Here is a 288,358-nt window from a genome sequence, read left to right as displayed (position 1 = left end):
ATAGGTTACATGAGGATCTAGGCATAGTAGGGGAAAGTTGAGGGTAGAAAGGTGGATGGCATATTATATTTGACAGGGAGAAGCAGAAGTTTCACAATTTACAAACTGGATTTTGCAACTCCTTATGAATAGTTATAAACCCAGTATGAATAATTGGTTATGTCCAGTTGGGGCACTACAGTGATCCTAACACCAACAGATGGGGATCTATCTACCTCAACCACATTTAGTCACTAAAAATGGCAAGTCAACAAAACACATTAATTAGTATTAAGAATTCATCTTGTCATACAATACATTCAAATTTGGCCAGTCGGCCTACCTTCATATATCTTACGGATTTAAAATAATAAAAAGCTGCAATTGCAGCAGTACAGAAATTTTAGTATCCATATGCTGAATGGTTATATCTATCTATCTATCATTGATAGTACTGGTTACCTGCAATGAAGCAATGCTAAACAAAAAAAAAATAACTGCAGGATAGTACCACTGTATTGATGTACAGAGGACTGCACCATTGTAATAATAACTCCCACTGAGTTAGACACCATAGTTACATTCTGAAGGTATCTCAAACAATTCCCTACTAACCACATCGAAATAACAGGCTTAAATAGAGCCTTAACATTGGAAAATGTTAGAAATACACTGGTATTGGTGAGCAGACGTGAAGCTTCCACATTTCTGCTGCTGCCTAGGGACACCGGGTAACAGCGCACAAGGGCCCGGTCATTCCCTGCTTTTGCTCGTTGCCTAGGAGCCGGGGAACAAGTGCTGCAGAACATAAAAACTACGGTGGCACCTTTAAACCACAGAACATAGATTCTATGTTCTGCTATCTATGTGCTGCTGCAGAACCTTAGGATTAATGTTATTATGATGTACATATCATCATTATTGTAAGAATCTACAAGTAGTCTATTATTGTAGTTTGGGATTCTTTAGCATACAAGTCTAAGATGCATACGACAATATGTTTATTGTTCTTAATAAACATAAAAAGAAATAAAAATTTAAAAACCAAATGTGCCATATCTCATTATTGTTTACTCGCCATTCATCATTATTCCCCATACTTCATCAGCTCCCATGTATATTTGCACCTATAAGAATTGCGTGGCCTGTGTGCAGACACACTGAGTGGACTTTGCCATGAGAATGCATACTTTATATGTGAAAAAAAAGAATACATTAATTAGAACAAGCCCAAATCATATACATGTAACTGAAATCTGGGATTTCCTCACGATGTATAGGACAGTTTGCAGCTGTTAATTTCTTTATTTGCATAAGCATTAGCATAATGTAGGATTGATGTAGGATAAGAATTTCCGAGAAGGGCATTGAATGAGACATTAGTGGGGGCTAATGACCCTGACTATTCATCATTTATATTTCATACCGGTGCTTTCCAAATCCCTTTGCAATCACAGTGTTTATGAAAAGTATATTGCATTAGGTTTTAATAGAATATGTTTGTTATGAGTAGTGACTATGGGCTAGGCTGCCGACTACAGTCATCTTGGACCTTTTTCTTATGTACACTATGTTGAAGTTGAGTAAGTCTAAACCAAGCCATCGGTGGGGCTGGCATACAAACCTCCATCTTAAAAAAAAAACCTATTGAATGGAACATAGTACACAGACTTGTAGCTCTGAATTTTGAAACTGCTGTAAATTATAATTTACCCACAGTGGTAGGGGCATTACTAAAAGTGATTTCTAGGTACCGTATATACTCGAGTATAAGCCGATCCGAGTATAAGCCGAGGTACCTAATTTTACCTACGAAAACTGGGAAAACTTATTGACTCTAGTATAAGCCTAGACACAACTACAGCCCTATCTCCCAGCAGTGCACATTCTGCCAAAGAGACCCCCCCCAGCGATCAACCGGACTTTTTTGCAAAGTTGATGGTGACAGAGAATTGCCAAACGGATTACTGTGTGCATGGTCCCACTGTCCCACTACCATGTGCAGAGGGTATTGTGTGATATTGCCATCACTGTTAATCCTTCATACAACCAACAGAGGGTACTGTGTGATATTGCAGTCACTGTTATTCTTTCATATAACCAACAGAGGGCACTGTGTGATATTGCAGTCACTGTTAATCTTTCATATAACCAACAGAGGGCGCTGTGTGATATTGCAGTCACTGTTATTCTTTGATATAACCAACAGAGGGTGCACTGTTATTCTTTCATATAACCAACAGATGGCGCTGTGTGATATTGCAGTTACTGTTATTCTTTCATATAACCAACAGAGGGCGCACTGTTATTCTTTGATTTAACCAACAGAGGGTGCTGTGTGATATTGCAGTTACTGTTATTCTTTCATATAACCAACAGAGGGCGCACTGTTATTCTTTGATTTAACCAACAGAGGGCGCTGTGTGATATTGCAGTCTCTCCCCAAGTGAACTGTTGGTGTAGGAATGATTAAAAGTGACTGCAATCTCAGCTACTGCCCGTTGACCCGAGTATAAGCCGAGGTAGACTTTTTCAGCTTATTTTGGATGCGGAAAAACTCGGCTTATACTCGAGTATATACGGTAATTCAGTTTTGTAACACACTAAATCGGTTGTTCTATATAAGATTATATTCTCTGACATCTTACTCTGATGGAAAACCATTATACTCACAATATTCCAATTAATTAGTAATTAGCTGAAAGTGACAACATTGTGTAGAATCCTGGTAAAGATCAAACTCAACAGACTTGCCATATTTCAACCTTACTATGAATGTGTCACGGCTAAATTTTCATTGGGCCAATAAGCTCTATGGGTGATTACAATACTGTATTTCATTTCCTACAAAAATGACTGCACTTGATACTGTGTTATGCTTACAGTATGAGGAATATATCCTGACAAATTAGCGTAGGACTAAGACCCCCATTGAGGTACCTGGCCTCTGCTAAAACAGCTCACCCCAAAAATGAAAGTAAATTATTTCCAAACAATCCATTAGAAAATATTATTTGTGAATTTTAGATATCAGTTTCCTCTCATTATGGGGTATGGATATATACAGGCCCTGTATGTCTATTATATAGAGTCAATTCTTTTCCTGTTATCCCAATACCTTTCAGCTGGCATAGTAAATCTTTGCTTTCTAATAGACATCCTGGCAGTGCAACAGTTTATTTTTTAGAGCAAATTTATTTTTAAATCTACAATAGACACAAACAAGATCTGTATCTGCAAGGTGTAATGCACAATAGCAATGCAAGATACACAATACCAACAAAGTATGCAAAATTGATACATTTTAATGGCACAACTGACTGGATTCCTCAGAATTCAGCATTGCAAGATTGTGTGCAAAATTGACGTTTATATCAAACAGAGTAAAAGTAATTTAGTAAGAACGAATTGCCGGTGGGACAGACGCGCAGTCTTCATTTAAAGTTGTATCGATTACAGGTCTGTATTCCAAGCTAACCTGTAAGGAGGTGAATAATATAGATCAGTAATAGCGGTGTTTCAACTGAAATTGGTGACAATTAAAGCTTACTTTATTTACTCATTTAAATTGTGGTACATGGCTGCTTAGCAGTTTCTTACATCCAGTATTTCTATGTTTTACAAGATAAAGCAGATTTGCTAAGACACCCTTTATACAAAATTGGTGACAACATACCTTTCCTTTCTTATCAACATATGATAGCGTGTGCTTCCTCCAGTGCTCATTAAAACTTTTCTTCTGTTGACCTTGGAGCGGTTTTGAAAAATCATACTCATCAATCCTTACCTAATAAACATAGAAAAGAAAATAAGATACATTTGTAACCACAATTATATTTGAGCATTAACTGAAATAAGAAAGCCAAAGTACATATCCCAAAAATGCAAAAGCAGGAATCATGGGAACGAATCTAGCTGCTTTCAAAGTAAAACTCCCAAACTTGGCTGCCCTTTTATTAAACACCAGTGGGATCACCTGACTATAGCTGGGAGGGGTGGGAGCTACAACATGGAGCTGGTCACTGCTCCTGTATAACTATAACAAACAAGGGAAAATTGTGCTCACCACTATTTTTTAAAACCATTAGGCGGGGGAGCAATGAGGGTGTGACCACAAAATACTATATGTATTATATATATATATATATATATAAACAAGGGAAAGTTGTGCTCACCACTATTTTTTAAAACCATTAGGCAGGGGTGCAATGAGGGTGTGACCACAAAATACTATATGTATTATATATATATATATATATATATATATATAAACATAAACAAGGGAAAGTTGTGCTCACCACTATTTTTTAAAACCATTAGGCAGGGGTGCAATGAGGGTGTGACCACAAAATACTATATGTATTATATATATATATATATATATATATATATATATATATATATATATATATATATATATATATATATATATATATATATATATATATATATATATATAAACATAAACAAGGGAAAGTTGTGCTCACCACTATTTTTTAAAACCATTAGGCAGGGGTGCAATGAGGCTGTGACCACAAAATACATATAGACAAATACAAGAGTCCTCTGCACTCAACCCATTATCAATATATTTAAGAAAGAGACATTTTGTGCATACTGCTACTGAAAAATGCCTTACCCTTTAAACAAAGCAGGGATTGTTTGTCCATATATTGCAATATATTTAACCCTTTAAGTGCCAGCAGAATTGACCATTTTGGTTACGCGAAATGCCAGACGTTTTTGAAACATTCTGTGCTCTCTCACTTTAGGGGCATTTTCTGAGGGGAAACCTATAGTTCACCTAGGAAAACTATACATTGTTTTTTGCGGGAGAAACTGAGCTTTCTACATCTGCCTGAGTTTTTGTGTATTTCCACCTCTGCAAAAAGATTTATAGTGCTAAATACAAAAAAAAATGAAAAATTCCTATTTTTCACAATATATGAACTTATACCTGAAAAATATTTCATTTTACGCATGAAAATCCAACTGATTTGGAAAGCCTCATGTCTCTCGAACATGCCAATACCAAATATGTATAGTTTTAGGCAGATTTAGGACATCTGTACAGCAAAAACTCCCGGCAGTATATTACCGAATTTTGAAAGCAGAAGGCAGAAAACGGCATGCTTTTGATTTCAAGGCCACAAAATCCTGAAACAGTATGTTTACCCCAGAAAATCATATATTTTTGGAAAGTACACATTCTGCAGATTCCAAAATGGGTAACTGTGTCTCTCTACTCCTAACTACCAAACATCAAAGCTTGTCTGAACGTAGCGTTTATCAAAATTTTGAAAAATCACTTCAAAGGATTTATTTTGCTGCTCCGCATATCACACACTATATTAGATACCAAGAAAAAAGCACCCTGAATATGATTGCCAGGGGTCCACTGAACAGTTTGGTCCCCATTGTGCATAGGATTACCAAAGTACCTGGCATTTAGAGACCCCAATATGAAGTTAGCACATCCAAATTGTCCAGGACTTTACTTCAGTTTTTACTGTAGGGTAAAAACACCAAAATATATGTTTACCCCCCAAAACCATATATGTTTGGAAAGTACACATTCAACCAAATCTAAAACGGGTACCCATGCCTTTCTGCTCCAAACGTCGCAAGGCTTTCCCAAAATTGTTGGTTTTGGTGAAATATCTGAAAATTTCCTAAAAGCTTCAACTTCCCTGCAGGTAACTTCAGCTAATGAAAAATCCAACACATTGACTGCATTTTTTGTGGGGTAAAAAGACAGAAATATACGATTACCCCCCAAAACCATATATTTTTTAGGAAAGGACTCATTCTACCGAATCTAAAATGGGTACCCATGCCTTTCTGCTCCAAACTACTGAGTCGCAAGGCCTTCCCAAAATTGTCGGTTTTGGAGAAATATCTGAAAATTGCCTCAAAGCTTCAATTTCCCAGCACCATATCACCCATGTATCATTACGTACCAAGAAAAAGCACCCTAAATATGATTGCCAGGGTACCTCCAAACTGTTTGGTGGCCATTGTTCATAGGTTTACCAAAGTATCTGGCATTTAGAGGCCCCAAAATGAAGTTGGCGCATACAAATAGTCCTGCAGGTAACTTCAGCTAATGAAAAATCAACACATTAACTGCAATTTTTGTGGGGTAAAAACAAAGAAATATACGTTTACCCCCCAAAACCATATATTTTTTGGAAAGTACACATTCTACTGAATCTAAAATGGGTACCCATACCTTTCTGTTCCAAACTACTGAGTCGCAAGGCTTTCCCAAAATTGTCGGTTTTGGTGAAATATCTGAAAATTGCCTCAAAGCTTCAAATCTACGTTCTGTGGCATTTCAAGTGCCATTCCCACAGAACGTAGATTCTACGTGGGGTGGCACTTAAAGGGTTAAGCTGGCCAACTATGTCAAAGTCATCCCATATCTGGCCAGTCCTATGCTCAATTTTCATCTGATTCATTAAGAATTTAATTGCCTAATTATACATTTTACAAAGGGACTAAGTTTTACCTGTAAGTTGCAGGTAAAACTTAGTCCCTTTGTAAAATGTATAATTAAGCAATAGAATTCTTAATGAATCAGATGAAAATTGAGCGTAGGACTGGGCAGATATTGGATGACTTTGACGTAGTTGGCCAGCTTAAGTATATTGCAATATATGGACAAACAATCCCTGTTTTGTTTAAAGGGTAAGGCATTTTTCAGTAGCAGTATGCACAAAATGTCTCTTTCTTAAATATATTGATAATGGGTTGAGTGCAGAGGACTCTTGTATTTATGTATTTATATAGATATAGATATATAATTTATTTATTTATTTTTTATAGTTTTTTAATTATTTGCCTTTTTTCTGGCTCTTTACAGATTTCAAATGGGGGTCAGGCAAACAATGTATTGTTATTGCTACTTTTCATTACTGTTACTCCTCTTTCTATTGAGGTCATCTCCTATTCATATTCCAGTCTCTTATTCAAATCCGTGCATGGTTGCTAGGGTAATTTGGACCCTAGGAACCAGATTTCTGATATTGAAAATGGGAGAGCTGCTTAACAAAAAGCCAAATAACCCAAAAACCATAAATAATAAAAAATTGAAAATCAATTGCAAATTGTCTCAGAATTTCACTCTCTACATCATACTAAAAGATATCTCAACGGTGGAAAAACCCCTTTAAAGGCAACTGTTAGAAACAATACAATAGTTGCCAATATTCCACAGATGTGGATGAGAAATGTATCAACTAATGTAGCAAATTGTAACAGTTCAGAATCTACACCTGGATAACTGAACTGCCAGACTGAAACAAGAGAGACAGTAACATTAAACTTTATACTTAAATTTTGGAAAAAAGGCAACAAAAAAAAGATGGAGCGCAACTGAAAAAAGTCTGGTGAACAATCTGAAAACAACTGTGTTTGAAAGGTGAACAACCCCTTTAAGGAGAAGGTGGTAATAATTCTGCATTATTAATTATATTATCACTGCCTACATGACAAAGAATATTTAAAGAGATGTTCGATATACCCCCATTCAGTAAATGTGACAAAACTTTCCCATCTCAAAATATTTATTCTTACCTTGTAATCTTCTCTTGCATGGGCACCACGACTTTCTTTGCGCGCCTCAGCGCCATTAATTGTCTGCAGTGCACACAGCATTAAGTTTTGTAGCTCAAGTGTCTCCACTAAATCAGTGTTCCAAACAATGCCTTTATAGAAAAAAAACATATAAATGTTACCATTCAGTATTTTGTTTTATTTTGTTTTTTGTACTTTCAATCTAAAATTATCTGTACCTTAGAAAATATACCATAGACATATTGTCAAAGCCAGAAGTATCCGAACAGCCATTAGAAAATCTCAAATGTCCTCAGTGTGAAATCTCACTGCTGAGCTCCGGTGTCTCTGGAAGTAAGCATGGCTATTTAGAAACCAGCTTGCTAAAAGGCCGCACGGCCTGAAACGTTGCTGTGATGCCCCAAAGCTGAAATAAAGGCTTTTTAACAAGAAGACTACAAGTCTGGTGCTGTTCTAAAAACATTTTTCTATGTGGTATCAGTGGAGAGTGGCCACTGAAGGACGCGCACCATTTCTCTGAAGGAGTGATAATCGTTGTGCTGACTGCTTTTGCTAATATTTAGAAACCTGCACCACACAAGATTTAGCTGGAATGCTGTAAAGGTCAACATATATGTACTGTAGGGCAGCAGAAATGTATCTGGAGTGATAATTCTGGAATGGAAATGAGCCCTGAATTTAAGTATCCAAAAATACATCTAGGATGAAGTGCTTAAAACCCAAAATAGTGCAGTTATGTTTATAACATTAACAAATCATTATACAATATGTAACAGGTGTGTCTGTGACATACAATTATTCAAGGGACCAAGTACCCATTGGCGGGTTACTTATACTAAAAGCAACACAGAGATCACGTCAAGAATCAAAACCAGGTAGTCTTGGTGCATCAATATCCTTCTCATACAGCATAAAAGCTCCAATATGGCGGTATGAGGAAATATGAATTGCCACATACAGTGCAACACTGTTTTATTATATCAATACAATGATGTAAAAAGTAACTACTCACAAAGGTCCTGTATATCCGAGTGTGTAACAATCTGAGTAGAACAAAGTCTCAAAAAAACAATAGATTTTAGGAACTTTTGATTTTAAATTGGACTTAAAGGAGAACTAAAGCTTAACTAAAGAAGTAGGCTAGAAATGTTGTACACTGTGTTTTGGGTTTCTGTACCAGCTCAAGGCAACCACAGCCCTTTAGCAGGGAATATCTGCGTCTCCAAAAATGCCCCAGTAGCTCCCCATCTTTTTTCTGCGGATTCTCTGCAAATTATCTGTGCCATTGTCACTTACTGAGTTTAGGGACCAATGCACATTGGTGTGCTGTACATATAGAATACAAATGTAACTAAACAAGGCTGATTAGTAATTAATACAGATAATTACTACATATCAGCTCAGAAATCAGTGCAACTAGCATCAGAATTTATTTATCAGCCTTGTACCATCAGCTTATATTACAGGCCAACCTAATTTTCAGCGACACCTAAGCTTAGCTTTTCAACAGTTGTTCAGAGCTTACTGAGCATGTGATTATCACAGAAACTTTTCAAGATTGTGACCAAGTTTGAAGTCCTTGATCATTGCTGCTATTGAGAAGCTGAAACTTAAGGCTGGTGCAATAAGGTCAGTATATAAAATATGGCATTTTTAGCCATATTAATTTTTAGGGTTTAGTTTTGCTTTAAGCACCTGGATATTATGAGACTTTATTCTACTCGGATTGTTACAGATTTGTTTTGGTGAGGACCTGACTTATCAAGAAGGCTGCAATCTTCCATTTTATAACCTCAAGGCGCCTGACTGCTGTTTCAAAATTACATGCACTTGCATATTTACTTGAATCATTTAGACAGGGCTTTAAACTTTTTGAAATTGGCCTTAGGTGTGCATCCACAATCTCCCCTAGTCGTGTATTTGCCAGGAGCTTTGGCTAAGCTCATGTGGTTATTGCACCCTCATACCCGCCCCTTTTTACTTTTGGTGGTCCCCCTCACTTGTTGTGCCTTGGTTTGTGCAATCTGTCTCCCTTAAAAGCCATAGATGCTAGCTGCATGGGAGGATCTAGCCAACGTCCCATTAGACACTTCTCTATGTACACACACACTTATTGTGTCTTTCATTTATTTCTCTTCTACACCCTTTCATTCTATGCTTACTTTCATACATACTCCCAAATACACATACACTTTCCCTTACCACTACCATACACACCTTCACATTTCACTTACACATATATACACACTATTGTGCAACTGCACATATCACTCTACTCTGTTTTTAATTACAACACCTGACTTCTACTTTTCTAAAATGGGCGTTGGTTAAGGCAGCCTCTCCCTCTTAAAAGCTGCTTAGCAGTTGGCGGGGGAAGATTTAGCACAGAGTTTGAAACCAAAGCACTGGAGATGTTTACATAAAGAATTGTTACTACACAGAGAGGCAATGTTCCTTTTTTACTATGACTAAAGATAAATAAGTTAGGGACCACCATGTGGGGTTTTACCTTGACGTGGTATGGTGGCTTATCAATATTATGATCATAACTTTGTAACAAAAAAAACCCTGTTTCAAAATTACATGCACTTGCATATTTACTTGAATCATTTAGACAGGGCTTTAAACTTTTTGAAATTGGCCTTAGGTGTGCATCCACAATCTCCCCTAGTCGCCTGACTGCTGTATGACTTTAACTACAAACCAGGCCTGATTGCCCACCATAAATTTCTAATATCCCTAATGGCTGTACGGAAGCAACTCCCACTGACAATGTTTCAATATCTAGTACAACACAAAGCCTTCCTAAACCAGAAGAGATGTTGCATCACTCAAGGGTGCAGCCATACCCTCAGATTACCAATAAGATGTAGGACAAGCAGATGTAAATACTTTTTGTTACACAGCATAAGGCAGCATACGATCTGCAAGGATTAAATCAAATATACTTTGATACATTTGTTAAATTTGCTAGATGAAATTTCAAGTCACAGATTTTTGAGGATCCAAACAGAAATAAAATTAAAATAAACAACAGAATAAAAAAAGCCTTGAGTACTTCGTTTTAGCCAGGCCACTTTTTAGCGTTTTCTTAGGCTTCCTTTAATCTGGGATGAAATTAATTTCTCTGGGTTATATTAAGTTTGCCAAGGATATTGTGCAATTATAATTCTTGATTTCAAAGAAGACTCAAAAAGAAACCAAAACAAACTCTCCAAAATTTAACCTAAGTGACTGTGCATGCTTGTGAAACTTAGGTGGGTAGACTAAAAGATTTTGGTTACACCACTAACCTTAACAGTCAGCATAATGTGACTGTTTGCAACAGAACTAGGTGACTGCAACTGTAAGAGGCAGCAGTTACATTGACAGACAGACAGACAATATACCCCTAATTCCAACCCTGCCGCTGAACTAGATAAGTGCTGGATGGTTGCCCATGAGAACTAGTTGACTGCAGGGGGGTCAAGCCCTGGCACTAGATGAAAGCAAACAGTTGGCCATTTGCACTATGCTTTAACATGTTAATTGTTCACAGTTGCATGCACTGACTATGAGGGTGACCTGTGTGGTTAAACAAAATATAAATGAAAACACTAGGATCTTCTTACTCTCAGGCCTGTCGGTCAGGGGTGCTTCGCCAATGAGGCGAGTTGAGGCTGTCGCCTCGGGCGGCAGCGCCCCACTAGGTACCAGGGGCAGCAAAAATGCTGCTCCTGGTACTTTAAGAGCGAATTTCCGTGGGAGGGGGCGCAGCAGCAACTGCTGCTGCCTCAGGTGGCGGAGGGGCCAGGATCGCCCCTGCTGTCGGTTTGACAGATTATGTGAATGCTCTGTGGTAAAAGTCATCAGTTGTACAGTAGGTCCAGTATGCAGCATGAAAAAAATAACTAATCGAATAAATGTATTACACAAGCAGTATCAGGAGTAAGAAAGAAATCTTTTCAGGTTAAAAAATTTACATTTTTAATCAAATATACATATGATTTGGTTACCTCTGTCAAACGTCTTGATGTCATCCATTGAAGAATTGATGACACTCAGTTTTTCACAACCTTCCTTCAACACAGAACCTGTTCGGAAAACTGCAGCATGATTCTGCATGGTCTAGAAAATAAGAGAGGGAAACATTTAAGTCTCCTGTTATGTAAGAATTCAATACAGTGGGTCAATGGACTCGGGGTTCCATTACTGGTGAGGACCTTGTATCAAATATTTGCTGCTTCAGCCAAGTCTTTTAAAGGGTGTGAGCCTGAATCAAAAGACGAGTAATACAAAGTAGCAATAACAATAGATCTGTAGCCTTACAGAGCATTTGTTTTTCAAATTGGGTCATTGACCCCCATTAGAAAGCTGGAAAGAGTCAGAAAAAAAATCAATGAAAGAACTGAAAAGTTACTTTGAATTGGCTGTTCTATAAAATACTTAAAGGGCAAGTCAACCCCAAACTTCTTAATAAAAGAAAACATTCTAAGCAACTTTGTAAAATACATTAATTACAATTTTTTATGGTTTTAAAGTTATTTGTATATGTATTGCTATCGACAGCAGTGTTTGTCAATTGTTTGTCAATTTGTCAACATTGTTTAAAAAGTAAAAACCAAACATAAAGCAAATGCTGCTTTGAATAGCAACCATTTTTACAAATAATGTTAAAAGCACTGACAATTTTTAATTAATGTATATTGTATCTGGGAAAATCTAGCATGCTCTGTAATACACTTGAAATAGTGTATTATTCTGGTTCATGATTTTCAGGGGTTGACGACAGGCTCCACTGAACTCTCACAACAGATTTAGAGTAGCACGAGAGATCTATTCTTTTTCAGTATTCTTTGAGTGCCAAGATTATCCCAGCCCATAGACTTTTAGAGATGGGAGGTTTTGACCTGTAAGCAGTAAAATGTCAGGAGAGCACCTATTGAGAAAATATGCACACAAAGCTAGATTTGAGTCACTATAAAGATTTTTTTGATTTTATAGGTCAGTTCCTCCTGATATATAAAACACCACACATAACTTCAAGGAGTTTCAGCAAAAGTACAATGGACATAACAAAAGTCTGTTTCAAGCACTCAGATCCTGTATAGATACACACAAATGCTTGCATGGGGTACATGGGCCAGGGTTTAGCAAACATCAAGGCACATAGGCAGACACATAAGTGTATTGTGCAATATGGGCCTTTTACCTTACCCACCCATACAAGTCTTAAACCGCTGCTTATTCTCCCCTCATGGAATCCGCCCATCTCATGGCTAGTTTCTTCTTACTGGCACTACAACAGCAAGTATTCCCAATTGTTTTTCAGAATGCTTTGCCTTTTGCAAAATGAAGTGAACAGCAATAATCACCTTTGGCTGTGTAACTATGAAAAGGATAAGGCAATTCTTTATCTTAAAGGGAATCTGTCGTCATTTTAAACTTTTTTTTTTTTTTGCATTTTTATAAAAAACACACATCCATAAACACTGTCTGGCAAATAAAATGTTAATCCACAAATCCATGCATAAGTTATTTTAGTTTGTATTTTGTCATGGGGGCTTCCATTTCTGCTCATTACACATTCATCCTGTGCTGCTCTAACAGCAGGCACAGCATTACCTGTGTGCTTGGAGGCAGCCACTCTAATGAAAAGCCAGGTCGCACTACGACATGAGAATCTAGCTGTACACTCCCCCTCCCCTCTCTGCCCATGCGTGTGATGTTTGGAGGAGAGAGGTCACATGGTTTGCAGGGAAGCAATTACTTTCACTTTCCTATGTTCTGCCTTCTCTACAGCTGCACTAGCAGCCCCTCCTCCCAGACACACTATCAAAGCTCCTGCCGTTCTGTAAGTTTGTTCTTTGCATTCCTTTGGAGTGGGGAGCTTTCTCTCCTTGCTGCCTTCCTAGTTTGTTTTACTGGTTACTAGATGAGGTAAAGGAGCTGTGAGTTCCCTCTGCTATCCACCTCACACAGACCTTGCTCCTTTCCTGCCTGCAATACTTCTTTTTTCATTAACTACTTACTGCCTCCTTTTCATGAGCTATTTTAACCATTCCTAGACTTCATCTTAAATTTTCCTGGTTTTCAAGTATGTCCTTTTTTCTATTCCCTGTCATCAGTCCTGGGAGTGTACTCCTGTGTTTCTGCCATTAATTTTTGTGTAAACAAATATAAATAAACTATCTATATAAAATATTTTTTCCAGTGCCCAAAATGAATTGTGTGTGTATATATATTTATTTATTTTTGAAACATAAGTGGGGGCAGTGATCACAGGACTATATTATTATTTATATGTTTGTATGCAGGATTTCAGTCCTTCTGAAGTGGTGTCAGTGGGAGCTTATCTTGATACCTGCCTATTGTTCAATTAACAGGCTCAGCAGACAAGGCTCTATTTACATTACAGCAGCTTGTAGGAGGGAGGGGTAATGACATCACTCCAACTTGCAGTGCAGCAGTAAAGTGTGACTGAAGTTTATCAGAGCACAAGTCACATGACCTGAGGGCAGCTGGGAAACGTCAAAATGTCTAGCCCCGTAGCAAATTTTAAAATTAGATATAAAAAAATCAATTTCTTGTTTTGAAAAACGGATTTCAATGCAGGATTCTGCTGTAGTAGCGCGATTAACTGATACATATTGTAAAAAACATGTATATCCACGACAGTATCCCTTTAAAGGAGAATCAAACCCTAAAGTTAAAAAAAACCCTACCCCCCTACCTTATATAGACCCCCCTCCCTCCTCCCCCTCAGCCAAGCTGCTACCCAGGGCAAATGCCCCTAAGTCTTTACTTACTCCTCTGTGCATATTTTGTCCAGTGGAGTTCACAGCAGCCATCTTTGTCTCTTCGCTAATCTTCAGAATGAGACAGGAGTAGCGGCGCATGCGCAGTTGGAGCTATTTTCTGATTCGTGACAGCTGCGCATGTGCTGAAAATCACGTAAATTGCAGAAGCGCCAGTCTCATTCTGAAAATTACTGAAGCGCCTGAAGATGGCGTCCATGAACTCCGCTGGACAAAATCTGCATGGAGGGGTAAGTTAAGACTTAGGGGCATTTGCCGGGGTAGCAGCTAGGCTGGGGGGTGAGGAGGGAGGGGGTAGCGTTTTTTTTATTTATTAAGGGCTTCTATCTCGTTTTAAATCCTAACTTAGAGATTTCAGTGTAAACCTACCTTCTGCATGTTGATTCTAATTTCTGAAGTCCTTGTGCTTCCATTAGCATAGCGTAATTTGTCCAGATTTGCAACAGATTCCTCTCCTGCATTTTCCTTAATTGATGGCACTGCTTCACCTAAAAATACATATTCCAAGTCACTATTAATAGACACAAGTTTATGAATGATGCATTTAGCTTGCTATTCATGATTTGATAAACATGGGGTGTTTTCTAAATGATTAGTTCTCATGCCCCAAGGCTATTACAGAGGCAATCACAAAAATAAAAATGTAACATTAACTTAGTTTGGGAAATAACCAAGTTATAACTTCACTGTCCCGCATTCCGCAAAAATGTCTGTCTTTCTTTTCTCTTCATGCAGCAGGTGGACTGAGTTTTTGATTGACAGTTAGGTCTAATACATCCTTTGGGGTAGTGCCCCCTTTACTTAAAAGATGCATTAGAGCTCACTTTTTAAATTAACCAGATCTAATGGAAATCCTGTTTTGCAGGGTGTTGTTTAGACCCCTAAACAACTTATTAGACCTTGATAAAGGGCGAGTAGCCCGAAACATGTTGTGTGAACAATAAACCTTTTAGCAGTAAATCTGCTTGGCGTGCTTTCTCTCAGTTACTTTGAATCATTGGATTAACTTATTAGACCTACCTGTTAATCAAAATCTGACAAGACCTCTGCATGAACAGAGCATTGAGAGTGACAAGTTACTGAGTGAGATACTGAAGACTAACTTGATTATTTGGTAAAGTGCAGAACTTTTATTATTATATCTAGAAAGTGTCTTGTTTCAGTGAGCTAAAGCTCATATTAAATATATCCCCTTTAATTTACAGCAACAGTCTCACTGACACAATTTTTACAATTAATAAAGCTATGAATTAAGGCCAGCTGGATTTCTCGCTTTAAAGCAAATAAAGGGATTATTTTGCAAATATTAAGTTGGAAGCCATGAAATCTGACAAGGTTTCAGTACTATCTTCATGTCAGTTAAAAGCAAATGCTTGAGCACAACTGGGAAATGACATATTAGGTCATTTTAATGCACCCTATGGAGTATTTACAAGTTGACATGCGCTATTGTATAGACTATTTCTGCCCAGATTAAAATGGATCCTACTTTACTGGTCGTTCTGACTTTCCTCTCAGTGACTCATGGTCTTAGGTCTCTCTACTATGTCTAAAAGAGACAGCCATGTGTTATTAGTCTACTTCTCTATCTAATTTTTGAATTATTTGCATTTTTGCACAGAACTGCCATAGGGAATATTTTCAACACAAATTTAAGCAGTGTTGATAATACAACAAAACATACAACTCATGCAGCCACCACATGTATCAAATGTACAGGATGATTACATGTACATGGAGACTCAAGATTTTAGGCACAGTGTCTATTATGATTCATACACTTACCAGGCTTGCACGACTCTGCAATGCTAAGAGCACACGCACGGCCAAAGACCACCAGATCCAGAAGAGAGTTTGCACCCAATCTGTTGGCTCCATGTACTGAAGCAGATGCAGCCTCTCCACATGAATAAAGCCCTGGTACCACTCTATCTTCACCATTTACATGGGTAATCACCTGGAAGAAACCCCATATTTATACCATGTATAAGAAGTCCCTTTATTTAAAGATATGGCAATTTGTAGCACAAAATGCCTTTAATAGGCTGTAAATAAGCAATCTAGAAAAATGTGTAGAACCTGCAGAGTGCCCACTTTCGAGGGAAGTAGAAGACCTACTGTTCCACATTCTGTTCAAGGAAGTCCAGAGACTCCAATTTTAAGATAACTGCATCCAGACTATCAATTAACTCTCAATGGAAAAACCCGACCCTCCTAAGCTTACAGATATACTTTCCAGGGTGAAAGATAAGAGGGAACTGAAGTGCATGCCAGCTAACATTTGGGGCCGACATGGGCAATGAGAGAAAAGTAGGTCAAAAATGGGACTACTGCATAGCTTGTACTATCATAGAACTTTACACTGCCCCCCCCCGGGACCCTGCCTTTTCTTTACTTATCTAATTGTGTATCTCAAAGTTATTCATAAATATGTATATTGTTAGACCAATTATACAACAAACAGGCTACATCTTCTAATACCAACTCAATATCTTAAGGCACAGGCATATGCTTGTGCATGCTTTGGAATTTTCTGTACTAATATGTCCTTGCTTTGTTTCTTTTATGTGCCTGGAAAAACAAAGTTTAATTTACAAATAGATCTTCATGAGCAATTATGCACATGTGGAAAGACAACAGAAATGTCAGGTTTGGACCATATGAATGCAACCTTTAATTAAGCATCCTTAACTAAATTATAATACATCAAATAACTAATTATTTGGGGATTAGATATGCTGTAATCAATACTGGAAAACAGAACACCATTTAGTATATGTTGGATATGATGTAAAAAAACACTAGCATGTCAATCACACAAAACACTAGCATGTCAGTCACACATGCCAGTATTGTATCCTATACCAAAGTCACCAAAAGTTCTCCAGTAGAGAACTATCTATTTAAGACTATTTATTTAAAACAACATTTTTTAATTTAATTTACCTGCCCTTTGTAATTGGTGGGAATACCCCCCATGTTATAATGAACTGTTGGCAGAACAGGAATGGGTTCCTTTGTTACATCAACTCCTGCAAAGATCATTGCGGTCTCAGAAATTCCCGGGAGTCGAGATGCCAGCTGACTGGGAGGAAGGTGGTGAAGCTGAAGATACACATGGTCTTTGTCTTTCCCACAACCTCTGTCATGTAAGCAAAAAATATTTGGTATAGAAAGCATCAGAACAATTCTTAGTTACAAAAAAAAGCTGTAACTAAACATTATGTTTTGAGAAGAAAGACCGATATTGATTATTGGTACCTTCCTTCTCTAATTTCTATAGTCATAGAACGGGAAACCACATCTCGTGAAGCCAAGTCCTTTGCTACTGGGGCATATCTTTCCATAAACCTTTCACCTTCACTGTTGATAAGGATTCCTCCTTCCCCACGGCAACCTTCTGTTATCAAACATCCCGCCCCATAGATTCCTGCAAAGAAATGAAAAGTATGAAACAAATAATTTTTTTTAAACTGTAATTGCAGAAGAAACCACCAAATATTGATTTGTAATTCTAATATATAATGATAGCAAAACAATCCTATATTTTTTAATGTTTACTTTTTTGTTTATAAGACTTAAAGGGGACCTTTCACCCACCTGTCGTCTGCTTCTCTACAATACGGTAATCCGATATGTATGTATATATATATATATATATATATATATATATATATATATATATATATATATATATATATATATATATATATATATATAACAAACAAGGGAAAGTTGTGCTCACCACTATTTTTTAAAACCATTAGGCGGGGGTGCAATGAGGGTGTGACCACAAAATACATATAGTCAACTACGAGAGGTCCTCTGCACTCAACCCATTATCAATATATTTAAGACAGAGACATTTTGTGCATACTGCTACTAAAAAATGCCTTACCCTTTAAACAACACAGGGATTGTTTGTCCATATATTGCAATATATTTAAGCTGGCCAACTACGTCAAAGTCATCCCATATCTGGCCAGTCCTACGCTTAATTTTCATCTGATTCATTAAGAATTCTATTGCTTCATTATACATTTTACAAAGGGACTAGGTTTTACCTGCAACTTACTAGCTGCTTTCAAAGTAAACCTCCATACTTGGCTGCCCTTTTATTAGATACCAGTGGGATCACCTGACTATAGCTGGGAAGGTTGGGAGCTACAACATGGAGCTGGTCACTGCTCCTGTAAGTTTGGGAATTTTACTTTGAAAGCAGCTAGTAAGTTGCAGGTAAAACTTAGTCCCTTTGTAAAATGTATAAGCAATTGAATTCTTAATGAATCAGATGAAAATTAAGCGTAGGACTGGCCAGATATGGGATGACTTTGACGTAGTTGGCCAGCTTAAATATATTGCAATATATGGACAAACAATCCCTGTGTTGTTTAAAGGGTAAGGCATTTTTTAGTAGCAGTATGCACAAAATGTCTCTGTCTTAAATATATTGATAATGGGTTGAGTGCAGAGGACCTCTTGTAGTTGACTATATATATATATATATATATATATATATATATATATATATATATGTATATATGTATATATATGTGTATATATGTGTATATATGTGTATATATGTGTATATATGTGTATATATGTGTATATATGTGTATATATGTGTATATATGTGTATATATATATATATATATATATATATATATATATATATATATATATATATATATATATATATATATATATATATATATATATATATATATATATATATATATATATATATCACACCCCGGGCCGGTGCTTCTATCAGGAGAAAACTGCACCTGCCCAGGGTTCTTCCAGCGAGCACCACAGAGTGATATTCAAATTTCCCAGGGCATACTTCTTTAAAGTTAGGCTTTTCATGCTACTGAGCATGCACATCCATGCAAAGAAAGAAGAAGTCGGGAGAGGATCGCTCCGTGGTGCTCGCTGGAAGAACCCAGGGCCGGTGAAGTTTTATCCTGATAAGAGCACCGGCCCGGAGTGTCAAGTAAGTATATACAATCACTTGAGGGAGCCTAACTTCTGGCACCCCCGAAGTAAATAGAGCCTTTCTTTCTCCTTTAAATATCTGAAAGGTGTACTACCCAATTTAACTGAAGAAATTAAGTCAACAGTTACAACCAGTGAATTAGTTGTATTAGACACTGATACTATTGAGAATTTTTTTCATCTTATATATCAAAACACTTTAGACACAGTCAGCACCAGATCTTACTAAACTGTCTGAGAAACATGAGAAGGATGATAATTAAGCAAAATTATTCTTAAAGATAATGATAAAAATAAGTAAGTAAATGAAAACAGTCATTTTTGTGGCACTGTTTCCAAAGATATTCCTCAAGAAAAAAAAATGTAAATGTGAACTACCCTCCCATTATGAATATCAATGTTATATTTTTCCCCAATATCAACGTTTTTACTCCAAAAACATCTATTTTTAATGAGCGTAAGGTCAAGTAAATTTCTTAAAAAATGCTGCTGCACTCCTAATTCTGTGATCATGCATTAGGAAAGACAGCAAATAAACCTATTTACATGGTTATTTCTCATAAAAAGTATGCTTCACAAGATTGATGTTTTTATAGATGTTTTTATAGCTGTTTTGCTTCCCAAAATAATTTCTACACCATTTAATATTAAAGGACTTTACATTCCAAACACTTTTTCCAATTCAGTTGTTTTCAGATTGTTCCCCAGAAATAAAGATGTTTTTTAATTACTTACCATTATTTATTTTTTACTGTTTTTCCAAAATCTATGTGTAAAGTGAATGTTCCTGTCTGATGTTTCAGTCGGGCAGCTCAGTAATTCAGGTGCAGACTCTAAACTGTTACAATTTTGCAACATTTAGTTGATACGTTTCTCAGCAAATCTCTGGAGTATTAGCAACTACTGTATTAATTCTAACAGCTCCCTGTAATGAAACCCAGAGATTCTGCTCAGCAGGGACAAAGATAAATGTATCAACTAAATGTATCAATTTAGAACAGTTTACAGGGTCAGTGATCCCCCCTCCCAGAGCTGCTTCAGAAGGTGAAAAATGACACTTCAATATTAGAAAAATGGTCACACATAGAAAATAGAAAGTAATTGGAATAAGTCGTTATTTCTGGCGATCTATCTGAAAACAACTAGTTGTTTGAAGTTGAACCACCCCTTTAACTAGGCACATATACAGGTATGGAATCAGTTATCCAGAAACCAGTTATCCAGAATGCTCCGAATTACAGAATGGCTGTCTCCAAATGACTCCATTTTATCCAAATAATCCAATTTTTTTTTTTTTTAATTCCAAATGATTTCCTTTTTCTCTGTAATAATAAAACAGTACCTTGTGCTTGATCCAAACTAAGATAAAATGAATACTTATTGAATGCAGTATCAGCCTATTGGGTTTATTTAATGTTTATATAATTTTCTAGTAGACTTATGGTATGAAGATCCAAATTTACGGAAAAATCCATTATCTGGAAATCCCCAGGTCCCAAGCATTCTGGATAACAGGTCCCATACCTTATGTTTATGTTTTAAAAAAATAATGCAGGGGCTCTCCCCTGCGTTGCCAATACATCCATTTTCATTGGAACCAACATATTAAAGCCCAGCTTTAATAACAGAATGTTATCATGCACATCTATCCTACTTCAGGTTTGCTTGAAGTTTAAATTCCCTAACAAAGGCGCATAAACAAAATAGTTTTTATATATAGCCAGCTAATCAAAGTATTTTGCAAATTACCCACACAGAAAAAATGAAAACATTCAGACTCTATGCTAATCCATATTTACGGTGGCTGACTTTAGAGTTACTTACTTTACATGATTATGTAATGGACAGTACCTGTGGGGTGAAACTGCACAAATTCTAAATCCTGGCATGGAAGCCCAGCTCTAGTAACCATTGCAGTACCATCTCCAGTGCTGGTATGAGCGGAGGTACAGCTGAAAAATGTACGCCCATATCCCCTGAGAAAGAAATGGCATATACAGTGATTTGTTTACAAGTCATCAAGACGAGTTTAACAAGGAGTTCAACAAGGAGAGCCACTACACTGCACCACTTGGAAAAATGGACATGTGGGGGAGTTGGATTTCTCCTCTCGCAATCAGTTCAAACATATTCCTATCTCTCCAGCCTTCTCATTAAATTATTTTGATCTGCATACCCTTCAGTTCTTTCATTCTCTCTGTAATTTACATACCTTGGTACAAATAATTTTCAGTCACCTCCTTTGCTACCTTCCTGCCTGACTGAAACCTGGCTTGCTTTATTTCTTCCTCTTACCAACAGCCCTGCAGCATCCTATTTGATTTTAACTTCTCTTTTCTTTTCTCAGTCTTCCCTCCAACTCTGAACTCCAGCAGTGGAAAGACAAACCAATTCATAAGGATGGACATTTTCTGTATCTCCCTCCACCACTGTGCTTATTTGGAATACACTTGCTATAGCTTTTTCAGCCCTAGCTAATTCTCTCCAGTTCCGTCTCTCATCCTTTCGTTGAAACAGACACTAAAAGCTCTAACTGCCTCCTATGAATCTCCACTAGGGATGCACCGAATCCACTATTTTGGATTCGGCCGGACCCCCGAATCGTTCTCGAAAGATTTGGCCAAATACCGAACGAATCCTAATTTGCATATGCAATTGTTTTCTGACAAAAAGTCATGTGATTTCCATCCCTGCTCCTAATTTGCATATCCAAATTAGGATTCGGATTCGGTTCACCGGGCAGAAGGATTCGGCAGAATCCGAATCCTGCGGAAAAAGGCCGAATCCCGAACTGAATCCTGGATTCGGTGTATCCCTAATCTCCACCTCCTATGAATAAATGTCACCTTAACCTAACAAAAACTGAACTCATCATCTCCACCTGAACCAGGTCCAACTCCCCCTTTACTATTTTTACTGATGACATGCGTATCAACCATGTCAACTTGGCACATTGTCTGGGGGTGATCTTTGACTCCTATCTCTCCTTTTCTGACAATATTAGCAACACTGTCAAAACCTGTCACTTTTTCAATTTCTTTCAAAACAGTGAAGATGCCAATGCATGCTCTCATGGATGCTGGGTTTTCATTTGGAAGAGTTGAACTTGATGGGCTTGATGTCTTTTTTCAACCCGATTTAAATATGTAACTAACTATGTATCTGGCATAGACTAGTATAACCTGCTACTTAATGGCCATCGTAACTCCCAATTCAAAGTAGTGTAACATTAAAGATTTAAATTTAATATTGCATTAACCCCTGTTTGCACCTTATGTATTACTTATAATTAACTTACATAAATATTAAAGTGATGTGCTGCGTAACTTTTCGTCACTATATAACTAAATCAGGATTATGATATATAATATAATTAAAATCTTAAATAGGCTGTGAAAACCTTAGACACGGTTTAGTTATTTAACTTTTGCCACAGTTCATTGAAACATATGCATCATAACATACCTATGGTTTTAAAATATAAGGATATTATGTCACATCAGAGCTTTATTACTTTTGTTGCCTTGTGATTTACTATGGTTATGGAACTCAATATAAATTTGAATATTCATATAAATGGGGAGTACATTATAGCCTATAGAACTGATAAATTCAACACTACAGATTGGTACTTTACCCAGTGGCTATAACTGTATTCTTGGCCCTGAAGCGGTGTATGGATCCATCTTCCATACAGAGGGCGATCACACCACGGCATTCACCATTTTCCATCAAAAGATCCAGGGCAAAGTATTCTACAAAATAACTGGTGTCGTATCTAAGAGACTACGATATTACACACACAAAAAAGAAAAGAAAAAACAAGAATCGGTTATATGAACAATGCACATATCCTTTTCCTTTAAATATCACCCATGGTTCATGTAAAAAATATATGTAACCCATTTTGTTCCCCAAAAATCTATTTTGGTTTTAGAAACCCTTTAACTTTATGTTTTCCTTCATAAACTTATGATTGCCTTACCCTTCCATAGAGTGTGTGCAGCAAGGAATGCCCTGTTCTGTCTGCCACACAGCAGCAACGGTGAGCCTGTCCTCCTTTTCCATATTTAAGGCTCTGTCCACCAAATGCACGCTGGTAAATTTTCCCTTGCTCGGTTCTGCTGAAAGGCATTCCATAATTTTCCAGCTGAGCCACACAAAAGAAAAGACAATGTTAATATTTCTTAATTTACAGGTGTACTGTCACCAGATAAGTTGCTATTATTTTTGATGTAAAAGCCCATGGAAGTAATGACAGTAGTAAAAGAACCTTATAGTGGCATAACCATCCTTTTTCAAGGTGCTGACACAGATAACATGGATTGCATAGTTTTTTTTATGCTCCCAACTATAATAAACATTTAACTTTAGTTTACATACAATATTTTTCTATTAAAAATAAATACACACAGATGTGTACTAAAAGCATTAACAAACACTTAAAAATTAGGCCAAAATTACTACCAATAATATTGCATAAACAATAGACAGCTGGTTAGTTCAACATGGGTACAATATGAAGATCGGATAGGTCAAAGAATACCAAAAACACACACACATGAAACATGTAAAACAGTGACTGAATTACACTGTAGGAGATGCCCAAGGAATGAAGTTAAATATGCGTGCCTTTTGACTTGGCAGAGGCAGGCTTCAAGCCACAACACAATAATAACAGACTGGAACTGCATATCCCATGCACGATAAACATTCATATAATGGAGAGATATTGTCTTATTCTTTAAGAAAAAAAAGGAAATATATTTAAAAATTTGAACTATTTTCTTAAAATGGGCTCTATGGGAGGTGGCCTTCCTGTAATTTAGAGCTTTCTGGATAACTGTTTCCTGGATAATGGATCCAGCATCTTTATAAGCTTATTGCGAAATATGCAATTTCAGGCAAGCCTTTTGACTTGATCAGAGATGCATTATAACAATCAACAAAAATGAAAGCATGCTACATTGTTCTCGATAACTTGTTTTTTGCCGATTATGTGCACTATTTTAATACTGATGTCTCACACTTTAGTAATTTTATACAAACTAAGCATCACACTGGTCTTGTGACACACATAAAGGCTGCTTATTTTGTGTTAGCAATAGACATGCACTATTTTATTAAAATATATGGTTTTCTGGTTTAATTTCTTCGTGTGTGGATTTACTCTCCATATAGGGGGTAATTTATCAAAAGGTGGAGCTTGTGTGGTTTTTCTACTTCAAATAAACGCACAACTCGAATGTTTGCTTATTTATGAAAAAACCCAAATTCTGCATACTAAGATGGCAATTAGACCAAACCTTGGACCAACTTTGTACTATGAGCTAATTTCAGTAACCCTGTAGTGACTCACTTGCTAGAAAGCCATCTTCTTTAAACAATTTATTGTATCTGCCAGTGCAACCATTTCAGAGAGAATTCACAAATTCATAACGCTTACATTAAAAAAATTTTTTTTATGTTTTTGCTATCTTGTTTATGTTTTTTTTCCCTTTGGTTAAAGGGAGATAGATAGATAGATATATATATATATATATATATATATATATATATATATATATATATATATATATATATATATATATATATATATATATATATATATATAGCACTCACACATAATAAATATTATAATTTATTACACATAATAAGCAGACGTTTAGATGTGCTTTGAATATGTAAATTACGAGAAAAGCATGTTTGTATTGTGAGTGACAAATTAAAGATGCAGATTTTTTTAAAATCTTAAACTTAAACACCTTTCTTCTAATTGCAGTAGATTGCATCATGACCACAGGAAGTATCTACTAATAAACAAAACATCAGAAAGTTTATTAAATTTTTGTCATATACTATACAAATGTATTAATAGTATATTAATAAAGCACCTTTTCTCCAGGATAATCATTCCCAGACTTGGTCAGCTTTAAGTCATAATGGATAAATTAAACCAACTAATATTGGAATTATTCCATTTATTATTAAACATTGGCCTACAGGCAAAAAGTACTCAAATAGCCATTTGGGAAATCTCTCGGATCATCGAGTCATCTTGGGGAATGTGTGCACATTATTTGTCTTGACTTCGGAATCTTCCCTTTATAGGACCACTAAGGATTTATCCAATTGTATATTCTCTACATACTAACTGAATAGTACTCATTTCAAGTACTTGCATGCAAATTTCCCCACATCTGATTAATCTAATCAGACAATGGGTTTAAATATCTATATGTAAGGGATCCCTCTTTTCACATGCAGCGCTGCTTGTTTTTAAATGGTTTTAGCTTAATAACATGGCATGGTGGTGAATAAAAATTGCCTTTTGTTTATTTTGATGTTTGATAATTTATATCATTATTATATTCTTTTTGGCGCATGTATTGTGGAGTTAAAGTCCCTTTGATGTTCTTTATATTTAAACTACTAACTAAGTTACATGTACCAGTTTTATTACTTTTCTTTGGACTCTAAATCAATTGTATCCCATTTGATAACTGGAGGCCAAAACTACACTGCATACTGTATATATTTAGATCTCAATACTTTTGCTGCTAATTGTTTAAACTTTAAAGGAGAGCTTAACTAAAGAAGTAGGGCATAAATGTTGTACATTATGCTTCTAAACTAGCCCAAGGAATCACAGCCCTTTAGCAGTAAAGATACAAGTCTCTGAAGTAGTTCCCCATCTTCTTCACTGCTGATTCACTGCACATGCTCTGTACTTCCATCAGTTTCTGAGCTTAGGGACCAACGCACAATAGAATAAATGTAATTCTCATCTGCAACTAAGGTACCCAGGAGGACTCACTCTCTTTACAAATGGTACAAGTGTTATCAGTTCATTACCTAAAATGTCACACAGCCTGCGGACAAACAAAGGTCAAAAAATTCACTCCTACACTTCTTGATGTGCCTTTACCCTATTACTTTGCGTCAGCTTGGATGCAGGCAAAAGTGTTTAATTTTGGTGCCAAAATGCAACTCTTGTATTTCTACACTGAAATTCACTGCTTGTGCCTGCGCATCTGGGTGCAGGAACATCCAGAAGCATAGAAGCAGATTCTCTGACTGCATTTGTTTACAGCCATGGATACTTCCATCCAAATCTTCACCCCCATATTCCCATACTATGTCCAAATTAGGGATGCACCGAATCCACTTTTTTAGATTCGGCCGACCCCCCGAATCCTTCGCTAAAGATTCGGCCGAATACCGAACCCTAATTTGCATATGCAAAACTACTAACTTGTTTTCTGACAAAAAGTCACGCAATTTCCCTCCCCGCCCCTAATTTGCATATGCAAATTAGGGTTCGGATTCGGTTCGGCTGGGCAGAAGGATTCGGCCGAATCCGAATGCTGCTGAAAAAGGCCGAATCCTGGCCGAATCCCGAACCGAATCTTGGATTCGGTGCATCCCTAGTCCAAATCCTCATCTAACCTACCTTCAACAGAACTACTTACTGCATCCCCTTTCCCTCCTCTAATCTTTACCAATCCTCTTACCCAGCTGAACCATCATCGAGGTACACTTGTTTTAAACAATACTTTCTATGGAATTAGATTATAATTTATTATAATATAGTTTTAATAATTTGTAATATATCCATTCATTAATTTTAGAAGTACTGTATAAAAATTCAGGGCTAAATGGATTTAAATATGTAATGGTTTCCCTAGGGGCCTCTGAGGAAGCACCCCTGGAGCATGAAAAAAAAAGTTCCTAAACATATGCTAGTTCTTGCTATCGAAGTGTTCTTCACTATCTGTGTGAAGCCAGACTGATAATAGATGTGAAAAGAATGTTAACCCGAGCAGCAATCTGTAGTGAGGAAGTAACTGGTACCAATGAACTGCTGGTGGATCTGCAGATGAGCAGGTGACAGCGCTACATTCATGTAGGGTCTTTGTGACAGATTATCCTATTCATCTTCCCAATAACTGTACCTCCTATAACTACAACCTGCCTCTCCTTCCTAGTACCTCTCCTCCCACCTGTACTAGAGTAGCTGCTCCACAGGTGCTCCGAGAATCAGCTTGCAGTTAAGACCCATACTTCACAAAATTATCACCTAAAATGTCAAAAATATTGTTGTGGACCAGCCCTCCCCCCCTACTTTACTGGTTCCAGACAGTTGCCCTTCAGTGAGTAGAATATCCGCCATGTTGTTTGTAGCCCATCTCAATGTTGCAAGCTGCCCCCTCAGATTCTGCTATTCAGCAAACAGACCTGCATCTTTCAAAAGCTAATGATTCCTTGGAATGGCTGCTCAAGATACATACAAGATACTCATTAAGTGGCACAAAAAAACCCACTAAAACACATCCTTAAACCAGTTACTTACCACTGACTCACAAGTGCAAATCCTTGCATAACTATTTCATAATTTTAAAAACCTTTTGGTTTCTACCGCCTGCTAAAAGATTGATTGCATGCAACACTATTAGCAGCTTGCTCACTTGCTGTGCAGCATGTAACTTACTGAGGTTTTCAAACAAGACAGCAGAAAATCTGGTGAATTTAATAAGGCAGCTAAAAAAATGCTATACATCCCCTTACCCGTTAGCTTAATAAAAGCGCCACATCACAACTATTCTAACAGACAAAACAAGTGTGATAAATATATTCATCCACCAGCTTACCACACAGTCATAGTCCCAATAGAAGTTGTAGAAGGTTTATACAAGAATATGCAGCTCTATATCTTTGGATTTGATTTCTCCCACTCCCAACTTCACCTTAGAACACAGAGGAAAAAAGGCAGTTTCTGTCAGCCAGGTACACGGAGAACATATTACTGATATTACTTCCTCATTTTACCCAGCACAGCAAATGCCAAATGCCTTTTGGTTTCTGACTGTTTTCAAGTACTTCAGCTGGGCCTGAATCTGTTGAATCTCATGGAAGTGAGGTTTGGAAAGCCAGGCCTTATGGCCACAGGGTTCAAATCTAGCAGAGCAGATGATGTATTTAATTTATTACCAGAAAATTAAGGAAACAAATGATAGAAAAAGGACTTTTGCTTAATACGGTTTAGTCTCCTGAAAGCCACCTACTACTTTAAAGGTGATGTGAAGTCAAAAAACTAAAAAAAACATTAAGTCCATGGCTGAATAAAAAAAAACCCAGATCTTCAATATATTTTAAATTACAAAATATGTACAGCTTTTATAAAAAAAAAATATGATCTTCTGCATGTCAGTTCCTTCTTCTAGCTACTCACACGGACTTCAGCCTGCACAAATCTTAGATTGCTGGTCTATTTTATGGTGCAGCTAAACAATCTTGTAGTTGTCCCTATACCAGGTTGAGTGATCTTTCTTTGTAATGTAGTTCAAGTAAAGGAGGTCATACATGGCCAGATTCTCTAAAACGGGCTGATCCGATTGCTGGCCCTAGGGCTTACGGAGGCCCAACATGCAAAATCTGCATCAGTGTGCTGATGTGCTTCTTGTACGACAGGATTTTCAAACATGTCTGACTAATCTGTGTCCAATTTTCAGCCAGATATCTGTTGGGCAGACCAGTCAGTGGTGGATGACAAGAATGTTTTTATCAGAAGGTGGTAGAGACAACTTTAGGTGTCTTTGGAAAACGATGTGCTGTGTACATTTTCCCATCAGAGATTTACTTTACTCCCTGTATGTTTTGCAAGCAAAGGATAATGTGCAGTGCTGTGTATAAATAAAGTTAGGAATAAATACAACCCCGCCTAAAAATAATTCATGTTAAGTACTTCTGCTATACCTGATTTTCCCTAAAAAATAATGCACAGCAACAAACTTGTACATAAAGCACACTCGTTTCAAAAGTGTTTGTATTGGTACTCACCTCGATAACAGAAGCTGGTGCTTGCTCTGTCATATAATGGATGGCATCTTGATCACCAAGCCAGTCTGAACCCTTAACTGTGTCATAGAAGTGCCACCTCCAGTCATCATCTTCCATATTACCCAGGGCAGCATTAATTCCACCCTTTATGAGGTTGGGGGGAAAAAAAAACAAAACATTATGGGGCAGTTAACCTTCACAAAACCTTTTTTGAATAGGTGCACAACAAATAAAATTTTTCAATTGGTTTATTATTTTACTAAAACTCAGTTTTAAAATTAATGTTTCATTTACACCACCCCCAAATGTAGCAGTGGCAGCTCTCTGAAACAGATGACAGACTTGGTCAGTGGTAAAAACATGGATCTAAACTGAAGCATATTCCTTTACAATGAATTCCTTTATAAGCTTCTGAGATACAAATGGTGTAATAGTGTACTTCCTTAACTCAATATTTTTGCTATTGCTTTTCTTTCATCCTTCTATTAAAAACAACTCTACAATGTTGTTTGGATTATTAAAGGGGACCTATAGGGGGTTATTTATCAAAGGTCAAATACGCTGATTGCGTTATCGGAGAAAAAAAACCCTCAAATAGCTTGTGAATTCGAGAGCAAACCACGGAAAAAAAAATCATGAAAGCTAAAACATCTTTAGATTGTACAAAACTTGAATTTTTAGAAAAAACACAACCTTTAATAAATAACACCCATAGTGTTAGCCCCATCCCCTAATATTATTTTACCTTTCCTTTAAATGAATAGTGCCAAAGGAAAAAAAAAAAGTTTCAATTGTATTTTACCTCTTAAGATACTTCCAGCTCTATGTCCAGGCTGAAATGAAAGCTGGCTTTTTATGCTTACAAAGGTCACAATTGTGAGTGACAAGCAGAACTTTGAGGTAGCAGCCCAAGTCCTACCCCTGTCTCTATGCTCCCTATAAAAATGTGGTTAGTGGACCTTCAACGCTGTGGGTAAAATCATTTATTAAACAATGGGTGCTATGGTGTGGCCCAAATGCTGCTAGCAACAAATCCCTTTCGACCACAGCTAAAGGGTCATGTCTTGATGTACTATTGTAATCAGGTGGGCCTCCAGCAGTCACAAAACTACTGACCAGCTTTTAATAGAAGCAAGTTTAGCTCTCTGACCAATGTTGGTCCCCCTGCTCATATAAAGGAACATGCTTTCTTTCCATTCTCTAATAGTATAACTGCCTTTTTTGCTTGGTAATAGTTATTCAGACAGCTGAAGTGCCACCTTCTGATATGTGCTATTTGATACTGACAAAAAAAGCACACCCTTCTATGCAAGGTTATCCCCTGCTCTTACAAAACGAAAACTGCCTGCATAATTGACTGAAGTAGTCATTCACAGACATCTTGGGGATATCTTGTGATTTATACTATTAGATAATTACATGTTCCTCCATGTGAGTGATGACCCTCCCATCTGTTACAAAACAAAAACTGCACCCATGGCTGTTCACCACGGACAGCTGGAGGGCCTCCTTCTGATGTGTGATTGGATACTGACAAAGAAGCATGTTACTTCATGTGAGTGGTAGCCCTTCAGCTGTTTCAGAACAAGAATTGCATGTACCCTTGGCTGGAGAGAATTGTTATTCTGCCACAGCTCAAGGGTATCCTAGCTACAATTTTCTTAATCACAGGTTACTACTGCTTTAAAGGGGTTGTTCACTTTCCAAACTTTTTTTCACTTCAATTGTTTTCAGATTGTTCACCAGAAATAAAGTATTTTTTTCAATTACTTTCCATCTTTTATTTTTTTACTGTTTTTCCAAAATCTAAGTTTAAATTTAATGTCCCAGTCTCTGGTGTTTCAATCTGGCAGCTCAGTAATTCTGGTGCAGACTCTATTACAGTTTTGCAACATTCAGTTTTTACATGTTCCAGCAGCAGCTATGGCGTATTAGCAACTATTGTATCAATTCTAACAGCTGGATTTAATGAAACCCAGGGATTCTGCAGGGCCAAAGATTACAAATGTATCAACTAACGAACAACCTCTATAATGGAAACTGATATACAAAGTACCGTAGAAGATGTGCAAATAAAAGTGTTGGAAATTAGATCAGAAAGCCGATAATGGAACACAATAGACCTTTAGCTTTAGGAAAAACAGCATTTCTAATTGACATGAGTCGAAAGACTATAAGCAGAGAAAATAATGGAGGGGCTGCTATTACAGAGTACTTCTTTGTTAGTCATTGACATCACCAGGTTATGAAAATAAGAAAGAGACAGTGGCTCTACTAACTATGTATGTAACCAACTAGATACAGAGAAGAGGAATTAAGGAAAATGTGTGGTGCTGAAGATGATTTTTTTTTTTTTTTTTTTTTGAGAAACCGGGTCCGAAAGGTATACTAAAAACAGGTGTACCTGTACCTTCAATTTTATTAATACAGGTATGGGACCTGTTATCCAAAATGCCCAGACTTGAGGTTTTCTGGATAACTGATTTTTCCATAATTTGGATCTTCATACCTTAGAAAATCTAGAAAACTACTACTAGAAAATCATGTTAACATTAAATAAACCCAATAGGCTGGTTTTACTTCCAATAAGCATTAATTATATCTTAGTTTGGATCAAGTACAAGCTACTGTTTTATTATTACAGTGAAAAAGGAAAACACTTTTAAAAATTTGATTATACTGGAGTCTATGGGAGATGAACATTCTGTAATTTGGAGCTTCTGGATAACGGATCCCATACCTGTACCTATAATATTCCGTGAAGTGAAAAATATTCACTACAAGTTCTGCAGATTTTTTTTTTATAATTGCTACAGGCCCTTTAAAGTTTGAATCACCATACCATAAGTCTGTTAAATTTCATTTAACCAATGTACTGTTTGGCCACTTCCAGTACTTTTATTGCCAGGCAGCTTTTGAACATTTTGTGTTCTTTTAATGCAATTTGTGTGTGCTTCCCTTTAGGTTTTTACAATTTAAAATGTCAAATGAATTAAAAAGAACAGTAACATTAAAAAAAAATGTAAGTAAAAAATCCATTATAACCCACTCCAATAACACTTCTATCCTAGACAAAGTTAATTATCTTTAAGGTTTTATACATAAATATGGACATTGGCTACTGTGTTTTAATAAGGGTGATGTGGTGACATGCACTCAACAAGCTCATACACACTCCAATCTCCCATTAGCGGACTTTCTTGTTAAATGAAGTTCATTTCTCGAGCTTCACAGAGGATTTTCAGCCTGCCTTGTTCTCCCTTGTTTGCATTCCTGCCAAATTTACATTAGGGGAAAGTATGTGTGGGTAGTTTTATTTTCCTCTGCATAATTTATTTCTATAACAGCTGCAAGCAGTAAAAGCAGCATCCAGGCCAGCCATAAATGTTTCAAGGACCAGAGAAACCCTAACATGCTCAAGCTAACGCCTTCCCTGCACACCCTCTTTAAAACAGGACACAACCGGAAGAGGGATTCTCTCTCACTATTTATGTATAAAACATTAGATAATTAACTTTGTCCAAGTGTTATTGGAGGGGGTAGAATGGAGTTTTTACTAAATGTAGTGTTACTGTTACTTTAAACCCTTGATTTATTAATGAATTGTATACACATAGCAAATTCACCTTGGGCATTGTTAACTTGGAACCACAAGGAGGGTTATCTTTCATTGTGATTATAGTTCAACTACACACTCAGGGGTTACCAATTCTTGTGAAATGAATATAAAATACTCACCAATTCCATTTCCTTTCTCCTAATCCCTGTTATAGCAATATGTTTTTTTCAGTCTACTCAATATATCACTTACCTGTGCAGCAACAGTGTGAGATCTGGTAGGAAACAGCTTAGTGATGCAAGCTGTATTAAATCCAGCTTCAGACAATCCAAACGCAGCCCGTAATCCAGCACCACCAGCACCAACAACAACTGCATCAAACTCATGATCAACTACAGGATACTGTGTTGAGATCTGATAATATAAAAGAAACATAGAAAATGATGATCAAATAACACATTTATATATTTTTCACATATACAAATAATTTTCATGACTAATAGAAATGTAAAAGAACAGTAGTAGCCAGGAGAAGCTTGCCAATAGTAAAAAGGTTAATTAATGTTGCATAACAGATACAAAATAGGATAAAATATAACTTTATAAACAATTTTATAATATAAAATAGTTGATATAACGAACAGAGATTGGGGAACACCTCCCATCAATAAAGGTTTCAAATGATGGTGTGCAAGGCAAGTGGATTAATCATATGACAAAAAAGAAGAAAGAAAAATAAATGACCCATGTGATTGCACCCACCCATCCATCACATCTGACAACTCACGGTGATTAGTTAATAAAACATAACTTATAATAAATTATTATTATTAAAACCTCATGTCCAGTGAGCATCAATTATATTAAAATGAAGGTAAAAAGCAGGGGGACGAACGGAGGCAGTGGGTTGATCTTTTACATATACAGTTGAGATGCGATCACATTTTGAGTTAACAGAAATGCTATATTGCAAACTGCGGTAATAACTGATGAGCTGGGTACGAGCTGGGTACAGTTACCCATTTAGTTACACTGTGAGTAACTTGTACACAGTTTTTATGGCTAACATTTCAACTAATTCAAAACAAGCTGCCTGTTTCACGTGTGGTAAAAGATGCAGAAAAGTGTGCCGACTCCTGAATAGGTCTTTCTACTAAATATAAAATTGAATCTAGAAGATTTTAAATTTCTTAAATTTTTTTGGCAGAACTTCCATTTTACAGCATATTATCACAAAAGCCAAATACAATTAGGAAATTCAATAAAATTATCAATAATTCAACAGCATGGTTAGTGGTAAGAATAACAGATCCAATACACACTGGCAAACAAATAGTTTTTAGGAAAAAAAGAAAACACAAAAAAGTAAGAAACAAAAAGTATGTCGGTGTTGCACACATATGTATCTATGTGTGTACACTTCTAAAAGTTGTGCGAGTGTGTGAATATATGCAAAAGTGCTCAAAAAATAAAAAACAGAGGGAAAAAGGTACATTTTGTATATTTTGTGCGAGTATAAGAATGCGATTGAGTTTAAATGTGTGTATATATGTAAATAAACACTTTAATTTAATTTATTTATATTATAATCTACAGTCTGGTCATTTCCCTATGGGACCAGACTGTAAATTATATCCCTATAAACGGCGCGTTCTGGCGTCAGAACGCGCCGTTTATAAGCTTAAAGTGACAGCACCTGCAGCTGCTGCTCTCTCCCTGCAGCGTTCTCTCCACTCGTAACCCCCTCCCACCTGTCTTCAACACATAACTCTCTTACTTTACAGGCGCGCTGCTTCTGTCCCTCTCAACTATCGTCGCTCTTACTACTTTCAGGTCTCTCTCTCTCTCCCTGCCCCTCCGTCTCCGGTTTCCTGTTTCGCTCCGCCCACCCATGATGCCTCTCCTACGGAACGCATTTTAGTACATGCTGCGCACAAATACCTCTGCTGCATGCGTTGCCCTATGCCTTCTCTATAGCTCAATCTCCTCCTCACAGTCTCTCGCTCCCCCTCCCACCATGGCAAAATCTCTCTCCCTCTCATGTTCAGCTGCCCCTCCCATCCTCCGTGTCCAGTCTCACTCGTGTTGCTTTCCTCATGCTCCGTTAAAGGCAGAGCTGATGATCTCACCCAAGGCAGGTAAAACTAAAAAAAAACTAAACAAAATCAAATGGAATACAAATAAAAGGCACAAACAAAAAGGAAGTACAGGCAAACACAAAAAAACAACATTAAATAAGGTGAACACACACAGGGAAAACAAATAGGGTTAATAGAAACAAAACATAGTGTAGCATTTATAGACCATACATGAAAGCCAGGATGTAAGACATGCAAAAACTGTAGATTATAATGCATAATGTACCCCCTACTGAAATTTATAAAGATATCAGAAGTCACCTCGGAGTTATGTGACCTGTATAAAAGCACTCGGCCTGCGGCCTCGTGCTTTTATATGGTCACATAACTCCTCGGTGACTTATAATATCTTTATAAACTACAGTAGGGGATACATTATCCACTATATATTTATGGTTTCATGTGTGTGCAGGTGGGTTTACGTCAGTGATGGTGAATCCCAGGATTGCAGAGTCTTTGCAGCAGGAAGTAAGAGGTGGGCGCATGGTGCTGTAAGGCACATCCCAAACAGCAGACACATGGTTTCAACGGGTCTGGTTGAAGGGTCTGCCTTATGACGATTGCCATCACAGGATCAATGAGTTAATACTGAAACTGTGCTATTTTTAAACATTCTGATCACCTGTGGCAAGAAACTCTGCTATTTTTAAACATTCTGATCACCTGTGGCAAGATAAGTTTAACGTTTACAAAAACACTAACTAAAATAAATATTATTAAAATAAACAAAATATATCTGTAGACAACAAAGTTAGATTTGCTGTGCCTTACAGCAGGGCTGTCCAACTGGTGGCCCGCGGGCCGTGGCCCTCCACATCAAAGTCTTTCTGCTGTGTCTGATTACCATATGTAAGATTTAAAAGGTATCACTACAGAGATTAACTGGCCCCTGCATTGTCTAAACCTCAAATTCAAACTAATCCCCTGTATTGTTCACACCTGTGATCCCCCTGTATTGTTCACACTTGTGACACCTCTATTGTTCACTCCCCTAAAGGCCTGTACTGTTCTCCTGAGACCCAGACTGAAACTGCCCACATTGTTCACCTATTCACACTTTATTCAAAATGCTAATGGGGCACCAGCACTGTGTCACTGTATGTACTACTGGTCCTGATTCCTGTCTCCTGCTCTGTTCTGCCTTCCCTATGCTCCCTGTGTGTGTCATACTTTGGTATTTGTTCTGGAGGTTTGTTAGCATTTGAAAATTACTGTTAGTGGCCCCTGAGGTGTTTAATCATATGCTGGGGTACTGTATTATACACAGGGGAGGAGGAGGCATATGGATTTATGGGTATGTCTTATATGACAACTTTTTTCACATATGAGTGACATCCTTGCCAGGGCAGGCACAAGGTAGTTCGGCACCCTAGGCAAGAGCTTCAATCAGTGCCCCCCTGTCCTGCATTTCCATTTCCCTCCTTACCATGATGGTTTTTAAATAAAGAAAGCAAGAAAATGTACAACACTTTTTCATTTATATTACTGCCCCCTGTATCTGTGCCAGCAAGCTCAGCAGCCATCCATTATACTGCCCCCCATACCTGTACCTGCAAGATCAGCAGCCATCCATCATACAGCCCTCCTGCAGCCATCATATTGCCCCCAATCTTTACCTGTGCCAGCAGCAGCCAAAAATAAATCTGACCACATCGTATTGCCCCCAAGTATTTATGTACCTGTGCCAGCGCCAAGCAGCAACAGCAAACATATGGCCCCCAAATCTGTACCTGGCTGTGCCAGCAGGAAGCTTCACACTTTACAGTAATGGAAAGAATGTCTTTAGTTCAGTGCAACTGTGCAAGGCTGAGAGCAGCAAGTGTGAGACACACCAAGCAGCCCCCCAGCTCTCTGCCTCTCTCGGTCATCCAACACATCAGTAACGTCATTGACGCGTATATCGCGATGCACCGCACAGAAGGAGCTATTACTTGCCGGCAAGAGGGAGAAGGGGAAGGATTCCACCCAACTGGGTGACCATGATTACTGAAACAAATTATTAAATAAACGCTTGAAAAAAGTGCTACCCTCAATGATGGCGCCTAGACAGCTGCCTACTCTGCCTACCCCTAGTTCCAGCCCTGATCCCTGCAGTGAGCACCAACCATTTGGTTTTTTGGTGTGCTATTAATGTGGAAATGGTCTTGCGGTAACATGGGTGTGGTTTAAAGTGGGTGTGGTCTAAAAACAGGGAGCTAACACTGGCTTCCGTTATCGGCCCTCCACCATGCAGATTGGAAAAATTTCGGCCCTCTGTACCATAGAAATTGGACAGCACTGCCTTACAGTATTAAATAATCCATAAGAAGTGAAGTAAAGACTATACTTCAGGGTGCTTTCACCATCAAGACAATGATTAGCATGACACCATCCATGTTTAATTTTTAATTTAAAAAGCCTTTATTTACTTTTCATGGCTTTAAATCTCCGACAGGCAACATTTTAGGCCTAAATGCCAGCCTTTTTTCAAGCTTAGCCATGCTAATCATTGTTTTGTTATAGGTCTGTTGGAGTGGACACAGAGCATCGTGTGCCTTGTTCTTTTAATCTGAAAAGACTGGTGAGTGTTGACTACATTCAACTGCTTTCACCATCAAGAAAAAAAAAAAAAAACAACATCAGACATCATATTGTTTGTTAGGTTGTTTAGGAGTCTAAATGTTTAGTAAACTTTCATAAAGATTGCTTAAGAAAAGAGGAGAATATACCGAATCAGAAACTTTTGCTGAAGTGTCCTTCCGTCCATATACTGTGAAATGAAAGTTACGCCTTGCTGTTGTAACAGTTGGTGTGCAGTTCTGAAAAAGAAATACAGCTCATTTTAGCTCATAAATAAAAGTTGTATTAAAAACATATTTAAAAGCTTTAGGGATACTTTAGGATTACGTAGACATTGTTACTCAAGCAGCAGTTATTCTTTTTCTGTTCTGTACAATCTTAAAGAAAAACTATACCCCCAAACAATATAGGTCTCTATAGAAAGATATCGCATAAAACAGCTCATATGTAAAACCCTGCTTCATGTAAATAAACCATTTTCATACTAATATACTTTTCTAGTAGTATGTGCCATTGGGTAATCATAAATAGAAAATTGCCATTTTAAAAAATAAGCGCCGCCCCCTAGGGTCGTACGATTTACTGTGCACACAAACAAACTATACTTGTTAGGTCACATGAGCCAATTAACAGACAGAATTCTGTCTTTTGCTTCAACACCTCTTCATGTTACAGTTAGGGTTGTAGTATTTCTGGTCAGGTGAACTCTGAGGCAGCACACAGACCGTCACAAAATGGGGGATCAAGGTAAGAGATGTAAAAGGGCAATATTTACTTAAATATATATTCCAGTTTGGAATGATTATTTAATATGCCACTTAATATGATGTAAACTATCTGTTGCTTAAGTATTCATTTTGGGGGTATAGTTTTCCTTTAAGTAATTGACTTGTTTTGGTCTCTTTTCAGCATAAAAAGGAAAATGCAAGCAACTTGTAAGCAGATGCAGTTTGCAACTATGTTTTAAGTGTAAACTTTTTTTTTCTGATACTGCTATATGTAGCTTTCTATTTTCCCTCTGTTCATAGGAAATAAAAGTGCCCTTTATGCTGTACACTTTCAGATTTTCACTGAATATAATGGAAAGCAATATAAGCAAACTATCTAACAATATAAGCCAGTGAGCAGAAATCATTTTTATAGTCTGCTTGTTCAATATTAATTAATTTTGTATCTTCTTACCCCCCAGCTCAATGAGAACAGAAACACGCAAAATGGTGTACCATTTAAACACAAGCCAAAAGGATATGCGCTATATTGCATTCAGCCACTCCGCAAGCCTCAAATAAAAAAAAAGCTTCAGATGTAGTGTCACACACACACGTAGGGGAAGTTGATCTCGCTGGTGCTGGTCCGAGCATCGCTCGCCAGTAATGTACTACAAATGCCAGTAGGTGACATTCTTCCTTACACAGAGTTTCTTCAGTTCTCACTTGACAATTGCGCCCTAAGAACAAACATGGCCAGAGGGGGTCTGGATCACAATTGGCAAGACAGCAGTTCTGCTTAAAGGAAAACTTTTACCCCAAAATGAATACTTAAAGAGATACTGACACCAGAAATAAAACAATTTACAACTATCAAAGTATTGTCTTTGTTTGCTATTTATAGTTTTGCCATAAAGTATTTGCTCAAAGATTTTACATTCTGACATACATCTGACTCCCCGGGCTCGTCTATAAGGGGGCCGCCATATTTGTGCAGCAGGAGTCTGTTAGCATCAGAAACTTTAACTGACAGGCCGAGATGGGACAGTCAAGTTGGCTAAACAGTCATAGCCAGGTAGGAATATCAACTAAAAATTATTTACAAAAACAGACCAAAAAATGATCAACATGACATATAGGTAACTTTAATCCTTCAATCCCCTATTTTCTAAAATGGCAATTTTCTATTTAGGATTATCCACTGTCACATACTACTAAAAAAGCATAATTTTATGAAAATGGTTTATTTACATGAAGCAGGGTTTTACACATAAGCGGTTTTATGCAATATCTTTTTACAAACCTACATTGTTCGGGGGTATAGTTTTCCTTTAACCTTACAGAGCATATCAGCACAATTTAAAGTGAAGTATAATAATGATTCAAGTGTGCTGACATTCATGGGCACACCTAAAACTCTCATACCCAATGACCTTGTTACAGAAATAGATTTCAAACTGTTTTTTAAAAATAATATGTGATGGAACTTGTATAAATCTATGTAAGTAGTGTTGTGGCCATTATGTCAGCCACTCCAGCCTTTATACATTACATGTTGGCTAACTAACTATATTATAAACATTTTTTATTTTTACACTGAACCATTCCTTTAAAGTTGCCTGTGGCAAATGTAATATCTCTGAAATAATTACATTGAATGCCCAAGGTGAGCCTTCAAGAGACAAAGGTTGGAAAAGAGGGAACTTATAAATGGGCAAAAAACAAAGGAGGACAACATTTTGGGGAGTTAAAAACAATGGTTAAAAAATAATCTAGGAGAACAAACTAGTAAAAGAAAGGAGAAAAAAATGAAAAGGCATGAAACAAAGGGGAAAGGTAAATGAGGCAAAATATGCTATACATATGGTATGGGTACACCCCTTTATAACATGACAGATACGGAGTACACTCCCTGAACAACAAATTACCAATCAATTGCCATGCATGGTGCAGACTGAAATAGCTGTTGTGCAGCCACATAGCATGCATTTTTATGAATTACATAACAGCCATAGTATTCAATGTGGGTCCTGTTTTGAAGGAGAATAAAAAAAAAGTTGTTTCTACAGCTTATATCCTAGTAATAGGTCTCAAGTCACTCTCCTAAAACACTGCATTATTTTTCTAGTCCGCTTACTTGTTTTGCAGACTTCACCTCACGAACCTCAGTGTTAGAGATATATATATATTTTTTTATCAGGAATCAGAAAACATCCAGGAGCCGGACGGCCTGAACTGGGCTTTGGAATGATTGCTCTGGACTCTGTGTCTGATCTAACCCATTCTGCAGGGGGTTGTTCATGCAGTGAATATGCTGACATTACCCTACTTGTAAGGCAGCCATTGCCCTGAATGTCCTACCAATGACCCTTGGTATAGCAACACTCTTGAAAAAAATCTTAGTCAGCCCACATATACCAACACTGTTACTAACACTTTGAACTATACACTGTGTAATCTTATTACACCTTATATTTATGAGTTTGCTAAATTTAAAATGTGCTTTCAATGAAACATGGCTATTTAACAGACCTATCAATTCTGACACTCCTTACTCATTATCTACCAATCTCCCAGAGTCAACATTGTCCCAACAATGAGTGTCCAGAAATCCATGGATTTGGCATTTTTGTGGGATACATATATAGCCCAAGATTGGGCTTCAAAACCTCCACTATGTACAATGCAGCCACCTCTAGCCTTAATACACAGGACCTCATTTATATGTATTGGGAAAATAGCTGGTCAGTAGCCGATGACAACCAATACAGAGTTAGCTTTCATTGTTCTACCTGCAAATTTTTCTTAAAATTGAGTCGATGAAAGTAAAACCATGCTCCAGTTTAGGTATTCTAAATCACTGAATCTTTTAATAAGTAGTAAAGTTAACAGTTCCAGAATGCATTGTCTAAAAACGAACAGGTGAAATGTCAGAAAAAACAAATATTTCAAATATATTTGACTAATAAGTCCAAAGCTGTGACATATCTGCTATGGATAAAAACATGCAGACTTTTTTTCAAATGTCTTTGAATTTTGACTCAGACCATGGTGGTCTGGACCATTGTTCAGCTTTCCACATTAGAGAGAGAGGATACCTGAACTTGTTCATATGCTTGTCCAATTTTGGGTCCAACTCATACTTGCTTATATCCATTTAATACCTTGCATGCATGGAAAGTGCCTGCTGTTTTTACAGATGATCTCTTTATATCTAGCAACAACGTCCCATGCATTCTGCTTGCCCTGTGCCCAGCACTATTGTCAAATCACAGGTACGACACCTGTAAGAAAGAGGAACTTGCCATGGAGACAAGTATTTACATAGATTGAAGACAGCTGTGAGTGGGCCCACTGATTTCTTGTCAAATGTCTGCTTTTTGAGTCGCAATTCAGCCTTCAGACCTTGTGCAAAACAAATTTAAAAAAAAAAAATGTACGTTTAATTTAATTCCAGGATACACCACAAACAAAATCCATGAATACTTGTGTAAGGTGCTGTACAGGCAAGAGGCTGGTTAAAGAAATGGGAAGAGAGAGATTGGGATGCACCTGGAAAATGTTATAAATAAATAAATCTGTGCAAAGTGTTTGTCCCTAATGCATCTACAAAGAGAGCCGAATAAAAGGAATAAAGGAGAGCTAAAGTAATGTGGTGAAGTTGAAGAGGGACAAGGAGACTCAGCAGGGGTCCCTATAGGTGTCAGAGCTAAAGCAGCCACCCTATCTGTTCTGCAGGGTCTGTTAGCCTGCAACTTCTTTGGCACAACTATTTTTATATAAAAAGTGCCCTTCATTTTGGATCCCTAGAGAAAAGGGTTATGAAACTGAACTAATAGAATAACAGCATTTGGCAATCCCCCAATCAGTCAGAAAATGAACCTGCAGTAAATCAGAAAACAAACCAAGATGCCTCGAACATTAAATGTTTCTTACACAATGAAGAACTCCATGACGTACACGCAGCGGTGACAGACTTTAGAATTGTGAACCTTACTCCACTGCAGAATGCAACATTAAATCCATCAAAGTGAATCCCTAACCTAATCAACATATGGACCCAAATTGACCTGAAACATCACACACCAACCAACACGTCACACCGATACATACAGTAAAACAAGGAGGTGACCTTCATCCCAAACGTCAAATTAGTCCCGCCTACAGGGGTCATTTCACAAGTTAGTTGCAAAAAATACAAAATTCTTACGCTTTTGGCAATTTACTTGTCAAAGCTGCTTACCTGTACTCTACTGGCTAACTGCAGCGCTCTGCTAAGAAGCCGTGACGGTGCCACTTTTAGCAACGCCATGTTCCCTATACAGCTCAAAACTCCTTGACAGAACAACCACCACGCTTTACGACAGACAGCGTCACAGGACCGCCTACTTTTCTCTGTAGTTATTAAGGATATGATGACAATGAGGACATGCGCGAAGGGATTTCTATCGCTACTTCCGACATCAAATGGCGCTTTGCGCATGCTCAGTGCATTTATTTGTTTTTTCTTTGCGCACCTGGATAACTTTATTTAAACTTAGCAGTAACAATTTTATAGGAAGAGAAGAAAATATTTCGTAGAAACGACATAGGTATGTTGATACCACGAAAATGCGGGCAGAACCACTTGGGTGTTGGGTTTTTTTTCTATTCGTTTACAAAATATAGGTTTTCTGTAATAAGGGTCTGACTCTTTACATACCTTCAGCAACTTGCACTCCAGTTGTTATAGCGCTTCATTGTCCAAATCTGTTTCTTATGGAGGAAAGGGGAGATATAAAAATGGAATGGAAAGAAGTGTAGCCCAAGTGGACAGCTAGAGGAAGCGACATAGACATAGAACTGCTTCTTTACAACATGTGTTTTTTTATAGAGGCACGTTTGTATAACAGAGGAAATGTCTTAGTCAAGCACATCAGTGAAAATTAGGTTTAATGTACCTCCTGTTGTAAAATACAAGCATATTAAACATTCCATGTATTCCATTACCAATGTTTTTATGCAGATCATGGAATTCCAAAGTAACTCCTAGGGGCACATTTACTAAGCTTGAGTGAAGGATTCAAAGTAAAAAAACTTTGAATTTCGAAGTTTTTTTTGGGTACTTCGACCATCGAATAGGCTACTACGACCTTCGACTATGACTTTGACTATGATTTGAACGTTTCGCATACCTCCCAATTGTCCCTTTTTCGGAGGGACAGTCCCTCTTTTGACAGCTCAACCTGCAGTCCCTCATTTGTACTGGAAAGTCCCTATTTTCTCCGCACTGAACAGCCAGAAAAAGAAACAAAGTTTCTCACTTAATTGGCTTTTAGCAGAGAGCCCAGAACAACTAACAGGTGCAAATAAGATACTGAATAGCAATTCTGAGACACAAAAAAAACAGTTTAGACCAGGAAAAATATTTTCAAACTTTCCTTAACTGCCAAATTTTGTAAAAGGAACATGGTAATTAGGGGGTGTGGCCACAGAAATGGGCGTGGGCAAACATTTTTGCTGTTCTACGTGTTTCGTCCCTCTTTTTACTTCCAAAATGTTGGGAGGTATGCGTTTTGAACTAAAAATCGTTCGACTATTCGACAATTCGATAGTCAAAGTACTTCGACTACATACTTTGCCACTTTAAACCTACCGAAGTACAATGTTAGCCTATGGGGACCTTCCCCATCGCTTTTCTAAGGTTTTTTTGATCAAAGAAAAATCCTTCAATCGATCGATTAAAATCCTTCGAATCATTTGATTTGTACTTCAATCGATTAATCGATCGTAGTATTTGCGGTAAATCCTTCGAATTCAATATTCGAATTTGAAGGATTTTACTTCGAGGGTCCAATTCGAGGGTTTAGTAACCCTCGATATTCGACCCTTAGTAAATGTGCCGCCTACTCTCATTTTTGCAGTAGTGGGTATATATCTATCCATCTATAAGAATATAATTTACAGAATATTTATAGTACTTGTGTATATTTATATTTACATTACCTATTATTATATAGAGTTCTGTTCCTCTAATCTAAAGGGATGGCCTCTTCTGCATTGATCTTTTCTATGGAAAGATCCCCCACTGTCTGTCTATTAAAGAGTAATCATGTCCCCTCTCCTTTTCACCAGAGAAAACAAGCTAAACCATGACAGTCTACCCTTTTTTAAATCCGCCATCCCTTTTACCAGATAGGTTGCACGCCTCTGCAGCTCCTTAATATAATTTTTAAAGACTGGAGTCCAAAACTAAACTGCATACTGAAGGTGAGGCCTTACCATGGACCGATAAAGAGGCAAAATTATGGTTTTCATTGCTTGAGTTATTTGCAAATTTAGCCGCTGAATGACACTACTTAGAATTATGCAGCTTATTATCCACAAAAATCCCCATATCCTTCTTAGTTAAAGATATCCCAATGCACTGCCATTTATTGTATGTTTTTATCTACTAAAGGTAGTGATTTGCGTTAGAACATTTTATTAGCTGTATCTTATGTGTACACTCTCCTTGTCTTTTAATTGTGATACTGAAAGCAGCAAATGATTATCTATATATAAGTTGATGAACTACAGCAACTTAATGCTGGTTTAATGAAAGTTCATTTTTCAAGGTACACTGTAGTAGCGTTGGCTTCCTTAGGCCACTAAGGAATTGCAGTACCATTTCTCCCTTTGATTTCATGCTAAAACAGGACAGATAGGGAAATTGAAGCAAGGTAGATAATTTGTTACCAGTCCCCAGATAATCCTACTGCCTAACAGACTCCTGCTAACAATACAATCACAATAAAGGGATGGGGTTTTATACTGGTAATCTAATTATCTACCTCACAAGGACCAACATGGAGTAACTTAAATTTCTGTTTGTCCTGTTTAATTAAAGAAATAACAAAAACCATAGTTTTGTTATGAGGTATTCTGCACCTTTAATTTGGCTCCATGTGCTAATTTCAGGAGAATTCAGTTTCTTAGCTGTTTTAACTCTCCTTCCCTTCATTTAAATTTTTTTTGTTGATAGCATAAATAAAAAAGAGAGACTAGTGCACAGAGCATGCATCTGCTTATTTGCGCCAGTAAGCAACCTTACTGTTGCTATGAACCCAAAATCCCAATGTTCCCCGCTACCCCAGCAAAATGTGCCTTTTGTGTTGTAATTTTCTACCTGTTTCTAAATGCAGTAAACAAACGGGATAATTTTGTAATTAACAAACTGAATCCGATTTAATAAAGAAACTATGCCTGATTGTGTAATCTGCCACATGCTGTAATTATTTACAATTAAAGTGGACCTGTCACCCAGACACAAAAATCTGTATAATAAAAGTCCTTTTCAAATTAAACATGAAATCCAATTTCTATTTTTTATTAAAGCATTCATAGCTGTTGTAAGCTCATTTAAAAATCTCAGCTGTCAATCAAATATTGTCTGCCACTCCTCTTTGCCAGTGGCATAGAGCAGACAATTTCTTTCACTTTCCATTCAGCACTTCCTAGATGTCACTGCTCTCCACACATTCCCCCGTTCTCTTTACCATTTAATTGTGTAGCCAGGGAATGGGGATGGACATCAGGTCCTCCATTCTGGTGCACAAACAAGATTCTTGTCTTAATAACAGTGTCCACAAAATGGCTGCTGCCTGCTTGCTATAATTTTGAAATCCCAGATTGAAGGAAGCAAGATTCAAATAATTTATATAGTGTAATTAAAGTTCATTTTGCTTGACTAATGTGATAAAATAGGATTTTGAATAATTTTTTTGGGTAACTGGTCCCCTTTATATGTTTTTCAATACATCCTGCAATAACTGTTCTGTAATGTTTCTTATAATTTTGTAACATAATCTGTACTCATTTCATTTTTATCTTTTTGTATTTAGAACTAGAGCAATGAATAACTTAAATGATCCTCAGCAGTGGAATATTCATCCAGATGAAGATGGAAGGGAAGGAAGTAAATGGAATTATGCTCTGTTGGTTCCTATGCTTGGACTGGCTGCTTTTCGTGAGTCTTATTTAAACTTACACCGTCAAAATGTTAAGCAGGCACGGATGAATGGTTGTATTTTAGTTGGAATTTTATTATTATTTTTTTTAACATCTCTTTATTTTACTTTACCCTCACATTTACAAATTGTGATAACAAGAAAAATCAAGTGACAAATGCTCATATGGTACAATCTGTGCAGATGAAACAAATTACAGCTAAGTAAATTAGTATTCAACAAAACTTGGGGTTCAGTACAGTATTACTATTTTTGTCAAAATAATACCTAGGTTATCACAAGCCGTTGTGTCACAGATTGCATGCATTAAGATACAGAGCTGAACGTTTTAAAGGGTCTTTACACCTCCCATGGCTCCCAAGTTTCTGTAGAGAGACATGATGAAAATAATAATAATATCAAATGTATTTTTTTAGCAAAATTGCTTTTTAAATAAAAGATCCAATATTACAGACTGTTAAGATCATCTCTCTGGGAGCCATTTCAAGTGATTGTTGAATGGGAGTGGAAACATTTAGGCTGTTCTCCATGTAAGTGCTAACCTGTTGATAAGTAGTCAGGTCTGTGCATTTTCCAAAAAGGGAACCTGGTACATACTGAAATGTTTTATTTCCTACTGAAAAATTCCATAAACCCTATACATTATTGTAATTACCCCTGTTTGTAATGTGAAGCACTGTGTAACTTGCTGGTGTTACAGAAATAAATGTTGATGAAGATGTTTTTCTTTTGGGGGCAAGGGCAATGATATGGGGTAGTGGCACCCCTTGACAAATTAGGCCAAGGCTATACCTGTGTCAAGCTTCGACCAGCATAACCCTACTTGCCTTTTACCCTAAACAACAATATCTTCTGCTTTCTATCATCAGGGTCAGACTGGGGGGCCCGAGGCCCACCGCTGCTGCTGTCCCAGGGCCCCCTCCAGACCCATGCCCTGTGGGTTTTTTTTTTGTCAATGAGCCAGGGCCCACCGGGTTTTTTCCTCGTGTCCCGCTGGCCTAGTTCGACCCTGTCTTATCATCCCCATCAAGATTTTAGGGAAAAAACTGTTACACACAAAACCTCAACTCTCTCCTTCTTCAACCCTCCCCCTTTCCAGTATCCTTAACTCTGTGCTAGAGTCCTGCAGCGGGTCGGGTACCCGTGGGTTACCAGCAAAAACCTGCGGTATCTTGCGGGATGAGGGGAGAAGTTTTGGGTGCGGGTAAAGACGCAGGTCGGCGGTTCTGCGGGTCAGGCCACGGGTCTTCTCAATAGCAATATTTACTCCTTTTTTCTGGTCACGGCTACTTCCAATGACGTTACTTTGGTTTACAATGACAGCAATTCCTGATTCTTGATGGTCAGCGGGTTGCGGGTCCGGGTTGTGGATAAGGTTCTTGCGGGTAGGGTCGGGTAGCTGTTCCAAGCGGGTAAGAATGCAGGTTGTGGGTCTGTGTTGCGGGTACGGGTCCCAAAAAAGCAGGACTCTACTCTTTGCTTTCCTTTGCTTTTTCCCACCGCACATTTGCTTTTATGTGACTATTGGGACCTGCGAGTATGGGATGTGCAGGCTATTAAAAATGTAAGTGCATATCTCAATTCTGGCTCCTGTGATGCCGCCCCTTGTGATGCCGCAATTGTGCTCTTTTGCACTAGAAGCGCAGAATTTCCGGTTTAAAGACACTCATCCATCGGGTTCAATTGTTTGGTGTACATGAAACCTGCCTAAATGCTAGCTCATCCAGAAAATATGATGCATTTTCAATATGTCTCAAAGAGGGAAAAAATTGCATATTTTTACATCCCAGTTGCATGACTTTACATTCATCAACATTGTTACAGGGCAACCCTTTTGAAATAAAAAATAACAAAAGTGGTATAAAGGTGATACTCAGCCTCTTTGACCCACATTATCATTTACGAGGGGATCTGTAAGAGACAAGCAGATAATGTATAAACCTTATCTGCTTGTCTCTTACAGATCCCAACGTAAATGACTTTGACACCTTACACATAGATTGATATTCCTTTTTGTTCGTCATTTGACAATGAAGAAGAGAACACCACAGCTTCATTGTAATCAGCTTGAAGAAGGAAATTTCGGCAACTTTGGAAATCTAAGCTCCGCGAGTGCATTGCCACTGGTGTTTTTTCCTTTTAGCAGGCGGAAGGCAGTTCGGGGAGATTGTCGCTACGAAGAAGAGGCAATTAGTCGCCAGGCGACTAAATCTCCACAAATCTGCCCGTGTGCTAAAGCCATAAAATGTTCTGAAAGCTTGCTATGATTATATTAGTTAGCCAATGAAGGTATCACCATTATACTTTTGTTATTTTTTATTTCAAAAGGGTTGCCCTGTAAAATTTTTACTGGCTAACACGGTTACAGCAACTTTACCGTTTATCAACATTGAATCTCATCTGCCACTTAGCAGCCCAGATTGCCATTTTGTCAAGATCCTGTTGCAAGGATGTCCCATCCTTGATGGAATTATTTGGGATGCATAGTTTTGTGTCATCTACAAACACTGATACAATACTTACAATACCTACCCCTAAATTATTAATGAACAAGTTAAATAAAAGTGGACCCAATACAGAGCCCTGAGCCTTTTCATCTATAATTGTGTCTGAAACAGGAGAAGAAACAAAAGAACATTCAAAATCTAGTTTAAATGACCAAAACGGAAAGAGAGTGGCCATATTCTCAGAAGAAGTGTTGCTTTGTGAAGTAAAGGTATGGGACCTATTATTCAGAATGCTCGGGACCTGGGGTTTTCCAGATAATGGATCTTTCCGTAATTTGGATCTTCATATTTTAAATCTACTAGAGACTCATGTAAACATTAAATAAACCCAATAAAATGGTTTTACCTCCAATAAGGATTTATTATATCTTAGTTTTGATCAAGTACAATATACTGTTTAATTATTATAGATAGACTATATAAAACGGAAATCAATTTTTAAAATTGGATAAAATGAAGTCCATGGGAGAAAGCCATTCCATAATTCGGAACTTTCTGGATAATGGGTTTCCGAATAATGGATCCCAGTATATTAATATTATTTTTAGGGATGCACTGAATCCACTATTTTAGGATTTGACCAAACCCCAAATGCTTTGCGAAAAATTTTGCCGAACTGAATCCAAAACCTTATTTGCATATGTAAATTAGGGAAATTAGATAAAAAAGCAAACCGCAGCACATGGTCAAAAATTACTTTCGTGTTTGTGTGATGAAAAGTCACATGATTTTTTTTGGATTCTGATTTCGTTCAGCCAGGCACTTGGATTCGCCTGAATCCAAATCCTGCAGAATCTTGCCTGAATCCCAAGCTGAATACTGAATTTGGTCGATCCCTAATTATTTCAGTAATATTTTAAAATCAGTTTTACATTTGTAAAGGTATGTCTATGGTAAATATTATAATGCTAAGGCAAAAATACCAGGAGCCATAGTTTTTGTATTTGTTTTTAGATGGGGTCAGTGACTCCCATTTGAAAGCAGTAAAGAATCAGAGGAAGAAGGCAAATAATTAAAAACTATAAAAAAGACAAAATGAAGGTCAATTGAAAAGTTGCCTAGAATTGGCCATCCTATAACATGCTAAAAGTTAACTGAAAGGTGAACCACCCCTTTAATAAATAGGCCTCCCAGTGTTCAAAGCTGGACCTGAAAGACCAACTTCCAAAATGTACACAGTCAGTGACTAGCACACCCCATGTACACACATGCACATAAAAAAATAACAGCATCAAAGGAATAATCTTACTGCTTTTGAACAAGGAAACACTTGGCAAGTACTAGAGTTTTGTATCACCCTCACCTTAAAGGGGTGGTTCACCTTTAAGGTAACTATTAGTATGTATTATAAGCAACTTATCAGTTGGTCTTCGTTATTTTATATTTTTTTTATCATTTTTTAATTATTTGCCTTCGTCACTGACCCCATCTAAAAACCAACGCTCTATAAGGCTACAAATGTATTTTTATTGCTACTTTTTATTACACATCTTTCTATTCAGGTCCTCTCCTATTCATATTCCAGTCTCTTATTCAAATCAGTGCATAGTTGCTAGGGTAATTTAGACCCTAGCAACCAGACTGCTGAAATGGCAAACCGGAGAGCTGTTAAATGAAAACCTAAATAATTAAAAAAATCACAACGAATAAAAAATTAAAACCAATTGCAAATTGTCTCTTAATATCATTCTCTACATCAGGGTGCCCAGAGTTTATTATCCTGGGATCTACTCTCGACACCTGGCCCCCATCAGAAGATCTACCTTGATAAAAAGTGTGCCTTGATAACAAGTGTCCAAAGCCCATAAAATGGTTATAATTAGTATTAGTAAAAAAAAGAAAATACTCGTATCTATGTAATCACATAGTGTTTTATTGCCATTTCTTCCTGCCTGTTCTGTACAGCAATCCAAAGCGGTAACTTAAATTTTTCTGGCTGTTTCTCTCCAGCAAAATTGTCCAGGAGTTAAAGGACCAGTAACATCAAAAAAACACCTACACAAATTATACTTTAAAAAAGCAAAGTCTTTATTAAGAAATAACTTACAGAAACTCTGCTTCCTGTCTTCTACAAAAAAAGGCGAAAGGGCGACCATCCATTGAGCGGTGCTTGATTTCTCCTCCCTGGCTCTCTGCTGCTGGATCCTTTAGCTGGGCTTTCTGTAGTGCAGCGGTGCTTCCAGCATTAACTTGAGGCGGATCTGTGGTGCCAGTGTTCCTATGGGGCCATGTTCTCTCTCTCACTGCTGTAACCGCTCAGGCACTGCTGAGCTGCAGGACTCGGCATCCAGCTGTTACAAGACTACAAGTCCCTGCGTCCCACTGCCGGTAGCGCTTTGGGAGAAGCTGCTCAGCAGAAGGGACGGATGCATGGTGGGACTTGTAGTTTTGTCGGTAGCTGCCTAGCCCCTGAGAGAAATAGAATTGCAGCGGGTGCGCGCAGCTGCGAGGGCTCTAGGACGCGCTACCGGTTGTCCCAGCAAACTGTGTAAGAGAACCCCCAAATACCCCCGATCTCCCCTAAATACATCGGTGCCCCCTGACCTGGACTCACCTCCCCGGGCGGAGGGGGATCTTGTAGGGCCTGAGCCTTTACAGCAGTAGGAGAGAGATCATGGCCCATAGGAACACTGGCACCACAGATACGCCTCAAGTTCATGCTGGAAGCGCCGCTGCACTACAGAAAGCACAGAATGTGGCAGCTAAAGGATCCAGCAGCAGAGAGCCAGGGAGGAGAAATCAAGCACCGCTCAATGGATGGTCGCCCTTTCGACTTTTCTGTAGAAGACAGGAAGCAGAGTTTCTGTAAGTTATTTCCTAATAAAGACTTTGCTTTTTTAAAGTATAATTTGTGTAGGTGTTTTTTTTCGTTGTGTACTAACGAATATTTTAAAAAAAAATTTTGATGTTACTTGTCCTTTAACACCACAAAGGATATCCCACAGTGCCCATTGAGACATGTCAGCTTTGCCCCCTCCGAGCAGCTAACTTTGGAACAGATTTCCCTTGCTTACCATGCAATGCCAGGCAAGTAAGAGAAGCAGTGGTATAACTACTCGTCAGTGGGCCCTGGTACAGGATCGGAACCCGGGCCCTCCCCCATGAATTGCGCACCGGAGTGCTGCCCGCGCGCTCTAAAATCTCCCCATGCCCAGCCGCTCACAATAACCATTATTGTGGGCCCAGGTGAGATTGCACCTCCCCACACCCTTGGTAGTTACGCTACTGGCAGCTTCTTTAGTTAGGGAGGATGAGCAGAATGTTTAGAACAGAGAAGGGCTCGTGTCATGAGAGAAATTACAGGAGTGAAATTAACTTGTCCCTGGGATCCTAGAACAGCAGTAATACGGTCATTGACACAGGGACCTATGAGGATTAATCTTGTGATTTTTATCTATATGTAAAATTTGTTGCCCCTTTAGAAAAGAGAATATGGGGCAAAAGCTCCCTCAATTCCCTAATAAAAATTATTCTGCAGCCTTTAAAACAGAGAATACTGCCTGCCACCTGCCCCCCCCCCCTCCATTCAGACCAAGGTACCACTTCTCAAACCCAGAATAGATGTGCCACTTAAACTGGGATTTTGAGAAAAGGCCTCTGCCCCCGGATCAGTCAAAAGTTTCCTTACACTCCTGGCCCGCTGCTTGAGGCTGCTGCAGGCTACACTTGTATACGCAGGGAGACAGTACGGCTTCCCAGTCCGCTCTTACTTTCCCACTGCCAGAAACTCACCAGCGCTCGGCATTCACTTGTTAGCAGCGGGGGAAGAGAGATTTCTTATGCGCCCCGATCTTCCCCTCACACAACTGTCACTGGTGCGAAGGAGAGGAGTGGAGCCACGGTAGCAGATAGGATGGAGGAGCGGTCGTAGAGCCCGCCAGATAGATTAAAAGAGCTTCTGCGATCAGTGCTGTGTTCCATGTCCCCTCCTCTCTGGTCGGTCACGGAACATTACTGTGATCTACTGGTAGACCGTGATCGTCGTCCTGGGAACCCCTGCTCTACATCATACTAAAAGTTAACTCAAAGGTGAACAACCCTTTAAGATAAGTAATTGGCAGATTAAGAGCCTTCAATGTTTGCTTCATCATTCACACTGCCATTACCTGCTATCACTAAGCAACTCAACAGTCTCTGCATCACAATCCATTTCAAAACAGCACCTGTCTTCTCTCACAACTATCCTTCTCATCTTTCTAATTATGGGAAGAATTAAGTTTGGTTGGGCAACCTTCAGGGAACCCATGTAATACATCCTTTGTGTGGTCTGGCCTGCAGATGAAACCTAATACTTTATATTGTTGATTTGATCATCAAGGACTAAAGGTCCCCATAGACGCGACGATTCTTCTTGCCGAACGACCGATTTTAGGGAAGCCCGACCAATCCTTCGAAATTATCGTGCGGTTAGTGGTATTCGAACGATCGTACATCTTACGATTTTTCGGCCGACATCTGTCGGGAAATTGATCGGCCAGGTCAAAAAATCTTTGTCGGCCCCAGTGCAATCTCTCTATGTTTGCAGGGCCAAGCAGGCAGCTCCCCTTTGTTTTCCTGGTAAATTGGTCTTTTTAGTTGATGGTAGATTCGTACGATCGTACGATCGTTCTGAGAAGATCGTGGTCTCGCGATCAGGATCTGATCTTTTAAAAATCTCAACATCTATGGCCAGCTTTATACAGTGATAATTTTTTAAACAATGTGGGTTTTAAGTATCTAAGGCAATTGTGTAAATTGCAGGCACATATGCACTCCAAAAGCAGGCTCTACTTTATTACAATATATTGATTTATAGTTGTATTTATGTTTTACTTCTTTTTATATGTTTTATTCTAAATCAGGTTGGATCTGGTCAAAGGAGTCTGAGACAGAAATTTCAAAAACAAAATCAGAGTGCATTAAGAAACTGGAAAGTGCTCAGAAAGATCTTGAAGAAAAATATCGAGATACTATCGCAGAAAGCCGTCGCACAATCGCTCATTTGGAAATTGAGCTAGAAAAGGAGAAAAATCGAACTCTCAGTTATCGTAGAGCCATTGTTTCCCAGGGGCAGAAACTTGTGGAGGAAAGGAAACTATTTGAGCAAGAGCGAGAGACGCTTATTCAGGAGAAACAAGCTGCACAGGAATCGGGTGCAGCAGGAGCTTTATACAGGAGCTACATCTTAAAAGAAGGAGAATGGCAAAAAAGGGCCAACAGTCTGCTGAAGGAATTTGAGGAGGCACTCAAGGAGAGACAGAATATATATTGTAGCATGGTAGTATCTAGAAAAGAACGTTTAGAAATAGAGAAGAATTTGATAATAAGAGCTGTTACTGACCCAGTTGCAGTTGAATTAAACATGGAAGCTGGATTGGATGACATCTTTAAACATGATACTTACTGTGCATCTTTTGCAAACACCAATAAGAGTAGAAATGGTAGGCTAATGTGGCTTTACCTCAAGTATTGGGAGCTTGCAGTAGAACGTAATAAGTTCAAGAAAGTCGAAAAAGCCATTATAGGAGAATCCAAGCTTTCGTCCTAGCTTTAGATATTTAATAGAAAAATTTGGGAAATGGTAAAATATTACATTTGGTGATATAGGTCAATGAATTTAAAATGTGTCCACTTCAAGACCTGGTATTTCAAATCTCTGGACACTGCCAGATGAAAATAATTCCTGAGTTATTTAAGGCAGCTGTAATATTTTCTGCTGTATTTGAAACCAACTAAACTGAAAAAAATGTGTTTGGAAGGTAAAATACTCCATTAAAATTATTTTTAAATTACTTTTTTGAAGTGCCAGTAACACCATGAAATGGAATAACTTTTTGTTTTTATGTTAAAATACATTGTTTCAATTAATAGTTCAGTCAGCACTCACCAGCATCCAATTAAAGTAATTGTCAGTTCTAGACTTCCAATGTGTAACACAGCACTGCTACGTAGGTATTTTAGATAAAAAGCCTTTATTGCAACATTTGGCTTCCGATCCGGTACATGCAACGTTTCTGGCCGAATCTCGGCCCTTTATGAAGCTTTTAAAGGGACGAGATTAGGATAGAAACGTTGCATGTACCGGATCGGAAGCCAAATGTTGCAATAAAGGCTTTTTATCTAAAATACCTATGTAGCAGTGCTGTGTTACACATTGGAAAAATACATTATTTATCAAAATACATACTGCATGATGGTAAGTCATTTGCTTCATGGTATATATAGGACATATTTATTTTCTTCATTTAGGGGATTATTTACCAATTATTGAGTTTGTGAGGTTTACCTCGAATAAATTTAACTCGAATGTTTGTAAAAAACTTGAATGAATGAAGTCAGTGGAGGGGGGGTACTCGAATACACAAATTGATCGAGTTATCAGAGAAAAAAACCTTGAATACCTTGAACTGATCAAGTTTTTGAGTGCAAACCACCAAAATGAAAATCATGAAAGATAAAAACATGGTTCAAGGGACTTCTGCCATTGACTTCTCCATGACGTTGACAGGTTTTATCTGGAGTATTTTCGGATTTGCAGCTTCGGGGCATAAAAAATCTTGGAAAATCAGAGTTTTTTTAATCCTGAAAAAATTCTAATTTTTACTGAAACTACCTTCGAAAAACTCCAAATTTTTGGTAAAAACACAACTCGACCTTTAATTAATAACCCCCTTAAAGAGGTCCTCCACTAAAAACTATTTTTTTTTTTGCATAGTGTAAGAAACAATTATGATGAGCAATTTAAGCATAAAAACATATAAAGATGATACTTAAAAGGGAACATAATAGCAGTGCTTTGCATGGTTTGGATTAAGATTGACTAAGATCTTTTTGTTGGCTAAGGTGTATATGGAGGACCAAACTAATTTAACTTTGGGGCAATTCCAATAACTATAAATAAAATTGTCATCTTTTTAAAAAAGATTGCGAATATATATGTTATCTGTCAGTTGTGTAAGACTTTCAGTACATCTTATTTATTGTCCACATTTGGTAACATTATCTGTATAGTTGCACCTGCAATTTTGGGATTTTTCCATTTACTTTCAAATAGAGTGTATTCTAGGGTGACGGGTGTTGAACAAAAAAAGCTAAATAATATTATAAAAAATAAAAAAACATCTATTGCAAATTACCTAGAATATCATTGTCATTAATTTTACTGTGTTTTCTTTCCTGTCTGAATATTGTTTTTACTCCTCTAGACCTTTCTTAGGGTGATGGCACTTGGGGAGATTTGTCACCTGTGGAAAATCTGCACTATTCACAAATACTTTTGTGTTGAAGTCAGTGGAAATTGCTGCTGATAAAACTGAATACCTATATAATAATATGAAATTGCATGAAGAATGGGAGAGTGCTGTATATTTAGCCATATACAGGCTAAGCTGACGATTCGATCCTTCTGGGCAGCTTATTAACTTATGTAGGGAGCCCTTCAATGGGCCTGCACAACATATATCTGGCTGAAAATTGGGCAGATATTGATTAGGCAGGTTTAAAAATTGGTCAGGATGAGGACTGCGTCTTCATTCCAACAGCCTGCATTTAGTGTTGTTGTGATCTATTTGTGTGTATAATCAACTTAGCTGCTCAATGCAATGTCAGTCAGCAAAAGGAAGGGCCAGCAATGTATTTTTGCTACATGAAAAACCCTTTACATGTGGCAATCCAGCTTAATCACAAGAAAATGCCTTATTCCACATTTTTAGCAATTAAGCTTGATCGACCATGTAAAGTGTATTAAAAATGCAGTCATCCGAATTTTAGCGAAAGGAGTTTTCAGGGGAGTTGTCACCTGTGGGTAGTAATTTTCTGTTGGTGACAAATATCCTTGTGTGACTAATCTGATACACAGCATAGAAAGTCGCAGTAAGGAAGAAACACTTTCAAAACAAATTGTTTACAATAGAGAAGAGATTAAGATGGGATAATAACCATATATAAATAAGACTACAATAACAATACACTCTCTAAATATTTATTAAAGGGATCCTGTCATTGGAAAACATGTTTTTTTTCAAAACGCATCAGTTAATAGTGCTACTCCAGCAGAATTCTGCACTGAAATCCATTTCTCAAAAAAAAAAAAAAAAAAATCAGTAATGACTTGGGGCAGCTGGGAAATTGACAAAATGTCTAGCCCCATGTCAGATTTCAAAATTGAATATAAAAAAATCTGTTTGCTCTTTTGAGAAATGGATTTCAGTGCAGAATTCTGTTGGAGCAGCACTATTAACTGATTCATTTTGAAATTTTTTTTTTACCCATGACAGTATCCTTTTAACATCTAGATCTTTCCAGTGTATGCGAGGGCATCCATTGAGATTAGAAAAGGTTTCATATTAAAAGTGTGCAGTGGTGGAGTTGTGAAGTGACTGTATTGGCTAATGATGCTAGAACAGCCTGTGGATATAAATCATGACTAGCCCCTTGCAGGTCACCAGTTGGATAAGAGGCAAATATAATCACCCAAACTAGCATTTCTTTTAAAATTTGCACCTGCTTTGGTAATTTTTTTAAAGATCACCTTTTTTAATAACGAAAAGGTACATGGCAAACACCATACCACAGAGTTGTGTAGAGAAAGGCTGCAGATGTTTTATTGATAATTTGAACTTACATAAACATGAAACACAGCTCAAATGTCCTCAAAAAATGATTTGATCGACTGAACATATTTGATCAGGTACTGTTAAGTACAAGTCCAGCTATGAACTAACTAGCATTGGAAATAACATTTACTATTGGTGCTGTCACATACAACTACAGGCAACTACACATTTCTGTCTCCACTACCATAATGCCCTGCTCACAAATGCTTACAATCTAAAGGCTCAAATGTCCTCAAAAAATGATTTGATCGACTGAACATATTTGATCAGGTACTGTTAAGTACAGGTCCAGCTATGAACTAACTAGCATTGGAAATAACATTTACTATTGGTGCTGTCACATACAACTACAGGCAACTACACATTTCTGTCTCCACTACCATAATGCCCTGCTCACAAATGCTTACAATCTAAAGGCTATGAAATCAGTGTATCAGGAAGCTTTTCTCTGCAGCTGTTTTTGTCTGAGATTGTTCAATTTGCAGCTTTCCGTCCATGCTCAAGTATGTATATATTCTAGGAATCTGGAGCAGTGAGAAAGGTTTTAAAATTGTACAGGAAAATGGTACACCTAACACTAGGATGGGGCGAAAGTGATTCTCATAGATAGATAGATAGATAGATAGACAATTTGTGTGTTTTGCTGGAGAGCAGCACAAAAGAATAAAAGAAGAGCAGGGGCAACAGAGAAGAGAAAACAAATATGTAAAAGAATGGGACAATTGGAAAAAAAAGGTGGGGGAACAAAATGGTTGGAGCAAAGAGTAAAAAGGATGAACCAGGAAGGTGGAGTGAATATACAGTATACATATATTATATAAGTATATATTACTGAATGTCTGCCATTGCCCAATGGAATATTTTGAAGTATGTTGCTTGAACAGTGACGTTTAGAAGATCCTCCAAGGCTCTGGAATTACCTGTGTAATTTTGGCCCAAAGATATCCTAGGAATATGGTCATTGACTGGTGAGAGATTTAGGGCAGATTTATCACAATTTTAGAGCTCACCACAGAAAAAAAACACCCACTTTCTATTCATTCTTATGAGATTTATAGAAGTGTTTTATCAATGAGTGAAATATTTGATAAATGCAGTTCTAACAATCCCTTAGGAATGACTAGAAAGTGGGTGGATTATCCTGTGGTGAGCTCTAATATCACACTTTGATAAATATGCCCCTTTTTCTCCAGAGGATAAATCTCTGCAGTTGGTTTTAGGCCTCCGGGAGTTAATGTACCTGGAGGGTTGAACCGGGATTATACTCCAATGGCATTTAAGATCTAATAGTATAAGTTGTTCTGCTTGAGTTGTGCCTTTTTGTGTAATAACTATACATTCTCTTTTGTTTATATTTACAGCTCCTGGTCTTGGGATGAAACCCAAGATTTGAGCAATTAGTATCAATTTGTAAGTAACATGCATTTGAATGTACCAATGTATTTACATTATGGGCAAATATAGCCGTTATATTTTTTTGACATTTACACTTTTGAATATGGACTTTCTTATTTAGGATACAATATAGATTTCCTTATACAAAGAAAATTTCACATCACTTGTTAATTGTAATCACGGCCACTAAGAGTGTGTGATTCACTAACAAATACTTGTGAATTGGACTTATGGACACAGAGTATACATGATATGGATCATTTTTACTGGATGTTTTGTATTGAATTGATTATCCCTAAACATCATGGGAGTTGTACCTCATTGTGGAAGGTGAGGATTATTTACCACTTCCTCCTAACACATACATTAAGAGAGTGGTGCTACACAGTTACACGGGCTTGTAAAATGGCATTGACCCGAAACGTTGCCGAGTTTGTTGGCACAATAAACCACTTTGACAGGATTCAGAGTGCTGCAGCGTGTGTTTCTTGGAGTTATACGTGGGTCCCCGGCAGGGGAACCAGCAGCTTGCACCCGACGCTACAATAACCGGTGAGTTATAGTTGAGCATCGCCCGCATTTGATTTTTAAGGCTTTTGTAGTGTTTTCTTGAAAATTTAGACAATTTCCTGGTCCTTTTCATATTAACATAACTTCTGTTATTCCTTAATATGCAGAATGATTTACACTCTCTTCAGGTTCATAGCTTCATCTACTGTACATCACAAACTTTTGTCTGTTTCTTCTTGTGTTTTTCAGTCATCTTCTTTCTTCCTATGCTTTCTGTCTAGCCTCTTCCATTGTATGCCTTTCCAGTTTCTCTTGCTCCTGTTTCTCCTGCTTTTTCAGTAAGTGAACTTGGTCTCTTTTATGCCACAATTTTTGCAGCTTCTTCAGCATCTGTTGTGCCAGCACTGTACTTTTTTCCTGCTCTGGTGGGCCCCACAGGGGTGCAGGCTCAGGTGCGATTATAAGGTGGCTGTGAGGAGGAACTCTTGAAGATGATTGCTGGCATTTAGATCTCTGAAGGGGGGAGCCATTGGACTAGATTCCAGGGGAAAAAGAAGGGAACTAGCAGGTACTACATGAGGATAATCATGAAGATTAACAGTGAGTGACATGGTGCACAGCTGCACTTCTCCCCATGGCTTAAAAGAAAGTAACACTAGCTTTTTTTAAATTGACAATCGATTGTACACCTACCCAACAAGAGTCCTATTATGTATCATTCTTTTCATTGGGTTATCCTTAAATCCACCTTAAAATGTATACTCTGCTTCTCTCATGGGTTACAAAATAGTGACTAGGCAATCTTCTCTGTGCAGAGTCCTTATTGCACATATATCAAGTGACTCTAGCTTTTCTTGTTCTTTAAATGCAATGAATAACTTTCAGATTTCTTGCTCCTGAAGTCAGAAAGGGGAGGGGTTATACATACATATTACAAATGTACTGCATAATAAACCAATTTTATTACTATTTTTAATGTTAGACACATGGTGCCTTCAGTAGCTGATTAAGGGTAGTCCTAGAAACAAGGTTAAAGGTCTCTGATGTGTATACAAACTACCCATATAGTTGCTGTTTCTATTACAAGATATATGTAATTTTTACAAACCCACAGCTACTGCTAGCACTGTGAGCTCCGAGCCTTCTTTCAAATCCCTTTTATATATCACTGGTTTCAAGAACCTCTAACAGAACCCCACACTGCCAGTGATAAAATAGCTGCTGCTCTGCCTCTACTGTCAAGTGGTAACTGTTGTGGGCTATTTAGCTCTCTCCAAGTATTTTTTTTTTCCTTGAAGACATTTTGCTGTTATCTGGCTGGCTTTCTCAATTCAGAATGGCCTGTACAAAAATATTTGTGGTTATATACCCTCTAATCAGCATTATCTGTTTAGTACAACCAGCATGGAGGCAAGGTGTTGATGGTAGCTATGGGGTGTTATTAAACCATCCAGGTATAAGTGCTAAAACATCATTGTATGTGGCAGACAATAGGTACTGCCCCCCCAGCTCTGTTCAAACATGGTTTTCATGTATATGACTTCTTTGACCCTTTTCTTTTTTTTATTAGTTTTCATTGTAACAAAAAATAAGTGCAATAAAATACAATATGTGCTCAGCTACAAGATTTTCCATGTCTGATTATTTTGTGCTATTCCAGCGTAACATTCCCTATATCCAGTCATTTTCTATGACCTCTCGGGTTATTCCAAATCGGTGCTAATCTTGCAGCTGGCTTTTAGGTAGAAAGATAGCTGAGGGGGAAGAGGGGAAAGGGAGGAAGAGAAAGAGACATATAAAGGGAGAAATAGTTATTTTAATTTCAGTATATCATTACCAGACGACATCCTATCTATTACCTAGTTCAAGTGGTTCCAGAATCATTGAGGGTAGACCCCTATTGGGTTCTTTCCAAGTATTGGGCCCACAGGTACCATTCCAGCTCCCCCTCAGCTCCTATCTAGAAGCTTGTCTCTGATAGATTCCATCGCTCTTGTCCAGTTCACTTCGGTTATCAGCGATTGCCGACCAGGTAATTGTGGTCTTTTCCAATTTGCTGCTAGGAGAGATCTTGCTGCTGTCAGGATGTGTGTAGCTAGTTTGTGGGATTGTTTGGAGTGTATGGCCCCAATTTTCATGCCTAAAAGAAATGTATGTGGGGTTGCCGGAATTATGCTGTGTAGAACCTCGGAGAGCAGAGTTGCTATCTTCTCCCAGAATTCTTGGGCCAATGTGCAGGACCACCATGTGTGTAAGAAAGACCCTAGTTCTCCACATCCTCTAAAGCAGGTGGCGTGTTCTGGATTACTGCTCAGTTTGTTAAAGCATGTAGGAGTGAAGTACTATCGAAAGATGATTTTATAAGCTCTTTCACTGGAGGTTGCGCATACAGATGTTTTTTTGGCATTGTCCCAAACATATGACCATGTCTTATCTGAGATTGTGAGATCTAAATCTGTTTCCCATTTTGCCATGTAGGGCTGACGATAGTTGGTTATATAGTGAAGATATCAAATGTGCTGGATATAATCTTTTGGAACAAATAGATTCAAAGTAGGTCATGGTCTGGGTGTTTTGAAGTTTGAGTTCTGTGTCTACATAGTGCCTGATTTGTAGATAACAGAAAAATTGTGAATGGGGAATGTTACTTTGCGCTTGGTGTTGCTGAAATGATAAAGTGATTTGATCTTGCCGGAAAGCTGCGAGTGTGAGAATGTTCGCGTCTATCCTTGGTGTGAAGTCGAACGGACAGCATCCTGGTAGAAAGCTCTTATTACAGAGAATTGTTTTATATCTAGTGTTAGATGTGCTCGATTTCATCTTAATGGCTACGGAGTCCCATAGGTCTAGCGCTTGTTGTGAGGAGGGTAAAAGGTCTCTGGGGGTGACTCTATTTACTTTAGGAATCCAAAAAAGTGTGCTAATTGCAAGGGTACTGTAAAATGATTCTCAATCTCTTTCCATGATTCTACTGTAGGAGCATGTATGTGAATCATGGCCTGTAGTCTACTTGGCAGGTAATACCTATGTATATGTGGGACTCCCATTCCCCCAGTGCTTTGAGCTTGGTCATTATTGGTGCTTTAATTCTGGGCCTCTTCCCTCCCCAGATGAAATCCGAGATAGCTCTTTGAAGAGAGAGAGATATTTTTTCAGGGAAATTGATTGGTAAAGTCCTAAATAGGTACAGGAGGCGGTGTAATAGTGTCATCTTTACAGACGCTATTCTGCAAAACCAGGAAAGGTGGTATGTGTTCCAAATAGATAAGTCTTTTTTAAGTCTTTCTATCAGTTTGGGGTAATTTGCTTTGTATAAATAGGATGGTGTGAGATTAATTCCTAGGTATTCTGTTCGCTTTCCCATTTATAATCAAAGTTGAGCTGAAGAAGTCTCAGTTCTAACTTGGGTATTTTTAAGGGAAGAGCATGTGTCTTTGTAGAGTTAATTTTATAGACTGAGATCAGTTGGGCATGTTCTAGGGTGTGTAGTAGGTTAGGTAAAGTAGTTTGGGGGGATGTGAGCGTGAGGAGAATGTCATCCGCAAACAAATTTATTTTATGCTCCTTATCTCCCACCTGGAAACCTCTGATGTTTGGGTTGTGTCTAATGGCATTGGCCAGGGGTTCTAAGGATAATGCAAAAAATAATGGTGATAAGGGGCATTCTTGGCGTGTCCCTCCCTTGATCTCAATAAAATTGTATAATAGACCCATGCTGAGTACTCTTCCTGAAGGAGTGTCATATAATTGTTTGAGTCCTGTGAGGAATGGTTGTGGTATTCTCATCTTTTCCAGGACAACGAACATGTAATTCCAGTCCACCCTATCAAATGCTTTTTGTGCATCTAAGGACAGAAGGAGGGAGGAGGAAGGTAGTTTTGGTGCTAAGCTTATCAAATCGATCACTGTGCGAATGCCATCCGCTGCCTGTCGTTCTGGAACAAACCCCACCTCATCCTTATGAATTAACTTTGGGAGTATCGCACTGAGTCTATTGGCCAGTATTTTTGCAAGCATCTTGACATCAGTATTTATTAATGAGATTGGTCTGTAACTATCACAATTATGTGGGTCCTTTCCTGGTTTTAGTATCATTATTATGGTTGCCGATTGCATATGTTTTGTTAAGGGTGATCCATCTAGGAGTGATTGAAAAAGGTCCTTCAAGCGTGGGCCTTAGAGTTTATCGAATGTCTTATAATATTTTGCCGTATAGCCATCTGGGCCCGGGGCTTTAGCTGACTTAGAGAGTTTGATCACATTCTCTATTTCCTCCATTTCTATGGATGAAGCTAACATGTCTTGTTCCTCCATGGTGAATTGTTGTGGAGTCAATTCCAACACATAACTTGATTCCCTAGCTAGGTTGGCCTCCGGGGCTTTATCTGCAGAGTAAAGTTCCATGTAAAAATTTCCAAACGTATCCACATTGTTATTTATTGTTGTGTTGAAATCGTCCCCCGCTATGACTCTGCCCTCCGAGATTTCTGGGAGTATTTTAAAGAAATTGCTAAAGAATTTCTGTTTTGAGGAGCTAGGGTGTACACTGAGGCAAGCGTAGTCAGCTGGTTCTGGAGGTGTCCCATCAGGATAATATAGCGGCCTTCGGGGTCTATATATTTCTGGTTAAGTTGAAATTTCACCTGTTTTGCAATCAGTACAGCCACCCCTTTTGTTTTTCTGGGTGAATTTGCTAAAAATATCTGGGGTGATATTTAGACATATTTGGGTGGTGAGGTTTTACTGAAATGTGTCTCCTGCAGCAGCAAGAAGTCCAGCTTTAATTTAAAGGGATATTGTCATGGGAAAAAATGTTTTTTTCAAAATTAATCAGTTTATAGTGCTGATCCAGCAGAATTCTGCACTGAAATCCATTTCTCAAAAGACCACACAGATTTTTTTTTTATATTCAGTTTTGAAATCTGACATGGGGCTAGACATATTATCAATTTCCCAGCTGCCCCAAGTCATGTGACTTGTGCTCTGATAAATTTCAATCACTCTTTACTGCTGTACTGCAAGTTGGAGTGATATCATCCCCCTCTCTTCCCCCCTCCCAGCAGCCAAACAAAAGAACGGGAAGGTAACCAGATAACAGCTCCCTAACACACGATATACCCTCATACTGTGAGGACGTGTTTTAAGTGTGCTACAGGACTGTGTGTTCTCCCAAGCCCTTGCGGGTCCTGGGGGAGTTAGTCCCGGTCCCTAGCCCTCTGTGACCCCCTCCTTTATACCCCCCAGTATAATTAATTTCTCCATTTTTGTTATTTTTGGGGGTTCCCCCCCTCCCCACCCCTGCCTAAATGGGGTTAAGGAAGAAGGGAGATGCAACCCCTGCGGGTGGACGAACCCGCCTTGGAAGCAACCGCAGAGCAATGGAGGAAAAGTCCCCAGTACCTGCTGAACGTACACGAAGTACGAAAAAGAACAAACCAACTAGGCGGCAACTACCTGAATATGACTCCTCTTCGATGGAAGAAGCCGAGGAGAGCAATGGAAGACATCCGGGTCCGGGAGGAAGTGCAGGGGCGAGTGCAGGGAGCTGCGGCGTGACTGCACGGCCTTCCGATCTGGTGCAGAGTGAGATCCCGGCAGTGAGAGGAGGAGAGCTACCGCAAGAGTTGAGTTCAGCAGAGGTAATGGAGGAAGCAGCAGGAACGATTGCTCAGGAAGTTGCCGAGCAGGTCCTGGAGGCAAATGCTGCACAGAATGGAAACCTGGCTGCAGGGACTGATAGATCGCTCTTGGTGAGTGTTAACTTGCCTGATACTGAAGTGGCTGCATTTGTGACTGTGGGGGAAGGAGGCACAGAGACTGTGTCCGTTTTGGAAAAGGGAGATGTCAGTTTGGGGAAAAATATTCATGTAAAAGAAAAAAAAACGAATTTGTCTGAGCCAGCATTAGGAAAAAACACTGAAAAGAATGTTGGCTTGGTAATTGAATATGATAAAATCATCGGAGCACTTAATGAGTTAAAATGCCTGGAGACCAAACAGTCTGTTTTAACCAAAGGCATAGATGTGCTGATCAGAGACTTAAGGCTGTTAAAGGGAGATCGAAGGACTGAGGCCATTAGACAACTGGCTTATTTAAACAAAGACTTTGAATCGGTGGACTTACAAATTAAATCAATTCTGAATGTGATTGAACCGTGGAAAGAGTTGTATTATAATAAAAAAAGATTTGAGGAAATGAAAAGTGGGGGAGGGATTGCAGAAACGGAAAGGCTGCTTAAAATCTCACAATTACTAAATGAAAATGTTTCTTGTGATGTATCTGAGGTTGTATCAGTGCAAGAAAGTGTTAACATCCCCTCTGTTAAAAAAATTGGTAGTAACTCCACACCAGAAGCGAAAGGGTTAAATACTCCTTTTAATCAGATAGATGAGTCTTTAAATTCTGAACAGCCAGTAGAGGGCACTTCCCTTTCTGGAGCAATAGAAAATTACCTAGAACTAGGTGCAAACAATAAAGAAGGAGGCAGTGTGTGGGGGAAAAAGAAACTGTTTGAGAATTCACAGGGGGAGGGGCAGGAGGAGGATGAATATGGCAAAAGACAGAATGCTGTAAAGATAAAATGGGTAGGTGAAAGGGAAAACTTTCCAGGTAGGAGATTTGTAGCAAAGATTTTGGTCAAACAAGTTTTGGGATTCGTAGTAGATGATATCTATGCTATGCTCAGTTTTACTGATATTGAATTTGACTTGAGCTTTAAATTGGCACAAGGATTAGAAGAATTTTGGAGACGTTACAACCTGACAAAAAACATGCTAAAGAATGGAAGGATTTTAAAGTCATACCCATTTCTAAACCTGAACTTAAAAATATTACAGTCATAATGAAAAATGAAACTGTACATCCTGAGGATATTTTGGTATGGCTTAAAAGACAGTGTACAGTGATGTCACCACTTGTAAAAATCTTTGATGAAGAAGGCTTTTGGATAGGGGGCTATAAAGTTCAAGTCAAATTAAATACAGAAGGTTATTCACAAAAACATTTACCCACGTCCTTTTTCATTGGTAGAGATAGGGGTGTTTGCTTTTATGTGGGACAGGCCAAACTTTGTTTTAAATGTGGGGCAAGAACACATCTCGCAGGGAATTGTAGCATTAAGAAATGTGCCTTCTGCGGAGAGATTGGTCATACCAGTAAAGAGTGTGAAAAAGATATTAAATGCAACCTGTGTTTGAAAATAGGCCATGCCTTTAAAAATTGTCCAGAAGCTTGGAGAAATATTAAGAAAGCTTGCCCTAATATAGAAGAGCAATTGAGAGAGAATATGACTGATGTGACCAAGGTGACTGATGTGACCAATGTGACTAATCTTCCTGAAATACAAACGCAAGGAAAAAATGAGGTAGATAATAGCATTAGGACAAAAGAAAAGATACCCCTTGTTAAAGAGGGAGAAGTAGATGAATGGAAATCTGTGGGAAAGAGAACTAGGAAAAGGAAGACAGAAAAGAAAAATGTGACTGGTGAAATGACTGTGGTAAGCCAAAATAGATATGAGGTCTTGGGAAAAAAATCATGGGGGGAAGTAGTTGAGGAATCAGAAGAGTTGGAACGAATAGAGGGGGAGGAGGAGGAAAGAGAAAAAACCAGGTTCAAGACACCAGTCGAAAAAAAAGTAAAAACGAGCCTGATGATGTGTCCCTAGACCTAGAGTGGGAGTCTTTAGAAGAGGAGGAAATGGAGGTAAATCTACACCCTAGGATACAAGTTAAAAGGACAGGGGATGAGAGTGAGGCCTCAAGGAAAAAAAACAAAAAAAATGAATCTGTCAGTTGATTTTTTGACCATTAATGTATGTAGTATAAAAACCAAAATGAGCAGATTTTTGGCTTATGATTTTTTAAAACAAACAGAAGCTGACATTATATTTCTCCAAGAGACAAGACTCTCATCTTTGGGGGAAGTTAAGGAGGCAAAAAGGGAATGGAGAGAGGGTTTATCTTTCTGGTCATTAGCAACCAAACCTGCAGAAGGAGTTGGTATTTTGTTTAAAGGAAATAAGAAGGTGATTGTCAAGAAAGTGGTAGATATTTCACTAGGAAGATGTTTAATGTTGGACATTATGATAGAAGAGAAACTAATGAGGCTCATTAATATTTACGGAGCTCATACAATTTCAGAAAGAAGGTCTTTGTTGACTGATATCAAACCTTTTCTCTTCACATCAATTCCAGTAATTTTCTCAGGAGATTTTAACCAAGTATTGGATGAAAAGGATAGGACAGGCAAAATAAATAAATACGAAAGTTTATTTTTCAAAAATTTGATTAAAGATGCTGGACTAATAGATTTAGCAATTTACGGTGGTAGAAACAGCTGTCATACATATAGATGCGGCACAAGGAGTAGCAGGATAGACTTCATCTTCATAAAAAGAGAAATTAGAGAAATTATAATGGAATTTTCAGACCATCTGGGATTAGCCTTTCATTATGGTGGAACAGGAGGTATGGGAGTAGGTAAAGGCCTTTGGAGATTAGGCAAAGAATTACTAGAGGAGGAGGAGGTCAAAATTGCCTTTAAGAAATTTTTTAAGTTGCAGGTTTCAAAAATTGAATTTTTCGATTCTGTTGCGGAATGGTGGGATTCGGCTAAGGATTCTTTCCGGACCTTTTTCGCTTCTACCTCTTTTAAGAAAGGGAGGGCTAAAGAAAAAGAGAGTTGGTCTTTAAGAAGGAAACTTGAGATCTGTGTTTCGGCAGGGGAGGAAGGGGAAAAAGTAAACCGGCTGAAGTATTTGTTGAGACAGCATCAGTACAACCAGCTTAAGTCCCTGGTTCTGGAGAGGGACTACGGAACCTCGGTTTCCCCGGACCCTTGTCAGAATTGTAAGGAGACTGTAAAGAGAAAGCAGGTTGAGAGCCTTTATGACTCCCAGGGTAATTTAGAAGTATCTAGGGAGGGAATCCTGGGGGTTGTAGAGACTTACTATGCTGACCTTTTCAAAGAAACAGCTTTGGATAAGGAGAAGATCCAAGTTTTTCTAAAGGCAACCCCAGTATCAGACACTGCAAATTTGGACATTTCCCTGTTGATATCAGAGATAACAGAGGAGGAAGTAAGGCAGGCAATTGACAAACAACAGAAAAAGAAAGCTCCTGGACCAGATGGGTTAACAGCAGAATTCTATGTCACCTTTAAAGAAGATCTGGTTCCAGTGTTAGCCCAAGTCTTTAATGCCTGCCTAAAAGAAAAACATCTCTCACCATCTATGCAGCACTCCTCTTAAGTTCTGATATCGAAGGGGAAGGATTCGAGGCACATTGAGAATTGGAGGCCAATTGCCCTTCTCAATTGTGATAGAAAGATTCTGGCAAAGATTCTTACACAGAGGTTGGGTGCGGTGGCAGGTTTTCTTCTCTCTGCATCTCAATTCTCTTCAGTAGAAGGGCGAAATATCTTTGGAGCTGTTTTGTCACTAAGGGAAGCACTGGAGAGATGTAAAGGTAGGCAATGGGGTAAATACTTTCTATCTTTAGACCAAGCAAAAGCCTTTGATAAGGTTAACCACAAGTACCTATGGGCTGTTTTGCTTAGATATGTCATTCCGGAAGAATTTGTAGAATGGATTAGGACTTTGTATAAAGGGGCAAAGAGCTTCCCGCTGATTAATGGTTGGAAAGGTGAGAACTTTTTGGTGAGAGCTGGTGTGAGACAGGGATGTCCCTTGAGTCCGCTCCTGTATGTTTTCTCTTTGGATCCTTTTCTGGGGAGACTGCAGAATTGCGGGCTTGAGGGAGTCCCATTTCCGCTGGGTCAATCCTTTAAGTCCCTTGCCTACGCGGATGATGTCACTCTAGTAATATCAAAGCCTGAGGAGGAAGACAAGGCTTTGGAGTGTATCAGAAGCTACTCTGAGGCATCAGGGTCTCAGATCAACCAAGAAAAGTCGGAAGCTTTTTGGACTTTAGAAGGGGAACCTTGGTTTAAACTCAAGAAATTCCCAGTGGCCCCAGAAGTAGTTAAGATCCTAGGGGTGAAATTCGGGAAGGGAGACCTGGCGAAGGTAAATTGGGAAGATAAACTGAATGCTGTTCAGGCAAAAGTTCAGCAATGGAAAGCATGGAAGCTGACCTATAGGGAAAGAGTTGACATTATTAAGACTTTTTTGATTCCGCTTTTTCTTTTCATTTCGTATGTCTTTTTATTGCCAGAATCTCTCTATGCCCGGATCCAGAGCCTGTTCTTCCAAATGCTTTGGGGGAATAGGCTCAACCCAGTAAAAAGGGGGATCACCTTCCTGCGGAAGAAAAGGGGAGGGTTGGACATGCCTTGTCCAGTGGGTTTAACTTTGGAGGGGTGGTGCAGGGGAAAGAGTCTTTGTGGGAAGTCAGTGTAAGAGACTGGGCATTGCCTTTTATTAGAGATTGGCTACTCGGCGGTAGAGTGAAAGAGGTAAGGATAAGAGGAGGCCTTGTTCCCACCTATCTGCGGCAGTCAGTAAAAATCTTAAAAAAATGGGATATTTGTTCAGAAGATTTAAGATCCTTAGATAGGAAATCTCTATATTGGAAAACAATAGACCTTTACTTTTCCTCTGAAATCAGCGTCAGAGATTGTCCCAAGGAAATGTTAGAGGAAAGTATAAAGTATCTGATAGATAGAAGAATGCCAAAAAAGTTTTGGGACACATCATGGCTTTCCCTACAAGGCAAGATGTTTGTAAGAGGAAACATGAAACACCTTAATGTTACAGACAGAGAATGTCCTTGGGGGTGCAAAGTAGAAGAAACCCAACAACATTTTTTAGTAGATTGTCCAGTCTCTTGTTCTCTAAGGGAAAATGTTGCAAAGCATCTAAAACTGAATCTAGTAAAAAATCTAGACTACTCAGAATTGTCTTATGGAATAGTAAAGAAACAGAGAGTTGGAAGGAGAAATAAAGCCACTTTGTACATTATTATTGCAGTACTGCGTTATCATTTGTGGCAAATGAGATGTAGACTGACTATTGGGCAGATACAAGTATCAGTGAAAACAGTTACAGAAGCAATTTGCAGAGACATTGTTTTCATAAAAACTAAAGAATCAGAATTTTCAGATGCTCAAAAGAAAATGTGGGAAAATCTATAAATTACTCTGTCTTTATATTTTGTTTTGATTAATCATGTAATTGATTGAAACGTATTCTTTTTGTACCTTTGTTTGAAAATTTCTGATTCATGTTTATTGTATTATGAATATTTTAAATAAAATACCCTAACACAAGATAACAGCTACAAAAAACCAAAGTTTCACGAGAAGCATAAATCTTAATGTATCATTAGGATAAGCTTACCGCTTTCCCAGTTGGGTCCGGGTGCACATGCCCCAGACCTTCAGCATAGGGGAGTACTTCACAACAAACCGCATTAGGCAGGCACCAATCCGGAACATCCAACGAAAAATAGATTCCAAGAGCCAAAAATTGTATATTAAAAATATGATACTTTATTTTACATCACATCTAAAAAATAACGCCTGACGCGTTTCTTGTCAAAGTGGGAGACTATGGGGCAAATTCACTAAACGGCGAAGCGCCTAACGCTAGCGTGAATGCGCCAGCGTAGAGCATTTTCGTTAATTCGCCGATTCACTAACGGACGCTGGCGTAAATTCGCTAGTGTTACTTCGCACCCTTACACCTGGCGAATTTGCGCAATGGACTTAACTACGCAAATTCACTGACGCGCAATTATTCGGAACGCTACCTTTTACACCAGACTTCCTTTGCCACCTCAGACCAGGCGAAGTGCAATAGAGTAGATAGGGATTGCTTCAAAAAAAGTTAAAAAAATTTCTAAGTCCCAAAAAACGCTGGCATTTTTTCATTTTTTATGGATGATAGGCTGAAAAAGATTGAAAATTTTTTTTGGGGCTACCCTCGTTCCCCCCTACATTTCCTAACTCATGGCACCTTAACTATACAGTGGGCACATGTGTAGGGCAAAATAAAAATTTTATTTGCTGTTTTGAAGGTTTCCCAGGCTTGTGTAGTGCTGCTACATATACCTCCATTGTAACTTGAATTTGGCGCCGTATGCAAATTAACCATCGCTAGCGTAACTTTGCTTGGCGAATTAATGCTAGCGCAACTTCGCAACCTTACGCTTCCCCTGAGCGCAACTTCGGATTTTAGTGAATTTGCGTAGCACTGGTGAAAATGCGCCCGACGAAGTGAAGCGGACGTTGGCGCAACAACGAATCTTAGTGAATGTCCCACTATGTCCTTGTCCATGAGGATTCCAAAGAGGGATGGAAGCAATTTCGTTCCCCGCTAGGATAACCTCTAGTATGGGGGGTCACGGGTTGGAGACCAAATAGATAGCCTGTCCGTATCACCCGCCCTGAGATTTCTATTGAAATACCCTAAATGCAAGGAGTAGGGTATTTACTCTCCTAGGAGATTAATTTGATAAATTAACACTTGCAAGCTGGTAAACTAAGTAAAAGACCTTTTAACTTTGACACATATCGTATATGTAGTTTTAAACGAAAATGTAGCTATATGCAGACAGCCATACTAGAAGATATATCTATAAAGAGGTTTCTCAAATTCAGGGTTGTCTCAGTCTTAACTTCATCTGTCCTGAAGTTGAAGTCCCTTAGGCTGAACTCAGCTACGTTCACCAATCTATTAAGTGCCGTCATCTGCAGATAATGTGTTTTAGGTCATGAGAAATCTTTCTAATGCCTATTGATGTCTGCACATATGTAGTTTAAGTTGGTTCTCTAGTCATAAGTTATGTTGTCATAATTTCAGTCAGACGTAGCAAGTGTCCTTAAGGAATTTTCTCAGGATCAAGACATCTCAATCCTATTCTTCATCTGTTTCTGAGTAATGATATGTTTGGATGAACCTAACCATGTTCTCTACTAAGTTGAATATCATAACCATCAGCTAGAATGTTCTGGGTCATGCAAGTCCTTCCTAGCGTTCCTTATTGTTCAAATAAGCCTTTTAGTCCTGTTCAATTGGTTCTTGAATCTCCGCTTCTGGGGAGGCAGGTGGAGGATCCTGGAGATAAGGAAGTGCATCTTCTATGTTGTTAGGGTGTCTAACAGTACACGTCAGACATTGTGCTGGTATGTGAGTTTAAAGGGGAACCCCCATCTATAGGGTATCTTTTTGTAGGAGTACCATGGTCTGAGGTCTTTCCTCTTCTGTAGGGTGGTTGAGGCTAGGTCAGCATAGATTTGTGGTATTATTCCTTCTAGTTCTATCTGATTTGTCCGAGATGCTTTCAGAATGGAGTCTTTGGTCTGAAAATAATGAAAGCGCACTATTACATCTCTAGGTGGCATATTAGGTTTAGGTCCAGCCTGTAGTGCTCTGTCTAGGAGAAGGAACCTGTCCTCAGTTCCAGGTATCACAGCCTTGAAGTATTAAGGGAGAAAAGTGTCCAAATGTACAGTTTCAGATATATCTCGAAGACGTCGATTATTTCTTCTAGTGCGGTTTTCCAAGTCCTCATTGGCGTCCTGAAGATCTCTTACTTGTGTTTGGAGGTCTTGGATCAGGATTTCCATATTAGAGGTTGTTTCTTGCACAGAGTCTTGGGTTTGTTCCAGTTGGAGGACTCTCTGATCTAGTTCCGTAATTTCTGTTCTGACTTCCGTAAGCGAATTACAAATTTCAGTTTGAATCTCATCTTTGAAGCAGAAGAGGAGAGATTTTAGTTTGTTTATATCTTTTTTGGTACATGGAGATTCCAACTCTTGTTCCATGGTTGAGTTGAGGTGTTTTGTAGCTTTTGCTGATGCACTTCTGCTCTTAAAAAAATGTGATGTTCCCTCAGAGGGATTATTTGCTTGTTCCCCTGTATGGGAGACGCTTGTAGGCCTTATGTATTGAATGGGTACTTGGCTTGGTGATCTTGTAGGTTCTGACTGTGCCTTGCCGGTTGTGCTGGTCTGTCCCCTTGTCTGTGGCTAAATTTTGTCTCTCCGAGATATCTCTCCTTAGCACAGTCCGTGTAATATTTACCGGTCAGGGAGTTGTGGCGCCACCCAAACCCTTTCACCTCATATGCGTCCGGTCCCTTGAGTGCAGCCTCGTGTTGGTCGCTAGCAGGCCCTCTTATCGCAAGGTCCTCGTGGAGCTCAGTGCCCGGTCTGGGGAAAAATTCTGAGGGCGCTCCAGAGTTCCGTTGCGGAGTCATATTTGCAGCACTCTGTCGACGTGCTCCGGCCTGCTCTCTCCATTCAGCGGGGGATCAATGAGCTCCGAATGGCGGATCCTCCAGAACACAAGCAGCTGGTCCACCACAATAGAAGCCTTCCGCTTCGGGATATCTCTCCTCTTCCTTGCCACGAGGCAAGCTCTGCTCTTAGGTGTGTTGGCAGACAGTCCTCTTCACCTCGTGGTTGTCGGTCACCGTGGCTGTGGCTCAGTGCCGATTGCAGGCATTCACTTGTTCTTGGTACCAGGGGATCCCGAGGAGACTTTTTAGAAGTTTAATTATTAAATGCTGGGTGCTAATGTAGGCTGTTGGTGTGCTATACTGAAGGAGCTGTTAGATTAGGCAGCCATCTCTTTCAGCTTCCAGGCCACGCCCCCTTTGACCCTTCTTCTGAACCAATTCTCCTCCCTGTCCAGAATGTAAACCTGACAGTCTTCAAATGTGTGTCCTTTTTCCTTTACATGTAGGTACACAGCCGAGTCCTTACCAGTGGAGCTGGCTCTCCTGTGCTGCGCCATACATTTGTGTAACAGTTGTTTTGTCCGGGCATTCCTCCCTGTACTGCACTTACACTTCAGCCACTAGGTTCTTTTTAAATGACTAAATAAACAGCAGTTGTTTTACTTTGAGGAAGGTGTGCCATTTCATTTTTTCAGTTTGGGATTATTGCAATTGAGGAGCTCTGCATGATTTTGGGCACACCAAATCCTCCGTAGTCCCTCCAGGACAATTTGTAAAGGATGAGTATGTCTTAGAGCAACATCTATCCCCTCATGGCCTGATCGTACCTGACTACTACTGCTGCTAGTTTGCATCAGGTGGTAAAGTGTAAGGTAGGAGAGGGTCTGGGAAGGGGAGAGTAATATACTGTACATCAGATCAGACATCACCCCACATAATCAGCTGCCTTACAGTTACGCCACAAACCCCTTTAGGTGTAAAAAAAAATTGAATTGGGGAAAGCTTAACCCCCACTTGACAGCAAGGCACAACATCAGATATTTTAGCATTTTGGACAGAGGCAGATTAATCTACTGTAACCTTGGAGGCTTAGTGGGTTTGTGACTGATTGGTGTAAGTGGGGTTATGTCAGTGGCAATCTGGTGCTTGTGTGACATATGAGAAGCATGTTTTGACTATATAAAATGAGTTTGTAGAGGAAGGTGTTGATGCCAACAGCAGTATAAACAGCAAACAAAAACTAAAAAAAAAACAAAAAAAACCTTTCACTAAAATTTCCTATATTCTTCTATTCTGTATGATCTTTCTTTCACATGCTTTAAATTTAGTCCCCACCTACCCTGTAACTCTGACTTCCCTTTCAGTAAATTACTGGGATTTACACTGCTTTGCTCTCCCAGTGGATTAAAATGGGGACAGGGTCTGCTATTTTTTTAGGGATGGTTCATTATATATATTGGCCTTATTGTGGGTCCGGATCAAATGGCTCTTTTGCCCCTGTATCCATGCCCTTTTACTTCACGTCATCCATTTTTATTGTCCTCTCATTATTTTCACTGCACTGCTGACTCCAACACACGCATCTTTAGCCAGAAGGAGGAGTGTGGCTGTGCTGAATGAACATTGTTCCTCACTGATAGTCCAAGGGGCACATTTCCGAAGCTCGAGTGAAGGATTAGAATGAAAAAAACTTTGAATTTCGAAGTTTTTTTTTTTGGGTACTTCGACCATCGAATAGGCTACTTTCGACTACGACTTTGAATCGAACGATTCGAACTAAAAATTGTTGGACTATTCGATAGTCTAAGTACTGTCGAAAAACTTTGACTACCTACTTTGCCACTTTTAACCTACAGAGCATCAAGGTTAGCTTATGGAAATTCCTTCGAATCGTTCGATTTTTCCTTCGATCGAAGTATTTGTGGTAAATCTTTCGACTTCGATATTTGAAGTCGAAGGATTTTACTTTGAGGGTCGAATATCGAAGGTTAATTAACCCTCGATATGACCAATAGTAAAAGTGTTTGTCCTCTTGTAGCACCTGCTAGTCCCCTTACTTCCTGCCTGGAATTTAGTCAAATGAAGTTAGTCACCACCCCATACACAACATGAACAGACTATAAAAAATGAAAAACAATAAAGGGTCCATTACTCCCATTCCTGCAAGTGCTGTTGCTTCATAAGTCTGAGTTCTCAGAAAGAGCTAGAGGAACAGGGGAGGCATGAGCAAGAAGAACTGGAAAGGCTAAAAATAGAGGCTAAACGGAACGCAGAAGAAGAAAGAATCTGCTTGGAATAGGAAGCAAGAAAGCAGCGTAAAAGGTGAAATCAAGGGGATGAAGCAGCTAAAATATCAGGTGAATAACAGAAGCATCTAGAGAGGAAGAAGAGAAGTGATGAAATCAGGAAGAGAGAGGCCTCAGTTATCATGAAAAGAAGATTCAAAGCCAGAGATTTCACCATCTTTAAATAAAGAATATGCTACAAAAGCAGAGGAAATTACAAAACAATAGGTCCAGGTTTCAGAAGACTGAAATGCAAGGAACCCAAACCCTGTCTATACACCGTCACTGTGTAAGAGACAAGTGTTATGGAGTTGTCCTTAATGAGAAAAGCTAAGACTTATTTATTATCCCTTCATCAGAAGTATAATAATAAAGTAATGTGAAAACCTTCTCCAATGTAATTGCTGTAAGCGTATTACCGGTTACCTTTCTGTAGACATGAATAACCGACAACTAGGTAAATATTTCATTCAAATAGTAGTCTGTTTAGTATAACCAATGTCCCCCCCCTTTGTCAGCCACAGTTTTTTTTGAGTTTTAGAGTTTTTTGAGCTTATAAAATAGGAAGGTATTCAATGTTTTTTCAACAATCTTATTCATTTGAGTATACTTAATATTCAGATTTTTTTTAATAAATAAGGTAACTTTTTTAATTCTGAATTTATTGGAATTATAAAAAAAACCCTCAAAATTACACAAATTTGAATTTTGAGAAGGCCTTGGACACATAAGCTTGTGGCCATAGGGGCTATACAGATTACAGTCCAGCACTGTTTATACACAAACAGGCAAGCTCTTATGTAATATTGTATAGTATTCATCAGTAATCTCCCATACAGAAGATTAACAGACTATACCAGACAACCGTCAACCATAACTCCCTTCAAGGCATGGAGAGCCGCTTGTAAAGTGATGCGTTCTTCCCCTCCAATTATCTCCCCATTCCTCCCACTGTGGATGAATAGCAACCTCACCCAACTTCGAGAGCTACAGGACTTTAAATACTGGCCGGCGAAAGGGGGTAAAAGTACTGGGAGACCTATTGACAGATAACCAGTTCCCTACCCTCCAGCAACTTAAAGGACGGGGCATCAAGATCTACAGCTTTATAGATACATGCAACTACGACATGCATTCCATTCGCAATTTTTGAGCCTGACAATACAATATGTCACACCCTCATTTGAACTGGTCCTCAGGAATTCACAATGAAGCAAACTGACCTCCAGACTTTACAAATCCCTACAAAAAACAGGCCCCTCGCCTTTTGATCTAGCTCTCCCCAAATGGCAATCCTTCCTACCGTCATTAACAGTTGAACTTTGGGAAGAAGCTACAGACTCCATCTATTCTGACCTGATTGCCTTGAAAGATAGACTCATTCAGCTCAAATTTCTACATCAAGTGTACATCACCCCAAGTAAACTTGAGAAAATGGGGAGAAACCCGGGAGCCATCTGTCCCAAGTGCGGAAGGGGAGAGGCGGCCTTTTTTCATATGACCTGGACTTGTTCAAAGATTTATGAATATTGGAAAGATATAGTGAAATATTTAGCAGACGAATTATCATTCCAAGGCCCCTGCACTCCGGAAGTTTGCCTCCTCGGCCTAGTGGATGACCTCTTGCCCCAAGAACCAGATCACTAAAACCAGATCACTAATCAGGGTACTGCTATTTTACGCAAAGAAGCTGTTGATGATAAAGTGGATGGCGGCCCAACCTCCCACAGTTCAGGCATGGCGAAACATGATCAACAAAACACTTCCATTGTTCAAGCTCACATACGAGGGAAGAGGGTGCCCGCAGAAATTCGAGAAGGTCTGGACCCCGTGGTTGGAGGCGAATCCAGAGGACCTAACAGTTTAGCCCAATTGGGGAGGGTTAAAGCCCAGAGTAGTGAAATTAAATGACCCCTCAAATCGTAGCGGTTATGCAAAGCGCCCACTGAGCTGCAAAGTTGAGCCTCTATTGCATAGCATTATTGTTAATATACGAGCAATTTTTCAGTCTTGCCTACACTAGAATGTGATGGTTCTTCTTTGTTGGTTCTATCCACTTGTATGTTAAAAGCAGAAATAAAATCTTTAAAAAAAAAAATATTGTATAGTATTGCCATTATTGTTTGTAATATTGCAATTCTCAATGTTTTCTATTTTAGGTTTTCTGAAATAATAAATTTAACCATAAATTCCTGAGTGTTGACAATATCATAAGCATACTTATGGAAAGATGTAGACAATGTTTCAAAAAAGATGTTTTTCAGTTTGTGATATACACACAATTGTTTTAATCTTTACTGCAAAAGGATTTTTAGACTATAATGGGGAAAAAAAGGACTGTTTATTAACAATGAATATTGATTTAACAAATGATCATTGGTTTGTATAGAATTGGGTTATAGTGTCTTGACTGCTCTCATGGATTTCCACTTGCCCTTCACTACCCCACATATCTTTCTGTACTCTAATTAAGTGTAGCTGTATGTATCAGACCTAGGAACAGTAATCCTTGTGACTCTTGCCCTTGGGGGTTTCTGTTTGGGTAAGAGAACCCCAATTTAACCATTTGTGGTCCTGAAATACAGACTCAGATTGACAATTTCATTTATTTAAAAGTGGATCAATATTGACAGACAAATGAAAACAAAAAAGTCCATGCTGATTTCAAAGGGTTACTGAGAGTATATTTGCATTCACTGCCTAGCAAAATGTAATTCATAGGTCTTGAGGGTTTACAGCAACAAAAGACTACAAAACAATATATTGCTCAGACATCCTTTTTATAACAATGTAAAAACAACTTAACTACAAGGCAATACTTCACTTATTCATTTGAAAAACTATCATTATTGCATAAAGCAATAAAACTGGTCTATGTATTAGTGAGAAACAAAATTCGTAATTTGTGATCACTTCGACAGGCTTCTGAAAGAATGTGGAGTTTTCAGTTTTCCAGTGTCATTTAAATATTTTACCAGGCTTGGTACATGTATTCCTGTGAAGTTAAAATAGCTCATGGTTAGTAATGCAAAAATTGTAATTAAAATTACAAATAGGCAAGTTGAGCAAATAGGCAAATCATGAGCAAAATATTTATGTATGCTTGTATGTATATCCTTATTTATAAGTGATATAATAATTTATTTTTAAGTAATTGAATATGCAGCACTGAACAATCTTACAATGTATATAATGTACATATAGGAAAAATGCAAATTATAATAAATATGTCTAAATATACAGAGATTAAGGGAATAGTGTTAAGAGACTCAGTAAGCACATTTTAAAGTTTACTGCATGACGGTGATTTTTTTTTTATTTATTTTGTCAACACCCTGTGAACTTCTGGGCAATAGTGACCAAATAGTGTCTCATTAAATACGACAAAATGTAAGGCATACCCCAGTGATTATAGTTACTTACCCGATACCCCTGGCTGGTGCTTCTGTTTGGTAAAAACCGCACCAGCCTGGGATATTTCTGAAGAAGCCCTTGCTTTTTACTCTACTGCGCCTGCTCCCGAAGAAAAGAAGATAGAGGAAGAAGATTGCACCGAAAGTTCTTCTACAGAAATACCCGGGGCCAGTGCAGTTTTCGAATATATATTTCACAAGACACCATTTGGTCGCTATTAACCAGGAGTTCCATCACAGGCATTGGCAATATTGACATGACTTTTTTTGTCTTTCTAAAATAATTGAGCTTTTCTTCTCACTTTCAGGTTATCTGATACATAATCCTACAAAGAACCTGCCTGTTGCAGTCACAAGTTATATCAGCCATATGACAACTCATAATGGGACCATATTTAAGGGAAACTAACCCTCCCAACAATTTTTAAGCCAAAGAGAACAGCCCCCTGTCCAACCCTACCATAGTGATTTAGGACATACACAGCTGTAAAACATGGTGGCTGTCATGTTTGGCAGGGTGTCATTAATTTTGTCATTGTTTTTGCAGATCTGCAAAAATATGGTTAGTTCTGAATGTAATAATTAATTCTTAGGTGCATAACCTTGATGCATGTACACTGGAAGCCAGAAGAAGACCAGCTTTGACAGCCCATGCAGAATGCCTCAGTTGGGAAATAGGGCCATTTTCGGGAGTCACTTCTCCCTTAACACTAGCTCTACTTCTCCAGTTATTGCAGGACCAATGCTAAAGGGTGCCCTAAGCAAGCCCCACAACCACAGTGAGGTGATGAGGCGGGAGGATGACAAGCAGGAGTAGCTATGGCAATGGTGACGAGTGGGACCCCAGATTCCTTTCAGGCTACTCCTGAGATCAAAGATTGGCCATATTAATTACAAATGCATTATTTAATAATCTAATAAAATTGACCCTCATATTTTATGCTTATTAAATGGCTTTGGGTTGGAAACAGACTTTACTGCTTTGGGCTATCCTAGGGCAGCCCCAGAAAAGTCTTCTTTAGACTTAAGATACATTTCAATAATATACATTAAAAAAAAAAATTAAAAAAAAAAAACACATTATGACATCACAGTTGTTACTGAATATCACAGAAACCTAAGCAATTATTTCACTACTATTTTTGCCTGTTCGCAAAACATTTACTTTACCTCTGAATGCTGGGTTTTTCGTAGCTATGGCATTCAATGTTGAAGTCACCTCAGAAACCTCCATATTTTTTATGCTTGCAAAAAACGCATTTGTGGCTTCATCCTTGGGCATATTCAACTCTGGTGGGAAAAAAGCTCTTGAAGAATTAACTGGTGGAGTGTCTTGCTGCATTTCATGTGGAAATGGTGCTCTGCGTTGAAAGGCACCATCTCTTTTAGCAGTAGCCATTTGGCTGGACCACTGGCTTTGTGACATGGGCGTTGACGATTGTGATTCATATATTGGTCGTGGGAATATTGGATACTGGACTAAATTGGATTCTGCACCTGTGGTAAATACACAAGCACTTGTAAGAATACACCATAATAAAACATTTTTCTTTAGAGAAGCTTACCCTTTAGCATAGCTTCAGTGTGAACTATATGTTGCTAAATGCAATGCATAATGCTACATTTCCCAAGACGCCCAACTCCTGATTTTGCCCATTCCCACACAGCTCATACTTCTTATCTTTCTATATAGTGAGCTCTTTTGGGCAGGGTCTCATTTACCTCTTGTATCGGTTATTGGTTGTTTTTGGATGCAAATCTGTATGTTAAATATATGCACCCATTTATTGTACAGCCCTAAACAATATGTCGTCGCTTTAGAAATGTTACCTCATTGGAGACTTGCTCGCAAGTGCTTGGTAAATAAGCATGAAGGGGCATGATTTTGTGTTCCAGGGATTCAAAAATGACTCATCTCTAATGAGATCTAAAAATGTTACATTACATTCTTCTTGTAAATCTTGTAGTATAAATCTTGTGGTAGAGTGACTAGGAAAAGGTGGAAAAAGGTCACTCTAGCCTTTAATTTCTCCCCAATGACTGAGATAGGCTCAGGGAAGGGAGTTGTTAAACAGGGAATCCGTTCTCTGTTTAAAGACCTTAGCAGCCAGGTACTCCATTCCCTAGTTCCATTCCGGAGATTGGAGCTCACCTTCCACAGGAAAGCTGTCCAGTGTAAAGGCTATTTAAAGGAAAACTATACCCCCCAAACAATGTAGGTCTCTATTAAAAGATACTGAGTAAAACAGCTCATGTGTAAAACCCTGCTTCATGTAAATGAACCATTATCATAATAATATACTTTTTAAATAGTATGTGCCATTGGGTAATCATAAATAGAAAATTGCCATTTTAAAAAATAAGGGCCGCCCCCTGAGATCTTACAATTCACTGTGCACACATACAAACCACATGTAAGGTCACATGAGCCAATTAACAGACAGAGTTATGTCTTTTGCTTCCTCACTTCTTCCTGTTACAGTTAGTGATGTAGTATTTCTGGTCAGGTGATCTCCCCAAAAAGTTACATGTGCAAGCTGCCAGTTTGCCACAATATACATTTCTATATTGATCTGTAGAAAGCCAATTGAGTGCAAACAAGCATCTAACACTACAGCATTTTTAAAGTTTACAAAGATGTATTTAAGGCTTTTCACATGTGTATTTGGAAAAAAAAAATCATTTTAGACGCAGACTAATGGCGAGTCGATGAGACACCAATTTATATAACTCTTGCTATTTTATATTATTTTGCTCATGTCCTATTTGGAGTTCTGTCGGGAGTCATAACAAGTAGAAATGCCATTAAACAAGTTTTAATTTTTATATAATTTTATATCATATTCTGAGAAATTAAAGAGGTGGTTCACATTCAAGTTAACTTTTATTATGTTTTTGAATAGCCAGTTCATAACTTTTAATTGGACTTTATTTTGTTATAGTTTTTGAAGTATTTACCTTCTTCTAACTGTTTTCAGCTTTAGAACGGGGGTCACTGACCCTGGAAGCTCATTAACTATTCCTGTATGAGGCTACAATTTCAGTGTTATTTTTTTCCTTTTTAAGCATCTCTTATTCATATCCCAATATCATTTACACCACTGCCTGTTTAGTAGGATAATTTGTACCCACAACCTACCTGCTGAAATTTTACACTGGAGAGCTGTTGAACAAAAAGCTAAATCACTAAAAAATGAAGACCAATTGCAAAATGTCCCAGAATTCCACTCTCTACATGCCACAATGTTTTTAAAGGTGAACTACCCCTTTAAAGTCCAGCATGCCTCATCCGCACACTGGCACAGACATGCTTGGTGCTGTACAAGTATGGGACCCATTTTCTAGAAAGCTTTGAATTATGCAAAGGCCATCTCGCATAGACTCCATTTTATCCAAATTTTTTAAAAATTATTTCCTTTTTCTCTGTAATAAAACATCTAATATATAATCAATTATATTGGAAGCAAAACTAGCCTATTGGATTTATTTGATGTTTATATCATTTTCTAGTAGACTTATGGCATGAAGACCCAGTTTACGGAAAAATCAGATATTCGGAAAACCCCAGATACTGAGCAATCTGGTTAGTAGGTCCAATACCTATAGCTATTAGCCAGAGCTGTAAACATTCATGTAACCAGACTGGCAGCCAGACCCTCAAATGTGAGATGTGGTACTTGCTGTATTTGTATTCCATTTCTGCACTAGATATACGATTGTTGGAAAAATCCACACTTCTTACTCTCTTCAAAAAACAATGCTCTGCCGCTAAGCCATTGTTACCTTGTGTGAGCTTACTAGCATTTCTATACTTTTACTATCGAAAATGTCGCTAAATGTTCGGCAAAACTCCTTTATGCGAGAACAGGGTTGCACAAAAAGTGAAACACACCTCTAATGAAGGCTCAGAAATTCACATTTCTTTCGTTTGCAGGAGGTATATGTGAAAGTGACCCAAAAAACAAAGATCGCTCTTCACACACACTGACTGACTACTGGCTATGAGACGGAGAAATAGGATACTTCTAGTGCATGATATAAGCACCAGTTTCTAAAAAAATTTTGAAAATAAAACAAAATTTAAAATTACAAAATAAAGACAATAGTTACCCTTTTCTTCAAAAACAACACATTTCAGTACACTGTTGAAGTTATGTCTTGAAAAAGTGGTGTACTTTGTCTGTATACCAGAACATACCTTGAGGTTTTATGGAAGATGACTGTTTAAATGAAGATCCTACTTCACCAACATGTTGCGGTTTGTCAAATCTTGTAATTGGAAACACAGAGGTGCTGTAATTGGGGCCCTGTCCTAAAAGGAAAACAATTACTGCATAGTTAACATTTAAATATTTGAAAACACTATAAGAGCAAAACCTTATATTATTGAAAAAATATTTTAATAATTATCTATCTATTCTTGGTTGTAGTTCACTATTCGTCTTAGATGGCGCAAACGGTTTTTGTGCCCTAGTTTTTAAAAACAATAAGAGGGGTTGCCTTATAATGTGAGTGTAAGCGGGGTGATTAATTAGCCCTAGCTAGTACACAAACATACTATAATTGAGTCCATGTAGTCTTTGGAATTATGTATGTCTGTATAAAAATATATTTGTATTTACTTTTAGAAGTCCAGATAGTGCTTATGCACGTTTTCTATATAATCCCACTGAATGAGCTCTTGTGAAGAAAAAGACCAGGCGGGGGGGGGGGGGGGCATTGTTTACCTTTAAGAATAACCCGATTTCAGTAAGCACATAGTAAAAACTCAGAAAAATGCTGCATCCGCTTCTCTCTGCCTCGATATTCATTAGGCGAAGAGAAGCAAAGAAATACACTAGTGAGCCCAAAGCTTAAAGGCAGATGCACAGAAAAGATTTACCAATTAAGCCAGCTTAGATAAAAGCAGTGATAGCATTAAACTGATTCTGTCATGGGGAAAGTGTATTGGTTAATAGCAAAATTCTGCTCCAAAATCAAAAGAACAAACATTTTTTTATATGTCATTTTAAAATCTGACATGGGGTTAGACATTTTTATTTCCCAGGTGCCCTCATTCATGTGACTTGAGCACTGATTAACTTCAGTCACTCTTTACTGCTGCACTGCAAGTTGGAAGAGATATCACCCCCTCCCTTCCCCCAGCAGCCTATCAACAGAACAACTGAAATGTAACAAGATAACAGCTCCCTGACATCTGCATTGCTAAAAATGCTCCTATGTGGTAGATATAAGAACAGCACTCAATAGTACAGTTACATTGAGTAAGAGAAACAATAGCTTATCTGAAAGCAGTTCCATTGTGAAAGGCTGTCTCTTTCTGAAACCACAGGATTAGGCACAATGACCCGAGTCATATTACAGCTAAATAAATAAAAAAAAATCTTTCAGGAAAACAATTTTATATGGTATAGTGAATTATTTGTAATATAAATAGTGTAATTTAGAAATAAAAGCTATACCATAAAAATCATGATTGAATCCCTTTAAGGTGAAGACAAACATGTCTGTTGTAGTTGCCTAATTTCAGTCCTCAAAATGATGTTAATTTCAAATATAGATCAAATAAAATTCACATGCATTTATATTTTCCCAGCATCTGCATTTCAGTTGCGCTTTGCATTTTATATGTCTATATATATTTTATATGTCTATATATATTGTATGTTTTTTTTGTGTCCTCTTTTACTTTAGTTGCATTTCCTGGGGACTATTTTTAGTTTATATAGAAAACCTATACATTGTTTTTTTCAGGACAGCCTATATAACCCCTGAATCTAAAACTGGTAAACATGTTTCTCTACTCCAAACTACCAACTCATATGCTTTTAAAGTTTGCGTTATAAAGGAATTGGTTTTATGAAGAGTTTTTCAGCCAACCCATTTGTGCTCCATATGAACGGATCAGTTAGTTCCTTTTTCCTCCCCCTTTGGAAATAATTATTATTTGGTGGTTCATAGGTCTAAATATAGTACCTCTTGCTTAGATAACTGGGGGGGATAGCAATGTTGTTGAAAAAGTTACATTTCAGTGTATGAAAATCCTGATAGTAGATAGCAAATTCATTAGCTATAGCCTTGGATTCCAGAATGTAGTACGCAGGTTCCTTTGTGCAACAATGTGAGCCTACAAAGTATTAAGTCCACAGTATAAATTTTCAGCACTTAAACCTCACATATACAATAGCATGCTTATTGGAGTCACGCACTAGAGAGATAGAGATCAGTGTGCCCCGAGCAACTTTGAGGCCTGCCAGACTACATTAGATTGACTAGTGTCTGCATGAATTCTCACAAAGTGTTATTGTCTGACTTAAATTTTTCCAACACTGTAGTTGTCAGATACAAGTGGGTGTGGTCTGACAGGGCTCTCAGGGCATTCCAGTGGGCAAAGTCTGAAATTCCAAGAGTGAAATCTATTCAAGACAAAGAACCTTTACCCATCAAGTGACATGAGAATTGTATCATATATCTATTGTGCCATATACAGTATCTATCAAACCAAAGGTCTCAAGCTAATTTACTGAAGCTTTGAGCTGTACTAGATAGTCTATCCAGTTGGGGATTAGATATAGTCTCCAAGAAGATTAAGTCCGGAACCTCTTTGTTGAGGGGGCGACAAAGATATTATTAAATACCATTATTTGATTATACATTTTGCATTAGATTATACATTTTGCCATAATGATCTGTGTTAAGGTAAAGCAACCCACGAACGGTTGTCAAAGGAGTGGCTTGGAACCATTCCATGGTGAAGATGATTGAACAAACGGATATGCCCGGATGCAAGTCACAGGGGGAAGCATTCATTACCTTTGACCTCATCTAAGATATGAAAATCAGCATCTAGACAAATCAGAGACCTTTTGCAAACAATGCTTTGTCACTGGCAGCCACCCCCCTCCCCAAAAACAAAATCCTTTGCAGAAGGGGATCTTTTAAGTCAAGGTACCCAGATGCAGTGACAAACCAGAACTTCCTATTGTCATGGACCTACAATTAGGGAGTCATTCTTACTTTAAACAAGTGTATAGCAAACAATTAATTCAGGGTATTTTTAACAAGATAGAAATAGATTATAAAAATCTGAAAATTATATATTTTTTGAATAAGATAATTAATTACCTGCATTTAATTTTGAAGGAAATGTACTTTTCTGGTTCAGAGTAGGTCCTTTAGCAAGAACAGGCCATGTTCTCTGTTGTGCATTAAATGTTTTTTTATTACCTGAATGAAAATGAAAACAAGATGCACCAATAAAAATTAAAACCAAGAAGTTACTATAATGTATAAAAAAAAATACAAAAATGCTGGGCAAAGTAACCACCATTTTTTCTTTACATCATTTAAATGAAAATACTACTACAATAGCTGCAATTACGAACAATTGTTGTTTACACAAAAACAGCAGAAAAATAATCTAGAGCAGTGCTTCTTCTGTTGAGGCACAAATTACCCCAAACAACATTTCCAAATGAGTTTTGTAATCCATTTGAATTAAGTGCCTACATTTTTAACAAGATATAGGACTTTACCGAAAAAACAGTCATATATCATAAACATTTATTATATGCTTAAAAAAGTTGATTTAGAAAGCCCTCACCTTAGTATACTAACACAAAATGTTTAAAGTTTTATGGATGTTGTAGAGCAGCAGAGTAATGGCATGGGACCAGACCCCCTTTCAAAAAATCTTCGGAGGGGCTCGGCGCGCACAGCAACCTACCCACTACGTGCCTGTGTGTGTCAGCCCACTGCTAACAGTTTGCAACGGGTGCTCAAGTCTCCAAGAAGATCAAGTCCAGAACCTTTCTTGAAGAGAGGGGGGGGCATAGATATTATTAAATGCCATTATTTGATTATAAATTTTGTAATGGTTGCCATAATGATCTATTTTAAGGTACAGCAACCCAAGTATGGTTGTCAAAGGAGTGGTGTTGAACCATTTCATGGCGAAGTTGATTGAATAAACATGGATTGATGCAAGTCACAGATGGAAGCATTACCTCTAACCTCATCACAAAGGTCAACATCTAAGATATGCAAATCAACAGCTAGACAAGTCAGAGACTGTTTGCAAACAATCTATTATGCTTTGTCACTGCCAGCCACACAACTCCCCCCCCCAACAAAAAAAATCCAGCCCCTTTTAAAGGAAAACTATACCCCCAAAATGAATACTTAAGCAACAGATAGTTTATATCAAATTGAATGACATATTAAAGAATCTTACCAAACTGGAATATATATTTACATAAATATTGCCCTTTTACCTCTCTTGCCTTGAACCACCATTTCGTGACTCTATCTGTGCTGCCTCAGAGATCACCTGACCAGAAATACTACAACACTAACTGTAACAGGAAGAAGTGAGGAAGCAAAAGGCAGAACTCTGTCTGTTAATTGGCTCATGTGACCTTACATGTGGTTTGTATGTGAGTACAGTGAATCTTACGATCTCAGGGGGCGGCCCTTTTTTTTTAAAATGGCAATTTTCTATTTATGATTACCCAATGGCACATACTACTAAAAAAGTATATTATTATGATAATGGTTCATTTACATGAAGCAGGGTTTTACACATGAACTGTTTTACTCAGTATCTTTTAATAGAGACCTACATTGTTTGGGGGGTATAGTTTTCCTTTAAGGATCCCTTCAAGGTACCCAGACGCAAACACAAAATTGAACTTCCTATTGTCATGGACCTACAATCAGGGAGTCATTCTTACTTTAAGCAAACCATGGGTTTAGGGTATTTTCAACAAGATATAAATAGATTCTAAAACGCTGAAAACTATTTTTTTAAGGGAGAAGGAAAGGCTTCAACTGCGCATGCGTCTGCTCTGGGAAATTTGAAGAAAGAAGCAGCCCGGAAGAGGATCGCTCTGTGGTGCTCACTGGGAGCACCCGCCCGGGGTTTCAGATAAGTCAATACAATCTCTTGGCGGTGCCTAACATTTGGCACCCCCAAGTGCACAAAGCCTTTCCTTCTGCTTTAAATAAGACAATTACCTGGATTAAATTTTGAGGAAGCAGTTGAAGATAATGTACTTTTCTGGTTCAGAGTAGGTCCTTTAGCTGGAAACGGCCAAGTTTTCTGTTGTGCATTAAATGTTTTTTTATTACCTGAATGAAAACGAAAACAAGATGCTCCAGTAAAAATTAAAACCAAGAAGATACTATAATTGTTTCTTTTTAAAGGGGTTGTGCACCTGTAAATTAACTTTTAGTATGATGTAGACAGTGATATTCTGAGACAATTTGCAATTGTTCTTCATGTTTTATTATTGTGGTTTTTGAGCTGTTTTGCTTTTTATTCAGAAGCTCTCCAGTTTGCAGATTGAGAGATCTGGTTGCTAGGGTACAATTTAGCTTAGCAACATGCACTGATTTGAATGAGAGACTGGAATAGGACTAGGAAAGGGCCTGTATAGAAAGACGGGTAATTAAAATTAGCAGCAACAATAATTTTGTAGCCTTACTGTGCATTTGTTATTTAGATGGGGTCAGTGACCCCCATTTGAAAGTTGGGAAGTCAGCAGAAGGCAAATAATTAAAAAAAACTATAACTTAGAACTATAAACTTAGAATTAACTATTCTATAACATACTAAAAGTTAACTTAAAGGTGAAAGACCCATTGAGTGATTGTGAATACCTCTCCAGTTTTTCTTTTAATATCTCAACATACAAAAAGTATGGAGAATGTATGCTGTCATACAGTTAAGATGGTATTCATGTTTACTATACAGAGAACATAAAACAAAATAAAGATATTTAAAAAAAAAAAAGTGAACCACCCCTTTAAACTTTTTTTCCCCAAACAACATTTCCAAATGAGTTTTGTAATTCATTTGAATTCAGTGCCAGACTATTTTTGTAATATTTTGTGCTCTCTCTTTAGGAGCATTTCTGTTACATTTTTTCTAATTTCACATCAGTAACAAGATATAGGACTCTACCTAAAAAACACTTACAATATCATATATCAAACACATTTATTACATGCACAAAAAAGTTGATTTAGAAAGCCCTCACCTTAATATGCCAACACAAAATGTTTAGTTCTTTATAAAAAAAAAACAAAAAAATTTGAATATGAATTATGGATTATACATTTTGCCATAAAGATCTGTTTTAAGCAAAGGCAACCCAAGCATGGTTGTCAAAGAAGTGGCTTGAACCATTTCATGGTGAAGTTGATTGAATAAACATGATATGCATGGATGCAAGTCACAGGCAGAAGCATTACCTTTGACCTCATCACAAATGTCAACATGTAAGATATGCAAATTAACATATAGACAAGTCAGAAACCTTTTGAAAACAATCTACTGTATAATGTTTTGCCACTGGCAGCCACCCCCCACAAAAAAAATCCAGCCCCTTTGCCCAAGGGGATCTTTTAAGTCAAGGGACCCAAGAGCAATGACAAACCTGAACTTTCTGTTGTCATGGACCTACAATCAGGGAGTCGCTTACTTTAAAGGGCACCTGTTGGGTAAAAATGTTAGCTCCTGGTGCGAGTAGCCATGCTGTGTCACCACGCATGCAAATAATGAGCAATTCAGGCAGCTTTTCATTATGCGCATGCAAGTGAAAAATACCCCCCGCCAGCGCTAGGCTACCCGCACCGGGAGGGAGCCATTTTGTGTCACTTGCATGTGCATAACGCACATGTGATGCCATGCGCATAATGAGCAATTAGGGTCAGCTTTTCATTATGCACATTCGCGTGACCAGACATGGCTGCTCGCACCAGGAGCTCCCTCCTGGTGCGGGTAGCTTTTTTTTTTAAAAAAAAACTACTATTATCCCCAACCAGAATGCAGGCTCTATTAGCCCACATCTTTAGTTGGGGATAACATTTTTACCCAACAGGTGGCCTTTAAGCATATGTATAGCAAACCAGGAATTCAGGGTATTTTTAACAAGATAGAAATAAATTATAAATGCTGAAAACCATTTTTTTTTTTTTAAATAAGACAATTACCTGGATTTAATTGTGAGGGAGAAGCTAAAGAAAATGTATTTTTCTGGTTCAGAGAAGGTCCTTTAGCTTGAAAAGGCAGTGCTTTCTGTTGTGCATTAAATGGTTTTTTATTACCTGAATGAAAAGATTCAGCAGTTAAAATGTATAAAAAAAAAACAAAAACAAACAATAAATGTTACTTACCAGAAATAAAGACAAAATGCTTGGCAAATGCTTTCAAGTACCCGACATTTTTTCTTTCCATTATTTAACCGGAAATACTACTACAATAATTAAAATCAGCAGAAAAATAATCTAGGGCAGGACCGGACCCACTTCAAATAATCTTTGGAGGGGCTCGGCACGCACAGCAACCTACCCCACTCTGTAACTGTGTAGCCTGCCCGCTGTAGATAGTTTGCAACGGGTTCACAAATTTTCAGACCAAATTTTCCTATAGAGGAAGGTGACCACATGGCCCTGGCCCCCTGTAGTCCATGACTATAGGGTCTGCTTCCTCTATAGTTACACCACTGTCTAGTTTAGATTAGATTAAAAAACCTGCAGAAGTGCAATAATGACAATGCTAAAAAAAGTTTCCACTAAGTGCAGTAGAAAAATGTTCCTGGGGTCCAAACTACTAAACTGCAAAACGTTTAAAAAGCTGATGGTTTTTAAGTAGTTCTAAAAATCTCCACAAAGCTTACACTTGTAAAACAAAATAAATTTAAGATCAGAAGAGTTCTGAATAGTAAAATGCCCAATATGCTTGATTTTACATTATCCCCCATATATAATAAAAGGTACTAAATTTGTCCAAGAATAGTAACCCACAGCAACCAATAAGATGTATATTAATAAATATACTGCAATGTGTGAAAAAGGCCCTGCGTATTTGAAAGGGATGTTAACATTTTGCAAAAAATGTATCGAGTATATTCACAGACAATCATGAAAACATACATTTTATATAATCTTCATCTCACAAAAATAATCTCTCTACATGTAGGTTTTATAGTTCTTTAAAGGACTGCTAGCTCAAATATACATGACCCTGTAAATAAGCAGCTAAGACCCAAAAACAAAAAAACACAACTATAAAGCAAAGCCTCCATGTAGAAAGACAGATTGCGGAAGGGAATATGTAATATTATCTTGATTATTTCAGAAATGGTGGTATTTATATTGATAAATATTTTCTTAATTACCTCTATTTCTTTTACGGACTCGTTTCATTTTAAAATTTTGGTTTAGTTGTCTCATTCCATTCTTCTGCTGTGTTTGTTTGATTCTACGCTTTGCTTCTTCAACCCTACGTGTTAATGCTTCTGCTCCACGCCTTGCTTCTTCAGCTGTTCTTTTTTCACCTACAACTCTTTGCCTTTCTAAAGTCTGTTTTGCTTCCTCAGCTCTACACTTTTTTTCTTCCACTTTAAGCTGTACTTCTACTGCCTTTAGTTTCAATTCTTCAGACTTGCGTTTTTCCTCTTCAGCCAATGCCTTCAAAAATATAAAACAAAGCACACTACTACAAAAGATGTTGAAACACAGACACACGTATGTATGTATGTATGTATTTTACAGTGTGTGTATGTACAAAACTATATTTCTGTTTAGGCTAAAGATCACGAATAAGCATAGTACAGCTGGAATGGGTGTACAAAATAGTAACAGTTATTTAAGTTAAAATGTGAGTTTAAACCTTTTAGTCTAAATGAAACCTGCCTGATAGTATATCCTGAGGAAGGCAATTTGCTACACATGGGAAAATCCTTCCTGACCTAAGATGACAATTGGATCAGTCCCAGTATCAACTTTATGCTAAAAACTAATTTCAGTAACCCTGTATTTTCTCACTTGCTGAAAAGCCATCGAACCTATCTTGAAGCTACATCATATGTATCCAACAGTACAGCCACTTCAGCAAGAGAATTCCCGTATTTTGCACTGGCTTTATAAAGGCTCATGGGATACAGAGTGCCACCATTTTTTTTTGTTTATTCCAGTATTACTTCCCCTCAGAAAATGATATGGTCATTCAGTGGCTCTAGATGAGTGCCCTTCAACCCTGCTGCACTATTTTGTGGTTTTTGACCAGGCATTAAAAAGGAGTAGACTCTGTAGTGTGAACCGACTGGTTCAGGTGAGAGGAGGACTTTCTGGAAATACTAATTGCTATATGAAGTTTTTGTTCTCCTTTATAATTAGATGTTGCACTTGATAATGATTACTGACAATTATGTACTTATGAGGTGTTGTTCATTCTAGTAAATATATAAAGAGCAGGGTTTCTTTTCTTTAAAGTCAAACCCAAAAGGAAAAACAGACCCGGTAAATTAATTTGTTTTTTTAATTTGTTAAAAAAACAAATTAATTGTTTATAGAAAGTCCCATGTGCGGGCTGGGCTACTTCATGTCTAAAGGGCCTATTAATCATATGTAAAAACCATGCCAGAATAACAGTGTAGAAGCGGTGTAACAATTGGCAAATTTATCAAGATGTGTGTTTTATTTTATGCTGCAGATTTGATGCAGTTATTTTACACTACTTCAAACAGCATGCAATTCATCCATTTTCCAAAATGGGAAAAATTCAAGTGGCGAGTAAGTTCTGGCAGGGGGAAAATATAGCGTAAAAAACTGAGGGGCAGATTTATCAAGGGTCGAATTTCGAAGTAATGGGAGTTTTTTTTGAACATTTTTTTTCTGAGTTTATTTTTTTTTCCGGGTGAATAGGCCGTTTTTCGTATTTAAAAAAAAATAAATAAATTGATTTTTCTTCTAATTGACTCCAGTCCAATCTAGGAGGTCCCCCATAGGCTAAAACAGCAATTCAGCAGGTTTTAGACTGCGAATGGTCAAAGTCAAATTTTTAAAGATACAGTACATTATAAATGTATAATTATTTTCCAAATTCGAATCAAATTTGGACTGTTCCCTAGTCAAAGTACACAAAAGTAGCTTGAAATTTGATTTTTTTTTTATTTGAATTTTCACTTCGACCCTTGATAAATCTGCCCCTGAATGTATGAACACAATATTTTCCCACAGAATTTTCAAATGGCTGCTTCTGTTACACTGGAATTATAACACAGAGGTACATTATCACTGAAAATCAATAAATGGCTTGATAAATATTCCTTTTTTTACACAGCGATGCCTGGTGATGTGGGGTGTATTTTGTCACCCAGAGGTGCCCAAACTTTTGAAAACAACTGTATAGATATGTACGCCAAAAAATTTCCTAGCAAGTGTTTCCAATAACTAAAACATGTTAAAGGGCACCTACCATAGTATTGTTTCCCACAACCAGAGTGTGAGCTGCACACCTTGGGTGGGGTTGCAAAAATTCTACTATTTGCCCTTGGCGAGTGCTTAACACACACATTTATACATTCTGCAAATAGAATACCTTTTGTCTTGCTTCTTCAAGTTGTTTCTTGTGGTATACTAGGACTTCAGAGAATTTCTCAGTCACTTTTAGGATAAATGTGACATCTTCCTTTTTATTTATTTTGTAAGCATCCTGAGAAGGGGGAACATTAAATATTTTAAGAATCTTGGCATAAAATAAAAAAGGCAAACATTAAACTTGCTATTAATCAGAAATTAATCAGAAATTAAATGGGGTGATTAGACAAAGAATACATTTTTTCATAATGAAAGAAAATATGATTCTAAGAAACTTTCCAATACGTATTAAACATTTTCAGTGCTGTATGTAAAATGCATGTTATTAATAGTTACTTGAGTTTTTACTTTCTCTTCTCTGTTAGTCTGACTACAGAAAAAAATCCAGCCCCCACAATGCCTTATTTGCCTTCTTCCTGGGTCACTTTTAAAAAAATGGTCATGGCGGGGGTCACACTTTCCTTTAACTGGCAAGCATGTAGGTACTACGTAGTACCTATGTGCTGAGCAGCAAAGGACTCCCTTGCTGCACTGACGGCTTTTGCCGCTGTGCAGGCAAGTCTGCTGTGTCCCTAACCCCCTAGGCAATAAACCAAGGGGGCTGCCACCTCGGTCCTGCGACGTGATTGTCAAAGGACCTGACTTCAGTACTTACATCATGCAGCAACATCATAGGAACGTCGCAGGACCCGATCCAGCGCCGCCCATTTACTTCCTGTGAGGGTCCTGGCCCTCCAATGCTGCCAAGGACTCCCCCCACCCACAGAAACTGTAAGTGGCATTTCTTTAATGATTTATACACACACTACACATGTAACTAAAGGTAGGGGTTTTTTTTCGTCTTTTGTACACACACTTTTGCACATATTTACACACTTACCTACACATATACACACAGTAACACACTTTTTAGAGCTGTACACACATGCATAAACAAGCACACACATATACTTTTTACGTTTTTCTTTTTGTTCTTCATTTTGTTCTTGATTTCACAGCGTGACTATTGGCTCAAGCATTCTGACCACTAACCATGCTGTCAGATCAGTTATTTTGTTATTTCCTTGATTTACCCAATTGTTTTTGATTTTTATGATTTTATTGCGATTTTATGCTTGCATTATTGTTGATTTTTAGCATTGTTTGCACTTTGATCATTTGGAGAACAAACTAATTTTTAGCAATTTTAGATTTGTCAGAATGTGTACTTTAAAAAATATATGGTTGGGGGGAGTCTTTCTGCTGTTAGAGGGTCTTGGGCACATAGGCTTTGTTCACAGAAGGTGAATTGGCAGCAAAGAAAATTCAATGCACTATTTTTATTTGGGGTCAGCACATTTCCACCTGCTTTTGGTATTTCTATTCATATAGGGCATCAAACTGTTCAGTAGACCCTTGGCATCAATATTTAGGGTGTTTTACAATTGTATGTAAGTAATTGGGTTGCCTTAAGCATAGCTTTGCAGTATGGTACCTAATTACCCATTTTTGATTCAACAGAATGTGTACTTTACAAAAATATATGGTGTTGGGGGTTTTTGTGCCGTTAGTCGGTCTTGTGGCACAGTCAGGGGCTTTTGTTCACAGAAGGTGAATCACAGTGTAGAATATTCATATGCACTATTTTTACTTGGGGTGTCACGTCAGCTACTTCAGTTCATCTATGCATATTGGGCATCAAACTGTTCAGTACACATTTGGCGTCAATATTTAGGGTGTTGTACAATTGTATGAAATTGGGTGAGATAAATGCGGCCAATTGCAATGTGAATATTCGAAGACTATTTACAAATTTGCATGCAATTCATAGTAACCAGGGCTCACGAGTAGTAGTGTCACTAGATGCGGCCAAAGCGTTTGACTCTATAGAATGGACATACCTTTGAGAAATCTTGAGGAGATTTGGATTGGGGGATCAATTCATTAAACAGCCAATAGCGAAAGTTAATTGCAATGGCTACCTATCGGCTAAGCTCAACTTACATAGGGGCACCCGACAGGGATGCCCATTATCACCATTCCTTTTTGCCCTAGCAGTGGAGCCACTGGCAATTCTGATCTGTCAAGCAAATACTATCACAGGACTCCACCTGGGGCAAGTGGAAGAACGCATCTCTTTATATGCAGATGACATACTGCTATATTTGGATAACCCGGGCAATTCCCTTCAGGCGGTCCTGGACATAGTAGACCACTTTGGACGATTTTTAGGACTGGGGCAAGTCAAGCATACTTGCTATCGACACCAACATTAATCCTGACTTATTTCCTCCTACCCCTCTGATCTCGGTGGACTCGTTCAAATACCTTGGCATTGTGATACATAGGAATCTAGACGACTCCATACCCTCTAATCTTGAGCCACTCCTTTCCAATATGAAAGATAAATTGAAAGTCTGGGCTAATCTACCCATTTCTATCTGGGGCAGGATCAATCTTTTTAGCAGAGTACAAAATATGGCCACAATGGGGTCTACGTACACTAGGGGACTTGGTTATAGATGGGGTGATACGCCCCAGGGCTGAAATTAAACATGTTCAAACCCAAGAGCTCCTTCCCTGGTTCTCCTATTTTCAGCTTAGACAGGCCACCAATACCCAATTTCATGGGAACACTATGAATCTCACAACCTCTAAGATAGAATCAGCCCTTAAAGCCCCCACCACCAAAAAAACTTGTCACCAGGCTGTACTCGCTTCTCCTAACTACTATTAAACCTCCATTTAATGCATTAGATGCAGCCTGGAGCAGAGACACCCCAGAGCTAGAGGACGAAGATTGGGAGGAGGCAATTGATAAGGCATATGACTACCTCGTCTCAACCAGAGATAGACTGATCCAGTTCAAGATCCTACATAGACTCCACTTAACCCCAAATAGGCTGTTCCGTATGAGCAGACTGAACTCACCACAGTGTCCTAAGTGTAGGGCCTCAGAGGCATCTTATCTACATCTCATTTGGTCATGCCCTCGAATCCAAGCCTTCTGGTCCCAGGTTCTTAATTATATTCAGGATAAAACTGCACTACCTAAACTAATAACCCCCCAGGTATGCATTCTTGGTGTAATAGATGAGGTTACCCCTAGGGCTGCCATGAGAATACTTTTCCGTACACTGCTATTCTATGCCAGGAAATGTATCCTCCTGAACTGGATGTCCCCCCAATCCCCCACAGTTAATTGCTGGTTGAACTTACTTAAAGCAACACTCCCCTTTATAAAACTCACCTATACGGCAAGAGGGTGTCTTCAGAAATATGACCTGGTGTGGCGAGGTTGGCTGGAAGCTACAGAGGAGCCTTAATATCAAGAAGGATAAGCTAACAGTGGCATAACTACCTATATCACATAATCAAAGGATTTAGGAGTAATAACAACAGTATAATAACTGAATTAGAGTATATGCTAATGTACAGGACTCAATTGTGTTAAATACTTACGCTGTACTATGACAACTATGAGACAATGGAACCACAAATGATATAATGTTTGTTTGTTTATTGTTATAAAATGCAAAATAAAAAACCTTTAAAAAAAAAACAGCAGCCAAATTTAGGAAAGGTTTGCGGGTTGGTGCTTTGGAGTAGAAAGACATGCATACCCAATTTGGATTTGAGGGAATGTGTACTTTCCGAAAATATATGGCTTTCTGGGGTGAACACACTTTTTTCTACCTTTGCACCCTCCCCCAATATGTTGATTTTGAAGTATCTGGAATTAAAGGTTATAACGGATAGCTCAAATGGGGTGTCTACATTTTGGGGTCCCTATATGCCACATGCTTAGGTAAACCTATACATATTGGGCATCAAACTGTTCAGAGGACGCCAGGCTTTCATATTTGGGGTGATTTTTCTTGATACCTAATAATATGTGGGAAAAACGATGCTGCTGGGTGGTGGTGGTGATTTTTGTATATGTCACCAAAATGTAGAAAGACATGCATACCCAATTTGGATTCGTGGGAATGTGTACTTTCCGAAAATATATGGTTTTCTGGGGTGAACACACTTTTTTCTACCTTTCCCCCCCCAAATCTATGTAAATGTGTTGATTTGCAGTACCTGAAAAGACAGACCATATGGGGGGGGGGTGTCTTCATTTTGGGGCCCGTATATGCCACATGCTTAGCTAAACCTTTAAATATTGGGCATAAAACTGTTCAGAGGATCCCAGGCTTTCATATTTGGGGTGGTTTATCTTGATACCTAATAATATTGGGCAATACGATGCTACAGGTTGGAAGTTTTGAGGTGATTTTTGGAAAACAAAATTGCCAAGTTTAGGAAAGGTTTGCAGCTTGGTGCTTTGAAGTAGAAGGCGATGCATAGCCAATTTGAATTCGGGAGAATGTGTACTTTTAGAAAATATATAATTTTCTGGGGTGAACATGTTTTTTTTCTACCCTTGTCCCCCCAAAATCTATGTAAATGTGTTGATTTTGCAGTATCTGGAATTACAGAACTGATAGTTCAATTGGGTAGGCTAAATTTCGGGGCCCCTATATGCCACATGCTTAGGTAAACATATACATATTGGGCATCAAACTGTTCTGTGGACTCCTGGCATATTTAGGGTGTTTTACATTGGTAGTTAATGATGTGTGGGAAATAAAAAAAAATTATAAAAAAATTATACATTTAGGAAAGCATAGCAACTTGGTAGTTTGCCGTACAGATATATTTACCCATTTTTGATTTGCCAGAATCTGCTTTTTCTAATAATACATAGTTTTCTAGGGTAAACCTACTTTCAGTGGAATGTTTGGGCTTGAAATTAGAAGTATGCCATTTTGTGGAGAGGTGCTTTGGAAATTTGACAGTGTACCGCCTGGAGATTTTGATCTATACAAGTATAAGTGAGAAATTTCCATAAAACTATATATTTGGTATTGGCGCATTCAGGAGACATAGAACTTTCCAAATCAGCTGTGTTCTCATACATAAAATAAATTATATTTCTGATATATGTGATTGTAAAACATAATTTTTTTCATTTTATTAGACACTTAGAAGCCTATATCTTTTTACAGAAGTGGAAGTACACCAAAATTCTAGCTTAGTTTTAAAGCTCAGGTTGTCCTGAAGAAAAAAAACAATATATTGTTTTCCTTTGTAAACTAAAAGACCCCCCCCCCCAGGAAAGGTCCTTAAAGTGAAAGAGTACAAAATGTCTAAAAACTGCTTGGCAGTAGATGTTGGCATTTAGGACAAAACAGCTGGCAGGGGGGAAAGGGTTAATGACTAGGTTTAAGTGCAGCATTAGTGTGTATGATATGAGACAGCTTTTGCTATATCACTTGCATAGTCAGATACACAATCTGTTACAATAAATCAGGAGTGAATAGCTATAGGAGGTGCAAACTAATTAGGATTTACCCAGAACAAGATTTACATCTGGAGTATATACAGTAAATTTCACTGAAGACAACAGCGGACAAAAACTGCACACACACATTTTACACAATTTTGGTGAACAATGAGAGAAAATCCAGGAAACCTGAAATACACTGAAATTGACAAGACCACAAAAAAAGTCTATGCAGTAACCCAAGGCTAAGTGTAGACGGGCAGATTTAGTCGACTGACGACTAATCGCCTCTTCTGCGGAGCGACAATCTTCCCGAACTGCCTGCTCGAATGAGAAAACGCCAGCGCAATGCACTCGCGGAGCTTCGATTTCCAAAATCGCCCGAAGTTGCCTCACGAGGAAACTTCGAAAATCGAAGCGCCACGAGTGCATTGCGCTGGCATTTTCTCATTCAAGCAGGCGGAAGGCAGGAAGAAGGCAGTTTGGAGAGATTGTTGCCCCCGCCAGGCCACTAAATCCCCCCCCCCCCGAATCTGCCCCTACCCTAAAATTGAAATATAACTGTAGTGGAAAGTTGCTATCAATATATATATATTTTTTGTTTAAAATGTTTTACAATATTAGATAGGGATCCACTGAATCCAGGATTTGGCCTTTTACAGCAGGATTCAGTTTGGCCAAAGCAAAGTACCAGGCCAAACCAAATCTGAATCCAATAAAATTATGTAACTTTTCATCACACGAACAAGGAAGTCAAACATTTTATACCTGTACGCTGCAAAAAATTTTTAAACTGTGTGCCCTTTCCTCCTCGTTTCCCCGATTTAGAAATGCAAATTAGGTCTAGGATTCGGTTCGGTATTTGGCAGAATCTTTCACAAGGATTCGGTCAAATGCTAAAATAGTGGATTCGGTGCATTCCTATTTTTAGATAGAAATTCCTTTTAACTAAAGACTGGCCTCCTTAATAAAAGCATTATGTCGGGTAAATTTAAAGAGAACTTAAAATGCATTTATTTAAACCTCTACAATTACTCACATATTATAAAATACTATAAAAAGTGTTTGTTTAGTGACAAAATGAACAGGACAATGTAAAAACTATTAAAGCCTACATTCATATGGGGCATTTACATTTTTGCAACCTAAATAATATAAAAAGCAGGAAGAGTTACCAAGAAATCAAACAGCTCCTGGTTGCAAAGGAATTCGTCCGGATCACGTTCGCTCAGATCCTTTAAAAAGCAACAAGAAACAGACTTTGAGCATATAGCCTTCTGCACCAACAGAACAATCACTGCAGTCTTACCATGCTGCATACTTCCATGTCACTGCCATTTTCTTTATTATTCTTTTCATTATCCTGCAAGAGTAAAACATAAATTTAGAATCAAAGTGCAATTCACACTTAAATGTGAATAAAAACATACAACAATAAATAAAAACATTTCTGAGCTCAATTTATACAACAAAAAACAAACATACTTCTATAAAAAAATTCTGGACTGGGACACACAAAAATAGCATTACACCTAAGATCATCTGGGCAGGGTCCTTTTTAGCTCTTGTATTTGGGTATTAGTTGTTTATTTATGTAACCTGTTCAATGTATACATCCCATTTACTGTACAGTGCCTGAGGAATATGTTGGAGATATATACACGAGATTATGCACATGTGCGTAAGCAGTAGATGAGGATTGACTGAAGTGCCAATTTTTGCACATAAGCAATTCCTACAGGAAACGGGATGACAGAGGCTGCACATATAAAGCATCCTTATAAAGACAGGGACATGGTTAATCCTATGACACAGAACATGATAGAAAGGGCAAAGTAACACAGAAAGTGGAAGGGGCAGCAGCGTTTGTTCTATAACAGGAAAACAGGGGCTGAGGAGACTGAATAGGAAATAAAAGTGAATGGTGCATTTGAAAGGGGATTCATACTGCATACAACACAGAGAGAGTTTGAGAAGTGAAGTATCTTAAAAAGCTCTTACCCGTGAGAAAGTTATGGAGTATGATATCAGGGGCAGTGAGGAGTTTGGAGAGCATAGAACCCCTTACAGAATAAATGTAGTGCCATTTTCATGTATAAAACACTAGAAATGCAGAAAGATATGTGGCAGTGTCATACATACCAGAACACCTGGCAGGACACAGTGCCAATTCCATATATAATGCCCCAGAACACATTGCAGTATAAATACAATGCCACTTTAATGTGAAATAAATCCAAAACACAAGGAAGGATAAATATAGTGCAAACTTCATATATAAAATTCCTCCATCCTGTTTGCTGTAGAAAATTCATTGCTATTCATTTGTGGAGTATTCATTAAAATCCAACCAGGACACATGGCACTAAGGATGCACAAAATCCACAAAATTTTGCATTTTGCAGAATATAGAATCCTCCAAATAGCAAACACTGAATCGGAAGCCTAATTTGCATGTTTATATCTGAAAAAAAATCCCAAAATTACATTGTATGTAAACAAATAATTGCCACATTTAGAACTCTAAAGTTATGCGACTTTTGCCAACCAAATCCAAAACACAGTTAGATTCAGCTGAATCTAAAAATCATAGGAACATGTCCATATCTAGGAGGTGCTGTGCGCCAAATAGTTTCCACTAAAAGCCCCCCTCAAAGCCACCCCCAGCTCTCAAACCTTTGTGGAGCCGACAAAGTCGACTGTTTAGACTGTCCATATCTAGCACCTCCAAGATATGGACAGGTGCCTATGATTTTTTATAGGAATGTGTCGGTATCACTTTAACTACATCTTGCATATAGAAAATCTATAAAAAATGGATACTGATCTAACAGATCACATCATTTACCATCTAAAACACATTGCTTTGTGTTACTTTAACTTTTATTAATATATTTATTCATATGTTCAGGTTAATGGCATTATAATCATTTTGGTTTTATGAGAAACAGATCATGTAAAATAAATGTTATTGCTTTTTTATGATGAATTAAATGTAGGAACTTTAAACTAATCATAAAAAGCTATTTAAGCATGTTGCCTTTTGTACATGGACAAAAGGTGTCTAAAGGATTGTGCATCACAGACAGTTGTCAATAGTACTTTGCCTGCTTGGAGTAGGGTACCAAGGCTTTTGCCCGATCAAAGTATGTGGTGCAGTTTTGTTATCCAGTTCTCAAAAAAGATATTAATGAAACAGAGAAAGCCCAAAGAAGTGCAACTAAGTTCAAAAAGGTTACAGTTATGAGGAAGAATCAGCCAAATTGCCATTATTTACACTATGGAAGAGAAGAAATATATTAACCATGTATAAATGTACATGGGGACTATACAATAAACTTTGATGCCATATTCAACAGAGATCTTTTCAGTCAACACAAAAGCATCCATTCAGATTACAAAAAAAGAAGGACCAACATTGCTGTTATTTAGGAGTATGCAATAGATACCACTTACTTGTTGCTCCTGATCATCCTGATCCTGGTATTCACTCTCAACACTATAATGAAGTAAAGCACACTGAATTTTAGCCAACTTTACACTTGGTATTAAGATATAATATTTGAGTATATCTATGTCAAATATAATCACATGCTAACATACTATACACCCAGGATCAAAGCACAGCAAGCAAAACAAAACCTACTACAGTGCTTTTCGTAGTGGTCTAATTTAATGCTTATATTGTGGTTATTGAATACTCATATGTCCTTGTATATGACCTCTCTCTGTTCTTTTTCCTTTTTCTCTCTTAATTACTACTTCTTAGGTGTAACTTTGAGGGGAGGGCCAGCTACTAGACCGAGGTTGGGAATTGATCGGCTCCCGCAACACACACACACACACTACACCCATGGCGGAATTAAAGATATTAGCTGGAGCGTCAGAGGGCTAGGAGATAAGCTGAAACGCACCCTAGTATTTGAGTTCATCAAAAGGCACAAGCTGGATATCCTACTTTTACAGGAAAACCATTTAGTGGGACAGAAGCTAATGGCATTAAAAAGGGCTTGGGTACACAGAACCTTCCAATCCACATACTCAACATACTCCAGGGGAGTTGCAATTTTAGTGCATAAGATAAGAATAAGCTTCCAGGTGGTTCAGGTCAAACAGGACCCCAACGGTCGCTTTGTCATAGAGCAAGCGCATGTTAATGGCCTTTTGCTCACATTAGCTTCTATATATATTCATCCAGCCGCAGACAACCAAATATTGACACACGTCACCACATTATTAGCTGATTTTACCCCTTCCCCAACATTACTACTCGGGGTCTTACACCCACCATGAGACACACTCACGGGAGTGCACTACAGTAAGCTCCCTTTGGAAAACTGGCCCGCACCAACAACCTCACAGAGATCTGGAGGTGGAAACACCCTCTAAAGGAAGAGTTTTACTATTACTCGACCTCCCATAAAACTCATTCCCGCATAGACACGGCCTTTGCTTTTCCCGAGTCCCTCCCACTCATTCAGGTAGTGGAATACTTGCCGAGAGGCATATCCGATCATTCCCCGTTAGCAGTAACGCTTAAACTACACCCGGATCCTCCTGATAGGATATGGAGGCTTCCCCCTCACTGGGTGGGAAATACAACAGTAGAGACTATTGTTTACCCAGCCCTGGCCCAATACTGGCAAATAAACCCTGGCACAGCTGACCCCTATACAGTATGGGATGTCTTTAAGGCCACTGCGAGGGGCATATATATCTCGGGGATCAGCCAAGCCAAGAGATCGCTAGCCCAAAAAATAAACACACTAGAAGCGGAAACCTCAGAGAAAGAACAAATATACATAGCCGATGCTACTGAAGAGAATAGAAATGACTGGCTGCAGACAGAAAGACTCCTCTCACTAGCCTCGATAGAACAAACACAAGCCCATATGCAAAGACAGACACACAGAATTTTTGAAATGGAAGACAAGGCTGGTAAACTTTTGGCGATGCTGGCCAGGGAGGATAGAACTACAACCACAATTTCCCTAATCAAAAATACAGTAGGAAATATAATCACACAACCCATCAGATATTAGACACATTCAAACAATTCTATCAAGACTTATATGCATTTAAACTACACAAACAGATGATGACATTTTAGCATACTTGGGAGACGCTCCATTGCCATACCTATCCAAAAACAGCCAAGATATACTGGAGGCCCCTATTATACTGGAGGAAGTAGAGGCAGCTGTGAAAGCTTCCCCATCAGGCAAGGCACCCGGCCCTGATGGCCTCCCAGCCGAATTTTATAAACACCACTTACTACTGCTGGGGCCCCCTTTGACAGCTCTATTAAACGAAATTGCAAACAGGGGTACCACACCTAAATCAATGTCACAGGCCTTTATTTCAGTAATACCCAAAAAGGGAAAGGATGTGTTATAATGCTCCGCATACCACCCGATATTGCTTATAAATTTTGATGCTAAAATATTGGCCAAGGTTCTGGCAAACAGGCTTAAGCCATACATGAAAGAATTAATACATTCAGACCAAACTGGGTTCATACCCACAAGAGCAACTGATGTAAATATCAGAAGGCTTTTCACACACACCTACAACTACAACACAATATCACTGGAACTCAGGCAAAAGCGGCTTTAGATGCGGAGAAGGCCTTTGACTCGGTCGAGTGGCCCTTCCTGTGGCAGACTTTAAAAAGAAAGGTTTTGGTCCCCGGTACCTCTGCTGGCTACAGGCGCTATATCACTCCCCTACTGCACAAATCAGAGCTAACAACATGCTCTCCCCTGTATTTGAGTTACACCGAGGCACCAGACAAGGCTGCCCGCTATCCCTTTTTTATTCTGCCTAGCTATTGAACCCTTGGCCGAAATAATAAGAACCACACCAGGCATAGGTGGAAATTTACTAGGGGTAATCTCTCAGAAAAATTGTCACTATATGCCGACGACCTATTAATGTTCCCAGACAACCCCAATCAAACTTTAACCAGCCTGTTAAATGTCATTAACAATAATTGCCTTAAAGTGAACTGGAGCAAATCTATTCTGTTTCTGCTAGACGAGGAGGCCAAAAAGCACTTGCCCCCTGATTCGCCACTTAAGTGGGTAGATATGTTCACATATCTCGGAATCCAGGTCTCACAGAAGATCGCTCAATACAGGAAGCTCAATATTCACCCAATTCTGATAGATATGAAAATATAAATTCTCACAGTGGGCCTCACTTCCTCTTTCACTATATGGTAGACTTAACCTGATTAAAATTAAATTCCTTCCTAAGTTTTTATATGCTTTTAGAAATACACCCGTAGCTTTGCCAAAAAGTTTTTTCCCTCAGGTTAATTCAGCGATTATTACATTTATATGGGCTAACAAGATCCCGAGGATAAGCCATACCACTCTGCAATGATCAACACTGGCGGGTTTCCTAGCTTTGCCTAATATATTCTATTATTATTTGGCGGCTATACTATTTACCGCTCATGGTTCGAGTCGGATTTCTCGAACTCTGCAGTGATCTTGGAAGCAGCCTTTCTGGGATCCAGGGAGGCCTTGAGATTACTGGTGTATAGGGGAAGGGAGGCACACCCATTAGTAACTAGATCTATGGACACAACCATTAGAGTCTGGAAGGCAGCACAGAGGATCCTTACCCCCAGGGGTCAAAAAAAATCTATTCCCCTCAGGCACCATTGTGGCGCAACAGAAACTTTCCTCATATGTCGGACATACCGGACTACCATATCTGGGCTAAAGCTGGTCTTAAATTTGTGAAAGACCTGTTTCTTGAAGGCCAACTGCCAACGCATGAACAAATACAATTAACATATCAAGTGAGTCAATCGGCTCATCTTCTGAGCTTACAACTCAGGCATGCAACTCAAACGCAGTTCCCTACCCCACAGATCCAAATCTTGGCCATTCCCTAGAAAACAACTTGCAGCTACAGGAGGTAGCCAAACCACTCTCCACCATTTACCATACCATTCAAGCCTGGGAGGCAAAACAGGGGCTCCACTGCTACAATAAATGGTTACATGATATTGGAGACCTGAACCAAGAGAAGTGGTCAGAAGTTCTAAGACATTTAACACAACCTACAATTGTGAGCAGAGACAAGCTGATACAGGTGAAATTCCTGCACCATTCTTACCTAACCCCTGAACACCTACACCGCATCACTCCAATGAGAAACCCCAATTGCACACCCGGTTGCAGTCACCAGGGCTCCTGGATACATATGGTCTGGTCCTGCCCCAAGCTAGCGGCCTACTGGATACAAATCTTTGCATTCAGATCCGAGGTCATGGTCCTTACAATACCACCGGACCCAGCACTGGCATTATTGGGCCTCACTAAAGGGATTGTAGACTCGGTAGCAAGTAGGATCTTACTCCAAATGCTAATGTACTATGCACGAAAACAGATAATCTTAAAATGGAACAGACCAGACACCCCAACACTGGAAAATTGGAAAGAGCTCGTCAACAAGGCATTGCCGTGCTACAAAGCTTCCTATTTTGCTAGGGGATGTACGGACAGATTGTAATAATATATTGTAATATTCCAGTCATATGTTCATATGTAAAGGAAGTTCATAAAATTACATTTAGCATTCCATGTTATATTCACCTCACTTGTGCTTCCTTCAGTTTTTCTTCATGCTTTGCCTTTAATTCTGCAATGTAAAATACTGAATTATCTTTAACAATTTTTTGTGAAATGTTTATAAGAACCACATTTTTTCTCTGTAGAAAAAAAAAATATCAGAATCAGCAATCAGACTAGTTCATAAAATTCAGTTTTCTTTTGGGCGAAATTTACACAACTTCTCACTTTTGCAATAATTTTTCTTCTATTATCAAGATATATATAAATGAAAAATGATTGTGTTTGTGGCATTTGCAGTTACTTTAGTACATCAGCAGCATGCTTAAATCCTTGACATGATGACACTTCATAAATAATAATAATCATAACCATCTATATTTCCAGCCATATAATGCTGGGTAATTAAGTTTTTTGCTATTTTCCATTTATTTATGGAATAATATATGCAAATATCTGTAATAGTTTATTCATACAGAATATTTAGTATCTTATTGCGATTTTTCCTGGCAGTGATTGCGTCTGCTAGGGTACTAGCAGATGAGATGAACATGCATGTAATGTATGAAGGACCTGGATATTGGAGCTGCAGTAGATATGACATGGATAAAATGTTTTGATTTAGTGCTGTACAAAGATTAGCTTTAAAAAATAAAATATCTGTTAGTCCTGGCAATGCTGTTTGGATGTAGAAAACTGGCTTAATTATTACTATTTATGTACAAAAGGTGGTAGTCAGAGATGAATCCATTATTTAGAAAGGGTTATGAAAGGGTTCTGCACCTAGTCTACTTTAAAAAATAAATAAATCGACGAAGAGCATTTTAAGCAATGTATCTTTGTTTGCCAATGACACAAAACTACACAGGCCAATTAATTCCATCCAGTATACATCATCCTTGCAAGAGCATCACATTTTACTCTGAAATCTTGCAACATTTTGATCCTATAAAAATACCTTCATCATAAAGTGTCTGTTGCAAAAATTGCCCCTACCCACCAGTTTAAAATCAACCAACAAACAAAATTAAGAAAAATGCATAAATTGGCATTGCCATGTACTTATTGAAGCGCTGAATAAAGTAGTATGCCATTAGTGCAAGTAGACCGTTACTGAAGCTAGTCATTGAATTGATGAATATAAAGATTCCAATGTTACAATCTGGTTAACAAATAAATGATTTGCAACAGTTTTTAGCAATCCTAATTGAGGAGACAGTATGGGGCATTCCAATCTGTTTATGCCATAACATGAACCATTAACCACCAAGCACATACGGCGTACGTGCTGGCGGGTTCAGGCTGCCAAGAATGTACAGTGTACGTTCTGCTGCAGCTGAGCCCCTCTCTCTGCATCGGCAGCTTTGGAGCCTCTGCAGAGAGTCTGGGAGGATGACAGCCCCCTGGGAAAAAAGGCTGGGGGGCTGTCTAGTCGGATCTGCAACGCGATTGTCGCAGATCCAACTTCAAAGTAGTAGATGTGCCATGTATGGCGCTGCTGCTATTTTCCTTACCTCCTCTTTGGCGCCCACTCACTTCCTGCTGCGCAACAACTCTGCAGACATGCTGCCCATGATTCCTCTAGCACTTACATACACTTACAGTTAGGGATGCACCGAATCCACTTTTTTGGATTCGGCCGAACCCCCGAATCCTTCGTGAAAGATTTGGCCGAATACCGAACCGAACCCTAATTTGCATATGCAAATTAGGGGTGGTAAGGGGAAAACATTTTTTACTTCCTTGTTTTCTGACAAAAAGTCATGCAATTTCCCTCCCGCCCCTAATTTGCATATGCAAATTAGGATTCGGATTCGGTTCGGCTGGGCAGAAGGATTCGGCCGAAATCCGAATCCTGCTGAAAAAGGCCGAATCCTGGCCGAATCCCGAACCGAATCCTGGATTCGGTGCATCCCTACTTACAGTACATTTATACACATACACACACACACATTTTAGTAAAGATTTTATATTTTTTTTATTTTAGCACACTTGGTCCCTTTTGTACACTTATTTAAATGTACATGCAACTCAGACAACTTTTAGAAGTGAACAAACATGTATACACAAAAACTCACAAACAGGTGTTTTTTTTACTTATTCACTGTACCGTTATCTATTGTTTGTTTTCCCTAAAAACTTGTTATTTTGACAGCGTGACTACTGGATAATCGATTTTGGCCAATAATTACGCTGTCGGATCAATTATTTTGTTATTTCATTGACATACTGTAGATTATTGTGGTTTTATTGCAAATTTTACCCCTGCATTATTGTTCCTATTTTACTTAGTTTGTTCCGCCAGAATATATGCTTTCCAAAAATATATGGTTTTCTGGGGGTCTTACGGAACAGAAATGTAAAAGCCGTTGCTTTTATCGCCAAATTTAGGAACATTTTGCAGCAGAAAGACATGCATAACCAAATAGGATTCAGAAGAATGTGCACTTTCCGAAAATATATATATATATATTTTTTGGGGTGAACGTACTTTTTTCTATCTTTGCCCCCCCCCCAAAACGATGTAAATGTGTTGATTATGCAGTACCTGAAATGACAGACCATATGGTGGTCTTCATTTTGGGGTCCCTATATGCCACGTGCTTAGGTACACCTATACATATTGGGCATAAAACTGTTCAGAGGACCCCAGGCTTTCATATTTGGGGTGATTTGTCTAGATACCTAATAGTATGTGGGAAATACAATGATGCAGGATGGAAGTTTTGAGGTGATTTTTCGAAATGTCACCAAAATTGCCAAACTTAGGAAAGTTTTGCAGTTTGGTGCTTTGGAGTAGAAAGACATGCATACCCAATTTGGATTTGGGGGAATGTGTACTTTCTGAAAATATATGGTTTTCTGGGGTGAACGTACTTTTTTCTAACTTTGCCAAATGTGTTGATTTTAGGGCCCCTATATACCACATGCTTAGAATAACCCAATACGTGGGACATACGATGCGGCAGGGTGGAAGTTTTGAGGTGAAAATGTCCCTAAAATTGCCAAACTTAGGAAAGTTTTGCAGCTTGGTGCTTTGGAGTAGAAAGATATGACAAATCGGTTGACAGGAAAAGGGTTAATATGTCCAATACAGTCACCATTAACAAAGAACATGCATATGATATGGCCATACAGCACCTACTATGGAAAGAAGAGGAACTTCAATGTACCAGTTATCATGGATTTTTTTGTGGATAATGTGAGTGCATGATCAGGGGTCAGGGACTGCTGTGAATAATCAGCAGTCTGTAAATTACTGCAGAATATGGCACAGGCATTCAAAAGATAATTATATAATTATGTATTAAAAAGAAAATTTTACCTCGAAATGTTACAAGTTCAGAGTCTGAAGGCTTCACATCTATTTCATCTTTTACATCTATATCAACAAAATCATCTGTAGTAAAGTCTATTTCTTCCAATTTGTCTGAACCATAATTGAGAGCAGGAAGTGGTAAAGGGTCTAGATTGAAGAAACAAATACATATTTAGCACATTATTAACCTTAATAAGACTTTTACATTTTAACAGTAGCAAAACTTTAAAAATGTAAAAAGAATATTTGACAATTCAAATTTGGATTGTCAATGTGCAAAGTAAAATATACAAACATATAACAATTAATGAAGTAAAAGAAAGCAAAAATAAATGGTGGCTTGGCTACACATCATATACTGTAGGTTGTGATTCTATCTGAAATAAACAATAGGATAAGAAACAATTCCATTCCATAACTTATTAGTGAATGGCAAAATTAAGTGTACAGTTCAGAATCATGCAATATTATGACTAAAAGATACATTTCTGAAATGTCCTTGAAGTACTGTATCATTAGTTTCCAGACTTTGTTAAAATTTACTGAGAGTTAAGGCTAACAACTTTCTTATATTCTGCATTTTCTTTGAATTTCTGAATAGCTCTTATATTGGGAGGATCAATTGGATTTTTTCAGTAAGGAGCTATTCTATTTGCAGTTATAATTAAGATATATGAGAACATTATGTTCTACTATAATGACATCTAGGCCAAGGTTTAGAAGGCTAAATGCATAAATGCCAATTTAGTGATAAGAAATCAGCTGGAACACTTTATTCCAATACATAATTATATATTTGCCACATGTCAGTTCTATTTCCACAATTTCTCCAGCATTTCTTTGTTTTATATGTTGTTCAATCTTGTGGGCATATAGAATCTATTCGGATCTTTTGGTGTTCATAGTTCATAACAAGTATACGCTGTAACTGTGCAGCCCATTAATCTTGTGTGAATTCCATTCCCAACCACTTCTCCCAATTTCAAGCTTATAGCAACAAAAAAATGCCCATGCATGAGCAGCGCACACCCTGGTCCTTATACAGGCAGCACTATTGCTCAGGGAAATAGCTGTGTACCATGCACAGGATCAGCACAGCATTATCTTCACCACTTACTAAGCTGTATGACTGAATAATAAAGGGACAAGTGGGTGGTGGGGACATTTAAGCTCCTTCCCCTTCATATCCCTCCTGAATATAGCTCTGACTAACACAGTAATGGAGCACAAAGATCTGTTTCTGTACATACAAAGAACATTTAAGGAAATGTATGGACATAAAATATAAAAGCTTACCATCAATAAATGTTCTTGGTTCAAATGATCCTTTAACAACCTAAGCAGAGTAGAGAAATGACTTAGACTTGGATGAATTAATCAAATTATAGGTAATCTTATCACACCACAATAAACAAATTAAAAGTGATTTGTTAACAATTTTAAGGGCAAAGGCAAACGGAGCATTTTTGGATATTTTTTTTATTAAGTAGCCCAAAAACACAGAACCAAAGTACCCTATTTTGGCCTGATTGACCAACATGTGTACAGGATTCCAGTATACTTAATTTGTATGCCAAGCTTAAGTTATGCAAAAAGCTGTGCCTAAAGCACCTCTTAAAACGGTTTTGAAAAATGCCTATGAGCATTTTTGAACAAAGATGTACCTGTCACCATTATATGTATTTCAGGCTTTCATTAGTATAAAAAGTAGTGTCAGGCAAGAGGGGGACATTTTCACTCTTGCTGCTTTTCCCTTTAAGATAGCAGCAGCAGTCATAATGTCCCAGCAACATTAATCTTAGCATTAGTTTACTCATAGCCAGTACAGTGATTAACACTATTTCAGTAATAAGCCAGTGCTGCACATCAAGCTTACGATTAAATTGTAAGCTATACTATAAGTGAGCCTTAAATAAACGTTGATGTAAATATGTCACTTGTTACTTTTTTTATTTACAGGTACGGGACCTGTTATCCAGAATGCTCCTAACCTGGGGATTTCTGGATAATGTATCTTTTCATAATTTGGATCTTCATACATTAAATCTGCTAGAAAATTATATATATATATATATATATATATATATATATATATATATATATATATATTAAATAAACCCAAAATGCTGCTTTTGCTTCCAATAAGGATTCATTTTATCTTAGTTTGGATCAAGTACAAGCTACTATTTTATTATTACAGAGAAAAAGGAGTCTATGGGAGCCAGGGCCGGACTGGGGGTAAAAAGCAGCCCGGGCAAAAAAATCAAAGCAGCCCACATGTAAAGACGCAATGGTCTTGTACTCATCCACTCATATATTGGGGAAAAACTGCAAAAAAATATTTACATAAAGAGCTGCCTTTCTGACTCAAGTGTTCTGACTCAAGTGTAATTCATGTAAAATATGTTAAAGATCCTGCAGCCTTGTACCTTTATATGGTCACAGAACCCCTCAGACTTCTATTATTCCCTACATTACAGTAAAGCAACATTAACTCTATAGTCTAATTTATAATTAAAGGAATTAAATGAAATGTCTCTAATGACCCCGCCTCACAAAACACAAAAATAAACTGAACAAAGCCCACCTGTGTCCACTTACAGGTGCAGACCCACGTTTATCAGAGTCACCTCAAAAATGGGGAATTACTATGCCATAATGTTATGGTACATTTTAGGGGACAGTTCCTGCTGAATTGTGCTTAGTACAGGGAATACCTATGCTGCCATAGTTTTATGGGATCTCTCTGTACAGACTATGAGCAAACTTAGGGGCTGTTCCTGCTGAATTGTGCTTAGTACAGGGAATACCTATGCTGCCATAGTTTTATGGGATCTCTCTGTACATTTTGCTGAACTGAGCTTCACAACTCTGGAATAATTTTAGTCTGAAGTAATAATCCCTATCAAATTGCTTCGTTTGGTCAATTAAAAAAACACTGCTGCCCACAACTAGTGCTTATCCTTTCCAAAACATATACAAATGGTTAAGCACAATAGACAAATGAAACAACCTTTCACAAATGTGCACACAATTAAAGTATAGGTACAGTGTGGGTCTAAAAGATTATCAATAGATTGAAGTTGGGAAACTGTAGTACCTAACACTATTTCATTGCCAGAGTTCTGGATCTCTATACTCAAATGTCAGGGAGATGCTACACTTTATCTATTAGAAGAGCCTGTGTGTGGGGAGTGTAGAGGCACAAAGGGATGTAGCACAATCAGGGCAGGTAGAAAGCTCAAGTGTAGTGAATCTCTTCTGTGTATTCCAGCAGCCCCATGTCCTCAACAGCACAGTTTAGCCCCACCCCCACTGTACAATGGGACCAAATGACACTGTCCCCAACTCATCTGACACCCACCAGCACACTGCACCATCCCTACTGATTTCCCACTCGATAGAAGAAGTCTACTCACACAAACTCAATTCTGACTGTGCTGGGACACACACACGGCATGGCAGCAGCAGCACGAGAGCAGTGGGAGGGGCGGAGCCACAGTGGGACATAGATTGGAGGAGCGGTCCTAGAGCCCGCTGTGTATGCAGTGAAAAGAAAAAGGTTTTATCGGAGCAGCCCACTTAAAGAAAATATGAAGCGGCCCCTCGGGAAAATGCCCGAACAAACCTATGGTCAGTCCGGGCCTGATGGGAGCCATTCTGTAATTCGGCGTTTTCTGGATAACAGATCCCATACCTGTATAAACTTATAACCTTAAGCACTGCATATCTTGACATCGCTATATAAATAAATGATGATGATAAGTATTTTACCATTAGATGTAGCCAATTCTTCCCTTTAAAGTGTAATTGTTTTCCTGTTTAGATACATTAAAAAATCCCTTAAAGCAGATTACAACCAGATTTAATAGCGGTCTCTTTCCCCTGCCACAAGTTAAAACGGAGGTTCTATTTATACCAAATGTATAATTGGAGGAAACCATTAATTTTATGTGTGACCTACTGCTCAGGCCTGAATAAAGCACAAATAAAATATCAACAGCAGTTCTACACATTGGGTTAAGTGGGTTAAAAAAAAAAGTGTAAAGAAAAATTAATACCAAACAGAGGTGTCTTAGTGCTGCACATACCCTAAGCCCTGGCCTCCTGACACGGTTAGCACTATTGTATGTGTGTTTGTGTGTATGTAAAGTAACAGTTGAGTATATTTATATGTGGTTGTATAGTTATATTAAAACAGACACAAGTTATGTAATTGTATGTTTTTTTTGTGTTATTATGCATCCATACACTTTTATAAATATTAAGAATACAGAGTTTAATTATTAAGGAATGTGTATAATATTTATATTTGTGTGCTTTTACACTACTCTGCACTATTATACACTTTGCCATGAACAATATTATACCATATAATGGGAACTGGAGTAGGGCATTATAAGAGGTACCCTTTTGTATTATTACCCGCTATATCATAATATTGTTATACAATCTCCAATGAAAGCCTACTAATGATTTATGGGTCCTAAATCACAGGTTGTGAAGACTGGGTACTGCAAGTTGTATTGTTGATAAATATAAAAGGGCAATTCCCCTGATGTAGAATCCTATGGCACTAAACGTGTTAGTATGATGTTTTCTAGCCCTATCTAATTTAGAGGTTTTGGGGACCAAATCCTACAGGAGAAATTTGCACTTCCAAATATTCACTACCATGACCTTTGCTTACTAGGATTAACGGGTTTTATACAATTTGGGCAATACTCAAAAGTTGTGTTACCTACAATGTCTGTATTATGCAACAAAAAATATTTAATGCAACTGGAAATACAAAGATCTAGAAAAAATTGGTGAACGACTACCTTTTGAGTCAGAAATGGTCTTATCTGGCAAAAGGCTGATTAGATCCTCTCCCTCACTTTCTTTTTCTTCCTTCCATATGATGTTGTAGGTTTATTTTAATATACAAAATTTAAAATAACCAAGCTAACATGCATTAAGATGGAGGAGCTTAGCAAATATGAACATGAATTTGTTTATGAATTTGTTTATACTTTTCTTGCACAAAATAAACGTGTGAAATTGCTATAGTTGGTATTTTGTTTCTTAACAAATAAAACTAAGAATATTACATTTACGTTTTTTCTTCCGAATGTCTTTTCAACAGTTATGCAGGTATCTCTTAGTCTTTTGATCTTGGCTGCAGATTTTAATTGGAAGTTACTGGGGATTCCCAAATCACTGTGATGTTTACTCTGTTGGAGGGAGGAAGACAAAAAAAAACAAAAAAAAAAAAAACAAAGAACAAGAATTTATGGGTTTAACAATTTGTTGTCCTGCACTGCACAATATTTTTTGAATTTCACTCCTTAAAATGTCTATTTAATATACATAAATGACTTCAAGCTTTTATACACACTACACTAAGTATAAAAAGTAACTGGAAGCTTCTTCATAGTACTAAGGTCTACCTAGGATTGCCACCTTTTTCCTCCAGTTATACCAGCCTGAGGTTTAGGGAGGCCAGTGGTGATGTCACAGAGGCCGAGTGTGGGCAGATCTGAGGAGATTCGCTGCTCAGGAAGGCATAAGGAAAGTGTTAAAAAGTGAGCAGGGCAGGGAGAAATATTTAAAGTGGAACTCTGGCTTCCAAACCAAAATTTGATAAAGAGGCCCACATAACACAGAAACCCCTAATATACCCATCACAGTTACCTGTTTTTACAAAAAGTATGATTAAATGCCATTTTCAATGCTGAAATCCAGCTGTTTAACAGTTGTTCTCTTTCAGCATCATTTGAAATCCTGTCAGGGAAGGAGGGACTAAAACACTGATGTTACAAATTGTAACTTCTCCACAGCTTACAGACAGCATGAAGGAACTACATTACACTGTGATGTTCCGTTCCTTATTGAAATAAACATGTCCAGGGAATTGTGGGGTTTGGAGGATGCAGACTGAGGAAAGCTCAGCAAAGTAGTCAGAAGGATCAGCAGAAGAGCAGGGGGCTAGGCTTAGGGCAATGTCAGAAACATTGATGCATATTGCAAAGCTGCTTGAAATTATGTTTACTTTTACAAAAGCTTAAGTTTTTGTGGAGTTCACCTTTAAGAAAGAAATTGCCGGTTAATTTGTAATATCTGCACCGGCCCTAGCTGGTGATTTACCAGCTAAGTTGGGTGGCAACCCTAGGTCTACCTGAATGTTGATATCAAAGAGTAATTTTTCACTATGCATCCAGCCCTATACTTGACTTACCAAACCCACACACCACTGCCACATATTGGGGAGAGCAAGCCTCTCCTCGCTAGGAAGGCACAGCATAGCACGCTTAACAAAGTTAAGAAAACAATTAAAGCCTAGAAACAGATAGATCACTCTCTTCTATATGTGAATAAAGGATGGTATTTTGATCATGGTTTCATGCTCTAAAAAAAAAAAAATGTGCTGTGTGAAACCTACTCTATACCATCAGGAATTTTAAAAAAAGTCACCCCTTCAATAATATTCATGGTTTTAGTTAAAATACTTAAGTGACACAATAATCTCTCTTCTTTCTCCAGATTAGCAAAGGCCTTTAAAATGACACTTAATTATAAGACCACTAGCAATGTGAGCAAATCCAGATGTCTATATTATCAAATACTGCAATAGGAAATAAATCATAATGACCTGATAAATAATAAACATAACTTACCAGGTATGCAATTCTGTGTTTGGCTCCAACAACATGCATGAACATGGGAGCCACTCCTGTTTGAAGGTTGCATAGTCTGCACTCATAGACATAATTTTTGTCATCTTGATGATATTCATACACACATTCAAGACCTGGAAGAAGAAAATATTTTTATTACATTAATTTGCTAAAACAGCCTCACTATTTGGTTTACATTTGATTAATGTTTGGTAACCTTGCCAAGCCGTCCCAATACTTAAACCTGAAACTATTGCTTTTTTTACTCCAGCATGTTGTTGGCATGCTTAATGCCATCCCTTGAAATTTGCACCATGGGAGTAATGATTTTGGGGTTAATTTATCAAAAGGTGAAAATATAGCTCACTACAGTTCACCAGAAAGAAACTTCACAAAACGGTTTCCCACCACCAGAAGTTTGGGCTAATACAGCCTTGCACTCTGGAAGGAGAAAAAGAGCAGCAATTTCTAAAATACTAAGTCACCCTCACTGGGAGGGAGATCCTGGTATGAGTGTCCATTCTGTGGCACTGAGAATACCAGAGCTTTTGCTCGTTATGCCTTCACATGCATGTGCATAAGTGGAGGAAGCACATGTGTGCTCCTAAACATGGCATCTCCATAGGACAGTTTTTTCAAAAAAACTATTGTTTACCCAAACTGGAGTAGCCTCTCACTCTCACTGTTTAGCCATCAACATGCATTCCAAGCTGCATTGTAGTAAATTATTATGAATGATTAATGGGGTGGATCGCCTTTAAGTTAAATTTTAGTATGTTATAGAATGGCTAATTCTAAGCATCTTTTCAATTGGTCTTCATTATTTATTTTCTAGTTTTTTTAATGATTACCTTCTTTTTCTGACTCTCTCCAGCTCTCAAACGGGGGTCACTGACCCCATCTAAAAACAAATGCTCTGTAAGGCTACACAGTTATAGTTATTGCTACTTATTACTCATCTTTCTATATAGCCCCTCTCCTATTCATATTCCAGTCTCTTAATCAAATCAATGCATGGTTGATGGGTAATTTGGACCCTAGCAATCAGATTGCTAAAATTGCAAACTGGAGAGCTGCTGAATAAAAAGCTAAATAACTCAAAAACCACAAATAATAAAAAATGAAAACCAATTGCAAGTTGTCTCAGAATATTACTCTCAACCCATACTAACATGAAACGCAAAGGTGAACAACCCCTTTAAGATTATGGTTATTTATTTATATTTATCTTATAGGGTAGTGGCTCTGATCCTGGAATTATATCTAAAATCCATGACTGAGCCCAGTGAGTAATATTAAATTCCCCCAATGCAAAAACAAAACACAACACTTGGGTTTGGCTAAAGGGATATTGCTGTCAGAATATGAAGTTAAATGTGCTTATTTAACATAATGTTGAAATGAATTTAAAATGACAAATTAAATCAAGAAATAAGATCAGGTTAAATGCACCAAAGAAGCAGGCAGTGCACAGAAACTTGAGTAATGTATAGTGCTTCTTGGGGTTGACATTATTTTCTTTCATATATGTATGTATTAATAGCAGTGTTTTATATTCTAAAGAGAGGAAATAGTAAGAATTTTAAATGTTCTGCTTACCCAATGCAGGCTCAGTTTCTTTACAAGCTCTAAGTAGGTCATCCAGTGTTTTTCCAGCTAATGCAGGCTCTGGATTATCTGCTAAATCCAAAATATTAGAGGAGGTGAGACCCATTTATCAACCATCTGATTTTAGTGGTTTTAGAAACCACAAAAAAATGCTTAAACCGTGAATGGCAAGTAATTTATTAAAACAGCCTAATACAAAAAGTTTGAACAAATAAAAAAGTGTAACTAATCCGAATACTAATACAAAAATCGTAATATCCTAAAATTGTTAAGAGCAAATGAAAAAACCTGAAACATCCAAAAGCTTTAATTGAAGAAAGATTTTACAATTGGAAAAGGACAAATCCCATTGAATTCTACATGACCTCAACAACTTTTAAATGAAAAAGTTTTGTTTTAGTGTTGTTTGTTTAATAAATTGGGATATATTTATGGTTTAGAGTAATTCATCTAATACACGATTTCAGCACTAAAAAAATACAACCCCTCCAAATGAAACCCTGAATCCATACAGCTACCCCTCCATACCCTCTCTTAAAATTGTATATACCCATCTGTATACTAACTATAGAATTTAGTATCACAATAGCCTTTGATATTAAGCTTGTCCAAGAAAACATTCAATCCACTCTTAAAGGCATTATTAACAGAAACAGCCATCACAATATCATTCAGCAGTGCATTCCACAACCTCACTGTCCTCACTGTGAAGAATCACCTAAGTTGCTTCAAATGAAAGTTATTTGTCTCTAGTCTAAGGGGTGGCCTCTGGTGTGGTGATCCTCTTTATGGGTAAAACAGTCCCTTGTTTTTTGTCTATAATGTCCTCTAATGTACTTGTAAAGTTTAATCATATCCCTTTGCAAGCACCTTTTTTCCAGAGAAAATAACCCCAACCTCTACAGCAGTGGTCCCCAACCAGTAGCTCGTGAGCAACATGTTGCTCTCCAACCCCTTGAATGTTGCTCCCAGTGGCCTCAAAGCAGGAGTTTATGTTTGAATTCCAGGCTTGGAGGGAAGTTTTGGTTGTATAAAAACCAGATGTACTGCCAAACAGAGCTTCGATGTAGCTTGACAATCCACATAGGGGCTACCAAATGGCCAATAATCACAGCACTTATTTGGCACTCCAAGAACATTTTTCATGCAAGTGTTGCTCCCCAACTTTTTCTTCTGAATGTTGCTCACGGGCTCAAAAGGTTGGGGATCCCTGCTCTACAGTCTACCATCATTAGTTAACTCTTCCATCCCTCTAACCGGTTTGATTGCATGTCTCTGCATTTTCTTCATTAATTTCATGCTCTTAAGGACTGGAGCCCAAAGCTGCACTGCATACTCCAGGTGTGGCCTATAAAGAGGCAAAATTATGTTTTCATCCCTTGAGGTTTAATGCCTTTACTTGCTTTAGTGGCCACAAAATGACACTGCCTGTAATTAGACAAGTTTTTATCTACAAAAACCTGTAGATCCTAGCAACACTCTGCCATTTAGTGTATATTTTGCCAAAGTGCATAACATTGCATTTATCAACATTGAACCTCATTTTCAAGATTGCTGCCCAGTTTTCCAACTTAATCAATCAATCACTCTGCAAAGTGGCAGCATGAAGCATAGAACCTATAGTTCTGCACAATTTTGTATCATCAGCAAAAATAGAAACAGTATTTTCAATGCCCCTCCTGCAGGTTAATAAACAAGATGAAAAGCAAAGGACCAAGAATAGAGCCCTGCGGTACTCCACTAACAATACTGGTCCAATTAGAAAAATGTTCCATTTATCATCACTCTTTGTAATCTCTTTTAGCCAGTTCTCTATCCAGGTACAAATACTATGTTCCAGGCCAACATTCCTTAATTTAACCAGTAAAAGTGTGGCACTGTATCAAATGCTTTAGCAAAGTAAGTAAATCACATCCACTGCCATTCCAGAATCAAGGTCCCTGCTTACCTTCTCATAAAAAGAAATTAAGTTAGTCTGGCAAGATCTATTACGCAAAAAACCATGCTGGCACAAACTCATAGCATTATGATTTGCTATGAAGTCCAGTAACTTGTCCATTATTTACCCTTCGAAAAGCTTTCCTACTGATGGTCAGACTAACTGGCCTATAGTTTTGAGGCTGTACCAAAATACCATTTGTGAAAACAAACAAAATACGAACGTTAGTAAATCAGCCCCTAAGTTTTTTCACATGGTAAACACACCCATGGTTACACAGTATGCAAGATTGTAAAAAACTGCTACTGTTGGTCAGCGTCACTAAACCCTGCAAAAAATAAAATAAAGACCATAAAGCTTTCAGGTGTTTAGCTTATATTTGATTTAAAGGGGTGGTTCTTTTTTCTTTATATTCTATCCAAACAAGCATTTTCAACAGGTTTTCTTTTCAAAATTTTCTTAAAATATTTTGTTTTCAAAATAAATGGCTTTGAATGGTACATCTACAAGCTGATCAATGATCTATTAACAAGTAGTAGTTCTAGGACTTGCTTCTCTGCACTCCATCTGACTCCTAAAACATTGCTAGTAACCGGATCAACATACCTTGATTAGAACTGCTACATTGTTTTAAGAGTCAGATCAAGGGACCAAAAAGGGATAAAGAAATTCTCCAGTCAATGGCAACTACATTTACAAATAATTTTAAAGCCACTGAAAATTGTAATCAATGCATTAGCTTTAGGGATCGGCAATTTTTTTTTTTTTTCGCCCATAGACTAATGCCCGTTGGCGACATTTTGCCGGCGGCAATTTTTTGGCGAAACAGGTCAAATTTGCCCATCCCTAATTAGCTTTTGTCCCTATAACAAAAATATTTAATTTTTCAACCCACATCATTTTTGTGTGCCATTTGCAACAAGTGGGGTTGTACTAAATTAACAAAGGGAACAAAATAAAAACACCTGCTGGTACCACAACGACAAAATACTACCCATATTATTCTGCCCTCAAAGTCTGTAAACAACGATACCAGACATTGATGCCACATGCCTAAAAATTTCAGACCAAATTTTTTCTGTGGTCTGGGTTTGTCTAAAAATCGTTTGGGTTGCAATAATTTAGAATGCTGAAAACTCTGAAAAACTGAAGATGCCAATGGATGCTGTCCTAAAGCAACCTATTGAAATAAACCTGTGTGGTAGGGGGTGCAGTTAGATTACAAGATACATTTGCCATACATGTTTATGTTTTGTAATTTCCCAAAGCTAATAATTTCCTTTAATTATAAAGCACGGATGTATGGGACATTTCAGACAGATTACAGTGAATCATACAAACAAGAAAGACGGCTGGCTCCAATCTCTTCTGGACTATTTAAATGTTAATAGAACAAAATGAATTCTAAACTTGCTTATACAGGGTAAAACCCCCTAAACACTTCATAAATTAAATCAAAGCAAGCCACAAAGTAATCCTTACCAAGTGGAAAGGTATGACCTGGGTGTCCAAACCCCAGGCCCGTCACTAGAATATTGTTTCAAAAGTAGAAATCAGCAGAACTTGTCACTCACCAAATCTGCCGGGTGGCCCGTGTGCCGTGCCCCGAACCCGTAGCATAGGCAACCTCAATCTTCAAAATAAGTGCGTGCATATTTATTTTGAAGATTACAGTGAATGTATAAAATAGATTCTGTATCACTTCACACAGCACATACACAAAAGGGTCAGGTTAGTTACAGAGGACCCCAGCACCGCAAGGCAGCACAGAGCACTAACCACAAAGCCATCCATAAATACTGTATTTGGTCTCTTCAGACTACAGTATATGCAATTAAATATTTTACTATTTTTAGCACAACATTACTATCCAACATGAAAAACATTTACATACGTTTTGTTATTATGTCCTTATACAGGTTGTTTCTAGAATTATTTTACATGTCCTTAATATGTATTTCCAGTTGGGTATGCTAAAAAAGTAGCCAGGAGGGGTGGAACAAGAGGAATGGGTAAAAACGTGAAACCACTTCATGGAGCCACCTTCGTGGCAATCTGTATATAAACAGCACACTGCCTGAAAGTGCACAACAATATTATGCTTTCTATGTGGAGAAACAAGCAGGGTATTGAGGGGTAGTTGGGAATGCCTCGGGTCACATGTATGGGTGACTGACATAGCAGAAACGTAGGAGTTAAGTGCCAGTTTGCCTGCAGGCCAAAGAGCCTCAATGTGTGGAACTAGCCTAAACCATTATGGATTGTTAAGTCAAATCACAAAAATGAAGCAAATCAGCATGAAAACTTTGTTCTCACATAAGTCTAGAATAATAAAATATCTTTGATATGTAGATTACTAAATGGTATTTAAAAAAATTTAACAATGTTATGTATAGCCTGCCACTGTAAAATATTAAATAGATAAACTTACAAAACTGACGCTTCTTTCTTCTCAAAACAGGTTTTTCTAAAGAATAATAAAAAAAAACAAAAAACACATTTTAATTCTATTTACATTTATAAAGACCATATAAAAAAAAGTGCTACAACGAGTCCTCATAATAGTTGGTTAATGGTGTTAATAGCTATACAGGCCAGTTAAGCATTATGGTGCAGGTATGTAATCCATCATCCGCCAAGACATTATACAGAAGGTGCCAAAATACAAGAATGCCCTTTTCCTCTTCGCAAACTCATTCTTATGACACAATCTAGCACAGAGTCTAAAGCAACAGTAATTACTAAATACTGTACTAGATTCATTCATTCAGTTCATAATATCATGGATGAATAAAAAGCTTCAATGTCATTTTTAATTTTTTATTGATTTCCTTTTTCTATGCAAGTCCCTTTTGGTGACCAAACAATCCTAATGTGATTTCTTAGGATGCAACTGTTTTTAGTAGTGTTAATGAATGGTGCTCCAAGTTACAGAAACACATTTTAAAGGAGAAGGAAAGGCTAAACTTAAGTAAGCTTTATTAGAAAGGTCTATATAAATACGCCAGTAAACCCTCAAAGTAATGCTGCTCTTGTCAAAAGAAACACAACATTTCTTTCCTTCTATTGTGAACACATGGACTTCTGTATCAGACTTCCTGTTTTCAGCTTAAACCTCCAGGGCACGGCCTTGAGCATTCTCAGTTTGCTCCTCTCCCCCTCCCTCCTCCCCTCCTTGCTGTAATCTGAGCCCAGAGCTATGAGCGAGCAGGGAAGAGACTCAGGCAGGAAGTGATGTCACACCAAGCTAATATGGCAGCTGCTATCCTAAACAGAGTTTTTAGAGCTGCTTACTAGGGATGTGCGGATTTTTTCGCCATGTTTTGTCGCAGAAATGGCGCCCATAGACTTGTATGTCGTAGTGCAAAAAAAAAAATATATATATTCGCCCATCCCTACCGTGGCTAATCTATTTGCAATAAAATGTTTCAGTAGCTTTGCTTCTCCTTTAACTAAAAAAAAGCCAAGATCTCCAGGTAATAGATGTCATAAATTGAATTCACTGACAGTAAACACAGCCTGTAACACTGATACATTATTTAAATGTACTAACCTACTGCTTATGATTTAAATACTAACAATCTATATTGCTTTCAAAATAAAAGCAAAATGTTCTATAAATGTGAAGTCCAAAAATTTGCACATACCGGCTCCATGGTTTTTAAGTGTTTCTTCAACCTGGAACAAAGTAATGGGAGTAATACTTTAGCATTTAGCGTTCAGTGTAGAAATATTCTATTTTCAGCACAACTTCTTAAAAACAGTTTGAGTCCAGGGTTTCATCATAGTGCAGATTCTCTCTACTCCAGTAACCCGTAGAAGCCAATGACCAATTAGCTTTAGATATTTGAATTCAGTTGTAATAATGAAATGCAAATGTATGACTGGATTATTAAACTAGGACTCAGATTATTTGAATAATCAGATTTTACCATTGTGACCTTCTAAAAACATGGACTACAACAAATATTACAGTAATCTTCTCAAAATCATTCCAGATTTCTCAAATTGCTACCACTGGGTGAAAGAACTTTGAGCAAGTGTCAGGGCAGGTGGTGAAATAAAGGACCCAATAGAATGGATGTTAGTTCAGGGACTGGGGCCCTTGTTAAAGTTGAAGGTTGGATGAATTCAACCCAATTTCAACAAATTCTTCAGGATAATGTTCAAGCATCAGTCACAAATTTTAAGTTACGCAAGGGTTGGATATTACAACAAGACAATGACCCTAAACACACTTCAAAATCTACAAAAGGTTGAGGGAGAAGTACACTACTAAAAGTGGAATGGCCGTCAGTCCCCTGACTTGAATATTATCAAAAATCTATGGGATGATTTGTAGCAGACTGTCCATGCTCGGCAGCCATCAAATTTAACTGAACTGGAGAGATTTTCTATGGATAAATGGTCAAAAATAGCGCCATCCAGACACTCATCAAAGGCTAAAGGAGGCGTCTAGAGGCGGTTACATTTGCAAAATGAGGCTCAATTAAGTATTGATGTAATATCTCTGTTAGGGTGCCCACATTTTTACACCTGTCTAATTATGTTATGATGCATATTTTCTGTTAATCCAATAAATTTTACGTCACTGCAGAAATACTACTGTTTCCATAAGGCATGTTATATATTAAAAGGAAGTTGCTACTTTGAAAGCTCAGCCAATGATAAATACAACTGCAAAGAATTCAGAGCGGTTCCCATATGACTGTATTTATACAGTAACAGCACTTTGGCTTACATAACATTATGCAAGTGATGTCTGTATTTTACTATAATATATATATATATATATATATATATATAATATATTCCTTACCTGCCGGTGCCTGAAACCCATAAAGTGGCTCTGTAGGTTAAGTGCAGATGCACATCCAATGCTGCAGATCTTTAAAATATGTAAAAGTTAGTAAGAATGCAAGATTATTAGAATAAAAACAAAAAAAAAAGGCAGGGGCTGAACAGACAGGGGAAAGAAATAGCATGCCTTTCTATTGTTCTGATAATCTCAGCATAGACCTTGAATGATTAGAACAGCAGAAAGTGAAGAGAATCTGCAGCTCCTTTTTAACTTCCTAATATGCAGATGTAATATATAAGGTGTATCAGCAATGTTGCCATATATGTGCAGCAGCAGCAGTTGGTTAGCATTAGAAACTCTATCTGACAGACTGTGATGGGACAGTCAGGTTGGCAACAGGTTTAGGAACTTCAAGTAATAATTACTTACAAAAGCAGATCAGCAAAAACGATCAACGTGACCTATATGTAACTTTTAATGTAGATTAATATTTTAAAAAATATATATTTTTAGTGTCAGTATCACTTTATGCAGAGGTTTGTTTGAACAAACCGGTTTGTCCCTTTCAGAGAGGAGAGTGAGATGAATGAACAACCCAATTTTCAATTAGTGTTTTATAATGAAAACACATCAGGAAAAAGTCTTCTTTTCTTTTGTAATCAAAAAGCAAATAGGCAGAACACATTCTCAACTCCTATTTATTCCATTCTATGTATTCTGCTCATTTTTAGAAAAGGTGTGTAATGTAAGGGTATAGTGCCCTTTTAAAGCTAAGGAAATTGACAAATACTGGCACACTTTTTTCCCTTCTACTACTGTCTGTAACAAAAAAACAAATAACGTGCCATCTTTGTTGAAGTGCAGTAGGTGACTGGGTAATAATGATTGATGACTAAAGTCAAGAACTGCATCAACGTAAAAAAAAATTCCTTGCACTTGTTAGTGCTGCCAATTAATTGAATACTTACATAGCACCAAAACTGCGTCTCTTGAGGCTGATCGCTGGCTGTTTTTTCCATGTTTACCTGAAAAAAAAATCAAAAATAAAATACTTTCTTTGCAAGGAGCACGATGATTTTAATAACGGAAGTAATTACTGCAGTCCACAAAGATATACCTCCCTAATATCCGGCAGTCCTGCGCCACTTTTTACATGTATAGCGCCTCTTTCCGGTCCGCACTCAGAGTTTTTCACAATAACGCGAGATGAGACGTGACCAATCGTCGAACAGTTTACACGGGCATGACTAAAATGAGCGAGGTTCGGCACGCAATTTTGTTTATACCATTTGTGCCAGGGAACAAATTTCCACAAAAAGCCTCCATATCCTCCCAGAGTTCCATTATTTTATCAGATGTGCAATTAATTTTTCTCTGCGCTTTGAAATTGTCAGCGAGCAAACAAAATACATATTTTTCTTTTATAACAGCTGGATTTGTGCTAGGCAGAAGAGCGGTTTTCCCGATTTTCAACAACACCCAGGCCACAGCCATATGACCCTTTGCTCCCAATATTATATCCAAGGTCCAATTAAAGTTTTTTCTCTTCTTAGCCCTGTGACTTGTCCTATTTCACATACCTAGGCTAAAGCTAGCCATAGACGCAAAGATCCGATCGTACGAATCAACATCCGATCAGACTTCCCCATCTCCTGGCAAAAGATGTTGAGACTCTCCCCACACGGTCCGACTATCGTACAAATCCTCGATTCGTACAATCATATCTTTGTGTCTATGGCCAGCTTAAGATCTGTTGAAAAGTAAAGTGTTTTGTGCAAACTAAGGCCAACCTTTTTTTTGCAATTTAAGGTGGCCATACACGGAGAGATCCGCTCGTTTGGCAATGTCGTCGTTTTGTCAGGAGCCAATTAAACTGCCTGTATTTGTTTTGAGTGTGGGAATACCCCAGTGCTGCAAAACAGCAATATTAGGGCTCTTACTCACTGGCGTTCTGACCTGCGCTCCCCTGCGTTCCGTTTTTTGGCGTTCAGCCGCAGGGGAGCGCAGGAATAGACGTATGTCATTATTTCAAATGGGGCTGTACTCACGCAGGCGCGTGTAAGCGCCGAACGCAGGAAAAATGCAGCATGTTGCGTCTCAACCTGCGTTCGGCGCCTACACGCGCCTGAGTGAGTACAGCCCCATTTGAAATAATGACAAGCGTCTATTCCTGCGCTCCCCTGCAGCTGAACGCCAAAAAACGGAACGCAGGGGAGCGCAGGTCAGAACGCCAGTGAGTAAGAGCCCTTTAGCTGCATCAACATTCTTTTTTTTTTAAGGGGCAGAAATTTTTGCCATTCTGAACCAAAGTGATGAAATGTTGGATGACACACAGATTTTCATTTCCTGCCCTGATCTCAACCCTGATATTCAGGCAAAAATCACACAATGCCTCATTGCTGTGGCATTATGGATGGCTGCTTGCCCCCTAAAATGTAATATGTCTGTAAGCCTATAGTTAAATGGGGTGCAGTGCACTACCTAAACCTGTCAAATAAATAATGATACATACCTTCAGACGTATCACTTAGTATTACACGGAGCTGCTATTGAATAATCCAGTGGTCCACAAGGCAGACCAATACATACAAAACACTATCCGATTTAATGAACATACATAGGGATCACCCTCAGGAGTCACCAAATAAACTGAATTCTGCCCAGCATGACATGTGTAAAGTCTGAATGTAAAAGGAACAGACCACAGGTAGTTTACTCAGTACCTTATGTCATCGCTACTTGTATTGTGAACATTTATCATCTGGAACACTATGTTATATAATAGTTTTGTTTGTATTCCCTTTGCATACTCATGAAAACCTCAATTGTGGTAGTTTGGGTGCAACTCCCTGGAAACATGTGACTCTTGTTCTCAGGATATTCTCTTGCGGAGTAGTGGAGGAAGGCTGTCATTGTCATTGAGCTATAACACTCAAATTAATAAATCAGGGTAGTGTTTCTTAAAGGAGAACTAAACCTTGTTCACACAAGTAAATGCCCCATAGCTGGTAATTACCTCTCATTACACTGCAAATAATTCACTCTACAATATAAAATATCATTCTTAAACCAGCAAGTGTATTTTTTGTTAGTTAGTAATATTAATATTGGTGTGTATGCAGCCATCTCAGGTCATTTTGTTTGGTCATGGTCTTTCATGGCAGGCTGTTGTTTCTACTACTCAATGTAACTAAATGTGCTGCAGTGGGACTGGATTTTACTATTGAGTGCTGTTCTTAGATCTACCAGGCAGCTGTTATCTTGTGTTAGAGAGCTGCTATCTGGTTACCTTCCCACTTTTCTGTTGTTAGGCTGCTGGGGGGGAAAAGGAGGGGGTGATATCACTTCAACTTGCAGTACAGCAGTAAAGAGTGACTAAAGTTTATCAGAGCACAAGTCACATGACTGGGGACAGCTGGGAAACTGACAATATGTCTAGCCCTGTGTCAGATTTCAAAATTAAAAAGATCTGTTTGCTCTTTTGAGAAACAGATTTCAGTGCAGAATCCTGCTGGAGCAGCACTATTAACTGATATGTTTTGAAAAAAACATTTTTTCACGACAGAATCCCTTTAACCCAGGATAGAGGAACTTATCCCCCCTCTGGAAATTAGGACCACACTAAGATGTCCTGATACATTAGGGTACTGCCTGCAATAAAGGGGTAATAAACCAATGTTCAAAAAATTCCCACCTAAAATCTGGCCCCACATCCATTTAAAGGGAATCTGTCATGATTGTTATAGTGTTTTTTTTAATACTATATTACACTGTGCAAAAATAATTAATTCTCCATTTTAACGAATGCTGGTTTCCCCTGACAGCAGTGGCAGTCAAATCCCACATCCTGCCAATGTGCTGTAGCATAGGGTATGGCAGATGGGTCACAAGATTGTCCACAAGAAATCTCACTCCTGACCTCACATACCTGGTTTGAGGAACTAGGGGTAGGCAAAAGAGGCACCTGCCTAGGGTGCAACAATGGGGGGGGAGTGGTGCAGGTACCTTATGAAGAGTTTTATGCCTACCCCTAGTCCAGGTTCTCTTGCTACCGCTGCCTCCACCTGCTTGTAAGCGCCTCGCACAACGTTACTGCACGTGCATGTTCGTGTTCAGTTGGAGCCTTTGCCTATGTACCTATATTCATTAATGAGGGCATTTTAAGTAGGGATGCACCGAATCCAGGATTCAGTTTGGTATTCGGCCAGGATTCTGAATCCTTAAAGGAATTGTTAAGTGTAAAAATAAAAACTAGGTAAATAGATAGCCTGTGCAAAATAAAACATGTTTCTAATATAGTTAGTTAGCCAAAAATGTAATGTATGAAGGCTGGAGCAGGGGCTGGACTACCGGGGGAGCAGGGGGTGCGAGCGGGCCAGGGCCGCATATTCCTGGCCAGTTCCAGGTGTATGGAGGGGGGCGGGGGGCCCAGCTGCGCGTCCTGCGCCAGGGCCCGCCCCCCTCTAGTTCCGTTTCTGGGCTGGAGTGATTTGATGTATAACAAGTCAGTCAGGACACTACTTCCTGCTTTTCAGCTCTCTTGGTTTACACTGACTGGTTACCCTGGCTACCAGACAGTAACCAATCAGAGACTTGAGGGGGGGGGCCACATGGGTCATATCTGTTGCTTTTGAATCTGAACTGAATGCTGAGGATCAATTACAAACTCACTGAACAGAAATGTACCATGTGGCCCCCCTTCAAGTCGCTGACTAACTCAGAGTTATAGAGCTGAAAAGCAGGAAGTTGGATTCTGGCTGATTTTATTAGACATCTGTTCACTCCAGCCTTTATATATTACATTTTTGGCTAACTAACTATATTAGAAACATTTTTTTATTTTGCACAGCCTATCCATTTACCCAGTTTTTATTTTCACACTGAACTATTCCTTTAAAATCATGTGACTTTTCGTCACAAAACAAGGAAGTAAAATTTTTCTCTTTTTCCCCACCCCTCACTGATTTGCATATCCAAATTAGGGTTCGGTTGGTTCAGTATTTGGCCGAATCTTTCACAAAAGATTCGGGGGTTCGCCAAATCCCAAAAAGTGGATTCGGTGCCTCCCTAATTTTAAGTAATGTATGGTGTTTGCAAGCCGATTAATCCCATTCAGGAGGTAGTATCTTTGCAGCAGGATCTTGAGAAACTGAGTGGCTAAGTGATGAGCAGATGAGATTCAGTGTTGAAAAATGTAATGCAAAAATATGCAAACCACGAATACCCTTAATGTTAGGTATATGTATCATGTATAAAGACCTAGGGCTACTTTTATATAATTAACTTGGCTGTAGCAAACAATGCAGCTGCAAGGGCAAACAATGTATTAAAGGGGTGGTTAACTTTTAGTATGTTATAGAACTTGCTGCAATTTTTCAATTGGTCTTTATTATTTATTTTTATATATGTTTTTATTTATTTGCTTTTTTCTTCTGCCTCATTCTAACTTTCAAATGGGAGTCACTGACCCCATCTACGAAAAACAAATGCTCTGTAAAGCTACACATTTATCAGTATTGCTACTTTTGACAACTCATCATTCTATTCAGGTCCTCTCCTATTCATATTCCAGTTTCTTATTCAAATTAATGCATGGATTGCTGAAACTGCAAACTGGAAGGCTGCTGAATAAAAAAGCTAAATAACTCAAAAACCACAAATAAAAAAGGAAAACCAATTGCAAATGGTCGCAGAATATCTCTCTCTACATCATACTCAAACGTGAGCAACCACTTTAAAAGAAATACATATATTCAGGGGAAGAGAGGATCGTTTGTCCTTTTTACAAAGCACTGGTGAGGCCCATACTTGAACATATAGTGCTGCCACTTATCCCTTTAATGGGATTGCCCTAGGCAAATCCATAATGGAAAAGGACATTGGAGTATTTGTAATTAATAAACTTGGCTGTAACAAGCAATATCAGCAACTTCAAGGGCAAACACAGCATTGAACTGTATTAAGCTGTATTAAAAGGGGCATAGATTTGCGGGAGGAGGGGGGAGCACTGATAAGCCCCCATCTAGAATATGCAATGCAGCTTTGGTCTCCAGTGCTCAATCAGTACCTTATTGAATTAGAGTGTCCAGAGAAGGGCAACTAAGCTGGTAAAAGGTATGGAAAATCTCACCTATGAGGAAAGACTGGTCAAGCTGGGGTTGTTGGAGAAGAGGCACTTAAGGGGGGATATGATAACTATGTATAAATATATAAGGAGATCATACAATAACCGCTCTACTGCTTTATTTATCAGTAGGTCTTTCCAGCTGACAAGTGGGCACCCATTCCGATTAGAAGTAGAGCTGTGAAGATGTGGAATTCTCTCCCTGACAGGCCTGTACAGGCAGATACATTAGATAGCTTTAAAGGAGAGTAAACCCTTGCTACTAAAATCCCCTACCCTACATAGACCCCCTCTCTGCTCCCCCCCCAGACTAGGTGGTACCTTTGCTAAATGCCTCTAACTCTTTACATACCCCTCGGTGCAGATTCAGGGCATCAGTGTTCACGGCAGCCATCTTCTTCTCTTCAGCAATCTTCGGGACATAAGTGCTGTACCGGCGCATGTGCAGTTGAAGCAACTTTCTATTTCCCGATAACTGCGCATGTGCTGAAAGTCACGGAAATTGCCGAAGCGCTGGAACAAGACCTAAAGATTACTGAAGTGGCTGAAGATGGCGCGCGTGAACTCCGCTGGACAGAATCTGCACCTAGGAGTAAGAAAAGAGTTGGAGGCATTTAGCAAAGGTACCACCTAGGCCGGGGGGAGCAGGGAGTGGGTCTATGTAGGTTAGGGGATTTTAATAGCAAGGGTTTGTTTCTCCTTTAAGAAGGGGTTGGATGGATTTTTAGCAAATGAGGGAATACAGGGCTATAAAAGAATAGAACAAGTTGATCCAGGGACTGGTCCGATTGCCATCTTGGAGTCAGGAAGGAATTTTTCTCCCTCTGTCGCAAATTGGAGAGACTTGAAATTGGGTTTTTTTGCCTTCCAATGGCTCAACTAGCAGTTAGACAGGTTATATATAGACTTAAAACGCTGAACTTGATGGACGTGTCTTTTTTCAACCTAACTTACTATTTTACTATGTAGAAGCAATACTGGTGGGCACTCTTGAGGCCGCTCTCATGAAGTTTTATATAGAGGACTATCCCTGTACGACCAATGCTTACAGTTCTGCAGGCCTTTCAAAAAAAAAAAAAAAACTCTTGGATATGTTCAGGGTTCTTTACATATCTAGTAAAAATGACACCTCCCTACTACACTTTACATACTTTAATACACTTCCAGAAATTAGATGGGCTGCATATTTTTGCCAAAATATATAATGTGGACAACGGCAAAATAAAACAGTTCCAGGCTTTTAGATAAATTCATCTTTTGCTCTATAAATATTTTGTAGGTACCTATAACTTAGGTATGCTTTTCAGACTTAATTTACGAATAGGCCAATAAAATTAATGGAAACCGTTCAGTTTATCTGCACAGGGCCTTAGCAATCCTTCATCATGGTCAGGTCTGCCAAAGGCTTAGAGGAGGGGCAGGAAATATACGAGTGACAGCTGAATTTGTTTTGAATTTGAAAAGTACTTTTATTATATAGCTTTTTATGTCTTTGTGATAGGACCCCTTTAAAAAACACTTACATCAGGATAGCCAGCAATGGGCAACGTGACCATCTGCAGGATGATGAACAAACTGCCATATTGGCAAATTGATCTTCTTTACAAAAAACCTTCAGCATTTGTAAATTAATATACTGTATAAATAATTGACCAACCATTGTAGTTTGCTCTGTAGCAGTTTAATTTAAAAGAAAAAAACTGAAATATTTCAATATATAAACAGTGCATACTACAAATGAAAAGGTATAAACAATTTTGGAGTTGGAATACCGTAAAAGAAATATTGTATACGGAGAGTTATAAAGACATATACATTTATGTTATGTATCTTCTTCATCACTGCAATTTGGAACTAAATCTTCCAGCGACATACTTTCACTCTCCATTGGTGTGTTCATAGCAGTGCTGGCTTCAGAATCTGCAGAAAAGAGTACAACAGGGTGTATATTTTACAGATATAGTATAATAAGTAGGATATACGTCAAAAATAGGACAGAACATACATGTTGCACTTCACTACAATATACACATACTGTTAATTGCTGAACCAGTTGTTCCAGATTGAAGCAGAAAAAAAGACTTACAAAAGCGGGAAACCAATCTGACCTCAAATTACATTTAACATTTCTGACAGGATCAATCTGCAACAATACAGATACAATATTCTAAATTGCATCAATACAGATAAAATATAATTGATTTAAAAAGCACTAATTAATGTTCATTCAGACCCAATGGTGATAATGTATTCATCTCCTTAATCCAAAAAAAAGAAAAACAATATGCTAATATACAGAACTACAGGGAACTCATCTATAAAAAAAATAGTTAGCAACCAGTTTTAAAGTCTTTCCAACCTAAATATTAGTACTTATAGCAGATCATCATCGGTAATCAAAGTATCAAATCCGTCTTGCCTATGGTCACATGGGCACGTTATAGAACGCGTGTTGCAGTACAAGTATAGGGTCCGTTATCCAGAAACCTCTGAATTATGGAATATCTCTCATAGACTCCATTTTAAACAAATAATCCAAAGTTTGGATTTGATTTCCGTTTTCTCTGTAATAATAAAACGGTACCTTATACTTGATCCAAACTAAGATAAAAGCAGTCCTTATTAGAGGCAAAACCAGTCTATTGGGTTTATTCAATGTTTACATGATTTTCTAGTAAGGTATGAAGATCCAAAGTACAGAATGATCCCTTAAGGTGGCCATACACGGATAGATCCGCTCGTTTGGCGATGTCGCCAAACGAGCGTATCTCCCTCCGATATGCCCACCTTGAGGTGGGCAATATCGGGCTGATCCGATCGTGGGCCCAAGGGCCCAACGATCGGATCCTTCACGTTCGCAAACGGGCGGTCGGATCGCGGGACCGCATCAACGAACAGATGCGGCCGCGATCCGACGGGATTTTTAACCCCATCCGATCGAGATCTGGCCGACTTTCGGCCAGATCTCGATCGGGGAAGCCCGTCGGGGGCCCCCACACACGGGCCAATAAGCTGCCGACTCGGTCTGTCGGCAGCTTTTATCGGCCCGTGTATGGCCACCTTTATCCACAAAACCTCGGGTCCCAAGCATTCTGGATAACAGGTCCCATATCTGTACAAGTAACATGGTGTCTAATCTGATATCGTTTAACAGTGCATCAGGAATCAATGTTTGCAAGTCACAATCAGCTATAATACTATTCCAGTGTTTTCTGACATACTTACCAATGTGGGCAGATGTAGCATTATAACTACTACTAAATACCAAATTAGGACTGTGTCACAATGCCTTGAGATACCTGTCTGTATACCCCCTACTTCTAGCCTGAGGCAGTGCTTGTTTAAGAACACACTCCTGATATCTTCTCTCACTAAACCTCTACCATATCTGGTACAACTGTGACTTACAAGAATCATTATTAGTGTTATTCCTCTATACCTACAAAACCGAGCGATTGGAAGGAATTTGTTCACAGACTGTTGGCAGCGGTTATAATTTAAGAGTATATTTAAATGGGTCCTGTAAGTCTAGGGTATCTTATCAGACTGACATCTTTGAAATTTGATTTTAAGAACAGCAATACTTTACATGGGGAACCATCAGCCATAAAACTATTTAAATAAACTATGGATACCGATGTGAAGACCTTAGATACAAAGGGTGGGTCTATTTTTTTGGGGGTTATTTGACTTGAAATTTGGGTGGCCTTGAAAACTCTGATGTAAAATAAGAAATTGGTAATCCATCCCGCGGATAAAGGTAGTGGGCGGTTTTAGCGAATTATGCAGATTATATTGCTGATATTATATCTGATGCCAACATGTATAAGAGATTGATCAGTAACCCAGTATATGAATTTAAAAACAAGATTGTGAATGTTGTCGAGGAAGCTAAGAATGCTGGTTTTATACCTCTCCTTAAAGAGGTTGTTCACCTTTGAGATAACCTTTAGAATGATGTACAAAGTGGTATTCTGAGACACTTTGCAATTGGTTTTCATTTTTTATTATTTGTGGTTTTTGAGTTAGATTTTTTTTCAGCATCTCTCGAATTTGCATTTTCAACAATCAGGGTTCAAATTACCCAAGCAACCATTCATTGATATGATTAAGACATTGGAATATGAATAGGAGAGGTCTTGAAAGATGATTAATAAGAAATCACTAGATTACATTACATAGCATTTGTTATTTTACATGGGGTCAGTGACTCCCATCTGAAAGCTGGAAGGCAAGTAATTAAACTATAAAAAATAAATAATTGTGCCTACACAAAGCTAATGGAGGGTTAGCGGTACCCCATCTGGTGAAATACTACTGGGCGGCCCGATTAGCGCAGCTCACTGCATTGCATGCAGGAACTATGGCCCCACTTTGGGTACAGATAGAAGACGATCTATTATACCCATATTTATCCCGCCAAATCCTCTGGCTACCGCAGATACCATTTCATAACCTCTCGGACCCATCACCAGTAACGCTGGAAATGTTACGTTTGTGGAACACGCTGCGGAAGAGGTTTCATCTCATGTCTACTCCATCACCTTTAACACCTCTAACGAATAACCAGGATTATCCACCAGGCCTGTCCAGACGTCAATTTGCGTGGTGGTCTACAAATGGAGTCACCACTCTTCAATCATTGACAAGACTTGGGAAACCTTTATCGCAGAAACAACTCTTGGACACTTATAACCCCCCCATACGAGAGGGTTTCCAGGCCACTCAACTACTTCATTTTGCTAGACAGCAAATGAGGAAGACCACCAATGGCTCCTTAACATCGACGGCTCTGGAAACCATCAGTACTCAAGAGTCCTCTTCAACCAGGTGTCCTCAGTACCATATACCAACTATTGAATCAACCTCCTCAACAGTCCCAGAAATTGGGATATATATTGAAATGGGAATCAGATCTTGGTACAATGGTCCCACTGCAGTTTGACCGCACATAAAGGGAGCACTTGCGTGACTGTTAGAGAGACCTCTATTAAGCTGCTCCATAGGACTTATCTTGTCCCTACACGGCTCCATAAGTTCTACCCCGCATATAACCCACAATGTTATCGTGGATGCCCTGATTCAGGTTCGCTACTTCATACGTGGTGGACATGCCCTGTTGTGACTCAATTCTGGGAAGCTGTGGCAAATCTTCTCTCCAGAGTTTTTCACGCTCCGTTTCCTAAAGACCCTCTAATAATGCTACTCGGTAAAAAACCGCATGAATATAATAGCTCGGCCCATAGACTGAGTCAACATATATTAATGGCCGCCAGATTAATTATTGCAGGACACTGGAAGAAACCGGACTTACCCTTAGGTTCTCTTAAAGCAAAGATCATCTCCATCGCAACCAATGAGAAACTCACATATACTTTGAAAAATGATTTGGAAGCATATGATAAAATATGGCTCCCTTGGCTGGCGTACGAACATGACCCTAACTTATACGCGGCTTTGCAGGCATGATGAAGAGTCAGGTTTAGTTTTTGCTTAACTATTTAATCTATATATACCCTACATGGTTGGACAGTAAATAGTGCCCCACCGCCATATTAATATTCATGTCATTCATATTGCTTTAACAGGTAACTCATACTTTTATTTTAGCTCTCTTTATTCCCCGTCCCCTTTCTTTTTTCTTTTGTTCCCCCTCTTTCTATCCTGCTATTCCTTCACAACCATTGATCCTGTGTTCATATGCTAATATTGAGAATGGGATACCGCATGTTGCGGATTACCCTCTCAACTGCGATGTTGATGCTATGATCTTCAATAAAACTTGTCAGTTTAAAAATAAATAAATAAATAAATAATGAAGACTATTTCCACATAATGAAGACTATTCCACATACTATGCCAATAAGATTTAAATTGTGCATTATTAGCCTGGAAATAAAAACTGTCTGATTTTATTGGTAAACGGATTTACCCATTTCCCCAATTTAAAGGAAAGTAATCATTCCACCTTTAGTGAAACTGGGCCTATGGCTGTAAATGTAAAGAATAAAAATGTGATGTAAAAACAACAACAAAAAAAAATTACAGACAATCAGTCTGATGGCCAAGCTTATTTGTAGGTTCACTTGAACTTTCAGTAGTAACTGGCATACCTCCAGAAAAGCTTCTTTCGCTACTAGGCACTACTTCTTGACACACCTAAAACAAACAAAATAAAAAAAACAAATAAATATGACTTGTTCTGAACAACCTTTTGTAAATTTTTTTATACAGGAAATATAACTGTTTTTGTTATTTATTGGAAGACAGTCTCATTCCAACTTCCTGGTCTATTGAAAAGCCCACTGCGTAAACAAACCCATCCCTTCCCCAGTGGCAGCTTTTGTTTGGCTTTGAGATAAGGATCAGCTCCTTATATAGAGAACTTCTCAGCTGACTGGTAATAGTATTAAGAATAGGGATGGGCAAATTTTTATCGTCTCATTTCGCTGAAAAAAAGACGCCCATAGACTTGTATGGCGTGTGTGTCAAAAAACAAAAACAAAACGCGCGTCATAAAAATTTCGCCACACGACAAAATTATTTTGATGCCCATAGACTTTAATGGGCATCTGCGACATTTCGCCAGCGGCGAATTTTTGGCGAAATGAAATGGGTCAAATTCGCCCATCCCTAATTAAGAAGCTTATAAGAACCAGCAAGTCGTAGAAGTTGGTAGAATCATTTTCAGTTTTTGCAAAGTGTAGCTCAAAATATAACAATAACTATATGTATGTTTAAATGTTTATGTATAAATATATTTAAATTAAAACATTACCCAAAAATGTCTAACGCTTATGTTACTTTTTATTTGTTTATTTATTTTTTTAAACACATAACAGGGTGGTGAATTTCTCCCTCCCCCTTTATTTAAAAAAAAAAAAAAAAAAATCCAGCATCTGATTTTTTTAAAAAAAATACTTAAATGCCACTATACGGGTTGTATGAAAAAGTGTATGTAAGAGGATGGCCATCCACTAGTTTATATATACTTTATTGTAATAAATGTTTTATTACTTTTTTATTTAACAATAATTTTTTAACACAATTGTCTCAATAATATAGAGAAAATATTCAATAGTTACACAACCACTTAGCGGTAATACCAACAGCGAAGTCCTCAGTTGCAACTGAGTTTCAACAGCACCTTTATCAGGTGAATCCAGGCCGATTAAATGGTCTGCTTGGTACCATTAAAAATATAAGCGATTTAGAAAAGTCTGTGTATATATACCTTCGATTGGCTTATTTAATAGAGCTCCCCATGGGTTAGGTCAAATTCACTTTCCCAGGCTTTAACATATTTAAGGTGAAGTAGAACAAGTCCACTTATCATAAAAAGTAGAAATAAATTTTTTATATACTTAAAGGAGACATATTGTATGAAAAATAAGAATATGCCATTGAATTATACTTTTTAAAATACAGGAGGAAAGTGCTAAAAAAGTAGTGTTTTGAGCTGATTTATTGAAAATTTCTGCAAAACCCCTACTAGTCCCACCAATCTGCATCACTTCCTGCTGCCTCCTTTCCAGGCTGTGCAGGGGAGCGGGTAGCACTCAGCACATTGCACTGTAGGATAAAAAACAATCAGCAGCTAGGCTGAGCTGATAGGGAACTAAAGTCTGTCTTTGCTTTGTGACTACAGGGCTGTAATTGGCTGTCCCCTCCTACTGTGCTTCAGGCAGGAACAGAGATCATAGCATATCTATAGGGAGCCATTCTTGAAAATATAAATTTTTAGCCCAGAGTAAAACCAACACCATATATTATTTATTACTGCCTACATGATTAGGAGGTTTTTAACTTATCTTTTATGTCTCCTTTAAGCCAATATATTTTTTAAATTGAGACGGGGTTTTAGGTGAAAGTGAATGAATATAATGTTTAATTTGTAAATAGCAGGTCATGGCTACAACAGTATAGTTATGGCTAAATTTGTAAACAGTTGACAAACCCCGTTCAAAAAATTTAAGACATTGGAAAAGGCTGGGACAGACATATTGCCAGTGTAGTCAGATTTAAGGCCTAAAGATTTTTTTTTTTTTTTTATAATGTTCCCATACCCTGAGGGAGTGTGATATAAACGGGTTTAGTATTGGTGGATGAATCATCGGGGGTAGCCATAACAAGTAGTGCATATGGACATTGGGCATAGTGCTTTACTCCATTGTAACCCATTGTAGGGAAAATACTTGGGCAAAGCTGCCAATCGATGAGAACACTAACCCAAAACACCTCAGATATATAGGAAATCCAGGAAGTAGTCTGATTGCCATTTTGGAGTCAGAAAGGAATTCTTTCCCCCTCTGAGGCAAATTGGAGAGGCTTCAGATGGGGTTTTTGCCTTCCTCTGGATCAACTAACAGTTAAGCAGGTTAAAATAGAGTTCAAAGGTTGAACTTGATAGATGTGTGTCTTTTTTCAACCTAACTTAATATGAAATTATATACAAACAATAAAACAACTTCTGAAGTGGAGCTTATGCTCAGATTTGGTGTGGTCTTTTGGTGCAGAAACTACGGGTAGCCATGCTCCCAGTTAATAGACAGTAAAGGTGGCCATACACGGGCCGATAAAAGCTGCCGACAGATCGAGTCGGCAGCTTATTGGCCAGTGTATGGGGCCCTCCGACGGGCTTTCCTGATCGATATCTGGCTGAAAGACGGGCAGATGTCGATCGGACGGGACTAAAAATCCCATTGGATCACGGCCGCATCTGTTCGTTGATGCGGTCCCGCGATCCGACCGCCCGTTACCCATCGTTAGGATCCGATCATTGGGCCCTAGGGCCCACGATCGGATCAGCCCAATATTGCCCATCTCATATCGGGGAGACATCGCCAAACGAGCGGATCTCTCCGTGTATGGCCACATTTACTCTCAACTCACTCAGTCCCACACAAACTGATTTTCTTGTTGTTATACTTTTCTTGCATTGTTTTTATATATTAAAAAGACTATTATCATGCATTGATTAAGTCCCATAACGTTCATGGGTGAATGGGCTACATGGCACAATACCACATACCAGTGAAACCTTTGAGGCAATATGAGCAATGAAAATTCAGAAAATAGAACAGTTTAAATATTTACCTCATTTTCCAAATTACCACCCTTAAACTTCTGGAGGGCACACCGAAAACCTTTTGCAACTTTTAAGATGAAGGAGACATCAGAGTCACTTGCCACTTCAAAATTTTCCTAGAGTTAAAGAAAATATATATTGTTATTATTAAAGGTTTATACTGAAATCAAGAAAAGAAAATTTGAGCATATGTAAATATATTTCATGGAAATCAAGTAGGATTTCCACTGTCCTCTCGGAAAAAGTATCTAGTTGAATCATAGATAAACAAATTATTAAAACCACAACTGAACCCCCTGTAAAAGTTCATCTTTAAGTAATGTTGTACAGGATATTTGGATGGCAAGGGACCAAATTATATATAAAAAAAAAAGCAAGGAAATTTAGTTCAAACCAACAAAATCACAAATACAATGGCAACTACACTGGTAAGTTGAGTTGCCATTGTATGTATGGGATCAGTTATCCAGAAACCCTTATCCAGAAAGCTGCAAATTAAAGGGATACTGTCATGGGAAAAACTATTTTTTTCAAAATGAAACAGAATTCTGCACTGAAATCCATTTCTCAAAAGATCAAACAGATTTTTTTATATTCAATTTTGAAATCTGACATGGGGCTAGACATTTGTCAATTTCCCAGCTGCCCCTGTTCATGTGACTTGTGCCTGCACTTTAGGAGAGAAATCCTTTCTGGCAGGCTGCTGTTTTTCCTTCTCAATGTAACTGAATGTGTCTTAGTGGGACATGGGTTTTTACTATTAAGTGCTGTTCTTAGATCTACCAGGCAGCTGTTATCTTGTGTTAGGGAGCCGTTATCTGGTTACCTTCCCATTGTTCTTTTGTTTGGCTGCTGGGGGAGGGGGTGATATCACTCCAACTTTATCAGAGCACAAGTCACATGACTTGGGGCAGCTGCGAAATTGACAATATGTCTAGCCCTATATCAAAAAAAATCTGTTTGCTCTTTTGAGAAATGGATTTCAGTGCAGAATTCTGCTGGAGCAGCACTATTAACTGATTCATTTTGAAAAAAAATTTTTTTTCCCATGACAGTATCCCTTTAAGGAAGGAATGCGTTTCAAGACATTCAATAGACATCAGTCAAATTGACGGTGTACAGAAAAGAAGAAACTAAATTATTTCATATTTAAAGGGGCTGTACAACTAGTATTATATAGACTGATATTCTGAGACAATTTGCAGGTGGTTTTCATTTTTCATGGGTTTTCATTTATTTAGGCTTTTTGCTTAGCAGCTCTCCAGTTTAAAGATCTGGTTGCTTGTTTCCCAGACAGAGGGTTAAATGAGAAACTGAAATATAAAGAGAAGGAATGCGTTTCAAGACATTCAATAGACATCAGTCAAATTGAAGGTGTACAGAAAAGAAGAAACTAAATTATTTCATATTTAAAGGGGCTGTACAACTAGTATTATATAGACTGATATTCTGAGACAATTTGCAGGTGGTTTTCATTTTTCATGGGTTTTCATTTATTTAGGCTTTTTGCTTAGCAGCTCTCCAGTTTAAAGATCTGGTTGCTTGTTTCCCAGACAGAGGGTTAAATGAGAAACTGAAATATAAAGAGAAGAGGGGCTGAATAGAAAAAGAAGGAATAACTGCTGGGGTCAGTTTGAAAGCTGGAAAGATATGACAGAGCAAGGCTAATAATTAAAAACTTAAACTGATAAATGATGAAGACCAATTACACATTTGCTTAAAACAGGGCATTCTATCAAATACTTAAAGTTAATTTAAAGGCAAACCTCCCTTTTAAGGGAACTTGGAAATGATGACACCATATAACAAACAAGGTTAACTGCAGTGGCAAAGAGGAAAAGCACATTTGAAGCTCAATGACAAAAGAAAAAAAACTTTAAAGAATATTTGCAAAAAAACCACAAACCTGCAGTGTCTGAATATAACTAGCATTACTGTAATTACAATATATACTATGTCTAGCCTGTAAAAAAACATGGTCTGATGGTCTGGAGGGGGTAAGCCTGTGCATGGCCAACTTATTTGTGCAAGTTTGAAACTGTATTGGTGTTTCCAGGGAAACATTTTTTTTTTTGGGGGGGGGGGTGTCATAGGAACTAATGTAGTACAGATGGACAGGACTGGTAGGGTTTTTGAAGAAAATTTTCAATAAATCTGCCTGAAACAAAACAGTGTTATCAGTACATTCCTTCTATATTTAAAAAGATTAAAATGCATTTTTTTTTTTTTACACAATATGTCCCCTTTAACTTGATTAGCTTTGTCTAAAAGTACAAATTTTGGGTTGTAAATTACTAATCAGTTTAGATACAAGTGTAGATTAATTAGCCATAAATAATAAGTACTTTTATGTGTCCAGTTTTAAAGGGGTGATTTAACAACTCTACATTTTAGGCCTCATGCATGTATGGTTTATAAAAAATAAGTCAATCGGTGTTCGCTTCTGAGGTGTGCGTTTGCAGTGTCACTAAGCACATACCAGAACTGTGATTCGAGTTGCCACATAGATGAACTCCAGGCAGTGGTGGGGCGGATGGCATTGGGGGCCGGGGTGGGTGACAAATAAACGCATGCCATTAACTTCAACATCCTGTCCAGATTTCCTAATTTGAAAATTAGGTCCGGGTGAAACCCAGACAGGTGGCAACCATTTGATATAAACACTCACCCACCTTTTAAAGCAAGACTATGGATGTGAAGGCTTGCCACTCTTGCAACCCTCACCCAAAACTGACAAGAACATAATAACATAGTAACATAGGTTGACAAAAAGACACGTCCATTCAAACATTTATGTCTAAATGTAATACTCCTCATGGAATACCCGTCTGCTATAAACTATGTACTAAATGAATCCAAAGATTTACCACCCACAGGCAGGGCCGTATATCTATATATAACCCTCCCCAACGGATTTCCATAGGAAATCCGGTGACGAAGCGGAGGGGCGAGGGGTAGGGGGGCCGAGGAAGAACATGGAATTGACATCACGTGCACGGGGCACTGACGCCTCTTCTGATGAATATGTCGAGTGATGTCATCGTGCATGGCGTGTGACATCAGCACGCACGACGTAGGGCCGTGTTTAGGTCCGATGCCTAGGGCGGCATCGGACCTAAATACAGCCCTGCCCACAGGCTTAGTGCTTTGCATTTTCTTGCACTTTACCCCACTGTTGTTAAACTGAAAGCCAGTGTATCCCTTGTGTTATTGGGTTAACAGACAGAATTAACAGAGAAATGTGGTGCCAAAGGATATTAAAATCATATGGTTTCCTAGAAATTACAAAATATATATTCAGTCCATATATTGTTATCTGATAAATATTTGCAAAATAGATACCCTGGACAATGGTAAGAGTGGCTTTCTATACAGCAATAGAGAACCGCAAACCTTGATTTAACATAATGGATTTTACTAATGAGTCTTTTAACGCTCACTATTGGATCATATTACATATTTTATGATACACTTAATGATACACTTAAAGGGAATCTGTCGTCATTTAAAAAAATTTTTTTTTTTTGTGCATTTTTTTAAAAAAACACACATCCATAAACACTGTCTGGCAAATAAAATGTTAATCCACAAATCCATGCATAAGTTATTTTAGTTTGTATTTTGTCATGGGGGCTTCCATTTCTGCTCATTACACATTCATCCTGTGCTGCTCTAACAGCAGGCACAGCATTACCTGTGTGCTTGGAGGCAGCCACTCTGTAATGAAAAGCCAGGTCGCACTAGGACATGAGAATCTAGCTGTACACTCCCCCTCCCCTCTCTGCCCATGCGTGTGATGTTTGGAGGAGAGAGGTCACATGGTCTGCAGGGAAGCAATTACTTTCACTTTCCTACGTTCTGCTCTACAGCTGCACTAGCAGCCCCTCCTCCGACAGACACTATCAAAGCTCCTGCCGTTCTGTAAGTTTGATCTCTGCCTTCCTTTGGTAAGGGGAACTTTCTCTCCTTGCTGCCTTCCTAGTTTGTTTTACTGGTTACTAGATGAGGTAAAGGAGCTGTGAGTTCCCTCTGCTATCCACCTCACACAGACCTTGCTCCTTTCCTGCCTGCAATACTTCTTTTTACATTAACTACTTACTGCCTCCTTTTCATGAGCTATTTTAACCCTTCCTAGACTTCCTCTTAAATATATAAAATATTTTTTCCAATGTCCAAAATGAATTGTGTGTGTAACTATATAATAAATATATATATATATATATATATATATATATATATATATATATATATATATATATATATATTTATTTATTTATTTTTTGAAACGTAAGTGGGGGCAGTGATCACAGGACTATCTTATTTCAATCCTTCTGAAGTGGTGTCAGTGGGAGCTTATCTTGATTCCTGCCTATTGTTCAATTGACAGGCTCAGCAGACAAGGCTCTATTTACATTACAGCAGCTTGTAGGAGGGAAGGGTAATGACATCACTCCAACTTGCAGTGAAGCAGTAAAGTGTGATTGAAGTTTATCAGAGCACAAGTCACATGACCTGAGGGCAGCTGGGAAATGTCAAAATGTCTAGCCCCATAGCAAATTTTAAAATTAGATATTAAAAAATCCATTTCTTGTTTTGAAAAACGGATTTCAATGCAGGATTCTGCTGTAGTAGCACTATTAACTGATACATTTTGTAAAAACCATGTTTTTCCACGACAGTATCCCTTTAAACACAAGCAATATGTTATGTGAGCACAATAACATCGGTCAGGGTACATTTCTAGTAAAAATACACTAAATGGTTTAAAGATACACTCCTGTCATTACATTTATTACTCACAAAGGATATGAGTGAAAATACTTTCAATTGCACAAGACTTAAGCAGAAATAAATATATTTGGCATTTTTGTCACAGAAAATTAAAGTTCAAACAAACCTTAAAGGGGTTGTTCACCTTTAAATAAAATTTTAGTATGATGTAGAGAATGATTTTCTCATACAATTTGCAATTGGTTTTCATTTTTTATTCTATAAAAAAAGGCAATTAATTCAAAATCTATAAAAAAAGGAAAAACGAAGGTCAACTGAAAAATTGCTTAGAATTAGCTATTCTATAACATACTAAAAGTTAACTTGAACCACCCTTTAACTTTCAACCAAATGAAAGAGCCCATTCCATAAGGTTGCTGTATATGCCAGCAGATTAAAGGAGAAAAAAACCCTAAACATTGATATGGCTAAAAATGCCATATTTTATATACTGAACTTATTGCAGCCTAAAGTTTCAGCTTTTCAATAGCAGCAATGACCCAGGTCTTGACACTTGTCACAGAGGTTCACAATCTTGGAATGTGTCTGTGACACTCATATGAGCAGCTGTTGAGAAGCTAAGCTTAGGGGTGTCGCAAATTACCAAGCAGAAAATAAGGGTTGTCTGTAATATAAGCTGCTGCTACAAGGCTGATTATTGAATTCTGATGCTAGTTGCACGAGGCAAGGTGAGAATTCCTAATTAATTCCTATTAATTAGAATTAAGTATTAATTCCTAATCAGCCTATACTGTGACATTTATATTCTATGCGTACTGTATATTGTGAGTCAGTCCCTAAGCTCAGTAAGTGACAGCAGCCCAGAGCATGTGCAATAAATCAGCAGAAAAGAAGATGGGGAGCTACTGGGGCATATTTGGAGGCACATATCTTCCCTGCTAAAGGGCTGTAGTTGCCCTTGGACTGGTATAGAAGCTCAAAACATAGCCTACTTTTTTAGTTAAGCTTTAGCTCTCCTTTAAACAACACAATGACACTAATGAAACCCATGTAAGTGGTCAGTACTGGATATAATCAACAAATTGGAAATGGAACAGCTATTGCAATGCTTAACAGAACCTTGGGGGAAAAAATCAGCACATCAAGCAAAATAAAAATGTTTACAGTAAAATTATAATAGGGAAGGAATACATACCACAAACTGATAAAGCTCTTTATTGGTCTGTATAACTAATAATGCACTGTCCTGTAGGTAAACAGATGGTAGAAATAAATGAGCAAAGAAATTGAGGCTCCTATGGAGAAATGGATTATAGAACCTGAAAGTTATGGAATTTCTACTTCCAACATAAACATAAAAATTGAGTTTGCTTTGCATATGTTACTTAGCATATGTCTATTATTATTATTGTGTAAAAGGTTAGTAGATAAATATTAAAAAGACAGAGAAGACTTGCTGAAACAACTGAAAAAAAAAAAAAGAGCTAGTCATCGACTGCTCAGTACAACACAAGATAATTGTCAGGAATATAATGCTTCTTTTATACTACAGTTCAGTGTACTATGAAGACTGAAGATGCTGACAGTAAAGAGGATGGTGCCCATTCACTGACATTTGAGCTAGAAACCTCTGCTTTCCTGCCACAGAGCCTTTAAATTTGCTTAACACTATGCCATTCTATAATTTATAAATAGAAAATAGTTACACAGGTATGGAATCCGTCACCGTGAAACCCATTATCCAGAAAGCTCCAAAATTACTGAAAGGCCATCTCCCATAGACTCCATTTTATCCAAATAATCCAAATTTTAATTGTACTTGGTCCAAACTAAGATATAATTAAACCTTATTGGAAGCAAAACCAGCCTATTCGGTTTATTTAACGTTTACATGATTTTCTAGTAGAAGGTACAAGTAGGTGGTTGAAGTTTTTTTTTTAAAGAGACAGTACTTTGACTATTGAATGGTCGAAAGATTTTTAGTAGTCGATTCGAAGTCGTAGTTGAAATAGCCAATTCGATGGTTGAAGTAGCCAAAAAAATACTTCGAAATTCTTAGTATTTTTAATTCTATTCCTTCACTCGAGCTAAGTAAATGTGACCCTAAAGTTCAGTTTGTCCCTCTTTAACCAACTGAAAATATCAGTGGTAATGAGGAAGATGAACTTCTACTGCAAATGGAACGGTTATTATTATTACTGTATTATTATTATTATGATGTCTACAGAAGTTTGTAGAACCTGAGAGGTGAGTTTGCCAAGCTCTATGTCCCAAATCACTATATCTTTCAAAATTCAGATTGCAGTACAAGTATGTGATACGTTATCTGGAAACCAGCTACCCAGAAAGTTCTGAATTGTGGGAAGGCCATCTCCTATAGACTGCTTTTTAAACAAATACTTTATATTTTAAAAAATTTACTTCTTCTCTGTAATATTAAAAAGTACCTTGTACTTGATCCCAACGGATATGTAAAAAATTCTTACTGTTGGCAAAACAATCCTATTTTGTTTATTTAATGTTTAAGGTAGACAATGTATGGAGATCCAAGTTATGGAAATATCCCTTATCTGGAAAACCCTAGGTCCTGAGCATTCTGGATAACAGGTCCCATACCTGTACTTTTAGTCATAAAACAGTGCAAATGGTATGTGCCTGCAGACATCTCAATGCTGTAAATTAATCTTTCAATGACAAAATGTTAACTTTAGCAAGTGGTATTTGTTCAGCGCAGTTCCAGATTAGATACATGTAAAGAATGAATGCTTTTTCAACTTGTGCATGTTGAACCAAGTGAAAATATATGCAGTGATGAAGAACTTCTATTGCAAGCGGAGCTCTTTTTATTATTATTATTGTTATTATTGACAGAAGTGTGCAAACCTTATCAGACTGAGATGGAAAAACAGCAAAAAACAAAAAAGTGTGCAAATTTTATATGCCTGAGAATAATAGAGGAGAAAGCAAAAGTTTGCAAAAATTAATAGGCCTTGGAAAAAACTACAGCAGAAAGGAAAAGTTCCTGGGAAAACAATACAGCGTAAAGGAAAAGATGGAGGTAACAGTATAGCTCCTAGTTTGACCTTTTATTGAATATTGGGAGTTTTAACATTTAAATAATATAAATAATAAAGTTAATGTTAACTACTGAATACATTGTTTTTTATTCCTGAAAAATTATTTATATACAATATGCAAGAGCCATGACTATCCTGTAAATTATATCCTCATAAACAGTGCTTATAGATGTCATCAGTTATAATTGCTGCTTAGTGATATAATTTCTGTCACAAGACTCACAGAAACTTGCGTATTATATATATATATATATATATATATATATATATATATATATATATATATATACACATATATATATATATATATATATATATATATATATATAATCATTTTACAAAATCCCACTTTTGCAAAATGTACGGATATCGTAAGTCACCAAGGTGTTCCATTAATATAAATGCACAAAGCAAACAGGGTACACTCTTTTTATAATAAGTTTCAACGAGTCAAGTACATCAATAAACACTGATTGTTACTGATGAATGACTAAACACCATATATAAGGATTTCAAAGGTCGCTTGGACACATTTACTGTAGAATTGCCTCGGCTCTTTACTGCTTTTCTAGCAGCTACATATTAAGACTTAACAGTCTTTGTATTATAAACTGTTAATTTAGAATAAAAATGAGAAAGGAGGTGCAAAACGTCATAGAAATCCAAGAAACCTGCGGAAATAAACATTGATGGCACTGGGGAGGGAGTAGAATCCCTATGGGTAGAGGTTTCAACTGGGCAAAAGGTTACAAAGAAAATGATTATTGGTATGCTACAAACCACCTTGTATAAGTGACAACAATGAAGCCCAGCTACTTTTACAAATAGAAGCCGCTTCTATTATCAATTTTCCAGACATTAACTGGGGTAATGGGGTTGCCAAGACAGAAAAAGCTAGTAGGTTTGTAAATATGCTGAATGACAACTTCTTAATTTCAGCATTTCTGCAACATATTAAGTGGAAAATGCTTTTCACAGGGTTAAACACAGAACAAAAAATGGGATGTTTTTAAAATGCTGTTTAATAAATATATATGCCAGTATATTGCCCTTGTAAGCAAGGAACTTTGTTGCAAAACCGTTGTGGTTCAATTGAAGTGCTGTTGTTGAGGTGTGTAAGAAAGACGTGCTTTTAAGGCCTTCAAATTAGCTGGGACACCTGAAACATTATTAGGTATAAGGAGGCCAATAAATCTTGACAAGCTAAAATCGATATGGAAAAGGGTATTGTAGCAAGCCGTAAAAAGAATCCAAAATTATTATTTAAATATGTAAATAGTAAAAAAAAAATGAAGCAGGAACAGGTGGGACTCTTAATATCAGAAAGGGGTCAGCTGGTTGATGAGAACGGAAAAAAGCAGAGATTTTGAACTCGTATTTTTCATCTATCTACACAGGAACATTAACAGGAACCAATTAATGAAGGTTTCCTTCTTAATAGTCCCAATCCTAGTAATACAACTAATGTCGCATGGTTCACACATGAGGAAATTCAAAAGAGACTAGAACATGTTAAGCTAAACAAAGGTCCGTGACCAGATGGTATTCATCCCATAGTACTTAGCAAGCTTAGCTCTGTGATTCTCAAACCTCTTACTTTTTTCAGGATTCATTGAGGCCGAGAGACTGGCTTATTGCTAATATGGTGCCAAATGACTTCATATAAAGCCTGTGTAATATACCTGATACAATACATATTATATCACAGACTTTCACCAGGATTAAAAAAAACATAATTTAGATGCCAACACAAATTAAAAATCTCAACAGCTGCATTCCTATCTCTATATACCCATTTAAAATGTAAGCACTGGATAGATCTTGAAAAACAGCTACAGTCTACAATGCCCTACTTTGGTAAAATTTGCAAGTAATACTGACAATATTTATATAATCTTAGAAAAGCAATATTTTATACACAAACAGAAAATAAAACATGGCTTGGGCTATAAATGGGTTAAAGACTGGACCAAAGTAGTAAAGGTCACCTAAAATAGTATTTATTAGTACTTAAATTATTTATTATTATTAAATTATAATATTACACAGCATAATATAGAATGTACAATACATTATAGCTTACCAAATACACAGATTTACTGAAGGGGTGACTAAATGTTGCATAAGATGGTGATAACTAGATTCTTAACAGAGCATTTGTCTGTCATACTGTGCATTTTTTCTCGTTTCTCAAGAATTCGAGCAGTTTAAATATAGCATTATGTATATTCTAAAAAGCAAATATAATGTATAAAAGTTTTTGCATGAAACCATAGCAGAACCCTCACAGTGCCAAAGTAGTGATACATCTTTATCAGATAGCAATACTGGCGTAGAGCCCTGATAAGTTTGGGCACCCTGTTTTACTGTGTCAATACTCTTATAACTGACATTTGGAACTGGAATGGCAAGCTAAATCTCAGACTTCAGGTTACTTATTAACTCTCGTAATGATGCAAAAGAAGGATAAACAAATAATCCAGTAGGATGTAATGTCTGCAATGCTATTTAGCTTGTAGAAGTGCAGTGGCTTCACTTCATGCTATCCTCTTTCACCAAGTTTTTTTGTTTTTTTACTTTGTTTCACTCTGTATTGTTCTTAGTTAAATTGTTTTCAAAACTTGCATGAAATAACTAAGACTGGAATAGAGCAAAAAAAAAAAAGTCATATCAAATATACCTTGTAATTTGTTTTTCAAGTTTCTTACCTTATTCTCGCTTCTTTCTTCCGACTTGCATTCTTCACTGTGTTCTGGACTATGTAATAAAAAGAAATGCACATGTGGTGGGGACCAGGAAGCACTTAAACATTCAATCATTGGCCTATGAAATGCATATAGCTACTATGTGTACCTAAATATACTTCTATTGGGTTTTATACTTCTGCCTGGGAGACTGATTTTGAGTGAAGGCTCTGGGCAGTGCACCTGGGCCTCTTCCAGTACTTGGTGAGTCTTGTGAACCTGTGTTGGGACCGTTTTAACTTTTCAGAAACATTTTCATATCTTTTTTTAGTTTCGTATTTTTGCATGCTTTATTGGCCTCCTTGTGCTGGCTCTACCAGCTAAATTTAATGGCTTAAATGCATGTTTTTTTCTTATCATCCTTAACAACAACACTTTTATCAAACCATAAAGGTTTTGCTTAGTGAAGTCTTTCCTTTCTTACAAGGGAATATACTGATATATTATTATATTTATTATGCAACATTAAGATATTCAATTTTCCTTCTGTGTTTAAACCTGTGAAAAGTCTTTCCCAGTGAATATGTTGCAGAGATACCCTTATATTGGCAAAGTTTGCATTGCCTTAAATTTAGTGTTTTAGTTACTCCCTTATAGAGTTGCCTCTGCAAAACAATCTCAAAGGAGACCACATTATAATCACTATTCCCTAAATACTCACCCATGCAAATACTAGAGATGAACTTGGTATTTTTAATGATTACCAAGTCCAAAAAACGAATCATTTGCAATACTAGCTAGGCTTAATTCACCTCACTTATACTTGGTGGTTTGTAGCATACACCAATGATAATTTAATTTTATATCCTTTATCCCAGCCCAAAGGGATTCCATACCCTGCCCAGTGCCAGTTAGCAATTATATCATAATTTCCAGCACGTACAATAAACTTCAGCTCTCCCATTTTTCCTTGACAAACTAATGTGCCAGCATTCAGCAGAGGTTACTACTTTTCCTTCTGACATTTACAGTGGTGTGAAAAACTATTTGCCCCCTTCCAGGCCTGGACTGGGAGTCAAAATAGGCCCTGCCATTCCAAGTACACAGAGGCCCAAACATCCCCCTTCCAGCCCATTATATGGTAACTTTCTATGGAACCATACAGCAGCCCCTCTGGCATTTGCCAGAACCCACAGATTGCTAGTCCGGGCCTGCCCCCTTCCTGATTTCTTATTCTTTTGCATGTTTGTCACACAAAATGTTTCTGATCATCAAACACATTTAACTATTAGTCAAAGATAACACAAGTAAACACAAAATGTAGTTTTTAAATGAGGGTTTTTATTATTTAGGGAGAAAAGAAATCCAAACCTGTGTGAAAAAGTAATTGCCCCCTGAACCTAATAACTGGTTGGGCCACCCTTAGCAGCAATAACTGCAATCAAGCGTTTGCGATAACTTGCAACGAGTCTTTTACAGCGCTTTGGAGGAATTTTGGCCCACTCATCTTTGCAGAATTGTTGTAATTCAGCTTTATTTGAGGGTTTTCTAGCATGAACCACCTTTTTAAGGTCATGCCATAACATCTCAATAGGATTCAGGTCAGGACTTTGACTAGGCCACTCCAAAGTCTTCATTTTGTTTTTCTTCAGCTATTCAGAGGTGGATTTGCTGGTGTGTTTTGGGTCATTGTCCTGCTGCAGCACCCAAGATCGCTTCAGCTTGAGTTGACGAACAGATGGCCGGACATTCTCCTTCAGGATTTTTTGGTAGACAGTAGAATTCATGGTTCCATCTATCACAGCAAGTCTTCCAGGTCCTCAAGCAGCAAAACAACCCCAGACCATCACACTACCACCACCATATTTTACTGTTGGTATAATGTTCTTTTTCTGAAATGCTGTGTTACTTTTACGCCAGATGTAACGGGACGCGCACCTTCTAAAAAGTTCAACTTTTGTCTCGTCGGTCCACAAGGTATTTTCCCAAAAGTCTTGGCAATCATTGAGATGTTTTTTTAGCAAAATTGAGACGAGCCTTAATGTTCTTTTTGCTTAAAAGTGGTTTGCGCCTTGGAAATCTGCCATGCAGGCCGTTTTTGCCCAGTCTCTTTCTTATGGTGGAGTCGTGAACACTGACCTTAATTGAGGCAAGTGAGGCCTGCAGTTCTTTAGATGTTGTCCTGGGGTCTTTTGTGGCCTCTCGGATGAGTTGTCTCTGCGCTCTTGGGGTCATTTTGGTCGGCCGGCCACTCCTGGGAAGGTTCACCACTGTTCCATGATTTTGCCATTTGTGGATAATGGCTCTCACTGTGGTTCGCTGGAGTCCCAAAGCTTTAGAAATGGCTTTATAACCTTTGAAATTGAACTCAGGTGTGATAAACCACAGTTAAGTTATTTTTTAACAAGGGGGGCAATCACTTTTTCACACAGGCCCATGTAGATTTGGAGTTTTTTTTCTCCCTTAATAACGTAAACCTTCATTTAAAAACTGCATTTTGTGTTCAATTATGTTATCTTTGACTAATAGTTAACGGTTTTTGATGAGCAGAAACATTTAAGTGTGACAAACATGCAAAAGAATAAGAAATCAGGAAGGGGGCAAATAGTTTTTCACACCACTGTACATCCTCATCTAAGATGATTTTCCTTATACACACGTTTACAGGTCAGAAGGGATATATATACTGGATGCATATATAAAACGCACATATACCCCAATGTATTTTGCACTAAAAAAATTAATGGACTCAAATGTATTCTGTGCAAAAAAGGTTGCAACAAAAAAAAAAAAAATGTCATCACAGATAAAGTTGACACAGAAAATGCCAATTTATCGGCACATTCACTCATCACTAATGACTAGTTATTGGGATCACTGGGCCCCTAAACTTTGGGAACAAGATATTTTTCATAAACTCATATTGCACATGGTTATAGAGTCCTACTGGGCCCCCCTTGCAGTTGCAGGGTGTGTTTCCTCTTTTGCGCCACTCTTGCTTTTACAGTAAATCAATTTGTGAGTTTGTATTTCAGTAGCTGTTTTGAAAAAAATCTCACTGCTAAAAGGTAAACAATTGTGTCATGCACTTTGTATAGGTCAGCAACACATTTTTATGACACCATGTCTTATTTAACAGCGCAACACAAGTTTGTTCTGCATTCTTTATCATTGGGAAGATTAAAAGAAATCCAGAATGTGCAGAACATTTCCAGTGTGCATGCTGCAATAAGAAGGTATGGCTGAACAATACAAATTGACCCATAGTAGCAGGGCTACTATATCTATCTATATATATCTATCTATATATCTATATATATATATATATATATATATACATACACACACACACATATATATATATATACACACATACATATACATATATATGAGGAAACTCTGTAGAGCTGCTGTCAGGGATCGGAGAGGATCTGTTGCGGTTTTAAAAAGTTTGCTGAGACGGATTATTCTGCTGCTTCCATACACCGTTCTGTACCTGTTAATCTGAGGCGACATGGCTATGGAGGTATGTAAGAGCCGTCTTTCCTGCCAGTGGGGTGCAGTCTGTGTTAGCTTCACATAGGTATGTGTAGTTAATATACACGGCGATCTTTAATGTTTTTAATGATTTTTAACTCTGCACGTGGCACTATGCACACAGGTCACGGAGTATATATACACACTGGATGGTTATTTATGTATTATTTATTGTTTAACTATGATGATGAGCATTGGGGCACTGATTGGTTACAGAGTACACACTCCCACTCCTTGTCACTTCCCTTTTGGCGTGCAATGGGGGTATTTAAGTTTGTTTGGTGGTATGCACAATTTTTTTGTTCCTGAAGACGGTCCAGCGGTTGAGCCGAAACGTTGAATAAAAGGTTTTCTATTTTTGTATAAAGACCTGTTGGTGCGGTTTTTCTCTCTTGCCTATGACTATTAACACATGTAACCAGCACACAGGCATTGCTTTTTTTCGGTTATCCGTGTGCACTGTTACTCAAATTTGCTATATATATATATATATATATATATATATATATATATATATATATATATATATATATATATATATATATAGTATATGGAGGATCAGCACACACTGTGTAGAAGGTGAAACAAATCTCTTATTTTCCAAAATAATTAATTACATCTTAATCTGACGTTTCTCAATATATATATATATATATATATATATATATATATATATATATATATATATATATATATATATATATATATATACACACACACACACACACACACATATACATACACACACACACACTCCTGTAAAGATACTTTATATATATATATATATATATACATACACACATACACTCCTGTAAAGTTACTTTATGTGCTTCCCTCATTGATACATTAGTGTCATTAAACAGCTACACTTAATTATATTGAACTATACAGATTAACAGATAGTTAAGTGCCCAGTAGCAGGGTTAAAGAAATATTGTTATGGATAGAATGACAGTTTCCATATAGCCAACATGCAGTCTGTTCTGTGATCATTTGTTCAGTAAATCAGAAAGAGAAGAGACAGAAAATATTAATGTAAGCTAAACAAAAATACATAGAGAACATGGGCCCAGGCACTCACACAAAACAGACCCAAAAAGATTGCTTTGGCTACCCTGAAGACATTTAATAAAGGGAAAAGGAACATTCTAGTTTACGTCTGTAAATCCCAAATCACATCCAATATTTTAGTCCCTGTCAGAAAATACTATAACAAGATAATTGGGAATGTGCTACGTGATGAAACCTTATTGCCCAGAGACCACATTACCCTAGTAATCATACCTTCAACTAGCACATGCATTCAGTTTTGACAAAACACAACACCCCATATGTAACTAGCTCTCCAAGTTGCCTCCTCTAAGAAACTGGTCACTACAATATATTCACTTCTTTGCTCAAATCCCCCTGCATAGAGAGGATTCCTCTGTTTGTGCAGCTGTAGACATAAGGAGGTTCTCTTCCCACACCCCACTTTAAGTGTCTAGTTAGTATGTTGTTCCAGGAGCCTATGGTAAGGTATTGCTGCTAGAGATTTTCTAAACAGTGTGATGCATAGAATTAACTGTGTGACCTGTTGAGCCCCCAAAATGCCAACATTGCCCACAAAATGTTCACTTGAAAAAATTAAAATGCAATAAAATAGTTTTAAAAAGAAATACAATCACTAAAAATGCAATAAAATAAAGAATATAAAAGTAATTGAACAGCAATATTAGTGATCAGGCTAAAAGTTTAAAAATAAAAAATTGCATATTAGTTTGCATGTGTGTGTGAATCACTAACATGAGGCAGACAGGATTTTTGTTCATGAAACTTTCTCCTGGTTGTGATTCTTTAAACAACCTAGCAGCAGTTACTTCTCTATAGCTGTCCGTACAGGTTCAGAGTTTATTTAGTGTACGACAAATTTTCAAGAGTTAATTTTAATGCAAAAATCTAAAACCAACCATTCAGCTTTAAATTGTAGGATTAAAGTAGGAAAACAACTCAGATGATGTTCTGACCATTAATTGACAGACAACAATCATATGGAAGTTATGTCCAAGTAATAGTATTTGCCTATACCCATGGATATCGTCAATATATTCCAGCCATACAAAGACTTTTGCCTTACCTGTCCAATTTCTCTGCCTCTACTGAAGTACTTTCTGCTTCTGTAAGAAAAGCAAAAAAAAAAAGCATTTACAAGATATATATGGCTTCTACAAGACTATGGCAAATACAAAGTCAGTATATGGTAGGTTTCCAAAGCCCTTATAGCACTAAGTATATTAAAGAACAATACTTTTCAGTTTTACTGTCCCTAAATCTAGTGAACCAGTGTGTTTTTGTATGTTTTTGGCTGTGTGAATAGGTAGAAAACAGTTTTTTTCCACACAATATTTTAGTGTACAACACATAGCATAGCGGGAACATTCGTTATAATCCTACTAATATTACGAGAGAGGCATGCAAGAAGAATTCAGGAAGGTTTGGTCATTCTAGTGGGAAGTTCCAAAAAAATTTACAATTTTCCTTGAAGGAGAATGAAAGGTTAAATCAATTGGGGTGTCAAAATATTAAGCACCCCTCAGTTATTGTAGTAGCTTACCTGATACCCCAGGCCGGGGCTCTTGTTCAATAAAAATACATAGGACTGAAGTATTTCTGAAGAAGCTCCTTATCGCCATCTTCTTTTACTGTCCTCTTTTTTGTTCCAGTAGAGATTTTGATCTAATGTGCATGCACTTGCCGACGCCGAAAGAAATGATGAGGAAGAAGACTGCGCCATAAGAGCTTCTACATAAATATCCTGGGCCAGTGCAATTTTCTGCTAAAAGGAGCAGCAGCCTGGGGTATCAGCTAAGCAACTATAACCACTAGAGTGTGCTTAACATTTTGGCACCTCCCAATGATTCAACCTTGCGTTCTCCTGTAAATCCCTTATTACCTAGGTTACAAAATTTTAACTTAAAGGAAAACTATACCCCCAAAATGAACACTTAAGCAACAGATAGTTCATATCATATTAAGTGGCATATTAAAGAATCTTACCAAACTGGAATATATATTTAAGTAAATATTGCCCTTTTACATCTCTTGCCTTGAGCCACCATTTCGTGATGGTCTGTGTGCTGTCTCAGAGATCACCTGACCAGTAATACTTCAACTTTAACTGTAACAGTAAGAAGTGTGGAAGCAAAAGACACAACTCTGTCTGTTAATTGGCTCATGTGACCTAACATACAGTACAGTGAATCCTACGATCCGAGGGGGCGGCCCTTATTTTTTAAAATGGCAATTTTATATTTATGATTACCCAATGGCACATACTACTAGAAAAGTATATTATTATGAAAATGGTTTATTTACATGAAGCAGGATTTTACATATGAGCTGTTTTATGCAATATCTTTTTATAGAGACTTACATTGTTTGGGGGGTATAGTTTTCCTTTAACTGTTTTTTTAACTTGTTATTTACTTGTCTATGATTATCAGTACAGTCTCCCCCTCCAATAGGTATATTTGTTATTATCAACTAAAAAAACATAAAAAAAACAAACTTACCTATAAAGAAGTGAAGTTATAATCACAGGGGTGCCAAATGTTAGGCACCCCCACGTTACTATAATCACTTACATTATACCTAGGACATAGCTCCTGTTCACTGAGAAATGCACTACTCTGGGTACTTCTGTAGGAGCACCATGTTGCAAAGTTCTTCCACTTCTTCGATCTTTTCTTCAACCTCATGCAAGGTATGAATGCACTATATAGTGGGAATATGGCTTTTAATCATAATGCGTACCAGGACCTGGAAGATCCAATGGAAGATGGTAGCAGTGTGGTGCTCTTGCAGAAGTAACCTGGGCCAATGCACTTTTCAGCAAACAGGTATACCAGGCCAGCGTATCAGGTAAATTAATATGATGAGTGGGGCTGCCTAACATATTGGCACCTACCCTTGATATGTAACTGGTCAAAACTATATTAGATAATTATATATTCTAAAATTTTAGAAAATTTGGGACCTGTGGATTTCGTATAGTGTCTTCACTCAGGACTGCTCCACATGCTATGTTCTATAACACGTCTGGCCCATTGTTTGTTGTTTTCATATTTTTATTTGTGATTATGTTTTTATTCAGTTTTTACTTTTTCCGATACTTGACAAAAATGTATTTAAGAGAATGCCATTCACTACCCAGATCCTCACAAAATTTTGCTTTGCTTTAGATAATTTCCCTGAAACCTTTAAATGTTTACTAAAATATTAAATCTTCACACACGCATAAAACCTAACCCCTCAAATGACAGGGGTATCCTTGGACTCCGCTACCTTTCTACAATATACATACATTATTCAAATACACAGGGACCTGGAGAGACCGGTTCTCATTTTAATTTTTTTCCATGCTTGCTATACTTTATCAGCAGCTTTGATAATATGTAGTTGTTAGTGTTATATTGTGCTTATTAAGTTGATGTTGGGGTTGATGTTATTATGAATGTAATTATTATGTAATTAAAAGAGGGTGTGGCCTGGTGGTCAGCTCTCTCAGACTGCTTATTCTGTTGAAATGGTTTACTCCAGTATTGGGTGGCACTCATTTTAAGAGGTTAATCTGGTGTTGTAAAGACTACACTTTGGGTAGTTTACTTTGGGTTTGAAGGAACAGGCACAGTCCAGCTTAAAGTTTGAGTTTCAGAAATACAGATGTGGTAGTGCAGTATTAGAAGGGTAATTACATACTAATGGCTCACCTGCACTGCATACCTTAAAGGGGTGTCACCTTTAAGTTAACTTTTAGTATTTTATAGAATGGCCAATTCTAAGCTAATTTTTCATTGGTCTTAATTATTTAATTTGAATAGTTTTATCAGTTTTATGCCTTCTTCACTCGTTCCAGCTTTCAAACGGGGATCGCTAAAATTGAAGACGGCTGAATAAAAACCTAAATAACTCAAAAACCAAAAATAATAAAAAATGAAAACCAACAGCGAATTGTCTCAGAATATCACACTCTACATCATACTAAAAGTTAACTCAAAGGTGAAGAACCCCTTTAATCCCCAGCATTTTGTATAAAGTTTGTTCAGTGAGCAGGCAGATACAGATGCTGGCAGCCATTCTCCGACAATGACAGCTCATCCACACAATGCTGTTCTTAGAGGGGTTTTGCTGTTCTTACAGTTTTCCATTTTGCTCCCTAATTTGCCTTTCACCTCCATGTGAATAACACTACAGGGATATGTGCAGCAGGAAAGGCTCAGGTGTGCAAAACTTGAACTCTGTAAGTGAGGGGAGTGCATTTTTCTATCTGCCGTGAAAAAAATGGGAAAGAGAGACTGACTGGTGTGCTTGGCTTATCAGGGCCCAGAGCATTTGAAAGTGTGGAAATCTTTGCATGGGCACAATGGCCCTCCAGGATTGGGGACACTCACTTACTTGACGCATGGCAAAATGTTCAAAACCGCAGCCAAAGACATTTTGTACATGATATACATGTTAGCTTTTGAAGCAAACATAACTACAGGACACCTGGTTGTACACTAGGCAGACCCAATATACTAATATTGTATTCAGGTTTGACCCTAATTGATAAATATAATGCTGAGTATATTTATGTATGTTGTATTAGGAACACTTTTCTAAAAAATTTTTATCAAATTTAAGACATTGCAAGTTTAGCCACCACTTGTTCCATGAACCTTAATATGGTGTAGCCCAGATGCTGCAAGATAATTACACTAGTACAAAAATAGGGCTATATCGCAGGGTTTACTGCTCAAAAAGTGTTTATGTTACACACTTCCTTCTATTCAAGAATTACAGCCACCAAATAACTTTTTTGTAGACCAGAGGCTCTCACCTCCCATTCCCACAATTCTCACTTGTTTAACATAGGCAGCACTTGAGCCATTTCATTATGCACCTAAAAACTTTGCTAGAGCTGTTGAAACCTAGAGCACTACATCATTGATGATAGACAGACATAGAAAAATAATAATATACCACCTATTTGAAGACTTAAGGATATTGAAATCACTCACTAGAGCACACTGTAAGAATTGCTGTCACTTTCAAGTATAAGAAAAAGAACCCAGCTCCCAAATCTTGGGACAAAGCAACATTTTTCTCTCTTGATTTGTATAGGACATATCCAAACAACACCACATTTCTTTTTCCAATTAAAATACATTTGTTGTGTATTTAGGGCACCACAGATATCACAGCCCATCTATAAATTATTAAGTTTAAATACTGGATAATTGATATCAATAAAACCCAACAAATATACAAGAGGCTATTACCTTCTGCAGAGATATTTTCTTCTGCATTTGCCTGTGAAAAAAATAAATGTAAAAAAAAGTAGTAACCTCACAATAATAAAAATATGTGATACACCCTACATTTTCCCTTAACACATGCAGCCCTATCACTGCCATTAATTACCTAATTTTTTAGATTTTGTGTGCAGTTTAATAGGAGGTACAAAGATTTCTCTACGATCTCATAAAAAAGTAAAACATTTTGTCTTTTTCCCATGATTCTTGCAGCTTCAGGGTCCTTTAAAAAGCGGTGCTTTAAAAGTTGTCATAAAAAAAGCTTGAGACTTGACCAACATCATTAAAAAAATATACAGCGAAGTGTAAGTTGCTAGTCAGTGTTGCAAGTGAAAAATGTAGGTAAAAAACAAAGCACTTTATACAATAATGTTTGCTAGGAGTAGGCTATAAGCTTGTCAAATCAACCAAATGGCTGCCGAGTTTCTTCGATGCATTGCTTGCCCATTTGTAAATAGTCCTTTTTCTCTACATTAAAGGGCACCAATTATAACTAAAATCATTTCCTAAGTAAATACACTATGTGAAAGTTCAAGAAATCCGATTTTTAAAACAGTTAGAATTGTTTGTATAATGTAAATCATCAGCTCACTATACCTTCTGCAAGATCTCCCCTATCTCCACTGCAGTTCTAGCTGAAGCAGGCATCTTGGATTTCACTGGCTCCTCCTACCTATATCTTCCCAGCCAACTGCAGCTCTGAAATCTCGCACATGCTCAGTTGAAATTCCTTTTTTGCTTATCAACCCTTCTAAGCTATTTTCAAATCAGCCAAACCTCTGTGGTAGCTGCTGTTTAGTAGTGCCCTTCATTTGCATAATAACATCACCAGCAGGGGACAAGATAGGGAAATCTCCTGATACTTCTAGTGGAGGAGTTTACTAAAACAAGGCATTCTGGGTAGAATACTCAAAGCAGTGTTACAATCTTAGCATTTTCCTGAAATTTGCATATAATAGTCTGTTATAATCTCAGTATGGCCTCCCTAGGTGAAAGAACCCATTTGACAAAGTAAGGGATTTTTTAAAACGATATATGTAGTTTGATTAAACGTGTTTCTGTTGTACTGGTCAGATTGTTAATATGCGTTTGATTTTGGGTGTGATAGGTGCCCTTTAACACACATCAACACTATAATACACCCAAAAATCACCCTTCTGCCCACTTCCATGCCATTCGTAGTCTTCACTATGACCCACAATAATAGTGTAGTTCCTTCCTATGTCCACATCTCAGTTCTCCCTTTCCCTTCTACAGCTGCACATCACTACCCCAACTTCCTCATTAGAGAACCCTGCCCTCACACTTCTGCTCCTAGTGCCCAATTTGACTAACTTCCCCTTCACCAAGACGCTACTCTTCAAACTTCCTTCACAACTGCACCAAATACTTGATTCATTCCTCCACCACAACACCCCAACTGCAAGGCCTGGTACAGATAATATGCATCAATGCGCATCTCAAGACAATCAAAATTAGAATTTACACAGCTAGTGTTTGAAAAAAATAAAAGCTTCAAGAAGGTGAGTAAAAGTTGTGGATGCACAATTGAGAATGGATGTAGCCACATACTTGCTGTGATGCCACTAAACCATGAGAATCCTACCCATCCTTATCCATTCTGATCTCAGAATAAACTCCCACCAGCTGTATGCTCTGGTAACTCTGTTTAAGGAAGGTGTCCATTTACTAAATTGAGGGAAATTTGTCTTTAACTCATTGCCCATTAACACTCAAATAAATAAATCTTGATTATTTGTGTTAATGCCAAGGCAAATTTATATGAAAAGGGAATCATTAGTAATTTATTCATGTTTTATTACAATTATGGGCATTAACAATTTTTTCTATATAATATTAACTGCCATTAGTCCATGCAAAACAATGTAGCGTTGATTTGATAAATAGGCAATAATTTGTGGGGGTTTTTTGCCATTATTTTTGGAGCAAGGAGCCAGAGACGCCATGGCCACATTCCTGATCTTCCAATTGTTCAGGCAAATAGCCAAACAAATGGAAAGGCAGGAAGTGAATAGTAGCTCCACTCTACTTCCTCATCTGTCAATGCACTATGCACTGGCCGACATGGTGCATCAGCAAATTACATTTTCTTTTCTTTTATTTTTTGTAACTTAAATTTTTTTTATTAAGTATTGATTTTTCCAGAAGAGAGACATAATACATTCCATGCTTATGGTACATTGCATATGAACATGATATAATACAGGTCTGTCTACTGCCACATATGTAAACACTGCTTCATGCCCTTTTTACATACATAATTCGTTCTGGAGATCTTCATATATGTTGAAACAATTAACAAAAAACAAAGCTATACCTTGTAAAATGTGGTTACTACACTAGTTATTAAAACATTGTACATTCTGCAGTCCACCAATTTCAGTACCCATTAGATTTCCATTTTTAAAACACCCTCTCTTGTCTATCAGAAGTTGAAGTTATATACCACGTACAGCTTGTCCTGTGTTACCTATTTATCTTTAAAATCAGTTAAAGATTCTGTGGCTTTGCTAGTACTTATGCGTCCTGTTATGAGTATTTGCAATCATATTTTCAAAGGTCATTGTTGAAATAGGTTTTCTTTGGACCTCTTGAATGGATGGGGGCTCAGTTAATTTTCATTTAGCTGCTAACATTATAAGTGCTATAGTTAATTTATGATTAACCAATACCTGTGATGATCTAGAGATCTCTTCAATAGGTTTCCCCAATAGAAAAGTTAGAGGGTCTTTTATTACATCTTTGCAGGTTACATAGTTACATAGTTAAATTGGGTTGAAAAAAGACAAAGTCCATCAAGTTCAACCCCTCCAAATGAAAACCCAGCATCCATACACACACCTCTCCCTACTTTTAATTAAAATTCTATATACCCATACCTATACTAACTATAGAGTTTAGTATCACAATAGCCTTTGATATTATGTCTGTACAAAAAATCATCCAAGCCATTCTTAAAGGCATTAACTGAATCAGCCATCACAACATCACCCGGCAGTGCATTCCACAACCTCACTGTCCTGACTGTGAAGAACCCTCTACGTTGCTTCAAATGAAAGTTCTTTTCTTCTAGTCTAAAGGGGTGGCCTCTGGTACGGTGATCCACTTTATGGGTAAAAAGGTCCCCTGCCATTTGTCTATAATGTCCTCTAATGTACTTGTAAAGTGTAATCATGTCCCCTCGCAAGCCCCTTTTTTCCAGAGAAAACAACCCCAACCTTGACAGTCTACCCTCATAATTTAAGTCTTCCGTCCCCCTAACCAATTTAGTTGCACGTCTCTGCACTCTCTCCAGCTCATTTATATCCCTCTTAAGGACTGGAGTCCAAAACTGCACTGCATACTCCAGATGATATATGCTGTGGATTTCATCCCAGTAAGCGGTAATAACTGGGCAGGCCCATAATAGATGGTATAACGAGCCTGTCTTAGGGCAACCCCTCCAGCATTGATTAGAGATCAGTGGATATATTTTATTAAGCCTAACAGGCATCACATACCATTGCATCATGATTTTATATATATTTTCCTTTTGTTTTACACATGTAACTCCTTTCTTAGCATTTGACCAAACAGCTTCCCTGTCATCCAATGTCAAGGTGACATTAAGTTCCTGCTCCCAGCGATCTATTTTTGGGGCCAACCTGCAATAATTATTTTCTCAAAAGGTGAGAGAGCCAGATTACCATGGGTATTAAGAAATGGTTGCACAAAATGTCTTACTTGGAGATATTTATAAAATTTTAAAGGAACTTCAGGTAGCTTGGCTTGAAGATCAGCAAATTGAAGCATCTTATGAGTATCTTTAGATATTACATCATAAATCTTGAAGAGGCCCTTAGTTCCCAAATTACGATAAAAGGAGACCTGTGTCCCTAGAGTAAATCTCGAGTTCTTAAGAAATGGGGTCAACAGTGATAAGGGAGAGCTTAGGTTTTTCTTCCAAACTGTAATTATCGTTTTGGTAGATTCCAGCATTTTGCAACATTTTCAAACTTGCCTAATCCTATAGTACATGAATATTGGTCAGAAATGGCAACGCAACTTATTTTTTCATGTTTTTATTTGTGTGCGTGGCTAGCTTTAGAGTTTTGAAAATTTAGATTTCTCAAATAAGAATACATTTCAGTTGAACATGGCAGATTGAACACTTGTAGCAAACTTTTAAAAAGTGCTTCATTGCATAAACACACAACATATCCATGGGTGGATATGCTTTTAGCACTTGCTGCCAGGCATACAGCTGGTATATATAGTTCTGACAATGCAGGAATATTATACAGGGGGTTCAACCAATTTCATTTATAGGAGTTATTAATTTTACTCATGGTATCTACTTGGACTCACCATTAACTGGTCACCATTAATCTCAAATTACCTCACAACCTATGAATTCATCAGTCATCCATGCAGTTCTTCTAAAACCAGCAGCAGCTAATACTTTTGGACATTTACCTTCCCCTCCTAAATCAGTAGACAGACTCAGAAGAATTTCAAGAAATTCTGGATTCAAACATTTACACTACCCCTACTGTTTGCTACTACTGTTTCAGTTATTCCATAACAACACCTTCTGAATTTGTGTTGGCAGGGTCAGTTCTGACACAAGGCAAGGTGAGAACCCTGGTTTAGGCAGCAGCAAGCAGCCGGGGTGGCAAAAAAAAAAAAAAAGCTTCCTCTAGTAACTGGCTTGCCTCATAGCAATAGCTCTCTCTGCACTAGCGATGTGGCCACCTTGAAGTGGTGAGCAGGTAGTTGGCAGCATTGGGGCTGTTGCCTAAAGTGGCTGTACCCCAAAAACAGCCCTGTGTGTAGTGTGTGTGTGTGTGTGTGTGTGTGTGTGTGTGTGTGTGTGTATATATTTATTATTTTTTAGTTATCGTAACTACTAGTGCCCATTGTCCCAATTTGTAAAATGCAGAATAGCATGGGGAGTTTTATTGCTTGTATTGCTTTCACAATATGTACCCTCAAGTAGCTAATATTCATTATACAGGTATTGGACCTATTATCCAGAATCATCGGGACCTGGGGCTTTCCGGATAATGGGTCTTTCCGTAATTTGGATCTTCACACTTCAAGACTACTAGAAAATCATGCAAACATTAAATAAACCCAATAGGCTGGTTTTACTTCCAATAAGGATTAATTATATCTTAGTTGGGATCAAGTACAAGCAACTGTTTTCTTACTACAGAGAAAAAGGAAATCAATTTTTTTAAAATTTTGCATTATTTAATTATAATGGAGTCTATGGGAGACGGCCTTTCTGTAATTCGGAACTTTCTGGATAATGGGTTTCCAGATAACGGATCCCATACCTGTATAGCCTAAACAATTATTTTTACATAAGTAGAAATATACTGGTATTAATTTAATAACATGTCTTTACACAAGATAATATTTTAGTGTGATTATAACACATTATAAACATAATAAAGGCCCCCATACACGGGCCGATAAAAGCTGCCAAGAGTTGGCAGCTTATTGGCCCGTGTGTGGGGCCATCTAGCAGGCTTTCCCGATCGATATCTGGCAGGTTAAGAAATCCCGTCAGATTGCGGCCGCATCTGTGCGTGTATGGGGTCCCGTGATCTGACCGCCCACTTCGGATGCATTGTGATAGGCTCACGATCGGATCAGCCCGATATTGCCCACTTCAATGTGGGCAGAACGGGGAGAAATCTGCTCGTTTGGCGACATCTCCAAACCAGAGGATCTCTGCGTCTATGGCTACCTTAAGGGTCTTTCAGTAGTTTGGATCTTACCTTATGTTTAACTCCTAATAAATGTTCATCCAGTTGTAAGCAGATGTACAAACAATATTACAAACCTGCAAAAGGAAATAATTAAAATAATAACTATTTAAAGGAGATCTGTTTATGAGATTAATATACTGTCTTGCAAATTTAAAATCACTACCAGCATAGTTTATGCACACTAGATTTTGCCACACACATTTTTATTGCCTTTTATGAGGCTATAAGCACAAACCTAGACAATAGTGTGGCAGTTAATGTGACCTACCACAAAAAAAGTTACAGGTTAAACTAAGCAATATTCACCTAGAAGATAATATTTGTATTTGGATAGAGAACTGGCTAAAGGATAATGTTGAGTCACATGAAATTGGTCTCTAAGCTATTACTTTTAAATTGATCTCAGAGTATTAAAGTAGACACCTTTTTTAACTTAACACAGGCAATGTATGGTAACATAAAAAGAGTAAAGTTGTAAAAAAAAAGGAGTTTAAACATCTTTAGCATAGGTTTATAGACTCAAAGGCTCATTACAAAGAGCAGTGGTAAATTGAATAAATTTGAACTGAATCAACATTGTTAGCAGAGTACCAAAGGATAGTCTTAAAGGAAAACTATACCCCCAGAATGATTACTTAAAGGGATACTGTCATGGAAAAAAACAAATTTTTTCAAAATGAATCAGTTTATAGTGATGCTCCAGCAGAATTCTGCACTGAAATCCGTATCTCAAAAGAGCAAACAAGATTTTTTTATATTCAATTTTGAAATCTGACATGGGGCTAGAGATATAGTCAATTTCCCAGCTGCCCCAAGTCATGTGACTTGTGCTCTTATAAACTTTAATCACTCTTTAGGGCTAGTCCACACGGGGAGATAGCCCTGCGTTTGCGGTCGCGGCGACAAAGCGCCGCGCCAGTCGCCGCGACCGGCGCAGGCGACAGTTTTGTATGGGCGCCTATGTAAAAACGCCTGTGCTAACCACACGAGGCGATGCGCTTTTCAACAGTCGCCTGAAAAAGCCTGGCGAGGCATTTTCAGGCGACTGTTGAAAAGCGCATCGCCTCGTGTGGTTAGCACAGGCGTTTTTACATAGGCGCCCATACAAAACTGTCGCCTGCGCCGGTCGCGGCGACTGGCGCGGCGCTTTGTCGCCGCGACCGCAAACGCAAGGCTATCTCCCCGTGTGGAATAGCCCTTACTGCTGCTGCAAGTTGGAGTGATATGACCCCCCTCCCTCCCCCCCAGCAGCCAAACAAAAGAACAATGGGAAGGTAACCAGATAACCGCTCCCTAACACAAGATAACAGCTGCCTGGTAGATCTAAGAACAACACTCAATAGTAAAAACCAATATCTCACTGAGACTCCTTTAGTTACATTGAGAAGGAAAAACAGCAGCCTGCCAGAAAGCATTTCTCTCCTAAAATGCAGGCACAAGTCACATGACCAGGGGCAGCTGGCAAATTGACAAAATGTCTAGCCCCATGTCAGATTTCAAAATTTAATATAAAAAAATCTGTTTGCTCTTTTGCGAAATGGATTACAGTGCAAAATTCTGCTGGAGTAGCACTATTAACTGATGACCAGATCCCTTTAACCAACAGTATATATCACATTAAGTGGCCTGTTAAAGAATCTTAAACTGGAATATAGATGTCAGCAAATATTGCTCTTTTACATTTTACTAATTGCAACAGGAAGAAGTGTAGGAGTAATAGACAGAACACGGTCCATTAATTGGCTCATGTGACCTTATATATGTGCCCTTGGTTTGTTTTTGTGTGCTGAGGATCAAATGGTCCTAGGAGGCAGCACTTAGTTCTTAAAGTGGCATTTTTCTATTTAGGATTACCCAATGGCACATACTACTACAAAAGTAAATTTTTATGAAAATGGTTTATTCAGATGAAGCAGGCATATACATGATATGTAATATATTTTTATAGAGACCTATATAGTTTGGGGCTATAGTTTTCCTTATCACAAGTTTAATCAGTGTAATATGGTGGCACATATGGCAAACCCAAACCCCAAGGAAGTATCTGGATTCCAGTCTAGGTGTGCTTTTCTGTCTATATCAACCAAGTTAAGTCAGAACCAGACAAACCACTGAATGTTTGTGACAATAACCACAACAACACAAGTTCTGGACCAGGGCAATACGAATAACCAGACAGAAACCAGCCACATTTCTGAATCTGAAGATAGGATTTTTTTTTTTCAAATGTTAAAAGTTCAAAAAATTAATGAAACTGCACTTTAATGGTTGCTATTTATTCATTATCTTCCTATTCAGCCCTTTGCGCATTAATACTAACATCTCTGTCTACTTCTCAATCAGGAAATGATATTTTTCCAGGCCCAAATTTCTTTTCTGGTGTTGGAACACTTCTTTCTGTTCCCACACAGGTTGTTATGGAAATGACACCTTCTTTGACTTTCATCTTACAACAATTCACAATATTGTAAAATTGGAATCCTACCCTCACCTTTCCTCTCCACCCATGTTTTTAAATGCATTTCAATGGGTGCTTTTCTCTTATTTTTCACATTTTCCCGGATTTACATAAAATGTTGTACAAATGTTCACAAAAATTACTGTTTGCCCTCTATGAAAGCTATTACTAGTTAAATAGAGGTTTAAAATACTAACCAGCTGCATATGTTGCCGTGGTTCTGTCTGTAAATAGTCAAGTCTGATTAGTCTGCCCCTCATACAGTCATATACAAACCACTTGCTTTAGGTTGTGCATCTGTATTTCAAAGTAAATTCGTTACGTTACTGCATTTAATAGTTACAGTAACCTCCTCCTCCTTTATAAAAGCTGAGTGTTTTTACAGGCAACTAGAGCCACGTGTCCTCTAGAATGTCACTTTGTCTGCAACAGTGAAATCAATTCCTTCAACCTGCTTGCTGTAACAGAAACCTGACTTTCTATCTATCTGCACTGCCTCACCTGCTGCCCTGTCATATGGAGGGGACTATTCTCTGAAGGAGACTTGTAGCAAAGCTGAGGGGTTTTACCTATCGCTTGTCAGGGAGCCGGGAGCTCCCTCCAGAGAGGTAGTCAGGATCGAGGAGGAAGCCCTCTTGAGGGAGCAAGGTCGCGGTGTCCAAAGGGTTAAACAAAGGAGTAGTCAGAATCCAGGCAAGAGTTTCACGGGCAGGCAGATAACAGCAAAGTCCAAAGTCCAGGCAAAGGGTCAGGATAACAATCAGGAACAAGATTACAGCAATAGCAAAATGTCGGGGGAACCCAGGATACACACAGGAAATGTTTCCTATACTTGGGCGCCATTCTGGCGTCTTGGTAGCGTTTTTATGTTTGACTTTGGCGCCATAGTGACGTCACTGACATCCTGACACCGGCGTCGATGCGATGGTGTGTTTGCGCCGGCGCCGCTACCGACGTGGCGGCCATGGGCGCCACCATTTTGGGAGCGACGCCGGAAGGAATAGACACGCCGCCCGGAGCTCCTGGAACTGCTCCGGGCGGCGTTCGTGACAGTACCCCCCCCCCACGGGGGGCCACTGGACCACCAAGACTAGGCTCTAGGCTTCTGGGGAAACTTAGAGTGGAAATCCCTCACCAGACGAGGAGCGTGCACACCAGAGTGTCCTTCCCAGGGGCATTCTTCAGGGTCAAAGCCCTTCCACTTGATGAGGTACTGGAGAGAGCCCCTGGAGATTCTGGAGTCAAGGATCTTTTCCACCTCATATTCTTGTTGACCATCCACAGAGATAGTAGGAGGGGGAGACTGGTTCACAGAAAAGCGGTTGGAGGTAGCGGGTTTCACCAAAGAGACATGAAACACGTTGGGAATTCGCATCTCAGGGGGAAGCTGAAGTCTGACGGCCACAGGATTGATCACCTCCGAGATGGAGAATGGACCCACAAACTTCGGATCCAACTTAGGAGATGGCACCTTCAACCGAATGTTCCTGGAAGACAACCAGACTTTATCACCAACCTTGTAGGGAGGAGAGGGTCTACGATCTGCAAACGTCTTATGAACCAGAGCGCTCTTCTCCAAGTTCAACTTGGTTGCAGCCCAAATAGCAGACGTGGGCTGCATGGTCATCAGCAGCCGGGACGTCAGACAACACAAAGTCCTGGGGGAAGGCTTAAGGATGCTGACCATACACCGACATGAATGGAGACCTTCCAGTGGAAGTGTGGCAAGCATTGTTATGAGCGAATTCCGCCCACGGGAGGAGATCAGACCAATCATCTTGACAAAGGGACACATGGTTCCTCAAGAACTGTTCCAGAGCTTGGTTCACACGTTCAGCTGCACCATTAGTCTGGAGATGATAAGCGGAGGAAAACTGGAGAGTAATACCCAGAACTTTGCACATGGAACGCCAAAATTTAGCTGTAAACTGGGAACCTCTGTCAGAGACAACTTCCACAGGAAAACCATGCAGACGGAAAATATACTGGATGAAGAGCTGAGACAACTCCACAGCAGAGGGAAGCTTCCGCAGGGGAATGAAATGGGCCAGCTTGCTAAAACGATCAATCACAACCCAGATCACAGTGTTTCCACTAGAGGGGGGAAGTTCAACAATGAAGTCCATTGCTAAATGAGTCCATGGACGAGAGGGGATAGGCAATGGTTGTAATAACCCACTGGGGCGAGAATGGCTAGGCTTGGATGTGGCACAAACGGTACAGGCAGCAACAAAGTCTTTGACATCTTTACGAATAGTCGGCCACCAAACTAAACGTCTCAGGAGTTCAAGAGTTTTTTCAGGACCAGGGTGTCCTGCTTGCTTGGAGCAGTGGGTTTGTTGAAGAATAGGAAGACGTAACTCGGAGGGAACAAAAGCCATCCCAATGGGGGTATTCGGAGGAGCAGAAGACTGTCCAGCCAAGATTTGTTCGGCAAATTGGGGAAACAGCGATGCAATAACCTTGGCGGGGGGAATAATTGGTTCAAGACTTTCTGCAAGACGATCATCCGGAGTGAAACTTCTGGAAAGCGCGTCGGCCTTTCCGATTCTTGGAGCCAGGACGTTAGGTCAGAACAAAGTTAAAACGGGAGAAGAACAGGGCCCACCTGGCCTGACGAGGATTCAGTCTTTTGAGAGAGTGTATGAACTCCAAGTTCTTATGATCAGTATAAATCGTGACCGGAATTGAAGAACCCTCTAGGAGGTGACGCCACTCTTCAAGAGCAAGCTTGACTGTGTTGTTATATTTGTACCTCTATGACCTCGTACGTAAAGCAAAACCACGAAATAGTGCAAGTTCAAATACAATGAGGTAGTTTATTGTGTCCAAAATACAAGACAATAGGTTTTGCCTGGGGAAACAGTCGTGTGTCACCTGGGTGGTACCCGAATGCTTTCCAAGGATACTCCCATATAACATAAGTTTATATACCCATTTTGATGTCATAGATGGGGGTGATAACAAATGGGAGTATGCCAATACCATACATAGTCTGATTCCTCCTTGTACAATTAATGTCTAAATGATTTACTTAGTCTTACATGTTATCAAAGGAATGTTGTAACATACTGTGCCTAGCTCCAACGGTCCACAACCTCGCAATCAGCTATTGGCTAACCAAGGCCATTGTGGTATTTCCAGTAATTTGAGCAGCACTTCAGCAAGAAGGGGCCCCACCAGACAGGCTGGCGTTATGCTGACACTCTGGAATTTAAGTAACAGAGTGATGATCTTTTGTTTGTATGGCCTAGTATAAGCTATATGAGTGACCATTGTCCACAGTAGACCATTAGCCCTTATAGTCCATCCTGCCTTGGGCCCTATAGCGTTATGGCGTCATAGAGGGCGGGGGTGACAAATATCAACCCTCTGACACTAGCCATTCGTCCGTCATAGGAATTGGACCGTTCCAGATATATTTTTTAATTACATTACCTCTCTTGAAACGTTGAAAGACGTTTCATATTAATAATTGCAGGCACAGGGAGAGTGCTGAGAGGACCCCCAGGAACAAGGGAGGTCTATTATAAATGGGACAGTGGTGTATGCTGTTGTGAGTTACAGTTCAACTGTTGTGGCAGCACCAATACAGAAGTGCAGCTGAAAAGCTGAAATGAATGAAAACAAAGAAAACAGGAAGCTAGAGGGCTAGAGGTATTTCCTGTTTTTGAGGAACTAACTTGGCTAGGAACCGCTGGAACCGCACAATGAAGCAAGAGCTGTGTGAATATAACATGTAGCCTAAGATTTAAGCAAATATATGATTATAGTGAACTTAGGTTTCAAAATAAAGCAAAATAAAGCATTACAGAGAGATAATAAAAGGAAATCATTGCATAGAGTTAATGAGACATAGTAATAATCATCCTGAGTAAGATAATACTGATATTGTAAAATAATACTGATTACATTAAGGTTAAAATTCAAGTTAGATTCAAAAATACCATGAAATTAAGATAAAAATGGAAATAAAAATCAAAAATTTAAATTAAAAAATGTAACGTCATAGGAATTGGACCGTTCCAGATATATTTTTTAATTACAACTGCCAGAAGTTCTCGATTTCCTACATCGTAATTCTGTTCTGCAGGAGAAAACTTTCTGGAGAAAAAGGCACAAGGGTGCAACTTCCCATCGGCAGAATGTCTCTGGAATAGGATAGCCCCAGCACCTACTTCAGATGCATCCACCTCAATGCAAAAGGGTAGCTTAGGATCCGGATGACGGAGGACTGGAGCAGAAGAAAATGCGTCCTTTAGAGACTTAAAAGCTTCTACAGCAACTGGAGGCCAAGAACTGGGATTACCCCCTTTTCGGATGAGAGTAAGGATAGGTGCAATACGGGATGAGAACCCCCTGATGAATTGCCGGTAGTAGTTGGCAAATCCGATGAACCTTTGAATAGCCTTGGTGCTCAAGGGAAGTGACCACTCTTGGATTGCTGACACCTTAACGGGATCCATCTCGAAACCTTCTGGGGAGATGATATAACCCAAGAAAGGAATCTTAAGACACCTCAAAGACACATTTCTCCAACTTGGCGAAGAGAGAGTTCTTCCTCAAACGAGAGAGTACTTCCTTCACCTGGGAGCGATGAGATACAAAGTCTTTCGAGAAGATCAGGATGTCATCCAGATACACGACCACAGAGACTTTCCCAAAAGATCCCGGAAGATGTCATTCACAAGCTCTTGAAAGACAGCGGGGGCATTACAGAGGACAAAGGGCATCACGAGATATTCATAGTGCATAGTGTCTTGAGTGTTGAATGCCGTCTTCCATTCGTCCCCTTCACGGATGCGGATGAGGTTGTACGCCCCACGGAGATCTAATTTAGTGAAAATCTTAGCCCCTTTCAATTGGTCAAAGAGTTCAGCAATCAGAGGCAAGGGGTATAGGTTTTTAACTGTGATCTTATTAAGGCCCCGGTAGTCAATGCAAGGACGTAGGCCTCCATCCTTCTTTTCCACGAAGAAGAAACCTGCCCCAGCAGGAGAAGTAGAGGGGCGGATAAACCCCCGCTGGAGATTCTCCTGAATATAATCTTTCATAGCAGAAGTCTCAGCTGGAGAAAGAGGATAGGTGCGACCCCTAGGGGGCATGGTTCCAGGCAGGAGATCGATAGGACAATCGTATGGTCGATGTGGAGGAAGGAATTCAGCAGACTTCTTACAGAATACATCAGAGAATTCCCTGTAAAAGGAGGGTAGAGTCTTCAGATCAGACGTAGAGATATTCACCCTCCGGAGAGGTTCAGCAGGGCAAAGTGCTGCTGGCAAAATGGGCTCCAACGGGAAATCTGTCCTGCGGACCAATCAATGGTGGGATTATGCAGGCGCAGCCAAGGGAGACCCAAAACAACTGGAACGGATGGGCAGGAAATAATTAGGAACGATAGTCTTTCTTTATGCAGCGTCCAAACCTGCACAGGCAATTCCCCAGTCGTCATAGAGATAAATTCAGCCTCCAGGGGTCTGTCGTCAATGGCAGTGACACGAAGAGGAGTAGTCAATGGGAATAAGGGAACTTCCATGTATTTGGCAAAAAGAGCGCCCATGAAGTTCCCAGCAGCTCCAGAGTCAATGAATGCTGAGCCGACAATGGTCTTAGTGGCTAGACGAATCTGTAAAGGAAGGAGAAACCTGTGAGTGTTCTCTTGAGACTTCGGAGTAGTGCCCCCTACATGAGTTACCCTAGATATACCTCGGGGAACAGAACTCGTGGGCTTCACCGGACAGGAGTTCACAAAATGAGACTGTCCGCCACAATACAGACATAGGCCAGCCATCCGTCTACGGAGCCTTTCTTGTTCAGAGAGACGAGCCCTTCCAACTTGCATCGGTTCCTCCGGAGGAGAAGTAGAAGCTTGAGAAGCTGGAGTATGCAAGAGAGGTCTTTGGAAGCGAGGTGCCAACACGGGTTGAAATCTTTTACAACGCTTCTCTACTTGATGCTCTCTGAGACGAATATCCACCTTAATGGATAGTGCAATCAGATCTTCCAACAGGTCAGGGAACTCCCTGGAGACAAGATCATCTTTAATGCGAATAGACAGACCTTGATAGAATACGGCCTTATAGGCATCGTCATTCCAGGAAGTCTCAGACATCAAAGTTCTAAAGTCAATAGCATAGTCACTGACACAGCGGTTTCCCTGCCGGAGTTGCAGAAGACGTGAAGGGGCATTAGTGACCCGACCCGGGGCATCAAACACAGTACGAAATGCTTGAAGAAAAGCCTTGGCATCAAAAGTCAGTGGAGAATTCTTCTCCCAAAGAGATGTTGCCCACTCAAGCGGTTTGCCCACCAAACGAGACATCACATAGCCCACCTTGGAACGTTCATTGGGGAAGTGCGAAGGTTGAAACTCGAACTGGATCTGGCACTGTGTAGCAAAACCTCTGCAGGCCTGTTGTCCCCACTGAAGTGAGGAGGAGGCGGAATACGAGGCTCACCAGACGAGAAACCTGTGGTAGACGAGACGACCGCCATGGGAGGATTTACAGCAGCTTGGGAAGCAGGAGGCGCTGGAGGCACTCGAGAGAGAAGGGTATCGAGTGCCTGCCCTATGCGGTACTGCTGGGCTTCATATTCCTCCATGCGGGATGCCAGTCCGCGGAGCGCTCATCCAACATCAGGTATAGCTTCCTCAGTAGGATCCATGGCCCAAGTATAATGTCAGGGAGCCGGGAGCTCCCTCCAGAGAGGTAGTCAGGATCGAGGAGGAAGCCCTCTTGAGGGAACAAGGTCGCGGTGTCCAAAGGGTTAAACAAAGGAGTAGTCAGAATCCAGGCAAGAGTTTCACGGGCAGGCAGAGGGTCAGGATAACAATCAGGAACAAGATTACAGCAATAGCAAAATGTCGGTGAAACCAGGATACACACAGGAAATGTTTCCTATACTTGGGCGCCATTCTGGCGTCTTGGTAGCGTTTTTATGTATGACTTTGGCGACAGATTGACGTCACCGACGTCCTGATGCCGGCGTCGATGCGCTGGTGTGTTTGCGCCGGCGCCGCTACCCACGTGGCGGCCATGGGCGCCGCCATTTTGGGAGCGACGCCGGAAGGAATAGACGCGCCGCCCGGAGCTCCTGGAACTGCTCCGGGCGGAGTTCGTGACATCGCTTCCACAACTGCCACATACACAGACCATTCTAGGCAAGCTCCGACTGGCAAGGGGAGGGACAGTCTGAGGTCTGGTGCTAGGATAACACTTGCCCCAAGTACAGGACTATGGGAAGGATTTCTTTCACCATCTCAATTTTTTTTATTTGAAGTTCACTGCATTCACCTAATTTCTCCTGCATTGCTATGGGTTTCTTCGTTATCATTCAAACTCCTAGACAACTTTTTCAACAACTATACTATCCGTTTTTTTTTTTTTAGATATTTCCTTTTACACCCCTTGTATAATTCACTAACACACTCTTTTGACTGTTCCAATTCCCACATTTGCTCCAATAAGAACTCCTTTAAACCTATATTCTTAGATGCTGCACAATTTTCAATGTACTCCCCTTTCCCCTCTCACAATCTGCTCACACATTTTCTGACACACATTTTCTGACACACACATGCCATGACCTGTAAAATATAAATGTCACTTTTTTTTTTTTTAATACTACCATTTATTATTACATAGACTGGCTGGCAAAATGTAAATTCCCTTTCTCATCATGTTACAGATTAACTAATGCAATTCTGTATTGGCTAACCTCTTACGAAACATACGCCTTATCAACTTCTCTTCTTCGGTCATGCCACCCAGCAAATCCCCGCAATGGCTTCTGCTACTGTTGACAAAGTTCAAAGCAGATCTCAACTCTGCCCCACCATATTACTTTACTTATTTCCATTTTCCCAATTTCTCTGCATTTAAATGATTTCCTAAAGGGGTTGTACACCTTTAAATTAACTTTTAGTATGATGTAGAGAGTGATATTCTGAGAAAGTTTGTAATTTGTTTTCATTTATTATTATTTGTGTTTTTTTTTGTTATTTAGCTTTTTATTCAGCAGCTCTCCAGTTGGCAATTTCTTCAATCTGGTTGCTAGGGGTCCACATTACCCTAGCAACCATTCATTGATTTGAAAAAGAGACTGGCATATTACTGACTAATAAAAAGTAGCACTAAGAATACATATGTAGCCTTACAGAGCATTTGTTTTAGATTGGGTCAGTGACCTCCCATTTGAAAGCATGGAAAAATCAAAATAAGAAGGCAAATAATTAAAAAACTATAAAAAAAATAAATAAAATAATGAAGACCAATTGAAAAGTTGCTTAGAATTAGCCATTCTATAATATCCTAAAAGTTAACTTGAAGATGAACCACCCCTTTAAAACATATTTCTTTACAGAAGCTCATGCTATATTTGGTATTTGAATGTTGTATGGAGAACCTGCTATTGCAAACTTTTCAAATGAAAGCTAAGTCATGGCTACACTGGGTGAATGATGTGTCCCTGGACTCGGGGATTACCAAATCTTGGTTTGAGGGTTACATTTCTCCCATTGGGTGTTCTGAAGTGCCTGGCACAATGTACAATACTACCGATTATTTTTAACACATTTATAAACGTCAACATATTTAGAGAAATTTAAAAAAGACAAAAATACTTATGTCACATTTATGTCCATATGGAGGATTGGCCTAAAAACAAGCATAAAAATCAATCAGGCAAGAGAGAGCATTGTATATATATTTGATACAGATTCAACAAAGAAAATGACATTGCCATACACACCCAATGCTTCCAATTTAGGTAGGACAGTCCTAAATCACTGACCCTCTAAAGCAAGGGGGTTTATGGGGGGGGTGGCGTTTCAGATAGATCAAGGACATGTCAAGCCCTAAATGGGTTTTCATGCACAGCCTAAAGCCCCCCTCCCACCTTTTTTCCCCCAAGTGCTGGGAGGTGAGCAATGCTGCAAAACAAGAAGGCAACATTTTCTAGTTAGACCAGTGTTGTTAGTGGAGTACCGCAGGGCTCTGTACTAGGTCCTTTACTTTTCAACTTGTTTATTAATGACCTGTAGGTGGGCATTGAAACAGTAATACTTTGGAGCAAATTGATTCCATACACTCCTTCCCCTTTAACCGCCAAGCACGTACGGCATACGTGCTGGTGGTTCAGGGCTCAGGCTGCCAAGAACGTACACCGTACGTTCTGCTGCAGCTGAGTCCTTCATTCTGCATTGGCGGCTTTTGCCACCTCCACAGAGAGTCAGGAGGGATGACAAGGCAACGAGGCTGGGGGGCTGTCAAGTCGGATCTGCAACGCGATAACTCTGCAGACACACTGTCCAGGCTGCCTCCAGTGATCCTCCTGCTACAGAAACGGCAAGTTCACTTTTTTCTTTTTTACACACTTGCAGTACATTTATACACTTATGCACACATTTTAGTAGATTGGTATTTTTTATTTTTCTATTTTTTATTTTAGCACACTTGCTTCCTTTTGTACACTTATTTACAAACTCTTAGAAGTGCACAAACATGTATACACAAACTCACAAACAGGTTTTTCCATTGTACTGTTATCTTTTTGGCAGTGTGACGATTGGATAATCAAATTTGGCCACTAATTACGCTGTTGGATCAGTTATTTTGTTATTTCATTGATTTACGCTATTTTTGTGGTTTTATTGCAATTTTATCCCTGCATTATTGTTCCTTATGTATCTTTAGTATAGTTTTGCTGTTTGGTGCTTTGGTATAGAAAGATATATTTTACTTAGTTTGATCCGCCAGAATATATGCTTTCCATAAAAACCTCTACGTTTAGAAAAGCTTTGCAGTTTGGTGTAGAAAGACATCTTTATCTTTGTTGGATTTGTTAGGAGGGTCTTGAGGCACATAATATGAAGTCAAGGGTCTATGTTCACAGAAGGCGAATCGGCACCGGAAACAACTCATATGCACTATTTTCATTTGGGGTCCGCACATGCCAGCTGCCTTGGTATATCAATGCATATTGGGCATCAAACTGTTCAGAAGACCCTTGGCATCCCTTGTTTTACAATTGTATGTAAGAAATTGGGTGAGATAAATGCGGCCAATTGCAATATTTTTTTTTTCAGAAATGTAAAAACTGTTGCTTTTATCGCCAAGTTTAGGAAAGGTTTGCATAGAATAGTTTGGAGTACATAGATATATTTACCCATTTTTGATTCACCAGAATTCTTTCTAATAATGGGTAGTTTTCTAGGGTAAACCTACTGTTAGTGGAATGTTTGACCTTGAAATGAGAAGTATGCCGTTTGGGGAGGTGCGGTGCTTTGGACTTTTGATCTATACAAGTGAGAAATCTCCAAAAAACTATATATATTTGGTATTGCCATGTTAAGGAGACATAGACCTTTCCAAATCCGCTGTGTTCTCGTACATAAAATAAATGAGGTTTCTGATATATGCGATTGTTGTTTGTGAAACATGATTTTTTTCATTTTATTAGACACTTAGAAGCCTATATTTTTTATAGAAGTAGAATTCTTCTTCATGCCTCCTCAAGGCTCTGTCCTAAAACCCTTGCTATTTTTTCTGTATACTTCCTGATTTGACCAACTAATACATTTATTTGGTTACTAATACCATCTCTGAACTGATGATACTCCGATTCATCTATCGTCTCCCAATCTCAATTCAGATCTATTAACTCAGATCTCCTGTCTGTCAGTCATTTAAACCTTTTCTCGAATAGTTCAAATGAAGGCAACAATCTAGATCTATTAATCTACATGTATTCATTTACTAGTCACACAATATGTATGTAAATAGGACTTTAATATAAATATTAGCATTATTTTGCTTCATTTTTATCATATGCATGTTTCCTCTATATTAGCTTATATTCAGATACAGCTGCTCTTACAATGTTTATTGATATGATATGACAATGTTGCCTCCCTGGTTATGATCTAGCAGAGTAGGATGCAAGTCCCTCTGTGTTCCTTATTAGGTGGTGCTCGGAATCTCTGGAAAGGTTTATTTTACCTTTAGTTTAAAGCCATCTAAAAGGTGACCCACAAGACAATAAAAGCTACTGACCCTATAGTCCAGTCCTAGTGGGCAGCTTATTAACCTGTGCATCGGACCTACTGACATGCCTGCCTGACTGGCTGTTATCTGGCCAAAAATCAGCCAGCTACCTCATCGGGCAGGTCTAATTCTTCTCTCAGGATGAGAACCACATTTACAATCTGTATGATCCCATATCACCCAGCTCAAGATAGCCATATCGGAAAAATCTGCTTGTTTGGTCACCTTGTGTAGATGTATTTAGATCAAGGAATGGATGTCTTACTCCCAACCATAACAACCAATAACATCCTGAAAGCATATATTACCATTAATGACTGCACTTGCACCTTGTCTCCTCAGGTCCAGTGATTTAGGGATTATCTTTGATTTACCCTGTCCTCCATACCCAAATAACAAAAGTATGTCACGGTCTATTAATTGACCTTCTTCTGCAGAAACTGTCACCATGCTGCTCTCCATCTCATCCACTTAATGCCCTCATATTCAAAGCAGCTCATAGCTATGCTCCACTCTATATCTTTGAAATGATCTTAAAGTACTTTACTTGCATATGGCTGAACAAACCAATGTCTGATTGGTTGTCAAGTGTTAATGCCCTGGTACACGTTTTTCCAGTGTTAGTAAATGAGCACCACTAGCATGTTTCTTTGTCATGATCCAAGATACTGATATTTCATAGTAGCAGCTGTTTCGGCCCTTACTGAACATGCTCCTGGACTTGAACCTGCTGAGATTTACCAGCAACAAGTTTCCAACAGTTTAGAAACTCAGCTTACTGATATGATGGGGAGGGTGTGAAATAGTTAATTTTTTAAAAATTACATTTTAGACAAACCGTTAAAAACAAAAAAAAACAAGAGACTGAATTAAGTTATGTTTGTGGTGTACCATTTAAAAATATAATTTGTAATTTAATATGCAGATTTATTAACATTAACAAAATGTTGATTTAAACAATGCAACTATACTGTATAATCATTTTAGTCAACACCCATATTCGTGTCCACAAAGTCTGAATACTGTTAAAGTTACCTGCATAGGTCCTTTTGCCCTTTTCATATCAAACAGCTCATCATCTTTAGAAAAGTAATCTGAAGAGTCATATGTCTGAAATAGAGTTAAGATGTAATTTTAGTGCCAGAAAAAATTATTCCAAAAACAGTTCATGTACATTTAAAATTATCTTCACAGGCTTTTATTTTTTATACACATACATATTACCTCTAAATGTATTATAAGATGTATTACTTACATATCTTCTATAATACGGGTAGTGGCTGCTTCCTAAATGCCTTCCACTTTTTCTTGGTCTGTACATTTTCTTATTCTATTGTAATTTGTGACAAATTAAATATGTAAGACAGGTGGACGCCCTGCAAAAGTTAAATAAATTTTCTAATTTGTTCTCATAATTCTATTATACTGTACTTACTGTACATTGTAATATAGAAATTTAAGTTGAAAACGACAGATACTAGCTGCTAATTGATACAGAGCATGGCAGAAAACCCCAACTGAAGTCTCTCGAATTAGCCACAAAGGGGCAAAAAATTCCAAGAGGGAAAAACCAGTTTGAGCTATAAGATCATTTTAGTTTTATTGTATTTTCCTACTGACTAAAAAAACATCCAACCCCATATGAAAACAGGGGTTAGCAGTGTGTTAAAAAAGCAAAATGCTGCCTCTGCAAAGTAATTCTTAAAGGACCAGTAACAAACATTTTTAAAAAAAAATAAAAAAAATTGTTAGTATACATCGGAACAAAAACACAATTTTTTAAGTCTTTATTAAGATATAAGTTACCGAAACTCCACTTGCGCTCCTCTTCAGAAAGTCAATGGTGATCCATCGTGCGGCGCTCGATTTCTCCTCCCTGCCTTCCTTATAGGAGATAGCCAGGGAGGAGAAATCGAACGCTGCACGGTTTCGCTTTTCCTGAAGAGGAGCGGAATCGAAGTTTAGGTAAGTTATTTCTTAATAAATAAAGAAAGGCTTTATGATTTTAATTTGTCTTGGTGTTTTTTTTTCTTCTATGTATACTAACAAATTATTTAAACAACATTTTTTGATGTTACTGTTCTTTTAAAGATGAACTATCCCAGAAATTAAAATGGAATATAACCTTAATATTACAGAAATAAGAATCTTTCCAAATATAATCGATTAAATATTATGGACTTTTTCTGAAAACCTGACTCTTGAAAGAAATTGTATCTCTCTACATGCAGGATTTGTGCCAAAGTCAGTTATTTTGTTAGATTTTATTTGTGCTAGACTTTATTACACTGGGATCTACTCTTGACTCCTGGCCCCCATCAGGAGATCTACCTTGATAATGTGCAGCGACTTTTTTGACCATGCCCATTTTGTGGCCAGACCCTCTTATTACCATATTCATTTTACAAAATTTGGCAGAATATGAAAGTTTGAACACACTCCCTTCCCCTCCGTGCTTGCTGATCTCAGCTTTCCCTTCTCTCAGCCTTCCCTCCTGTGTCCTTCCCCTCCGTGCCTGCAGCCTGATCCCTCTCCCTTCCTCTGTGCTGTGCTTGTCCCCCACATTCCCTCCATGATGTGCTTCTGCCCCACCTTCCCTCCGTGCTGTGCTTGTCCCCCTTTCCCTCTGTGCTGTGCTTCTCCCCCACTTTCCCTCCATGTTGGGGTAGACCATGATTGAAGTCCTGGGCAACCCTGCCCTAAATGTATTGGACCTAACTGACCTAGACTCCGGCATGAAGAGAGAATGAAAAGAAACAGATTGCTAAGAATGGAGCAGTGAAGGCCGATATAATATACATGACTTTACACCTCAAATCAATAAATCTTGATCAGTGAAGGACTGCTAGTGCATCGGGAAGTGTGGAGTCAGTGCTGGGGACTGTAGGAAAATGTCCTAACAGTAGGCACATGGCTGTCATGCATTCACTGTCTGGGATGGATTCTAGAAGATTCTTAAATCATTGCTTTCATAAAGAGGTAACATCCCAGGGGCGGAGTCTTCTTGCTAACTAAGATGGACACTTGAAGTGTGTGCGCCATCATTAAAGAAAATAACCTTTTTTTATATCTATCATAATATTGTCTTTGCATACTATTTATAATGTTGTCATATAAGTATTTGTCAGATGATTTTACATTACATTTCTTACCCCCATGTTTCTCTATGAGGGGGCTGCCATATTTGTGAGCAGTAGTCAGTTAGCATTAGAAACTCTAACTGACAGGCTGAGAATGGACAGTCAGGTTGGCAAAACAGTGAGGTTAAGGAACTTCAAGCAACAATTACTTACAAAAACAGTACTATCCGTGAAAAAACGAACAACATGACCTATAGGTAACTTTTAATGCAGATTGATAAGAACATTTTTTAGTGTCAGTATCACTTTAAGGAGGAACACGATGAGGGAGAAATAAGAGAGCATTTCCCTCAAAGTGCATAATATTACAGCTCAGCATCGAATAAATGAGGGGGACCAAAAAAGTGCAGAAAAAGCAACAGAAAGCAGTCACTGCTTTCTTTAATCCGGCTTCAGCTAAAAATTCATGCGAAGGAGCGGACACCAGCGCCATCATGGATCCACGACGCAGCCCAAAAGAAAATACAGTACCGCAAGCCATGGCGGACAAGCTTTCAGAACAGGCACTGGCTACGGCAGCTCAAATCAAAGAGATGCTACAAGACATGAAACACACGTTGCTGAGTGATATTAAACAACTCTCCGATGATCAGGGCGATCGCACAGTGCATCTGGAAGACAAGATGTGCGAGTTTGCAGAAGCCCATAATGAGTTAGCAGACTCCTAGAGTAAGACCCAGACGGAATTAGAGTGCCTGTTGGACAAGGTGATAGACCTTGAGGATAGATCCCATAGGAACATCCTACATTTTAGGGGCATCCCAGAGTCTGTACTCCCTAGAGACTTGGAGCACCACATTACCGAGCTGCTTAAAGCTGTGTTACCGGATTTACATGCCCTAGAATTGGCGACAGACCGCAAAGGGTTCCAAAGCCCAGAGCAGCCCCTGATAATGTACCTCATGATGCATTGGCCAGATTTGTGTTTTATCAAAACAAGAGACAAACTACTATCCCTGGCTCGTAAAAAGAAAACTAGAAATATATATGGACTTATCCCCTGCAACCTTCATAAGACACAAGACCTTTGCCAAGATCACAAATATTGAGGCAAAACAGCATTCCATATAGTTGGGGATATTAAGTTAAATTAATAATTCAGCGTAATGGGACTCCTACACTTTCTACGGTGACAGACTAAAAAAGCTCTTGCCAGATGGGACCTAACAACCATTGATGATCAGGTACTACCTCCAAGACGGCAAACACCTTTGCATACACAGAGGAAACTTCAAAAGGAATGGCAAAAAGTGTGACGTTCTCTTTATCATTTACAGATCTCTCCCACACCAACTCTAGCTTTATGTGACATGTTAACGCCTTAAAATCTTACTCCAACCCCACTGACTCCATAACATCTTAACTGGAGTCGTATAGTGGTAACCAGCAGACAACCGCACAAACCATTTGGTTTACTATGCAATATATGGTTTACATATATGTTCTATGTTTATAAATAGTTAATTATGTTATAGGTTTGGAAATGTTTAGTAAATGGGTATATCAGCTTTTTTTTTGTGTTTGGCTGTATTGATATTTTCAGGGAAAAGCATGCACTCTTGCAGCAGAAATGGCATGCTTTTATTCATTAAACTGTCGGGGTCTAAATTTCCCCAACAAACGTAACCAAATCCTTAATGACGCTTATAAATCAAGAACAGATATCCTGTTTTGCCAGGAAACACATTTCTGCAGAGCAGCCACCCCCCCCCCCCACTAAATTTTATAGCAAACGCTTTCCACAGAATTATCACGCCCAGGCTAAAAACAAATCTAAAGGTGTTTTAATCCTCATATCATCTAAAACACCATTCCAGTGTAAAGGCATGCATGCTGACCCTGCAGGTAGACACCTGATGTTAATATGTGAACTAGGCAATGTTACGTATTCCCTGATTAACATCTATGCCCCAAATGAAAACCAGAATACTTTTTTTAAGGAATGTTTTTTCAAAATGTCTCCAGTATAAGATAGGGAAATGTGTAATAGCAGGGGATTTCAATATGATTTCAGACCCAAATATGGATGTCCTTAAAGGTAAAGGGGGATCTATCTCAAAAGCACAAAGAAGCCATGCTAAAGACTTTAATAGTCTACTACATACCCAAGGGTTATTAGATGTTTGGAGGGCGAAAAAGCCTATAGCCAAGGATTTTACTTATTTTTCACCCCAATTTCAAACATACGAGAATAGATGCATTTTTAGCGGATCCCCAAACCACCACTCAAACTACACAAACCTGGATAGGGTTAAGAACATGGTCGGGTGATGCACCCCTAGGAATAGAAATTCCAAACAATACTCCTCTTAGTGGTAAACTTCCATGGAGGTTAAATGACAGTTTGTTACTCAGAGAGGAAAACAAGCCTCAAATAGAACAAGTTATCACTCAATATTTTAATCAAAACTCCAATGGAGAAGTCAATCCGCAAACAGTCTGGTTAGCACATAAGGCAGTCTTAAGGGGAGAACTTATATCTCTAGCAAAAAAAAACTAGAGAAGAGACCCAACTACAATTAGAAACCAAAATAAAAGCTCTGGAAAGGCAAGCATTCCAACAAAATAAAACCCCACCTCTGCAAGTAGTGGCTGCATTAGGGCATAAATTGAATAAAATTCTAGAAGCAAAAACAGCTTAAAGACTAAAACTACTTAAAAAATGATTCTATACTAAGAGTAATAACGCAGACAAACTACTTGCAACATAATTAAAAAAAACAACAAGCCCAGAGCAGAATTAGACATATATTATCTACACAAGGGAAACTAACGGACCCCAAGATCATAGCAGATGAATTCGCCAAGTACTATTCTAAACTTTATAATCTTAAAACGGATAGTACGGTAGTGCAACCAACCCTAGACACTATTGAAATGCATCTCAGCAACCTAACCCTCCCGCAACCAACACAATCACAAATAGAAACTTTAAACGCACCAATATCTGAAGAAGAAATTACAACGGTTAGAAAAGAGATTGGAGAGATTCCTATTTAACCTTTTTAGGCCTGAAGCTGCCCAAGGATCCAGCTAAATTATCAGCCATTATTGAAGATGGTAGAATTAGAATGTGCAAGGTGGAAATCATACTCTATATCTTGGCTAGGCCGGATAGTTTCAATAAAAATGAATATATCACCAAAAATATTGTACTTGTTTAGGACAGTTCATATAGCATTACCCCCACAGTACAACCCAGCCATACAACAAATCATTAACAGATTCATATGGGCTAATAAACCCCCCAAGTATAGACTTCTGCTGCTCTCAACTCCCAAGAAGCTCAGGAGGACTGGGAATTCCAAACATAAAAATGTATTATATTGCAACAATACTGGAGACGGTGGTTCGCTTACATTCTCACCCAGGTATGAGAAATTGGGTAGATCTAGAAACAGGTTTTGCTAAAGATAGAAATGTACTTCAGCTATTTTGGCTGCCTAAACGTAACAAACCTTCCAATGTGACCTTGTTAACAACAATGCAGGTTACGTTGCGCATATGGGACACTATGGTTTAAAAACTCAAAATAAAGACTTTCCATCATCACTGACTCATATTACAGCACTGAGGTACATAATCCCGAATATAAACCTTCAGGAATGGAGCGTCAGAGGGATAAACATTATTGGACACCTTTATTTTGCAAACACTTTGAGGAGATTTGAAGACCTGGTTGAAAAGTTCGAACTACCACGCTCCAAACATTATACACACCTTCAAATAGTACACCTTCTGAAATCTCAGGCTACAAAAGTTGAAAATGTAGCACACACACCAAAATCCTGGACAGCGCACTCTTCGGATCACTCAAGGAATCGCCTGGTCATCAATTCATTGGTAAAAAACTTGATTTTTATTAAATATTCAACATATTAACAAGCTGTATAACCCTGCGCCATGAGGTCTGACGCGTTTCGTGTCACTGCACTTCATCAGAGACCTCACTTCCTCCTGGCAAATCCCTCTTTTAACCCCACTTAACCCCTCCCCAATTATTTTTATAGTTAACCCTTTAAACACATATTAAAATGCAATCCAAATGTGCCCTTAAAACCAAACAGATCATTAATTGTATTACAGTTCATTAAGTATAAGTAATATATTTTGTATCTTATTTTATAAATTTTATGTTATAAACTTTAAATTTTAAATCTCTCTCCATATAAACTTATCTCTTGCAAAACGAATATAAATGTCCAAAATTCTGTATCTCAAAGGCTCACTATGAATACATTAAATTCCTTTCGTTACAGTACTACCGTTTAAATGTATATTATTATAAATACATCGCAGTAAAAGAATTGTTACACTATTCAATGCCAGAACGGACACAATTACTTATTACAAAGAATCAATTCATTTCTTTAGATTTCATAACTTTGAATATATAGCGATTCCATACAATACATTTTATTTTATGCTCACATTTAATAATGAAAATGTAGGACTGGGTTCCAGAATGGAACATCTGCATGGTAAAGCATGGAACTGTAAAGCAATCATTTCAGACTGCCACAGGCAGCAGCTACAGTTACCAGATGACTTTAAATTCTCATATATGCTAAAATGGCAGGAGGACCTCCAAACCCAGTTCTCATCAAAACAATGGCAAAAAATTCTATCAGCACCTAAAGGAGGTACCAGCTGCACAAACCACGTGGAAACGCATACTAAAATTACACATAGGTGGTACTTCATTCCAAAACATACAGCAACTATAAATCCCCAGTACTCTTCACAATATTGAAAACAATATGGACAGGTTGGAACATTTTTACATATGTGTTGGCAGTGCCCCACAGTGCAACCCTTTCGGACAAAGGTTTGATTTGCTCCATGAGTGGTTAGATTACATACTCCCTTGCCAGCCTCAAATAGCTCTCCAACAAATCTATACAGAAAATACTGCATACCTTAACAAAAAGCTATTGTTCCATGTGTTCAATTCAGCGGCTACTTTGATTGCAAAAACTTGGAAACAAACTGAATCTCCTAGCATTCAACACCCCATCCAACAGCTGAACTCCATGGAGAGAATGGCTGCGGGATCACTGGAAGCTAAATACAAATGTGCCCAAATTTGGGACCCATGACATCCCATCCAAGTTACATAAGAAGAAATTCTCAATATGTACCTCACCTTAAGACTTAAGTAGACACAAATTTCTGATAAACCAGGATACAGCCAAACCTAACCTAACCTTTATACCATGTACAATCTTTTATGTTTTCTTTTTCTTATTTCAACCCGTTTATGATTTAGGTTCTAGTTTTTTTATGCGCTATACATCTCTGTATAAATATCTACATAGACTACATGTAGATTAATGCTATGTTTATATTCTGTGTAACTTTGATGCACAATAAATTTGCAAATTGAAAAAAAAAAAAGTAACATCCCCAGAAGATGTTCACCCTTTTGACAGTTGGGAAGAAATCCACCAATGATCATTTCTGAGAGGCCATTACGCTGGACACTTACTATGAATGAAAACACTGCTAACCAGGTAATCATGCAAAATGCATCAATTAGGGGCAGAATTATTAAAGGTCGAAGTGAAAATTCAAATTTAAAAAATTTGAATTTAAAGCTAATTTTTGTGTACTTCAACTAGGGAACAGTCCCAATTCGATCTGAAAAAAATTAGAAAATTAGAATTTCTAAAATATCTAAAACCTGCCGAATTGCTGTTTTAGCCTAAGGTGGACCTCCTAGAACTTTATTTTTGGAGTCATTGGTGGAAAATTGAAGTTTTTTTGGAAAAACTTCTAATCAAATTCGACCGAATGCGGATTACTTTTATTTGTACGATTTGAATTTGATCGAAAACTGACCTATTCAGCCAAAAAAAAAAATTTTTTTAAATAAATTTCAGTTGGTCTTTTTGAATTCAAATTTCGAAGTTTTTCAAATTCGAAATTCGACCCTTGATAAATCTGCCCCTTAATGAAGCAAAGTGGGACACATGCAGAAAAAGACTTTTGCTTTATCACCTGGGATTGCCATATGCAGCAAAGGGGCAGGTCACTTTATTCCCTGCAGGAGAGGATATTCCGTGCAGGTGTTAAAGCATTCAGTCAGTCTGGGCCCTAAGGGTTTTGTGAACACTCATAAAGAACGATTTAAAAAAAAAAATGAACCAAAAATGGAAAAGAAGAAAAAGGAAACAAAACACACAAAAAATTTAAAATAAAAGATTTTTGCCTCCACCCCACTAAAAAAGCTAACCATATCAGAGGTGGGTACAGTTGGAAAAAATGGTATACATTTTTCACTCTTACACCCTATCACTGCAAATCCCAAGGCCAATAGTGATGAGCAGATCGGGGGTCAAACCAGCAGGCCCAGATGTGGGTAGCAGACGCTTAACCAGCTGAATTTGTTAACAGCTTGCAGATCTCGACAACAGTGTTCAATGTCTTCCAAATGATTAGACAGAGTTGGGTGCTAGTCAAGCATTTTTTGATGCACATAGCTCTAAAGACTACTTCCAGCAGCCAGTGTGTGTATATATATAAATATATATCCCAAGTGACATTATTTTGCATCTGTCAGAGGGGACTTTCTTAAAAATCAGTTGTGAAAACTCAATATTTAAGCCAATACAGGCCTACTCCACTTTCCTATATCAAAGTTTAATATCACTGGTAAGAAAAGTTCAAGGGATAACACAGATCCTTAGCTGTGGTAGCTTACAATTTTTTTACCACTATTGTTAAAGAATGGCTTAATTTCTTAAATGACAAGTCAACCCCAAAATAAAACTTTGCCTAATAAAATAAAACATAAGTCTAAGCAAATTTTCAATGTACATTTATTAAATTTTTTTTTAGTGCTTTTAAAGTTATTTGTTGTCAGGCAACTTTTTATTCTAATGAGAAAATCTGCTCTTTCAAGAATGCCACCTGAAAACAAGATAAAATAAATCAGATACGTTTTATTCGCTAACAGGGAGCACCTACATAGATACAGGTTGTACATAAGTCTTCTAAAACTCACACTTATCGGTCACCCTTTCATACTCCCTCTTGGGGATTTCCAATTCTCCCTGTGGGGCACCCCAAAAACAATTGCTATTAAAAGCATCATTTACTTAACTCCTCTTGTTACTTTTTAAACAATGTTGCAGAAATCTTAGTACCCCAGCAAAGACAGGTCTGTTAGTCAGCTGCCTCGTCTTACATTGTTTCAAAGTCTGAGCCATCAGAGCAGAAACTAGAATAAATATACAACTTACTTAAAAAAACATAGAAAATTTGTAATGAATGTATATTGCAAATTTGCTTGGAATTATGTTTTCTTCAATTAGACAAGACATTTTTTCGGGGGGTTTTATTCCCTTTTAAGTGATATTCACAGCCCAAAGTCATGGATCACTACTTACTCCTCCCACAAAGCTGTTAACATGAAGCTCCTGGCCTCCTGTCTTGCAGAAAATCCTGACACCACAAATCTCCTCACATGAGACAGTGTCGTCACAACTACACATAAGCAGAGTATTGATTGATTCACAAAGTGGGAGTGATGAGCAGAGACAATGCAACTCAGTTTAGTGCATTACACAATTGGACTAGTAAATGGTGGTTGATCTTTTCCCAATCTTTTGTTTTGTCTGCTTGCACCTCTACTATTACTTTTGTTACAGAACAAAAAATAGAAAAAAGTATTTCTCAGCTCCCAATATTTCCTCTCAGATGTGCTTTAGATTTATGACTTGTTGCCAACAGTACCTGCTGCCATCAGAGCCTCTTGAGACAGCATAACAAAAAAGGTTGGAGTATTTATGCAAACTAGGATAAATTAAGTCATCTTTTTGGTTTCTTTGTACTTTGAGGGTCTCAATATTTTTGTGCAACCAAGTAACAGAATGAGGGCAAATTGATAAAACCAAATATTTTTCCTCTTTCATAGCAGAAATTCCCAGGGCCCCAAAAGGGCATAGGTGAAGACTGATGCTGTTCTAAAGACATGCACAACAACCAGAATCTATCAATCCCTGGCAAGCAATTATTAATTAGGTATATAGACTATTGGTAAATTAAAAAGAAAGTAAAATCCCAAGAAAAAACCTTCTAAAACAAGGAGGGGAAAAAAGGACAGTTATGTACCCGTCCCCCAGTGGTTACTTACAAACATCATCTGGGACTCCTAAGGAAAATCTCAAAGGAGCTGCAACCAGATGAAAGGTTGCAAAATATATTACTGGACCCGACCTTGCTTTCATACAGACATCAAACCATAAGCTTTTAAGCTTAAGACCTGTTGAAGCTTTATATCAGTTAGCCAATAAATGCTATCACATTGCCACATCTTTTTCTGTTTTGTTTTTCTGAACTATGGCTGACACAGTACAACACTCTCCTACTAGTGAAGCTTAACAGACACAAATAAGCATTTAAAGGAAAAACTAAACCTCAGCCCATCATCAGCTATCCTCACTGCCCCTCAGCTCACTCCCCTCAACATCTATTCCACTGAAAAGTGCCATCCTCCACTGTCTTCTTGTCCTCTTCTGTTACTTCACCAACAAGGATCTTGGAGGAGCATGTGCAGTTGAATCAGCTTCAACCATGCATGCTCCTGCAAGATCCATGTTGAAGAAAATTACAGATAAGGATCCTAGGATAGGAAAAATTACATGTTTGAAATCCTCCACACGACTCTGCAGATTTATGGCAGGTTGGGACACAAGGGAACTTTTCTTCAAATGAATTGATGTTGGGAGAAACTTGGAGGGGCGCAGTGAAGGGGATAAAACATGGGCTAGGCTGTAAATATGTAATAGAATGTCTAACAAAATAACACAAATCACTAAATGCAAAAAATAAAATCAATGAAATAATATACAAAATGTATACAGGAATACACTGTTTACATGGCAAGAAAACAATATTTTAGAGCAAAAACACACAATACAGTGCATAAAAGGTAAAAAACTGTGTATGTGTAAACTTGAAAATTGTGAATTGTGCATGTATATGTGTGAGCATGCTCATTAGGGTTGCAACCTCGCCCCTTTAAAACCAAAGACATATGGAATACACAGCCTGATCATTTAGATGCATGCTGCAGGCTGAACTGATTTATGAGCAGCCATGCATCTAAATTACTTGCTAATTATCCATGTAGACTGTGTATTCCATATGTGTTTGGTTTTAAAGGGGTGATGTAGCAACCCTAATGCACACCCACAAATAAAATCCACTAATGCGGTACCATCTTATGCCTGGAATATATTGTTTCAAAAAGACTCAAAAGACCTGTGGCATTTGTATTGTATGATGCTTTACATTTTTATAATATAGCATAGGTGAGTCAAGAATGTGCATAGTGACAATTCTGATAAAACTCTAAATATCACTAATTGTAACAATATTTGCAGTTTTGTATTCAACAAAATATGTAGGGTCCTGCAAAATCAGTTACTATAGGTTACTCTCAAGAATGTAAATGAATACATCTACGTTTTTGTTTTGTAATGAGGTATGTATAGTGATATATATATATATATATATATATATTGTTAAAGAAACATAAATGCATATTAACAAATCTGATACTGTTGTTAAGAGGTTTCCTCAGTAAAGGTTGCTATTGCTCGGGATTTGGGGGCAACTGACTGGCACAGAAAAACAGGAAGGTCTATATGTATCCAACATGATATTGTGCAGCACTGCAGACTACATTTACACGGTAACAATAATTGAGTCAATGGTGTGACAGTGCCATTCCCTGTTCTAATTGTTCCTAAAAAAAAATATTGATATTCGTTTATGCTTAAAAGTTTTGCTGCAACTATCCTCTTAATCCCGACGGGAAAATTTCACACTTCATTACACTAAATAATCGAATGGAGCCGCTTCCAGGAAGTTGTGTTGTCCAGGCCATGCGATCAAGATGTAGGAGGGATGTGACATCACACCAGTACGGAAACCCTTTTAGGACATTCTCAGGAGAAGTCTCCTGTATGCGCTCTCATAAGGAAGTGGCATGCAGGCAGGCTCGCCTGTTGTTTCAGCACATGTTCAGAGGCTGCAGTCACACCTCTACCCTGGCCATTCCCCTCAAGTGTTATTTCTCGGTCCTCAGCCTTCAGTACTCCGTCCTCGACTGTCTTAAAAGGGTTTCCGTACGGCTTTCTCGTGGGTCAGGACGCAGATGTCATCGTCCATTGCATAATCCATGTCAGCTAGAACATAATAATACAGCATCAGCTCACACCGCTTTGAGCACAACCCGCGTGTCATTCTCGCCACAGCTCGCTAATATTACAGAGCCAGACATCTCTGGCCCCGAGCGACAGACAGCAGCAGCGCATGGGCAATGTCAATAATAGAGTAGGCGCTGGGATTACTAGTGTACGGCGCTGTAAGGAAAAGTAAAAGTTTGAGGACCTTATCGACCCGTCCCAGGAGTGACGGCACTTCTGGGTGTCAAAATATGTCACCTACGTGTTAAGCCGGAAGAACGTCCCGGAAATACATGACTTCCGGGAATGCGCTTTTGGTCGGACGGTGGATGGTGTTTAGTCTTCTCACAGTTTGAGTAATCCTCGTAAACGTTTGCTGACCGCCTTTCCAAAATAGCATAAAAACTTTTGCAGTAATAGCCACTGCTACAAAAGGCTTCCTTATTAAAACTGACTGTTGAGGCAAGTTTGCTTTGACCGAATTGAGAAAGTTGTTGCAATAATTCTCTGAGTATGACGAGACTAGTGTGCAAAGTTTTGAAGATGACCACAGACAGATTGCGTTGTTAGACAGTGCCAGTTTTGTAGAGAAAGTAGCACGTCTCAGAGGAAACTATGTAACTCCTATTAATCCAAACGCAAATGGTTATGTGGCAAATTCTTTTTATTAACCAAATGGTTCAAGGTGGAATAAAATGAGGTGTCTGACAAATGACTGTTTCACACGCCCTGGCTGGGTTGCCACCTTTTCTTGAAAAAATTCTGGCCTTCATATATATTTATCTTTTTTCCCTATTAATAACATTGGGATCAGCAGGTTGCAACCCTAGCCTTGGCCAGTGTCCAGCAAAATTTTAATGCTGGCCTTTCCCTGACTAAGCTTGCCATTGAGGACATGTTTGCAAATGGCCTACAATTTTCTGTGATTTTCTTATGTTAGCTGTAGTCATGAGAAAGCTTTCCATTCAACCACAGCTAGCGTTGCCACCTGGCCTGGCCAGTAAAAATGATGGTTGATTCCAATGTTCTTAATAGGGAAAAAAGATAAATATATAGGAAGGCCGGTAATTTTTCCAGAAAAGGTGACAACCCTAACAACAACCCAAATAGTTATTCCTTCGCCAGCCATGAAGGCCACATTTACAGTAACAAAAATCGCTCCAGGGAGACATAAATTGAAATAATTTTTTAAAAATGTTTCACTGTTCACTGTTTTATCAGGTTTGGCTAGTAATCTCAATAGTAAAGTTTATTTGTGGCATGAAGGAAAATGCAAGTGAGTCGAAATAAATATGAAAATAAATTATTTGTGTCGTTGTATTCCTGTTCCTGCTATGAAGTAATAAATGTTTTATCTAAAACAAGGTAGTTTGAGATTTGAAAGGAAAAAAAATACTACAACTGTGACACAAGTTGTCATGTTTTCTAGAAGAGCCACTGTGACATATCACACTTTTATTTATAACAAATTCAAAATAAACTTAGAACATAGACAAGTAGGTTTCCAAAGACCTAAATGTAGTCTAAACATATATTTCAATTAGATTTACACATTCCTTGTTTAAATATCTATATTATAGACAGCTAAGAATAACTTTAGAGGTTTTGGCTTCTTGGGGCCCTTACACACCCTGGGCACCTCAGCAGTCGCTAGGCTAGTGTCACATGTTGATGTCGGGGCAGAAGAGTATTGAGTTATCTCCAGCATATATACACTGCTGGAGAAAATGCAATGTGGTCCTAAGCATCACAGCTACACTAGAACCTGACTTGCAGTGCCTGTTGACATCACTAGCATTATCATGTCACTGTTTCGAGAAAGTATTATGAATGCTCCTTCTATCTTGGCTGTTTGCCACAGACTTGGCATGATGTGAAAAATCCTATGATACTTACGGGCAGATTTATCAAGGGGTCGAAGTGAATTAGAGGGAATTTTCGAAGTAAAAAATATGGAATTCAAAGTAATTTTTTGGATACTTCAACCATCGAATAGGATACTATGACTTCAAATTTACTCCAACTTCAATTCGAATTGTCAAATTCGGTAACAAATCCTTTGACTGCTATATTCAAAGTATTTCTTAATTCGTAATTCGACCCTTGATAAATCTGCCCCTTTATGTGATTTTGGTTCTATTACCAAAACAGGAGTGGGCAACAATGGCTTAACCTGTCCATACTAAGGAGGCATAATCTCATACAATGTATTAGACTGCTTGTAACACCAAAATACAACTTGTTTAGCCAAAAGTTCGATAAGTTTTAAGTGGCAATGCCTGCCAATGTGTGGAAAATTGTAATGTTTTTTTTAACACAGCATAATAAATAGACCATCTGTTTGATGCTGTGGCTTGTGGCAATGGTCAGAATGCAACTACCTGCCTGGGATTGCTTCCCATGCTGTTTAATGATTCTAATGCTAGAGGACTTGTGGCCCTTTCCTTTATGAAGAAGCACAGATAATATTCCTTGATATGCCCAAAAAAAGTAATATGGTTGAAAATGGTTTTGATATGGCCAAAAAAAAGTATATGGTTTTAAAATGGTTTTGATTAGATACATCCTACTATTTTCCTACCGGCTTGATCATGTGAACCATGATGTCATAATGGTGCCTCCAGATAAACAACTGGCTTACACAATGCGTGAATCATGTGACCACTGATGTCATAATGCTTGCTCCAGATAAACAATATCTGGTGTCTGTTAGTTGCGTCAGTGTGAGAGAGATAGCTGAAGAGTTGTAGATGTGCAGGTAAGAGATCTTCGATATTTTCATTTTTAGGAGATTTTAAATACACAAGGGCATCATGGCCATTCACACCACTTAGGTATTGTGCTAAAGAGGATCCAGTGTTCCCCACACCACAAGTTTCTCCAAAAGGACTGATTCAAAACATGGTTTAGTTTAAGTTGAATGCAGGGGAGTTAAACAGCCATTATAGATAGTTGAATGCATCAGATTATCCCCCCTAACAAGTAGCAGGAAGATGTGTACAACAAATTCCTTTACTTTGGCGGCCAACAACCTACTTTATAGGTAGTTGGCAAAGGGGTTAACATAATGACAAAAGTGTAGAATTATGTTTAAGCATTCCGTTAGCTAGGAGAAAGCTGCATTATTACCAGAGTAGTGTGGTGGTTTAGAAGGCCAAGGGTTAAAAGATCCAAATAGAAGGCATTATAGTACATTACTTACCATTGTGGGGAGGAACAGGCAAAGGTGGGCTTAAAGCAGAAACAAAGAGGTAAGCAGAAGGACAGGAGCAGGAGAGGGGCTGAGAATAGGCAGCAAACCTAGCAGAAAAGCTTTGGGATGGTCCATTTTGAAGTGGTGCTAGCCCAGGATTTAAGCCTTGCTTAAACTTGTGGCAACTTTTTAATGGAAATCTTAAGAAATGTGTTCATATAACAAAGAACAAAACAATATATATCTATATCTATATATATATATATATATATATATATATATATATATATATATATATATATATTATATATATATAATTCTAATGCTAGAGGACTTATGGCCCTTTTCCTTTATGAAGAAGCACTGATTGATAATATTCCTTGATATGCCCAAAACAAGTATATGGTTTATAACTGTTTTGATTAGATTGCATCCTACTATTTCCTACCGTCTTTTTCTATAATTGATCATGTGACCACTGATGTCATAATCGTCACTCCAGATAAACAACTGGCTTACTCATGTGTGATCATGTGACCACTGATGTCATTAATGGTCCACTTTCAGATTAACAAACTGGCTTACTCAATGATGTCCATAATGATAAGCATTGATGTCATAATGCTTGCCTCCAGTTAAACAATATCTGGTATCTGTCATTGTGTCAGTGTGAAGAGAGGAAGCTGAAGAGTGCAGATGTGCAGTAAGAGACCTTCAATTTATTTACATATTTTTAAATACATTGAGGGCATCATGGCCATTCACACCACTTAGATTATTGTGCTAAAGAGGATCCAGGTGTTCCTCACACCACCAGTTTCTCCAAAAGGACTGATTCAAAACATTGCGTTAGTTTATGAGTTAAATGCAGGGTAGTTAAACAGACATTTATAGCGGTTTGAATGCCATCAATTATCCCCCCTAACTATTATAGACGCGTTGAATGCATCAGATTATTCCCCCCTAACTGCAATATCTAGGATAGCCTATGCATTATTTACCTCCTTGACTTTGCACTATTTCTATCTATGGAGTCTTGTACATGCCACATACTTTGAATAACCTCTGCAAATTGGTTATTGAACTGTTCATGGACCCTGGCATTCATAATTTAGGACGTTTAATCTGCGTAATTAATTCACCTGTATGAGAGGTTAGTAACTGAATTTTAAAATTCAAAATATCATCCCATTTTGGGGCTGAACAGTGTGGAAATAGATACAAGCACTTGATAACATTTTCAGAAAGGGGCTGCATCGTGCTAAAAAATGGCAATATGAATTAGGATTTTGTGTTTATCTTCTTTGGTCTAGTTTGTGATGAAATATGTTTGTATCAACTTTTGTGTTATAAGCAAATAATGTCTATTGATTTGTTCATCTCTATAAAATTCATGAAAGACCTTAAATTGATTGTTTCAACCTTTGACATAACTTTTAGTAAGATGTAGAAAGTGATATTCTGTAGCAATTCACCGATTGATTTTTAATTTTTTTTACTGTTTTTAGTTTTGTGTTTTATTCAACAGTTCTCAATTTAACAGTTTCAGCAGTCTGGTGGCTATGGGTCCAAAATACCATTATGCCACTGATTGAATTAAGAGGCTAAAATATGAATTAGGAGAGGGCCTGAATAAAAGATGAGAAATAGAAAATTAGCAATAAACCAAAACATTGATAGCCTTACAGAGCATTTGCTTATTTTATATCAGACAGTAAGCCCCATTTGAAAAAGCTGTAAAGAGTCACAAGAAAAAGGCAAATAATTCAGAAACTATACAAAATAAAAATAAGACCAAATTAAAAAGTTGATTGGAATTGCCATAACATACCCAAAAGTTAACTTAAAGGTGAAAGAGCAGTGGTAAATTGAATAAATTTTGAACTGAATCAACAATGTTAGCAGAGTACCAAAGGATAAACTTAAAGGAAAACTATACCCCAGAATGTCATGAGAAAAAACTATTTTTTCAAAATGAATCAGGTAATAGTGCTGCTCCAGCAGAATTCTGCACTGAAATCCGTATCTCAAAAAGAGCAAACAGATTTTTTTTATATTCAATTTTGAAATCTGACATGGGGCTAGACATATTGTCAATTTCCCAGCTGCCCCAAGTCATGTGACTTGTGCTCTGATAAACTTTAATCACTCTTTACTGCTGCAAGTAGGAGTGATATGACCCCCCCAGCAGCCAAACAAAAGAACAATGGAAGGTAACCAGATAAGCTCCCTAACACAAGATAACAGCTGCCTGGTAGATCTAAGAACAACACTCAATAGTAAAAACCCAATGTCTCACTGAGACTCCTTCAGTTACATTGAAGAAGTAAATAACAGCAGCCTGCCCAGAAAGCATTTCTCTCAAAAGGTGCAGGCACAAGGCACATGACAGGGGCAACTGTGAAATTGACAAAATGTTTAGCCCCATGTCAGATTTCAAAATTGAATATAAAAAAATCTGTTTGCTCTTTTGAAAATGGATTTCAAGTGGAAAATTCTGCTGGTGGAAGTAGCACATATTAACTGATGTGGTTTGAAAAACATGTTTTGCCGAAGTGACCCCTGTTTAACCAACAGTATATATCACATGAGAGTGGCCTGTTAAAGAATTCTTAGTAACTGGAATATAGAGCGTCAGCAAATATTGCCCTTTTACATCTTACTAATTGCAACAGGAAAGAAGTGTCAGGAGTAATAGACAGAAGACTAGTCCATTAATAGGCTCATGTGACCTTACATATGTAGGGGGGGGGGGGGGGGGTTGTTCGTTGTCACTGTGGATCAAATGGTCCTGGGAGGCAGCAACTTAGTTGCTTAAAGTGGCATTTTTCTATTTAGGATACCACAATGGCACATATGACCTACAAAAAGTTAGAATTTTTAATGAAATGGGTTTATTTCAGATTGAAGCAGGCATTACGATGAGATGTAATATTATTTTATAGGAGACCCCTATATAGTGTGGAGCTATAGTTTCATTATCACAAGTTTGATCAGTGTAATATGGTGGCACATATGGCAAACCCCAAACCCCAAGGAAGTATCTGGATTGCAGTCTAGGTGTGCTTTTCTGTCTATATCAACCAAGTTAAGTCAGAACCAGACAAACCACTGAATGTTTGTGACAATAACCACAACAACACAAGTTCGTGGACCCAGGGCCAATACGAATAACCAGATAGAAACCAGAGCATCTGCAGATTCAGATCAGAAGTTCCCACAAACAGGCTTACTTGACAACTGGCAGTGAGCCAGCTAGCTGGTGATTATCTATAGGCAATGGTAAACCCCTAAGTACCTGTGCCAAATTAATAATAGCTGGAAAAAAAATTGACTACCAGAAAACTATTATGACTACTAAAAGAAAATAAAAGCACTGAATCGGGAGTCTGATTGTCTGCTGAAATAGAGCAGAATTATTGCAGACTGCATAGTAAACATCAAATGTCTAGTTCAAAATAAGAAGGATGTTAGATACATGCAGTAGTTCGGTGGAACTTCTCTACCTGAAGAGGATGACTTGTGAACTAGTTTTACCGTGTTTTGTTTTAGTTAATTTTGATCGGGCCAAAAGGATTTACTGAGCGAAGAATGTAGGAGATCAAAGCGGTTTATTCTACTAATGGCTCAAGAAAACCCAGTTCTGTTACTTATGCCCTGTTTAACTAATTTAATCAAATAGTCGCTACCTCATTTAGTTCATTAATTTATTATGATTTATTTTATTACAGAAAAATATGCAAACTTTTAATGAAAAATCTTGGTAACTAAAAACAGCCACATTTCTGAATCTGAAGATGGGATTTTTTTTCAAATGTTTAAAGTTCAAAAAATTAATGAAACTACACTTTAAAGGTTGCTATTTATTCATTATCTTCCTATTCAGTCCTTTGCGCATTAATACTAACATCTCTGTCTACTTCTCAATCAGGAAAGGATATTTTTCCAGGCCCAAATTTCTTTTCTGGTGTTGGAACACTTCTTTCTGTTCCCACACAGGTTGTTATGGAAATGACACTCTCTTTGACTTTCATCTTACAACAATTCACAAAATTATAAAATTGGAATCTTCTCTAGTACCCTCAGCTTTCCTCTCCACCCATGTTTTTAAAAGTCCCACCAATTTATAATGCATTTCAATGGGTGCTTTTCCCTTATTTTTCACGTTTTCCCGGATTTACATAAAATGTTGTACTAATGTTCCCAAAAATTACTGTTTGCCCTCTACGAAAGTTATTACTAGTTAAATAGAGGTTTAAAATACTAACCAGCTGCATATGTTGCCGTGGTTCTGTCTGTAAATAGTGAAGTCTGATTAGTCTGCCCCTCATACAGTCATGTACAAATCACTTGCTTTAGGTTGTGCATCTGTATTTCAAAGTAAATTCGTTACGTTACTGCATTTAATAGTTACAGTAACCTCCTCCTCCTTTATAAAAGCAGAGTGTTTTACAGGCAACTAGAACCACGTGTCATCTAGAATGTCACTGTCTGCAACAGTGAAATCAATTCCTTCAGCCTGCTTGCTGTAACAGAAACCTGACTTTCTACCTATCTGCACTGCCTCACCTGCTGCCCTGTCATATGGAGGGGACTATTCTCTGAAGGAGACTTGTGGTAGCAAAGCAGAGGGGTTTTACCTATCGCTTCCACAACTGCCACATACACAGACCATTCTAGGCAAGCTCCGACTGGCAAGGGGAGGGACAGTCTGAGGTCTGGTGCTAGGATAGCACTTGCCCCAAGTACAGGACTATGGGAAGGATTTCTTCCACCATCTCAATTTCTTTATTTTAAGTTCACTGCATTCACCTAATTTCTCCTGCAATGCTATACATTTCTTTAATATCATTCAAACTCCTAGACAACTTTTTCTACAACTATACTACCTGGTTTTTTTCCAGATATATCCTTTTAAACCCCTTGTATAATTCACTAACACCCTCTTTTGACTGTTCCAATTCCCACATTTGCTCCAATAAGAACTCCTTTAAGCCTATATTCTTATATGCTGCACAATTTTCAACTTACTCCCCTTTCCCCCTCTCTCACAATCTGCTCACACATTTTCTGACACACACATGCCATGACCTGAAAAATATAAATGTCACTTTTTTTTTTTTAATACTACCATTTATAACATAGGCTGGCTGGCAAAATGTTAATTCACTTTCTCATCATGTTACAGATTAACTACTGCAATTCTGTATTGGCTAACCTCTTCCGTAGCATACGCCTTATCAATTTCTCTTCTTTGGTCATGCGACCCAGCAAATCCCTGCAATGGCTTCTGCTACTGTTGACAAAGTTCAAAGCAGATCTCAACTCTGCCCCACCATATTACTTAACTTATTTACATTTCCCAATCTCTCTGCATTTAAATGATTTCTTAAAGGGGTTGTACACCTTTAAATTAACTTTTAGTGTGATGTAGAGTGTGATATTCTGAGAAAGTTTGTAATTTGTTTTCATTTATTATTATTTGTGTTTTTTTAGTTATTTAGCTTTTTATTCAGCAGTTGGCAATTTCATCAATCGGGTTGCTAGGGGTCCACATTACCCTAGCAACCATTCATTGATTTGAAAAAGAGACTGGCATATTACTGACTAATAAAAAGTAGCACTAAGAATACATTTATAGCCTTACAGAGCATTTGTTTTAGATGGGGTCAGTGACCCCCCATTTGAAAGCATGGAAGAGTCAAAATAAGAAGGTTAAATAATTAAAAAACTATAAAAAAAATAAATAATGAAGACCAATTGAAAAGTTGCTTAGAATTAGCCATTCTATAATATCCTAAAAGTTAACTTGAAGATGAACCACCCCTTTAAAACATATTTCTTTACAGAAGCTCATGCTATATTTGGTATTTGAATGTTGTATAGTTTGCTATTGCAAACTTTTCAAATGAAAGCTAAGTCACAGCTACATTGGGTGAATGATGTATCCCTGGACTTGGGGATTACCAAATCGGGCTTGTTTGAGGGTTACATTTCTCCCATTGGGTGTTCTGAAGTGCCTGGCACAATGTACAATACTACCGATTATTTTTAACACATTTATAAAGCGTCAACATATTTAGAGAAATTTAAAAAAGACAAAAATACTTATGTCACATTTATGTCCATATCGAGGATTGGCCTAAAAACAAGCAAAAAATCTAAGTTTTATTTTTGAATTTCAGGCAAGAGAGAGCATTGTATATATATTTGATACAGATTCAACAGAGAAAATGACATTGCCATACACACCCAATGCTTCCAATGTAGGTAGGACAGTCCTAAATCACTGACCCTCTAAAGCAAGGGGGTTTATGGGGGGGGGTGGCGTTTCAGATAGATCAAGGACATGTCAAGCCTAAATGGGTTTTCATGCACAGCCTAAAGGCTCCCCTCCCCAAGTGATGGGAGGTGAGCAATGCTGCAAAACAAGAAGGCAACATTTTCTAATTGGACCAGTGTTGTTAGTGGAGTACCGCAGGGCTCTGTACTAGGTCCTTTGTTTTCAACTTGTTTATTAATGACCCGGAGGTGGGCATTGAAACAGTAATACCTTGGAGCAAATTGCTTCCATACACTCCTTCCCCCTTTAACCGCCAAGCACGTACGGCATACGTGCTGGTGGTTCAGGGCTCAGGCTGCCAAGAACGTACACCGTATGTTCTGCTGCAGCTGAGCCCTTCATTCTGCATCGGCGGCTTTTGCTGCCTCCACAGAGAGTCAGGTGCAACGAGGCTGGGGGGCTGTCAAGTCGGATCTGCAACGCGATAACTCTGCAGACACACTGTCCAGGCTGCCTCCAGTGATCCTCCTGCTACAGAAACGGCAAGTACACTTTTTTCTTTCTTTTCTACACACTTGCAGTACATTTATACACTTACGCACACATTTTAGTAAAGATTGTTATTTTTTATTTTAATTCTATTTTTTATTTTAGCACACTTGCTTCCTTCTGTACACTTATTTTCACACTTAGAAGTGCACAAACATATATACACAAACTCACAAACAGGTTTTTCTTTTACTTATTCATTGTACTGTTATCTTTTTGGCAGCGTGACGATTGGATAATCAAATTTGGCCACTAATTACGCTGTCGGATCAGTTATTTTGTCATTTCATTGATTTACTCTATTTTTGTGGTTTTATTGCAATTTTATCCCTGCATTATTGTTCCTTATGTATCTTTAGTATAGTTTTGCGGTTTGGTGCTTTGGTATAGAAAGATATATTTTACTTAGTTTGATCCGCCAGAATATATGCTTTCCATAAAAACCTCTACGTTTAGAAAAGCTTTGCAGTTTGGTGTAGAAAGATGTCTTTATCTTTGTTGGATTCATCAGAATGTGTACTTTCCAAAGATATATGGTTATGGGGGGGGTCTTTTGCTGTTAGGAGGGTCTTGAGGCACATTATATGAATTCAAGGGTCTATGTTCACAGAAGGCGAATCGGCACCGGAGACAACTCATATGCACTATTTTCATTTGTGATTTTTTTCATTTTATTAGACACTTAGAAGCCTATATTTTTTATAGAAGTTGAATTCTTCTTCATGCCTCCTCAAGGCTCTGTCCTAAAACCCTTGCTATTTTTTCTGTATACTTCCTGATTTGACCAACTAATAATTGGTTACTAATACCATCTCTGAACTGATGATACTCAGATTCATCTATCACCTCCCAATCCAGATCTATTAACTCAGATCTCCTCAGTCAGTCAGTCATTTAAACCTTTTCTCAAATAGTTTAAATGAAGGCATCAATCTAGATCTATTAATCTACATGTATTCATTTACTAGTCACACAATATGTATGTAAATAGGGCTTTAATATAAATATTAGCATTATTTTGCTTAGTTTTTATCATATGCATGTTTCCTCTATATTAGCTTATATTCAGATACAGTTGCTCTTACAATGTTTATTGATATGATATGATAATGTTGCCTCCCTGGTTATGATCTAGCAGAGTACTATGCAAGTCCCTCTGTGTTCCTTATTAGGTGGTGCTCGGAATCTCTGGAAAGGTTTATTTTACCTTTAGTTTAAAGCCATCTAAAAGGTGACCCACGAGACAATAAAAGCTACTGACCCTACAGTCCAGACCTAGTTGGCAGCTTATTAACCTGTGCATCGGACCTACTGACATGCCTGCCTGACTGGCTGTTATCTGGCCAAAAATCAGCCAGCTACCTAATCGGGCAGGTCTAATTCTTCTCTCAGGATGAGAACCACATTTACAATCTATATGATCCCATATCACCAAGCTCAAGATAGCCATAACAGAAAAATCTGCTTATTTGGTTACCTTGTGTAGATGTATTTAGATCAAGGAATGGATGTCTTAAGGTGGCCATACACGGGCCGATAAAAGCTGCCGACAGACCGTGTCGGCAGCTTATTGGCCCGTGTATGGGGGCCCCCAACGGGCTTCCCACGATCGAGATCTGGCCGAAAGTCGGCCAGATCTCGATCGGATGGGATTAAAAATCCCGTCGGATCGCGGCCGCATCTGTTCGTTGATGCGGTCCCGCGATCCGACCGCCCGTTTGGCGAACGCTAGGATCCGATCGTTGGGCCCTAGGGCCCACGATCGGATCAGCCCGATATTGCCCACCTCAAGGTGGGCATATCGGAGGGAGATCCGCTCGTTTGGCGACATCGCCAAACGAGCGGATCTATCCGTGTATGGCCACCTTTACTCCTAACCATAAGAACCAATAACATTCTGAAAGCATATATTACCATTAATGACTCCACTTGCACCTTGTCTCCTCAGGTTCAGTGACTTACTGATTATCTTTGATTTTACCCTGTCCTCCATACCCAAATAGCAAAAGTATGTCACTGTCTATTAATTGACCTTCTTCTGCAGAGACTGTCACCACTCCATCTCATCCACTTAATGCCCTCATATTCAAAGCAGCTCATAGCTATGCTCCACCCTATATCTTTGAACTAATTTTAAAGTACTTTACTTGCATATGGCTGAACAAACCAATGTCTGATTGGTTGTCAAGTGTTAATGCCCTGGTACATGTTTTTCCAGTTTTAGTAAATGAGCACCACTAGCATGTTTCTTTGTCATGATCCAAGATACTGATATTTCTTAGTACCAGCTGTTTCAGCCCTTACTGAACATGCTCCTGGACTTGAACCTGCTTAGATTTACCAGCAACAAGTTACCAACAGTTTAGAAACTCAGCTTCTGATATGATGGGGAGGGTGTAAAATAGTTAATTTTTTAAAAACTACATTTTAGAGAAACCAAAAAAAGAGACTGAATGAAGTTATGTTTGTGGTTTACCATTTAAAAATATGATTTGTAATTTAATATGCAGATTTATTAACATTAACAAAATGTTGATTTAAACAATGCAACTATACTGTATAGTCATTTTAGTCAACACCCATATTCGTGTCTGAATACTGTTAAAGTTACCTGCATAGGTCCTTTTGCCCTCTTCATATCAAACAGCTCATCATCTTTAGAAAAGTAATCAGAAGAGTCATATGTCTGAAATAGGGTTAAGATGTAATGTTAGTGCCAGAAAAAAATATTCCAGAAACAGTTCATGTACATTTAAAAATATCCTCACAGGCTTTTATTTTTTATACACATACATATTACCTCTAAATGTATTATAAGATGCATTACTTACATATCTTCTATAATACGGGTAGTGGCTGCTTCTTAAATGCCTTCCACTTCTTGGTCTGTACATTTAATTATTCTTTTGTAACCTGTGACAAATTAAATATAAAAGCCAGGTGGACGCCCTGCAAAAGTTACAAATACATTTTCAAATTTGTTCTCATAATTCTATTATACTGTACTTACATTGTAATATAGAAATTTAAGTTGAAAAAGACAGATCCTAGCTGCTAATTGATACAGAGCATGGCAGAAAACCCCAACTGAAGTCTCTCGAATTAGCCACAAAGGGGCAAAAAATTCCAACAGGGAAATCAGACCAGTTTAAGCTATAAGATCATTTTAGTTTTATTCTATTTTCTTTCTGACTAAAAAAACATCCAACCCCATATGAAAACAGGGGTTAGCAGTATGTTAAAAAAGCAAAATGCTGCCTCTGCAAAGTAATTCTTAAAGGACCAGTAACATCAACATTTTTAAAAAAAAAAAAAATTGTTAGTATACATCGGAACAAAAACACAATTTAAACAAATTAAACTTTAAAATCGCAAAGTCTTTATTAAGATATAACTTACCGAAACTCCACTTGCGCTCTTCTTCAGAAAGTCAATGGCTATCCATTGTGCGGCGCTCGATTTCTCCTCCCTGCCTTCCTTATATATGATAGCCCTGAATTGGAGCGGAATCGTAGTTTAGGTAAGTTATTTCTTAATAAAGGCTTTGTGATTTTAATTTGTCTTGGTGTTTTTTTTTTTCTATGTATACTAACAAATTATTTAAACAACATTTTTTGATGTTACTGTTCTTTTAAAGATGAACTATCCCAAAAATGAAAATGGAATATAATCTTAATATTACAGAAATAAGAATATTTCCAAATATAATTGATTAAATATCATGGACTTTTTCTGAAACAATGAAATTAGTCTTCTACACAGCAGTATCTCTTCATGCAGGAGTTGTCAGATGGACAGCTAGACCTAGCTTTTACCAAAGCTTCACTTTACCAAAAAGATGTAATTAGAACTCATGCTTTCAGAAAACCTGACTCTTGACAGAAATTGTATCTCTCTACATGCAGGATTTGTGCCAAAGTCAGTTATTTTGTTAGATTTTATTTGTGGTAGACTTTATTACACTGGGATCTACTCGACCCTGGCCCCCATCAGGAGATCTACCTTGATAACGTGCAGCGACCATTTTTGACCATGCCCATTTTGTGGCCAGACCCCCTTATTACCATATTCATTTTACAAAATTTGGCAGAATATGAAAGTTTGAACACACTCCCTTCCCCTCCGTGCTTGCTGCTCTCAGCTTTCCCTTCTCTCAGCCTTGCCTCCTGTGTCCTTCCCCTCCGTGCCTGCAGCCTGATCCCTCTCCCTTCCTCTGTGCTGTGCTTGTCCCCCACCTTCCCTCCATGCTGTGCTTCTGCCCCACCTTCCCTCCGTGCTGTGCTTCTGCCCACCTTCCCTCCGTGCTGTGCTTGTCCCCCCTTCCCTCTGTGCTTGTCCCCCCTTCCCTCTGTGCTTGTCCCCCCTTCCCTCTGTGCTGTGCTTGTCCCCCACTTTCCCTTCATGTTGGGGTAGACCAAGATTGAAGTCCTGGGCAACCCTGCCCTAAATGTATTGGACCTAACTGACCTAGACTCCAGCATGAAGAGAGAATGAAAAGAAACAGATTGCTAAGAATGGAGCAGTGAAGGCCGATATAATATACATGACTTTCCACCTCAAATCAATAAATCTTGATCAGTGGAGGACTGCTGGTGCATCGGGAAGTGTGGAGTCAGTGCTGGACTGTAGGAAAATGTCCTAACAGTAGGCACATGGCTGTCATGCATTCACTGTCTGGGATGGATTCTAAAAGATTATTAAATCATTGCTTTCATAAAGAGGTAACATCCCAGGGGCGGAGTCTGCTTGCTAACTAAGATGGACGCTTGAAGTGTGTGCTCCGTCATTAAAGAGACACCAGAAAATAACCTTTTTTTATATCATGTATCTTTGCATACTATTTATAATGTTGTCATATAAGTATTTGTCAGATGCTTTTACATTACCTTTCTTACCCCCATGTTTCTCTATGAGGGGGCTGCCATATTTGTGCAGTCAGTTAGTCAGCATTAGAAACTCTAACTGACAGGCTGAGAAGGGACAGTCAGGTTGGCAAAACAGTCAGGTTAAGTTTTGTAATTACTTACAAAAACAGTACTATCCGTGAAAAAATGATCAACATGACCTATAGGTAACTTTTAATGCAGATTGATAAGAAAATTTTTAGTGTCAGTATCACTTTAAGGAGGACACGATGAGGGAGAAATAAGAGAGCATTACCCTCAAAGTGCATAATATTACAGCTCAGCATCGAATAAATGAGGGGGACCAAGAAAGTGCAGAAAAAGCAACAGAAAGCAGTCACTACTTTCTTTAATCCGGCTTCAGCTAAAAATTCATGTGAAGGAGCGGACACCGGCGCCATCATGGATCCACGACGCAGCCCAAAAGAAAATACAGTACCGCAAGCCATGGCGAACAAGCTTTCAGAACAGGCACTGGCTACGGCAGCTCAAATCAAAGAGATGCTACAAGACATGAAAAACACACGTTGCTGAGTGATATTAAACGACTCTCCGATGATCAGGGCGATCGCACAGCTCATATGGAAGACAAGATGTGCGAGTTTGCAGAACCCCATAATGAGTTAGCAGACTCCTAGAGTAAGACCCAGACGGAATTAGAGTGCCTGTCGGACAAGGTGATAGACCTGGAGGATAGATCCCATAGGAACATCCTACATTTTAGGGACATCCCAGAGTCTGTACTCCCTAGAGACTTGGAGAACCACATTACTGAGCTGCTTAAAGCTGTGTTACCGGATTTACATGCCCTAGCAATGGCGACAGACCACATAGGGTTCCAAAGCCCAGAGCAGCCCCTGATGTCATGTCATGATGCATTGGCCAGATTTGTGTTTATCAAAACAAGAGACAAACTACTATCCCTGGCTCGTAAAAAGAAAACTGGCCAAGACATTATCAGCAAGTACAAATATATATGGACTTATCCCCTGCAACCTTCATAAGACAAGTCCTTTGCCAAGATCACCAAAATATTGAGGCAAAACAGCATTCCATATCATTGGGAATATCCAGTTAAATTAATAATTCAGCGTAATGGGACTCCTACACTTTCTACGGTGACTGAGGCTAAAAAAGCTCTTGCCAGATGGGACCTAACAACCATTGATGATCAGGCACTACCTCCAAGACGGCAAACACCTTTGCATACACAGAGGAAACTTCAAAAGGAATGGCAAAAAGTGTGACGTTCTCTCTATCATTTACAGATCACTCCCACACCAACTCTAGCTTTATGTGACATGTTAACGCCTATGACAAGAGATTAAAATCTTACTCCTACCCCACTGACTCCATAACATCTTAACTGGAGTCGTATAGTGGTTACCAGCAGACAACCGCACAAACCATTTGGTTTACTATGCAATATATGGTTTACATATATGTTCTATGTTTATAAATAGTTAATTATGTTATAGGTTTGGAAATGTTTAGTACATGGGTATATCAGCTTTTTTTGTGTTTGGCTGTATTGATATTTTCAGGGAAAAGCATGCACGCTGGCAGCAGAAATGGTATGCTTTTATTCATTAAACTGTCGGGGTCTAAACTCCCCCAACAAACCTAACTAAATCCTTAATGACGCTTATAAATCAAGTACAGATATTCTGTTTTGCCAGGAAACACATTTCTGCAGAGCAGCCCCCCCCCTTAATTTTATAGCAAACGATTTCTACATAATTATCACGCCCAGGCTAAAAACAAATCTTAAAGGTGTTTTCATCCTCATATCATCTAAAACACCATTCCAGTTTAAAGGCATGCATGCTGACCCTGCAGGTAGACACCTGATGTTAATATGTAAACTAGGCAATGTTACGTATTCCCTGATTAACATCTATGCCCCAAATGAAAACCAGAATACTTTTTTAAGGAATGATTTTTCAAAACTTCTCCAGTATAAGATAGGGAAATGTGTAATAGCAGGGGATTTCAATATGATTTCAGACCCACATATGGCTGTCCTTAAAGGTAAAAGGGGCTCTATCTCAAAAGCACAAAGAAGCCATGCTAAAGACTTTAATAGTCTACTACATACTCAAGGGTTAATAGATGTTTGGAGGGCGAAAAAGTCTATAGCCAAGGATTTTACTTATTTTTCACCCCAATTTCAAACATACGAGAATAGATGCATTTTTAGCGGATCCCCAAACCACCACTCAAACTACACAAACCTGGATAGAGTTAAGAACATGGTTGGATGATGCACCCCTAGGAATACAAATTCCAAACAATACTCCTCTTAGTGGTGAACTTCCATGGAGGTTAAATGACAGTTTGTTACTCAAGAGAGGAAAACAAGCCTCAAATAGAACAAGTTATCACTCAATATTTTAATCAAAATTCCAATGGATAAGTTAATCCGCAAACAGTCTGGTTAGCACATAAGGCAGTCTTAAGGGGAGAACTTATATCTCTAGCAAAAAAAAAAAACTAGAGAAGAGACCCAACTACAATTAGAAACCAAAATAAAAGCTCTGGAAAGGCAAGCATTCCAACAAAATAAAACCCCACCTCTGCAAGTAGTGGCTGCATTAAGGCGTCAATTGAATAAAATTCTAGAAGCAAAAACAGCTTACAGACTAAAACTACTTAAAAAATGATTCTACACTAACAGTAATAAAGCAGACAAACTACTTGCAACACAATTTTAAAAAAAAACGACAAGCCCAGAGCAGAATTTATCTACACAAGGGAAACTAACAGACCCCAAGATCATAGCAGATGAATTCGCCAAGTACTATTCTAACCTTTATAATCTTAAAACGGATAGTACGGTAGTGCAACCAACCCTAGACACTATAAAAATGTATCTCAGCAACCTAACCCTCCCACAACCAACACAATCACAAATAGAAACTTTAAACGCACCAATATCTGAAGAAGAAATTACAACGGTTAGAAAAAACCTAAAAACATAAAGCCCCAGACCCTGATGGGTTTTCGAATAGTTATTACAAAATGTTCTAACATTGTCTAACATCGTTTAACATTGTTTTAACATTCCACATTTAGCTTTACAAGGTTACAAATATGCGTATAAATTTGATTGGAGAGATTCCTATTTAACCTTTTTAGGCCTGAAGCTGCCCAAGGATCCAGCTAAATTATCAGCCATTATTGAAGATGGTAGAATCAGAATGTGCAACGTGGAAATCATACTCAATATCTTGGCTGGGCAGGACTGTTTCAATAAAAATGAATATATTACCAAAAATATTGTACTTATTTAGGACACTTCATATAGCATTACCTCCACAGTACAACCCAGCCATACAATGAATCATTAACAGATTCATATGGGCTAATAAACCCCCCAAGTATAGCTTTCTGCTGCTCTCAACTCCCAAGAAGCTCAGGAGGACTGGGAATTCCAAACATAAAAATGTATTATATTGCAACAATACTGGAGACGGTGGTGCGCTTACATTCTCCCCCAGGTATGAGAAATTGGGTAGATCTAGAAACAGGTTTTGCTAAAGATAGAAATGTAGTTCAGCTATTTTGGCTGCCCAAACGTAACAGACCTTCCAATGTGCCCTTGTTACCAACAACTCATATTACAGCACTGAGGTACATTCCCGAATATAAACCTTCAGGAATGGAGCGTCAGAGGGATAACCATTATTTTGCAAACACTTTGAGGAGATTTGAAGACCTGGTTGAAAAGTTCGAACTACCACGCTCCCAACATTATACACACCTTCAAATAGTACACCTTCTGAAATCTCAGGCTACAAAAGTTGAAAATGTAGGACTGGGTACCAGAATGGAACATCTGCGTGGTAAAGCATGGAACTGTAAAGCAAACATTTCAGACTGCCACAGGCAGCAGCTCCAGTTACCAGATGACTTTAAATTCTCATATATGTGAAAATGTCAGGAGGACCTCCAAATCCAATTCTCATAGAAACAATGGCAAAAAATTCTATCAGCACCTAAAGGAGGTACCAGCTGCACAAACCATGCGGAAACGCATAATAAAATTAAACATAGGTGGTACTTCACTCCAAAACATATAGCAACTATAAATCCCCAGTACTCTTCACAATATTGAAAACTATGTGGACAAGTTGGAACATTTTTACATATGTGTTGGCAGTGCCCCACAGTGCACCCCTTTTGGACAAAGGTTTGATTTGCTCCATGAGTGGTTAATTACATACTCCCTTGCCAGCCTCAAATAGCTCTCCAACAAATCTATACAGAAAATACTGTATACCTTAACAAAAAGCTATTGTGCCATGTGTTCAATTCAGCGGCTACTTTGATTGCAAAAACTTGGAAACAAACTGAATCTCCTAGCATTCAACACCCCATCCAACAGCTGAACTGCATGGAGAGAATGGCAGCGGGATCACTGGAGGCTAAATACAAATGTGCCCAAATTTGGGACACATGACATCCCATCCAAGTTACATAAGAAGAAATTCTCAATATGTACCTCACCTTAAGACTTAAGTAGACACAAATTTCTGATAAACCAGGATACAGCCTAACCTAACCTTTATACCATGTACAATCTTTTATGTTTTCTTTTTCTTATTTCAACCTGTTTATGATTTAGGTTCTAGTTTTTTTATGCGCTATACATCTCTGTATAAATATCTACATAGACTACATGTAGATTAATGCTATGTTTATATTCTGTGTAACTTTGATGCACAATAAATTTGCAAATTGAAAAAAAAAAAAAAAGTAACATCCCCAGAAGATGTTCACCCTTTTGACAGTTGGGAAGAAATCCACCAATGATCATTTCTGAGAGGCCATAAAGCTGCAGACTTACTATGAACGAAAACACTGCTAACCAGGTAATCATGCAAAATGCATCAATTAGGGGCAGAATTATTAAAGGTCGAAGTGAAAATTCAAATTTAAAAAATTTGAATTTAAAGCTAATTTTTGTGTACTTCAACTAGGGAACAGTCCCAATTCGATTTGAAAAAAATTAGAAAATTAGAATTTCTAAAATATCTAAAACCTGCCGAATTGCTGTTTTAGCCTAAGGTGGACCTCCTAGAACTTTTTTTTTGGAGTCATTGGTGGAAAATTGAAGTTTTTTTGGAAAAACTTCTAATCAAATTCGACCGAATGCGCGATTACTTTTATTTGTACGATTTGAATTTGATCGAAAACTGACCTATTCAGCCAAAAAAAAAAATATTTTTTTAAAATAAATTTCAGTTGGTCTTTTTGAATTCAAATTTCGAAGTTTTTCAAATTCGACCCTTGATAAATCTGCCCCTTAATGAAGCAAAGTGGGACACATGCAGAAAAAGACTTTTGCTTTATCACCTGGGATTGCCATATGCAGCAAAGGGGCAGGTCACTTTATTACCTGCAGGAGAGGATATTCCGCGCAGGTGTTAAGGCTAAGGCCACACTAGGCGATAGCGCCGCGATTTGACTCGCGGCAACTTTTCGCCGCGACTTTTAAGCCGCAATCGCTGGGGAAACTTTTGCGCTGGCGTCTATGGGGAATCGCGAAAAATCGCCAGCGTAAAAACACACGCTGCGATCTTTTTTCTATTGTCGCTCGAAATCGCCTAGCGAGGCAATTTCGAGCGACAGTAGAGAAAAGATCGCCGCGTGTGTTTTTACGCTGGCGATTTTTCGCGATTCCCCATAGACGCCAGCGATTGCGGCTTAAAAGTCGCGGCGAAAAGTCGCCGCGAGTCAAATCGCGGCGCTATCGCCTAGTGTGGCCTTAGCCTAAAGCATTCAGTCAGTCTGGGCCCTAAGGGTTTTGTGAACACTCATAAAGAACGATTTAAAAAAAAAAATGAACCAAAAATGGAAAAGAAGAAAAAGGAAACAAAACACACAAAAAATTTAAAATAAAAGATTTTTGCCTCCACCCCACTAAAAAAGCTAACCATATCAGAGGTGGGTACAGTTGGAAAAAATGGTATACATTTTTCACTCTTACACCCTATCACTGCAAATCCCAAGGCCAATAGTGATGAGCAGATCGGGGGTCAAACCAGCAGGCCCAGATGTGGGTAGCAGACGCTTAACCAGCTGAATTTGTTAACAGCTTGCAGATCTCGACAACAGTGTTCAATGTCTTCCAAATGATTAGACAGAGTTGGGTGCTAGTCAAGCATTTTTTGATGCACATAGCTCTAAAGACTACTTCCAGCAGCCAGTGTGTGTATATATATAAATATATATCCCAAGTGACATTACATTGCATCTGTCAGAGGGGACTTTCTTAAAAATCAGTTGTGAAAACTCAATATTTAAGCCAATACAGGCCTACTCCACTTTCCTATATCAAAGTTTAATATCACTGGTAAGAAAAGTTCAAGGGATAACACAGATCCTTAGCTGTGGTAGCTTACAATTTTTTTACCACTATTGTTAAAGAACGGCTTAATTTCTTAAATGACAATTCAACCCCAAAATAAAACTTTGCCTAATAAAATAAAACATAAGTCTAAGCAAATTTTCAATGTACAGTTATTAAATTTTTTTTTAGTGCTTTTAAAGTTATTTGTTGTCAGGCAACTTTTTATTCTAATGAGAAAATCTGCTCTTTCAAGAATGCCACCTGAAAACAAGATAAAATAAATCAGATACGTTTTATTCGCTAACAGGGAGCACCTACATAGATACAGGTTGTACATAAGTCTTCTAAAACTCACACTTATCAGTCACCCTTTCATACTCCCTCTTGGGGATTTCCAATTCTCCCTGTGGGGCACCCCAAAAACAATTGCTATTAAAAGCATCATTTACTAGCATCATTTACTTAACTCCTCTTGTTACTTTTTAAACAATGTTGCAGAAATCTTAGTACCCCAGCAAAGACAGGTCTGTTAGTCAGCTGCCTCGTCTTACATTGTTTCAAAGTCTGAGCCATCAGAGCAGAAACTAGAATAAATATACAACTTACTTAAAAAAACATAGAAAATTTGTAATGAATGTATATTGCAAATTTGCTTGGAATTATGTTTTCTTCAATTAGACAAGACATTTTTTCGGGGGTTTTTATTCCCTTTTAAGTGATATTCACAGCCCAAAGTCATGGATCACTACTTACTCCTCCCACAAAGCTGTTAACATGAAGCTCCTGGCCTCCTGTCTTGCAGAAAATCCTGACACCACAAATCTCCTCACATGAGACAGTGTCGTCACAACTACACATAAGCAGAGTATTGATTCACAAAGTGGGAGTGATGAGCAGAGACAATGCAACTCAGTTTAGTGCATTACACAATTGGACTAGTAAATGGTGGTTGATCTTTTCCCAATCTTTTGTTTTGTCTGCTTGCACTTTTGTTACAGAACAAAAAATAGAAAAAAGTATTTCTCAGCTCCCAATATTTCCTCTCAGATGTGCTTTAGATTTATGACTTGTTGCCAACAGTACCTGCTGCCATCAGAGCCTCTTGAGACAGCATAACAAAAAAGGTTGGAGTATTTATGCAAACTAGGATAAATTAAGTCATCTTTTTGGTTTCTTTGTACTTTGAGGGTCTCAATATTTTTGTGCAACCAAGTAACAGAATGAGGGCAAATTGATAAAACCAAATATTTTTCCTCTTTCATAGCAGAAATTCCCAGGGCCCCAAAAGGGCATAGGTGAAGACTGATGCTGTTCTAAAGACATGCACAACAACCAGAATCTATCAATCCCTGGCAAGCAATTATTAATTAGGTATATAGACTATTGGTAAATTAAAAAGAAAGTAAAATCCCAAGAAAAAACCTTCTAAAACAAGGAGGGGAAAAAAGGACAGTTATGTACCCGTCCCCCAGTGGTTACTTACAAACATCATCTGGGACTCCTAAGGAAAATCTCAAAGGAGCTGCAACCAGATGAAAGGTTGCAAAATATATTACTGGACCCGACCTTGCTCTCATACAGACATCAAACCATAAACTTTTAAGCTTAAGACCTGTTGAAGCTTTATATCAGTTAGCCAATAAATGCTATCACATTGCCACATCTTTTTCTGTTTTGTTTTTCTGAACTATGGCTGACACAGTACAACACTCTCCTACTAGTGAAGCTTAACAGACACAAATAAGCATTTAAAGGAAAAACTAAACCTCAGCCCATCATCAGCTATCCTCACTGCCCCTCAGCTCACTCCCCTCAACATCTATTCCACTGAAAAGTGCCATCCTCCACTGTCTTCTTGTCCTCTTCTGTTACTTCACCAACAAGGATCTTGGAGGAGCATGTGCAGTTGAATCAGCTTCAACCATGCATGCTCCTGCAAGATCCATGTTGAAGAAAATTACAGATAAGGATCCTAGGATAGGAAAAATTACACGTTTGAAATCCTCCACACGACTCTGCAGATTTATGGCAGGTTGGGACACAAGGGAACTTTTCTTCAAATGAATTGATGTTGGGAGAAACTTGGAGGGGCGCAGTGAAGGGGATAAAACATGGGCTAGGCTGTAAATATGTAATAGAATGTCTAACAAAATAACACAAATCACTAAATGCAAAAAATAAAATCAATGAAATAATATACAAAATGTATACAGGAATACACTGTTTACATGGCAAGAAAACAATATTTTAGAGCAAAAACACACAATACAGTGCATAAAAGGTAAAAAACTGTGTATGTGTAAACTTGAAAATTGTGAATTGTGCATGTATATGTGTGAGCATGCTCATTAGGGTTGCAACCTCGCCCCTTTAAAACCGAAGACATATGGAATACACAGCCTGATCATTTAGATGCATGCTGCAGGCTGAACTGATTTATGAGCAGCCATGCATCTAAATTACTTGCTAATTATCCATGTAGACTGTGTATTCCATATGTGTTTGGTTTTAAAGGGGCGATGTAGCAACCCTAATGCACACCCACAAATAAAATCCACTAATGCGGTACCATCTTATGCCTGGAATATATTGTTTCAAAAAGACTCAAAAGACCTGTGGCATTTGTATTGTATGATGCTTTACATTTTTATAATATAGCATAGGTGAGTCAAGAATGTGCATAGTGACAATTCTGATAAAACTCTAAATATCACTAATTGTAACAATATTTGCAGTTTTGTATTCAACAAAATATGTAGGGTCCTGCAAAATCAGTTACTATAGGTTACTCTCAAGAATGTAAATGAATACATCTACGTTTTTGTTTTGTAATGAGGTATGTATAGTGATATATATATATATATATATATATATATATATATATATAAATATATTGTTAAAGAAACATAAATGCATATTAACAAATCTGATACTGTTGTTAAGAGGTTTCCTCAGTAAAGGTTGCTATTGCTCGGGATTTGGGGGCAACTGACTGGCACAGAAAAACAGGAAGGTCTATATGTATCCAACATGATATTGTGCAGCACTGCAGACTACATTTACACGGTAACAATAATTGAGTCAATGGTGTGACAGTGCCATTCCCTGTTCTAATTGTTCCTAAAAAAAAATATTGATATTCGTTTATGCTTAAAAGTTTTGCTGCAACTATCCTCTTAATCCCGACGGGAAAATTTCACACTTCATTACACTAAATAATCGAATGGAGCCGCTTCCAGGAAGTTGTGTTGTCCAGGCCATGCGATCAAGATGTAGGAGGGATGTGACATCACACCAGTACGGAAACCCTTTTAGGACATTCTCAGGAGAAGTCTCCTGTATGCGCTCTCATAAGGAAGTGGCATGCAGGCAGGCTCGCCTGTTGTTTCCGCACATGTTCAGAGGCTGCAGTCACACCTCTACCCTGGCCATTCCCCTCAAGTGTTATTTCTCGGTCCTCAGCCTTCAGTACTCCGTCCTCGACTGTCTTAAAAGGGTTTCCGTACGGCTTTCTCGTGGGTCAGGACGAGAATGTCATCGTCCATTGCATAATCCATGTCAGCTAGAACATAATAATACAGCATCAGCTCACACCGCTTTGAGCACAACCCGCGTGTCATTCTCGCCACAGCTCGCTAATATTACAGAGCCAGACTTCTCTGGCCCCGAGCGACAGACAGCAGCAGCGCATGGGCAATGTCAATAATAGAGTAGGCGCTGGGATTACTAGTGTAAGGCGCTGTAAGGAAAAGTAAAAGTTTGAGGACCTTATCGACCCGTCCCAGGAGTGACGGCACTTCTGGGTGTCAAAATATGTCACGTACGTGTTAGGCCGGAAGAACGTCCCGGAAATACATGACTTCCGGGAATGCGCTTTGGGTCGGACGGTGGATGGGGTTTAGTCTTCTCACAGTTTGAGTAATCCTCGTAAACGTTTGCTGACCGCCTTTCCAAAATAGCATAAAAACGTTTTGCAGTAATAGCCACTGCTACAAAAGGCTTCCTTATTAAAACTGACTGTTGAGGCAAGTTTGCTTTGACCGAATTGAGAAAGTTGTTGCAATAATTCTCTGAGTATGACGAGACTAGTGTGCAAAGTTTTGAAGATGACCACAGACAGATTGCGTTGTTAGACAGTGCCAGTTTTGTAGAGAAAGTAGCACGTTTCAGAGGAAACAATGTAACTCCTATTAATACAAACACAAATGGTTATGTATGTGGCAAATTCCTTTTATTAACCAAATGGTTCAAGGTGGAATAAAATGAGGTGTCTGACAAATGACTGTTTCACACGCCCTGGCTGGGTTGCCACCTTTTCTTGAAAAAATTCTGGCCTTCATATATATTTATCTTTTTCCCTATTAATAACATTGGGATCAGCAGGTTGCAACCCTAGCCTTGGCCAGTGTCCAGCAAAATTTTAATGCTGGCCTTTCCCTGACTAAGCTTGCCATTGAGGACATGTTTGCAAATGGCCTACAATTTTCTGTGATTTTCTTATGTTAGCTGTAGTCATGAGAAAGCTTTCCATTCAACCACAGCTAGCGTTGCCACCTGGCCTGTATTTTACTGGCCTGGCCAGTAAAAATGATGGTTGATTCCAATGTTCTTAATAGGGAAAAAAGATAAATATATAGGAAGGCCGGTAATTTTTCCAGAAAAGGTGACAACCCTAACAACCCAAATAGTTATTCCTTCCCCAGCCATGAAGGCCACATTTACAGTAACAAAAATCGCTCCAGGGAGACATAAATTGAAATAATTTTTTAAAAATGTTTCACTGTTCACTGTTTTATCAGGTTTGGCTAGTAATCTCAATAGTAAAGTTTATTTGTGGCATGAAGGAAAATGCAAGTGAGTCGAAATAAATATGAAAATAAATTATTTGTGTCGTTGTATTCCTGTTCCTGCTATGAAGTAATAAATGTTTTATCTAAAAACAAGGTAGTTTGAGATTTGAAAGGAAAAAAAATACTACAACTGTGACACAAGTTGTCATGTTTTCTAGAAGAGCCACTGTGATATATCACACTTTTATTTATAACAAATTCAAAATAAACTTAGAACATAGACAAGTAGGTTTCCAAAGACCTAAATGTAGTCTAAACATATATTTCAATTAGATTTACACATTCCTTGTTTAAATATCTATATTATAGACAGCTAAGAATAACTTTAGAGGTTTTGGCTTCTTGGGGCCCTTACACACCCTGGGCACCTCAGCAGTCGCTAGGCTAGTGTCACATGTTGATGTCGGGGCAGAAGAGTATTGAGTTATCTCCAGCATATATACACTGCTGGAGAAAATGCAATGTGGCCCTAAGCATCACAGCTACACTAGAACCTGACTTGCAGTGCCTGTTGACATCACTAGCATTATCATGTCACTGTTTCGAGAAAGTATTATGAATGCTCCTTCTATCTTGGCTGTTTGCCACAGACTTGGCATGATGTGAAAAATCCTATGATACTTACGGGCAGATTTATCAAGGGTCGAAGTGAATTAGAGGGAATTTTCGAAGTAAAAAATATGGAATTCAAAGTAATTTTTTGGATACTTCAACCATCGAATAGGATACTATGACTTCAAATTTACTCCAACTTCAATTCGAATTGTCAAATTCGGTAACAAATCCTTTGACTGCTATATTCAAAGTATTTCTTAATTCGTAATTCGACCCTTGATAAATCTGCCCCTTAATGTGATTTTTGGTTCTATTACCAAAACAGGAGTGGGCAACAATGGCTTAACCTGTCCCATACTAAGGAGGCATAATCTCATACAATGTATTAGACTGCTTGTAACACCAAATACAACTTGTTTAGCCAAAAGTTCGATAAGTTTTAATGTGGCAATGCCTGCCAATGTGTGGAAAATTGTAATGTTTTTTTTTACACAGCATAATAAATAGACCATCTGTTTTGATTGCTGTGGCTTGTGGCAATGGTCAGAATGCAACTACCTGCCCTGGATTGCTTCCCATGCTGTTTAATGATTCTAATGCTAGAGGACTTGTGGCCCTTTCCTTTATGAAGAAGCACAGATAATATTCCTTGATATGCCCAAAAAAGTATATGGTTGAAAATGGTTTTGATATGGCCAAAAAAAAGTATATGGTTTAAAATGGTTTTGATTAGATACATCCTACTATTTTCCTACCGGCTTGATCATGTGAACCATGATGTCATAATGGTGCCTCCAGATAAACAACTGGCTTACACAATGCGTGATCATGTGACCACTGATGTCATAATGCTTGCTCCAGATAAACAATATCTGGTGTCTGTTAGTTGCGTCAGTGTGTGAGAGAGAGCTGAAGAGTGTAGATGTGCAGGTAAGAGATCTTCGATATTTTCATATTTATAGGAGATTTTAAATACACAAGGGCATCATGGCCATTCACACCACTTAGGTATTGTGCTAAAAGAGGATCCAGTGTTCCCCACACCACAGTTTCTCCAAAAGGACTGATTCAAAACATGGTTTAGTTATAAGTTGAATGCAGGGGAGTTAAACAGCCATTATAGATAGTTGAATGCATCAGATTATCCCCCCTAACAAGTAGCAGGAAGATGTGTACAACAAATTCCTTTACTTTGGCTGCCAACAACCTACTTTATAGGTAGTTGGCAAAGGGGTTAACATAATGACAAAAGTGTAGAATTTATGTTTAAGCATTCCGTTAGCTAGGAGAAAGCTGCATTATTACCAGAGTAGTGTGGTGGTTTAGAAGGCCAAGGGTTAAAAGATCCAAATAGAAGGCATGATAGTACATTACTTACATTGTGGGGAGGAACAGGCAAAGGTGGGCTTAAAGCAGAAACAAAGAGGTAGCAGAAGGACAGGAGCAGGAGAGGGGCTGAGAATAGGCAGCAAACCTAGCAGAAAAGCTTTGGGATGGTCCATTTTGAAGTGGTGCTAGCCCCAGGATTTAAGCCTTGCTTAAACTTGTGGCAACTTTTTAATGGAAATCTTAAGAAATGTGTTCATATAACAAAGAACAAAACAATATATATATATATATATATATATATATATATATATATATATATATATATATATAATTCTAATGCTAGAGGACTTATGGCCCTTTCCTTTATGAAGAAGCACTGATTGATAATATTCCTTGATATGCCCAAAACAAGTATATGGTTTATAACTGTTTTGATTAGATGCATCCTACTATTTTCCTACCGTCTTTTTCTATAATTGATCATGTGACCACTGATGTCATAATCGTCACTCCAGATAAACAACTGGCTTACTCAATGTGTGATCATGTGACCACTGATGTCATAATGGTCACTGCAGATTAACAACTGGCTTACTCAATGATGTCATAATGATAGCATTGATGTCATAATGCTTGCTCCAGTTAAACAATATCTGGTATCTGTCACTTGTGTCAGTGTGAGAGAGGAAGCTGAAGAGTGCAGATGTGCAGATAAGAGACCTTCAATATTTTCATATTTTTAAATACATGAGGGCATCATGGCCATTCACACCACTTAGATATTGTGCTAAAAGAGGATCCAGTGTTCCCCACACCACAGTTTCTCCAAAAGGACTGATTCAAAACATTGGTTAGTTATGAGTTAAATGCAGGGTAGTTAAACAGACATTATAGACGGTTGAATGCATCAGATTATCCCCCCTAACTGCTAATATCTAGGATAGCCTATGCATTAATTCCTCCTTGACTTTGCACTATTTCTATTATGGAGTCTGTACATGCCACATACTTTGAATAACCTCTGCAAATTTGGTATTGAACTGTTCAGTGGACCCCTGGCATTCATATTTAGGACGTTTAATCTGGTAATTTAATCACCTGTATGAGAGGTGTAGTAACTGAATTTTAAAATTCGAAAATATCATCCCATTTGGGGCTGAACAGTGTGGAAATAGATACAGCACTGTGATAACATTTTCAGAAAGGGCTGCATCTGTGCTGAAAAAATGGCAATATGAATTAGGATTTGTGTTTATCTCTTTGGTCTAGTTTGTGATGAATTTTGTGTATCAACGTTTGTGTTATAGCAAATAATGTCTATGGATTGTTCATCTCTATAAAATTCATGAAAGACCTTAAAGTGATTGTTCACCTTTGACATAACTTTTAGTAAGATGTAGAAAGTGATATTCTGTAGCAATCTACCGTTGATTTTCATTTTTTACTGTTTGTAGTTTTTGTGTTATAGCTTTTTATTCAACAGTTCTCCAATTTACAGTTTCAGCAGTCTGGTGGCTAGGGTCCAAAATACCATGCACTGATATGAATAAGAGGCTAAAATATGAATTAGGAGAGGGCCTGAATAAAAAGATGAGAAATAGAAATTAGCAATAACAAAACATTTGTAGCCTTACAGAGCATTTGCTATTTTATATCAGGACAGTAAGCCCCATTTGAAAGCTGTAAAGAGTCACAAGAAAAAGGCAAATAATTCAGAAACTATACAAAATAAATAAATAAGACCAATTAAAAAGTTGATTGGAATTGACCATATAACATACCAAAAGTTAACTTAAAGGTGAACCACACCTTGAAATAATTATATCACTGTGGTAGCTGTTCAAACCATGCTGTGGAAAACACATCACTTTAAAAAAGACTACCTTCGCCTTTTTCATGTGTTTGTGGTAAGGTAGGATTAAGGGAAACACAGGGATGGAGAGGAGTGAGCACACAGGTCACACCATTGTGATTTCATTTGTTTTAGAATCATACTGGAGCAAAGTGACGGGACCCGCTGGCAAAGTTGTTTTACGTCAGACTTGAAATAGTGTTACGGTTTGTCTACATCCACATCTTTTTTTAAACACATGACCAAAAATATTTAATATTTTCATTAGTGTCTTGGATTTATCTCTTGATATTGCTGTATTATGCAATAAGCTTTTTGCAAAAACATACCCGTATCATGTGTTCTTATTTTTTGTCCCATTTATTCATTAAAATATTTATGTAGTGTTTGCTGGTGTGCTCCTGTAGCCAATGTGATGCCATGTATTGGGAGGTCATAGGTGGAAATAGGCAAGTTTAGAGTCTTCTTGCTAATACAGGGGTGCCATGTATTGGGAGGTCATAGGTGGAAATAGGCAAGTTTAGAGTCTTCTTGCTAATACAGGGGAGGAGAGGGGTGGCATCGGTGGGGCAACCCATGTGCCTGCAGCATTTGCTTGGCGCACAGGTCGCTCCATTGCCCTTTCTTGCTCTAGTATAATCGACCTGCTGGTAATTTTTTTTACTTCTGACTTTAAATAGTATTGTGCTTTGTCTACATCCTCATCTTTTCACACATAACCAAAATTATTTAACATTTCGATTATTGTGTTGAATTCATCTCTTGATATAACTATCTTATGCCAAAAAGCTTTTTGCAAAAGCATACTCATATCATATTTTCTTATAATTTATCATGTTTATTGATTAGAAAATGTTTGTATAGTGTGCTGGAGTGCTCCTGTAGCCAATGTGATGCCATGTATAAGGAGGTTAATCTTGCGGCCCTCGTGCTGCAGTGGATTGACTGGCAGTCAGTCTGGGTGTGGGACCGTGCCATCCGGTACTGACTAAGAATAGGGACAGTGTTAAATTAGTGTTAGGGAGGTCCACCCCCATCCCAACCCCAATCCTAATCCCACAGGCAGTCTGGGTGGTGAAGCCAGCCATCTGCAAAGACTGTCTTAGAGTTATGGACTAGAATAGGGACAATGTTAGGGGCATTGCATCAGATTGCATGAAAAATATTCTTTATCTTTCAAATAAAAATGATATAGAGTTATAGTCACTCTTCATGTGTTTAAAATGCAGAGAGTGCCTTTTTGAGATTCCTATAGATCTTTATGTTGTTGTGGTGTTCATTTGAACTTGATGCAGTGTAGTCAAAGGTGCAAACAGGCTTTACTGCTGATTAAATAGTGTTGCGCCTTGACTACATCCACATCTTTTTTCACACATGACCAAATATATTGCTAATTTTAATTATTGTCTTTAATTTATCTCTAGATATAACTGTCTTATGGGCATGTTTTTGCAAAAAAGGTTATTGCATATCAGGTTTTCTTATTGTTTTTCCCAATTTAAGTATTTAAAAAATTATGGAGAGTGTGCTGATATGCTCCTGAAGCCAATGTGATGCCATGTATCGGGAGGTCAATCTGGTTGTACTTGTGCTACCGTGTATTGACTGCCAGTTAGTTTGGGTGTGTGACTGTGCCATCCTGTACTGACTAAAGGTGGCCATACACGGGCCGATAAAAGCTGCCGACACACTGTGATCCGACCGCCCGTTTACCGAATGCTAGGATCCGATCGTTGGGCCCTAGGGCCCACGATCGGATCTGCCCGATATTGCCCACCTCAAGGTGGGCATATCGGAGGGAGATCCGCTCATTTGGCGACATCGCCAAACGAGCGGATCTATCCATGTATGGCCACCTTTAGAATAGGGACAGTGTTAGCTTAGTGTTAGGGAGGTCAATCCCACACCTCCATCCAAACCCCAATCCTGAAAACAATCCCAATCCCACAGCCAGTCTGGGTGGTGAAGCCAGCCATCCGCAATGACTGGCTTAGAGTTAGGGACTAGTATAGGGACAGAGTTAGGGGCATGGCATCAAATTGATAGGAGTCACGCACACTTTTCACTTCCCAATACTAACAATTCTTTATCTCTAGAAAAAAATTAAGAACGTAAGTATATTTATGTTGACTAAGAATGTGTTTAGATGCAGAGTGTGTCCTTTTACGTTTTCTATAGTTCTTTATGTTCTTGTGGTGGTCATTTGAACTTGATGCGGTGTGGACAAAGGTGCAAACAAACATTTTTATAGCATTATCAAACATACAGGGGCGGAGAGGGGTGGCGTCAGTGGGGGTGACCTGTGTGCCTGCTTCACTTGCTTGGCACACAGGTCGCTCCATTGCCCTCTCGCTTGCTCTAAGGTCATCCTGGAGCAAAGTGAAGGGACCCGCTGGCAATGTTTTTTACTGCTAACTTTAAATAGTGTTGCGCCTTGTTTGCATCCACATCTTTTTTCACACATGACCAAATATATTGCAAATTTGAATTATTGTCTTTAATTTATCTCTTGATAGAACTGTCTTATGGGTATGTTTTTGCAAAAAAGGTTATTGCATATCAGGTTTTCTTATTGTTTTTCCCAATTTAAGTATTTAAAAAAGTATGGAGAGTGTGCTGATATGCTCCTGTAGCCAATGTGATGCCATGTATCGGGAGGTCAATCTGGTTGTATTTGTGCTACCGTGTATTGACTGCCAGTTAGTTTGGGTGTGTGACTGTGCCATCCTGTACTGACTAAGAATAGGGACAGTGTTAGCTTAGTGTTAGGGAGGTCAATCCCACACCCCCATCCAAACCCCAATCCTGAAAACAATCCCAATCCCACAGCCAGTCTGGGTGGTGAAGCCAGCCATCCGCAATGACTGGCTTAGAGTTAGGGACTAGTATAGGGACAGAGTTAGGGGCATGGCATCAAATTGATAGGAGTCACGCACACTTTTCACTTCCCAATACTAACAATTCTTTATCTCTAGAAAAAAATTAAGAACGTAAGTATATTTATGTTGACTAAGAATGTGTTTAGATGCAGAGTGTGTCCTTTTACGTTTTCTATAGTTCTTTATGTTCTTGTGGTGGTCATTTGAACTTGATGCGGTGTGGACAAAGGTGCAAACAAACATTTTATAGCATTATCAAACATACAGGGGCGGAGAGGGGTGGCGTCAGTGGGGGTGACCTGTGTGCCTGCTTCACTTGCTTGGCACACAGGTTGCTCCATTGCCCTCTCGCTTGCTCTAGGGTCATCCTGGAGCAAAGTGAAGGGACCCGCTGGCAATGTTTTTTACTGCTAACTTTAAATAGAGTTGCGCCTTGTTTGCATCCACATCTTTTTTCACACATGACCAAATATATTGCAAATTTGAATTATTGTCTTTAATTTATCTCTAGATATAACTGTCTTATGGGTATGTTTTTGCAAAAAACGTTATTGCATATCAGGTTTTCTTATTGTTTTTCCCAATTTAAGTATTTAAAAAAGTATGGAGAGTGTGCTGATATGCTCCTGTAGCCAATGTGATGCCATGTATCGGGAGGTCAATCTGGTTGTACTTGTGCTACCGTGTATTGACTGCCAGTTAGTTTGGGTGTGTGACTGTGCCATCCTGTACTGACTAAGAATAGGGACAGTGTTAGCTTAGTGTTAGGGAGGTCAATCCCACACCCCCATCCAAACCCCAATCCTGAAAACAATCCCAATCCCACAGCCAGTCTGGGTGGTGAAGCCAGCCATCCGCAATGACTGTCTTAGAGTTAGGGACTAGTATAGGGACAGAGTTAGGGGCATGGCATCAAATTGATAGGAGTCACGCACACTTTTCACTTCCCAATACTAACAATTCTTTATCTCTAGAAAAAAATTAAGAACGTAAGTATATTTATGTTGACTAAGAATGTGTTTAGATGCAGAGTGTGTCCTTTTACGTTTTCTATAGTTCTTTATGTTCTTGTGGTGGTCATTTGAACTTGATGCGGTGTGGACAAAGGTGCAAACAAACATTTTTATAGCATTATCAAACATACAGGGGCGGAGAGGGGTGGCGTCAGTGGGGGTGACCTGTGTGCCTGCTTCACTTGCTTGGCACACAGGTCGCTCCATTGCCCTCTCGCTTGCTCTAAGGTCATCCTGGAGCAAAGTGAAGGGACCCGCTGGCAATGTTTTTTACTGCTAACTTTAAATAGTGTTGCGCCCTGTTTGCATCCACATCTTTTTTCACACATGACCAAATATATTGCAACGGTTATTGCATATCAGGTTTTCTTATTGTTTTTCCCAATTTAAGTATTTAAAAAAGTATGGAGAGTGTGCTGATATGCTCCTGTAGCCAATGTGATGCCATGTATCGGGAGGTCAATCTGGTTGTACTTGTGCTACCGTGTATTGACTGCCAGTTAGTTTGGGGTGTGTGACTGTGCCATCCTGTACTGACTAAGAATAGGGACAGTGTTAGCTTAGTGTTAGGGAGGTCAATCCCACACCCCCATCCAAACCCCAATCCTGAAAACAATCCCAATCCCACAGCCAGTCTGGGTGGTGAAGCCAGCCATCCGCAATGACTGGCTTAGAGTTAGGGACTAGTATAGGGACAGAGTTAGGGGCATGGCATCAAATTGATAGGAGTCACGCACACTTTTCACTTCCCAATACTAACAATTCTTTATCTCTAGAAAAAAATTAAGAACGTAAGTATATTTATGTTGACTAAGAATGTGTTTAGATGTAGAGTGTGTCCTTTTACGTTTTCTATAGTTCTTTATGTTCTTGTGGTGGTCATTTGAACTTGATGCGGTGTGGACAAAGGTGCAAACAAACATTTTTATAGCATTATCAAACATACAGGGGCGGAGAGGGGTGGCGTCAGTGGGGGTGACCTGTGTGCCTGCTTCACTTGCTTGGCACACAGGTCGCTCCATTGCCCTCTCGCTTGCTCTAAGGTCATCCTGGAGCAAAGTGAAGGGACCCGCTGGCAATGTTTTTTACTGCTAACTTTAAATAGAGTTGCGCCTTGTTTGCATCCACATCTTTTTTCACACATGACCAAATATATTGCAAATTTGAATTATTGTCTTTAATTTATCTCTTGATAGAACTGTCTTATGGGTATGTTTTTGCAAAAAAGGTTATTGCATATCAGGTTTTCTTATTGTTTTTCCCAATTTAAGTATTTAAAAAAGTATGGAGAGTGTGCTGATATGCTCCTGTAGCCAATGTGATGCCATGTATCGGGAGGTCAATCTGGTTGTACTTGTGCTACCGTGTATTGACTGCCAGTTAGTTTGGGTGTGTGACTGTGCCATCCTGTACTGACTAAGAATAGGGACAGTGTTAGCTTAGTGTTAGGGAGGTCAATCCCACACCCCCATCCAAACCCCAATCCTGAAAACAATCCCAATCCCACAGCCAGTCTGGGTGGTGAAGCCAGCCATCCGCAATGACTGGCTTAGAGTTAGGGACTAGTATAGGGACAGAGTTAGGGGCATGGCATCAAATTGATAGGAGTCACGCACACTTTTCACTTCCCAATACTAACAATTCTTTATCTCTAGAAAAAAATTAAGAACGTAAGTATATTTATGTTGACTAAGAATGTGTTTAGATGCAGAGTGTGTCCTTTTACGTTTTCTATAGTTCTTTATGTTCTTGTGGTGGTCATTTGAACTTGATGCGGTGTGGACAAAGGTGCAAACAAACATTTTTATAGCATTATCAAACATACAGGGGCGGAGAGGGGTGGCGTCAGTGGGGGTGACCTGTGTGCCTGCTTCACTTGCTTGGCACACAGGTCGCTCCATTGCCCTCTCGCTTGCTCTAAGGTCATCCTGGAGCAAAGTGAAGGGACCCGCTGGCAATGTTTTTTACTGCTAACTTTAAATAGAGTTGCGCCTTGTTTGCATCCACATCTTTTTTCACACATGACCAAATATATTGCAAATTTTAATTATTGTCTTTAATTTATCTCTAGATATAACTGTCTTATGGGTATGTTTTTGCAAAAAAGGTTATTGCATATCAGGTTTTCTTATTGTTTTTCCCAATTTAAGTATTTAAAAAAGTATGGAGAGTGTGCTGATATGCTCCTGTAGCCAATGTGATGCCATGTATCGGGAGGTCAATCTGGTTGTATTTGTGCTACCGTGTATTGACTGCCAGTTAGTTTGGGTGTGTGACTGTGCCATCCTGTACTGACTAAGAATAGGGACAGTGTTAGCTTAGTGTTAGGGAGGTCAATCCCACACCCCCATCCAAACCCCAATCCTGAAAACAATCCCAATCCCACAGCCAGTCTGGGTGGTGAAGCCAGCCATCCGCAATGACTGGCTTAGAGTTAGGGACTAGTATAGGGACAGAGTTAGGGGCATGGCATCAAATTGATAGGAGTCACGCACACTTTTCACTTCCCAATACTAACAATTCTTTATCTCTAGAAAAAAATTAAGAACGTAAGTATATTTATGTTGACTAAGAATGTGTTTAGATGCAGAGTGTGTCCTTTTACGTTTTCTATAGTTCTTTATGTTCTTGTGGTGGTCATTTGAACTTGATGCGGTGTGGACAAAGGTGCAAACAAACATTTTTATAGCATTATCAAACATACAGGGGCGGAGAGGGGTGGCGTCAGTGGGGGTGACCTGTGTGCCTGCTTCACTTGCTTGGCACACAGGTCGCTCCATTGCCCTCTCGCTTGCTCTAAGGTCATCCTGGAGCAAAGTGAAGGGACCCGCTGGCAATGTTTTTTACTGCTAACTTTAAATAGAGTTGCGCCTTGTTTGCATCCACATCTTTTTTCACACATGACCAAATATATTGCAAATTTGAATTATTGTCTTTAATTTATCTCTTGATAGAACTGTCTTATGGGTATGTTTTTGCAAAAAAGGTTATTGCATATCAGGTTTCTTATTGTTTTTCCCAATTTAAGTATTTAAAAAAGTATGGAGAGTGTGCTGATATGCTCCTGTAGCCAATGTGATGCCATGTATCGGGAGGTCAATCTGGTTGTACTTGTGCTACCGTGTATTGACTGCCAGTTAGTTTGGGTGTGTGACTGTGCCATCCTGTACTGACTAAGAATAGGGACAGTGTTAGCTTAGTGTTAGGGAGGTCAATCCCACACCCCCATCCAAACCCCAATCCTGAAAACAATCCCAATCCCACAGCCAGTCTGGGTGGTGAAGCCAGCCATCCGCAATGACTGGCTTAGAGTTAGGGACTAGTATAGGGACAGAGTTAGGGGCATGGCATCAAATTGATAGGAGTCACACACACTTTTCACTTCCCAATACTAACAATTCTTTATCTCTAGAAAAAAATTAAGAACGTAAGTATATTTATGTTGACTAAGAATGTGTTTAGATGCAGAGTGTGTCCTTTTACGTTTTCTATAGTTCTTTATGTTCTTGTGGTGGTCATTTGAACTTGATGCGGTGTGGACAAAGGTGCAAACAAACATTTTTATAGCATTATCAAACATACAGGGGCGGAGAGGGGTGGCGTCAGTGGGGGTGACCTGTGTGCCTGCTTCACTTGCTTGGCACACAGGTCGCTCCATTGCCCTCTCGCTTGCTCTAAGGTCATCCTGGAGCAAAGTGAAGGGACCCGCTGGCAATGTTTTTACTGCTAACTTTAAATAGAGTTGCGCCTTGTTTGCATCCACATCTTTTTTCACACATGACCAAATATATTGCAAATTTGAATTATTGTCTTTAATTTATCTCTTGATAGAACTGTCTTATGGGTATGTTTTTGCAAAAAAGGTTATTGCATATCAGGTTTTCTTATTGTTTTTCCCAATTTAAGTATTTAAAAAAGTATGGAGAGTGTGCTGATATGCTCCTGTAGCCAATGTGATGCCATGTATCGGGAGGTCAATCTGGTTGTACTTGTGCTACCGTGTATTGACTGCCAGTTAGTTTGGGTGTGTGTGACTGTGCCATCCTGTACTGACTAAGAATAGGACAGTGTTAGCTTAGTGTTAGGGAGGTCAATCCCACACCCCCATCCAAACCCCAATCCTGAAAACAATCCCAATCCCACAGCCAGTCTGGGTGGTGAAGCCAGCCATCCGCAATGACTGGCTTAGAGTTAGGGACTAGTATAGGGACAGAGTTAGGGGCATGGCATCAAATTGATAGGAGTCACGCACACTTTTCACTTCCCAATACTAACAATTCTTTATCTCTAGAAAAAAATTAAGAACGTAAGTATATTTATGTTGACTAAGAATGTGTTTAGATGCAGAGTGTGTCCTTTTACGTTTTCTATAGTTCTTTATGTTCTTGTGGTGGTCATTTGAACTTGATGCGGTGTGGACAAAGGTGCAAACAAACATTTTTATAGCATTATCAAACATACAGGGGCGGAGAGGGGTGGCGTCAGTGGGGGTGACCTGTGTGCCTGCTTCACTTGCTTGGCACACAGGTCGCTCCATTGCCCTCTCGCTTGCTCTAAGGTCATCCTGGAGCAAAGTGAAGGGACCCGCTGGCAATGTTTTTTACTGCTAACTTTAAATAGAGTTGCGCCTTGTTTGCATCCACATCTTTTTTCACACATGACCAAATATATTGCAAATTTGAATTATTGTCTTTAATTTATCTCTTGATAGAACTGTCTTATGGGTATGTTTTTGCAAAAAAGGTTATTGCATATCAGGTTTTCTTATTGTTTTTCCCAATTTAAGTATTTAAAAAAGTATGGAGAGTGTGCTGATATGCTCCTGTAGCCAATGTGATGCCATGTATCGGGAGGTCAATCTGGTTGTATTTGTGCTACCGTGTATTGACTGCCAGTTAGTTTGGGTGTGTGACTGTGCCATCCTGTACTGACTAAGAATAGGGACAGTGTTAGCTTAGTGTTAGGGAGGTCAATCCCACACCCCCATCCAAACCCCAATCCTGAAAACAATCCCAATCCCACAGCCAGTCTGGGTGGTGAAGCCAGCCATCCGCAATGACTGGCTTAGAGTTAGGGACTAGTATAGGGACAGAGTTAGGGGCATGGCATCAAATTGATAGGAGTCACGCACACTTTTCACTTCCCAATACTAACAATTCTTTATCTCTAGAAAAAAATTAAGAACGTAAGTATATTTATGTTGACTAAGAATGTGTTTAGATGCAGAGTGTGTCCTTTTACGTTTTCTATAGTTCTTTATGTTCTTGTGGTGGTCATTTGAACTTGATGCGGTGTGGACAAAGGTGCAAACAAACATTTTTATAGCATTATCAAACATACAGGGGCGGAGAGGGGTGGCGTCAGTGGGGGTGACCTGTGTGCCTGCTTCACTTGCTTGGCACACAGGTCGCTCCATTGCCCTCTCGCTTGCTCTAAGGTCATCCTGGAGCAAAGTGAAGGGACCCGCTGGCAATGTTTTTTACTGCTAACTTTAAATAGTGTTGCGCCTTGTTTGCATCCACATCTTTTTTCACACATGACCAAATATATTGCAAATTTGAATTATTGTCTTTAATTTATCTCTAGATATAACTGTCTTATGGGTATGTTTTTGCAAAAAAGGTTATTGCATATCAGGTTTTCTTATTGTTTTTCCCAATTTAAGTATTTAAAAAAGTATGGAGAGTGTGCTGATATGCTCCTGTAGCCAATGTGATGCCATGTATCGGGAGGTCAATCTGGTTGTACTTGTGCTACCGTGTATTGACTGCCAGTTAGTTTGGGTGTGTGACTGTGCCATCCTGTACTGACTAAGAATAGGGACAGTGTTAGCTTAGTGTTAGGGAGGTCAATCCCACACCCCCATCCAAACCCCAATCCTGAAAACAATCCCAATCCCACAGCCAGTCTGGGTGGTGAAGCCAGCCATCCGCAATGACTGGCTTAGAGTTAGGGACTAGTATAGGGACAGAGTTAGGGGCATGGCATCAAATTGATAGGAGTCACGCACACTTTTCACTTCCCAATACTAACAATTCTTTATCTCTAGAAAAAAATTAAGAACGTAAGTATATTTATGTTGACTAAGAATGTGTTTAGATGCAGAGTGTGTCCTTTTACGTTTTCTATAGTTCTTTATGTTCTTGTGGTGGTCATTTGAACTTGATGCGGTGTGGACAAAGGTGCAAACAAACATTTTTATAGCATTATCAAACATACAGGGGCGGAGAGGGGTGGCGTCAGTGGGGGTGACCTGTGTGCCTGCTTCACTTGCTTGGCACACAGGTCGCTCCATTGCCCTCTCGCTTGCTCTAAGGTCATCCTGGAGCAAAGTGAAGGGACCCGCTGGCAATGTTTTTTACTGCTAACTTTAAATAGTGTTGCGCCCTGTTTGCATCCACATCTTTTTTCACACATGACCAAATATATTGCAACGGTTATTGCATATCAGGTTTTCTTATTGTTTTTCCCAATTTAAGTATTTAAAAAAGTATGGAGAGTGTGCTGATATGCTCCTGTAGCCAATGTGATGCCATGTATCGGGAGGTCAATCTGGTTGTACTTGTGCTACCGTGTATTGACTGCCAGTTAGTTTGGGTGTGTGACTGTGCCATCCTGTACTGACTAAGAATAGGGACAGTGTTAGCTTAGTGTTAGGGAGGTCAATCCCACACCCCCATCCAAACCCCAATCCTGAAAACAATCCCAATCCCACAGCCAGTCTGGGTGGTGAAGCCAGCCATCCGCAATGACTGGCTTAGAGTTAGGGACTAGTATAGGGACAGAGTTAGGGGCATGGCATCAAATTGATAGGAGTCACGCACACTTTTCACTTCCCAATACTAACAATTCTTTATCTCTAGAAAAAAATTAAGAACGTAAGTATATTTATGTTGACTAAGAATGTGTTTAGATGCAGAGTGTGTCCTTTTACGTTTTCTATAGTTCTTTATGTTCTTGTGGTGGTCATTTGAACTTGATGCGGTGTGGACAAAGGTGCAAACAAACATTTTTATAGCATTATCAAACATACAGGGGCGGAGAGGGGTGGCGTCAGTGGGGGTGACCTGTGTGCCTGCTTCACTTGCTTGGCACACAGGTCGCTCCATTGCCCTCTCGCTTGCTCTAAGGTCATCCTGGAGCAAAGTGAAGGGACCCGCTGGCAATGTTTTTTACTGCTAACTTTAAATAGAGTTGCGCCTTGTTTGCATCCACATCTTTTTTCACACATGACCAAATATATTGCAAATTTTAATTATTGTCTTTAATTTATCTCTAGATATAACTGTCTTATGGGTATGTTTTTGCAAAAAAGGTTATTGCATATCAGGTTTTCTTATTGTTTTTCCCAATTTAAGTATTTAAAAAAGTATGGAGAGTGTGCTGATATGCTCCTGTAGCCAATGTGATGCCATGTATCGGGAGGTCAATCTGGTTGTACTTGTGCTACCGTGTATTGACTGCCAGTTAGTTTGGGTGTGTGACTGTGCCATCCTGTACTGACTAAGAATAGGGACAGTGTTAGCTTAGTGTTAGGGAGGTCAATCCCACACCCCCATCCAAACCCCAATCCTGAAAACAATCCCAATCCCACAGCCAGTCTGGGTGGTGAAGCCAGCCATCCGCAATGACTGGCTTAGAGTTAGGGACTAGTATAGGGACAGAGTTAGGGGCATGGCATCAAATTGATAGGAGTCACGCACACTTTTCACTTCCCAATACTAACAATTCTTTATCTCTAGAAAAAATTAAGAACGTAAGTATATTTATGTTGACTAAGAATGTGTTTAGATGCAGAGTGTGTCCTTTTACGTTTTCTATAGTTCTTTATGTTCTTGTGGTGGTCATTTGAACTTGATGCGGTGTGGATAAAGGTGCAAACAAACATTTTTATAGCATTATCAAACATACAGGGGCGGAGAGGGGTGGCGTCAGTGGGGGTGACCTGTGTGCCTGCTTCACTTGCTTGGCACACAGTTCGCTCCATTGCCCTCTCGCTTGCTCTAAGGTCATCCTGGAGCAAAGTGAAGGGACCCGCTGGCAATGTTTTTTACTGCTAACTTTAAATAGAGTTGCGCCTTGTTTGCATCCACATCTTTTTTCACACATGACCAAATATATTGCAAATTTTAATTATTGTCTTTAATTTATCTCTAGATATAACTGTCTTATGGGTATGTTTTTGCAAAAAAGGTTATTGCATATCAGGTTTTCTTATTGTTTTTTCCCAATTTAAGTATTTAAAAAAGTATGGAGAGTGTGCTGATATGCTCCTGTAGCCAATGTGATGCCATGTATCGGGAGGTCAATCTGGTTGTACTTGTGCTACCGTGTATTGACTGCCAGTTAGTTTGGGTGTGTGACTGTGCCATCCTGTACTGACTAAGAATAGGGACAGTGTTAGCTTAGTGTTAGGGAGGTCAATCCCACACCCCCATCCAAACCCCAATCCTGAAAACAATCCCAATCCCACAGCCAGTCTGGGTGGTGAAGCCAGCCATCCGCAATGACTGGCTTAGAGTTAGGGACTAGTATAGGGACAGAGTTAGGGGCATGGCATCAAATTGATAGGAGTCACGCACACTTTTCACTTCCCAATACTAACAATTCTTTATCTCTAGAAAAAAATTAAGAACGTAAGTATATTTATGTTGACTAAGAATGTGTTTAGATGCAGAGTGTGTCCTTTTACGTTTTCTATAGTTCTTTATGTTCTTGTGGTGGTCATTTGAACTTGATGCGGTGTGGACAAAGGTGCAAACAAACATTTTTATAGCATTATCAAACATACAGGGGCGGAGAGGGGTGGCGTCAGTGGGGGTGACCTGTGTGCCTGCTTCACTTGCTTGGCACACAGGTCGCTCCATTGCCCTCTCGCTTGCTCTAAGGTCATCCTGGAGCAAAGTGAAGGGACCCGCTGGCAATGTTTTTTACTGCTAACTTTAAATAGTGTTGCGCCTTGTTTGCATCCACATCTTTTTTCACACATGACCAAATATATTGCAAATTTGAATTATTGTCTTTAATTTATCTCTGATAGAACTGTCTTATGGGTATGTTTTTGCAAAAAAGGTTATTGCATATCAGGTTTTCTTATTGTTTTTTCCCAATTTAAGTATTTAAAAAAGTATGGAGAGTGTGCTGATATGCTCCTGTAGCCAATGTGATGCCATGTATCGGGAGGTCAATCTGGTTGTACTTGTGCTACCGTGTATTGACTGCCAGTTAGTTTGGGTGTGTGACTGTGCCATCCTGTACTGACTAAGAATAGGGACAGTGTTAGCTTAGTGTTAGGGAGGTCAATCCCACACCCCCATCCAAACCCCAATCCTGAAAACAATCCCAATCCCACAGCCAGTCTGGGTGGTGAAGCCAGCCATCCGCAATGACTGGCTTAGAGTTAGGGACTAGTATAGGGACAGAGTTAGGGGCATGGCATCAAATTGATAGGAGTCACGCACACTTTTCACTTCCCAATACTAACAATTCTTTATCTCTAGAAAAAAATTAAGAACGTAAGTATATTTATGTTGACTAAGAATGTGTTTAGATGCAGAGTGTGTCCTTTTACGTTTTCTATAGTTCTTTATGTTCTTGTGGTGGTCATTTGAACTTGATGCGGTGTGGACAAAGGTGCAAACAAACATTTTTATAGCATTATCAAACATACAGGGGCGGAGAGGGGTGGCGTCAGTGGGGGTGACCTGTGTGCCTGCTTCACTTGCTTGGCACACAGGTCGCTCCATTGCCCTCTCGCTTGCTCTAAGGTCATCCTGGAGCAAAGTGAAGGGACCCGCTGGCAATGTTTTTACTGCTAACTTTAAATAGTGTTGCGCCTTGTTTGCATCCACATCTTTTTCACACATGACCAAATATATTGCAAATTTTAATTATTGTCTTTAATTTATCTCTAGATATAACTGTCTTATGGGTATGTTTTTGCAAAAAAGGTTATTGCATATCAGGTTTTCTTATTGTTTTTCCCAATTTAAGTATTTAAAAAGTATGGAGAGTGTGCTGATATGCTCCTGTAGCCAATGTGATGCCATGTATCGGGAGGTCAATCTGGTTGTACTTGTGCTACCGTGTATTGACTGCCAGTTAGTTTGGGTGTGTGACTGTGCCATCCTGTACTGACTAAGAATAGGGACAGTGTTAGCTTAGTGTTAGGGAGGTCAATCCCACACCCCCATCCAAACCCCAATCCTGAAAACAATCCCAATCCCACAGCCAGTCTGGGTGGTGAAGCCAGCCATCCGCAATGACTGGCTTAGAGTTAGGGACTAGTATAGGGACAGAGTTAGGGGCATGGCATCAAATTGATAGGAGTCACGCACACTTTTCACTTCCCAATACTAACAATTCTTTATCTCTAGAAAAAAATTAAGAACGTAAGTATATTTATGTTGACTAAGAATGTGGTTTAGATGCAGAGTGTGTCCTTTTACGTTTTCTATAGTTCTTATGTTCTTGTGGTGGTCATTTGAACTTGATGCGGTGTGGACAAAGGTGCAAACAAACATTTTTATAGCATTATCAAACATACAGGGGCGGAGAGGGGTGGCGTCAGTGGGGGTGACCTGTGTGCCTGCTTCACTTGCTTGGCACACAGGTCGCTCCATTGCCCTCTCGCTTGCTCTAGGGTCATCCTGGAGCAAAGTGAAGGGACCCGCTGGCAATGTTTTTTACTGCTAACTTTAAATAGTGTTGCGCCCTTGTTTGCATCCACATCTTTTTTCACACATGACCAAATATATTGCAAATTTTAATTATTGTCTTTAATTTATCTCTAGATATAATGTCTTTATGGGTATGTTTTTGCAAAAAAGGTTATTGCATATCAGGTTTTCTTATTGTTTTTCCCAATTTAAGTATTTAAAAAAGTATGGGAGAGTGTGCTGATATGCTCCTGTAGCCAATGTGATGCCATGTATCGGGAGGTCCAATCTGGTTGTACTTGTGCTACCGTGTATTGACTGCCCAGTTTAGTTTGGGTGTGTGACTGTGCCATCCTGTACTGACTAAGAATAGGGACAGTGTTAGCTTAGTGTTAGGGAGGTCAATCCCACACCCCCATCCAAACCCCAATCCTGAAAACAATCCCAATCCCACAGCCAGTCTGGTGGTGAAGCCAGCCATCCGCAATGACTGGCTTAGAGTTAGGGACTAGTATAGGGACAGAGTTAGGGGCATGGCATCAAATTGATAGGAGTCACGCACACTTTTCACTTTCCCAATACTAACAATTCTTTATCTCTAGAAAAAAATTAAGAAACGTAAGTATATTTATGTTGACTAAGAATGTGTTTAGATGCAGAGTGTGTCCTTTTACGTTTTCTATAGTTCTTTATGTTCTTGTGGTGGTCATTTGAACTTGATGCGGTGTGGACAAAGGTGCAAACAAACATTTTTATAGCATTATCAAACATACAGGGGCGGAGAGGGGTGGCGTCAGTGGGGGTGACCTGTGTGCCTGCTTCACTTGCTTGGCACACAGGTCGCTCCATTGCCCTCTGCTTGCTCTAAGGTCATCCTGGAGCAAAGTGAAGGGACCCGCTGGCAATGTTTTTTTACTGCTAACTTTAAATAGTGTTTGCCGCCCTGTTTGCATCCACATCTTTTTTCACACATGACCAATATATGCAAATTTGATATTATTCGTCTTTAATTTATCTCTTGACAACTTATGGTAATGCACGGTTATTGCATATCAGGTTTTCTTATTGTTTTTCCCAATTTAAGTATTTAAAAAAGTATGGAGAGTGTGCTGATATGCTCCTGTAGCCAATGTGATTGCCATGTATCGGGAGGTCAATCTGGTTGTACTTGTGCTACCGTGTATTGACTGCCAGTTAGTTTGGGTGTGTGACTGTGCCATCCTGTACTGACTAAGAATAGGGACAGTGTTAGCTTTAGTGTTAGGGAGGTCAATCCCACACCCCCATCCAAACCCCAATCCTGAAACAATCCCAATCCCACAGCCAGTCTGGGTGGTGAAGCCAGCCATCCGCAATGACTGGCTTAGAGTTAGGGACTAGTATAGGGACAGAGTTAGGGGCATGGCATCAAATTGATAGGAGTCACGCACACTTTTCACTTCCCAATACTAACAATTCTTTATCTCATAGAAAAAAATTAAGAACGTAAGTATATTTATGTTGACTAAGAATGTGTTTAGATGCAGAGTGTGTCCTTTTACGTTTTCTATAGTTCTTTATGTTCTTGTGGTGGTCATTTGAACCTGATGCGGTGTGGACAAAGGTGCAAACAAACATTTTTATAGCATTATCAAACATACAGGGCGGAGAGGGGTGGCGTCAGTGGGGTGACCTGTGTGCCTGCTTCACTTGCTTGGCACACAGGTCGCTCCATTGCCCCTCTCGCTTGCTCTAAGGTCATCCTGGAGCAAAGTGAAGGGACCCGCTGGCAATGTTTTTTACTGCTAACTTTAAATAGAGTTGCGCCTTGTTTGCATCCAACATCTTTTTTCACACATGAACCAAATATATTGCAAATTTTAATTATTGTCTTTAATTTATCTCTAGATATAACTGTCTTATGGGTATGTTTTTGCAAAAAAGGTTATTGCATATCAGGTTTTCTTTATTGTTTTTCCCAATTTAAGTATTTAAAAAAGTATGGAGAGTGTTGCTGATATGCTCCTGTAGCCAATGTGATGCCATGTATCGGTGAGGTCAATCTGGTGTACTTGTGCTACCGTGTATTGACTGCCAGTTAGTTTGGGTGTGTGACTGTGCCATCCTGTACTGACTAAGAATAGGGACAGTGTTAGCTTAGTGTTAGGGAGGTCAATCCCACACCCCCATCCAAACCCCAATCCTGAAAACAATCCCAATCCCACAGCCAGTCTGGGTGGTGAAGCCAGCCATCCGCAATGACTGGCTTAGAGTTAGGGACTAGTATAGGACAGAGTTAGGGGCATGGCATCAAATTGATAGGAGTCACGCACACTTTTCACTTCCCAATACTAACAATTCTTTATCTCTAGAAAAAAATTAAGAACGTAAGTATATTTATGTTGACTAAGAATGTGTTTAGATGCAGAGTGTGTCCTTTTACGTTTTCTATAGTTCTTTATGTTCTTGTGGTGGTCATTTGAACTTGATGCGGTGTGGACAAAGGTGCAAACAAACATTTTTATAGCATTATCAAACATACAGGGGCGGAGAGGGGTGGCGTCAGTGGGGGTGACCTGTGTGCCTGCTTCACTTGCTTGGCACACAGGTCGCTCCATTGCCCCTCTCGCTTGCTCTAAGGTCATCCTGGAGCAAAGTGAAGGGACCCGCTGGCAATGTTTTTTACTGCTAACTTTAAATAGTGTTGCGCCTTGTTTGCATCCACATCTTTTTTCACACATGACCAAATATATTGCAAATTTTAATTATTGTCTTTAATTTATCTCTAGATATAACTGTCTTATGGGTATGTTTTTGCAAAAAAGGTTATTGCATATCAGGTTTCTTATTGTTTTTCCCAATTTAAGTATTTAAAAAAGTATGGAGAGTGTGCTGATATGCTCCTGTAGCCAATGTGATGCCATGTATCGGGAGGTCAATCTGGTTGTACTTGTGCTACCGTGTATTGACTGCCAGTTAGTTTGGGTGTGTGACTGTGCCATCCTGTACTGACTAAGAATAGGGACAGTGTTTAGCTTAGTGTTAGGGAGGTCAATCCCACACCCCCATCCAAACCCCAATCCTGAAAACAATCCCAATCCCACAGCCAGTCTGGGTGGTGAAGCCAGCCATCCGCAATGACTGGCTTAGAGTTAGGGACTAGTATAGGGACAGAGTTAGGGGCATGGCATCAAATTGATAGGAGTCACGCACACTTTTCACTTCCCAATACTAACAATTCTTTATCTCTAGAAAAAAATTAAGAACGTAAGTATATTTATGTTGACTAAGAATGTGTTTAGATGCAGAGTGTGTCCTTTTACGTTTTCTATAGTTCTTTATGTTCTTGTGGTGGTCATTTGAACTTGATGCGGTGTGGACAAAGGTGCAAACAAACATTTTTATAGCATTATCAAACATACAGGGGCGGAGAGGGGTGGCGTCAGTGGGGGTGACCTGTGTGCCTGCTTCACTTGCTTGGCACACAGGTCGCTCCATTGCCCTCTCGCTTGCTCTAAGGGTCATCCTGGAGCAAAGTGAAGGGACCCGCTGGCAATGTTTTTACTGCTAACTTTAAATAGTGTTGTGCGCCCTGTTTGCATCCACATCTTTTTTCACCACATGACCAAATATATTGCAAGGTTATATGCATATTCAGGTTTTCTTATTGTTTTTCCCAATTTAAGTATTTAAAAAAGTAATGGAGAGTGTGCTGATTGCTCCTGTAGCCAATGTGATGCCATGTATCGGGAGGCCAATCTGGTTGTACTTGTGCTACCGTGTATTGACTGCCAGTTAGTTTGGGTGTGTGACTGCTGCCATCCCTGTACTGACTAAGAATAGGGACAGTGTTAGCTTAGTGTTAGGGAGGTCAATCCCACACCCCCATCCAAACCCCAATCCTGGAGACAATCCCAATCTCACCAGCCAGTCTGGGTGGTGAAGCCAGCCATCCGCAATGACTGCGTTTAGAGTTAGGGACTAGTATAGGGACAGAGTTAGGGGCATGGCATCAAATTGATAGGAGTCACGCACACTTTTCACTTCCCAATACTAACAATATCTTTATCTCTAGAAAAAATTAAGAACGTAAGTATATTTATGTTGACTAAGAATGTGTTTAGATGCAGAGTGTGTCCTTTTACGTTTTCTAAGTTCTTTATGTTCTTGTGGTGGTCATTTGAACTTGATGCGGTGTGGACAAAGGTGCAAACAAACATTTTATAGCATTATCAAACATACAGGGGCGGAGAGGGTGGCGTCAGTGGGGGTGACCTGTGTGCCTGCTTCACTTGCTTGGCACACAGGTCGCTCCATTGCCCTCTTGCTTGCTCTAAGGTCATCCTGGAGCAAAGTGAAGGGACCCGCTGGCAATGTTTTTTACTGCTAACTTTAAATAGTGTTGCGCCTTGTTTGCATCCACATCTTTTTTCACACATGACCAAATATATTGCAAATTTTAATTATTGTCTTTAATTTATCTCTAGATATAACTGTCTTATGGGTATGTTTTTGCAAAAAAGGTTATTGCATATCAGGTTTTCTTATTGTTTTTCCCAATTTAAGTATTTAAAAAAGTATGGAGAGTGTGCTGATATGCTCCTGTAGCCAATGTGATGCCATGTATCGGGAGGTCAATCTGGTTGTACTTGTGCTACCGTGTATTGACTGCCAGTTAGTTTGGGGTGTGTGACTGTGCCATCCTGTACTGACTAAGAATAGGGACAGTGTTTAGCTTAGTGTTAGGGAGGTCAATCCCACACCCCCATCCCAACCCCAATCCTGAAAACAATCCCAATCCCACAGCCAGTCTGGGTGGTGAGCCAGCCATCCGCAATGACTGTCTTAGAGTTAGGGACTAGTTAGGACAGAGTTAGGGGCATGGCATCAAATTGATAGGAAGTCACGCACACTTTTCACTTCCCAATTAATTAACAATTCTTTATCTCTTGCAGAAAATTAAGAACATAAGTATATTTATGTTGACTAAGAATGTGTTTAGATGCAGAGTGTGTCCTTTTACGTTTTCTATAGTTCTTTATGTTCTTGTGGTGGTCATTTGAACTTGATGCGGTGTGGACAAAGGTGCAAACAAACATTTTTATAGCATTATCAAACATACAGGGGCGGAGAGGGGTGGCGTCAGTGGGGATGACCTGTGTGCCTGCTTCACTTGCTTGGCACACAGGTCGCTCCATTGCCCTCTTTCTTGCTCTAAGGTCATCCTGGAGCAAAGTGAAGGGACCCGCTGGCAATGTTTTTTACTGCTAACTTTAAATAGTGTTGCGCCTTGTTTGCATCCACATCTTTTTTCACACATGACCAAATATATTGCAAATTTTAATTATTGTCTTTAATTTATCTCTAGATATAACTGTCTTATGGGTATGTTTTTGCAAAAAAGGTTATTGCATATCAGGTTTTCTTATTGTTTTTCCCAATTTAAGTATTTAAAAAAGTATGGAGAGTGTGCTGATATGCTCCTGTAGCCAATGTGATGCCATGTATCGGGAGGTCAATCTGGTTGTACTTGTGCTACCGTGTATTGACTGCCAGTTAGTTTGGGTGTGTGACTGTGCCATCCTGTACTGACTAAGAATAGGGTCAGTGTTAGCTTAGTGTTAGGGAGGTCAATCCCACACCCCCATCCCAACCCCAATCCTGAAAACAATCCTAATCCCACAGCCAGTCTGGGTGGTAGAGCCAGCCATCCGCAATGACTGTCTTAGAGTTAGGGACTAGTACAGTGTTAGGGGCATGGCATCAAATTGACAGGAATCACGCACTCTTTTTACTTCCCAATAATTACAATTCTTTATCTCTTGCAGAAAATTAAGAACATAAGTATATTTATGTTGACTAAGAATGTGTTTAGATGCAGAGTTTGTCCTTTTACAGTTTCTATAGTTCTTTATGTTCTTGTGGTGGTCATCTGAACTTGATGCGGTGTGGACAAAGGTGCAAACAAACATTTTTATAGTTTATCAAACATACAGGGGCGGAGAGGGGGTGGTGTCAGTGGGGTTACCTGTGTGCCTGCTTACTTGATTGGCACACAGGTCACTCTATTGGCCTCTTGCTTTCTCTAGGGTCACCCTGGAGCAAAGAAAAGGGATCGTTGGCAATTTTTTTTACTGCTGATTATAAATAGTGTTGCTTCTTGTCTACATCCACATCTTTTTCACTCATGATCAAATATATTGAATATTTTAATTATTGTCCATGATTTATCTCTTGATAGAACTGTCTCATGGGTAGGTTTTTGCAAAAAAGGGTATTGCATATCAGGTTTTCTTATTGTTTTTCCCAATTTAAGTATTTAAAAATGTATGGAGAGTGTGCTGGTATGCTCCTGTAACCAATGTGATGCCATGTATTGGGAGGTCAATCTGGTGGTCCTTGTGCTAACTTGGATTGACTGCCAGTTAGTCTGGATGTATGACTGTGCCATCCTGTACTGACTAAGAATAGGGACAGTGTTAGGTTAGTGTTAGGGAGGTCAATCCCACACCCCCATCCCAACCCCAATCCTGAAAACAATCCCAATCCCACAGCCAGTCTGGGTGGTAGGGCCAGCCATCCGCAAAGACTGATTTAGAGTTAGGGACTAGTACAGTGTTAGGGGCATGGCATCAAATTGACAGGAGTCACGCACTCTTTTTACTTCCAATAATTACAATTCTTTATCTCTTGCAGAAAATTAAGAACGTAAGTATATTTATGTTGACTAAGAATGTGTTTAGATGCAGAGTTTGTCCTATTACAGTTTCTATAGTTCTTTATGTTCTTGTGGTGGTCATTTGAACTTGATGCGGTGTGGACAAAGGTGTAAACAAACATTTTTATAGTTTTATCAAACAAATAGGGGCTTAGAGGGGTGGTGTCAGTTGGGATTACCTGTGTGCCTGCTTCACTTGCTTGGCACACAGGTCACTCTATTGGCCTCTAGCTTTCTCTAGGGTCATCCTGGAGCAAAGAGAAGGGACCCGCTGGCAATTTTTTTTACTGCTGACTATAAATAGTGTTGCTTCTTGTCTACATCCACATCTTTTTTCACACATGATCAAATATATTGAATATTTTAATTATTGTCCATGATTTATCTCTTGATAGAACTGTCTCATGGGTAGGTTTTTGCAAAAAAGGGTATTGCATATCAGGTTTTCTTATTGTTTTTCCCAATTTAAGTATTTAAAAATGTATGGAGAGTGTGCTGATATGCTCCTGTAACCAATGTGATGCCATGTATTGGGAGGTCAATCTGGTGGTCCTTGTGCTACCTTGGATTGACTGCCAGTGATTCTGGGTGTGTGACTATTCCATCCTGTACTGACTAAGAATAGGGACAGTATATACCCATCTCTATACTAACTATAGAATTCAGTATCACAATAACCTTTGAAATTAAGCTTGTCCAAGAAAACATCCAAGCCACTCTTAAAGGCATTAACAGAATCAGCCATCACAATATCATCTGGCAGTGAAATCCACAACCTCACTGTCCTCACTGTGAAGAACCACCTATGTTGCTTGAAATGAAAGTTATTTATCTTTAGTCTAAGGGGTGGCCTCTGGTGTGTTTAAAGGAGTTAAAGGAGAAGGAAAGCTACTGAAATGGTTTATTGCAAATAGATTAGCCACAATAGTGCAAGCTATAACACTATTTTTATTCTGCAGAATGTTTTACCATACTTGAGTAAACAGTAGGGATGGGCGAATTTGACCCGTTTCACCAATAATTCGCCACAGAAATTTTTTTGACGCGTGTCTTTTTTTTCTGGTCGCACGACGCCATACAAGTCTATGGGCGTCATTTCCGCGGCGAAACAAGGCAAATAAATTCACCCATCCCTAGTAAACAGCTCTAGAAACTCTCTGTTTGTTTAGGATAGCAGCTTGGTGTGACGTCACTTCCTGCCTGAGTCTCTCCCTGCTCGCTCATAGCTCTGGGCTCAGATTACAGCAGGGAGGGGATTAGGGAAGGGGAGAGGAGCATACTGAGCATGCTCAAGGCCGTGCCCTGGAGGTTTAAGCTGAAAACTGGAAGTCTGATACAGAAGTCCATGTGCACACAATAGAAGGAAAGAAATGTGGTGTTTTTTATGACAGAGGAGTCAGAGCAGCATAACTTTGAGGGTTTACTGGTGTATTTATGTAGACCTTTCTAATAAAGCTTACTTAATGTTAGCCTTCCCTTCTTCTTTAAAATGTGTTTCTGTAACTTGGAGCACCATTCATTAACACTACTAAAAACAGTTGCATCCTAAGAAATCACATTAGGATTGTTTGGCCACCAAAAGGGACTCAATAAAAAGGAAATCAATAAAAAATAAAAAATTACATTTGACGCTTTTTATTCATCCATGATGAACTGAATGAATGAATGAATCCAGTACAGTGTTTAGTGATTACTCAGAAATACCTATTGCTTTAGACTCTGTGCTAGATTGTGTAATAAGAATGAGTTTGCGTAAATAGGAACAGGGCATTCTTTTATTTTGGCGCCTTCTGTATAATGTCTTGGAGGATGATGGATTCCATACCTGCACCATATTGCCTAACTGACCTGTACAGATATTAACACCATTAACCAACTATTATGAGGACTCGTCGTGGCACTTTTTTTAATATGGTCTTTAAAAATGTAAATAAAATTAAAATGTGTTTTTTTTATTATTCTTTAGAAAAACCTGTTTTGAAAAGAAAGAAGTGTCAGTTTTGTAAGTTTATCTATTTAATATTTTACAGTGGCAGACTATAAATCACATTGTTACAATTTTTTAAATACTACCATTTAGCAATATACATATCAAAGATATTTTATTATTCTAGACTTATGCGAGAACAAAGTTTTCATGCTGATTTGCTTCATCTTTGTGTTAACAATTTAACAATCCATAATGGTTTAGGCTAGTTCCACACATAGAGGATCTTCGGCCTGCAGGCAAACTGGCACTTTACTCCTACGTTTCTGCTGTGTCAGTCACCCACACATGTGACCCAAGGGATTCCCAACTACCCCTCAATACCCTGCTTGTTTCTCCACATAGAAAGCATAATATTGTTGTGCTCTTTTGAGCAGTGTGCTGTTTATATACAGATTGCCATGAAGGTGGCTCCATGAAGTGATTGCACGTTTTTACCTATACCTTTTGTTCCACCCCACCTGGCTACTTTTTTAGCATACCCAACTGGAAATACGTATTAAGGACTTGTAAAATAATTCTAGAAACAACCTGTATAAGGACATAATAACAAAACGTATGTAAACGTTTTTCATGTTGGATAGTAATGTTGTGCTAAAAATAGTAAAATATTTAATTGCATATACTGTAGTCAGAAGAGACCAAATACAGTATTTATGGATGGCTTTGTGGTTAGTGCCCTGTGCTGCCTTGCGGTGCTGGGGTCCTCTGTTTGTAACTAACTTGACCCTTTTGTGTGTGTGCCGTGTGAAGTGATACAGAATCTATTTTATACATTCACTGTAATCTGTCTGAAATGTCCCATACATCAGTGCTTTATAAATAAAGCAAATTATTAGCTTTGGGAAAAAATGACAAAACATAAACATGTATGCCAAATATATCTTTTGTAATATAACTGCACCCCCTACCACACAGGTTTATTTCAATAGGTTGCTTTAGGACAGCACCCATTGGCATCTTCAGTTTTTCAGAGTTTTCAGCATTCTAAATTATGGCAACCCAAACGGTTTTTAGACAAACCCAGGCCACAGAAAAAATTTGGTCCGAAAATTGTATGCATGTGGTATCGATGTCTGTTATTGTTGTTTACAGACTTTGAGGGCAGTATAATATGGGTAATATTTGTTTTGTATTTGCCTTGGAATACGAAAAAATGTGATTCGTGTTAACTACATCTATTAACACCAGCAGGTATTTTTATTTTGTTCCCTTTGTTAATTTAGTACAACCCCACTTGTTGCAAATGGCCCACAAAAATGATGTGGGTTGAAAAAATTAAATATTTTTGTGACAGGGACAAAAGCTAATGCATTTATTAAAATTTTCAGTGGCTTTAAAATTATTTGTAAATGTAGTTGCCATTGACTGGAGAATTTCTTTATCCCTTTTTGTTCCCTTGGTCTGACTCTTAAAACAATGTAGCAATTCTCCTCAAGGTATGTTAATCTGGTTATTAGCAATGTTTTAGAAGTCAGATGAAGGCGTGCAGAGAAGCAAGTCCTAGAACTACTAATTGTCAATAGGAAGTAGATTTACAGAAATCTTTTGATTAATATATTTAACTAATGTATATTGGAAAGTTGCTTAGAATTAAATTCTAGGTTCTTCCCACCTATACCTAATATACCTTCCCATACCTAGCTCAATATATTTTTTTTATTTCTTTAATCTGGAAATGTTGTCAGTGAGACATTTTATTTATTTTTATACACATGCCTAAAAGCTTTTAACATTGCACAGAAGGATTATGATGTTAACACTTTATTTTCCATGGCTGGTGACCTAGCTCTTACAGTGAGACCATTGATGAGATCATTGACAGGCTTGTAGATTTAACATTCAAAGCCATTTATTTTGAAAACCAAAAAATATTTTTAAAGAACATTTTGAAAAGAAAAACCTGTTGAAAATGCTTAAATCTGGATAGAATATAAAGAAAAAAGAACCACCCCTTTAAATAAAAAAAATATAAGCTAAACACCTGAAAGCTTTATGGTATTTATTTTATTTTTTGCAGGGTTCAGTGACGCTGACCAACAAGTAGCAGTTTTTTTCAATCTTGCCAACTGTGTAACCATGGGTGTGTTTAACATGTGAAAAATATCAGGGGCTGATTTACTAACGTTTGTATTTTGTTTGTTTTCACAAATGGTATTTTGTTGAAGCCTCAAAACTATAGGCTAGTTAGTCTGACATCAGCAGTAGGAAAGCTTTTTGAAGGGTAAATAAAGGACAAGTTACTGGACTTCATAGCAAATCATAATACTATGAGTTTGTGCCAGCATGTTTTTTTGCTTAATAGATCTTGCCAGACTAACGTAATTTCTTTTTATGAGACGGTAAGCAGGGACCTCGATTCTGGAACAGCAGTGGATGTGATTTACTTAGACTTTGCTAAGGTATTTGATACAGTGCCACACTTTTACTGGTTAAATTAAGGAATGTTGGCCTGGAACATAGTATTTGTTCCTGGATAGAGAACTGGCTAAAAGAGATTACAAAGAGTAATGATAAATGGAACATTTTCGAATTGGACCAGTGTTGTTAGTTGAGTACCACAGGGCTCCATACTTGGTCCTTGCTTTTCATCTTGTTTATTTACCTGCAGGAGGGGCATTGAAAATACTGTTTCTATTTTTGCTGATGATACAAAATTGTGCAGAACTATAGGTTCTATGCAGGATGCTGCCTCTTTGCAGAGTGATTTGATTAAGTTGGAAAACTGGGCAGCAATCTGGAAAATGAGGTTCAATGTTCATAAATGCAATGTTATGCACTATGGCAAAAATAATATAAATGCAAAATATACACTAAATGGCAGAGTGTTGCTAGGATCTACAGGTTTTTGTAGATAAAAACTTGTCTAATTACGGGCAGTGTCATTCTGTGGCCACTAAAGCAAGTAAAGGCATTAACTCAAGGGATGAAAACATATAAATTTGCCTCTTATAAATTAATAATTTAGCGTTCAGTGTAGAAATATTCTATTTTCAGCACAACTTCTTAAAAACAGTTTGAGTCCTGTGTTTTATCATAGTGCAGATTCTCTCTTCTCCAGTAACCCATAGAAGCCAATGGCCAATTAGCTTTAGATATTTGAATTCAGTTGGAATAATGAAAAGCAAATGTATGACTGGTTTCTATGAATTATTAAACTAGGACTCAGATTATTTGAATAATCTGATTTTACCATTGTGACCTTCTAAAAACAAGGACTACAACAAATCTTACAGTAATCTTCTCAAAATCATTCCAGATTTATCAAATTGCTACCACTGGGGAAAGAACTTTGAGCAAGTGTCAGGGGAGGTGGTGAAATAAAGGTCCCAATAGAATGGAAGTTTGTTTAGGGACCGGGGCCCTTGTGAAAGCCGAGGGTTGGATGAATTCAACTCAGTTTCAACAAATTCTTCAGGATAATGTTCAAGCATCAGTCACAAAGTCAGTAAAGTAATGCAAGGGTTGGATATTCCAACAAGACAATGACCTCAAACACACTTCAAAATCTACAAAAGGCATTTATGCAGAGGGAGAAGTACATTACTAGTGGAATGGTCGTCAGTCCCCCGACCTGAATATCATCGAAAATCTATGGGATGATTTGAAGCAGGCTGTCCATGCTCGGCAGCCATCAAATTTAACTGAACTGGAGAGATTTTGTATGGACGAATGGTCAAAAATACCGCCATCCAGACACTCATCAAAGGCTATAGGAGGCATCTAGAGGCTGTTACATTTGCAAAAGGAGGCTCAATTAAGTATTGATGTAATATCTGTTGGGGTGCCCAAATTTATACACCTGTGTTATTATGCATATTTTCTGTTAATCCAATAAACTTTATGTCACTGCTGAAATACTACTGTTTCCATAAGGCATGTTATATATTAAAAGGAAGTTGCTTCTTTGAAAGCTCAGCCAATGAAATAAAACTCCAAAGAATTAAGAGCGGTTCCCAAATTTTCATATGACTGTATATATAAACAGTAACAGCACTTTGGCTTACGTACCATTATGCGAGTGCTGTCTTTATTTTACTATTATTTATATATATATATCCAATGCTGCAGATCTTACACATCCAATGCTGCAGATCTTTAAAATATGTAAAAGTTAGTAAGGATGCAAGATTATTAGAATAAAAACAATGTAAAGGCAGGTCCCGATACTTATGGTTATTTGACCATTTGTCTCATGAGCTGAGCAGACAGGGGAAAGAAATAGCATGCCTTTCTATTGTTCTGATAATCTCAGCATAGACCTTGAATGATTAGAACAACAGAAAGTGAAGAGAATCTGCAGCTCCTTTTTAACTTCCTAACATGCAGATGTACTATATAAGGTGTATCAGCAATGTTGCCATATATGTGCAGCAGTAGTCGGTTAGCATTAGAAACTCTATCTGACAGACTGAGATGGGACAGTCAGGTTGGCAAAACAGACAGGTTTAGGAACTTCAAGTAATAATTACTTACAAAAGCAGAACAATCAGCAAAAACTATCAAAGTGTATGTAACTTTTAATGTTGATATTTTAATGTTTTAAAAAATATATTTTTTAGTGTCAGTATTACTTTAAGCAGAGGTTTGTTTAAACAAACCTGTCCCTTTCAGAGGGGAGAGTGTGATGAATGAATAACAACCCAATTTTCAATTAGTGTTTTATAATGACAACACATCAGGAAAAAGTGTTTTATTTTGTAAAGAAAAAGCAAATAGGCAGAACACATTCTCAACTCCTACTTATTCCATTCTATGTATTCTGCTCATTTTTAGAAAAGGTGTGTAATGTAAGGGTATAGTGCCCTTTTGAAGCTGAGGAAAATGGACAAATACTGGCACACTTTTCCCTTCTACTAATGTCTGTAACAAAAAAAAAACAAATAACGTGCTATCTTTGTTGAAGTGCACTAGTTACACTTGTAAGTGCTGCCAATTAAATGAATACTTACAAAGCACCAAAACTGCGTCTCTTGAGACTGATCACTGGCTGGTTTTTCCATGTCTAGCTCAAAAAAAATTAAAAAATAAAATACTTTCTTTGCAAGGAGCACGATGATTTTAATAACGGAAGTAATTGCTGAAGTCCACAAAGACATACCTCCCTAATATCCGGCAGTCCTGCTCCACTTTTAACATGTATGGCGCCTCTGTTCCTTCCGGCCCGCACTCAGAGTTTTTTCACAATATCGCGAGATGACAGTTTACACGGGGCATGACTAAAATGAGGGAGGTTCCGCACGCAATTTTGTTCATACCACTTGTGCCAGGGAACAAATTTCAATACACATTTTTCTTTTATAACAGCTCGGATTTGTGCTAGGCAACAAACAGAAGAGCGGGTTTTCCCGATTTTCAACAACAGCCGGGCCACAGCCATATGAACTTTTGCTCCCAATATTATATCCAAGGTCCAATTAAAGTTTTTTCTCTTCTTAGCCCTGTGACCTCTCAGGCAACACAAGCAATTTCACATACCTAGGCTAAAGCTTAAGATCTGTTGAAAAGTAAAGTGTTTTGTGCACACTAAAGGTGGCCATAGACGAAAAGATCGGCTCGTTTGGCGACGTCGCCAAATGAGCCAATCTTTCCACGATATGCCACTAACGGGCATGGCTATATCAGGGGTAATCTGAACGTTTGGCCCTATGGCCGAACGATCAGATTACGATGAGAGCGCAATGGGCTCCGGCAGGATCGGTCGGACACGGTTCGAAAATCGCACGAATCCTTTCTTTCTTTTGAAATTCTTTTTATTGAGATTTTCAATAAAATACAAGTATATGACAATATGATAAACATACAGTGTTTCAATAAGGAGCAAAAGAAATATTCATGAGCATTACAGTAAACATTTGACATGAAAGACAACAAAATAAATAAACAAACAAAGAAAAAGGGGAAATACAAATAACATAAAATAATGAAATATCAGAATAATAATAATAAAGTAAAATAAAATTAATTTAGATAATTTAGAAAAATAGACCTGGTATTCTCTCCTACAAATTAAAGTCTGACAATGCAAAAAAAAAAATATATGAAGAAACATTTTTGTGAATGAAGGCATTAAATATCTCTTTTAGCATTTTATTAGCATAGATCTTGTCCCATAAGACTAAGGATAAATGACCTCTTATCAGCCTCTAAAGATGAGATATAAAGAGACCATCTATTCCTTATTCTATTTCTCTGGAGAAGATCATCCATTCTAAATCTAATTACCTCTTGAATACATAAGTTAAATAGATAAGACAGCACATCCTTCAAAGAAGGGGGGTTCTCTTTTATCCAGTACAAGAATATAGATTTCCGAGTAGCTGCCATAACTAACCAACAAAAAGATAATATTTCATCTGAGACATTAATAGAAGAGCCATTGCAAGATACCTGAAAAAAGTCCTTCACATCTACTAGAGCATATTGAGGATTTAAAGAGACATCTAAATTAGTCAATTTTTTAATAAAACCTTTTATTTTTTCCCATAGGTTTCTAATAATCGGACAATCCCAGATATAATGAAAGAAGTCAACATTCTTCTCTGTACATTTTGGACAAAAAGAAATCTTCTGAGAGCTATCACAGTTTTGGAACAATAAGCCATAACCTAAATGAATGAGCCGGAAATGTTGGTCTCTCCAAGACTCAGAACATATATTCTTTCTAAAATTTTGGAAAGAATGCAGAAGTTCCCTGGAAGAAACATCAGTTCCCAAAAATGAAGACCATTTTTTGCTCGAGTTCTCTAGTGGATCTAAATCCTTGGAGACTGACTTTAAAAGATGTAATGAGATCCATGAAATATTATTTAGTTTAATATCTTCAACCAACTGTAATAAACCTTTATAAAACTGATGATGACTTAATTGTGTTTTTGTTCTATTATCGATTAATTGAAAGCCTTGTCTAATCTGCAAATAGCTGAGCCTTTCCTTCTCAGAAAGACTATACTTTTCCTTAAACATTTTCCAAGGGAGTGGGTCTCCCAAAATTGGATCTAAAATGTGAGTAATTTGAGAAATACCAAATTTTCTCCATTTGTAAGAAAATTGATTTCTTTGCTTTATGGGAAACTCCTTCAGAAAGAAAGGAGATAAAAAAGGTGAGACATTGAAGTTTAGATTATTCAGTTTACATAGAATTTTCCAAGTACTGGTTGTATCCCTAAAAATTGGATTTCTCTTAATATCTATATGTTGCTCAGACCAGTTTTTATGTAAAGAAGATATAATATGTTCTTTTGAGTCCAAAAATAATTCCAGATTCAGATTAGTAAATTTCTCAGTACCCGACAGCCATTCCACAATATATCTAGTATTAGCAGCAATATTAAACTTTCTGAAGTCTGGGACATTAAGTCCTCCTAAAACTTTAGGCTTTCTAAGTTTAGATAAAGAAATTTTAGGTTTTTTGTTATGCCAAATAAAATTTCTGAGGATTCGGTCTAACTTCTGCACATCAACATGTTTTAGCAATAGCGGAAGGTTCAGAATAGGAAACGCAATTTTTGGAAAAATTAGCATTTTGAATAATGCTATCCTTCCCATTAGGTTCAATGGACTATCCATCCATTTTTTGCAATGGGTTTGCATTATGTGACTTAATGGAGAAAAATTTAAAGGGTATAATTTAGAGAGATCAGAAGGGATCAAAATTCCCAAGTATTTCATTTTACCAGAAGGAGATTTAATTTGAAGATCAGCTAGCAATTGCCTCGGAATGTTAGAACAAATGTTCAGAATATCTGTTTTACTGGAATTAATGAAATATCCTGAAAAAGTCTTATAATAGTCAAAAAAATTAAAAAATATTTTTAAGTGATAACGTTGGATTACTAACAATCAAGAGAAGGTCATCAGCATATGCTAATGATTTGAAATGTTTACCATCGATCATCAGACCTTGGAATATATTTGAAGAATCCAGAAATCTAATTAAAGGCTCCATAGAGATATTAAACAAAAGTGGGGACAAAGGACACCCTTGACGAGTTCCTCTGAAGAGATCAAAAGTCTCTGATAATTCCCCAACTGCTGCGATTCTTGCTTTGGGATTAGAATAAATAGAGCTAAGTAATAACATAAACTGACCTTTAAGACCAAATCTGTCACAGCATTCTGAGAGATATTTCCAAGAGACATTGTCAAAGGCTTTCTCAGCATCTAAGCTCAATATTGAACATGGAATCATAGCTTTCTTGGCTTTGTAAATAATATTTATTAAAGTACGTATATTCTTAACCCCTGTTCTATTTTTTACAAAACCATTTTGTTGAGGAGAGATAATACTAGGTAGCAATAAAGAAATCCTATCAGCTATTATTTTGTTAAAATTTTAATGTCGAGATTTATTAAAGAAATAGGTCTAAAGGAAGCCGGTTGAGAAAGATCTTTGCCTTCCTTTGGAATTAATTTGATATGAGAAACCATACTAGAGTTTAAGACTTTCCCATGACAATAAATTTCATTATATAGATTGGTCAAAAAAGGGGCTAGTTCCAATTTTAGTGTTTTATAAAAAGGAGAAATTAATCCATCCGGCCCACCAGCTTTGAAATCCTTTAAAGAATTTATGGTAGACAATACTTCCTGAATATTAATTGGTTGATTAAGCACATCTAGTTGCTCTTCAGATAGTTTTGGGAAATTAACCTTCGAAAGAAAATTCAGACTTTCAGTTTCATCTAGCTGTGAAGGAGAATAAATAGATTCAAAATAACATTTAAAGATATTTACTATGTCTTTTGGGAGGTTAGTCATCTTACCCAAATGATTTCTAATCATCATTGGTTTATGAGACCATTTACTATGTTTAAACATATTGGCGAGAAATCTATTTGATTTATTATGTAAATTACCAAACCCAGCTTTACAATAGGCGAAAGAAGATTGGTCCCTCAAATTAACCCAATGTTTAAGTTTATCTAATGCTTCTTTACGCATGAATCCTTGATTCGTACGATAGGATCTTTGCATTTATGGCCACCTTTATGCCAACCTTTTTTTTGCAACTTAAGGTGGCCATACACGGAGAGATCCGCTCGTTTGGCAATGTCGCCAAAGGAGCGGATCTCTCCCCGATATTCCCACTTTGAGGTGGGCAATTTCGGGCTGATCCGATCGTGGGCCCTAGGGCCCAACGATCGGATCCTAATGATGGGTAACAGGCGGTCGGACCGCGGGACCGCATCAACGAACAGATGCGGCCGCGATCTGATGGGATTTTTAGTCCCATCTGTTCGACATCTGCCCGACTTTCGGCCAGATATCGATTGGGGAAGCCCGTCGGAGGGCCCCATACACGGGCCAATAAACTGCTGACTCGGTCTTTCTGCAGCTTTTATCAGCCCGTGTATGGCCACCTTTAGACCAATGACGCTCTCAGCATTTTATCTCCCTGCAGCAAGGCTGAATCTATTGTTGCCACCTTTTCCGCAAATAAATAATTACTATATACTTATCCTTTTTCCCTATTAATAACATTGGGATCATCCATCGTTTTTACCGGCTAGGCCAGTAAAATACCGGCCAGGCCAGTAAAATACCAGCCAGGTGGCAACCCTAGCTGAATCACGCCCATCACCCCCTATTTAATAGGCATGGTATCACTAATCAGCCTCTCTCAGCCCACACATGGGGCAGTAGGGTTGCCACCTGTTCTGGAAAAAAATACCGGCCTTCCTATGTATCTTTTTTCCCTATTAATAACATTGGGATTAACCATCATTTTTACCAGCCAGGCCAGTAAAATGCCGGGTAGGTGGCAACCCTTGGGGCAGATGATTTTGGTGCAGAAACACAAAATATGCATTTTTGCACAGAAATCTGCATAGTGTGTGCATTGACAGGCTTATCGTGCTTGTCAGTGCAAACTGAAGAAGAGATGGATCAGTCTCTTGAAAACAAGTGTGCTGTTGGTCTTAGAGACAAGCTAAAGCTACAGTAAACATCCATATATCAGCCATAAGTTTTAATGCCACCATCTAAAACCAACATTCAGATTTAAACTGAAGGATTAAAATAGACAAAGTTCTGGCCATTTAATTGACAGACACAATTGTCGTTATGTCCCAGTGATAGTCACCAATGGATATAGTCAGTACTACGTGCAAAAATATTATAGTTATCCGACAGATATTTTTTAACCTGACTGATCGACTAACCAACCAATTGTCATTGTACGAAAATTGTCAGGACGATTATTCTGAGCCAGGCCCAGATTTATTTCCAGGTGTCCCTAGGCTGTCCCCTCCACTTCCTCGTTTCCTTCCCCTCCCTGTCTCATCTTTAACTTCCCTTGCATGTCCCCTTCCTTTACGTGTGCTATAAGATCTGGTTTCGGCACTGAAGATGCAGGAGATTTTCAAATCTTCCACACCCCAGTCTCCAGAGCTCGTATTTGGATGCAGCATGTTGCCCCTGAAGTTCTGCCGTCCTAGGCCCGGGCCTGTTCAGAGCTAGGGTTGCCACCTTTTGACAAAATGCTCACCGGCTGGTGGTGGGGGCGGGAGCAAACGGGCGGGTCGTGACATTAAAAGGGTCGTGTTGTGTCATAAAGGGGTGGGGCGTAAGTGCATGATTGGCCAGAAGACAGCAAAACCGGTAAATTTGGAGCGGGTTGGGGGCGGGCCAAAGGCTTTTGTTAGGATTATTACAAATTTACCGGCGGCTACATTGCCGGTAAATTTGTAATACCGGCCCCGGCCTTGGCAGGTGTTTTACCGGCTAGGCCGGTAAAATAACGGTGGTTGGCAACCCTATTCAGAGCCCACACATGGTCTGAAAATCATAGGAAATGCCATTTTATACAATTTTATCTGTGCGTGTATGGCTAGATTAATGACAGTTAATTTAATAGAAGGATATCGATACGGAAGGTGAGGAAATGCATATGTTCCCCACCCAGCCCCCTTGAATACATCCCTGCTGAATGCAGATAGCGCTGTATTTAATAGGATTCAGCAGATGCAGACCTCTGCCTCTAAAACAAAGCACGGAGGCCAATAGTAATTAGCAAAGAGGAAGGCATGGAGTTTTCTGCACTTTGCACACTGCCTTAATTGTTGTAGATGACATCATATGTGTGAGACAGCCCTTAGCATACCAATGGGCAACCACAAGTTGCCAAAAGAGCTTCTTAGTCCCACAGGATTGATTCTGCCTTAGTGCACAATTATTTATAAATGCAAATGCAATCATAATTGTATTGCTTTTAGTGGATAATTTCAGAAGCTACTATATAGATCATGACCTCAATGATATAATAATATAGTTGAAATAGTTTTACAGTACATGCTTAGCAAGTCATTTCATGAATGCCGTGGCATTATGGATGGCTGCTTGCCCCCTGAAATGTAATATGTCTGTAAGCCTATAGTCAAATGGGGTGCAGTGCACTACCTAAACCTGTCAAATAAATAATGATACATACCTTCAGACATACCACTTAGTATTACACGGAGCTGCTATTGAATAATCCAGTGGTCCACAAGGCAGACCAATACATACATAACACTATCCGATTTAATGAACATACATAGGGATCACCCTCAGGAGTCACCAAATAAACTAAATTCTGCCCAGCATGACGTGTAAAGTCTGAACGTAAAAGGCACAGACCACAGGTAGTTCACTCAGTACCTTATGTCATTGCTACTTGTATTGTGAACATTTATCATCTGGAACACTAAGTTAGATAATACTGTCTTTTTAATATTAGTCACCTGACTTATTTTATGATTGTTTTGTTTATGCTATTCAAGTTTTGTTTGTATTCCCTTTGCATACTCATGAAAACCTCAATTGTGGTAGTTTGGGTGCAACTCCCTGGAAACGTGACTCTTATTCTCACGATATTCTCCTGCGGAGTAGTGGAGGAAGGCTTTCATTGTCATTGAACTATAACTCTCAAATTAATAAATCAGGGTAGTGTTTCTTAAAGGAGAACTAAACCCCTTTTGAATTAAAACCCACTACCCTCCATAGTCCCCCCTCCCTGCTTCCCCCTGCACAGGTGTTCACACAAGTAAATGCCCCTAAACTGGTAATTACCCCTCATTACACTGCAAATAATTCACTCTACAATATAAAATGTCATTCTTAAACCAGCAAGTGCATAGGTGGATTTTTTTCTTTAAGGCTAGGGGAGGCTAAGCCTCCCCAAACCTGTCTTGACACTTTTACAATTGCAAATTAAAGTAAAGTTAAGAAAAAAAAATTGGAGGAAAAAAACCCATAAAATCCTTTCTCAACAGAGTGGTGAGCAGCAGGGGACGGGTTTGAAGGGTCAGTGTATTTTCTGTCACATACGCAGGCATCTTCCTTCTTTCAAGCATGTTTGAATACTGATTGGTTTGCCCTGAGAGTTTAAGTCCCGGCAGTACTTCTGAGCAATTCGATTGGCTGGTAGGTTAACTTACCAATAACCAACCAATCCTATTCCTGCAATGGGACTTTGAGGGTTGAACCAGCATCATGGAGAGGAGATGCCACAGAGATCTGGAATTTCTGTTGGATTTATAAGATTTCTGCTGCTGACACAGAGGTAATGAGCCCTCCACCACCATGAATTATTAGTGCCATAAATAATGCCAGTTTCAGATCTTAAAGAGGCAAAGGCTTTGGGAATCTTGTTTCTAAAACCACTATTTTTCTGCTTTCACTCCCTAAAAACAACATTTATTTAGACTAATCTTCCAGCCCCTATGTGCTTGTGGATTTGTAGCTTTTCCCACCATACCAGCATTAACTCTTCTCATGTCATAGCAAACCCTGCTATTTTTTTTTTAAATATTTTATTTATGGAATTTTGTCTTACAGCAGAATAATTGCAGAGTGTAAACAAACAAAGAAACGTTACAGTGTACAGAGCTCAAACAGTATATCACAGTTGCATGGGCAATATAGACATCAATCAGAACCACATCACAAGACTGGGGGGAGCCCCAGTTGTAAAAATAGTAGTTCCACACTGCCAATAGGACTATCAATCAAACTGGTGCTCTTTGAGAGCCAGGAGCACCCCATAGCTTGCCAAAGTAAGTGCCAAGGTACAGTGAGAACTAGGGGAGCTAACCGAGTCCATATTCTAGGAGACTGTAAATGGGAAACCTGTAATAACTGACCCATAAGAAGTCCCCAGAGCAAAAATGCCGTTAGACAGATTAAGTTTGTGCACATAAACAATAACTCAAAAATCTAGTACAAATTGTTAAGCTGAACAGGGAAATAACAATACAAATAAAAGGAAAATGAAAATAAAAAAAACAAAAAAATAAAGAGTGGTCAAACATACGTGAGGTACTGACAGTGGGTGTCACATCGGGTACTTGACCCCTTAAGACATCTCTTAATGGCGAGAGATAGAGGAGGGAGCTGAGGAATTTATCTAACTCAGGAGAGGTGGGAGGGACCCACTAAATCTATATAACAGCCATGGTAGCCAAATTTTCGAGGTCCTTTGGGAATTCTCGGAAGCTAGACCAGTCAGCCTTTCGTTCATGTAAATCCAGTCTATTTTATTCTTAAACTGGGAAAAGTTAATGGTAGGAGATTTCCAAGCTTTGGCAATAGATTGTCTAGCAGCCAAGAATATGTGGTTGAGTAGTTTCAGTTTAATCTTTGGGGTCCCCTTAGGAGGTACTCCAAGCAAAGCCTCTTGAGGGGCCTTTGGCAAATTCAAGTGTAGAACCGAGAAGATAAGGTGATAGACCCTAACCCAAAACCTGACGACATTCGGGCAGGTCCACCAGATGTGGGTCATAGTCCCCGGGGAGGAACAGCCCCGGAAGCAGAGGTTGTTAGAGCTATGGTGGATTTTAGCTAGTCTAGCAGGGGTCAAGTACCATCTGAAGAGCAGCTTGTATCCAGCTTCCTTTGTAATAGTATTAAGGGAACTATGATTCAAATTATCCCAGGCTTTCAGCCAATCATCCTCTGGAATGGTGACACCTAGTTCCGTTTGCCATGCTTTGATATATGTCAGGTCAAGCAGATTAACTGGGGACACCATATTTCGGTATAACAGTGAAATAGTGCGCGAGGTTACGGTATTATTGGTGCACCAACGCTCAAAATAAGTCTGGCTAGCTGAATCGGGATCTCTCAGTGAGCAAGTCTCCCAAGCCCAGTGTAGCAGTTGGGTTGCCCTAAAATGTTCCTCGTCAGGTAGGTTGTAATGTTCCTTCAGGCTGGAAAGAGTTAGGGGGCCCCGAACCATAAGCAAATTACCCAACCTCGTGAAGTTGTTGGAAGACCACCAGGCAAAGGAGGAAACATGGAGGCCTGGAGAGAATGATGGGTTGCCTGCAATTGGAGCCACTGGATTATGTGACGAGGTTAGGCGGTATAACTTGGCATTTTGGTCCCATAAGGAAATCATAAAACCCAGGCTAGGGCTCAAGGTCCAAGGTCGGGGCTGACCATAATAACCCTTCAGCTGAATATGGAAGTGAAAGAGTGTCCTCGAGTTCCACCCACAATGGGGGAGAACTGTGAAGATGTAATAATGGTATTTGAGCTATCTGGGCCGCTATAAAATATTTTCTCAAATTCGGAAGGCCCAGACCCCCATCCTTAGGTCTCCTTTACAATGTCGCCCTATTAACCCTTGGAGGTTTAGACTGCCAGATGAAAGAGAGGACATGCTTTTCAAATGCTGTAAGATCTTTCTTCACAATGTCAACTGGGAGGACCCTGAACAAATATAACAGCTTTGGAAGGAGCGTCATTTTCACCGCCGTTATACGACCTAGCCAGGAGATGTGATACTTGCCCCAATCTTCCAATAACTTCCTAAGCTTCCCAAATATATAGGGGTAGTTTGCCCTATAAAGGTGGTGATACTGAATAGTAAATCGTATTCCCAAAATAGACATGTGCGATTGGCACCAGTGAATGTCAAAATTTATCGTCAAAAGCTTGAGCATCTCGGGGGGCAAGTTGATATTTAATGCTTCAGTTTTGGTGGGGTTAATGACCAAACCCGATAGTCGTCCAAAATTTAGCAGGGTCTCAAATAGATGGGGAAGGGATGTTAGCGGTCTGGTAATAAGCAGGGTGATATCATCCGCAAATAGGTGTAGGGCATGTTCCTGAGTCCCAACTTTTAAACCATGTATGTCAGGGTGATCTCTGATAATTATAGCCAAGGGTTCCAGAAATAAGTCAAATAAAAGGGGGGACAGAGGGCAACCCTGTCTTGTCCCTCTTCGTATTGGGAAAGTTGGAGAGGAATGGGGTCCAATCGTCACCCTGCCGAGGGGATTATGATATAAGGCCTTAATCCAGGACGTGAAATTAGAACCAAAGCCCCATTCAGAGATAGTGTGGTAGAGATAGGGCCATTCTACTGAATCGAACGCTTTTCTGATGTCTAGTTTGAGTAGCATAGAGGGAACTTTCTGTTTGTGAGCCTGATCAGTAAGGATAGAGAGTCTTCTTATTAGGTCAGTTGCCTGGCGACCTCTTACGAAGCCCACTTGGTCCCTGTGTATCAACGAGGGCAAAATCAAGTTTAAGCGCATGGCCAGGACTTTCGCTAAGAGCTTAATATCTATATTGAGGACCGAAATGGAGCGGTAATTTTTACAGTCAGTGGAATCAGTATTAGGCTTGGGGATGGGGGTGACATTAGCCGTTAACGTCTGTTGAGGGAAGTTATCACCTAAGATTATCTGATTAAACAATTTGGTTAGATGAGGGATAAGGATATGGGAGAATTTTTTTTTTTATAATAAAGTGCCGAAAAGCCATCTGGGCCAGGGGATTTAGAGGTTTGGAGGTGCCGAATCGCCAAGGTAACTTCCTCGCCCGTTATTACCACCCAACGGGGGAAGGGTCAATTTGTGAAAAAATTGGGTGAGCTGAGGAGAAACTTTTGCCGAAGTAGCATACAGGTGTCTGTAGAAGTTGGTAAATTCGTGCAAAATTTTTGTTAAAGCATTAGAAGTATGCCCTGAGGCAGTTTTAAGCGTGGAGATGGGTGTATAATCTAGGCTATGTCTTAATTTGCGAGCAAATAGTCGGCTCGGTTTATTAGAGTGGGCATAAAAGCGTTGCTGAGTCCATTTCAGTGAGTGTTAGAAGAGAGCAATAAATCGAGCTCTGTTTTGACTTTTTGGATTTGTCTGGAGAGATCTACCCTGGGGTCAGCAGCTTGAGCTAAGATAAGGTCGTCCAGCTGCTTGGATAAATTCAGTTGGTCTGCGTTGGGCTTGGACTTTTTGCGGGCCCCTTACTGTATTAAGTGCCCTCTCATTACTGTTTTATGGGCTTCCCAGATATTGGTGTATGACGGGGTTGACCCGGCGTTGGTTTCGAAATATTCCTTAAGGAACATTTCCAATTGAGTAAAGGTGTCCGCCGATTTCAATAAGAGATCGTTAAGTCTCCATCTCGAGAAATCTTTCTGAGCTTGGTAGAGAGTTATCCTGTACATCAGGGGAGAGTGGTCAGACCAGGGAACGTTCAGAATTTTTGAGGACTGCGGAAGAGAGACCAAAGATTGGGACACCCAAATGTGGTCGATTCTGGTGTGTAGTTTATGAGGGGCAGAGTAGTGGGTGTAGTGTCTAGTCCCCGGGTGCAATTCCCTCCAGATATCTACTAATCCCATTTGTGATAGTAACAATAGAACCTTGTTGCCTTCCGTACCAGTGGGAGACAGGTTAACAGGGAGGTGACTGAGCAATCAACTGCCTATCCCAGAATCTATCCAGAGTAACGTTAGAGTCCCCACCTAAGATTATTTTCCCTTCCGCCCAGTTGGAGAGGAAGGCGGACACTTTTTCAAAGAAACTGTATTGACCAGAGTTAGGTTCATAATATGACATCAATGTAATTTTCTCATCGTTATGAATAAATTTAAGGGCTAGAAATCTGCCTTCAGGATCCTCAAATTTGTCGAGGAATTGAATTGGTAGGCCCGCCCTGATGGCATATAGCAACCCCTTTCGTTTTAGTTACGTTATTGGCCATATACACCAGGGGAAATTTTTTGTGTAGAAATTTAGGGTGGGAACCCTTGAGAAAAGTGGGTTTCCTGAAGGCAGAGGTATATCAGTATATATACGTGAACTGAGGCGTAATAAGAGAAAGCCTTTTTCCTCTTAAGCGGGGAGTTGAAGCCCTGAACATTATGAGAAATAATCAACAAACCCATGTTAGCAGTAAAGGCAGGCATTGCAAATAGAAACATTCCTAAGATAACCTCTGGCTTAAACCAGCATTTGTACAGAAGAACGATACTGACAGAAATTATATAAGAAGAGGTCCATTGTCGTTTGACCAAAAAGGAAAAAATAAAAAAGGGAATCCAAAGGAAAACAAAAAGGTAGAGCTGCAGTGGGAAATTCCCCTAGTAAAACCAGTAATAGTGTAAAAGTCAAGAAAAAAACCAATACTAATAGATAGAACTTGAAGGTAGACGGGAACTAAACCTGGTATGACAGTCAGTGTCCATTTGCCTTCCGAACCCAACATGAGGGTAAGGACGAGGCGGACTGACTTTTGGGGGTCATTCGAGGTATACTTCTCTGCGCTTGTCCCGCAGGTTGAAATTTTCAAAATAGTGAGGGGGCATAACAGGAAAGCCCCTGGAGGGCGAAGCCCAATTGTGGACAAAATAACAACATATGAAAAGTGCGTCACCCAGTGTGGGAGACAAGGGAAACCCCTCCTTACCCAATCCGAGGTAGGCGATGGAATCAGATCCAGGAGGGGGGGTAAGGTGGGACACCATGTTACCTCACTTGAAGAAGTGGGTCGCCAATAAGATAAGGCACGGCTACGGGAATAGCCTTTGTCGAATCTATCCGAAGATATCAGGGTTGGTTAGGGAAACTCGCCCGTCTGCGGTGAGAAGGCTCCCGCTTTTTCCCATACTAGGAGAGACTCTGCGTGGCGGCGAAGGTTGTGAAGATCTTGGGGTAGCATCCGCAGGTTTGAATCCATCAGCCCTAAACGGTGAAAAAGGTCCGTTCCGGCTCGAAGGGTGGCTGGTAGAATATTGGCGACCTTCCATCGTGAAGGCCAGCTTGACTGGAAACAGCCAACGATACCTGATATGGTGCGTCTGTAGGGCTTTTCGTGAGTAGAGCAAGGGCCTTTCGTTTCTGGAGAGTGGCTGGTGGCCAGATCCGTATAGATCGTGGTTATCTGTGGCCTTAATATTCCAGCTGCTCTGCCTGACGAGCCTGCACGTAGAATGCACACCTGAGATTGATGGTATGGAGGCGTAAGATGATATCCCGCAGGGGGCGGCCGTCGCATTCAAGGCGCTCAGATGCTAAGGTTGGGTTGCCGAGCTTAGTGAATATTAGGCATGGACCGCTTTCCTGCATTATTGTCGTAATAGATTTTCGGGAGTCCCTAATCGGCGCAAGAATTATTGGGCGGGAACTTTGATTTGTCCGATCCTTCTATTTTTGTTCTATGGGCTTCCAGTAGTTGGCCTCCAGGCGAAACAATATCTTGCTCGATGGAGCATCAAGTAAGTTTGAGTGATTCATTTCTAACGCTTGTGTCTCGAGAATGGTCGTTTCCTGTGCCGCATTTCCTGGATCCTTTTAGATTTAAATGTCCGACGTGGATCGCCGTAGCAGTTGATGCCAAGTCCGCTTGAAGCATAAGTCCCGCTGTAAACTTGTCGAGGAGAGCAGGTTCGTTCAGTTCCGCGAACAGTGACCTGTGGTAGTTATGGCCTTGTTAGTTAGCAGGGTTGGGAGTCCAGGGCCTTCAGCCATGAGTCCTCACTGGGTATGTTCATCTTTGCGGGCAGAGGAGGGGCTTGCGTGCTGGTAAGAAAAGGCTTGCGAACTACTCCTCGTGGTGTGCTGTGGTTCATGATACGCTTTGGGCTTTTTCTTTTGCTCTCCTACGGTTTTTTGTAGGCCATGGGATGTTTGATACGACCGTCTCAGCTATCAGGAATGCAGTTATCCTCTTTTCTGGGTGCTTCTGCGATGGTGATCGCGGGAATTACGTGCGTAGAGAAGTCGCAGCGTCTTGTCAATGATGCGGCATGTTACTTGGTTGGCTGCTCACGAGCGCCTCAGCACCCGTGCGTATTTTTAATTAACCCCCCCCATGTTGATTGAAACATTAGTTTGATTACACATTGTAGAGTAGCTATAAAATACATTGATAGTTGCAAAAGGTAGAGTGAGGGTAAGTGTGTCAGCAAGTAAAATGAATGGGGAAAGATAGGGTTAATGCTGAACAAAATATTAATTTATACTGGTCTGTGGGTAATTATACATGAAATTGCATGTACTGAGGGAATTTTACAAGAAACTGGCACTGGTGCAATTTATTAATGGGGTTGTTTCACCATCTTATGTTTCTGCATCATTAGATACTGTGCCTGTTGTACCGTTACTTTCACTTTATTGTCTGGAGGGCAGTTTGCCCACTACTTCACTTTATCTAATATACTTCTGTGTGAAATGATCCACTGCTATATGATCTATACTTTTAATTCAACTGGTTAGGAAGGCAGTCAGATACAGGTTTTCATTTAGAAGAAAAAGTTAAAATGATAGATGTTTTATTTAAATTTATATTAGGTCATGCTCCTACATTTCAGTGCACAATGTTTCATTGGGACTATCGGTGTAGCACTGCCTCTTCAAGTATGTTAATGTCTTGGGTGCCGCATTACCCACTTTTTTTTCTCTAATGTTACATAATGTAAATTGGGTGTAAATTCTCACACAGCCTTTATATAAAGTGCTTTGCTGCCTGGCCACCCTCCAGTGTCTGATTACATGATGTGGTTTTTGATTCCATTATTATTTCTCATTGTGTATATTATTTTGCTGGAATGACTGATAGCATACATTATACGTTCTGCCATTCAGTGAGTTTGCTTATATTGTCCAATATTTGTTGTTCGCTATGCGGTTGCTCAACAAAGCGATCAAATATTTTCTGATTGCTCAGAATTCGAATTGACAATACAGTTATTCCAGTACAGGTAATATAGGAGTCTTCCTTATTCCGGTAAACCCGATATCTCATACATGCTTCTGAAGTCTTCGGAATGATTCTGTCTTCCTTCTTCCATATTGACTCCATTTTGATCCAAATAGTCCACATTTGTTGAAAATTATTTTCCTTTTTCTCTGTTAATATAAAACAGTAAGGCTTGCACTTGATCCGCAACTTAAGATTATAATTAATATTCTTATTGGAGGAGGATAAACCAGCCCTATTTGGGTTTATTTTGTTTTAAATGAAATTTCTAGTAGACTTAAGGAATGAAGACCAAATTTAGAGAAAGATCCGTTTATTTCCGGATTAAATACAGGTTCCCTGAGCATTCTGGATAACAGGTCTTATATCCTTTACTACGTAAATTCGAGTTAATGGTAGATTTTAGATGATTTAAGCACTTTCCTTGGGCTTTGGCACAGTTTTTCCACGTGATTTATTGGTGTTTTGGATAATTTATACTAAGTCCATGAAAGTTAGTCTGTTGTATGGCCAACTTTAGCCTCTGCCCAAGTCACGTCTCTTGCCCTATGAGAGTGTATTTTTTGTTAGATAATTAGTGGTGTTTGAGCTTATCTCAGGTCATTTTTGTTTGGTTCATGGTCTTTTCTTGGCAGGTCCTGTTGTTTCTACTACTCAATGTAAGTGTTGCAGGTGGGACCGTCTTCTGGATTTTACTATTGAGGTGCTTGTTTCTTTAGATCTACTTAGGCAGTGTTATCTTGGTATTAGATGAGCTGCTATCTTGGTTATCCGTTCCTACTGTGTTCTGTTGTAAGCTGCTGGGGTGGAAAAGGAGGGTGGTGAATCACTTTCAATTGCTATTGTACATGCAGTAAAGAGTGACTAATGTTTTTATCAGTAGCATCAAAGTCACATGACCGGGGACCGGTTTGAAAACCTGACAATATGTCTAGCCCATGTGATCAGATTTCAATAATTGAAAAAGATCTTTTGCTTCTTTGAGAAACAGATTTCAGTGCAGAATTCTGCTGGCGCAGCACTATTAACTGATATGTTTTGAATTTTTTTTTTTTTTTTTCACGACAGTATCCTTTACCCCAAGGATAGAGGACGTACCCACACCTTGGAATTAGGAACCACGCTAAAGATGTCCTATACCATCAGGGTACTCGCCTGCAAAAAAGGGGGGTAATTGAAACAAGTAGTTATTACACTGTGCTAAAAATAATTATTCTCCATTTAACGAGACTAGCTGGTTTTCCCCTGACATGGCTAGTGGCAGTTCACAATCCACATCCTACTAATGCTGCCTTGTGTAGCATTGGCAAGTAGATGGGTCAGGGATTGTCCACAAGAAATTCTCACTTCCTGACGTCACATACCTAGTTGAAGGAACTATGGGGTAGGTCATAAAGAGGCACCTGCTAGGGTGCAACAATGGGGGGGGGGGGGGAAGAGTGGTGCAGGTACTCTTTAGGTTTTTTATGCCTGTGTACTGCCTAGGTCAGGTTTCGTTGCTCACGCTGTCCTCACTGTCTTGTAGCAATCTCACAACGTTACTTTTGACTACTTCATCATTCTTTCATGTCTCCTACTCATATTCAGTTTCTTATTCAATGATTAATGCATGGATTGCTGAACTGGCCAAACTACAGGCTGCTGAATAAAAAGCTAAATTAAACTCAATAAACACAAATAAAAAAGGAAAAAAGAGATATCATCTTTACTCTAACTCAAAAGTGAACAACTACTTTAAAAGAAAACATTTTAGAGGGGAAGAGAGGTATCATTTGTCCTTTTACAAAGAGCTTTGGTGAGGCATACTTGAACATATAGTGCTTGCCACTTTATCTTCCTTAATGTTGATTTGCCAAAGGAGGGAACCTTGGAGTATTTTATAGATTATAAACGTGTAGCCAGACTAACTTAATTTCTTTTTATGAGACGGTAAGCAGGGACCTCGATTCTGGAACAGCAGTGGATGTGATTTACTTAGACTTTGCTAACGTATTTGATACAGTGCCACACTTTTACTGGTTAAATTAAGGAATGTTGGCCTGGAACATAGTATTTGTTCCTGGATAGAGAACTGGCTAAAAGAGATTACAAAGAGTAATGATAAATGGAACATTTTCGAATTGGACCAGTGTTGTTAGTGGAGTACCACAGGGCTCTATACTTGGTCCTTGCTTTTCATCTTGTTTATTTACCTGCAGGAGGGGCATTGAAAATACTGTTTCTATTTTTGCTGATGATACAAAATTGTGCAGAACTATAGGTTCTATGCAGGATGCTGCCTCTTTGCAGAGTGATTTGATTAAGTTGGAAAACTGGGCAGCAATCTGGAAAATGAGGTTCAATGTTCATAAATGCAATGTTATGCACTATGGCAAAAATAATATAAATGCAAAATATACACTAAATGGCAGAGTGTTGCTAGGATCTACAGGTTTTTGTAGATAAAAACTTGTCTAATTACGGGCAGTGTCATTCTGTGGCCACTAAAGCAAGTAAAGGCATTAACTCAAGGGATGAAAACATATAAGTTTGCCTCTTATAAATTAATAATTTAGCGTTCAGTGTAGAAATATTCTATTTTCAGCACAACTTCTTAAAAACAGTTTGAGTCCTGTGTTTTATCATAGTGCAGATTCTCTCTTCTCCAGTAACCCGTAGAAGCCAATGGCCAATTAGCTTTAGATATTTGAATTCAGTTGGAATAATGAAAAGCAAATGTATGACTGGTTTCTATGAGTTATTAAACTAGGACTCAGATTATTTGAATAATCTGATTTTACCATTGTGACCTTCTAAAAACAAGGACTACAACAAATCTTACAGTAATCTTCTCAAAATCATTCCAGATTTATCAAATTGCTACCACTGGGGAAAGAACTTTGAGCAAGTGTCAGGGGAGGTGGTGAAATAAAGGTCCCAATAGAATGGAAGTTAGTTTAGGGACCGGGGCCCTTGTGAAAGCCGAGGGTTGGATGAATTCAACTCAGTTTCAACAAATTCTTCAGGATAATGTTCAAGCATCAGTCACAAAGTCAGTAAAGTAATGCAAGGGTTGGATATTCCAACAAGACAATGACCTCAAACACACTTCAAAATCTACAAAAGGCATTTATGCAGAGGGAGAAGTACATTACTAGTGGAATGGTCGTCAGTCCCCCGACCTGAATATCATCGAAAATCTATGGTATGATTTGAAGCAGGCTGTCCATGCTCGGCAGCCATCAAATTTAACTGAACTGGAGAGATTTTGTATGGTCGAATGGTCAAAAATACCGCCATCCAGACACTCATCAAAGGCTATAGGAGGCGTCTAGAGGCTGTTACATTTGCAAAAGGAGGCTCAATTAAGTATTGATGTAATATCTGTTGGGGTGCCCAAATTTATACACCTGTGTTATTATGCATATTTTCTGTTAATCCAATAAACTTTATGTCACTGCTGAAATACTACTGTTTCCATAAGGCATGTTATATATTAAAAGGAAGTTGCTTCTTTGAAAGCTCAGCCAATGAAATAAAACTCCAAAGAATTAAGAGTGGTTCCCAAATTTTCATATGACTGTATATATAAACAGTAACAGCACTTTGGCTTACATAACATTATGCGAGTGCTGTCTTTATTTTACTATTATTTATATATATATATATATCCAATGCTGCAGATCTTACACATCCAATGCTGCAGATCTTTAAAATATGTAAAAGTTAGTAAGGATGCAAGATTATTAGAATAAAAACAATGTAAAGGCAGGTCCCGATACTTATGGTTATTTGACCATTTGTCTCATGAGCTGAGCAGACAGGGGAAAGAAATAGCATGCCTTTCTATTGTTCTGATAATCTCAGCATAGACCTTGAATGATTAGAACAGCAGAAAGTGAAGAGAATCTGCAGCTCCTTTTTAACTTCCTAACATGCAGATGTACTATATAAGGTGTATCAGCAATGTTGCCATATATGTGCAGCAGTAGTCGGTTAGCATTAGAAACTCTATCTGACAGACTGAGATGGGACAGTCAGGTTGGCAAAACAGACAGGTTTAGGAACTTCAAGTAATAATTACTTACAAAAGCAGAACAATCAGCAAAAACTATCAAAGTGACCTATATTTAACTTTTAATGTTGATATTTTAATGTTTTAAAAAAATTTTTTAGTGTCAGTATTACTTTAAGCAGAGGTTTGTTTAAACAAACCTGTCCCTTTCAGAGGGGAGAGTGTGATGAATGAATAACAACCCAATTTTCAATTAGTGTTTATAATGACAACACATCAGGAAAAAGTGTTTTATTTTGTAAAGAAAAAGCAAATAGGCAGAACACATTCTCAACTCCTACTTATTCCATTCTATGTATTCTGCTCATTTTTAGAAAAGGTGTGTAATGTAAGGGGTTATAGTGCCCTTTTGAAGCTGAGGAAAATGGACAAATACTGGCACACTTTTCCCTTCTACTAATGTCTGTAACAAAAAAAAAAACAAATAACGTGCTATCTTTGTTGAAGTGCACTAGTTACACTTGTAAGTGCTGCCAATTAAATGAATACTTACAAAGCACCAAAACTGCGTCTCTTGAGGCTGATCACTGGCTGGTTTTTCCATGTCTAGCTCAAAAGAAAATTAAAAAATAAAATACTTTCTTTGCAAGGAGCACGATGATTTTAATAACGGAAGTAATTGCTGAAGTCCACAAAGACATTACCTCCCTAATATCCGTCAGTCCTGCTCCCAATTTTAACATGTATGGCGCCTCTGTTCCTTCCGGCACGCACTCAGAGTTTTTTCACAATATCGCGGAGATGACAGTTTACACGGGGCATGACTAAAATGAGGGAGGTTCCGCACGCAATTTTGTTCATACCACTTGTGCCAGGGAACAAATTTCAATACACATTTTTCTTTTATAACAGCTCGGATTTTGTGCTAGGGCAACAAAACAGAAGAGCGGGTTTTCCCAATTTTCAACAACAGCCGGGGCACCAGCCATATGAACTTTTGCTCCCAATATTATATCCAAGGTCCAATTAAAGTTTTTTCTCTTTCTTAGCCCTGTGACCTCTCAGCAACACAAGCAATTTCACATACCTAGGCTAAAGCTTAAGATCTGTTGAAAAGTAAGTGTTTTTGTGCACACTAAAGGTGGCCATAGACGAAAAGATCCGCTCGTTTGGCGACGTCGCCAAATGAGCCAATCTTTCCACGATATGCCACTAACGGGCATGGCTATATCAGGGGTAATCTGAACGTTTGGCCCTATGGCCGAACGATCAGATTACGATGGGAGCGCAATGGGCTCCGGCAGGATCGGTCGGACACGCGTTCGAAATCGCACGAATCCTCGATTCGTAAGATAGGATCTTTGCATTTATGGCCACCTTTATGCCAACCTTTTTTTTTGCAACTTAAGGTGGCCATACACGGAGAGATCCGCTCGTTTGGCAATGTCGCCAAACGAGCGGATCTCTCCCCGATATTCCCACTTTGAGGTGGGCAATTACGGGCTGATCCGATCGTGGGCCCTAGGGCCCAACGATCGGATCCTAACGATGGGTAACGGACCGCGGGACCGCATCAACGAACAGATGCGGCCGTGATCTGATGGGATTTTTAGTCCCATCTGTTCGACATCTGCCTGACTTTCGGCCAGATATCGATTGGGGATATCGAAGGGCCCCATACACGGGCCAATAAACTGCTGACTCGGTCTTTCTGCAGCTTTTATCAGCCCGTGTATGGCCACCTTTAGACCAATGATGCTCTCAGCATTTTATCTCCCTGCAGCAAGGCTGAATCTATTGTTGCCACCTTTTCCGCAAATAAATAATTACTATATACTTATCCTTTTTCCCTATTAATAACATTGGGATCATCCATCGTTTTTACCGGCTAGGCCAGTAAAATACCGGCCAGGCCAGTAAAATACCAGCCAGGTGGCAACCCTAGCTGAATCACGCCCATCACCCCCTATTTAATAGGCATGGTATCACTAATCAGCCTCTCTCAGCCCACACATGGGGCAGTAGGGTTGCCACCTTTTCTGGAAAAAAATACCGGCCTTCCTATGTATCTTTTTTCCCTATTAATAACATTGGATTAACCATCATTTTTACCAGCCAGGCCAGTAAAATGCCGGGTAAGGTGGCAACCCTTGGGGCAGATGATTTTGGTGCAGAAACACAAAATATGCATTTTTGCACAGAAATCTGCATAGTGTGTGCATTGACAGGCTTATCATGCTTGTCAGTGCAAACTGAAGAAGAGATGGATCAGTCTCTTGAAAACAAGTGTGCTGTTGGTCTTAGAGACAAGCTAAAGCTACAGTAAACATCCATATATCAGCCATAAGTTTTAATGCCACCATCTAAAACCAACATTCAGATTTAAACTGAAGGATTAAAATAGACAAAGTTCTGGCCATTTAATTGACAGACACAATTGTCGTTATGTCCCAGTGATAGTCACCAATGGATATAGTCAGTACTACGTGCAAAAATATTATAGTTATCCGACAGACATTTTTTAACCTGACTGATCGACTAACCAACCAATTGTCATTGTACGAAAATTGTCAGGACGATTATTCTGAGCCAGGCCCAGATTTATTTCCAGGTGTCCCTAGGCTGTCCCCTCCACTTCCTCGTTTCCTTCCCCTCCCTGTCTCATCTTTAACTTCCCTTGCATGTCCCCTTCCTTTACGTGTGCTATAAGATCTGGTTTCAGCACTGAAGATGCAGGAGATTTTCAAATCTTCCACACCCCAGTCTCCAGAGCTCGTATTTGGATGCAGCATGTTGCCCCTGAAGTTCTGCCGCCCTAGGCCCTGGCCTGTTCAGAGCTAGGGTTGCCACCTTTTGACAAAATGCTCACCGGCTGGTGGTGGGGGCGGGAGCAAACGGGCGGTTCGTGACATTAAAAGGGTCGTGTTGTGTCGTAAAGGGGTGGGGCGTAAGTGCATGATTTTCCAGAAGACAGCAAAACCGGTAAATTTGGAGCGGGTTGGGGGCGGGCCAAAGGCTTTTGTTAGGATTATTACAAATTTACCGGCGGCTACATTGCCGGTAAATTGTTAATACCGGCCCCGGCCTTGGCAGGTGTTTTACCGGCTAGGCCGGTAAAATAACGGTGGTTGGCAACCCTATTCAGAGCCCACACATGGTCTGAAAATCATAGGAAATGCCATTTTATACAATTTTATCTGTGCGTGTATGGCTAGATTAATGCCAGTTAATTTAATGGAAGGATATCGATACGGAAGGTGAGGAAATGCATATGTTCCCCACCCAGCCCCCTTGAATACATCCCTGCTGAATGCAGATAGCGCTGTATTTAATAGGATTCAGCAGATGCAGACCTCTGCCTCTAAAACAAAGCACGGAGGCCAATAGTAATTAGCAAAAGAGGAAGGCATGGAGTTTTCTGCACTTTGCACACTGCCTTAATTGTTGTAGATGACATCATATGTGTGACACAGCCCTTAGCATACCAATGGGCAACCACAAGTTGCCAAAAGAGCTTCTTAGTCCCACAGGATTGATTCTGCCTTAGTGCACAATTATTTATAAATGCAAATGCAATCATAATTGTATTGCTTTTAGTGGATAATTTCAGAAGCTACTATATAGATCATGACCTCAATGATATAATAATATAGTTGAAATAGTTTTACAGTACATGCTTAGCAAGTCATTTCATGAATACATGAGCTCTGTGCATGAGGAAACCTCCATTCCGGTACATTATAGGGTAAAATGCAACCCTAAGAAAAAGCTGGGCCTGTGTTGTTACAGCAGGATCAAAGCTTTTAAGTGTTAAGTGTCTTATTTTATGTTTAAGCAGCATCATGTATGCCCTCTTAAGGAGCTCACGACTGGGGCGGCACTGTGCAGAAATTATACATCAATCACATCAGTCCCTGTCATTTTTTCATTTCCTGCCCTGATCTCAACCCGGATATTCAGGCAAAAATCACACAATGTCTCATTGCCGTGGCATTATGGATGGCTGCTTGCCCCCTGAAATGTAATATGTCTGTTAGCCTATAGTCAAATGGGGTGCAGTGCACTACCTAAACCTGTCAAATAAATAATGATACATACCTTCAGACATACCACTTAGTATTACACGGAGCTGCTATTGAATAATCCAGTGGTCCACAAGGCAGACCAATACATACATAACACTATCCGATTTAATGAACATACATAGGGATCACCCTCAGGAGTCACCAAATAAACTGAATTCTGCCCAGCATGACATGTTTAAAGTCTGAACGTAAAAGGCACAGACCACAGGTAGTTCACTCAGTACTTTATGTCATTGCTACTTGTATTGTGAACATTTATCATCTTGAACACTAAGTTAGATAATACTGTCTTTTTAATATTAGTCACCTGACTTATTTTATGATTGTTTTGTTTATGCTATTCAAGTTTTGTTTGTATTCACTTTGCATACTCATGAAAACCTCAATTGTGGTAGTTTGGGTGCAACTCCCTGGAAACATGTGACTCTTATTCTCAGGATATTCTCCTGCGGAGTAGTGGAGGAAGGCTTTCATTGTCATTGAACTATAACTCTCAAATTAATAAATCAGGGTGGTGTTTCTTAAAGGAGAACTAAACCCCTTGTGAATTAAAACCCCTACCCTCCATAGTCCCCCCTCCCTGCTTCCCCCTGCACAGGTGTTCACACAAGTAAATGCCCCTAAGCTGGTAATTACCCCTCATTACACTGCAAGTAATTCACTCTACAATATAAAATGTCATTCTTAAACCAGCAAGTGCATAGGTGGATTTTTTTCTTTAGGGTAGGGACACACTGGGCGATTTGGGGAGTTTTAGTCGCCTGGCGACTAATCGCCGCGACTTTTCTCCCCGAATGCCTCCCCTCGCTCTGCGCCTGGCTAAAATGAAAAATCGCCTGCGCTAATCACACGCGGCGATTCGTTTTCTGAAATCGCCCGAAGTTGCCTCACGAGGAAACTTCGGGCGACTTCGGAAAACGAATCGCCGCGTGTGATTATCGCAGGTGATTTTTCATTTTAGCCAGGCGCAGAGCGAGGGGAGGCATTCGGGGAGAAAAGTCGCGGCGATTAGTCGCCAGGCGACTAAAACTCCCCAAATCGCCCAGTGTGTCCCTACCCTTAAGGCTAGGGGAGGCTAAGCCTCCCCAAACCTGTCTTGACACTTTTACAATTGCAAATTAAAGTAAAGTTAAAAAAAAAAAATTGGAGGAAAAAAACCCATAAAATCCTTTCTCAACAGAGTGGTGAGCAGCAGGGGATGGGTTTGAAGGGTCAGTGTATTTTCTGTCACATACGCAGGCATCTTCCTTCTTTCAAGCATGTTTGAATACTGATTGGTTTGCCCTGAGAGTTTAAGTCCCGGCAGTACTTCTGAGCAATTCGATTGGCTGGTAGGTTAACTTACCAATAACCAACCAATCCTATTCCTGCAATGGGACTTTTGAGGGTTGAACCAGCATCATGGAGAGGAGATGCCACAGAGATCTGGAATTTCTGTTGGATTTATAAGATTTCTGCTGCTGATACAGAGGTAATGAGCCCTCCACCACCATGAATTATTAGTGCCATAAATAATGCCAGTTTCAGATCTTAAAGAGGCAAAGGCTTTGGGAATCTTGTTTCTAAAACCACTATTTTTCTGCTTTCACTCCCTAAAAACAACATTTATTTAGAATAATCTTCCAGCCCCTATGTGCTTGTGGATTTGTAGCTTTTCCCACCATACCAGCATTAACTCTTCTCATGTCATAGCAAACCCTGCTATTTTTTTTTAAATATTTTTATTTATGGAATTTTGTCTTACAGCAGAATAATTGCAGAGTGTAAACAAGCAAAGAAACGTTACAGTGCACAGAGCTCAAACAGTATATCACAGTTGTATGGGCAATATAGACATCAATCAGAACCACATCACAAGACTGGGGGGAGCCCCAGTTGTAAAAATAGTAGTTCCACACTGCCAATAGGACTATCAATCAAACTGGTGCTCTTTGAGAGCCAGGGGCACCCCATAGCTTGCCAAAGTAAGTGCCACGGTACAGTGAGAACTAGGGGAGCTAACCGAGTCCATATTCTAGGAGACTGTAAATGGGAAACCTGTAATAACTGACCCATAAGAAGTCCCCAGAGCAAAAATGCCATTAGACAGATTAAGTTTGTGCACATAAACAATAACTCAAAAATCTAGTACAAATTGTTAAGCTGAACAGGGAAATAACAATACAAATAAAAGGAAAATGACAATAAAAAAAACAAAAAAATAAAGAGTGGTCAAACATACGTGAGGTACTGACAGTGGGTGTCACATCGGGTACTTGACCCCTTAAGACATCTCTTAATGGCGAGAGATAGAGGAGGGACCTGAGGAATTTATCTAACTCAGGAGAGGTGGGAGGGACCCACTAAATCTATATAACAGCCATGGTAGCCAAATTTTCGAGGTCCTTTGGGAATTCTCGGAAGCTAGACCAGTCAGCATTTCGTTCATGTAAATCCAGTCTATTTTATTCTTAAACTGGGAAAAGTTAATGGTAGGAGATTTCCAAGCTTTGGCAATAGATTGTCTAGCAGCCAAGAATATGTGGTTGAGTAGTTTCAGTTTAATCTTTGGGGTCCCCTTAGGAGGTACTCCAAGCAAAGCCTCTTGAGGGGCCTTTGGCAAATTCAAGTGTAGAACCGAGAAGATAAGGTGATAGACCCTAACCCAAAACCTGACGACATTCGGGCAGGTCCACCAGATGTGGGTCATAGTCCCCGGGGAGGAACAGCCCCGGAAGCAGAGGTTGTTAGAGCTATGGTGGATTTTAGCTAGTCTAGAAGGGGTCAAGTACCATCTGAAGAGCACCTTGTATCCAGCTTCCTTTGTAATAGTATTAAGGGAACTATGATTCAAATTATCCCAGGTTTTCAGCCAATCATCCTCTGGAATGGTGACACCTAGTTCCGTTTGCCATGCTTTGATATATGTCAGGTCAAGCAGATTAACCGGGGACACCATATTTCGGTATAACAGTGAAATAGTGCGCAAGGTTATGGTATTATTGGTGCACCAACGCTCAAAATAAGTCTGGCTAGCTGAATCGGGATCTCTCAGTGAGCAAGCCTCCCGAGCCCAGTGTAGCAGTTGGGTTTCCCTAAAATGTTCCTCGTCAGGTAGGTTGTAATGTTCCTTCAGGCTGGAAAGAGTTAGGGGGCCCCGAACCATAAGCAAATTACCCAACCTCGTGAAGTTGTTGGAAGACCACCAGGCAAAGGAGGAAACATGGAGGCCTGGAGAGAATGATGGGTTGCCTGCAATTGGAGCCACTGGATTATGTGGCGAGGTTAGGCGGTATAACTTGGCATTTTGGTCCCATAAGGAAATCATAAAACCCAGGCTAGGGCTCAAGGTCCAAGGTCGGAGTGTCGGGGCTGACCATAATAACCCTTCAGCTGAATATGGAAGTGAAAGAGTGTCCTCGAGTTCCACCCACAATGGGGGAGAACTGTGAAGATGTAATAATGGTATTTGAGCTATCTGGGCCGCTATAAAATATTTTCTCAAATTCGGAAGGTCGCCTTTACAATGTCGCCCTATTAACCCTTGGAGGTTTAGACTGCCAGATGAAAGAGAGGACATGCTTTTCAAATGCTGTAAGATCTTTCTTCACAATGTCAACTGGGAGGACCCTGAACAAATATAACAGCTTTGGAAGGAGTGTCATTTTCACCGCCGTTATACGACCTAGCCAGGAGATGTGATACTTGCCCCAATCTTCCAATAACTTCCTAAGCTTCCCAAACATATAGGGGTAGTTTGCCCTATAAAGGTGGTGATACTGAATAGTAAATCGTATTCCCAAAATAGACATGTGCGATTGGCACCAGTGAATGTCAAAATTTATCGTCAAAAGCTTGAGCATCTCGGGGGGCAAGTTGATATTTAATGCTTCAGTTTTGGTGGGGTTAATGACCAAACCCGATAGTCGTCCAAAATTTAGCAGGGTCTCAAATAGATGGGGAAGGGATGTTAGCGGTCTGGTAATAAGCAGGGTGATATCATCCGCAAATAGGTGTAGGGCATGTTCCTGAGTCCCAACTTTTAAACCATGTATGTCAGGGTGATCTCTGATCATTATAGCCAAGGGTTCCAGAATTAAGTCAAATAAAAGAGGGAACAGAGGGCAACCCTGTCTTGTCCCTCTTCGTATTGGGAAAGTTGGAGAGGAATGGGGTCCAATCGTCACCCTGCCGAGGGGATTATGATATAAGGCCTTAATCCAGGACGTGAAATTAGGACCAAAGCCCCATTCAGAGATAGTGTGGTAGAGATAGGGCCATTCTACTGAATCGAACGCTTTTCTGATGTCTAGTTTGAGTAGCATAGAGGGAACTTTCTGTTTGTGAGCCTGATCAGTAAGGATAGAGAGTCTTCTTATTAGGTCAGTTGCCTGGCGACCTCTTACGAAAGCCCACTTGGTCCCTGTGTATCAACGAGGGCAAAATCAAGTTTAAGCGCATGGCCAGGACTTTCGCTAAGAGCTTAATATCTATATTGAGGACCGAAATGGGGCGGTAATTTTTACAGTCAGTGGAATCAGTATTAGGCTTGGGGATGGGGGTGACATTAGCCGTTAACGTCTGTTGAGGGAAGTTATCACCTAAGATTATCTGATTAAACAATTTGGTTAGATGAGGGATAAGGATATGGGAGAATTTTTTTTTATAATAAAGTGCCGAAAAGCCATCTGGGCCAGGGGATTTAGAGGTTTGGAGGTGCCGAATCACCAAGGTAACTTCTTCGCCCGTTATTACCTTTTCCACGGAATCCCTCTGGGGATCTGTCAACGGGGGAATGATCAATTTGTGAAAAAATTGGGTGAGCTGAGAAGGAGAAACTTTTGCCGAAGTAGCATACAGGTGTCTGTAGAAGTTGGTAAATTCGTGCAAAATTTTTGGTAAAGCATTAGAAGTATGCCCTGAGGCAGTTTTAAGCGTGGAGATGGGTGTATAATCTAGGCTATGTCTTAATTTGCGAGCAAATAGTCGGCTCGGTTTATTAGAGTGGGCATAAAAGCGTTGCTGAGTCCATTGCAGTGAGTGTTAGAAGAGAGCAATAAATCGAGCTCTGTTTTGACTTTTTGGATTTGTCTGGAGAGATCTACCCTGGGGTCAGCAGCTTGAGCTAAGATAAGGTCGTCCAGCTGCTTGGATAAGTTCAGTTGGTCTGCGTTGGACTTGGACTTTTTGCGGGCCCCTTACTGTATTTAGTGCCCTCTCATTACTGCTTTATGGGCTTCCCAGATATTGGTGTATGACGGGGTTGACCCGGCGTTGGTTTCAAAATATTCCTTAAGGAACATTTCCAATTGAGTAAAGGTGTCCGCCGATTTCAATAAGAGATCGTTAAGTCTCCATCTCGAGAAATCTTTCTGAGCTTGGTAGAGAGTTATCCTGTACATCAGGGGAGAGTGGTCAGACCAGGGAACGTTCAGAATTTTTGAGGACTGCGGAAGAGAGACCAAAGATTGGGACACCCAAATGTGGTCGATTCTGGTGTGTAGTTTATGAGGGGCAGAGTAGTGGGTGTAGTGTCTAGTCCCCGGGTGCAATTCCCTCCAGATATCTACTAATCCCATTTGTGATAGTAACAATAGAACCTTGTTGCCTTCCGTACCAGTGGGAGACAGGTTAACAGGAGGTGACTGAGCAATCAACTGCCTATCCCAGAATCTATCCAGAGTAACGTTAGAGTCCCCACCTAAGATTATTTTCCCTTCCGCCCAGTTGGAGAGGAAGGCGGACACTTTTTCAAAGAAACTGTATTGACCAGAGTTAGGTGCATAATATGACATCAATGTAATTTTCTCATCGTTATGAATAAATTTAAGGGCTAGAAATCTGCCTTCAGGATCCTCAAATTTGTAGAGGAATTTAATTGGTAGGCCCGCCCTGATGCATATAGCAACCCCTTTCGTTTTAGTTACGTTATTGGCCATATACACCAGGGGAAATTTTTTGTGTAGAAATTTAGGGTGGGACCCTTGAGAAAAGTGGGTTTCCTGAAGGCAGAGTATATCAGTATATATACGTGAACCGAGGCGTAATAAGAGAAAGCCTTTTTCCTCTTAAGCGGGGAGTTGAAGCCCTGAACATTATGAGAAATAATCAACAAACCCATGTTAGCAGTAAAGGCAGCATTGCAAATAGAAACATTCCTAAGATAACCTCTGGCTTAAACCAGCATTTGTACAGAAAACGATACTGACAGAAATTATATAAGAAGAGGTCCATTGTCGTTTGACCAAAAAGGAAAAAATAAAAAAAAGGGAATCCAAAGGAAAACAAAAAGGTAGAGCTGCAGTGGGAAATTCCCCTAGTAAAACCAGTAATAGTGTAAAAGTCAAGAAAAAAAACCAATACTAATAGATAGAACTTGAAGGTAGAAGGAACTAAACCTGGTATGACAGTCAGTGTCCATTTGCCTTCCGAACCCAACATGAGGGAAGGACGAGGTGACTGACTTTTGGGGGTCATTCGAGGTTCCTTCTCGCTTGTCCCGCAGGTTGAAATTTCAAAATAGTGAGGGGGCATAACAGGAAAGCCCCTGGAGGGGAAGCCCAATTGTGGACAAAATAACAACCATATGAAAAGTGCATCACCCAGTGTGGGAGACAAGGGAAACCCCTCCTTACCCAATCCGAGGTAGGCGATGGAATCAGATCCAGAGGGGGGGTAAGGTGGGACACCATGTTACCTCACTTGAAGAAGTGGGTCGCCAATAAGATAAGGCACGGCTACGGGAATAGCCTTTGTCGAATCTATCCGAAGATATCAGGGTTGGTTAGGGAAACTCGCCCGTCTGCGGTGAGAAGCTCCCGCTTTTTCCCATATAGGAGAGACTCTGCGTGGCGGCGAAGGTTGTGAAGATCTTGGGATAGCATCCGCAGGTTTATCCATCAGCCCTAAACGGTGAAAAAGGTCCGTTCCGGCTCGAAGGGTGCTGGTAGAATATTGGCGACCTTCCATCGTGAAGGCCAGCTTGACTGGAAACAGCCAATGATACCTGATATGGTGCGTCTGTAGGGCTTTCGTGAGTGGAGCAAGGGCCTTTCGTTTCTGGAGAGTGGCTGGTGCCAGATCCGTATAGATCTGGAATCTGTGGCCTTGATATTCCAGCTGCTCCGCCTGACGAGCTGCACGTAGAATGCACACCTGAGATTGATGGTAGTGGAGGCGTAAGATGATATCCCGCAGGGGGCGGCCGTCGCATTCAAGGCGCTCAGATGCTAGGTTGGGTGCCAGCTTAGTGAATATAGCATGGACCGCTTCCTGCAAGTCCGTAATAGATTCCGGGAGGCCCCTAATGCGCAGATTATTGTGGCGGGAACGATTGTCCGCATCTTCTATTTTGTCTAGGGCTTCCAGTAGTTGGCCCTCCAGGCGAACAATATCTTGCTCATGAGCATCAAGTACAGTAGTGATGTCATCTACCTTGTGCTCGAGAATGTCCGTCCTGTGGCCCAGTTCCTGGATCTGTTTAGAAATGTCCGACGTGATCGCCGTAGCAGTTGATGCCAGCTCCGCTTGAAGCATAGTCTTAAACTTGTCGAGGAGAGCAGGTTCAGCCGCCGGAACAGTGACCGGAGAGGCCGAGAGCAGAGGTTGGGAGTCAGGGCCCAGCCATGAGTCCTCCTGGGATGTCATTGCGGGCGGAGGAGAGGCTTGCGGCCTGGTAAGAAAAGCTGCGACACTCCTCGTGGTGTGCTGTGGTTCAGATACCGGCTTTTTCTTTGCTCTCCTACGGTTTTTGTAGGCCATATGTTGATACGACCCGTCTCAGCTATCAGGAAATAGCAAGTTATCCCCTTTCTGGGTGCTTCTGCGAGGTGATCGGCGGGAATTACTGCGTAGAGAAGCGCAGCTCTATCAAGATGCGACCATCTTGGTTGGCTGCTCACGAGCGCCCTCAAACCCTGCTATTTTTTAATTAAACCCACCCCATGTGAATTAAACATTAGTTTGATTACACATTAGAAGCTATAAATACAAGATAGTTGCAAAAAGGGTAGAGTGATAAGTGTGTACAGCAGAGTAAAATGAATGGGAAAGATAAGGGTTAATTCTGAACAAAATATTCTTTTATCCTGTTCTGTGGGTATTATACATGAAATTGCATGTACTGAGGGTATTTTACAAGAAACTGGCACTGCAATTAAAGGGGTTGTTCACCATCTAATGTTTCTGCATCCATTAGATAATGTGCCTGTTGTACCGTTACTCACTATACTGGAGGGCAGTGCCCACTGCCTCTCACTTTATATAATATACCTGTGTGAAATGATCCACTGCTGGATGCTATAAATCAACTGGTTAGGAAGGCAGTCAGACAGGTTTCATTTAGAGAAAAAGTTAAAATGATAGATGTCTTTTATTTCAACTTTAATTATCATGCTACTACATCAGTGCACAAATGTTCATGGGATATCGGGTAAGCACTGCCTCTCACAGTATGTAATGTACTTGGGTGCCATTACCCACTTTCTCTAACTGTACATAATGTAATTGGGGTGTAAATTCTCACAGCCTTTAATATAAAGTGCTTGCTGCATGGCCACCCCTCCCATTCTATAATGACTGTGTTGATTCCATTACCTATTTCTCATGGTATAATTGCTGGAAATGACTGATAGCATACATTAACCGTCTGCCATTCAGTGAGTGCTATCATGTCAATATTTGTTGTGTCCATATGCGGTTTGACAACAAAGCACTCAAAAATATTTTCTGATTGCTCAGAATTAGAATCACAATACAGTTATTCCAGTACAGGTATAGGATCCCTTATCCGGAAACCCGATATTCATAAAGCTCTGAATTTCGGAATGACTGTCTCCCATAGACTCCATTTTATCCAAATAGTCCAAATTTTTGAAAATGATTTCCTTTTTCTCTGTAATAATAAAACAGTAGCTTGTACTTGATCCCAACTAAGATATAATTAATCCTTATTGGAAGAAAAACCAGCCTATTGGGTTTATTTAATGTTTAAATGAATTTCTAGTAGACTTAAGGCATGAAGACCCAAATTACAGAAAGATCCGTTATCCGGAAAATACCAGGTCCCGAGCATTCTGGATAACAGGTCTTATACCTGTACTAGTAAATCAGAGGGTATTTAATGGATAAAGCACTCCCTTGGGCTTTGGCACAGTTTCCACTGATAATTGGGTTGATAATTATACAAGTCCCCATGAAAGTTAGTCTGTGTATGGCCAACTTTAGCCTCCCCAAAGTCACGCTCTGCCTATGAGCAAGTGTATTTTTTTGTTAGTAATAGTGGTGTGTATGCAGCCATCTCAGGTCATTTTGTTTGGTCATGGTCTTTCATGGCAGGCTGTTGTTTCTACTACTCAATGTAAGTGTTGCAGTGGGACCTGGATTTTACTATTGAGTGCTGTTCTTAGATCTACCAGGCAGCTGTTATCTTGTATTAGAGAGCTGCTATCTGGTTACCTTCCCACTTTTCTGTTGTTAGGCTGCTGGGGGGAAAAAAGGAAGGGGTGATATCACTTCAAATTGCAGTACAGCAGTAAAGAGTGACTAAAGTTTATCAGAGCACAAGTCACATGACAGGGGACAGCTGAGAAACTGACAATATGTCTAGCCCCATGTCAGATTTCAAAATTAAAAAGATCTGTTTGCTCTTTTGAGAAACAGATTTCAGTGCAGAATTCTGCTGGAGCAGCACTATTAACTGATATGTTTTGAATTTTTTTTTTTTTTCACGACAGTATCCCTTTAACCCAGGATAGAGGAACGTACACCCCCCTCTGGAAATTAGGACCACGCTAAGATGTCCTGATACATCAGGGTACTGCCTGCAAAAAAGGGGTAATAAAGCAAGAGTATATTACACTGTGCAAAAATAATTAATTCTCCATTTTAACGACAGCTGGTTTCCCCTGACAGCAGTGGCAGTCAAATCCCACATTCTACTAATGTGCTGTAGCATGGGGCAATAGTAGATGGGTCACAAGATTGTCCACAAGAAAGCTCACTCCTGACCTCACATACCTAGTTTGAGGAACTAGGGGTAGGCAAAAGAGGCACCTGCCTAGGGTGCAACAATGGGGGGGGGGGAAGAGTGGTGCAGGTACCTTATGAAGAGTTTTATGCCTACCCCTAGTCCAGGTTCTCTTGCTACCGCTGCCTCCACCTGCTTGTAAGCATCTCGCACAACGTTACTTTTGACTACTCATCATTCTATTCATGTCCTCCCTACTCATATTCCAGTTTCTTATTCAAATTAATGCATGGATTGCTGAAACTGCAAACTGGAAGGCTGCTGAATAAAAAAGCTAAACTCAAAAACCACAAATAAAAAAGGAAAAAAGAATATCACTCTCTACAGCTAACTCAAAAGTGAACAACTACTTTAAAAGAAAGACATATATTCAGGGGAAGAGAGGATCATTTGTCCTTTTTACAAAGCACTGGTGAGGCCCATACTTGAACATATAGTGCTGCCACTTATCCCCTTAATGGGATTGCCAAAGGGAGGACCTTGGAGTATTTATAGATTATAAACTTGGCTGTAACAAGCAATATCAGCAACTTCAAGGGCAAACACGGCATTGAGCTGTATTAAAAGGGGCATAGATTTGCGGGAGGAGGGGGAGCGCTGATATGCCCCCATCTAGAATATGCAATGCAGTTTTGGTCTCCAGTGCTCAATCACGACCTTATTGAATTAGAGGGTCCAGAGAAGGGCAACTAAGCTGGTAAAAGGTATGGAAAATCTCACCTATGAGGAAAGACTGGTCAAGCTGGGGTTGTTGGAGAAAAGGCGCTTAAGGGGGTATATGATAACTACATATAAATATATAAGGGGATCATACAATAACCTCTCTACTGCTTTATTTCCCAGTAGGTCTTTCCAGCTGACAAGAGGGCACCCATTCCGATTAGAAGTAGAGCTGTGAAGATGTGGAATTCTCTCCCTGAATCAGTCGTACAGGCAGATACATTAGATAGCTTTAAAGGAGAGTAAACCCTTGCTACTAAAATCCCCTACCCTACATAGACCCCCTCTCTGCTCCCCCCCCCCCAGCCTAGGTGGTAAATGCCTCTAACTCTTTACATACCCCTCGGTGCAGATTCAGGGCATCAGTGTTCACGGCAGCCATCTTCTTCTCTTCAGTAATCTTCGGGAAGTAAGTGCTGTACCGGCGCATGCGCAGTTGAAGAAATTTTGTTTCCCGATAACCGCGCATGTGCCGAAAGTCACGGAAATTGCCGAATCGCTGGAACAAGACCTAAAGATTACCGAAGTGGCTGAAGATGGCACGCGTGAACTCCGCTGGACAGATTCAGCACCGAGGAGTAAGTAAAGAGTTGGGGGCATCTAGCAAAGGTACCACCTAGGCCGGGGGGGGGAGCAGGGTCTATGTAGGTTAGGGGATTTTAGTAGCAAGGGTTTGTTTCTCCTCTAAGAAGGGGTTGGATGGCTTTTTAGCTAATGAGGGAATACAGGGCTATGAAAGAATAGAACAAGTTGATCCAGGGACTGGTCCGATTGCCATCTTGGAGTCAGGAATGAATTTTTCTCCCTCTGTGGCAAATTGGAGAGACTTCAAATTGGGTTTTTTTGCCTTTCAATGGCTCAACTAGCAGTTAGACAGGTTATATATAGACTTAAAAGGCTGAACGTGATGGACGTGTGTCTTTTTTCAACCTTACTATTTTACTATGTAGAAGCAACACTTGTAGGCACTCTTGAGGCCGCCCTCATCAAGTTTTATATAGAGGACTATCACTGTACGACCAATGCTTACAGTTCTGCAGGCCTTTCAAAAAAAACTCTTGGATATGTTCAGGGTTCATTACATATCTAGTAACAATGACACCTCCTTGGGGAAACAGATCCCTACTACACTTTAATACACTTCCAGAAATTAGATGGGCTGCATATTTTTGCCAAAATATATAATGTGGACTATGGAAAAATAAAACAGTTCCAGGCTTTTAGATAAATTCATCTTTTGCTCTATATATGTTTTGTAGGTACCTATAACCTAGGTATGCTTTTCAGACTTAATTTACTAATAGGCCAATAAAATTTATGGAAACCATTCAAAGTTTATCTGCACAGGGCCTTAGCAATCCTTGATCATGGTCAGGCCTGCCAAAGGTTTAGAGGAGGGGCAGGAAATATACGAGTGACAGCTGAATTTGTTTTGAATTTGAAAAGGACTTTTATTATATAGCTTTTTATGTCTGGGTGATAGGACACCTTTAAAAAACACTTACAGCAGGATAGCCAGCAATGGGCAAAGTGACCATCTGCAGGATGATGAACAAACTGCCATATTGGCAAATGGATCTTGTTCACCAAAAACCTTCAGCATTTGTAAACTAATACACTGTATAAATAATTGACCAACCATTGTAGTTTGCTCTGTAGCAGTTTCATTTAAAGAAAAAAACTTGAAAAAAATATTTCAATATATAAACAGTGCATACTACAAATGAAAAGGTATAAACAATTTTGGAGTTGGAATACCTTAAAAGAAATATTGTATATGGAGAGTTATAAAGACATATACATTTATGTTATGTATCCTCTTCATCACTGCAAGTTGGAACTAAATCTTCCAGCGACATACTTTCACTCTCCATTGGTGTTTTCATAGCAGTGCTGGCTTCAGAATCTGCAGAAACAGAGTGTATATTTTACAAATATAGTATAATTAGTAGGATATACGTCAAAAATAGGACAGAACATACATGTTGCACTTCACTACAATATACACATATTGTTAATTGCTGAACCAGTTGTTCCAAATTGAAAAAAAGATTTATAAATGCGGAAACCAATCTGACCTCAAATTACATTTACCATTTCTGACAGGATCAATCTGCAACAATACAGATACAATATTCTAAATCAATACAGATAAAATATAATTGATTTAAAAAGCACAATAATTAATGTTCATTCAGACCCAATGGTGATAATGTATTTATCTCCTTAATCCAAAAAAAAGAAAAACAATATGCCAATATACAGAACTACAGGGAACTCATCTATAATAAAATAGTTAGCAACCAGTTTTAAAGTCTTTCCATCCTAAAAATCGGTACTTATAGCAGATCATCATTGGTTATCATCGGTAATAATTCTATTCCAGTGTTTCCTGACATACTTACCAATGTGGGCAGATGTAGCATTATAGCTACTATAAATACCAAATTAGGACTGTGTCACAATACCTTGAGATACCTGTCTGTATACCCCCTACTTCTAGCCTGAGCCAGTGCTTGTTTAAGAACACACTCCTGATATCTCCTCTCACTAAACCTCTACCATATCTGGTACAACTGTGACTTACAAGAATCATTATTAGTGTTATTCCTCAATACCTACAAAACCGAGTGATTGGAAGGAATTCCTTCACAGACTGTTGGCAGCGGTTATAATTTAAGAGTATATTTATAGCTATAGGCATCCAAATAGCGAAATGGGCCCCCCGGCCAGTAAATTTTACTGGACAAACGATTAAAACACTTCTGTAAGTTAAGGGTATCTTATCAGACTGATATCTTTGAGAGTTGATTTTAAGAACATTAATACTTTACATGGGGGACCATCAGCCATAAGACTATTTAAACAAACTATGGATACTCATGTGAAGATCTTAGCTACAAAGGGTGGGTCTACTTTTTGGGGGTAATCTGACTTGGGATACGTGGGTGGCCTTGAAAACTCTGATGTAAGATAAGAATTTGGTAATCCACCCCGCGGATAAAGGTAATGGGTGGTTTTAGCCAATTATGCAGATTATATTGCTGATATTATATCTAATGCCAACCTGTATAAGAGATTGATCAGTAACTCAGTATATGAATTTAAAAACATGATTGTGAATATTGTCAAGGAAGCTAAGAATGCTGGTTTTATACCTCCCCTTAAAGAGGTTGATCACCTTTGAGATAACCTTTAGAATGTGGTATTCTGAGACACTTTGCAATTGGTTTTCATTTTTTATTTGTGGTTTTTGAGTTATTCAGATTTTTATTCAGCATCTCTCTAATTTGCATTTTCAACAATCTGGTTACTAGGGTCCAAATTACCCAAGCAACCATGCATTGATATGATTAAGACATTGGAATATGAATAGGAGAGGGCTTGAAAGATGATTAATAAGAAATCATTAGATTACATTACATAGCATGTTATTTTACATGGGGTCAGTGACTCCCATCTGAAAGCTGTAAGGCAAGTAATTAAACTATAAAAAATAAATTATGAAGACTATTTCCACATAATGAAGACTATTCCACATACTCTGCCAATAACATTTAAATCGTGCATTATTAGCCTGGAAATGCTTGCCAATAAAAACTGTCTGATTTTATTGGTAAACGGATTTACCCATTTCCCCAATTTAAAGGAAAGTAATCATTCCACCTTTAGTGAAACTGGGCC

At 38.8% G+C, this 288,358-nt stretch overlaps 5 protein-coding genes and 1 long non-coding RNA gene across 17 annotated transcripts in view; 1 reads left to right on the top strand and 5 right to left on the bottom strand.

Moving 5' to 3' along the window:
* Nucleotides 1–3,154: 3,154 nt before the first annotated feature.
* Nucleotides 3,155–42,517, bottom strand: sdha.L (succinate dehydrogenase complex subunit A, flavoprotein (Fp) L homeolog). Its single transcript, NM_001090004.1, has 15 exons — nt 42,399–42,517; nt 37,598–37,687; nt 33,004–33,165; nt 29,193–29,336; nt 23,338–23,502; nt 22,990–23,138; nt 21,204–21,328; nt 17,616–17,784; nt 17,301–17,496; nt 16,140–16,311; nt 14,724–14,842; nt 11,553–11,664; nt 7,558–7,688; nt 3,656–3,766; nt 3,155–3,457 (listed from the first exon to the last, which is right to left on the bottom strand). Exons 1-15 carry the CDS (start codon nt 42,465–42,467, stop codon nt 3,374–3,376), a joined length of 1,998 nt encoding a protein of 665 aa, NP_001083473.1. The 5' UTR covers nt 42,468–42,517; the 3' UTR covers nt 3,155–3,373.
* A 78-nt stretch (nt 42,518–42,595) lies between these two features.
* Nucleotides 42,596–55,764, top strand: ccdc127.L (coiled-coil domain containing 127 L homeolog). Its single transcript, XM_018267615.2, has 3 exons — nt 42,596–42,747; nt 46,018–46,142; nt 53,492–55,764. The coding sequence occupies exons 2-3, from the start codon at nt 46,028–46,030 to the stop codon at nt 54,175–54,177; spliced, it is 801 nt and encodes a 266-aa protein (XP_018123104.1). The 5' UTR covers nt 42,596–42,747; nt 46,018–46,027; the 3' UTR covers nt 54,178–55,764.
* Nucleotides 55,765–78,170: 22,406 nt separating this feature from the next.
* On the bottom strand, nt 78,171–125,844 carry LOC108719027 (stress response protein NST1). The gene is made up of 22 exons (XM_018267614.2): nt 125,717–125,844; nt 125,568–125,624; nt 124,618–124,686; nt 123,446–123,476; nt 122,230–122,265; nt 117,851–117,931; nt 116,252–116,385; nt 114,692–114,808; nt 110,889–110,928; nt 109,599–109,739; nt 106,298–106,343; nt 102,144–102,186; nt 99,997–100,050; nt 99,863–99,922; nt 93,378–93,491; nt 91,174–91,465; nt 89,987–90,100; nt 88,007–88,120; nt 86,117–86,218; nt 83,190–83,303; nt 80,162–80,488; nt 78,171–78,573 (listed from the first exon to the last, which is right to left on the bottom strand). The coding sequence occupies exons 2-22, from the start codon at nt 125,616–125,618 to the stop codon at nt 78,488–78,490; spliced, it is 2,166 nt and encodes a 721-aa protein (XP_018123103.1). The 5' UTR covers nt 125,619–125,624; nt 125,717–125,844; the 3' UTR covers nt 78,171–78,487.
* A 6,544-nt stretch (nt 125,845–132,388) lies between these two features.
* Nucleotides 132,389–193,136, bottom strand: LOC121394647. 4 transcript variants are annotated; one of them, XM_041566166.1, is made up of 10 exons: nt 192,440–193,047; nt 180,711–180,785; nt 180,491–180,565; nt 160,140–160,170; nt 155,957–155,996; nt 150,328–150,376; nt 145,738–145,788; nt 139,820–139,927; nt 136,837–136,882; nt 132,389–132,643 (listed from the first exon to the last, which is right to left on the bottom strand). In XM_041566166.1, exons 1-10 carry the CDS (start codon nt 192,488–192,490, stop codon nt 132,546–132,548), a joined length of 624 nt encoding a protein of 207 aa, XP_041422100.1. In that variant the 5' UTR covers nt 192,491–193,047; the 3' UTR covers nt 132,389–132,545. The 4 variants fall into 4 exon arrangements, with proteins under 4 accessions (XP_041422100.1, XP_041422103.1, XP_041422101.1 ...); XM_041566169.1 differs by lacking the exons at nt 180,711–180,785; nt 192,440–193,047 and adding an exon at nt 193,054–193,136; XM_041566167.1 differs by lacking the exon at nt 145,738–145,788.
* Nucleotides 193,137–201,602: 8,466 nt separating this feature from the next.
* On the bottom strand, nt 201,603–217,861 carry LOC121394648. Of its 3 annotated transcripts, none has more exons than XR_005961897.1 (4): nt 217,843–217,861; nt 205,648–205,765; nt 205,428–205,502; nt 201,603–202,126 (listed from the first exon to the last, which is right to left on the bottom strand). It is a non-coding gene; the product is annotated as an uncharacterized LOC121394648 (long non-coding RNA). The 3 variants fall into 3 exon arrangements; XR_005961896.1 differs by lacking the exon at nt 217,843–217,861 and adding an exon at nt 217,286–217,835; XR_005961895.1 differs by lacking the exon at nt 217,843–217,861 and adding an exon at nt 206,216–207,108.
* A 68,239-nt stretch (nt 217,862–286,100) lies between these two features.
* Nucleotides 286,101–288,358, bottom strand: part of LOC108705632 — a 147,635-nt gene continuing 145,377 nt past the window's right edge. For all 7 annotated transcript variants that reach the window (XM_041566163.1, XM_041566162.1, XM_041566161.1 and 4 more), the window contains one exon: nt 286,101–286,580. In XM_041566163.1, the coding sequence (XP_041422097.1) occupies nt 286,483–286,580 (98 nt within the window). In that variant the 3' untranslated portion in view covers nt 286,101–286,482. The remainder of the gene's footprint in view (nt 286,581–288,358) is intronic.

This window comes from Xenopus laevis, chromosome 6L, assembly GCF_017654675.1.
Source record: "Xenopus laevis strain J_2021 chromosome 6L, Xenopus_laevis_v10.1, whole genome shotgun sequence".
In the NCBI taxonomy this organism is placed as follows: Eukaryota; Metazoa; Chordata; class Amphibia; order Anura; family Pipidae; genus Xenopus; species Xenopus laevis.
The sequence above is the reverse complement of the archived record's forward strand: the minus strand, read 5'-3'. Positions and strand labels throughout refer to the sequence as shown.

Excerpts from the sequence above, each read along its gene's own strand:
- LOC108719027 (XM_018267614.2), bottom strand. The coding sequence starts at position 125,618 with ATGGAAAAAACAGCCAGCGATCAGCCTCAAGAGACGCAGTTTTGGTGC. Across the intron at positions 124,687-125,567 it reads AGACGCAGTTTTGGTGCTAT|ATCTGCAGCATTGGATGTGC; the intron begins GTAAGTATTCAA and ends CATATTTTAAAG. Across the intron at positions 114,809-116,251 it reads AACACAGAATTGCATACCTG|AGTAAACATCACAGTGATTT; the intron begins GTAAGTTATGTT and ends TCCCTCCAACAG.
- sdha.L (NM_001090004.1), bottom strand. The coding sequence starts at position 42,467 with ATGGCGTTGCTAAAAGTGGCACCGTCACGGCTTCTTAGCAGAGCGCTG. Across the intron at positions 21,329-22,989 it reads AATACAGTTATAGCCACTGG|GGGATATGGGCGTACATTTT; the intron begins GTAAAGTACCAA and ends TTTCTTTCTCAG. Across the intron at positions 11,665-14,723 it reads TTAGAATCAACATGCAGAAG|ACCATGCAGAATCATGCTGC; the intron begins GTAGGTTTACAC and ends CTTATTTTCTAG.
- LOC121394647 (XM_041566166.1), bottom strand. The coding sequence starts at position 192,490 with ATGGCCTGGACAACACAACTTCCTGGAAGCGGCTCCATTCGATTATTT. Across the intron at positions 180,566-180,710 it reads ACCCGTATTATAGAAGATAT|ACATATGACTCTTCAGATTA; the intron begins GTAAGTAATACA and ends ACTCTATTTCAG. Across the intron at positions 132,644-136,836 it reads CGAAAGAAGCTTTTCTGGAG|ATTCTGAAGCCAGCACTGCT; the intron begins GTATGCCAGTTA and ends TCTTTTCTGCAG.
- ccdc127.L (XM_018267615.2), top strand. The coding sequence starts at position 46,028 with ATGAATAACTTAAATGATCCTCAGCAGTGGAATATTCATCCAGATGAA. Across the intron at positions 46,143-53,491 it reads GCTTGGACTGGCTGCTTTTC|GTTGGATCTGGTCAAAGGAG; the intron begins GTGAGTCTTATT and ends ATTCTAAATCAG.